Source organism: Rhyacophila brunnea, unplaced genomic scaffold, assembly GCF_057557595.1.
Source record: "Rhyacophila brunnea isolate RB1 unplaced genomic scaffold, BYU_Rbru_1.0 scaffold_5, whole genome shotgun sequence".
Classification (NCBI taxonomy): Eukaryota; Metazoa; Arthropoda; class Insecta; order Trichoptera; family Rhyacophilidae; genus Rhyacophila; species Rhyacophila brunnea.
The window spans coordinates 37,438,778-37,727,135 of record NW_028233170.1 but is presented as its reverse complement, the minus strand read 5'-3'; the positions used below and the strand labels follow the sequence as shown (position 1 = coordinate 37,727,135).

Below are 288,358 nucleotides of genomic sequence, written 5' to 3'. Positions count from 1 at the left end.
TTGAATCAGTGGTCGGCAACCAACATACACTGAAGTGTGACATAAATATATATATATTTTTAGTAGGTTCTATATAAAACTTCGCTTGCCGTTAAAATCAAACTGGAAAAAATATTTTTGTTAAAATACCTACTAAAAAAATCATTAAACGTCATTATCTAGAAGAGCCTTGGTCATTTTTTTTGCTCATTAAACCAGTGTCGACTGAATATGATAAAAACTTTATATCGCATTCAGAGCATGGTTCTAATAGATTTAGTGAATGGCTAATGATCACTCTTCGTGCAAAATTTGCTGAGAAAAATTCTGGTGCAGCCACTGAGATCTTCAACAGATTAAAGATTAAAGGACCAACGATATTTCAAATATGGAACTATCATTACAATATTTTTAAATGTTGAATAACCTAGCTATTACATAATATAATTTGAAAATTGTATACAGTAATGTAAGTTTTTTTGTATGTTTTATTAAACATTACGTTAATATCGACTTTTTTCATTGTGTCATAGATGTTTCACATTTTTCTTGTAGTCAAGTAATTGTAATATCTTATACTTAAAAAAACTATATTGGTTTATATGACATGTTATGTGTTAATCAACCTAAATTTCCGGTAGCTAAAATATTAAAATGAATTAATTTATTAGGAATAAATCGAATCCCATTAGTACCACCACTGTCACCAAACATATCCCACCCTTATACTAACTACCCATCCTACTATACCATGATAAATTTTATTACAGAAGCATTGAGTGTAGACACAAACCAAAGCGGCGGAAAGAATAATGATTGCTTTTATCGAAACTCAGGTAACTATTCAAACTTTTAACTATTTTTATCTGTGAAGCAACTTATCACAAATAACCGGGTATCGGAAGTTGTAGCGAAGCTGTGTATACATATTTGAATATATTCAATTATTTGAATGTAGTCCTTCCAAGAGCCTCTAGCAACATATGCAATTTAATACAGTTCACTGATAATTTTCATTATACTCAGAAACATGACATTAGAAAAATATTGAACAAAATATTGATCGAGAGTGGGACTCGAATCTACATCTATTGTATTATAATAGTCAACGCACTTTATAATCACGAGTAAATTAACTAACAGCCAAGCGACTGAAGTGTTAACATTTTTTGCAATGTTAAATCCACCTTAATTCCGAGATAGTATCAGGACCTATCCAAATTTCAGTTTAGCTGGGCATCAATATTTAAAATCAATGTTTCTGAGGTATTTCAAATTTTATATTATGTTCGATAAGCACAGACCTTTATTATTAAAAGGCATCTCTCCAGAGTGAGATGTCTCCAAATTTTAGTATTAACGTTCTTGCACTTGCTAATAATTTTTTAAAATCCAATTAGACAATTTAATTTGGAACACGCCAGAAATACATTTATTAAAACAATATTTTTGAAAAAAATTGAGGATTCAAACAGCATTCATTGAATTTCAGGCAACTGGCTTTACCAATTAAGCCATATGTGCCATACCGCCTATACTTAACCAAGTTAACTAAGTAACTAATAACCATGCAACTGAAGTGTTTTCATCATTTGAATGAAAAAAATCAATGGTAAATTTACATTATTATTTAAAAAAATTCTATCACATTTATTTTATTATTACTTATTATTCTGTGGCAACTTTAATCATATTTTTTTTAAATTATTATTATTAGGAATATACTTTAATAATCAATATGTATGTATATATAGCATGTTTAAATAAAATAAAAATGTAATGTTTTCCCATGCCCATGTGATTATTGATTAAGTGAAATAATTGTAAATTCTCACTTTGATTATATTCACAGTTATTGTAAACGTTTAAGTGCATTAAAAATATGCAAATTTTGTGTTAATTATGTGAAAGTACCCATTAAATAAACCTTACTAATACATAATATGTACATCATTAGGTATCTATATTCTATACAAACACCGTCGAATTAAAATCTCGCTGTCTATTTTTCTTCATCATAAAAGTAAAAGCGAGCGTTTATAATATAGGTAGATAGGTATATAATGTAAGGTTCCACCCCTCCAGTTATCAAGTGGCATAAGCATTCTTGAAGAAGCTCTTGAGTCAAAATGTAATCAACTCACAATTTGCTTAAACTTTCATTTCACGGTAGCATAATCGTGTCTACAAAACAAACTGGCTTTGCGTACATTGATGGCAGGAATTTTCAACTTGTTAATAATTATACTTTTAATTTTAATAATAATTGTTGCAATAAAATTGAAATAATTTTTTTTTATAGCGTATTATTATGCTACGTACCAATAAAAAATGACATTAATATGGACGAATCATCTGGAAAAGAAAATGACACTCACTTTATTTCCGGGTCTGCCGAATGGCATAATCTGTTTTCACCTGCTATAAATTCCTGATGCTTTTTGTTGGGTCTGCCGAATGGTTCGGTTCGAACGGGTTCGCTCAAATGAACATTGACATTAGAAACGCTGCTCTAACCCTATTACAATAAAGGTCATATTGCTATAAATTCCCGATGCGTGATATCGCATAATGGAAATTGCGTGACGTCTACCTATACAAGCAAATTTACTTGCTAGCTACTGTATTGAGTGCGTCGTCCATTAATAATATCATTGCCAATAAACGACAAAATAAGACAAGTATCTACTGGTTTTCCAAATTCAAATTCAAATAATTACATGCGATCACATCAGAGGATACAATAGAAGGGTATATATATATTATGTCCAGCAATAAATATTTTCAGGCTGGAGAAAATACGGAAGAAAAATCTTTTTTCAGCAACCGATAATTATTATTATATTTGCGGGAAAAAAATCAATTAAAAAAATACGTAAACATAATCGTGTACCTATCTATCAGATATTGGTTTGAGTTCGGCACTCTATCCTTATTCAGAGCAGCGATAGATAGGAAAAAGATGGCCGAAATGAAAAGATGACAGTTATAATGACATACAATAATATTATTAGTGGTGTATTTTTTTCTGTACAAGTACGTATCTGTTTTAGTGTTTATACCAGAAGTTGGTATATACTTTGTGTATATTATGATACCGGCTTACGCGTAGGTTTATAATGTCGTCGATACTAGGTTCGAATCCTGGGTCTGGAAAATACACATATTGTTCTTCAATTTGTGTTTGAGTCAGAGTATGGACTTAATAAGTTGAGCAAGTGGCTAACATACATTTCTTGTAAAAAAAAATCTGTTACAAACCTCCACCCTGTGGTGGATTTCGGTATAATTTAATATCTGTATGATTGGTTTGAACTGTTTTGAGGCCGATTTTTAAATATTTAACTAATCGACTGCGTCCTCTGCGTCGAAGATCTGAATAAAATCTACTTTACCTTTTTTAAAAAAAAAAAACAAGTTGTTTATTGCAATATAGATTTAAGTAGGTATATTAATAGTGTGGTTTCAGACATAAAACTGTAATAAAGATGCTGAAAGGCGAAACCCAAGACGCTATATCCGTTATTTACGAAAAATGAGATATTCTTATAAATTAGTATTTAATATTAAGGTGATAATAATAAAATTTTTTTTTTTTTTTGACCATGTCCGATCCTGATAGGATCATATGGGCCTCCACAGAGTGGAGGTTTGTATTGACAGATTTTGTTTTTTACGAAAAATGGATGTCAGCCACTTGCTCAACCTATTAGGTCCATACCCTGACACACAAATTGAAAAACAATATGTGTACTTGCCAGACCCAGGATTCGAACCTGGGACCCACGGCTTTATAGTCCAACGCTTATGCCGCGCGGCCACCGTGGGCCAGTATAATAATACTTAATGTTTTGCCAAATGATGTCTGTATTTATTGGAGAAAAATTTCAAGTCCCAAAATAATGTCCCTATATAATATTGATATGTGTGTTGAAAAATGTTTTATGAAAAAAATATCATAAGATGATAAAATATAGGGGTACTTAGATGCATCTTTTCTCGGTACGCTGTCCGCAGACACATAAAGATGTCCCCAAGAAGTGAGCGGTGACCAAACAGAATAGATAAGACATTGGCACGGTGGCAGATATATTTATGGGCGCTCTTTGGTTCTCCTGGACAGGAAATGTGGTGATCATATCGTGTGGCGTTACGGGGACTAGGGTAAAGGATTTCGGAGAGTATTTTCAGTTTAATGTTTTGCACTCAGACACGTTTTTAACGCGAATGTCCGAATCGAACAAAAACCAAAGAATGTGAATTTTATTTCGTAGTATTTTTTAAACTGACTATTTTTTTCTAGCAAAGCATTAAATTTGCATAATATAAATAATTACACTTTAAATTTTATCGCAAAAATAAAGTCAAAACTATACAAATAATATTTTGCAGTCTTTAGGGTCACTGAAATATTAATATTAGATTTTTTCATTGAGATTTCAATTAATTTAGCACAAACCACATATTATGTGAAACAAGTTTTGAATAGATTCACCTAGGTCAGCGATGGCGAAACTTTTTATGAATACGTGCCAAAATATTTGTAATAATGAATTTCGTGCTAATGGCTAATATTGGGGGTTTTTCGTCTCCATAAAGTGATAGTAAAAATAAAATAAGTACATAATAAAAATAAACAAATTTAAATGCGACATTTCACCCTATGCAATTATACTACACATATTGGTGAAACCTAAATTAAATGCGATGTTTGTTGTCAAATGGAGATTTGACCAGTTTAACAGACACTTTCATTAGAAAAACCGAGGAAAACCCGCAACAAATACGATGTTTCTGAACTTACATGTAGAATGTATAATCTCCCAAAAATACCATGCTGGTGAGAAAACTGATGACAATATCAGATACTTGTTTATTAGAAATTTAACTACTTAAAAACCCTCCAGTGAAAAATTATTTAAAAGAGACCGTCACGAATTTACAATAATTAGAACCTATTACCACATGAAAAAATTTACTGTTGACAAACCATTTAAACCAAATATTTTTTCGTATTATTACAATGACGACCAAGAACAATATTGAAGTACATATAATAAAGAACAGCCAATATTCTCTTGTAAAAAATGCAATTTATATTATAAAATTTATTTTATCTAAAATACTTTCGCGTGCCTACAAAATTACCGCACGTGCCATAGGTTCGCCACCGCTGACCTAGGTAATCCTATAAATAAATTTTGTAAAGAGAAATCTTATGTAATAAATTACACGAATATCTTAATACTAATTTGTATTCGAAATCTATCGATTTTCCCAAACTGAAACTTTATGCTGTCTTCTGTAATATAATAAAAAATGATTACATATCGTTAGTAGGTAACTACCTACCTAATACAATCATAGATTTTTACTACTGCCAAAGAAAATGAACTGTGTATGTAAAATATTATTGTTAATAGCCATAATGTCTTCTGAAACATACCAATAATTAATCTTTTTTATACTTTGTAAATATTCCCCACGAGTTCAAGAAACCTCTATGATATGTATAATATTATATTAAAGATAATGATAGTAACCCTATTTTCATTTGTTTTGTTTTTACGGCTTCGACTTAAAAATATAGTTTTTTTTATTAAGAAGTGCACATAATACATGTACACATTTCAGATTTATATTTTAAAATGAATTGAAAATGTAAAAACATATATAAGGTTATTGTGTAAATATTCAATTTTCATTTATAAAAAAAATTATGTATACATACCTAATTTAGTTAGGTACCTACCTAGCTTCTAAATAATATCAATAAGTAAACCAATTATTTATTATGTTTAGCATATCCTGTCACTTATGTATAAAACGTATGGAATTATTTTTATACTTATAAGTAGGTACTTATACTTTTTTATGAAAAAAAAAATCATTTGATTAACATTAAATTGGCTCTATTATCTTCATTTAAAAAATCCTCAATATTTCATCCATAAAGTGCATATTAATTAATTTAATATTCCATCTATTGGAAAATGGCATGATTTGAGTTTTTTTTTTTAATGAATATTATTTATAAAATACACCTACGATAGCCTCGCGATTTCAGCGTCAGCCTATAGTGTCGTGGGCCCCAGGTTCGAATCCTGGGTCTGGCAAGCACACAATATATTGTTTTTCAATTTGTGTATGAGTCAGAGTATGAACCCAATAGGTTGAGCAAGTGGCTGACATGCATTTCTCGTAAAAACAAAATCTGTTAAACAAACCTCCACACTGTGGAGGCCCATAATATGATTTTATAAGGATCGGACTTGGTCGCAAAAAAAAAATATAAAATGTTTAAAATTGGCTTGGTAATAAAGGTGTGGTTTAATTATGCTCGGAATACACATATTATTTAAAAAAGAAATAAAAAATCCCCTCTCACTATTTTATGTGTAGTTTATGGAAATACCATGTTCCCGACGTACCTACTCATAAGGGAAATAGAAACTCCATATATCTCTTGTTGCGCATAACTTCACCCCTGTCTTGTGGCTATTCCGCTAAGCAGGTTGCAGTGTAATCGCAAATATTTCACCCCTCTCGAGTCTTGTTTTGATTTGGTGTCGAATGTCGCGGTCAGCCTGGCCACCCTTTGCCCCGGTCCATCGTAAATTGCACGGCGTGTGTTGTTACTGCGATCTTGATTCAAGAAATATGAGTTCCTCCAAGGAGCTTTAAATATCTTTTGCTGTGTATAATAGTTTTCTTATATTTGTTTAAAAAAATCTCTGGTTGTTTTCCTTATAAACTAATCTCACAGTCAAGAATAATAATCAAAGTATTAAGGAAATGAATCATTTCAACGTCTTTCCCATTGGAAAAATGGTGTTTCATTTTTGATAAATACAAAATTTACATCGTGACATTTAGACGCTGTCTTTAGAATCTAATTAATCCAAAAAATATCACTCAGCATGACCAGCGCTCGCAATGGAAAATTTTACGAACCAGAGTTTACGAAAATATTAACATACGAGATTTTTGTGTATTTCATAAAAATAAGTATGTTAGTTTTTTGTCATATGACTTTTCTAGCTCCAACGGTCAAATATTTTTTTCCAGGAGACGGAGTAATAATTTTAGGGATTGTATGAACCGGAACGGCGCACTGGTTCATTTCGAGAGCCCTGGGCATGACGGAAAATGGGACAGGGTAGAATACCAAAATCTTTCATGGGCGCATGTTCATATGCTGGTTTTAATTCGTTTCGTCTAGCCGCTTGACGTCATTGTTCCGGCATGGTCTCACCAGTGCGCGTGAAAGAGATATGCAATATTGCCGGCAGTATTCATTGATGACCATGTCCAATATTGTCAATTTTGTATAATATATTATATTTTTTGAATTTATGTTTACCCTATTTGGAGTAATTTAACTGTGTTCCCTGATCCTTAGTTAAGTAGAAGTTTTTGGATAGTTTGTGGAAAAAGTAGATTTTCATGTTAATAATATATATACGAAGTAATAAAATTATAATTTTTATAAATAAGCATGGAAACAATGAGACTGTAGTTTAAATTTATTATTATATTTAAGTAACCTTTCCATTTTTTCTTTTAAAAGAATAGCGTTTTTCGTAATATTGAAAAATTGTTAGAGATTTATAGATCCTAGTCATAGTCACTATTTATACTAATCTTAGTGTAGTTGAAGTTTATTGTGAATGATTTGTGTAGAAAGTTCTTTTAATTAATAATTTATCTCATACATATTCAAAAAGAATTTACTTGTTGTTTTTCCTTATTTAAGTGTTTACATAATATAATGTATCACTTAATATTTATGTATTAGTATGCATGTAGATTTTTTTTCTAGATTTAATGGAAATTAAAATAACAATATTTAAAAAAAGAGTTTTTTATTATATATTTATAATGATATATTTACATTGTTCAATAAGTATAAAAAAACAGTTATAAACTTAAAATAATGACAAATAAAACACTCATAACAAAATAAAACAATTCATTAGCTAGTAACTACTCACTAGACTTATAACAATTTCAAAATAAAACAGATATTTTGAATTTAACATTGGGGAAAATAAGGAAAAATAAAATTGCACTTTCCCTCAAATGAAACATTTGAAAATATAAATGGCTAATTAATTTGTATTTTTGTATACCTGCAAAGCATTAAAGGTAGCTAGTTCATTAAATAATTCCATTGATAAATAATAAGTAAAAAGTCATTTTGTATGTTTACATAATCACTGAAACATTCGTGGAAATAAGTGCAAATATTACTTATTTACCTAGTATTGAAAAAATCGTTTTCAATACTAATTTTATCGAATAGCTTCGATGACAATTATGACAGAGATACCAAGAATAAAATAAACAACCCACATCCAGACTAGATGAGAACTAATTTTATTGATGACTTATAATTAATAACTTATAAGTTTAATATGCATACTATGAACATCAGCTATGAAGTGTTTATATTTTTATCATAACACCTACCAATAATTAACACGATATATTTCGGTAAACATTGGTTAATCTTAATCAAAAACAATACATACTTATGTTTTTATTTTATCACTTATTGATATAATATTTTACTATGTTATGTGACTATTTACAAGTCTCTACTTATGTATCTAATAAAAACAACAACATAAATGTGACTGATAAAAACAGGTGGAATATTTTATAGTACATTTTCTGACATATAATATGTTGGTAAACTATTAATGAAACATAATATATGTGTATGTGCGTGTACCTGTTTGCCTACGCTCTCTAACATATTGATGGTAAATATTTTTTAATATTGTCAAAAATTGAAGGTAGGGTAAGGGTAGCCGGAAAGAATTATCATTGTCACATTAATTCAGTTTTGAGATAAACCGAAACAACTTAATTGCTTCCTTGTTACATTATTAATTACTAAACTCAAAATTTAAAGTTCTTACATGTCAGTTTAATATTATTTACAATCACAATTTACTCTAAGTAAATGTATAGTTTTGGAAAAAACACAAAAATAATATATAACTATAAATTAATGTTTGTATAAATGATAATGAACTTCCTTTAGAATTTCAATATTTTCTTTCTGAGGTCAGTGTTTGAACAATGATTTTTATTATTTTTTCTAAGTATGCCATCTAATAACTTACAAAATTATTCACACGATGGCATAATTAACTTAATTTGCGATTTATATGGACATCGATCTTTCATTCGGCTTTTCCTCCAATTGTAATTATTACACTAATTTCACTCACTTAATTTTTATAAGAATGTAATTTTTAAATGAAAGAAGATTTATTAAAAAACTGAATAAATATACACAAGGTGTAAGAATTTTTATAAATAATAAATACATAATGTTTAAAAGTCGCTGATAGATACCTGTTCCTAGAACAAAGAGGGATTCGAATACACATTTTTCATTTATCGGCTGGTTGCTCTTAACCAATTAAATTACCAACCCAAGTTTTCTTCATAGAAATAATTTATTATAACTTGAGGTGTTTTTGATATTTTACACGACTTTACTAACGTCTATTTTTCTTAGACTTATGTATTTTCAATATCAAGCTTGTTTAATTTTAATTTTTTTAAATTCTACTTATAACATTATTTTGAATTCTTTATTGCAAGTTGTTTATTTATAATTTATATACTATGAGAGCTTGCTGGGCGGTTGGTAAATTATCGAAAAAATGGCTTTATGTAATATTTTATGAATATTATATGTTTCAGTTATATTCATAGGTTACATTAAATTTATTTTCCACTGATTACTGAAATGTTTATTGGATATGTTTTGTGGTAAGTATATGATAATATAATAGCTATTTTATTAAAATATTTCGAACAAAAGTATTATTGAAAATTGTCATCATCATAAAAAACTTAAGTCGAATATGACTAGCTTATTACTTCTAAAAACTTTTAACTAACGTAGAATAATTTGATTCCTGTTGATATATTTACAAATTGGTATGGTGTAGTTATAAATATTTTTTACCTAAATATAATGTTTTCCTTTCTACTAATTTATTGTTCTCGTGCTTTAGAGTTTATGAAAAGGATCGTAAGTTGCCAGTGTAAACTATATCAGAAACCGAATTATATAAATTATATTGGTTTTTAGTTGATATTATATTTCAGGTATATCACATCATTTATCAAGACTACTAAAATAAATGCTTTATTAATTTCATACAAAAACTTTAATATATTTATATTGTAATAAGAACTAAAATACTATTACAAAAGAAGATTAATATTTCGTTTTTTGTATGAGCTGTATTACTGGAGCAGGGTCTGACTATTAAAAAAGGAATATCGACTTAATAAACATAATCTGTATAATTTAGTATAACTTATAAAATTGAATCCTATTAAGTAAATGCTGACTCAAAAATATTAGTGTTGGACAACTTATTTCGTGTCCGAAAACATCTACGTATGCAGTTTGCCGTATCACACTTCACAGTGAAATGTTGTATCGGAAATATAGCCGTATATTGAAGACCGCCCAACCACTAATTTGGGTCGTATAAATAGTACTGATATAAAATTCCTGTCTAAATAAAACACGGTTATTGTCGGTTTACACTTTACAGGAAGCCAGCAGCAAACAAATCTTGAAAATAGCCGATATACTGGATTATTTGTTAGGTTAGGTTAGGTTTTCAGCTATGAAAATTGAATTAATGTTCTATTGAATCTAATAAATTTGGAGACCGTATAGTATACGGTCATCTCTTTCCGATACGAAAGCTCAAGGCGAACTGTGCCATGGTGAAATGTTTTACGTACAACTTAATGTAACCAACGTATATGTCACGTTAAAATTAATGTCAATTGTTTTTGGTTTCTTTCTTCTGCATAAAACTGCTGATCACTGGCACAATTTTTAAAAATAGTTTTGATTTTAGTGTAAGAGTCATTGTGATGCACTGATTATAGTCGTGCTGGTAAAAGACCGAACGATTTGAACATAACATTTCATAACATTAAAACATAGTGATCTTGTTGTCCATAATTGGTAGTCCAAGCCGCATTTCTAATTACTATCCACGGACGGCGACCGCTGTTCCGCCGAAGGTCCAGCTCTGTCATAGCACCCCCACATTCCCAGTGCCCCCCTTGCAGGAAGCACCGGGAGCGGTCTTCATATCACATGCTGAGGAGGTTCCTGCTCGCCAGGTTTCATGAGAACGTACGCCAGAGGGCGTGGGTCAGAAATAGGCGCTGGGGGTGGCGGCGGAGGAGATGCTTGAGGAGGACTTCGCGTAGGTCTGCAACCACATGCACCAGATGCTGCCCCCCACCACCCGCCAGGACACAGTGCTCCTAATTGTGCGAATTCAGCAGCGAAATCTTCTCCCGGTAGTTTCGGCCCGAATGGATAGAACGGGTAAGGGAATGGTGGAAATAGAGTTCTCGCAAGATCTAACTTTCCATCAGGACTCAGGAGAGGGTGATGGTTTTGAGGAACTGGTCCCAGAAGTCGAGGAACGGGAGATAATAACGATGACATCGGGAAGCCGAATTTTGGTTCCTTCTTCATAAGAGCTTTGGGTTTTCGCCTTGGACGGTATTTGTAGTCTGGGTGTTCTTTCATGTGTAGAGCTCTGCAAAGAATAATAAAAAACAATTAAACAACTTAAAAATTACTTTCTATCACTACATTAGGCGATTCTTTAATTGATATAACATAATGATATAATAATATGTAAGTGTATCTGCAATACAGTCAAAGAAGCTGACCAACAGGAATGTTAGGGGTATGAAACGCCCGGGTGGCAAGGTTAAAGGGCCCTCAAAAGTCCTCAAAAATATATGTTATTCAATTACATAAACTGAATTGTATGATGATATATTTAAAGTACGTTCCTTACTACCGAAAGGTGACACTCATCACAAGTTGGAGTGGATTATAAAAAATTCATTTACATATATACATATATTTTTATTTATGCCTTTAAAATCTCAGATCTATGATTAATGTATCACAGCTGTGTACAAAAATACCAACAATATTATCAGTCTTAATAGGCGGTGTCAGTAACATGAATAAATAAAAGTGTCTGCAAAAATATAATTCTTATACGACGATGAATTCAAGTACAACATTTCAAGAAAAAACAATTTATCTCATGAGTTCACGGAAAATAAAAAAGTGACCTGCGGCACAATTTTCTTACATGTCAATAAATATACTTTTAAAAATTATGCTTTCGTTCTCCATCCATGCATATCGATAGTTTCAAGTCCATTGAAATTATAATTCAGAATGGTATATTAAGTATTTTTATTCATGTTTTTGATATAATATGAATATTTAAATGATAGTGAAATAATTATTTCAACTTTTCTTTGACTTCTGTAATTTTCCACTACAAAAATATTTTCAATTTGTGGGGGGAGGTCAAAGAGATTGCAGTCTTTCAATCTCTTTGGGGGAGGTGAATTTTGGGACGGCACCCGGGTGGCTACCTTTTACAGACTCTGAAGAGCCAGGAAAGTATTCAAAGTTTGTTGTACAGGACGGCGGTATTTTTGAAAAATTGTTGCAGCACTTTTGATAAGGAAACCATTTGTCAGTATAAATGTATCTTTAACATCGTTTGATAAAACCAAAGGTTAATCTATTTAGCAGTTATTGTAATAACAATAATTATTATTAACGCAACGTCGCATTGTTGTCACACAAAGCAGTCGTACCAACTACCGGCAGCATCTTCCCTTTTGACTTTTCACGCCTTCCCTATTAGGCAGAACAATGAGTAAAAATTAAACGAAAATCGAAATGGGATTATTCGGGAGAATGAGCGAATGTACCGGCGGGCAATTGTCGCCATGACAATGCAATAATCTGTCCATTGTTGGGGCGACATTGTTGTTTTAACAGCGACACTGTAGCGCGACATTCGCATAGCCCGCTCGTTGCGACAAATATTCTCTTTATTGTGCGAATAATACCTTTGTTGTTGTGTTATTCAGTTGAAATATGCAGTATTTTGAATATTATTCGGATAATAATAATAGGACGGCGTTATGTGCATGACTTGTTTGCCATTTCGCGAATTGTATCACCATTTAAACATGCACTATGCGGACATGTTTTAATATCGACAAGCAAATTCGGATTCATTTTACATCTCATTAATTCACACTTCTTTCATGTAAATAATAGATTATTGCACCTAACACAATTTAAACATAACATATTGATTTTTTATTTTTATATTAATATAAGTTAATTGAATAAATTATAGGTATTAAAGAAAATTTCTATAATATAAATATTATACTTATTTCAAAAACATATTTTTTCGTAGATATTTTTTTGTCAACGCAGAAAATATATTAATATACCTATGTATTAAGAAATAATTCGATTAAGTGGTTTTTTATCACACCGACATTTTTTTTTTTGCAAACCTTCAAACCAGTCCAACCATGTAATACCTGAAACAGCCATTATATAATATATAAATAATATATTTATTTTCGATAAGAAAATAGTTTGTGGCATATTTTTCTTATCAGCCAGTAGTATTTTGGTTACAAGTAAGAGATTAATCACATTTCGACTACTTAATCTGCAAACCGGTTAACTCCATTTGAGCAAATTTTTCAGGAAGGAGAAAAAACATAATAATTTAACTATCGAGTAGAATTTAACAATTATTCTAAAAATATACTTGGATTTTTTTTTACAAATAAGCTGCACTGTGAATTAATATACTAATTTAGCTTTCCTTTTTTATATAAAGAAAATTTATATAAAGAACAGAGTTGTTCCATTAACGATATTGGAAATTTGGCACCTGTAGATGGCTGTTTTGTGTAAAGAACGATAACGCATTTTTTGCATGCATAAGAAGTTGACTATCACGCGGTCGGTAAAGTTCAATCAAGACATAACGTCTGAAGTAATTAACTGACAATTGGAAGGAACGTAGTTCTTAGTCCTCTTTATTACACCAAAAATCAACCATCAGTCATCTGAGTGGCGCGAAATCCTTTTTCGGGGCGGTCGCGATTCTATTCCGTATCTGTAATATTTTTGGATTGTTAATAGGAACAAAAATTAAAAAAAAAAATAACGAAAAATTGATGTTATAATATATACCTACTTACGTTAAAATGACTAATTAAAATGGCGATAATAATAATTAAAGTACTTAGTATTTTTGAAAATAATATACATTTCATTCTGAAAATTTATAACGTTAGCCAAACTGACATGATGAACTTAGTAAGCTATCTGATATAGTAATTGTCTTTATTATATTTTACTTCTGAATTCATATTATACATCTGAATTATATTTTTAAAAAGTGGTAAAGAAAATGTAGGTAAATACGATAAACAACAACAACAAATACGTAGATATAAAATAATTTGATTTATATTTAAATTAATCAGTGGACATACTCAACAATGGCCCTTGGGATATATGTCCTTATGATTCAACTTACTGTGGGTCTATTCTATGCTTATCGACCGCTAAAGTGATAAATATTATCAAACTTAGGGTAGGTTTGTATCAAAATATTAGCACTTATTGTAACAATTACACGAAGCTGGTTTTTATTGTTGCAATAAGTGCGATATTTTAACAGCAGCAAGATAGGTGCTGTTAAAATATCGCACTTATTGCAACAATAAAAACCAGCTTCGTGTAATTGTTACAATAAGTGCTAATATTTTGATACAAACCTACCCTAAGTTTGATAATATTTATCACTTTAGCGGTCGATAAGCATAGAATAGACCCACTGGAAAATGATGAACAATACTTGGCTGATATAATATTTTAATATCTGAGTGTTTGACAAATACTCAAGTTATGAAAAAATAGCGTATGACTATGAAACTGTATTTCATAAATAGAATATGTGAATGACGTCAGGCGCGTACACAGAAAAATAGTTTATTGGCTATTTTGAAAGAAAAATCCATAATAATTTATTTTTCATTTTTTAATGCGGCATGAGGGGGCGGGCTTAGTAAAATATAGCGTGTGCTACTAACTTTAGAATTTACTCCACCTACCTACTTGCTTCAATCGTGGACCCTCGCACTTTTCCGGATGCATTCATCATACCCATACACTCCGATGTTTTATTCTAGCAATGAACACCTGGCTTGTAGTTATAAATATAGGTGATCATCTACGAGTTATAGCGAGGTTATCTAATGGGCGTGTTCTGACTGTTATAATTATTATGATCATTGACGTGCGTTTGTGTCGTCCTCACTGTCTTTTAGTTTGTTGCATTGGAATATTAAAGCAAACATTGGATGTTTCAGATGGGGCACGAATTCATGCGTGCCAAGGGTCTTCCACAGACACAGGCCTTGCGTGCCGTATAATACCAATAGAGCAATCTTTGACTGTTCGAAGGTAAAATAATCCAGGTCACGATCCATAATCATGAGGTCCGGATGTAAAAGAAGAAGTATTATTCCTTTATCTTTAATAATTTGTATTTTTTCCGTTCCTGAGCAGGATTCGGACTCCCCCCCCCCTTTGTATGTAGATATGAATGGAGGACGTGAATGTAAATAATATAATATATAGAATGAAAAGACATAGAGGGATGCAGCTTTTATGTTGACCTTGCTTTTCACAAATTTAGCAATAAAAATATAGTATTTATTGACTCGTTACTCATTCATACTTATTTATTTTCGTTGAATTAAGAATACATAATACACACGATGTCGGTTGTTTTTTTTTTAATTTTTTAAGCCCTGCACCAACCAAACCATAATAGATAAAAAATATTAGTCTATCTATAAAATATCCATAATTATATATGGTTTAATGGCATAATTTTATCATGGACATCGATTTAATATTAAAGGCTTAATATAACTGAATTATTATTACTATTAATGAAAAAATAATATGATACGGATAATCGCCATCTTTAGATTAATAAAGCCTAAGCATAACTTTTTGCACAAGCAACGAGTGGTCCACTTTTCAGCTGTCAAAATCATATCCCAGATTGCTTGACATATTGATTCGAGTTATCTCGTTTCAAATTGAATTATAATAAAATCTCAAATCAAATATATTAATAAATTATAAATAATATATATTCATGTTATTTATCAGCTTTCAAAGTCAGACTAGTCTTTCACACAAAACCCGGTGGTAATATGGATTTCCAAAAGATATGTAGCATTGATATATGCATTACATTTGTAGAAGGTGTGTTAATGCTAGTGTATTATTTATCATGTAACTTATCTATTCAAATCAAACCATTCCCTGTGTGAACACAACATACGCGTCAGTATGAGCACTCTATAGATAGAATAATGACATGTAGTGACAGGTCATACATAGACAACAACGGGAGGGGCGGAAAAAGTAGGACCAGTCGTTGTGAATGTATCGGCTTTCTACTTGAGTCGGCAATGTACGGATCCATTCAAAAGAATTGGTAAGCGTTTATATGTGTGTTTGTTTAAAATATTATTTAATCTGTAACACTTCTGAAATATATCAATTAGAAAAAAATGTAGCTACTGAACGAGACTTGAATCCACAACCATCACAATATGGTAAACTTCGATTAAGAAAACCTGTACAAATTACATATTAAAATTATCAATGATGTATGTAGGTAAACTTTATCAGTTATCTACTTTATTGTGAGAATGTGAGTCATACAAACATGCGTTTTATTTATATAAAAATGCGTTCGATAAGACAAATTTTATTTAATTTATGATCCTTAAAAAATCTTTTATCATTTAGACTTTATCGATTATTTGCTAAGCGATCGAACAGAACCTTTATTTACTATCGACACATTATTACAATATTTTATTGCTATCATCACCATGTACACCTTTAGTCAACAATTCGAAGCAGGTAACTTTTTATAATTTTATCAAACAAATAAACCTTCTTCAAAATTTAACGATAAGTCTTTTTAAACGTAAACAATGTATTTGACATGGTATATATTTCCAACTGAGTGTATTCCTTATCATCATATTATTTTACCATCAATAGTAATAATAATAATTCAGTTCTATTAGCCTATAATATTAAATCGATGTCAATGATAAAAGTATGCCATTAAACCATACATAATTATGAATATTTTATAGTGAGAATAATATTTTTTATCTATTATGGTTTGGTTTGTGCAGGGCTTAATTAATTTAAAAAACAACCAACATCATGTGTATTATATACCTATTCTTAATTCAACGAAAAGAAATAAGTATGAATGAAAAGGTGTGGACTATTTTGTCATATCGCCCATAGCATACCAAAACTAGTTTATAGTTTGGTTTAGACAAAATTTAATTGATTTTTAAAAACTAACTAACACCATCTGAAAATTGTAGATTTAGTTCAATAAAAACAAAAACGTATGACTGACAAAGTTTAGTGTGCACTATTTATGTCGAATCTTAACAGCCTACCTCCCAGTGGTGAAGGGTGACTTTTGGAAAGAGGTAGGCTGTGGAGATCTTAAAAAAGAGCACACTTGTCAGGTATACTTACGAGAAATAAGAAGATAACACGATATTACTACTAATGAATAGGTAGGTATATACAACGAAACACAAATTCGATAAAATTTTAATAGCTCACGGACGACATAAAATTGATTTTTTTTTTTAAATTCCTAAAAACAATTTATATTTACGTCTATGTAATTAGATACCATGGTTTTTTTTTAAATTTTATAATTATTAATTATGTATTTTGGACACAGCTGCAGTCATATAAGTACAATAATATTATGCGCAAAGGTTTTAGGCTTCGGCATCGGAGCCTACTGTATTGCATACATTGGTGTAAACAAGCTAATGTCACGTGAGGTAAAATCTATATAAAAAAGTATTAGCATTACTTGCCGAATAATACGGTAAATACGTTAAAGACAGATGGCGCGCTGTGGCATATTTTTTAAAAATCTTTGACAGATAGTTCTGTAATCTGTAAATATTTATAATACAGTTCTACATATACGGCAGATGTCGTTAGCAAATAAAATTATTTTTATAGAATATAAAATAATCAAATTATATAAATACGTCAAGATGCGGTTAAAAATATTTTTCTTAAGAAGGTAGGCTGTAAATAATCGCCTAGTATGGAGTCTCCGCCGCTGCTATACCTCCACCCTTTGCCTCTGTATTATATTTATAGAAAAATATAATAGACTGTATTTCATTTAATAATTTATTTTTTTATGAAACTTTGTGATTCATAGTATAAGTACATATATCTATTTATCACTCTCACCTTACGTAGGTATATACCTAACTAAAGTATTTTATTTTATTTTTTGAATTGTGATCGATTGATAAAAGCTGTCTAATAAAATTGTTTATATTGTAAAGAATGCAGCAACACAGTCACACCTTTGTAAGTTTACTTTTCAATATTTTTATGGTATAAATAAAAAGATAACCGTCTTTACATCGATTTATATTCAACAATCAAAACAAATAAGAAATGATACGGAGAAATGAATCGTTTGTTGAAAAGTATTGTTGGTTTATCCACGTTTTGTGTTTGAAACACTTTCAAAACGTCCACATGACTTTAACATCGGTGACGAAAGGTTTAGGTAGGCTGTTAAGATCCGACATAAATAGTGCACGCTAAACTTTGTCAGTCAAACGTATTTGTTTTCATTGATCTAAGACTGCGATGTGTAGATACTGTTTGTTAGTTTTTTTTTTAATTCAATTAAACCCTGCCTAATCCAAGCCATAATAGATAATAGTCAAAAAATATTCTTTTATTTATAAAATATATAAAAATATGCCATTAAACCGTTCATAAATTTAGATATTTTATAGATAAACGAATATTTTTTATAGATTAAAGTTTGGTAAAGGTAGTGTTTAATGAATTTAAAAAAAACTTACCAACGCCAGTAATATATCGAAAACAGATAAGTATGACTGAAAAAGTGTGCACTATTTTGGTCGTATCGCCCATAGCATACCTAAACTATTATGTTTTGATTTAGGCAGGGTTTAATTGAATTTTAAAAACTAACTGGCACCATGTTTAAATTATTATAATCTTAGTTCAATGCAAATACATAAGTATGACTATCAAGGCTTAGTGTGTACTATTTATGTCGAATATTAACAGCCTACCTCCATCCCTCGCCACTGCTATATACATAGACAAGGAAAATAGTTTTTTTTTATGATTTATTACCAGTTTCAATCAAAACTATTAGCACATTTTTTGTAAAGCGTAGAGTTCATTTAAATTTTTTTTGCCAGGTACTTGCAAATAGTGTCTCCAAGATTAATTGATATTGCAAACAGAACTGAACTATACATACATTGAATATAAGGGTGCATATTTATAACATTGTGTTTTATTCCGTTAACATATTATGTAATATGAGCAGGTGTATGTTAAATATTGTCAAATACGAATAAAATGGATATAAATTATTGTATGTAGTTGAAAAAATGAGTTTAACCTAAATTCCAATAAGGGTGGATATTTCAAAGTTGCGTTAATGTATGACTTATTCTTCTAACGTGTCTACTTGTTAAGATGTTGTTTGTAAGCCAGTATAAGTAGTAACAATTATAAATTTATTCAAATTTGATGGTTTGCCAATCCAACTGCATAATGCATATTTTACCTATTTTAACTGAGCGTTCTTTTTTCGAAAACATATTGTTGTTATTAACAGATTAGTAAGTATTGCCATTTTTAAACTGCTTCATGAAAACTTGTGTATTTAAAAAATGATTCTGAGTGCAATTGTTGAATGAAAATGGGGATTATAAAAATATTATCATGATATCTTATAATAATTATGTTAGCAGAACTTTATAAAACGTATTTAATATCCAGATATATGAATAAATAATCATTTTTATTTATTCATTGGGTAAAAATATATAAAAACGTATTTAATATCCAGATACACTCATATATTAATAAATTATAATTTTAATTTATTCATTGAGTAAAAATATCAGTTTACACAACTGGAGTGAACGAGCGAATATTGCGCTACGGCACTTGGTCACAAATAGAGGTATTTAGTTCGCCTCGGTGATTCAAGTAATATTATCAGCCCCTTTTTATTCGATAACAATTAAACCCTCCGCTAACTGTCATAACGCATTATTCAAAGTCGTAATGATAGCGAACCCCCAAACGCCCAGAACGCTCGAAACGCACACTCACTTACTTCATGTAGCGTGGCCAAGCAATGGTGTGGGATTCTGCAATTTTATTGATTACGATTGAGTTAACATAAATTGAGCGATATTTTTTTATTTTTCTTTTTAATACTACGACATGTCGTGATTTCCGATGACAATAGTAGCGAATTAGTATTATGAAAGAAATAATCACAAACACATAGGCTCTGAGAAAATCACATTAATATATTGTGACCTCACCGATAATCAAACTCGACGTTTTCGGATATAAAGCCAGCCCAGAGGGCTGCCTTTGTACTAACATAATAGTTAAACATTGCATTTTAAATATATTCTTAAAGACGCCAATACTCATGCTGTTGAGAATGTTAAAGTTTGATAATGTAATGATTTCGTGGATACAAAAGAAGACGAATATCTACTTCTAAAAAAATTAACACAAAAAACTGATTCTTCAAATATGTACCCAGAGAGTTCTGTAGTAATTATGTAGCTATATAGTCAAAAAGTCACATAACCAGATAGATAAACAGTCATTTAGATCAAAAGGCTAATAGTTATTGGAAAAATCTAGGGTTTTCATGAAAATAAGAGGTCGGTTCTTGATAATTGTATCAAGTAAAAGACCTTTCGGGCGTCTCAATATAATAAGCAGTTATGTGGATGGCGGGGAACAAAAATTGCTAGAGAAGCATAACAAATGTATTTAAAAATAGTCATGGTCCTCAACTGTGAGAAATACTAATTCGTAGAAATTATGATTCCATCTAGATAAAATAATATTACAGAAACAATGAATCTTGCAAAATTGTACTAGTGAATTTAAACGTGTCCTTTAAATATAAATTCTATATTTAGAAAAACAATAGGTATATGTACTATTATTAGCCTATTCGTGTACTGATATAATACAGTAAACCTTTATCATCAATTGTCAATGTCCAAGTAAGTGGACAAAACCAATTTTCCAAAAATTTTGATGGATATTATACGATATTATTGGAACACAATATATAAGTCAGTGTATATTTTGTTCTATTATAATATTTCGAATAGAGAAAAAATGACAGTTAACAAAATTTAAGTCATCTACCTACCATGATTTCAATAAAATTATTATAAAACTTATAAAAGCAAAGTAATTTAATTTTCATGTGTAGTAAAAATAAGCGTAATGTGTTTTTTCGTTGATTTTATACTTAATATTTTTCATTTGTATTGAATTTAAAGTTTATTAAAACTGATTAATGTCTGTAATAATTTATGATTTAAGATAAAGATAATTAAACATAAGTATGCCACTATAATTTTCTTAGGATCGGACATGCTTAAAAATATATTATTTTATGTATTGTGCACAGTGATACGTTGAAAATTAATATAACATGAGAAAACATACTATACAATAAACGACTAATGAAATAAGTTGTTTTATGTATATATTTATGCATAGTCAAAACAAATGAACAATGATGTCTCTTTTGAAAAAAAAAATATTTATATATTGTAAAAAAATGTTACACTCGAATAAGTTTCGTGAAGTGAACTATGTGTTGTGAAAAGTGATTTGGCACCCCAGACACTCTTTTGCTTTACTCTCGCTCACGCGTGCCAGACCGCTGTATGAAGATTCATGCATTCGATAGAATTATAATAAAGATGTAGAAAAATAATAACAGGGATTTAAAGGGTTGAACTTTGTTGGGACTTTATAAGTACGTTAACATGGTATATACAGAGAAGCGAACAATACAAATATTATAATATGGTACGTAAAATGAGATTAATTTTATTAATAATATAAGAAATTATGAAATGTAGGTACTTCGATTATATTTTACAGCATGGTTCTGAATAACAGGGAGATAATAACAATAAACACAATTAAAATATCAATAATAATAACAATACAATATATAAAAATGTGCCTCTCAGTCAATGACATTATTAATGGACGACGCACTCAATACAGTAGCTAGCAAGTAAATTCGCGCATTCGCATGTATAGGTAGACGTCACGCAATTTCCATTATGCGATATCACACATTGGGAATTTATAGCAATATGACCTTTATTGTAATGGCGTTAGAACAGTGTTTCTAATGTCAATGTTCATTTGAGCGAACCCGTTCGAACCGAACCATTCGGCAGACCCAACAAAAAGCATCAGGAATTTATAGCAATATCACCTTTATTGTAATGGCGTTAGAACAAATTATGCCATTCGGCAGACCCGACAATAAAGTGAGTGTCATTTTCTTTTCCAGATGATTCGTCCATATTAATGTCATTGCTCTCAGTATATAAAATACAAGAATCATTATTTCAGAGTGATAATATACGTAGAAAATCACATTTGCTGAAATTCAATGGAAGCAGGTTCTGTAACTGCTTGGCAACCACAGTTTTTAAATATGTAGATTTTTTCTAAAAGGAATGTTTTTGAGATATTCTACCTATACGTAGAAGTTTTATAACATTTTTTTTTACATACAGATGATATTATGCATAGTTTAACTAAACATGTAGAATATTTATAACAATTTATATTATTTTTATAGTCCAAAGAAGATGAGTAGGTAGGTAGTAATAATTTTGATGTTAGCTTATATTTTGGAGTTCGTAGTAATACATATTTTTATATCGAAATTCAAATAAAATTTACTATATAAACGTAGATAAGTTCTTATTTATTTTGACTTAGTAACTTTTTATTATGAGAATATTCATAATACACCGAATTACATTGTAAAAAATTGTAATAAATTTTATTTCCAATAACTATTAAAATAATATTTATTAGAAAAACGATTCATGTTGCTAAGCATCAAAGTAATCCTTGATATAACGTAATCATCATAATTATCACCTGGAGTCGATCCACTGTCGGATGAAGACATCCATTAGCTCCTTATACTCTTTTCATGTCATGATGAGAAAATGTGATATAGTTTAATTTCACAATTGAACATATTTTGTTAATTTGAGAACACATAAAAGCATCTAGTTTGTAGTTTTTTTTTTTTTTTTTTAATAATAACCATACCCTTGCTTTTTCGTACAAGGTGGTTGGGTGGGTTAGTTGCATTGATGTGGGGCTAATTAGGTGCCTCCATTTATATCTTTAATTTTCTTTATGGCCAGGATTAAATATTTTGTGTAGTGTTCTTGTGTTGTTCTATTGCTTAGTGCTTCGTGAGGCTTTTGGAGGTCAATTTCGTGATTATGTTGTCTACATCGAGTCCTGAGAGTCCATCGCTCCCTTTCTAGTATAGGGCAGTCGTTGATGACATGCCACACAGTTTGAGATGTGTTGCCGTCACATGGACAACAGTCGTCATCCCTCAATTTAAATCTTTTTAGATAAGCTCGCACCAGTTTGTAGTTGGAATTCTGTTTTACAACAGTTTATTATAAATTTACATAAATATACAGAATGATAATCGTAGTTAAGATACGTACATCGAGGTAAATATTGACTAAACGAATGTGTGGTATTTAATATTATAAGATTATTCTAATCTCAAGTATTATAGTTTTTTATTTAGGTCAGCTTGTATATTTACCAATTGTGTACTTTATTAATATACGTAACATAGTTACCTTCATAATAGGAGTCATTGTTTTAAGCAAAGGTTTGTTGGGTGATAACTATTTGAATTAATTTAACTGCCTCAAACTGTAAAGCCAAACAATGCATTCAGCTTAGTCAAATCTCTCTCAGAGTCACCGTAGCGCCATAAAAGTGGGTGTTGGATTGTAACCTATTATTATAAATAATAATATAACTAGTATATGCGGGGGTTTTAGCTTTTAGCCTCGACAAATTAGCGAGGGCGGGAGATGAGCTCTCTTTTATTGCCCTGGGCGGCGGCGATAACCGCCCAGCAGACACTGCCCGCCTTATCGTCTAACTTGCCTGCTGCATGAAGATATTACACCGTTCTCTATCGTGATTTATATCAGGTTTCTCTGCAGTTCTTCGATGAGGCATTGTTTGCCCAGCTACAAATAATCGCGTGGGGGAGATGGTACGTTTATGATAGTTTCGGTGCGACTATTTGTATTTATTTTCAATGCATATCGTTTAATCTTTTCTATGTAAGTCATCAATCATAAACTGAAGCATCGCTATGCTGTGAACCAGATTCGTAACAATATATTTTAATAATGTGAAGCTAATAAAAACATTAGAAAATAATTGAAAGTCATTTTTTTGCATATATTGAATGATATTTTTTAGATATAAAATTTTGATTTATATTTTGAATAGAAAGACAACTTCAACTTAGATATTAATTATTTTAAAATAAGCTTGCAAAACTATTTGTTTTTAAATTGACAAGTAAGATGCAAAATCAGAAATATCAAGAATACAATTTAAAAAATAATACTATCGTCTGAGTGTACTTGATAAAATTTGAATTTAAATTGTAATTGATTTAAGTTTTTTTTTATTTTGCATTTAAGTCGTTTCATCGAAGATGCCGAAAGGCAAAATGTGGGTCATTCTCATTCTTATAGAATAGTACAAAACTTAAATCAATTTGACATTGAATTAAAGATATAGTCAGTCCCACGTACATAGAGTTTGCAAAAAAACTACTTTTTCGTACATACCCACAGAATACATTGATACATAGAATTCCGATAGACTATACCTCAATACACTACATTTTGAAGCAGGGTTTTGAATGTGTGAGTGTCCTACGAAAATGAAACACACATTATAGACGTGCAATAGTGTCTGTTTCAACCTTCAAATACACCAATATTGAATGAGCGTCAGTGCATAAACGGAAAGCAGTTGTCAGAACGAAGGACAAGCTTACGACACGTGTTTAAGTAGATAACATATTTTTTACACTCGAGATCGGTTAGATATTTCAGTTCCAATTAAATCTATGTTCCTTGTAGATACTAAAAATATTGAACGTAAAAGAGTTTTTGTCAAAATAACAATGTGAGACGTTGTTGCCTTTGCTTTTAATTGCTTCTTGTAGGTACCTAATTAGAGAAGAATATTTATGTAAATGGAATTTTTAAAATACTTAGTGATACTTAAGAAGTTTTTAATATTTACCAAAGACGTTTTTGTATTGAATCTTTAGTGTATATCCAAAGCTCGATTTGATAAAAATAATAAGAATTTCAAGTTATATCTACATATTTTTTTAATCGATTTTTCATAAAAAAAATATTTAAAAACATTAAATTATTATGAATTATTCTAATATATTTTCACTGCATTAGAGGAAACTTAGAAACTAAATTTGAATGATTAACATAACCATAGAATAATGCATAAGTAATAATATGATGCGATTTTTTTGAAATTTATCTTTCAGTTTGTTTTAAGATACTATCCATTAATTAAAATACAGCAAACTATCAATAAACTGTCTCAAATATCAAGCTTCAAAAATTTTTGCTCAGTACATCTGGTAGGTGGGAGCGTTCATCTTAATATCAGAGATTTTGGATCTCCAGATTGAGTATTTTATCAGTTACCCTTTAAAAATCGCTGAAGACAATGTAAGTTTGACCTAACTACCCTTTTTGTATGCATTCAAACAGATAACATTAAAAAAAACAATAGTTGGTATGAAAATTAGTCATCCTAGTGATCATTCTTTACTATTACTTTCTAACGTCTAGTCTCCATCTCTATAGATATTTTCTTCAACGTCTTTGGTTAATACATTGGCATATCTTCATTTTTATTATGCAATTTGAAGGTTTTGATATCTAATAGTTATCATCTATAATTGCTTATTTACACCCGATCCTCTTTTTGCACGGGGGATACGTTCCAAAGACTACCGTGCAAAACAAAACCGTGTAAAAAAAGATAAAGTGCCCATACAAAAATGGTAGATAGGATCCATTACTTAAAATCAACTCAAAATACGAAATTCTTGAACTCAAAAATAAATCGAATTTATTTATTATTTACACATAAAAATATTTATACTTATGTACATAAAAATACATAGTTTTCGATTTAAATTCGCTACTTGGCAATAAACTTGCCGTTCAGAAACAGCTATCAATATCTCAATATTGTACAAAAGCAATTATGTAACAAGAATAGTCTTTCCAAACCATTGATAACCCATATCAAAATATTGTAACATGACAAGAAATAATATGATGAATGCTAATTGGCATGCAAACATAAGAAAATTGAGTAAGAAATGATGAGAGAGTTTTAATGATTGATAACTAAATTATAATCCTTATTTTATGTATATTTTTTTATGTATCTGTCAATTTATTCTTTTAAAAATGCCTATTGTAGCCAATGTGTCTACGAATTATTTGGCTATTACAAAAGGGGGTCGTGACACGAAAAAGGTTGGGAAATTTTATTGGCTGAGCTAAAGTTCACCGCATATTACCGCACATTATCGCATTTTTTTGGAAACTTGCGGTACGCGTTGGCTAGACCTTAGTGATTTTAACAATCATATTATTATTTTATTAATCTTTATTTCAATAAATAAAATTTAGTCGAATGTTATCAATTTTAGTTAAAACAAATCTCACAATCAAATATGTGTTACGGGACGACCCTGCATTCTGCCAATTAATTTTTGAAAATAATATCCGTTTTATTTAGATAGTTTTATATTTTTATTTTAATCAACTGTTTATTAAATTTTGATTTTGTCTGCGAAAATAATGAAGATATTTTGAAGAGAGAGGGTCTTAATTATTCGCTGTCTTATTAAATACGGCCAGTAGCCACTTGAGTGAGAAGAAAATAATGATATTAGACTGATAATTTCACAATATTATTCATTTATACTGAAATATGAAAGAATTGTGGAAGTAGTTGCAAAGTCACTTTTTATTCATTTACCCACATTTGTTAAAAAAACTAATATATTTTTTTAATGTAGGTACCTACATATTTTTCTACCGAATATTCATTATTATCAAATCCAATTCTTCCCCCTTTTAAAATATGTTAAAGTTATATAAAATTATGTAACATCTATCATTCAATAGAGATAACTTACTAATAATATTACTTAGAATATAATTGACATTGATTTCCTAAAAAATACAATCAGTTTTATAAAGTATTTTGCCATTAATTCGGAATAAAAGATTAAGTATACAGCTTTGAGGTACCTAATTGTAAATATAATAAGATACTTAAGAATAATTTGTAAAGTTACCTACTTTACAAATTAAATGGTTAACAATTTAAATATTAACGAATTTAACGTCTACGACTCTACGGAGCTCTACGCCAAGTGGTATATTTCAAATAAATTAACGATTTTAGTATGATGATGAAATTATTTAATATATTTAATACATTATCATTATCTAATGTTGTTATACACTTGAGTATATATTTACTTTTATTAATCAGTAAATTACCAATATTATCAAAATTACATAAAATGAAATCGTTGACAAATTTATTATCAATGAAGTGGTTGCTATGGTGCCGAAAATACCGCCAAATTTTGTGAGTAGGTAATAGGTATGTAGGTTTTCCGGTACAAACTAAATTCTAGCTAATATAAGTTGACAATTAAAGGTTTATAAGATGTTTGAATGTGTTAAGATTCGTACATTTTCAGGAAGCTATATCGGTATACCTATCTACTGATGCCCGAATTAAAATATTTTTTGAATTACCTATTAGAGAGTGTAAATACGTATATTTGTTTAATTTTTCATTACACACCTTTAAGGTGATAAAAGTATTTACTTATAAAGGTAGGTACTTACAATACAAATATGTGTTGTGTAATAATAAAAGTATAATCATTTTAAACTATAAGTATACGTCATTTCGATTTATGATTAATATTTCATATAGATTATATATGAAATTTTCAAAATTTAACTATTTAAAAAATAATAAAGTTAAATAAAATGAAAAAAGTTACTTAATACATAAATATGTAATTAATAATAGGACTCTGATTTATATTCATCAAAAAATATTGTAGGTATGTTATGTTGATTAACTAAAATATTTGTAGGATATTTTTATTATTTTTTCTTGGAAACTTTTAAAGAAAAAGATATTATGTATCCTTCTGTATTTATGTAGACTACTTATAGTATATAATATAATCAAAAGGTATTTTTTAAATCAATGGTTTGGGTAGGACTTGTTTTTATTTTATATGTATATTCTGAATCCGTTCACATTTCACAATAATACTGACAGAATAACACAAACTAACCTTAATCTCTTGGCTTCATCAATGAACGGCCTTTTTTCAGTCTCCGTTAGAAGTTTCCACTCTGCCCCTAACCTCTTTGAGATTTCAGAATTGTGCATCTTGGGATTGTCTTGGGCCATCTTTCTTCTTTGACCTCTTGACCACACCATGAAAGCATTCATGGGCCTTTTTATATGCTCCTGAAGAGAAGGCATCTTGCCTGACATCGACATGTTCATTTTTTTTATTGGTTATTATTTTTTTACTTGGTAAATTTAATGTCAATTGAATAATTTAAAAACATAACTAAAAAGATTTGGCTGAAGAATATCATTTTTATATAATGTTTATTTCACCAATATACGAATAATATTTGTTCAAATAAGAATTTGAACAATATAACTTTGTACACTTTTTAAGGAAAAAATACGTAAAAATTTAGGTTCGAATAAACTATGGGACTTTATATTTTATCCCGATTATAGTGATAAACAAAATAATGATTCAAATTAAGAAGTCTTTGAAATTGACGTTTCGAATAATAACATAAGTTTTCCGTGCATGCTTTGAGCTTTTGAGAGCTTTTTATTTTCCGACCACATGTAAGGGCAGTCGAAAGGGTACTAAGTGACAACGCGACCCCCGTGGCGTTCTACGTCCCTAGGAAGAGTCTTAGCCAATCGAAGGCAGGTGAGGGTGCGGCCTGAATCCTGATTGGCTAATCGTCAACATGGCGCCGAATGCAACAGGTGATCAGCGAGCGCCAACGCGGGCTTACTAATTGAGTTTGTCGTTTCCGGTAGATGCTTCCGGTCATTCCGGACCGTCTGGACGATCCGGAAGTGAAGTGTATCGAATATTTGGAACATCGATATCAATTCGATATTCCCAGTAAAACAATTCATCAACTTATATATATTCCCAATGCTTTTCAATAAATCATAAAAAAAATATTAAAAGTACGTTTTGAAAAAATTAAGATTGTTCGGTAGGTATTTTAAAATGTTTTACAATTTAACATTTTTTTAGCTATGCCGTAGTATGGTTTTAATGTGATTATAAGGTAGGAACGTCCTTATTGTAAAAGCATGGATATTTGAATCAGCCAGGGTCAGGGAACACTGATAAGAAAGCAAGTGTGCTAGTCTCTGTTCCACGTTAGGCAGTAATGTAGCGCTTCGTAATTTAAAAAAAAGAAATGCAACTATTTTTTTAAAATTTTATATATCTATATAAGTAAATACAAAATGATCACATCAACATCTAGGTTTGATAAAACTAAATACATATATTGTGACCTCAACGGGAACCGAACACAAAGCCACGAGTATATAAGTTCATATATTATATATAATATAATATGAAAATTTATCCACGTGTAACATAAAAATTTGAGGCAAACGATTAGTGAAACGGCTTTCATACAATACAAGTATTATTGATAATTAATACAAGTATTAATGTAAAGTCATTTTTCATGTGATCACATTACCTAACTCGATCAATTACAATTTTATTTACTAATTTACAATTGATTTAATAACCACAAAAATATGGATAAAACTCAATAAAAAATCTGGGTTGTTGTCTAAATAAATAATATGATCAGACTGAAGAAAATTTGTATTTTAAAAATATATGCTTTGATATTTGCGATGATACGGATTATACATACCTACTTGAGTACAAGTTACACTTTACTTTAAAAATGGGCAGTAGTTTTCATATCACTATATTATGTACACTTACCTATTTGATTCAATTTTGTAACAGCATTGTATGAAAAGTTATAAGCATTTTATTAAAATATTGGATTCTATTAGGTATCCCATGGGCATAGTGTATACAATGTTTTTATTGCTTTCAAATCAACGTATTTAATTTATTTAAAGGTTTTCGTCTGACATGTCTACATTTCAATGTTTAAACATTATGTAGGTATATTATATTTAATTACCACTATGTATTTTCACAACGGATTGATAATTAACACCATAAAATAAATTATTTAATACATATTTAAAACAATATTCGAACAGTAATAATAGAGTTTTCTAGAATGTTAAGTCGAATATTTAACTTTGAAGTCAATTAACTTAACTAAATCACCGATGCACTTGCATTCATTCTATTTTCAGCATCTCAATTATTTGTCACTTCTAATTTTGTTTAAATATTCTAACGTTAGAAAACAAACATGTCTCTGATTGAATTGAAACCCTTGATTTATAAATAAAGGTGTTTATTTTTTTATTCATTTCACCCCCTGTTACAAGTCGGCGGTAGTCGAGGCACACTGATGCATGAAAACGAAACATAATGCGATAATCCACCCCCTATATGAGGCCGTCCGATGATTGAGGGATGAAATAATATTATATCGGATATATAGTGCTTGCATTTTTCATAACATCTACGATGCAATATTAAATTTGATATTACAGATTGCATCAATCTAAATTTTAATATTAAAAATCAATTTTGAAGTTAATTTTTAAATATATTATATAACTGTGTTTTTTTAATATTATTCATTTTGATTACTTTTTCTTCTTTTTCTTAAGGGGATGTTATTTATGCTGAGGAGTATTTTTTCTATCTTATTCTGCTCATACACTTGAAGTAATAATGCAAATGATTGTTAGTTAGACTGTGACTTCTTTTCTCTAGACAGTTTATATCTTAACAGTTAATTTATAGGTGTTAAAGAAAATCATCTATATATATATATATATAAAGGTTGTCAGTGAAGTTATAAAACGATATCATTAAGATAGACTAACACTCTACCTGGGTTTTATTGATTAGGAACCAAAAGGCATTTGATTAAAGCTGTTTGCAGGTTTCCTATTAGCAAAGGGTGTCCGATAAGGTGATACAATCTCACCAAAATTATTGACCGCTACTCTGGAACACCTATTCAGCCGAGTTGATTAGGAGAACAGCAGAATCGCTATTAACGATGAATATCCCAGTCACATGCGCTTTGCAGATGACAATGTTGTCTTTGCGAATGATCCAGAAGACTTTAAAAACAGGATGCAAGAACTTACAAATGAAAGCCGCAAAGTAAGTTTAAAAAAAAAATATCTCGAAGACGAATGCGTGTTATAGTGCTCACGTATGCGTGTGAAACATGGACTATTAATCTAAAAAAAAATCCAAGAATGACGAATGAAGTAATGTGGCATGGAAAAGTGTATATTGGGCATAACGCGGAAAGGCCACAACTAAAAGATAAGAAATCAGATAAGAGTACGCAATCGCGATGAGATAGAGGTCGCTAAATAAATGAAATCGCAATGGGCTGGAAGGTCGCTCGGCGAGTAGATGATTGTTGGATAAATGCCGCCATACAGTGGTACCTGAGGGTTACAAAAAGACAACAGGAACTCCCGAAAACCCGCTGGATAGACGAACTCATTAGTTCTGTGGATTTACGTGGAAGCGAATAACTATGAACCAAGAATAATGTAGAGAGCTAGGGGAGGCCTTTAATCAGCAGTGAATCGACAGTGGCTGATGATGATAATGATGAGTCCAAATACTTTAAATATAATGACAGTGAAACTAAAAAAAGGTAACAATTCCTGAAAGTTTTTTCAAAGTTTCAGCGTTTACTTGGTATACATGATAGTTTATAAAATTACTTATCACTTTATTATTCAGCACAATATAAAGATATTATTTCTACGTTAGGTGTTTTACTCAAATTGTTTTTTCAAGCTTTTAAGTTTTTGTAAGGTTATGATTATTGTTAAAACTGTGTGAATCTTGAAGATTTTTGAACCTCCTTTATTTGTGTGGTGAAGGATTTTGAAAATATTAGTTATGATTTTTTGCGATCGGTTGATTTGAAAATTCTAAAAATATTATTACTTTTTAGACATTAAATAAGTTAATTGATTATAATATTATTAAAGGCACATTGGATCTTCCAGATGTAGACCTGATTGCAAACATTGAATGCTTTCCTGAATGCCGCTCTAAATTTCGGTACCTGATCGTACTTGGGAAAGCTCATCAAGTGAGCGTAATACGTGTCGTAGAAACAACATGTAGGTATAAGTGTATGGTGATTACCAAGATATAGTAACCCATTTTATAAATTACATGCAAATCATTTTGTGGAAAACTGTACACTATTATCGCCGGCATCTGTCAAAATCTCACAATTCGCAATCATTTAAATACAATCTTAGATTCATTTAATCGGTATATTGTATTCCAGGGATGGCGAAACTTTTTACGTACGCGTGCCAAAATATCTCAAATAATACTTTTCGACTGTCTGACGTGCCAAGCAGTTTTTATGGCGAAAAAAAAGTTTTTTAAAGTTTTCTAAAAAAATAGTTTTTAAGAATTCTATTAAAAAGGTTTCAAAATTACAATTGAGTTATTGATATTCTATTTTTCACCGTATTTCTAGCCTAAGGCATTTCTTTTATTCTTTGAATATTTTTTTTTCTAGTTTTCAAATTACTCAAAGAGATCGTGGAAGCATTTAAACCACTCTTCTTTCATATTATATTCTCCATCACTGAGCGGTTATCCATTTTTAGAAATTATGTTTGAGGCAAAATAACAAGCAGTTAATATATTTGAATGACTGCCGATAATTAATTTCATAAGGTTTTTGATTGAATATTTTTATTTTTAATTCCCCGATCCTAAGGACCGACTTATGCAATCGTATATTTACATTAAACGTAATGATTATTCTTGAAAATGATTTGCCTGCATTTTTTTATACAATGCGATTTTTCATTTTTTAACCATGCATTTCATCGTTTCCGTGTGCGCATCGATTGGTACCTAAACATAGTATGGAAAACCAAAGAAAACACGCATGGCTATGTCATCATTATTATATTATATTATATGTAAGTAGGTAAGTACTTAAGTAGGTACTTATATATTTATTTGTAAAACTTTAAAAAAAAAAAAACATTTTTTAAATAAAATATAAAATAGTAATTTCTGTTCTCTTCAAAATGTAACGTTCGCGTGCCATGCAAAATCATCTCGCATGCCATAGGTTCGCCATCCCTGTTATATTCCATACATTATTAATTTTGCAGAAATGGCCAAGATAAACCCTGAAACTTGAATACCTATGTTATGAACGTATACTTATTGTTAGGTTTATAAATTAATTATTATTTATCATTAGAGCACGAAATATGTCTTACTTTGAATTTTATCTTGATTTGTACCTTAAAACAATAAAGAAAAAGAAAAACTATAAGTATATAAATTCCAACTATCAAGATGACTTATTTTTGATGGTTTATTTTATTGTATACTATGACGTATTTGCAGGGGCGGCTCTACCTTAAGGGTTCGTAGAGACCATCCCCACATCATTGTCATGTCAAAAATACACGTCCGATATTTTTATCATTGCCATACTATACCTACTTAATAATTGCATGATTATATGAACTATTTAATTCATTTTGTCCATCTAAACCCATCGCAATTTTATGGAGATATTAATTATTATTATACAAATAAATAAAGCAATGATTGTAAATTATGTAATATCATAATGATGATTACGCGGTGTTAAAATAATTAATTAAATTAAATTCACTGTATTTCACGGTGACAGCAATGTACACATTAAGAAAGCTATGGCGTCACAAATCTCGTTCTACAAAAGATGTGAATGCATTAGCGTTAGAATACGCATACTAGGGAGCGAATCAAATAATCCCAAGGTGGGTAAAAACGCTCGCTGTATGTCGTCGATTGATACTAGTAAGTCTATAATAATAATTATTATTATTAATTAAGTTATTATTAAGCACTCTTTTTAGATGTGATTAAGTAACGACTCATATAATCATATTATGTATTCTTAAAAATTACTCATTTCCTAAATAATAAAATCATATTATTATAAGTAGCTTGGTACATAATGTATACTATGATAAAGTAGGTACGTATGTTTATTTAATAATTAACGGCTAAACCCCACCACCTAGAAAGTCATCGAGCCGCCACTGCGTATTTGTTTGGAAGTTTATGATACCTATAGACTCCTTTGATGTTAGTTGCAGTGCAATTTAATAATTATATGACTGGTTTGAACTGTTTCGAGGCCACCTTTTAATTTTTCTGAGGAATTAATTGTGTCACATGCATCAAAGAAAATTTCCGCTGCTAGTGGCCGCTGAATCGTTGAGAAACTCAATTGGGTTCTGAGGAAGTAGATAGTTAGTAGGTGACGTAACGCAAATGATTGACATACATGACATCGGTTTGAAGAGCCCTTCATCCGGTAGTGGATTTATCCAGGCTGATGATAATGCTGAGAGTATAGTACCTACCTATAATTTAATTATCGTATTACTATTTAATTAAAAAGTCGATGCTTGTTTCTCTAAGAGATGTTATTTTATTACTTTATTAGAATGGAAATACGTGATTATAGTGAAAAGAGCATGCTTGGTCCGGCTTGGTACATTAGTGTCCCATTCAGGCTCAATGCATGTCATTGTGAGACAAAGGGGCGCACTTGTTATGCAAATGTCGTATGCCCCCAAGGCATACACACACCAACTTTAAGCATATGTCACAGTAGCCACCTACACGTGACACTACGTCTTTATGACAATTTATATTAAGTCCACTTGGGCTCTATAAATGTTCGAGTATTTATTTACACCAACAATTATGTTTTCGTAACGGTTTCGTTAACGGATTCGTATATTTTTTCTTTACCTCTATTCTCCTTGCTTGTTCCCTCATGGCTGAGGATCATGACCAAGACTCAATTATCTCTCTCAGTTCTCTCTCAGCAGAGTGAAGGATGCTCCCAGTAAGATACTTTACTTGGTGGGACTCCTCTTTCTACAGATTATTTGTCGTATAATATGTCAAAAAAAATGCATAATGCGTCTCAGATATATTGTCGAAAGCCGTTCCTATCTGGGTTCTCTGAATTATTATCTGGTTCGTCTTGTGCTCGGTCCAACTTAATACGAAGCATTCGGCGCCAGCACCACATTTTGAAGACATCAATTGCCTTCCGTACCCTTGTCTTCAGGTCCGGTTTGATCAGGTTCCTTTACCAAGTGACTGTAAATGCAATACAAAGGTGATAAGGCATTGAACAAAATTTGTGGGTGGTAAAATGTTTTTATAAAATATTTTTTATTCCTACAAAACTTTTTTTTTATAATATGTACCTACACCATAATACCTAATCTATATTATGTACATCTATATTCTATACCCGCATAACTTTACTATTATTGCAACAAATTGATGCAATAATAGTAAAGCATCGAATGCATCGAATATGTATGTTTTTTATGTATTCCTAAATTATGTAGTTCTGTTCAATAAAAAACAGTGAAGTTCCGTGGGGGTAGGCAGGTCATGCGTTGTATAGTTTGCGGGATATAATAAAGGACGGCTAAATGAAGAAAAACGTTCAAATATTATGAGAATAGAGCAGTAGCGGTATTTTATGAAACTGACGATGTGGTCACTTCTTTAGAAAGTAGGGACCTATCGACACATTAGTTTAAAAGTAATGAAGTATCAATAAATAATTCTTATAAATACTTATAAATTGTTGTAATGTAATATCCATTGTAATACATAATATTATTTTGGCAGTTAATTATAAGTCTGCCAAAGCCCTTAAATGCACACTGTACTACGTACAGTATAAACTTTAGTTTCAGTTCTTTGATAAAAATAGAAATCGATTTTAACATAATATCTTATATTAAATGGCAAAGTAGGAATCATTCTTTTAATTTTGAAGATATTATAAGTCATTGTAATTTGTGGTTATTGGATATAATTATTTTGTAAACAAATGACGCAAACCGGAGATGATAAATATAATATTATTATTATGTATGAGCCAGATTTTGACAGCTATTTTTTAACGTCTATATTCAAATTCAGTTTTAACCACAAAAATATTAGATTTTGATCGGAAAATATTTTTACAGGTTTCTATAAGGTCGTTTGTTTGATTATTTATGATAATAAGTATAATGTTGAATACAGAATTTTTATTGTACAAATTGTTTTTGGATGAATATATAAAGAAAAAACGGTACTGTTCGGTTATCAGGAATACAGCGGAAAACACATTGTGAAAATACCCGATATACTGGATTATTTGTTAGTTTGGCTTAGTTTAGGTTAGGTTAGGTTGGGTCAGGTTAGGTTAGGTTAACCTAACAAATAATCCAGTTTATCGGCTATTTTAAAAATGTGTTTCCGCTGTATTCCTGATAACCGAACAGTACCGACAAAACTATTAATTATTTTCTCACTAATCATACCTATCCATTGTATATGGGTATATATTATTTATTAAAATATAGAAAATCATGCATTTAGGGGTTGGGCCACACTTTACCTAGGGACGTCACTGATAAAAATGTTACACTCTCCGGTTTGTCACGTTCCTTTATGCTGATGATGATTAAATATATTATTACATCTTGCGGTTAGAATAGTTGTCAAATATTTCAACACAGTGCCAGATACTTCTTATTATTATTAGTATCATACATGTAAATAATAGGCACAAAGTAATAAATAAAACAAGAATTATTTTTAAGCTCCGATGCATTTAACGTTTGAAATCAATTGACCTTTTTGATGCGATGGTGGGTAATAATGATATTGCATAATTTTATTATTAAATATATAAAGATGACTTAACATAAAATTAATGATGTATTGTCAATAAAAAAAATACAGACCACCGACGACCTGATTATTATTTCATTCATGGTGTCAGAATGATTCCTCAATACATATACCAGATACCTACTAATAAATACCGAAATATGTGTACCTACCTTTGTAAACTCATGACCGGTATGGAATCTTGCTAGTATAAAGTCTGATATAATATACCTATAAAAAAATATATTATCTCCGTACAACTGAATTAATATGATTATCGGGCACGCCAGATTTCACTACATATTTTAAGTCCATTAATAGTATTATATATTACATTACTTAGTACAGTGTTTCCCAATCAGTGTATTGTAAAAAAAATAGGCCTTTTTTAATTTAACAATTTTGGTGTGTCGGGTTAATTAAAAAAAGGCACTAGACGATCACAGGAAAACACTAAAACCTGTTAAATCGATAAACTCGTAAATATATATATATAGGTAAATCATTATACAGTGGCACCATAGGCGATTCGCGCGTGTATTGAATTGCTTGCGACAATGCCTGTTTCAATGCTAGCTAATAATACCGCTACAACTGCAAGCCGCATTTGCCGTACCCATGGTGCCACTGTAAAACGATTTACCTATACGTGGCAGCAATGAACTAGGGACAGAGAAAAGTGGTAGGGCTTGCTAAAAGAGCTAGGGTGGGCCTTCATCATGTGATGTAAAAAAAAATAACACGAGTGTGAGTTATCTTTATGGTTTGGAATCAAGGTAGGTATTAACAATATGTTGGTACTTTCCTTCATTCATAGATGATACCAGAATCTCTCTAAAATTTAGTTTTAAGTACGTACTTGCACTTACTATTTTTTTAATGAATTATTCATATAATTTAAGAATGTAGGATTATTTATTAAAAATATGCAATTATATTATGTAATATGTATAAAGAATAATCGATGTTAAATAAAAAGTGCTACATTCTTAAATCTTGTGGATTCATTGAATAAAAATATTTATTTAAAAACATATTTAAGGAAAACTCACCTGATTTCTTTTAGTACTAACACACAGTATCGTATACATTGGGATTCTTTATTGGCATTAAATTGTACTGGCTCTATCCTATGGGCACCATCTAGTGAGGGAGGAATCAAGTATGTATTGTTGAGGTATTGTCCGATATACAATGTCACTCCTCACCTGCGTCTATTCTAAGGCTTATTCAACTATCAGGCTGTTTGGGCATACACAGAAGTGTCCAGTGGCATGACTGAGATATTAACGAATGGGATGATTATTTTTTCACGTATATTTTTAAATGAATTACACTCATCGCTTTAAATTAAGTTATAATAATTAAATTAGTTTCGGGGTAGAAAATATATGTAAGTATATGTAAATGTTAATATTATTTAAAAATACGATAAAAGTAATATAATATGGATATTATTATTCATTTGTTATTAATTTAGTTAGCATTTATTTGGAAAGAAAAAGGAGAGTTGAAAGGTCCAACATGAAGTAGGTAGTTTGATTTCGTAGAAAGCGGTAAAGTACCTCTGAATAGAGTTGGGTTTTGGGAATTCTCGAGAAATTTTCGAGATTTTATATCCAGAATCTCGAAAATTGAAATTTTTAACATTTCGAGAAATCCCGGATCTCGAGAATCTTTTCTCGGGAATCGGGATTTCTTTATTATCAAATATTAATTGAAAACGGTTTTTCTATGTGAAAAAAGTAGACAGAAAACATAAAACGTTCACAGACTGATCGGGGCATTTAACACAATTAAGCCAACTTCGACTCAAAATGAGCGCAATTTTTCAACGTCAAGGAATTTTGTGTCTCAAAAACGTATGCGATTGACAGTCTGTGTTTTTTGAAATTCTATTTTAATAAGTAATGTTTTGAATTATTTTTGTTTTCCTACTTCTATTTGTTTGTCTTCTTACATAAATAAAAAATTATATTTTTTTGGAATTTGTCTGTTTTTACACTGATTTTAGGATTTTTAAAGATTTTTTGAAATTTATCGATATCTCGAGAATTCTCGAGAATTCTTTTCTGGAAATCCCGAATCTCGAGATTGAGATTTTCTCGGGAAATACCCAACTCTACCTCTGAAACTGAAGGCAGTAGTTCAAACAGTAGTTAACAGTTCAATTATTAAATTGTACTAAACTTGTACTTACTTAAAAAATATCATATTTCTCGCAAATTTAGTAGGTATAAAATATTACCCAAAAGAGAAGAAAATACCAGCAACTAATATTAAAAGAGTCTAAAACATAACCACTCAACAGACTAATTACTAATATGATATGGGGTAATCTTCAATAATAGTTTATTTAGGGAAAGCTGATATGTTGACTAGGTACCCACCCACATTGGTAGTTGGAATTAATGGGTTTAATTTTATTTCCTATCGTGGGTGCCTCAACATCAGTCAGTGATTTGGGTCTAGAAGTCCCTATACCCGCCGAAGATCAAAAAGATAACGCTATGGAATGGAAAGTATTAATTTGGTAAGCCACTGATGTGCTTGAATAGATGGCTAGTTACCCATCTAGTATTGTATTCATCTGATCGGCGTTGTTTGTATTTGTACACACGCGTCTTAGCTAATGAACCATTCTGTTGACCAGTGCATTTGTGAACAGAACGGGATTCGCCATTGTCAAGACACAACATGCAACAGTATTTTTATTGATAGCGATGATTCTTCGAACACGCTAACTTTATACGTAATCATATTTTTTAAGTGCATAACTAAACTCCATGCCCTATCTATCTTAAAAACACGTATATTACCTATTCGTAGTCAGCGGTAATTTGGTTTGACGCAGATGATGTAATAAATTCATCAGTTTATTTGCAGATTTTTCTTAACACCAGCAAGCCACAAAAATCGTGGTCTTCCTGCACTTCGTCTACATATGAGACACTCGGTGGTAAAAAAAGATTTTTGTTTTTACGACAAATGAATGTTAGCCACTTGCTCAACCTATTAGTCGAAACACATATTATTGAAAAACAAAATGTGAATTTTCCAGGTACATTTTGTATATTTTTGGATATTTTGAATATTATCAATGTGAATAAAAATCCACAGTTTAGTAGAGACGAAGATTTATAATTATGCAATTTTTGTTATAATCCCGTAATCCCGTAGACTTTGGGAGATTAATGGTATTTTTCTGAAGCTATAATTAATTGTTTTATTTTATTTGTCAATTAACCAATTTCATTTTTTAGTTGACAAACATGTATTTTTTTCAAAAATCATACTATAAAAATAATCCCGAATTCAGATTCCAATATTTTTAATTTCCAGAATTTCTCGATAAAGAAATCGAGTGGGATCTTGGGATTTGCAAATCCTATTAATTACCGTGTCCGGAAACTTATACGTATGTAGTTCGCCGTATCACACTTCACCATGAAATTCTGTATCGGAAATATATGGCTGTACTTATATTAAAGACCGTCCAACTTCTTTGGGTCGTATAGTACTGACATCAAATACACAAAAACACGGTTCTTGTCGGTTTATACTTTACAGTAAGCCAGCAGCAAACACATTTAAAAAATAGCCGACATATTGTTTATTTAGTTTTATACTAATTATTTGTAATGTTAAGTTAGGTATGGTTAGGTTAGGTTAGGTTAGGTTAAGTTTTCATTCTTGAATTCATGAATTGTACTAAAATCAGCTATATAAATTGAATTGATGTTCATATTGAATCTAATAAAATCGGAGACCGTATAGTATGCGGTCAATTCTTTCCGATGAGAAAGCTCACGGCGAACTATGCCATGGCGAAATGTTTTACATACAATATACATGTGTCATTATGCCGGGTCCACACTGGCAACATGTCGCGCGACAACCTCGTTAAATTTTACCATAATTATCATAATTGCTTAAGAAATTTTACGATAATTATCATACTTATCGTAAAATTTAACGAGGTTGTCGCGCGACATGTTGCCAGTGTGGATTCTAGTGTAAAGTGCGATTTTATTTTCTTATTATGCTGAATTCCTCAAATTTAATGATGTCTATAACAATGTGACCATAATATGATGTAATATCTACGTTATATACGTTATTATTGTCATAATAAACGTTACTTTTGACTTATTCGTTTTGATTAATCACAAAGAAAAATAATATTTATTGTTAAATGAGGCGATATTAATATCTTGTTATCTCTCTGAAAGTTCATTATTAAGAGTCGGAGTAAGCAGCGAGCTCTTTCTTCGCCATTGAATGTTACAATAATACCGAAATATCAAAGGCGGCAATCACATTGTCGTCCAAAGAAAGCATAAATATTTGCCCCCCTCTCCTCATATTGACTTTGGTGCTATATTGGTTTAGTTAGGACAACCGTCGCCGGAGGCACTGCCTCATATTGTGAAGGGTACAATACCTTTTCTTCGAATAAACCAATAGAAAATTGATAGCGCGTTACGAAAAGGTCATCGACTCTATTATTCTTCAGACATTACGATAATTTTATATACTTATGAATTGTTTTTTGTATACAATATTTCTCTAGTTATAGTATACCTACACATCTAAATCACTGTATTGTATTGAACTTGTAGTTTGAGTTGCGATCAATGCCTGAACAAAAATTAATCATAAGTGCGAATGAGAAAGCTTTCGGCACGCTTATATTCTCTGCAATATGCATTAGAGTAAAATATAATTTCTACGGCTGAATTAAATATTTTTTATAGACGTCACCGGTAAATATTGTTTTGAACGACTCCATTCATTCAAAAACTGTGAGCACGTATTGCTAAAATTTATGGTTTGTGTGTTAAATATAATGTTACTGGTAATTATTTTTAGTTAATTTATTAAAAAATATGGTAATATGTTGTATTTAAATTTGGTAGCTGTACTAAGAAGCATGATTCTATAAAATTGTATAGTTAAAATAATAAAATTGAGGTTATACTGTGCGTTATACGTAGGAAACACGGCTTCATATAAATAGTTGAACAATACACACTCTCTTTATATTATTATTCTAAGGTTACGATAGCTGTTGAAAAAGTATTTGAAATAAAACTGTATTTTGTCGTTATTACAATGCAATAATTTAGTAATAAAACTGAACTGTAGACGTTGCTGTAACTTTGAAGTGCAATATTCTAAAATCTAATGGTAAAAAAATAAAATAATACATACACGGAGTTAGCAGGAGAAAATATAAATTTAAGGTCACTGGTGATTTCAGTCAATGACGTCCCGTGGGTGTAGAGAGGTCATGCGTTGCATAAGGGTGGCAGATTATAAAGGTCAGCAAACAAAGGAACAAATACAAATACTACAAAATTTGAGAAGCGTGACGGTGCAGTTTGACTGCTTAATCCGCAAAGAAGTAGAAAAAACATAATAATTTAACTATCGAGCGGAATTTAACAATTCAACATGCTTTATAACAAAATGCCATCAAAATCTCATTTTTGGTCAAAACTGAAGTTGGCTGGTTTACAGATTAACGTAGTCGAGTTGCTTCATTTGAAAGTAGTTAAATCTTATTTTCAAAATACCAGAAACATAAAAAAATATTACATATTGTAATGGTGATTTGCCGCATAGGATTTTTTTTGCAAGAGTGACTTAATACCTGTCAGCCACGGAAAACCTCAGTTATGTCTAGATTCTTCATTTTTGGGGCATACATTTTAAGCATTATGAGAGAAAAAGGATGGATTACCATCACCAAGTGATGATATGGCATGATACAAGCTTCAGCTTTGGGTATAATTTTACAGACAATATAATAACTAGGTATATAGATATTCTAGGTAAACAATTGTTAATTACAATAATATGATGAAATTGTAAAAAGTTGAACCGTTCCAGAAGCGGGATATCAGTATTTTACAGTGAAAGAATCTATCAGAAAAAAATGGTTTTGTTTTTAATTATAAAATGAAAACTAATTATTGCAGACGACAACCATTTTGCAACGATTTGCTTCGGTAAGAAAAATTGCTCATCCCTGAAGGCTAACTGCGTTAAAATCGTTTCCCGCCATTCTACCCCGCCCCACCCCATGCAACGATTCAATTTTGCGGCTATTTTCGAACGGGGCTTGTTTGTTGCTTTATATGTTTTTCCCGCCAAAAAACACACAAAGTGTACGTGAAACTTTCACACTCGAAATGAAAATAATAGCAGAACTGAATAGTATCTTTGACCCATACCCGACATACCGTTTTATAAAAAACACTCTCAAAATATGTATATAAGTATTCGCTTTGAGAATTTGACATAATGTAGTTCTTACCTATGCGGATCTTTATAAATTAAATTAAATGATAGTTAGATGCTATATTTGGCATGGTAAAGTAAATTTTCTGGAATCCGATGGATATTTCAAGTCCCTACCCCTTTTTTGTTGTTGTTGTTTCTTGTATTGTTTTCCATCATATTTTGAGAATATATGTAAGTATGTATATAATATGTGTGTGTATGTGTGTAGATTTATATCTTTAAAAGTCAGGATCCTTTCACTTGTATCTACATGATGCATCGTTCAAGCTTATAATATACCATTGACGAAGACTACGTACATACTATGTGCAGATAGAGTAGGTGGGTACTACATTTAGATCATATTAGCTGTATATGTTTAATCACTTCATATTCGATTTCACGTCAACTTTTAAATTATGGTTTTAGCACCTATTAGTTATGCGTATGCTTAGGTTAAAATCATGTTACGCACCACATCAACTGTCTACACTTGTACGTTAAATACATTTTAACGGGAAGCAGTGTTGTTATCTTTTTTTTATATTGGTGATTTTAATACTAAAATGTAAAAATGAAGTATTTTGAAAAAAATATAGTAGGTATAGACTACATTTTTCATTTTGAATTCTTCAAAATTGCAGTATTATTAGCGTATTTAGCGTAAAATTATAGTATAATTTACTATTATACATTTTTCATGGAATCATTCGGTTGGTAACACTAAACTCACACTGAACAAAAATTCGTCGAGCTATCATGGAGCTACATGCACTAGCACTTCATCATGCATCACGGAAAACGGATACTTTAAAAGCATTTTGAGGTAGACAATGCGTAGGCTACGCGTGCACTGTGATGGCCTATTGTAGACATGGCTTATTGCATACAGTATTCCTTGTTAATTCCTTGTTATTAACGTGGGTCCCAGGTTCGAATCCTGGGTCTGGCAAGTACACATATTGTTTTTAAATTTGTGGGTGTTAGGGTATGGACCTATTAGGTTGAGCAAGTGGCTGACATCCATTTCTCGTAAAAAACAAAATCTGTCAATACAAACCTCTATTCTGTGGAGGCCCATATGATCCTATTAGGATCGGACATGGTCGAAAGAAGAAAAGAATTCTTTGAAATGATACAATGTACTATGTAGATCTACTTATATGTAGATTGTAACAATCTTTATTGTCCACTGTTAAGTAGTAAGGAATTAAGAGTAAGTGAGTGAGCAATACAAATGAACTATTATGTATTATTATTATTATATCACAATTTCTTGTGACTTTTGTGTACTTAGTAAATATATTATATGTTGCTAGAAAATTAAATAATATTCCAATAAAATGTCTACTGAATAAAACATGACCATCATCTACTTTTCTTCATATCATCAGACGGGCGGCAGTTTTTTCGTTTATATTTTATTTATTTATTTATTTATTTATTGTGAAAATGATATGGAGCCCATAAAGGAAATAATCCAGAGAAATTGGATATATATCATACCCTTTGGTGCCGTGCCGAGATGTATTGTGGAGGCTGGGAGACAGGAACAGGGGACTGGGGGGGTGCCTTGTGCCGCATAAATTCTGGCATTCTGCTGCTCTTTTATGATTTGATGACGGCTCAGTTCGCTTCGATCCGGACAAACGGTATTGAGTTTTCAATACCGTATTCTATTTAGAACCAGCGGTGGCGTCATATATTTATTAGAACATCAAGTTTCATACTATTCTCATAGTAGTCATAATTTATTCAGCCTATTAATTCAATTGATATACATTTTTGTACTATTCGATTTGAGTTATTTTTTGCTACCCGGAGTTCATCTTTCAACATTCTTTAGACATTATGCGCACTCACCGATAGCAAATGCAAACTGACAACAAACACATATCATAATTATCGCTTATATAACAAACAAATACAATATAAGAAGGTGAAAACCTTATTAGGTACCTAATTATTAAAAAAACAATTTTTGTATATGTGAAGTGTTTGTTATACCCGTAGTGTAGATCATGGTCCCCACATCCTGAAGCGGGACCCCAGGATAGGATATTTGGCGGGTCCCCTACCTATCTCTAAGGATAAAGGCAGTGTGACTCTCTACAGTACCTAGAATTTTCCAAATGGTGTACGCAGTAAATGTGTATATTTAGTGTTTTTTTTTTTTTTTTTTTTTAAATATTTTAATACTTACATCCATTTTAATTATTATGGAGTTGTCGAGTATTCATACATAATTAAACATTGTACAGAAATTGTGTAACAATTTTATGGAAGGACAATAGCGCTGCCGGCGACTTTTTTACTATTAGAGCAAATTTATTATATGTGTTTATCTCACTTATCTGGTTAACTCGCCACGCCGGGCCCCACCTGAGCCTGGGCCCCAGGCTAGAGCCCTGTCACCCCCCCTCCTTGTAGGGGCCACGGTGTAGATAGTTACTCACTATTAGTAGATTCAGTAAGCCTATCTATTAAACTATCATTACTCATAAACGGGACGTGTTGGGAATCCAATAAAGTCAGCCAATGACAAAAAACTAATAAAAAATATCGATTTATCAGACCTTAAAATTATTATAATCAGTATAAATATTATTTAACAATAATCAACAGATGCCGCATTAGTTAGAAGATTGAAAAAGGGGGCTCGAAAAACTTTTCAAAAATTCAAGCTCAATTCATTAAATTATACCAAATCCGTTAATAGACGCAAATTTTGAAAATTATTGCATACACAATTAATATTACCTACACTATAACAACTGACAACAAAGGGACCTTTAACACAACTTCTAAAACAGCGACGTACTTTTACACATACAAATACACCACATGTTGTAGGTATCTGAAAGCAATATACCCACTGATGACAGAATGGTTAAATGTATCTCGTAATGATATCTCTACGCATTGATAGAATAAATTCTCTATCTTAAAGAGGGAATAGCGATTTTTTTTTAAAAAAAATACCAAAAATCGCTAAAAATACACGTAATACTCTTTATTTTACACAGAAATTCTAGAGAAACATTACTGTAGAACATTATACTGCCCCTAACTTCAGCGATAGGTTGGGGGCCCCTCCAAACATCGCGGCCTGGGTGGCCGCTATAGGATGTGGGAGCCATGCTAACAATACAATATTTATAGACAATTTGTAATCTTAAAACGAAAAAAAAATCAATTAAAATATACCTATTTATAAAACATAATAATAGTTTATCGGTATTAATACTTTGCAAAATACAGAAGTATATACAGAAATCGATCTGGGAAAGTTACGGCCCGGGTATGTATAAAAATGTAATAAATACATTAATTATAAAAATATTCTTTATGAGACTATTACCAAATATCAATTAACCATACAAAGTCTTGTAGGTTTGAAGATTTTACAGTAACGATTCATTGGTGAGTAAATTGCGCTTACCGAAAAACGTTTTTTGTGGCCTCTTCTTTCATTTGAGTTGATGCAATGAATATTTATTTTTTATTTTTGTTAATTGTAATTAATATTTTTAGTTTTGTAATTTATAATATCGAAATAATTATACTATGAAATTTATTTAACAACAGATATTTTCCATTGATTTAATACTTAACTACGCCTATGGTGTAAAAATATTCGTTTTATATCATAGCTTCTTTATATTATTTGGCGATACAGTCGCGTTTTCGACGCCTATTTCTATCTCTTTCTCACCACAGTTGTCTTGTATAGCACCGTCTCACTCAGGTCACTCTGCGAGGAAAAATCTCTCTCCTTTGATGCCCGAAGGCGACGTCATACAAAGAAAACTATGAGAAAAGACTGAAAGCATTCTGCATACTCCTTCCTATTGGATAATTCATCAGAGGTGATCGCTTATTTTTTTAGATTTTGTATTGTATCATTGAGTCTAAAATTGATGTATTTTACACAAGAAGGAATAGTAAACGTTTATATAATAAAGATAATTAACTCGTTCACATAAATAAATAAATACAATTTTAATAATAAAATTATTAATGACGTATTACTTTTTGTAAATCTTTCGACATTAACATCTGTAAAAAATGTCGGTAAACATCTGTACCAAAACACAAGTCCACGCACAATCATTTACTAGAAACTCAATGCACGTCTACACTTACAAACATTGCTATCTAATTTAATATAAGTATATTGGAGATTCTATATCGTATAAATTTTAATTTGATCAAATTACTATTCCACAAGATCATGTATCACTACATCCAATGAAACAGTAAAAGAATCACAAATATGGATTTTTAAATTCATAAGTAGACAGTGATTATAATAATTATATCAGCATTTAATTTGTTCAAAAATAATTAATATTCATCTGCTTTAACAGTATCCATTTTTGGATATACCTATATATTTTAGAATGAGATCAATAGTTCGATGTTTAGATCAAAGAAATTCCTAGACGTCAATATTAATAGAATTATAAATGTTGCTTGAATAAATTTATCAACCGGTATATTATACTTTGGAAAAAAAACGTGTGGGAAGATCAAGAACTCAGTGGCTTGATGGTATCGAGAAAGACCCATGGGAAATTGATAAGGAGAGAAGGAAAGCGGGAGATCGAGCATAGTCTAGAAACAGGGTTCTACTTAGGGTACAATATCTACCCAGGACTGTAGCACTACAAAATGTTTTTATCAGAGGGTTGGAGTATGGGTTTGAATTATTTTGATATGAAATATTTTTTTGGGATTTATGATACTTGGCCAGTTTGTGTAAGAGTATGGAATAAGTCCATTACCATCAAAATGTCACTTTAGTGAAAAGTGAGGGTTACGGCAATCGGCCTGTACAGTGACGAATTATGTATACAATGTAAAATAAATCTTTCATTATTTGCCTCTTCTGTCAAAAAAGTGAGGTTATTTATCACTCGGCAGTATTGCCGTAATTAAAATAATTCCAGTGTTGCAAAGTATCAAATATAATATTTTCATTGGATTTTAGGATGAAAATTTAATAATAAAGAAAACATCCGGAGCAGTGGAGCACTATAAATGTTCGATGCTCCGGGTAAAACCCCATTGCTCCACTGCTCCGTGCTCCTGCTCCGTGCTCCTGCTCCGTGCTCCTGCTCCGTGCTCCTGCTCCGTGCTCCGCTCCAACATTCTGGTTTTTATTGAAAACTTCCTAATTGAAAATAAAGTGAATATTAAAATTTTTGCAAGTACCTATTATGTTATCTACGGTAAGAAAACAACAAGGCATCATAAAACACATATTAACTGTAACAGTGTATTTTTATTTATCTAACGTTTTTAATAAAATTTCATGAAGATGATCACGTTTCGTAAATCATCCAATAGCCACGACTGAATAAACACAAACTTGCTTTTGAGCGCGCGTTTCTACGCATTTTTCCTGTCTTGTATACAATACTAAATGTAATAACAAAAAGTTTGTCATATACCTATACAAATCTGAAATCATCAGCAATGAATAAATAATATTAACAATTTTAAACTTTAATAAATACCAATTGAATGATCAAATGAATGACAAGCACGTGGTGGTACATTTATTTGATATACTTAGTTAAATATAATGTTTCACAAAATTTAAAGAAAATTTATGTATTGTATTAATAATATATAGTATTCTTTATTATGCCTTTGGTTCGGTAGATGAGTAGTGGTATAATAGGGTGTTAAACTTTAGTGCTTGTCCGTAGCTCTACGTCGCGTAGACAACTGTATCGTATTTACCCGCTACGGCGTAGCAAATAATATATGAAGTTGTGTTTCATTAATACTTCGTTCTATAAGTATATACGACTTATAAATACATGTATGTGATTAAAGAGTCTGTTAGTCAGCAATTAAACCAATCGATTAAAATATACCTAATTGGTACGAGTACCATGCATTTTGTTCTTTAAATATTAATAATATTGAAAAAAAATGTTCAATAATCAAACAGTGTTGTGAGTAGATAATGAGTATGCAACAAATCTAATAGTAAGATTGTAGTAGAATTTTTAAAATATAGAGGCTGCATTATTTATTTTTATTGAACATATAATATAATTCAAAAGGCTGCATTATATGTTAATACATGTGTATATAAGGCCTTTATTTAATTATCTACCTCCGTATGAAAAAAATAATGAATAGATTAATACGATAGAAATAAAAAAACCGCCACCAAATACCAAAACTTTGAAGGCAAGCCATTCAATATAATAAATACAGAGCTCTTTGAATGTCCTCAAATATTACCAATTTCTACGTTTACGTGATAAACTTTAATGCCCAGTATGATAAGTACAGACGAACCTATATATTACTTAAAGACGTGTTTAAGTTTATCCCATATTTTTCCACGCTTAATACTTGTACTTTATTCCAACCACACCCTGAAGGTAACGTACTATTTATTATTTTTCTTGTCTGTTTAGATATTTTGGGAATTATCTTGGCGACTAAAGATTTCTACAATAGCTAAAGAAATGGGCATGTCACTAAGTATAGTTTGGAAGCTAAATTGTGAAAATATTGGACGTATTCAATGTCAGTGCGACATGTGTCCTATGAATGCCAAGAACACAAAGGTTAAAGTTGTTGCAGGATTAGTGGACAAAGTATATTTAACTGTCAGAGGACAATATTGATTTTTTTCTCATTTATGATCGTTTTTCTGTTGATGTAGATAGTATAATGAACGCCCCCCGTATATGTTTACAAACGATTTAGATGAACTCTCTTCTTCTTGGTCGTGCACTCATGGCTGAGGATCGTGACTACATTTGAATTTCGCCATCATTTGAGCGACCAAGACTTTCCATCCTTCTCGATCTTCCGTTTTTCTCAGGGCAGAAAGAATGGTGGCCCCAGTCAGCTCTTTCACTTGGTCGCTCCAGCGCGCAGACGCTCTTCCTCTGCTTCGCCTTCCCTGGAGGCCACCCAAAACTACCAGTCTCTCCAGATTGTCCGGTCCACGCCTGACAATATGTCTATAAAACTGCAGAATTCTTCTCAGACATATTGTCGAGAGCCGTTCCTTTATCTCCAGTCTCTGGATGATTGACTGGTTAGATGAACATAACATGTAAAATCAATTTAGTTAGATAATTACTCTGTACCTAAAATATCAATTATTGTAATTTTGTGATGAAATAATACCGATATGCAAGTAGCATATAAAAATATATATTCTAGATATTGCAGTTGGGAAAAATCAATCCTGGAATGATACGACGTTTTGTAATATTTATATTATTTGCATAGAGCACTAGATAAATGCTAAATAGGCTATTAACTAATAAAGAATTTAATATTTCAATTGGTGATTAAAATATCATATGTAAATCATATAAATAAGTATCTATGTGAGAAAAACTCCTGTTATGATGTTTGGATGGGCGCCAGATAAGTATGAATTCGGCTGCTGGCTACTAACTGTAGAAGTCTAAAAGATGCCGGATACAACAGGAAAATACTGATGTAAATCAATATTACTGTGGTACTGATACTGTACAAAATAAAAGATTCTGGCCTCTTTAGAGTTTCATGGAATTGTATCCTTTAGGGATGACATCTTTTGGCGGTGTTAGCACCTACAAAAATAATATTAAAAATAAATTTAGTATCTATTGAGTTTTTTTCTGGAATTTTTGATGAAGCCAAATTAGCACGAAAGAATTGTCACACATTATTTGGCGTTACTATAATAATATATGTAACACAGTAACTCTCTGTTTAAATGTAGTTATATTTTTGTTATTTTCGTTTACCTACTAATCCTTTATCTCCGCCCAATATGTGGTCTTCACCACTAAAAAATAGCTATCTACTTTCTATAATACGGATGATGTTGTGTTGATTATAGATTGCGTACTTTTGATTTTGCGCTTATGTCTGCGCCTCGCTTGTCAGTGTTCATCTCCTTCTCTCGTCTCTGATCTCAAAGTCTGAATGGGAAATAAAAATATTGCTTTAATAGTAGCATAAAAGGTAGATAGAATGCCTCAAATACACTTATAGGGCGCTCGACTTTCACGAGCGAGATCTATTTTGTGCCATAGAAGACAATTCGTAATAAAGAAAAAATATGCAAGATCTTGTTGCCTATATCTCAGAAAATCTGTTCACATCATTATTTTTTTTCATCGTTAAGTACACGATCGACAATGCTATCTTAAATCTTCCAACAATTCATTTGCGTCATCTACGTGAAAGAAAATTACCGTTGGTTACAATCATTGGCGGCCCTAGGTAGAATACTTAGGGGGTCATTTTTAAATAAGTAATAATATTATTGGAGCTTGGCTTTTCGTTGTATACTTAAAAAACGTATTGCAAATTGGATTTTTAAACATTATAAAAAAAGTGCTAGAAATTGTTATAGATAGGTACCTACTTACTCTTCAAAAATGTCCATTTCACATCAAACAATCAAACACATTTAATAAAATACCGTAGCTTTTTAGCTTCATTTTTCATTTAACTGTCACTGTCAGAAAAAGTGTTGTGTACTGATATGGAACGGCGGGATCATTTATATATATAAAACACTTTTTATATTTCCACTGATTTTATTAGAAGGTAAATTTTATGATAAATATGGCAGATGACATTTTAAGCGATAACTTGTATACAATGGTTTAACACAATGAATCCAATCAATGCGTATTACTCAAAGGTTGGATTTAAACTAAACTGCATACAAACATTGAAATTGCAAATGCAAATTTTAAACAATAGGAAGCGATAACAAATAAGTATAAAAAGGTTTACCAAAACAAAACACGCTCGCTAATTTTATACCTGTTTCATTTTAACACATTGAAAATTTACATCTCTTTCATTTCTGGCAATGACCAAAGTCACGCCTAATACGGCGACAAAATAATATGAAGAAAAAGAAAAAGGTTTTGTTCTTCTCTTCGTCTGACATAGGAAAAATGAGAGAGAAAGAGAAATATTTATAAATATTTTATCCCGGCAGGTTCCGAAATGACCCAAGGTATACACTACACAGCAACCGATCGTGATTCTTTCTGTTTAAATTTTATACACACGGTTAGCGTGCGTCCCGAGTTGACGAGTTAACCGATAATTATAAGACATTGTACCTACATCTTAGATTATAACCTACATAGATTGTAAGATATTTATTTTTGGAAGGTCAATGACCAAAAGACCTAAGGGAGAAGCCGCTAATGGTTACAATATAACAACAGCAGCTTGGTTCTAAACAGAGTTTTTAGTGCAACATTTTCGATTTACTTGAAAGTTTCAGGTTTATCTTCGCTCTTTTCTTAAGAGATGATGATTTTAACTAAAGTATATACATACTATGGTTTTGAATTAGGAATTTCATGAGTAAGTAGTTGGTTTTGAATTGCCCACCAAAATGTATCAATTTTGCTCGACATTCTTAAGTACCTACTTACTCTTCTCGATATTTAGCCGTATAACTATTTATATTGTATATGATCTCGGTATTTAAAAAATAAATAAAACAGTTAATACATGGCTATACTCATATCACAAAATAAATAAAAATAAACAATAAGGAACAACCAATATGCAAAAATAAAATTTAAGTAAATAATTATAAATGTGAATTTATCTATCGAATTATTTGGTTTGCCAGTTTGGAAACCAAAATAATCTCGTTCAAAGTGTTTTGTTTTTGTTTATACTTTATACGAGTATTTTTCTTTGAGCACGTTTTTGTACCTCCGGAGTTATTCGTGGGAGGGCGTGAGCACTTGGCGGGAGGGACGGGGTGAATGGAGACAAGGCGGGCACACCGGGGAGGAATATAATTCCTTTTTATGTAGAGCAAAATGGAGCTATTTTGTCGTTGGTAAGAGATAGCGGCTGCTCTCTGTTCTATGCAGGAACACCTCTGGTAATGGGAGCCAGGTTATGGGAAATAGACGGTACAAATATTTATATTAATTCACTAAATATAAATTTAAATGATTAACTATTAGATTAAAATTTATATTAGATCTAAAAAAATATAAATCATGGTAACGGGGAAAAAAGGTGCCGACATCTAGTTAAAATGATGGATGTGGTAGTTATACCAACTTTACTACATATACTTAAGTAAGTAAATAAAAAGATATAATTTAATATTGATTTCATTATATTAAATCATGTTTATGTAAATTTGCCTTAAAATTATATTAATCGACATTTTTAAATTAATTTCACAATTAAATCAAGAGGCAAGCATTAAAATTTTTATTCAAGGGATATTATAGAACGTTGATAGCTCTACTAAAGAAACCATAGATTGAAAATTAATTAACTTTGCATAAAAAACCAAAATAATGTTTGTAGTGCCGGTTTTAGATACCTACGTGAAAGCTCGAATCGCCGGCAGGTTTGGAGTGCCTCTTGAAATACTATAATTATTATTTTTGTGCAAAAACTGCTTTTGGGAATATTGAGAATAAAACTTAACAATACTGAAGTTTATAAGGTTTGATTTTTTTTTTCTCTCAGATTGAGAAAAAAACGTCAACTCTGGTTATCTGTATGAGACTGTATGTATCTGGGTGGTAGGTAGTAGTTTTTAACGACGCAGTATCTGGTGGAAAACCGCGTTTTTCTTTGGACCCTGGTAAGTAAGCTATCTAAATATAAATTTGACAATATCTGCTGTAAATGATAAATCTAAGAAGATTTCGTAAATCAAATATAATATACATTTGTTCATGTTATTATGTTGATTACTAAACTTCAAATTATGTACTGACCTATGGATATTATCACATTACACATTATTATTATCGGCTGCGCGATTTATAAAGATTTAAAATAAGTATACTTAGGGACCAGTCACACCTTTAAAATAATAATAATGTCCATGTTCGAAATGCGGGATTCAAGCCGGATATTCGAAGCAAGAATTCCATCCTGCCATATTCCTGGATTTACCATAGAGTATAAGGGGCTTAGTGTAACCTGAAAAACAAAATAATTGAAGAGAAGAAAAGTAAAACAGAGAAAAGACTCATAAAATTATCAAATGTAATGGTAAGACGGGTAGAGTAGCAACATATTATACCTATTGGGTGAGCGGACTCTAATCTAAAGCCGGATACTCATTAGCGAGCCGTACCTAACTGTAACCATTCCAGATACGGTAACCAACTCTAGATGAGAAATATTTATTTATTAGTATCGAAAGCTAATTATTTGGCGCCCATACTGGTTACTGTATCTGCAACGGTCACAGTTACGGCTCGCTAATGAGTACCCGGCATCCGCTGAAACAATCTTAAAAACTTCACCATGAAAATAATGTGGTACCTACTCTATTTATTATTTTAAAAATACGTTTAACATTCGTTTAAAATGTAAATTTATATGGATCTACTCTGATATTGTCAAGTAACACAGAATGGATGGGAACTGAAGTACCTAACGGGTGTGGAGTAATAGGCAACTGATCTCGAGTGTGGAAGAATATGGGATAATACGTATCAAGAATACGTCATTCTAAACTTGTCTTTCGTTCTGACAACTGCTCTCGGTTTATGCACTGACGTTCATTCAACATTTCTGTATTTGTAAGTTGCAACACACACCATTGCACATATATTATATTATAATGCGTGACTCATTTTCATTCAGACACTCGTATATTCAAAACCCTATCTGAATTTTATTTATTAATCTGTTCTGTGGATATTGCCGTTCGAACACCATGGAAGTAGACACAAAAAACAAAATAAAAAGAAAATTTTGAATTTACAATATTAAAACTAACTTAATATAATAACCGTAAAAAACATAAAAAAATGTCAAATAATAAAAATTAAAATGTTTCCCAGACCGCAGAAATTCATACGACATTATTAAGCGTCCTCCCCGCCTCCCACACATTCCCCCGACAACTCTCTCTCACCCTTTCAGGTAGTCAGTGGCGCCCGCTTCCCGTTTCATTCAGACACGTAAAATAAGCTGTAACTTATTGTTATTGCGAGCTTTTAAAGCTGTGGTTTATGTTCTAAATCATTTCTACTTACATAACGGGTGGAAATGACGCTAGCGCTAGTCGAGGGGTGCAACGAAGGCGGAGTGTTTTAAACTCGCGAGGTTTATATTATGCCGATTTAACCAAAGAGATACCACATATACCACATCGAATACCTAATGTGATGGGAGTAATAAGACAACTGTTTATTTTCTTTATCAAGTCGTCAGTGAATTTTTCAAACTCTTTCAACTTGTGATACATATAGCCAGTCAGTTTCTCTTTGATTGTCTATCTAATACTAAAACTTTATAGGACTGGTAGCAATGATCAAAAACTATTTCATATAAATACCTGTTATAAAATAAATTTTTCTTTTGATGGTCATCCGTTACCAGATGTCCATGTCTACGGATTTTCTGGACAGATATGGAATGTTGAGCTCAATCAAATTCTTTTGTCAGGTTCTCGCTTAGAAGAAGTTGATAACTTTCTGGCATGTCCCAACATGCGGAAAAAGTATGCTAACTTTTTAATTTTATCTTCTTCGAATATTCATTTGACCTTATTTATCCTCGATATCGAATAAGAATAATATGATAGGTTACCAGGATTTTTAATGTTTGAATTATTTGCTGACCCTATGGGACGTTACCGGGTGGAGTTTCGTCTTGGCTTGCTCAAAAACTTTTTCTATCTTACATGATCCAGCGCCCAAAAGTGAATAATTAAATCGAATTTATATCATTTATTGCATTTAAATCTGACATTTAAAGTTATAGAATTGTGAGTCATTTATTCAACGTGGAAAATAATACAATTACAGTTAAGTTCGAGTCGATTTGAAAAATCTTGCTAACCCTAACATTTCAGCTATCCGCCGCTAGGAGCGCTTAGCTATCTGCAAAAGAAAACGTGCGCCAACTTCCGGCAGTCATTTTGTTCTTGCTCTGCTGCCTTTTCTTCAAATTCGTTTGTCCTTCCTTATACTCATTTGTATTTTCGTATTCTAGCAGGAACCGTAACTCCGATAAAATTCAGGCCCCCACAAACCGGGCGAAGGTTTAAAGTCAATAAAATATTATTTTTTTCGATTTCAATGTGTAATATTATTTATTGTTAACGGTAAATGCGATTGAGGCACATAGTGATTAAGTCCAAGACATGACAAATCTAGTTTCAATTAGAATTAAAGAAAAATTAGAAACTATAATAATATAACTCAGGGGTAACCACAGAGAAGTCTCTAGGCAAAGTGTTGCCCTTAAGCATAATAAATTGAAATGCCGCCGCTATTTGGCTATAGGTACGTACTCTTACTTGGGTACCTAATTTTTATTTCTGTCAGGATATCTTATATAGATTAATACACAAAAATCTTTAAGTTAACATACCTACACAGCACTTAGTGACGATTAGAACATTTCAACGAATCTTAATCTGAAACAGTGATAGTTTTAGGTACGTGGAGGTATGTGGCGCTGACAGAACTGAAGGCACCCCTGTGAAAATTTGTCCTTAAACAGCCATTAAAATACAATTAATAATGGAAATAACTATTCGATTTTGATTATCATTTTTCTATTGAAGCGTCCGTATCATCTGCGTCATTGAAAACCGTCACATCTGCTCTCAACAGTTGTGATGTGTGTATTCGTTCCTACCATAGAGGTATTAAATAAAAAGAAGGGCAAGAAATCGGCTTTCTCATACAACTGAATGAAGCAGGCAAACAATAGCCGACAACTTACGAGAAATAGCAACGCGATGAAAAAAATGCAGGGCATCACGGAGGATTTACTATGGTCATTATAACGTATCCATATAATATAATGTTAACGTGGAAATTTTGCCGCAAATTGATTACCAGCCTGTCTCACCATGCTCACCATGCTTTTTCACCATACTTGCCTGCTTCACCATACTTTAATATAACCTGCCGCCCCTAGGTTCCTACATTCGCTGCACTTTATAATGTGCCACCCCTATGCAATGCACGACCTGTCTACCTCCACGGAATGATACTGGGTTACCAAAAATTGAAGTTCACGGTGCCCTTGGTGCATCATAATTTATTTTGGTTAAATAACTTGATAATAATTGATAAATAATAATAATTTGATTTAATATTTTCTATCCATAGGTAGGTATAGAGGTTTCTATTTTTTTCTACTGGTTTCCTACACAGTATTTTAATTTTTTTATGCTTTTATAACTAGGACACATATACTTCAATACATAGCGTTATTGGGTAGATTAAGTAATATTTTGAAGTCAATGTCTTTCGACAGAACATTTTTTATATTTATATTTATGATATATGTCACTGACACATGACACTGCAGCGTGAGTTATACGCAGGCCTTACTTGATTCCAAATGCATCCGATTAAAATTTCCAATTATTTTTTTTAGATGCAGATAGATTTTAGATTTTAGAAGTACATATCCACCTACGTTTGTTAAAGTATTAATGTCCCCCTTAAGTATAAATAAGTATTGACGATAGCAGTGATGGCACATAATGATATAGGTACCTATGTGTTTATTTTTTGTGTACACGTACGTATTTGTTTGCGTGGTGGTGTTATGGACCCTTTTAATCTTAGTTACAGGTTACGCTTTGGATAATATTATTTTATAATATTTTTTTTGAAAAATAGGTAAATTTTATTTGCATTACTTTTAAAACTGTTTCGAGGCCCTTTTTTAAACCTTCTGACAAATCGATTGTATCCCATGCGTTAAAGAAATTGCCGCTAGGGTGATCTGTAAACAGCAGAAGCTACATTGAATTTGTGAACAGTTCATACTTATCGTATACCTACCTATTTACAGCGCTCGGAATGGAAAATTTTCCGAACAAGAGCGCTAAATAATTTTCCGGAAGTATTAACATAGTTATCGAATTTTATGTATATTTTATAAAAAAGTAAGTGTTAGATTTTTTGTTATATGGCCTATCTCGCAGATGGCCAAAGTAATATTTCCACAAGACGGAACCATAATTTTGGGGATTTCATGAATCGGAACGGCGCTCCGGTCCATTTCGAGCCCTTTACCTATAAATAATTACATGACTAAGTAGGTACAAATGATTTGATTATTTTACAATGTCCGATATTCATATTCCGTAGGAATTGTTTTTCAAAAGTAAATGAATTATTTGAAAATATAATTTTATTTTCTCCTTTATATAAAAGAGAGGTGAACATTGTGTGTTGTTTATCATTTGAAAATATATTGTCCTACTTCTCACCCCCGGTTCTTTTTCGTGACATTTGTTTTCCTTTTCTCTTATCGGATTGTAAGGATCTAAGCTCCCTGTTTCCTTTACGTAACACCCTGTATTTATTTTGTTTCTATCTAACCAAAACACAAAGGATTTTTTTCCCATTTTTTATTTATGTTTCTCCATGAATGTTGTATTTTAAGATTATTATACCTTCTTACGTTCAATGGGTAAGTATTGGAATATAAGTAATATTTTGATTCAATATAACAGTTAGGCACTTGTCTACGTGTAAGGGTATTTTCCTTCGAATAAACCTTTTGAAACCTTTAAGCCAGTGTCTGCCAAACTGTGTACAACGGCACACTAGTGGGCTACGAGAGGTTCCAGGTGTGCCGCGAGAAAAGAAGGCTGTGAATCTGTGTATATTGTGTATTACACCATATTTAGTATCGTAGACACTTCCAAGTTTAAAATATATTCACCAGTACAGAAGGCTGTAGAAAACCTCTTCGTATTATTTAATCTCTTACTCTGGGTCATCAATCCTTTCATAAGATACAAAAGTACACACATGAACAGTGGAAGAGAATTTAATAGACTTGAAAATTGAAAAACGATTTTGTCCAAAAAGCTTCTTTTTTTTGAGTCGGAGTTGTCCACTTTTTTGTTATAGGTTTCGAAATAATAGCCTCGATAAGCTACTACTACAACCACACTGTGGAGGCCCATATGATCCTATTAGGATTGGACATGGTCAAAAAGAAGAAAGAAGAAGAATGTACAAAAAGGAATATTGAAGCATACTAAAACTAATAAATACCTAGATAGTTACTTTATTAATAAATACCTCAAACAGTAGATAACTAGATACTATACCAAATTAACAAAAATACAGCTCAACTATGGATCACATACTTCAAAGTATATGAATATACAAGGGAATTTACCTAAATCAAAAAATTATGAGTATGAAGTTACATTCAATAAAATATATTTTTTTTTCATGCTGTGACTCATTTGAACCATTGAACCTATCAACCAATTGAACTTTAATTTCTAAACTTTAGCATAAAAATATTTAGATGTTATGCTAATACCTACTATAGAAATTAGCCTACATAAAAATAAAGAAATATCACAGAACAGATTAATAAGATAGATTTTTTACGTAAAAAAAAAGGAAAGAAAAACTAAACAATTACAAGAGAAAAAGAACGTTTTATATACAACGTTTTTAAATTTTCGGTTGAATCATATAAACTTGACTGAAAAATTGTACTTGATAGAAATAATACTGAAATGTCATTTTGACATTTCATATTTCCATAGTAACGCACGTAGGTATATATTAATAATTTAGTTGCTAGGACCCCAGACCCTAGCAACCAATAATAGTGGATTGGATTACGGATTTCTTCCGAAATAACTTTTCATACAAAACAGAATTAACTGAAAATGAATTAAATTCTACTTAAAGATAGCTAAAAGTATTTAAAAAATGCATTGGAATCGTGTTCTGATATATTCTACAAGTTTCAAATGTCTAACTAGTCGGGAAGTTAGTTAAAAATCTATTGCAAGATTTGTACCGGATAAACAACCACCGGACAAATAAGAATACGAGCTAATAAAGACGTTGTAAAATAGGATAATGCTGTTCATAATTAATATTTTCCCCCAATACTACCAACCGTCCCAGCATGTCACCTGTTTTTATAATATTTTTTAAAGTTTTTTTTAATACGTAAGCACAGTGACGCCCCGTGGGGGTAGGCAGATTGAGCGTCGCTTGGGGGCGGCAGTTACTCGAAGGGCGGCAAATCGAGGAGAATCATTGCATATATATAGAAATAGCTACCTAAACTTAGTAATAACGAAAATATCTTTCCGTTAAAAAAATCAGCTCACTGTGTATTAAGTAACATAAAAGGTTCAACAGGACTGTAATTTTTTTGTCGAGTTCGCGATGTCTAGTTTACTTCCGTTGCCATTCGACGCCCATAGTGACCAGTAACGACACGTGCACAGGTGAAACAAAATACTGTATAAAATGGGGCGGCATTTTGGCGCTGCCCAGAGGCGGCATTTTGTCTTGGGGCGTCACTGCGTAAGCATGAAAAAGGGTTTGCAATTGGTTGTTGTTATAAACGGACCAAAAGAAATTGTCTGCCGGTGCCCTGCAGAAATTGCAAAACCACAATTTTTCAAAAACTACAAATGAAATAAAATTGTCTTGCTAAATGGTGATAATATGATGGTTTTAATTAAATTTCTCGAAAATATGGACAAACGATGGGCGATGGTCTCCAACACAGCCAACATCTGAAGATAACATGTATTTTTCGTAATATAGGTGCATAAATAGCTATTTTAAAATTAAGTTAAATTATTTTAAGTCTAAATTTATGTAATATTATGTTGGTACGAGGGTGGGTCAATAATTCCTTAGAAAAAAGCATTAAAACAGGTTTTATTTTTGTATTTTTTTTTTATTTCTCAACATAATTTTCTTGGAGCTCAATACACTTGGTTAGACGTTTCTCAATTTTTTTTAAACCGTCAGAAAAATAAGTTTTCGGAAAGTCCTCAAAATAAGCATTTGTCCGATCGATGACTTCTTCATTTGAAAAAAAACGTTGTCCACTTAGCCATTTTTTTAAGTTTGGGAAAAGGAAAAAGTCACTGGGGGCTAAATCTGGCGAATACGGTGGGTGGTCGACCAATTCAAACTTCAATTCTTCAATTTTAGCCATTGATCGTAAACATGTGTGAACACGGGCATTGTCCTGATGAAAGAGGATTTTTTTCCTGTTTAAATGAGGCCGTTTTTCTTCAATTTTGTTTTTTAGCTGGTCCAATAAAGATGCATAATAATCCCCTGTTATTGTTTTTCCTTTTTCCAAATAGTCAACGAAAATAATTCCACGTGCATCCCAAAATACAGTAGCCATAACCTTACCAGCTGATTTTACGGTTTTCGCCTTCTTTGGACATGGTTTGCCTTCGCAATCCACTGCTTTGACTGTTCTTTCGTCTCGGGAGTATAGTGGTGTATCCATGTTTCATCTACAGTCACAAAGCGACGAAAAAATTCATCCGGATTGCGTTGCATGAGCGACAACAGGGCTTTAGAGGCCACCACCCTACTGCGTTTATTGTCGACTGTGAGCAAACGCGGCACCCATCTTGCAGACATATTTTTCATGCCCAATTTGTCATGTAAAATAGAAATGACGCTACCTTTTGAGATCCCTGTAACCTCAATTATCTCACTCAACTCTAATCTTCGGTCACTTAACACCATATCGTGGATTTTATTGATCATTTCTGGTGTAGTCACCTCTACAGGACGTCCTGAGCGTGGTTCATCCTTTGTTGATGTACGACCACGTTTAAATTCATTTAACCAGTTATAAATAGTTGCAAGTGAAGGAGCAGATATGCCGTGAACTAAATCCAACTCATTTTTTATTTCCTTTGCTGTTAACCCTTTTATATTAAAATGTTTAATAACAACTCTAAACTCAATTTTCTCCATTTTCCATTTTTCCATTTTCCACAAGCAAATTTTTTTTTAAATGTACGAGAAACACACAACAACCCGACCAATCTGATTGAAACTTCGCAGCATACTGAATCGGTAGTGCCGCTGCATGAAAACAAACCGCTTGCAGTACTAGTCGCGCCACCTGTCGGCTTTTCTAAGGACTTATTGACCCACCCTCGTATAATATAATATAATTATAATTTGAAAAATATATCTCAAGATTCTCAAAAACATGATAGAGAACTTTTCCTATGCAAAATGGAAAAGTTAGACATCTGTGGTGAAACACCGTAGACTGGAATTCAGTGGTTTGCGTCTTGGGTAAGTAAATTTTCCGGCAGATTCCCAAGTGACCAAATTTTCAAGGGAAGATTTAACTTTTGAATTCATTCGCGAGAGGCCACTGAGCATGTTATGTGAAAACATTTAAATTATTTTTATACAAAACTATTCAAAGGCGTGGCATAATTATTTTTTAACACTTTATAAATGTAACATTATTTGAACCATATTTCTCATTCCGTATACTGAAATAATACAATTATTTTATTAAGCTTTTGCATAGGGCCATGTCAAGCGGTTTATTGAGGTGCGCAGTACCCGGGCGGCAGGAATTATGGGCGCAAACCATCCGATTTTTCATTAATATTTAGTGTTAAAAACATATTAAGTTGAATTAGTAAACTAATTATTATTAAAATATATACGAACCGAAGCGCTCGATAATTTTCCGAAATTAATATCATATTTTTTGTTAATTTGATGTATATTTTACAATAAGTGTCCGGTTCATTTCGAGCCCTGAAAGTACCTACCATGGCCATTTGGATAAATTAATTGTATTAATGCAACCATTGTATTAATATTAATTCACCATCAGTATTACAAAGCATTTAGAGCCGCATGCAGAATCTAAGAAATCGTTCCTAAGGATAAGTCGCCGAAAAGGATGACTTAACTATAGACAATCCTGAGTATAGAGTTAAGGAATCCTTAATACTTTGGACGCGGAAGACGCACACGGTGCGTAATGACCAGGCGGCCGATCGATGTAATTAACGTGCATTTTAAAGGGGGCAATTAAAATCTCATTATCTATTCAGCAGCGAAAGCGTTAACCATAGACTACTTTTGTTATGAACACGCCCCCTTCGGTATTACGCATGAGTGCAGGACCGTAACAAAAATATCGATATTTTGAAGTATCAATACTTTATGAAAGATACATAGATATTTTGCTATTGATAATTTCTTTCGATAACGATGGATATATAATAAAATTATAAATAATCCTTCGCAAATAACCATAATTTGACAACGATATTTACAAACATGTCCCCCGCAAGGCAGGGGGCTAAAAGGGCTCTAGTCTGGGGGTCAATCAGATAAGTGAGATAAACACACATCAAAAATTTGCTCTAATACTAAAAAAGTCGCCTGCGCACTATTTATTTCAACGATTTTGACAATAGTAGTACGATGCATTTTTTATTATCGTATGTCGCGATACTTGACAACTCCGCAATTCAAATAAGTAGATATGAAATCTAATGGTTTTAAGTTTTGTACTATTCCATTTGAATCGTTTTTGCGACACGGGTATCGCCTTTCGGCATATTCGGGCACTATGCACACTCACCAATGGTAAATACAATTGACACACCGACCCGGGTCGTATAAAAATGACCCATTCACTGCGTCCAACGCAACTGGTGCGTTGCCCATCAGGTGGACATTAGATATAATTAGCATGTTAATTAAATGTGATAATTAAATATTAATTAAATGGTCCGAAGTGAATGGGGACTGCGGACCTTTTAATATAGAGATATATTAAAAAATACACAAAATCACTAAAAATACAGTGAATATCCTTCATTTTACCTAGAACACCTTTTGAATGCTGTATTTCGAAAACGGTGCTTGACACATTTTAAAAAACAGTGACATAAGTTGCAAAAATCTTCATATTACCTAAATACACAAATGTTAGTAGTTTTTTTTTTAAAGACAACGGTTAACATTTGCTATAAAATAATATATTTTACATCTACCTACCTATTTATTTTTATACCTATAGGATTGTTTTCACTATTTTGACTAAAACACAATAGTGACTTGTAACGTTTTCAAAATACAGCATTCATTTTGAAAACGCTAATATTGAGCGTCACATTGCTTTTAACCCTAAGCAAACTTAAAAATCCTGGCCTGGGGAGTGGGGGCCCGGTTCAGGTTGTGTGGGCCATCCTTTCCTTAAAAGACGACACTTTCTTTCGATACGATACCCATTCCATGTATCGATACTTTTTCAATGGACAAACAGGCCTATTCTCTCCCTCTCTACTTATGTTCGCCTGATACCGCGCAAGAAACAAGAGTGTTACCAAGTTAAAAAAATATGTTACGGTGCCTGTAGAATCACGTATAATGACTTACAACGGTAACATAAGAGTATTATAATTAAATATTAATATGTATTTATAGTTATTGCATTTATAAAATGCAGTTGTCATATTTTTGTCATCGTTTAACAATTATAAAATAATTTACCTAAACTATAGGAAAGAGAATTTTTCAATATGGTATTATTTTCAATAGAAAAAACGACCGAAGCTTTAAGACGAGGTGAACCATAGACAACACGATCTTAGCTAAGGACGATGTTTGTGCATAGTGTTTTGTCCTGAGGAAATCTTAGTTAAGACAAATGTTTCTGCATCAGGCTCCTAGCCACTATTAAAATATTTATAAAGAAAATGTTACTACACACACTAGTATAGTATATTATGTATTTACCAAATGTTAGTACTTAATCTTTTATGTTATCATCAGGGCATTTGGCAGCGCTGGAAGCCATTTAGGGGCGCACGGCACATTTAAACAAAATTGAACAAATCACCTGTAGGTAATAAATAATTCCCACATTTATTTTCTACCGTAATCTAGTACCTAGGTACCTACCTACACTTATTTTTGTCAAATTTTCTAAAACAATTTATATTGATGATTTTTTTTAGTTCTCTTTGCTTGGAATAAATGGTTTATATTTATATCATTCAATATACCTACCTATTTATTAAGAATAATCTATATGTTATATGTGGGTAGGTAGGTAGGTTTATTATTATTTATGTGTTGAATGACCCAGCCCATGACCATTTTATGAACCAGGGATTCAGTAGGTATATAGGTAAGTATAGGTAGGTACTTACCAGTGGCGAAGGGTGACTTTTTGAAATAGGTAGGCTGTGGGAGTAACCATGCATGTCAGATATATTTGCAGGAAATAAGAAGATAACCCAATATTACTACCGATGAATAGGTACGCTAAAACGAAAAAAATTCAAAAGCTTTATTGGTTTGTTATAATTAGTTCATGAAAATAAGCAATTAGCTTGAATTACTTATATATTTTCCTAAACATGTATAAACGTAACATACGCTCAAAATATATTACCTATCATCTATAAAAATATCCGTTGTTGTATATGTATTATGTTCGATAACAATTTATAATTTAAACCGTAAAACTAGACATTTTAAAATACTTCTATATTTAAAACACAGACTTAGGTAGGTGCAATATCAGATATCTAAATTGTCTAACGAGTGAACTAATAAATAAATAAAAATCACGACATAAATTATTTTATATTTATAACAACAATCAATACATATTTATGTGATTTAATGCCATAGAAACTATTTTTTTAAATTATCTTCTTATTAATTATTTTGAATAAATGCGCTCTCGCGACGTAAGCGCTAACGAAACAGCTTGTACATTTGTATGCAGGACGCCAGACATTTTGAAATTATGAGAAAAAAACTTCATATTGAAAAACCCGTCGATTAACGCAAAAATAATCCTATAAATATGTGAAGCGAAACGCGGCGTGTTTTATTTTTTTAAGCTTTCAAGAGATGCCATAGATGGTGCTTATTGAAATATGGGAAAAGATCGTAAAATTATGACAATTATAAGATGTCTTTGGGGCATATTGAATATATTATTATTATTATTTGTGATTATATAAATACATTAATATGAAAATAAAAACTATTTTTCTTAAGAAGGTAGGCTTTAAATAACCGCCTAGTATGGAGTCTTCGCCACTGGTACTTACAATATTATCAATGAAAAATAAAAATCAATAAAAAAATATGTACCTAGCTACTAAAACTAAATGAGAATTTAACGTGTGTCTTGGTTCAACTATCAATATCTGTGTGATAGCAGTGGCGGCCGGTGATAATAAAATTAGGGAGTGCAAATAAAGACATGCATTTTTCGCCTTCAGCCTTCGTGGTGGAGGTAGGCGAATGCTAAACGACGCTTACATTCACGAACAGCATTTATTTGTTGTCAAAGTTACAAAGTTCAAGCCTCTGGTATGATAAGTATGATACAAAAGGCAATAGGTACACACATTTTTCGATTTTTATTGTACCTAATTACATTTCATATGTGCTGACATAGTTACCATGTTTGTCACTCGTAACTTCCATAAATCGTAACTGATGTAAGTATTTTAGACGTGTGTCATTGAGAAAAAGCCGTAAAATCCTCATTTGTCATCCCACATCATTCTCATATGCGCGTTGTATCATTTTTATAAATACTGGGCATGGATCATTAATTTTCCAACGGGATATCACGTGTATTAAAAATTTGCCACTTTTGTACACCTCTACTCCAAAATTGCACTCCAAATGGGACTGATTTGAAAGACATTCAACATCAAAAATAATAGTAAGTATAAGTAGGTATATTGTATGTATTATGTTACTGACTTACTTTTCTGTAGATTTATTTATATTAAAATTATTTAGTGTTTAATTTTGATAAAAATTTAAATTATAAAATCGTATTTGTTTGGTGAGACGGCTGTACCTAACTTAATTATCACAATATTACTCTAATCGATATGTTGATTGATTCAATATTAATATGGCACATCAAACAACAGAGCATTTACCTCATAACGTCATAACGTATGAAATAATAATATACCTAGTATTTTTAAATACTGCGCGGGAACCTTTTACCTACTTCATACGTACGTACAATAATATTATTATAAACGCGCCAGTCAATGGCGACATCCATCGGTCATACTTGAAGCACTAAGAGGGAGGACATTGCTCAAAGCAAGGTAAAAATTGTACGTTCAGTGAGGTTACAATTCGGCAGCATGCAAAAAAATCGTCTACGGTCGGGCACTCGGGCGGTACAGGTCGTCTTTCGAACATTCAACAAATACTATGAAAGACGTACATTTATACACATCTCCAGCTCAGCGGCTGGTTAAAAATACGCCAGAAATACTTACGTGGATGCACTTAGCGGACGGGCGACAAATTAAAGATATTTTACAATAATTAATTATTACAATAAATGTAGTTATTTGAATACGTACATATTATTACATAATAATTTGGGAGATCAGTGCACATTTGCTCCTATACAAGAGCCGTCCCTGTGTGATAGGTACCATATAAAGATTTGCTCGTAAAAACAAATGAATACGTTTATATGTCAATATGTAGGTATCTACCTATGAACATAATTATCTAATGAGCTAAAACTGTACCCAGGTAGGTACCTACTACGTCTTTTCCGTATGTCGCTAGAGTTGACCAGGTATCAAATATCGTCAGTATTGTCATTAATTTAAGAGAAAAGTTTTTAAATATGTACTACTATATACTAGACAACTAGACTATTTATTACTAGACATAGGTACCTATAGGATGTACCTAATAATAAAAGGTTATTTTAACCCTTATTAGTAATTAGATTCAGCAACTTGGAGTATCATAGGTTACACAATTGATATGGAAAGGTACACGAAAGGCATAACACATACAGATAATACACAAACTAAAGAAAAACAAGGTTACGTTCTTACTTAGAGGTGTCATATCGAACGAAAACTTATGGATATCAAAGTATCGAACTAAATTGGTCAAACCAACAGTATCAGTATCAAATAATTCGCGGGAGTTTTCATCGCTAGACTCAAAGTGCAGAGTGTCTGGGTACGACGGGTTGCATCAAGAAAACTGCGGTATTTCGCAGTTGAAACGACGAGAAATGAGATAAATGAGATAAACACACATCTTCAATTTGGTATAATAGTAAAAAAATCGTCTGCGGCGCTATTTTATTTCGAGATTATTATCATTTTAAAATATAAGGTTGTGCAATGCTATTTTTGGTTGTGTGTTGATCATGGCCCCCACATCCTGAAGCGGGCCCCCAGGCTAGGATCTTTGGCGCCCCCCCCAACCCATCGCTATGTATATAGGCAGTGTAGGTATGCGGTAAAATTAATGTGTAGGTACCCATATTTTGTGTTTTTTTGTATACAAATTTTAATATACCCATTTGAATTATGGAGTTGTACCGTACAACCACATAATTTTAAATAATAATATTATTGGAAGTAAAATAGCGACTTTTTTTTTTTACTATTAATGCAAATTTGTGATGTGTGTTTATCTCGCTTATCTGGTCGAATCGCCTCGCCGGGCCCCTTCTGAGCCCGGGCCTCAGGCTAGAGCCCTGTCAGCCCCCCCCCCCCCCTTGTGCAGGCCATGGTGTTGATACTCGATAACTCCATAATACGATGTGTTTAAAAATCGCAAAAAATACACAAATGAATTTTATATGACCTCGAACATCATTTGAAAAACGTCACTGTAGACTGTAGAACAGGGGCGGGCAAACTTTTTGGACGGAGGGCCAAATTCAAGAATTCAAAATGAGCGGCGGGCCGCAAGTAAAATACCATTTTTAGATATACACTATTTTTTATCACGAAAAATAAACATTACAAAAAAATTAATGAGAAGAATGAAAGTGTTGTACATTTTTTCAAATTCAGGTGTTAATTTTGTGGTTGATATTTTCAAAACTGCTTGTAAATGGGCATCGGAGATATTTGATCGTAAAGAATTTTTATTGAGGTTCATGATCGAAAATGTTTGTTCACATATATATAGGTTGATTCAAAAACAACGAACATTTTCCTTGCATAATCTTTAAGTTGTTCGAATTTGTCTGAATTAAGGGCATTGCAAAATTTGGATATATTTTCACGACGATGCAATTCTCTTAAATCAGTGTCACACTGCAGACCAATAATCTCAAATTGTAGCTCTGTCAGTGTCAGTACACTATCAATATCTATTGAAAATGGATCGCGTACTGTTGCTAAACTTGTCTCAATTTTTCAGAAGTCACCAAATCTTTGTAAAAAATCGTCATTCAGAGCTTTAATAATTTTACCATATTCTTCAAATTTATATAGTCTGGTATATTCAGCAACTTCAAAGTTGGAAAAAATGTTGGTGGTCGTGGTCCACGTTCTTATTCGATATTTGTCAAAGGAACAACTTGAGTTTTAATTGAAATTTATTCAAACTCTTCACCATATCGTGGGCATATATTTTTTTCCCTGCAACGCAGAGTTAAAAGTATTTAAATGTGTCACGATGTTCAACATAGAAAATAGTGGTTACATAGTGTGAGACGAGACGCAAGGAAGACATACTGAGATAATACATTAACGAAACAACAAATTCTTCAAATTTTAATTTATTGCCAATATTTTTAAAAAAAATATAAAAAAGTTATTCGTAATCAGAAGTAGAATTAATGATGGCGGGCCGCAAAAAAATACCCGGCGGGCCACATGCGGCCCGCGGGCCGCAGTTTGCCCTCCCCTGCTGTAGAACATCAGACTGCTTTTCAACTTAGCGACAGGTACGGGGGCCTGCCAAAAATTCTAGCCTGGGGGCCCGCTTCAGGATGTGGGGACCATGTATATACGAATATGTACCGATTCCATTATTGAACACCGATTGGAGGTTTAGCGGAACCTACTGAGGTAGATAGATACTTAAATAAAATTCTAATAAAAAGGTATCTGGATACGGTACCAAAAAATGCAATCGTCTATTCATCTAGGTATTCAACCTTCGAGGATGCCCTGTCCTGCATCTGCTTTGTTAAAAAAACCATTTAACAATCTTTATGGGAAGCAATTTACCCGTTCCTAAATGCAATCTATTTTATCCGAGTCAGACACCACAATAAACGCATCGATTGTGACAACAAAAAAACTCCGTAAAAGCCACAAAAAGGATGTAAAAGTTAGAAAAAAGCCTCCGTAATGACTCTCCTGCATCGGGTGTATTGGATGCGCATCATTAATCTTGGGAATTGACGTCCAGGAGTCCACCAACTGCATCGTCGATTTTAAGACACACCTGCTGACTACCCCCACGCTGGAACAAAGCCCTGAATTTAATATCTGAAGAAAGGAAACACTCCCCCGCTAATAAAAAAGGATTCATACCTATGCATGGTCGAGTTTCTTGGAGCAAATAACCTAAGTACCTATGTATCAAACCTATAAGGCTATAAATATGTCTAGAGGGCGGCTCTCGTGGTGCAGTGGGTAAGGCGCTGGCCTTCCACCCGAGAGTTCTGGGTTCGATTCCCGGTCATGACAAAAACATTTATGTGTTTTTCTCAAAGCCTGGGTGTTTGTGATTGTTCAAAATTACTAACAACCACCTTGTACGAAAAAGCAAGGATATGGTTATTAATAATTCTAAAAAAAAAAAAAAAAAATATGTCTAGAAGCATGGATATGAATAGTATGCTGTAAGCTAGCTTAAGTTATTTACTTTATTACCTATATACCTACCTAATTGTATTGATACGATTTTTTTATTGGCTTTGTGGCTTTAATTTAAGCCGTCAATGTGAAATTCTCCGTCTTCACCTAGCAACGATATACCTAATGTAGTAGTGGATAGGTACACAATACATAGGTACCTGCATGATATCATATTGTACCTACCTACTTCAAATCATGATTATTCGTTATTAAATAAATCCAAACTAATCGCAGTTCCTTCAATATTTGCTTGCTAGAATAATTAATATTCATTGGAATGATTTCTTTCGAGTGCAAGCATAGACATTTTCTGTCATGTTTAATGTTATTTTATTTTTGTAATCTCAAATCACACATTAGAAAAAATGTGACACGTAGGTTCACGTCCTGCTTCTGAGTTAGGTATCTCACAAAACGATGAAAAGGAATACTTTTCATGAAAATAGTTCAGACAAATTGCAATAATTAATCAGCGATATAATTTCAAGTTACTCAAGAAATGAAAACAGTTATAGGTAAGTTTGTACTCATACATAATAAATTTAATATTAGAATTATAATAATACCTACAGTTAATATTTAGGTAGGTAGGTACCAACATATAAGAAAATACCATTAACGCTTCTATTTCTTCAAAACGTTCATACATTTTTTTGATATTTCGGTTTTTTATTACAACGTTTTTATTAGGTCGTATTCTTATTTGTCCGGCGGTGGTTTATCCAGTACAAATCTTGCAATCAAATTTTAACTAACTAACCGACTAGCTGGACATTTGAAACTTTTAGAATATATCAGAACACGATGCCAATGCATTTTTTAACACTTTTAGCCATCTTTAAGTAGAATTGAATTCATTTTCAGTTAATTCTGTTTTGTATGAAAAGTTATTTCGGAAGAAATTCGTAATCCAATCCACTATTACTGGTTGCTAGGGGTCTGGGGTCCTAGCAACAAAATTATTAATATATACGTGCATGGAAATCAATATGAAATGTCAAAATGACATTTCAGTATTATTTCTTTCAAGTACAAATTTTTTTGATCTTTAAGCTAGTCAAGTCAAGTTTAAATGATTCAACAGAAAATTTAAAAACGTTGTATATAAAAAAATCTTTTTATCTTGTAATTATTAATCTTGAATTAGTCCAATTGCTCATTTTTCTAGAATATGTACCTAGTATGTGTACCTACTTAGATATGTCTGCCAAGTTCCAAGCATTATTAAATTGAACGAAACGAAGCGATTAATGCATATTAGTGTCACCTGAAAATAATGAAGGAGGTTGATAGTTAATAATATGTAAGTAAATATCAGTTTGTTTTAATCATGTGTAGGAAATACACGATTTCGCTAAGACTTTGAGGAAACGAGAGCAACTCCCCCTAAGGCTATTCATTGTATGGTGACAGTTTAGGTGGGTTTCTACCGTAATAGGATAATATTAAAAGTATACATTACCTAAGTTATCAAGATGCCTTTTCAAAATGTTTAGTAGTAGTCTACCTATGGGACAGTGCAAAAAGGCGCTTAATTATGTAGGTACCTATTCAAGCAGAGGTAAATTACATTTTATTATTATTGTTTATATAAGTACCAACGCCAACCCAGTATCCACCTAACTATATTTATATAAATATATAAAGCTACCTACATACTTAGATACCTACAACGTTTAAGTACCTACATAAGTTTGTTGTTTTTCAGGTTTGTAACTTTCGATGCATACCATTACTATCGCCAGCTGTACAAGATAGTCTACGCAAGCTTTCCGTCCTACTGGCGCAAAGCTCAAAAGCTCGCAACGAATGTGAAACAAGCTTCGGCACCAGAAAAGAGTGTTCGGTTTGGACAGGAACCCCGCGGGTGTGCGTGAGGATAAGCCAATCGGGTGTTTTCAAACAATGGGAAGGTGCAGGCAAGACAATGGGGCACTCCCAGATGTGGGCGGGGCCTCCTTTGTTGTGAACAATGGGGGCCATGCGCACTGAATGTGTGGAGGAGATCGCCCGGACGATTTCGATACGTGCGCTCTTATTTACCTATTTTGACTTGCATCGGAGGCTCGGTAGATGCGGAAAATCGGACGGATTCCTAATAGAAAATGCTAACTTATATGTTATGTGTAGACTTTAATATGTGTTTATGATATGGAAAATTGTGAATCATTTTCCACGCGAGTAAACGGCATAGTACCTACCTACTTACCCGAATGGTATTATAGTGATATCATTTAAATTCGGTGGCCAACTACCTACTTTTGTAATTAAGTTGTGTTATGACGAGTTCTTAGGATTATGAATAATTTGAGTTCACAACCAATTAAATCAGTTACAATCAGTGGCGCACCCAGGATTTAATATTGGGGGGGAGGGGGGCTAAGGAGGAGAATGTAAATTAGTCCCATAGGCTCTTTTTCTTCTTCACAGCCTAATTTCTCGTTTATCGGTATTTTGTCTATTGCACTCGGTGTACCTATACCATGGTCCCCACATCCTAAAACGGGCCCTCAGGCTAGGATATTTGGTGGGCTGCCTACCTACCGCTAAGATTAAAGGCAGTGTGAAACACTACATTAACGTTTTTCAAATTGTCTTTTAGTTCATATTAAGGGTACTTATACAGTGAATTATTGGGGATTTTTAATACATCTACTTTAATAATTGAGCTGTTGAGTATCAACAAATAATAATCAAAACATATATTGCACAATTATGTAAATAATTGAAAATGTTCATGGCCATGAAGTATAATAGAGCCGCAGGCGACTTTTTTACTATTAAAGCTAATTTATGATGTGTGTTTATCTCACTTACCTGGTCAACCTGACACGCCGGGCCCCCCACAGCCTGGGCCCAGGCTAGAGCCCTGTCAGCCCTCCCCAGCCATGACCTACACCACTCCGGAATTCGGGTGGACACCGAGAATTTTTTGACAGTTCCATTAGGGATTGGGTTTCTAAAAAAACCTGACATGAGTGTTTCGAAATTGTTATGTTAGAAATTAAAATACTTATAAGAAATTTTTCTAACAAGGGTGCTGGTGAATTATTAAAAATCATTTTTATTTGCCGTGTTTTTATTTGTCTAAGCCCAAAGGTTATAGTTTATTGGCTTTCAATTTCAATGCTTAAAATCATGATAATTTTTATTTTTGGGGGGTGCCAGGGCCCTTTGGCTCCCCTCTGGGAGCGCCACTGGTTACAGTAAGCATTTTTTTCAATAAGTACCTACCTACCTACTATTTACTACATCACCCTGTCACGCACCAGCATTGGGGCATAGGGCAAACATAAGTTTGAATGCCAGACCTGCAGCGCGTAGATCGCTTTTATAGCACCGCTGTATGGTGAGAGATTGCCACCGGCTACGGCGACGGAATCTTTGATCTTGTGGCACAACTTCAAGGATTCCGTCGCCATTAAGTATCTACCTACTTACTGAATAATAGGTATTGCAAACATAAAGTAGACATAGGTATACCTGCATGATTACTACGTAAATTAAAATAATATGTAGGTAACTGGTAAGTACCTACTTGGAACTACATATTGTTATATTGATTTGTCATCTGTGTTCAGCCATTACCTACCAGCGCACACACGTAAAAACGCCACGTTGCGTTAGTAGTAATTGTTGGATATCTCTTACATTAAGAGTCCATGTTTCACATGCATACGTAAGCATTGGTAGCACACATTGGTTGAACACTTTATGCTTAAGATACAATGGGAGGTCACCGTTGAAGTCTACTTTTAGCGCTAATTCTTATTAGATTCAGAATGAAACGAAAAGAGCTGTATATATGAGTCACGAAGAGTTCTGAATGAATAGTGCATTTTTCGCCTGCGGTATTGACATGTAGGTAATTATGCCTTCGATGAACGTCATTAGGTAGGCACATACCTACAATAATATGTACCTCTACTTGTGTAGGTATGTCAGATGACATATTATTATCTCTATAATTCAATATGGATCTTGGGTTTCTTTACAGATTTTTGTGTTACGATAAGTGAATGTTGGCCACTTGCTCAACCTCTTAGGACTATGAGAAAAAAAAGAATGTGTGAATTTGCCAGACCCGGAATTTGAAGCCGAAACCCACAATTTTATAAGCCGTTACGGTACCGCTCAGCCATGGCGGGCGCTTCTTCAAACTTTCACTTTAATATACTTTCCATGTACTTAGTAGGTATCTTTCTTCAAATCATGCTCGATTTTCCCTCTCTTGAAGCTCGTAGGTTACATCTGGTCTAAATACATTTATGCTAGGTACTCTCATGAGGGGTGGTTTCTAATCCTCAGCATTCGTTAATTAATAAACTTTTATGGATCAGAACCATTTCCTCATGTCAGGCTTATCAAGCACCATTAGCGAGGGGTTCGAGATTAATAGATGCATTTCCCGGAAGCATAAATAATCTTAGTGATGTTTTGTGTACCTATTTTGTTTTTGAAATATTATTTCATTGTTAAACATTGTTTAGGTATGTTTTTTTTCGTCTCTCGTAATGTTTACTAAAATATTTTTATTTAGGTACCTAACTTTCTTGATTATAAGCACAGAACAGATAATAAATAGAATACCAATAGGCTATATTCAATACGCCGCATGGTGAAGCAGGTTTTTGAATGTGTGAGTGTTCTACGAAAATGAAGCACGCATAATGCATGTGCAATAGTGTGTGTAATCCACCAACATTAAATGAGCGTAAATGCATAAACCGAGAGCAGTTTTCAGTATTCGTCGTCAAACGTATTCTAAACACGTGTGTAAGTTTAACCCGGATTCTTCCTCACTCGAGTCGGTTACCTGCTATCGCCTTACCCGTTGTGTATTTCAGTTCCCATTATTTCTGAGTTCCCTGGTCTATACTCTATATTAAATCATCACATATTATTTGCTACGGCGTAGATCTAGTCACGTAGAGCTGTATACTACATATATAATATGATGTACTTATATATATTCTAAGACTACACCTGTATGTATATGCTATGTATATAGCTGTAGTTTGATTCTAGGTTTTTATACCCATTTATACGTTAGATATTTTCAGTTCTTTAAGGTATTGTACTTATAGTGTTTTAAATGTAGGTAAGTGTAACTTGATTTCCCTTGAATTGATTTCCTTAATTGAGTTCCCTGATTATAAGTAACCAGTTCTTTTAAAATGTCATGTTGTGAACGTCCTGCATTCAGCTGTTATCTTGTTATGTACCTATAGGTAAAATATTTTCATAAATAAATAAGTCAGACGGTGTTAATAAAATTCTTGTAATTGAATTTTTGAACATCAATAGTTGGCTCGTTAGTTGATTGACAAGGACCAACTTAGGGATTTGTGATTTGTAGGTCTTAGTGAAAACATTTTATTTTGTATGCAGATAGCGAGATGAATAGTAAAATGAGAATAGTTGTCTATAAAGCACAATCGGAGTCTGTTATAAAGTAAACACGTCCACTAAAGCTCACAACAATAAGTGTCTTTTTGATATATGTTTAAAAAGTGAGAACAATAAAACTAAACGTGTATCTTCGCGGAGGTCAAGATACCTTCGGAATTTGGACAGTGGCTTTGTTGAACAACCGATGATGTCTAAGCTGACTGTATTACACTGAAGAATCAGCGAAGAAAACTCGACGTCAGGATCAGATTGTTGGTATGACGAGAGCCTTCATTGTAGGAGGGTGCAAGAAGGGGGCGCCACGCGAGGATGTTGGGGTTGTAAATGCAATCGGGGGGGGGGGGGGGGGGCAGAATTCAGGAGGCGGCAAAAAGTCATAAACAATTTTAAATTTTATTAAAATTATTTCATTCGATCACAAAAACTGAAACATATGTTTAAATGTATTTATGCTGAGTAGGTACCTATGTTGCCTACTGCCGAAACGGTACGTGCAATGCTGTAGGGCAGGAAATCATAGAATTAACACGAAATATAAAAAAAAAATATCATATTAAGTATTAGATATTAATTTATGAGTTTGAAATTTTCTACATGTAATTAATGCATCATATATAGGTAGATACAAAAAATATTAGGATGCATATCACAAGATATGTATATAATGTCAATAAATGTAAATTTTTGTACGACGAAGGGTGCTAAATATGGATTAAGTTTGAATTTGAAGAGAAGACAATTTTTTTTTTGTTTGTTTGTTTGTTTTAGTTTGTTTTATAGTTAGTTATGGAGTAATAATAGTCGCCTCCCACCTTCGATGTGATCAGGGAGTTTTGTCAGGCTGTCTTCCTCCCTGCAGACTTGAGCAATAAATTGGAGATTTCGTCTTATATACACTCATCACCAGTAACGTCCCGTGGGGGTAGGCAGATTGAGCGTCGCTTGGAGGCAACGTTACTCGAAGAGCGGCAAATCGAGGAGAATCATTTGGTATACCTATTACCTATATGGAAATAGCTACCTAAACTTAGTAAATAATAATGAAAATATCATTCCATTAAATAATTCAGTTCACTGGTTAGAAACAAAATGTAATAATTTACATAAAAGGTTCAACAGGGCTGTATTTTTTTATCGAGTTCGCGATGTCTAGTTTACTTCCGTTGGCTTTTGACGTCCATGATGACCAAAAACGACCCGTGCACGGATGATAAAACTGTATAAAAATGGGGCAGCATTTTGTCTAGGGACGTCACTGCTCTTCACTATTTACATTCCCTAGATAAGTACCTAGGTATTTTTTCAAATCGTCAGGAATTTTTGTATTTTTACAAAAATATTTACATTAGTAGGTAGGTAGGTACGTCACCATGTTCGATCCTAAGAGGATCATATGGACCACCCGTGGGTGGTGGTTGTATTAACAGATTTTTGTTATTAGGTGTAGGTATACTCTGGCTCGAAACACAAGATTAGCCCGGGATCCACGATATTATAAACCGACAAATTATCGCTCGCCTACGTATCAAAAATGTATCTAAACTTTAAAATCGTATACAGATACCAATACCTACATATTCAATACACAATAGTAGTATTGGTAATTTTATTATTTTTTAAGTTACGGTCGCATCGTGTAATAATCAAAAAACGATTGTAAAGACAAGGATCCGCCTTGTTGGGCACGGACCTCATCGATTGATCGCCGAACCGAACCAGACGACTAACTACCTACAATAAGTAATATATTTTTTCCCTCTCAGAGAGGTAGATACCTACCTCCGCACAAAGAACGTGAATAGTCTCTGAAACGATTGATTGTAGGCAACTGTTGCACAATTTGCGACGTAACGAACATTGATTATTGACATTGGACGTGAATTGAAAAAGAATTCACGGAGTTTTCAACAATACACGATCATGATGCGGCTCGAGTCTCTGCGTCTTCTAACAGCAGGGATTTTGAAAAAATATCCTTGTTATTTTTTGACAGCGTATATTAAATCTTCAGGAAACGCAATTGAAAAATTTTCAGGCGCTCAGTAAGTATTAATATTCTTGGAATGTCAGGTTTTTGTATGAATCTTGAGTCTAAAAGGTGAATTGGGTCTGAAAGATATGAGAAGTTAGGTACAAAATCGAAGTTAAGGCATACTGGATCTTACTAAGGTATGTAGCAGTGGTGTTAAAAAGTAAGTACCTACAGACGAAAATTTTGCAGTCATAGTTATTTGTTTTCATTGAACTAAGAATACAGTTAAAATTCAATTAAACCCTGCCTAAAGTAAAGCATATTAGTTTAGGTATGCTATGGGCGATCCGACAAAAATAGTGCAGAATTTTAAGTCATACTTATTTGTTTTCGTTGGATTAAGAATACATATTACATAATATTATGGGTTGGTTAATTTTTTTAAATTCATTAAGCCCTGCCTATATAAAACCATAATCGATAAAAAATATTCGATTATCTATAAAATATCTAAAATGATGTATGGTTTAAGGGCATAATTTTAGATATTTTATAAATAAACGAATATTTTTTGACTATTATCTACTATGGGTTGGATTCGGCAGGGGTTATAGATTTTTAAAAACTAACCATTGATATACTACTGGATGAATCATATGCTTCTTAAATGACGCCTGATTTTCAGCGACTCGGCCAGTGTTAAAACTTACTGTTTTAATATCAGCGAACTTAACTCGATATAAGCTCACTAATGTTTGTCTCGAAAACGACCTGCAATAATTATGAGTAAGTCCGATCTAGCTTGCATCTTACTCTTGACGACTTGCTCTGTCCGCTTAGACATGAATTTTTGGTAGCTTGCAAGCTTTGGGTTGCAGATACCCTTAGGGTCACTATTCCAAGAACGCAAATTTCGTTTTACAGCCAGGGAAATACGGGTAAAATTCGGGAATCCATGTTACGGTCTTAACGCATTATACTACAAGGAAATATTATAAGACGATTTTCGTAATATCTGCTTTTGTGGTTCATTTTTAAAATGACACTCGTATGGGAACTCCTCATCTAGAAGTGTGAACTATTTATATCGGATCTTAACAGTCCTTAACCTCCACCCTTCGCTACTAGTAGGTTGGTAGGGTAGAAACTTATATTTAGGCGACCTCCTGAGATTTCTTCATATAAGTAGGAAATATATGCAGAGAGACATTTCATCTTCAAATGTGTGATTTTACTTGGATTTTTAGGTTGGCACGAATCAAAAAATTTAGATGTTTCACTTCAAAAATCATAGTGTAATCCTTCTGCGTACAATCAGGGGTATGCGTATAATCACAGAACAGATAATAAATAGAATACCAATAAGCTATATTCAATACGCCGCATGGTGAAGCAGGCTTTTGAATGTGTGAGGTCCTACGAAAATAAGCACGCATTATGCACGTGCAATAGTGTGTGTAATACACCAACATTAAAGGAGCGTAAATGCATAAACCGAGAGCAGTTTTTAGTATTTGACGTTAAACGTATTCTAGACACGTGTTTAAGTTTAACCCGATTCATCCTTACTCGAGTCGGTTACCTGCTATCGCCTTACCCGTTGTGTATTTCAGTTCCCATTATTTCTGAGTTCCCTGCGTATAATAGTTTTGGAATCACTGATTAAGATAAATGCGAGTTCAACTGGCCAACTATTGGACGCTATTTTTAAATATTATATATTTTTTGCGATTCGTAAAAAGCACTCGAAGTCCTGAATACAATGGTCTTTATTGTATGGAAAAATCAATAAGCGATTGTTCCATTCAATTTTGAGTTGTGAATAATAATAAATTGATAGGTGTTAAAGATTCAAGACTTAAAAAAGAATGTGACGTATCCGCATTGAACATCGGTTGTATATTGATAATACATCGTTAGAATAAAAGAAAATAAGATGGGTAACCCACCTTTTCATTGTTCAGTTTCGTGCCTACTGACCGACTGAAATTTCTTGGCTGCAAAGGCAGTAATATTATAAGGTATCTACTCACACTATCTGGACTAGATCGTGGCCAAGTTGATATGGTGAATTAGTACCTAGCTACTATGATTATTTATAGTATTTATACCAAACATTCTGACGTAATAACCTATTCATTGTAGAACACTGAAGATGTTCAACATATAATATTTACATGGACACTGCTATGATAGTTATCCCTATTATTAAATGAATTTTTGATCAATAATAATCGGTTTATACAACGCTAGGTAGGTATGTCTAAGTAGATATTTCATTAATAAAGGAATAGCTAAATAAGTCGAAAATAAAGGATCACGAATAGGTATGCTAGAGTTATACCTAGCCCTTTGATCACACAACAGATTGATTCTGAGTTCCCTGCCTTTGATCCATAAACTTTGTAGGAGAAACAATATTATTTTACACCTATACGCCCATGATGGCCGAGAGGCTTAAGCGTCGGCCTATAACGTCGTGGGTCCCTGATTCGAAGGGTCTAGCTGTCTAGCAAATACACAGTATGTATGGACCTTATAGGTTGAGCAAGTGGCAAACACCAAATTCTCGCAAAATCAAAAATCTGTTAGGTAATACAACCTTCACACTGTGGAGACCTTAGACTATGTGGAGACCCATTTATGATCGGACATGGTATAAAAAAATGTTTGAAAATATGGAATAAAGCTTATGTTATTAGTTATTTACATTCATGGTTTTGCATTTATTCAAATTGTTTTCTTTAATATACGTATACCTATAGTAAGTACCTATCTATAAAGTAAATATTTAATATAGGTACATATATAAGTAATGTACCTATATATGATAAACCTTTCTATTGGGTTTGTAATTGACTAATAATTTTGAATATTTTTATCTTAAATTTACCTGATATCGATATTGTGCGATGATCTCTGTCCGACATAGTGTACGAATACATTATCGTCGAAAACATTTATACGTATTACAGATGATAGAAGACAAATTATAACTGTTGACATTTTACAAATTTATTTCAGTGAAGCCATAGGCATAAAGCCCACCAAAAAAGCGTTCGGTGCGCTCACTACTGAGTAGGCCCCCTCCCACCCGCGCATTACCCTTCACCTATGTAATAAGGGGCCCAAGAAGCACACAATAATTATTATTATCAGCGTCCTCATAACAAAGCAATAAAAATATTATATTATCTCTCGGGGCTTGTAATTACGCAATAACTAAACAATGAGTTCTCTGTTATTAAATAATGACTTCTCGCTCGTCTATCGACGACGCTTCGAGGAGCGTGATTTTGCTTGCCGTGTTCAATGAATGGACTACGTTATATTTTCGTTAATTCGTATCGTTGAGAAGCCAAAAACGGTGACTCATGGGGCAGGCGAGTACAAGACGTCCTCAAATCCAGTGTGCGCTAGCGTATTTGATTACGTTGTATTTTCGATGAGTCACATAGAAAATGCGCGAGCGCCCCGTAAGCCTCCTTTAGTGGACTTTATGCCATAGACTATAGATACATCAGTGAAGCACTCTTTTCTTGTCAAAGTTACATAATTGTACGGCACAATACATGACAATCATTGCATTGTTGGTAAGTTGCTGATAATACTTCGCCTGCGGTGCTATTTTCTCTTATATATAGCGTCATAAAAGTGTCGTAGTCCAAAGTAACAGTGAGTTTTCAATCAATCTGCAGCAGACAGCTTGATGTGCTAAGAATTTATAACGAAAATGCAAGCCTGTATTAGTAGGGATGTTGACCACTATTCGGGTAAAATTTATTTTCAAAACGATTGTTAGAAAATATTATTATTCTTTGTCGCACATTCGACAATTTTATGTTATTTTGTATCTATGCTAAAGGCGACTTTTATATATTGTATTCTTCACTCGAGCGTTAGCTTTATATTCGTCCGTCTATTAAAACTTCATACGAAATTGACTCGCATCATTTTTCCAAGTAAGCGAACTAACGCAATAGATTCCGTCTCATGGAGTAATTTTGGTCGTGTTCAAAAATAGCGTTGTAAACACTGATACACTTTGATAATGGTTATTTATTTAAATTACAAAAAACCACAAAAAACAGTAAAAATGTGTTTTCAAAAAAATATTCTTATATTATCATCATCATCATTATAGATCAAGGTTTCGAAGCATATTCTATTCCTCGTAGACTTGTGAATTACATTTTTACGCAGGTACTAGGTACTTATATTGTGGGAGTAGGTTGATGTATACTGTATAGCAGGGTTGGCGAACCTTTTTATGTACATCTGCCAAAATTTCCCAAATATTATTTTTCAACTGTCTAACGTGCCTGAACCGAAAAAGATATACCTAGGTGGTGTTATTTGGTTGTAGATTTACATCAAATAATATATGAACGATAGCAGCACGAATATATACATATTTATATTACTGCGTTAAACATTAATTATATTGACACCTAAGCATCATTTTTGCGATTGTCTTCTAATAAATTGTATTGCTGCCACAATTATTAGTTTGACATTTGTGAACTTCTACCTTTTCTTTGCGCTATATATTATTTATCGGTGAAAACAATTTTACAAATGTGTGCAGTTGTCAAAATTGAGTGAATTTATATTTACAATGAGTGATTTATGATTTTTGTTTTGTGAAACAAACTATTTTATGTGATTTCATCTATTTATTTGTGAAATCATTTAATATATGTGAAAACTACTTTCCAAATGTTAAAGTTATTTTTTTTTGTGAATTTTGATTATTGCATTGTGCGATTAATTCCCACCCTTAATTCAAGTGCTTAAAGGTCTAATTTTTGGACGTTTTCTACCCCGTGTGTACCCATCACTGGATAACTAGATTTTTCTTGTGATTGCCAACAAGAAATAAAAAAACTACACAATTTTTAAGCTATGGATTGAATTGGTTATTGAATTTCTGAAAAAATAAGCAACACTTAAATACTCTTGTTAGATGCAATGGTAGATAAATAAAACTTAATTTAATATAGAAGTACCCACCTATATACAACCTTATTTCCACCTACGTATTTTTATTTAGTTATAATGAACGTATCTAAATAGGCGCGCACACAACGAGTTTTCGGGTCTGGAGCCCTCCAGAAACGAAAAAAAACAAATTGTTTAAATTAATGTAATACTACTTCTTCTCCTCTTTCATCAAAGAGTAATGACTGAGGATTGTTACCCAGATGACTTGGCTGTCAAACAGTCTTCCCAACGGGTTGCCTTCTCTCATTTCGCCACTCTACGTAACAGTCATACATCAGTGGAACTCATGAATTGGTGAAACTATCTGAGGCACCAATGTTTGCTTTAGTGTTCTGAGGTGGTATGTCTAACTAAAAGATAAAACACTAACGATTCTAATAATTATGACCAAGGCCACGCGCATTCTATAACCGCCCGTCAATGCGACAGGTCGCAATAACTCGTAGGTGAGCATCCGTAGTTATAGCTGCAGATGTTTGTATTTCGAGTCAAATTTCGGAGTGTCTGGGTATATGATTTAGGAAGTCAGTGGCACATGCCAGATGTTGTTATTCCACCCCCAACCGCTCGCAAATTATTATTGACATTTTATTGGAAATTGACTGCCCCATACCATTTTAGTGTGTCCGTGTGTGCAAAGCAAAATAAAAGTAAGTAGGTAAGTTTATACTCAGCGTATAGCTCATAGATCTATTTTACTTGTGCAGTGTTTCACAATTTCAAAATGTATCACATTTTAAACAATTTACTATTATACCTACTAATATTAGACTAACATAATTTTACGTTGGTAGGTACTTAAATATCATTTTCCACAGTTCTAATGTAATAGCGCCTGTACACGTGCATTGATTTACTTGTACCAATTAATAGTGTGTATTTTAAACTATGGCGATGATAACTGTTTACAACTAAAAGTGCTTACTGTCTCACCAATCTCATTCTTCAAGAGTAAGCGAGATGCGTCATTTTATGGTAGGTACTGTTTGACAGGTCGTGAACATCGGTTAACGTCAAAATGAGTCTGCGCGGCGTAGTTCGTTTTTTTACCGGTACGTTTGCCACTATCGTTTTACTGTGCAGGCGCAGATATTGCACAGTCCAATTATTGTCCCGTGGAAATTCAGAAGCTTCCGAACTTTTTTGATTCATGGATGATATCTTACAACTTTCAAGATTATATGTTTTTACACGCGCAATTTTTTTATGGCCACGATAATACGTAGGTACTGTCAGCAGTAAATCCATGCACGCGTAAACGGGGTAGATATATCACTAAATTTTTTGTCGACGTTAAATGTAATACACAAAGCACGTTCCAGGTAGTAGTTTGCATAATGATTGATTGCAAATTTGAATTTGCAGACGCGCATAGAAACGATAGGATACCTATCTCAAATATTCTGATTTCTGATAATTTGCAACGAGAAAAGACTTAATATTAGAGAACAACCAGAATCTTTACGTGAAATGGACTTTCCACAAAACTCAAAGCGAGACTTAGTCACGAATGACTTATGTTAGAAAAATAAAATAACCAAAGTTCTCTGTAATCTGCGCACATCGTTCAAGCGACATTTTTAATAGCCAATTTACCGAGTCGGGCCTCCGCGTGGATATGTTTGAGTGGGCCTCAAGTGACCGGGGCCTTTTTAGCCCCCGCGCGGGGACACTCGCGCGCCTAACGGTGCGTGAATTTGTCCCCCAATCTAATGGATGGACGACCGGGGGCGGAATGGTCGGTGGCTCCACCATTACGCCGACTAAATATTATAAGAGAGATGTGTGTTTTTGATTTTTTATTATATTATGAAATGTATTTATGTGAATAAGAGACTATTCGATTTAAAAAATATTTTTTTGTTAAAAATTATGCGTGGTTTTACGTTTTATGTATCAACAGACTGTTGTCCGAAAATAGGTTGATTTATGCGTTGTGTTTTTTTGCATTCTTCTAATAGGTACCTAGTCTCAAACAATATAAATTTAATAAATTAGGTATTTGGTAGATAGGTGTAGGTACTTATAATAAAATTTAATTCCCCGAAGTAGCAGAGTGATGTCGCTATAATTAGGAGCTCTATAAGCTCTCTGGTGAGCATGACGTCGTCAGATTGATCAAAACCCAACACATACCTACAATGTACTGGCTACGAGACCAACAAACCGACTGAGTGCAGGAAAACAATGATTTTGATGGCTTGATGACCTACATAATGTTTTAAGAAAACTTGGAGTAATCAGTTGGAGAAGAAAAGTAGAAGACCGGTAGAGTGTGGGAGTTTTCATGAATGTCCAGTGTGTGCTGTATCGCTTGAATATAGAAAAGGTACAGAATAAACAAAATATAATAGGTAGGTATCAACCTATAAAATCCGATCTAGGAGAATATCACCAACTGACAAATAAATTTATTTACGTACATACGTCATTTTTATTATTAGGTATTGCGCTAAAATATATGTTTTACAAAAAAATGACGCCTAACCAGGATCGAGTTTGAGCTAAAAAAATTTTCCGGCTTTATATCCAACTCAGCTATTACCTACACAATATACGCAAAGATAGATAGGCGTTGTCGTTGCAGCCATGAAGAAGACTGTTAGGAGATTTCAAGGACAAAAAGCATAAAACAAGATACAAAAAATTACAAGATAAAAAGAACTTTTTATATCCTACAACGTTTTTAAATTTTCTGTTGAATTATATTTTTGCTCAATATGCTCAGACTTGTACTTGATATGAAGTAAATAAAAAACAAACAAACAAATATAGAATACTGAAATGTCAATTTGATTTCCATAGTAACGCACGTATATGTTAATAATTTAGTTGCTAGGACCACCCACTTAGCAACCAATAATAGTGGATTGGATTACGGATTTCTTCCGAAATAACTTTTCATACAAAACAGAACTAACTGAAAATGAATTCAATTCTACTTAAAGATGGCTAAAAGTATTGAAAGAATGCATTGGCATCGTGTTCTGATATATTCTAAATGTTTCAAATGTCTAGCAGCCAGCTAGTCGGGAAGTTAGTTAAAAATAGATTGTAAGATTTGTATCGGACTGGATGGACGAAAAATGGATTATACCAAGCCTTAGTTTACATGTGTTAGTAGAAGATTCAATATAATTGGATACTTTATATTATCTGTGTTTTAAATTCAATCCAGAAACGATATCTTGGTTGGTATTTTTTAATATTTAAAATGTCTCTAGGTTATTTAAAATTATTTGTCTTTAGATAGTTTTTGCACTGCCGAAGAGCAATCCAACCACATACATTTATGATGACTGGTGGCAAATCAAACAAGTAATTGTAACAGCACTATTGGAAATGCAGTAATGATATTATTAAGTTTATTGAAAGAGCCTTAGAGAATTAATACAAAGTTAGTAAGCAATCACGATGTTGTTTTCCTGTCGGCGAAGACATTAAATCGATACTCCTGACAGGGCGTTAATAGCATCCTGTCTCATCGAATCTTATTCCCAATGAGTTTATCTCACATTGCGATTCGCGTACAATATTAACGAGTGGCTCAATGGCCGACTGCCAGCCTGACAATGCCAAGACAATAAGACAAAAGGTTTCAGCTCAAACAGACAGAAGAACTGGCGAGGGCAGATCCCAAATTCTGACGATTCTTTCTCGATTTACGACAATTGCGTACCTTACCAAGAGGGTGTAGATAATTAATAAATATTATATAAAAATGACAATGTTATTTTTTAATTGGTTCTACAATTTGACGTGTATCTTTTTTATTACGTGATATAAAAAATATAAGTCACTTACTCAACCTATTAGATCAATGCTCTGGGTTTCTTAAAATCTTAAAAAAATACATAATTATTTATATAATATTGAAAGTACCTAAACGCTCCGCCAATACGTTTGGAGATAAAGCATCAGTTTTTTGTGATTGGAAATGTATCGAAAGCAGTTACTTAAGACTGAGGTTTAAAATTGTAATAAAAATATAACATACACATACCTACATAATACTGAAAACACTCTTCAAAATCTTTTTCGAAGAAAGTAAGACACCCGGCTTAAAATTTGTTTCAATTAAGCATGGCATTATTGGCATAGTGGTAATGCACAGGGCACGAAACCCAAGAGACGCAGGTTTGATTCCTACCGAGTGTCTTACTTTCTTCGAAAAAGATTTTTTCTATTGGCTATATTTTCTCATGAGTTTTTTCAGAATTGTGTAGGTATTTTAAATAATTAGAATGGTACATTCTTAAATCTCTTGAATTATTCGTTGAATAAAAGAAATAGTTAATTCAAAATAAAAATATAATAGCTAATAAAAAACTGAAGAGACGTTCTTTACGACTAGTATTTTTTAGAATCCGAATGTCACAAGTCAATCAATGTACAAATAATAAACATACCTTCTTCTTTCTTCTTCGGTCATGTCCGCCTCTTAGCTGGAGCATATAGACACCACACTGCGCTTCCAAAAATCTCTGCCGCTCATCAGTTTTCTTGCGTCATTCCAAATCCTACCAGCCCAGCATATTGTAGCTCCACTCTATAGAATCTAGTTTCCCAAACTATGTTCCGCCGAACGTGAATAGCTGTTCCGCGAATTTATCAGAAAAATAGGTACCCTAATGTGTCAAGACAAGCTATTATTGTTTTACTTCCATTTACTACGACATATTTCTGCGAAGCAGGATTTATTTATTACACTACAACGAAGTCAAAAGTCTAAGAACACAGTTGACGCCATACCAGATAGGTATAATAATTCAACTTTATAATATTGTGCCCTAAGGGCGGCAGGTTATATGAAAGTATGGTGAAGCAGGCAAGTATGTTGAAAAAGTATGGTGTGGCAGGCTGGTAATCAATTTGCGGCAAAATTTCCACGTTAACATTATATTATATGGGTACGTTGTAGTGACCAAAGTAAATGGCCTGCATTTTTTTTATCGCGTCGCTATTTCTCGTAAGTAGTCGGCTATTGTTGGCCTGCTTCATTCAGTTGTATGAGAAAGCCGATTGCTTTCCCCTCTTTTTATTTAATACCTCTATGATTGTGCCTGGTATCAATAAGATTTTCAGTTCAAGGACCCAAAATCATCCAAAGTCATTAAGAACTTATGTGTTTAACTTAACTTATGTTATGTTTTAAAAATAATTACTAAATAAGTAAGTAATTATTGTTTTTTTCCTAATTTTATTGTTACGTTTATTGATTATGTGTTCCAACGGAGGAAATAATCGGAAACCCCTACTATGGATACTATTTAGCGGCCTTCCAGGACGCCGGAATCCGATTGGCTTGAAAACAGGCAAGTCAGGTTGAAGAATGAAGTTATCTTCTGGCGTCCGCAGTACATGTCCGAGCCAGTTCCATCATCGCCTATTCACTTTCAGCGTGATGAGAGGCTGCTTAGTTTGCTCTCTTGGCTGGTTCTTACATCTAAAATCGCCTCGACTGCCGCACAGCCATAAATTAAGCCTTCTAGGAACGTCGCTCCAATGTTGCATATGAAGACCGCGCACATAGGTACCTAGCGACAGTCATGCGTAACCTCACGACACGTAGGTATATATATATTTAGATCCGGTATAGGAATGACCAATTTGTAGATGTGCGTATGCGTTCTGGCGGCTTCGACTCGCAGCCCGAGATGCATGCGATTTGTTGCTAGCAACACCAGATGTTTACTTCATACTAAAAAGTCTCATTCCACCAAAGTGTGGAGCTCCATTTGTGTTTTGTGAATAACGGTGACGTCACATCGACGTATTCGACACGTTGCAGATGAGACGAGTAATGATGTACGAGCCGGCTTATATAGTCGTTACTTCTAAAGTCTCACCATCGAACACCTAGTAGGTATCCGTCGCATAGGTATATCTATTATCCAAGGTTAGTAAAAGGTTGTTATAAGCCTACGTAAGATGCTGTGAAGTAGCATCTTCAGAATGAAAGCATCGAATAGGCTGTATTATTGGTTTTTATATGGAAATATTACTATAACCATTAAAATCACACAATTAATAGCGATTTATCATGAAGGTATGGTTTTTATAAGTGTATGTAGGTACGTACCCAGAACTGCCACAAATAAGAACATCCGTATACCTACTAACTAGTGAAAATAGTCGAACTTATAGACTTTTTAAAATTGCAAAATAATATGCATGCATTTCCAATATTTTGTGTGTGCGCCACTGGCTTCGTCCAGCATTCTGAAATGATTCTTTTTCCCTTTTTCATTGTCAAAAGCAAGCACAATGTCAGCGGGAAACAGAGAATATCCTACAAAGACATAGATTCATTTAAATTTACATTTGTTCCTTTTGTTTCCTTTTTTTTCCCCCGCTCAAACAGAAACAATGCCTAACGAGAATGAGGCCATCTTAATTATTTCTGTTTTTTTCATTGTGTCTGTGAAAAGGGAAAATTCATTTCGCAAATCCGAAAACATTCCAGGTGCGATGATATTATAGCCGTTTTTGTTCTTTTAAAAAAAGAAAGATATTATTCATTCGCAGATTTATTTATTCATATTTCATATGAGGGTCACCAGTGGCGAGTTTGGTGACGTAGAGACCCGACGCACTGACTCATTTTAAGGCCCCCGTACGATAAAAAAATTACAATTCGATTTTAATTATCCAATTAAATCCATGCATTCTAAAAACATATTTTTTATTTTATATAAATTATACAAACATGATTTAATTGCATTAGTATAATTAAATATATTTGTGTAAATAGACGTTATCACAAAATATACAAACAGCAGTACCTACACCTACAAAATTAGTATTTACCTTAATATCCTAATGAATATAAATATTACAATACTAATATTACGCAAATAAGTGAATTACAAAAATAAATGTACTAATGTACCTATATTAAAAATATTCAAAATATATTAACTTCTATTAATGAGGCAGAATAGCACGTTAGCGCCGCAGGCGAATAAATTTCACGTCCATAGAATCTACTATAAAAATGCTATTACATAAAATTTAAAATTTCTGCCATAACTTGCTGTCTCTAATCAGTGACGTCCCTAGACAAAATGCCGCCCCATTATTTTATATATTATTTTTTATCATCCGTGCTCGTGTCGTTTCTGGTCACCAAGGACGTCTAATGGCAACGGTAGTAAACTAGACATCGCGAACCCGACAAAAAATACTGTACTGTTTAACCTTTTATGTTAATTAATATATTTTGTTTTCAATCAGTGAGCTGAATTTTTTAAAGTAAAAAAAGATTTTTTCGTTATTAAGTACCCACTTTACATAGCTATTTCTATATATACCAAATGATTCTCCTCGATTTGCCGCCCTTCGATTAACTGCCGTCCCCAAGTGACGCTCAATCTGCCTACCCCCACGGGTCGTCACTGTCTCTAAGCAACGCATATTCTGCTTATTCCTACGCGGCATCACTGATTTTAACATTGTTGAATGATATATGAGTTTTTGTTCAATAGTTACCTACTTACCTATTATTATTAAACATAAAACATCCATTTTTGAGAAATGCCTACGCTTCTTCTTAAAAATTCTGGTGTAATTTGATAACGTTTCAGTATTTTTCATTGAATGTAATATTATAAACTAAAATAGGTTTCGTTTAGTTATCCTCGAATAATACGATTTAGGGCAAATAAAACACATATCGATACAAAAGCCAGAAGATTTTCCGTTCCCTTATAGGATTCAGAAAAGGCCAAAGGGGACAATGATGTCCATTGCTTGACCTCTGCACCCTCTCTAAAAAGACAGGGAGGGGGTACTTACTTGTCCAGCTTAGCTTTTCAATCGAGGATCAATTCGTAATGTTCTCTTATCTCCTCAAAGCCGAGTAAATCTCTCGCCTTTTTCACTTCCTTATATTTCTCTTCCTTTCTTAGCGTTTGTGTAATGGTCGTCCGTCTATTATGATGGTTAGAATATGGTCTCCATAGAAAATTACATGCAAATCCTATTCAATCTGTTATCTATATTTAGATATGATTTATGAATATATTACGAATAGTTTTTAATATAAGGTTGATAGATAAACCTATATTATATTATTATAAAAATGATTAATTAAGGGGGGACATGCTCGTCGAAGGTCAAAATTGAGTTTTTATTGTATTTTCAAACCATGATCCTGGACACTCCTTAAACGTTGTAGATAATCTATTTAAATAATTTTGAAGCCTTATTATCCTTTATAGTTATTTTAAACATTTGATGACTGCATAAAGTATTTTTGTTACATAAAATAGTATTCTTTTAAACCTCTCGCTCTAATGTTTTAGAATATAGTCATATTTCGGTACATAACTGCGCAGTGGTGTTAAAATTTTTTACATTTATTAATTTTTAAACGCATTTATAAAACCATTAGCATAATTTATTACGAGATAATTTTTGTGAAATATTCACGATAAAAAAATATATTGATAATCTCTGTGATCCCAAATTTGACAAGAATTAGGCATTTAATTATTCAAAAAATCGGCAAGATTAACACATTTGAAGATGATTCTAAAGGTATTTATTATAAGCTATGTCTTTGACCATTCAAGTGTGATAAACATCTTATGAATAATGATTGCTTTATAATAATTATTGACCTAAGAATAGGGTAGTGTTTTTTTGAAATACGCTATTTCTTTTGTCATTCCCCAGTAGTTAAGCTACAACATACGGCCGTAGCCATAAATTGACAAACTATAATTAAAATAGGGAGTAAAATGATATTGACGCGCGTGTTTGAACATGTACCGTTTAAAAAAAAATAAAAAAAAATTCGGTTAGGTACATGTTCAAACACGCGCGTTAATATCATTTTACTCCCTATTTCAATTAAAGTTTGTCAATTTATGGCTACGGCCGTATGTTGTAGCTTAACCACTGGGGAATGACAAAAGAAATGGCGTATTTCAAAAAAACACTACCTTATTCTTAGGTCAATAATTATTATAAAGCAATCATTATTCATAAGATGTTTATCACACTTGAATGGTCAAGGACATAGCTTATAATAAATATCTTTAGAATCATCTTAAAATGTGTTAATCTTGCCGATTTTTGAATAATAAAATGCCTAATTCTTGTCAAATTTGGGATCACAGAGATTATCAATATAATTTTTTATCGTGAATATTTTACAAAAATTATCTCGCAATAAATTATGCCAATGGTTTTATAAATGCGTTTAAAAATTAATAAATGTAAAAAATCTTAACACCACTGCACAGTTATGTACCGAAATATGACTATATTCTAAAACATTAGAGCGAGAGGTTTAAAAGAATACTATTTTATGTAACAAAAATACTTTATGAAGTCATCAAATGTTTAAAATAACTATAAAGGATAATAAGGCTTCAAAATTATATAAATAGATTATCTACAACGTTTAAGGAGTGTCCAGGATCATGGTTTGAAAATACAATAAAAACTCAATTTTGACCTTCGACGAGCATGTCCCCCCTTAAGAAATTATTATTTTTGTTAAGTTATGTAAGCAAAGTTAATGAAAATCTCTCTAACCTATTATATTAAGGGGAATACTTATACCAGCAGAGGCACCTAGCGGAAAAATACGAAGCTTACAATTTGAGATTTTTTTTGTTAATTTACAATTTCAACTGTATTAATTAATAAATATGTATATGAAAACATTAAAAAGATTGGTACTGTTCGGTTATATGGAATACAGCGGAAAACGCATTTTGAAAATAGCCGATAAACTGGATTATTTGTTAGTTTGGGTTAGTTTAGGTTAAGTTAGGTTGGGTTAGGTTAGGTTAGGTTAGGTTTGGTTTGGTTAGGTTAACCTAACAAATAATCCAGTTTATCGGCTATTTTCAAAATGTACCAAAAGATTTTTTTTAAAGTCAAAAATAAACTTACAATTGTAAAAAAAATGTGAATTTGTTACATATTTATGTCAATAATAACGTTATTATTACATTATATTTATGGTCATATTTATTATTAAAAATTATTAAAATTTAGTTTATTAAGTTTTAATTTTTTTACCGTGTAGATTTTTGACTAATTCATCGTTTTAATATATTTTTTTTTATTATTTTAAAAAACATCGACAAATGATTTTGTCGCTACGGGAAATGACACACCCATTGCTGGCTTTCTCGAGAAATTAAGAGCTACACCCCGGGTGAATTCCTTATAACCGTACAGAATCGAAAAAACTATTATAGCAGAACTCTATTGAATTTCGTACGGGAAACTCTATGCCTGTAGTAATACGAACAAATAATATATGAAAAAGATTCTACGTATGCCAATCTGCTAACAAACATTAATTACATACCTACAATAAAATCCAAATACACCCGATCCTCTTTTTGCACGGGGGATATGTTCCAAAGACTAGCGTGTAAAACAAAACCGTGTAAAAAAAGATAAGGTGCCCATACAAAAATGGTATGTAGGTTCCATTACTTACAATCAACTCAAAATACGAAATTCTTGAACTCAAAAATAAATCGAATTTATTTATTATTTATTCATTAAAATATTTATACATACAAATACACAATTTTCGATTTAAATTAAATTTAGCATAGAGAAATATATTCATCCAGTGTCGCCACTTGACAATAAACGTGCCCGTTTACTGCTGTTTTTCCCTGGCGAAAAATCACTCTCATCGCTGGAAATATTTAATGACGCTGACGCCGATGCACGCGGCGCGTCTCTCGTATAGAACCCGAAGTGACTGACTAGTGACGCCATGCATGTATGTATGTATCTCTGGGCGGCATTCGGTGATAACATATGTCTGCACCAGTGCCGTGCGGTCCATTGCAACGCAATTTTTTGATAAATATGTATATACATACGTATTTTTATTATTTTTTTAAACCGTGTTAAAGCAAAAAAATCAGTGTAAATAAAATATAATCGGTACTTTTTTAAACTGTGTTATTTTGAAACCGTGCAAAAAAAAGTCATGCAAAAAGAGGATCGGGTGTATAGTCAATAATTATTGGTTTATTTTTATCATATTAACCTAAAAATCAGTTAGAACCTGGGAATTACACATATCTTAAACCGGCTTAAACTGTAACTTAAAATGTCAATAAATAGTTGACAAATTACGGGTATAATAATGTATTTAGTCTAAATCATGAAATGATTTATAAAACTGTCATGAGATACGCTAAGATAGACGGCGGTTGTTGTTAGATAAAGGAATATACTAATGGTGGCAGAGCGAGATTAACGAGAGCTTTTTTTTTATCTTATCTCACATCAATTAGAAGTGATCCTAATAGCTGGCAGGTAACTTAAAATCCTGTCGCATTTTCTTGCTACCGTTTCTCAGTAGTGGATTTATTTCAATGCCTATTCAAGTTACTTAGTGTTTTATTTTTCTTTTCCGCCTTACGCCTCATGTCCTTCTCGAAACGACAAAGGACATCCAGCTCATTTTCGTGGAGGTATGCATAAAACAAAAAAAAAATTGTCAAAGGCCAAAAAATGCTACCTAAAATGGTAAACGATTCAAATTGTTGTAAAAGTTGTTGCCATTTCAAAAAAATAATTCCTTATGAGTTAGTATTTCTCTCATGCTTTTAATTTATTAAATAGGCCTTAGTAAGTTTATCAATGAAATATTATTATGTTTATAAACCCCCAAAGACTTTCTTCTGGGTCGATATTACTTATAATATTTTAAAGTTATAATTAATTATCCAGAAACATGTTGATAGAAAACACTTAGCAATTAACCAATATACATATAGTTTTTTTTCGACCATGTCCGATTCTAATAGGATCATATGGGCTTCCACAGAGTAGAAGTTTGTATTAACTTCTTCTTATTGTGCCATCCCCTAGTGGAGGTCGGCCACCATCAAGGCGATCTTATTTTTGTCGTCTGCTACCCTGAACAGTTTGGTGGAGCTGCACTCGTACCAATCACGGAGGTTCTTAAGTCACGAAATGCGGCGCCGTCCTCTGCTACGCTTCCCATTGATCTTTCCTTGAATGACAAGTTGGGTAATGCTGTATTTTTGTCCTCTCATAATGTGGCCGAGGAATTGTAGTTTCCTGGTTTTGATACTACGTAGAACTTCTCGGTCCTTCCCCATTCGATTGAGAACTTTTGTCACCCGGTCAGTCCAAGGAATTTTGAGGATGCGTCTATACAGCCACATCTCGAAAGCTTCAAGTCTCCGTGACATCTCTTGGTTTAGCGTCTATACTTTCATACCATAGAAAAGAATTGAGAGCACATAACAACGTACCATACGCAGTCTCAGACCTAGGTTAAGACCATCGAAATAGAGTGGGTATCATAGTGACCGATAAAATTAATAGATCGGTCAATAGTTTTGTTCCCTACTCTGACAGAGTAATGCTATTACAACTCAAATCATGGATGGGTAATGTTAATATAATACAGGTGTACGCTCCAACTGCCGACAAAGATGACGATGTTATAGAAGAATTCTATCAACAGATAAATGAAATTCTAAAATCGACGAAAGATAATGAAGTTACTTTAATTATAGGAGATTTCAACGCAAAGATTGGTAAAGGTAAAAGTGGAGAGTTAGTAGGAGAATTTGGTTTAGGACAAAGACAATTTTGCCAGGAAGAGAGTATGGTTGTTTGTAACACATTATTCAAACTTACAACAAGGCGATTGTATACATGGAAATCCCCACAAGATAATGGCAATAACATTGTAAGAAATCAAATAGACTATATATATATATTAATTCGCAATCGTTACAGAAATAGCGTAACATCTACTAAAACTTATCCAGGTACTGACATCTCATCTGACCACAATCCTGTTGTAGCTATAGTAAAAAATAGATTAAAAAAATTACTGAGAGAACCACGCGCAACCCAATGTATTGACATTAATCAACTGAAGGATCCCGAAGTCAAACAACAAGTAAAAAGTGCACTGAACACAGAAATAGAACAAATAAAAACTTCAGTCATTACATCCTCTGACATAACAGACAAGTGGGATAGGATAAAAGATGTGTTCTCTTCCATATCTGATAATCAATTAGAATATAAAAGAACAGCTAAGAAGCAAAAATGGATGACAGATGAGATTCTGTCTTTGTATTAACAGATTTTGTTTTTTTACGAGAAATGAATGTCAGCCACTTGCTCAACCTATTAGGTCCATACCCTGACTAACAATATGTGTACTTGCCAGACCCAGGATTCGAACCTGAGACCCACGACGAGATCAAATAGAGAAAATCATTGATATTTTGTGGATCGTGGTTGCAAGTCTGCATATCATGTTCCATGTTATTAATGACAATATTGTGTCTACTGTGTATTTCGTTTGTGAGTACTACTAACATAAATTAATCTTCCTCATTCTTTTTATTTATATCTGTATTTTTTCTTCATTTTAATACTTAAATATGCCACGAGACCCAAATGTAGTAGTGGAGTATTAGCGAAACGGTATTGTAATGGCAGCACTGAACCAATCACTTAATACTCGTATTAAATCACCTTTACTGTTAATGTGTAGTATTGATTAGTAAGTATATAATTAGGTACATGGACACAGCAAGTGAAAAAATGGTAACAAAAGACAAGGCGTCAATCCAGACAACAGCCTTCAGTTCGGCTTTGGTATATGGCTGAAACTCAAAAGTAGGAGACTCTACAATGTGCTCTGTAGTCGGAACCTCACTATACTCGCAAAATACTGACTTTTACAAGCCCGACAAGCATATAATATAATATATAATAATATTTATTAATATTGTAATTGAACTCAATCACAATTTATTTTATTTTATGTTTTATTTTTTTAAATTTGTTTCTTTCATTTTATGTCTATTAGTGTTATTTAATATAACATATCTAATAATCAAATAATATAGATAGCTTCTGGCACATTGTGCTAAGCGATTAAAAGAAAAAGCAACATTTATTCTTTTTCAGAAAATGATCTATTCTAGTACCTAATATTTGCTAACTACCTACGGTAAATTTTTAACAATGTACCTAAACATGGAATTATATATTTTGTATAAGTAGCTATTCACAATTTTTATGATTAATTTAATAAAAATACGTCATTTGAAAACACTTAGAAATATATATATAATTAACCACTAGAGAAAAGTCAGATACTTTGAACCTATAGGTAGATGAATATAGTAGATGATTATTAAGTAATTTATGATCAAACTGCTGAAAAAAACTCTATTCCTGATAATCAATGAATTTCTCATATTTATCTAAATATACATTGTACAATATATTTATCTTATTAAGTGTGAATTTATTAAAATATTAATTGAATTACAATGTTATAAAATAGTTTTATATTTGTACTATTCTATTTTTTTTAAAATTTAAGTCATAATAATACTATTATATTAGAACAACTTCAAAGTTTTGTTTCACTGCAATTTTAAATACAACATTGTAGGTACCAAATAATATTTTTTGTATGTTTGATTTACGTCTTAGCCAAAATGAGTAAAAAACACATACAATGGTTTATAAATGTTTGCATGTTTGCTAAGCAGGACACGAAAGAATCGCCATTTTGCAATAACAATAGCATCTCATTCTCATAACGACAATATGGAATTTCGAAATAAAATAATTCTCTATCAAAAAATAAGCTTCCTTTCATGCAAAGTATTTTTTGATGTACATAGTAAACTGTAGTATTGGTGTATACTTACTGTGGATTAGGGGTCGGCACATAAGAAATCTGAGTGTGTAAGAATAGACTTTGTATGGTAATAAAATGGATGCAAACTTCACAGATTTTTCAGAAATACGTTCTGACTCAAAAGTGGGTTTTTTAATACAATAAAATTATTAAAATTAATTTAGAAGGTATATTCCATTTTAAAAAAGTGTGATAATAATCATAATTTGACAAAATTAATCTTAGAGCAGGTAGATAATATATATTTCGGCTGTGATATCATTACCAATACTATCAATATTATCAAGACTAGTCTTGTTGACAGTGTTGTTTAAACTGAAATAGCTATTACTAAAAAGCTATCTTCATAAATAAATGAGTATATAGTAATAATTCTGAAAAATACTAAGATAATGGCAATAATGCCAAATCGATCAATATTTTTTATTGTTTTTGCCTGCGGCGCCATTTAACTCTTTCTTCTATATCTAGAAAAGATTAGTTAGTTAGATTGCTATTTTCCGTAATGTAAGTAGGTAATGAATAATTAATCGTGGCATGCTGTATTCTACATAATATCAACAACATTCCTTTTATGTACATGCATGGTGTTCACGCAGTGACATCCCTAGATAAAGTGCCGCCACAGAACAGATTATTTCTGAGTTCCCTGAGTGCCGCCCTTATGTAGTCTCAAATAGTTACATTCAACTTTTTTGCCTTAAGAGCGTACTACAGTGAAACGGCAAATAATTTCCAGCTATAGGTGTGACGAAATTTCTGACTGGCTGCCAATCGGAGAGCGAAAGTCGTGCTGTGAACACGTCAATTTGTTTTATGATGGCGTCGGAGGAATTAATTCTTAAATCGTGTAAAGATGACTAAAAAACGTTACCCATTTACTTGAAAAAGAAAACATTTCAATGAATATATTATTATTATTATTACAAATAGAACAATAAACATAACACTAAATAATGGACGCATGTTGAATTTTTATGACAAATTATGTTTTGTTCTGCACGAGTCGTTTGCACATTCTTCGCGTCGCGCAGTCACGATCGTTTTAGACCGTGCCCCAGCTGAAGTATATATAGCCTTAATGTTTATTTAAATTCATTTCGTACTCAATTTTATTATTTTAATAGAAAAAATAAATAAACATCTGATCAATATATCTACTAAAATTGAAATTAAGTAGTAGCCATCAGTGCCGCAGTACATAATTGCTGCCAAAACCAGATGGGAGAAGAGTTGTACCAAGATGTATGAACAAAAAAATTGCGCAAATATTCACAGGGTAATTTGTGACAACTATTACCCAATATTATATTTTTTAAGAGTTTTCACCAACTTGAAGATTGTGTTTGTTGTTTAATTATTGGCATTTAGGAAAAATGGTGGCGACCTCTGCTGTATACCCCGACAGGCTGTTTGATATATAGCCAGCCCCTCTTTTGAATTAACATAATCCGCCTTGACACGGCCGACCATGTTATTTTATGAGTTTACGGATATCGGACCTCTATTGAAGGGCCATATAAGAGTCAGGCCATAATTCTAGATTATCTTGACGTCACTTGGACCCAAGCTCGGCCTCTTGTTGGACTAATTTGATAGTAATTTAGGTTGTCGTGTTTTTATTAAGTAAACGTTATTTTGTAATTCCGGAGGATTAACAAACCGCTCTCGATTCATTTTATAACATTGTCGACTGGTTGTGGGGCTTATTAAATTGACATTTTGTAAGCCGTGAATTTTGTTTATTATTTAATTAAATTTGTTTCCTATGTTTTATTAACAAAAGTACACACATATTTGAAACATTGTATTATTTATTTATTCGTGTAAAAAAATATATACGTACATACTAACATTGATATGTTGGCGGCTCTCGTGGTGCAGTGTGTAAGGCGCTGGCCTTCCATCCGGGAGTTCTGGGTTCGATTCCCAGTGGGGACACAATATATTTATGTGATTTTCTCAAAGCCTGGGAGTTTGTGATTGTTTAAAATTAGTAACAACCACTTTGTACGAAAAAGCAAGGACATGGTTATTAATAATTTACCCACAAAAAAACATTGAAACGTTGTAAGAATAAATTTGTGGTATTTTAGAAATAAATAATCAAGTTACACTTGCCTACATTTAAAACACTATAAGTACAATTAATACCTCAAAGAACTGAAAATATTTAACATATAAATGGGTATAAAAACCTAGAATCAAACTACAGCTATATATATACACACACAGGTGTAGTCTTAGAATATAGATACATCATACATGTGTAGTATATAGCTCTACGTGAGTAGATCTACGCCGTAGCAAATAATATGTGATGATATAATATAGAGCAGGGGTTCCCAACCCCGTGCCCGCGGGCACCATGGCGCCCGCGGAACGATTCGTATGTGCCCGCCACTATTTGACAGAGACAGAATTTTCACGCTATGACAACTAGATAACAATGAATTAAACGGGTCATTATTAAGCATCATCAAGTGTTAAAAAAACAATTTGAAGAGAGATTTTTGCAGTTTACAGCTATCGAGCCAATTGTTTCCTTCTGTATTAATCCTTTTACTTGCCAAATAAATGTAATGGAAATGGCCGCATGTATTGCAGATTTTGTTCAAGGTAAGACAGAAGAACTAGAGTTAGAAATTTCGGAGCTTAAGAATGATATTTTGCTTAAATCCTTAATATCAGAGGACTTTTGGAATACAGTGGACAGAGAAAAGTTCCCATTTTTGAAAAAAGCGGCATATAAAATTGAATCATTTTTCGGTTCGACATATTTATGCGAATCATTGTTTTCAAACATGAACTTAATAAAATCAAGATATAGATCTCGACTCACCGATGAGCATCTTTATGATTGTTTGCTAACAGGATTATCATCATACTCTCCCAATTATGAGGCACTGGCCAATGATATGCAATGCCAAAGATCACATTGACATATTGATATTCTATTTTTTTTTATAAAATGTTTTCTTTGTATTTGTGTTTTTTGTTTACGTTTTGTAAATACATTTCTCTGTGTGTATGCAATTTGAATAATAGTTTTATTATTTCGAAACATTTTTGTTTATTATTTATTAATAAATTATGAATATAAGAAAATAAATTATGGGAAAATGAGAAGTTATGGAAGGAGTTGGTCGATTAAAAATAGGTGGTGCCCGCCACTCTATCGATATTTTAGAATGTGCTCTAGAGTACAAAAAGGTTGGGAACCCCTGATATAGAGTATAGACTCATTGCTCGGCAACCTAGTGGACCGGGGAAGGTTTTATGACAATGCTGTCTAAAATTTATAGAATGGCAATGCTGATATTTTAAGTGGACTGTAATTTAATATAATATGGTGGTTGTTCGGATTGACAGGGAGAACTTGAGAATTCTAAGCACTAATCTTGTTGATGGTGAGCAGAGGAATTTTCGCACTTTTAACTCTCAGTCCCTCAAGCACACCATGAACAGGCGATTTGTAGCACACAGTTTGTGCAGGTCACCTTGTAGGTTTGGTGTTTAATTGTTTATTGTTAAACGTGCTCAAAATTAAATGTGCTCAGGACATATACAAATTTGGAAGAATTTGCGTATTTATACGCAATTGGCGCAAAAAGGCGGTTAATGTTTTTTCAGTTCTTTGATAAAAATTTCAGTTTAATATTATTATCAAATATTTTTTTCTGAACATAGTTTTACTAGTTCTATTTCAGTGGCAAGCGGAGTATCAAATACTTAATTAAATATTCATTATTACCACCAAAAAACAGGTTATTATTGCAAAAATAAAAAATAAATCAGTTTATTATGTGTTATTTTATGCATATGAAACATCGCCATGGACGTAGGACGTTTAGAATAAAAGTTCCACTATCTGTAAAAGTGTGCTCATACAGATTTCATTTTTTGTAGACACATTTTATTAACATAGAGAGGAATGTGAATGAAACTTGATTAATGTAATTATTTAAAAAAATATATCATTGATCAATTCTGTGTCTACTTATTTAAATTTAAATATTATCTACTTCCTACAGCCTTCCTCTTTATTAAATATCTTACAGTGAAAGTAAAAAAGCTTTTACTAAACAGGAAGATGTTGCATATTTTACGTATTAAAAATTTGACAGAAGTTAATACCGAGTATCTACTATTTAATTGATGCCGTGGTATCCAAGAAGTACAAAACGTCCGCAAAGTAGACCTAGAGGCCGCTGGATCGATGAAATGATAGAGTTCTGCAGAAGTACGTGGCAACGCAATGCACAGGACCGAGATAAGTGGAAGTAGCTTGAAGAGGCCTTTATCCACCAGTGGATTGATTCAGGCTGATGATGTTACTTATTATACTTATTAAAGATTTTTAAACTTTAATGATTATAATTGTACTCAAGTGAAATATAATGTAGAAAAAGTAATATAAAGCTACTGTACTTGAAAGCTTTTAGATGAGAAAAAATATAATAGGATAAACAAAAGCTTCGCCGAATTAATGCTTTGGATTTGGGATTTTTGTTTGCGAATATAGTAGATCGCGACGCCGGGAAACATGAGCCTTTTTGTTGTTGTTTTTTCTTCTGTGTCCTACGAGGGGGGTGAGTTTCCATTTGACGAGAACATTAAACGCCTTTTGTCGCGGCGTACTCTCCGGCTCGCCGCGCACAAAGCTCGGAATGGGATATTATCTCTCCTTGTCTCCCGCTAATGGCAAACTCTGCTTTCGCAATTACGGCGAATTATAATCTGTTTATTATAAATAAAGTTGTGGAGCGGCCACTCAACGCGGGACATTGTGATTGTCTCCGGCAGCCGGGTCCTCGGAGCCGTGTCCCCGACTTGCGGTTTTAATTTCGTGCGAACGGGTTCAATTCTTAGAATCATAATTAACACTCGATCAGCGGCAGAGACGTCTGCGGACACAATGGCGCTTAATAGAGAGCGGGGCGACGGACACAATGCCCCGGCCGGTAATTGAGTAAGGCTTATTCCGACCAGGAGGACGTCGAAGGGGTTAACATTCGATTGTTTGTCAAACACAGGGGTAAATTGGAAGAAGCTTTTTCGTGTAGGAACTGTTCGCTTGGCGGATTACGATCCAAAAGAAATAACAAAGCCTATTCTAGAATACCGTTTTTTCGCATTTTGAATCTTCAACGTATAATATTTAGGTCAATATTTATGACGAGCTTTTCAAAAAGTGAGAGGAAGTACGCATCATGTCTTTTTTCATCTCATTAAAGTACTGAACCAAAATAATCCTTTGTTGATATTGAATTTATTACAATTTACATGATTAAGCTGTGTGCATCTGGATTTATGTTGAAGAAAAATATATTTTTTTGTATTCTTATTTCACGGCGATTGATTTATGAATAATGGCATCGTCATATTTATTCAGGTAGACAAGTACGGATATGAAACGTTGGGGAGCGCTCACCGTGAGATCACAGGCGTATGAACGATTTGGATAATTGATAATATCATAAATATTTCCGCTCCAGCTGTTTCATAATTGCGGCTCGTAAGCTTCTTCCATTTACTTCAAGTGTTGCCGACTTTTTAAAGCTTTACAATTTGACGGGATGTATATAAAATAAGTTCCATACCTAATCACACACATATATCTTCAATAAAAGTAAACCACTAATTATTTATACAGCCATAATACAATCCGTATGTAGGTATGAATCAGATGACTGCAACACGGCGGGTCATGCAGGACATGTAATGGGAATGGGACAACTGGACGCCAGGACACTTGGACGCCGCACTGTCGTAGACACGTATACAGAATGTCGACGAGGAATTTTAATCCGTTTCTACCTACTACTTAGTAGTTTTAATTTATTTTCCTCTTAACATAATGTTTTTTTATTGTGGATTGAGAATTACCATGCATAAGGCGTACATACAGTAAAAAACTCTTTTTTCGTTGGAACTTAAACATATGCACGATTAAATCATTATTTACGTGTGTATATTTAAATTCTCACCAACTTTTAAATCATAATTATAATAATGTAAATATAACTAATAATATTAAATTTTGTTTTTAAAAGTACGTATAAGTACCGAACGTATATATAGTTTCGAATTGCGTGGCGTCCAGTTGTCCCGGCGCCAAATCGTCCTAGACCCCATGTAAACCCTATGCACTGACTAAATTTCAACTAAAAATAATAATGTAACCCTCCCCTTTCTAATTATTAAATTATAGTGATTACTGTGATGACATGAATCATGTCATGTCACATGATAATAAAAGTGTTTTTTTGTAAAAGTACTTTTCGGTTTCAGTCTCTTTTTAAATCTTCTAACGAATCGATTGCGTCACCAGCGTCAAAGAAATCACCGATGGAAGTGTAGTTCAAAGGCAGAAATGCAGATAGGTATGCTATGCTTTAAAAGTACTGTGCTATAATATTGCGTATTTATTGTGCAATGTTTTATTTTATAATTCTTTTTTGGCGGTAGATGAAGGTAGAGGAGAGATAAAGCCGTTGTTGTTTGGATATTTCGAGTAGAGATTTTATTTGTCATTACAAGAATATACAATACTAAATATGACAGCGTGATACAGATGGAATGGTGAGATCGATGTGATCAAGAGATTGGTTATAATATTAATGAACTGAGAGAATTGATTCGAGTGGAATGACGGTTGACTACGTCGAGTGAAGGACTCGTAACAATAGTAGTGCGTTTCGTAACGGACTCGATGAGTGAGTGAGGATTCATACAGTGTCCTTCCAATTTATACAAATTCAGTACATATTATATTATATGAGATATTGTCGAAATTAAAAAATCATAACAGACCCTACTGATCTAGTTATGATTGAAGAAATGCTGACTATCATTATCGCTCTTTTGTTTTGTTTTGACAACAAAACTTACATATTAAAGTGTGCCACGTGTGTGTATGATTGCTACACTTTATTGTTTTCAAAATTAGGTATATCATAATATACATAATAGTACTTATGTAATTTTCAACAACATCCATACAACCGAAAGATATCGCATGTCTCCTGTATCACGGTATGACGTATGTATTTACATGTGATGATAATATTACGTAGATTGAAGCACCTACTTACTGCTTTACTGGCGTATCATATTTTTGGTTATCAATAAATAATTAATGAAATCAAAAAGTAGGTAGGTACCTACTCTTTTTTAAATTATTGCATTATGGCGTAGGTAAACGTTATGATAGTAATTTTATTTTTGCTGTTGAATGCAGGGCTCGAAATTGACCGGAGCGCCGTTCCTGTTCGTTATATCTCTAAAATTATCGCTCCATCTCGTGGAAAAAATAATTTGACCATCCGAGCTAGATATCCCATATTATAAAACAAAATCTAACACACTTATTTTTATAAAATACAATGTTAATTATCTTCAGAAAATTTCAAGCGCTGGTTAAATGTATTCCAGATGAAATATATTACGCCAAGTCACAAGTGATTCTAATTAACATATTATATTAAAAACGGTCAAACAAAAATTGCATCATATAAATATTAGGAAGGTACCTACATACTATTCATCGTAATCACGTGAGAAATGATGTGAATTTTTTACACAAGATGAATAATGATATGTTATAGTTTATCGTTTATGTATTTTTATTGTTCCATTTTACGAAAACCAAAATATTGAATGTATTGTTAATAATTCTCGATTCTAGAGTGATGACTTAATAGGTTCAGGAGATGATTCATGATTATTTGTACGAGGTCCACCTTACAATAGGTACTTATATTAATAGTATTCATCAGTATATTATATCATGAATATGAACAATTTGACACAAAAGAAAAGAAATAATATGTTCCTAATCTAAAATTTAATTTATAAACAAGAATAAATGAAAAAACCTTAATTCAGCTTATTTATTAAAAGTCCAAATGCGCAGAGCTATAGGTATATTCACAATATTAATACTATCGACCGAAGGTACTTGACATAATTTGAATTTTAATTCTAATTTATTTAAGTTTTGTACTATTCCATACAAAACTTAAATCCATTAGAATCTATATATTCACATTGGATACTGAACGCTACATTTCATTTTACAAACACACTGTAACAATGGATCCGGAATTACTTGGAAAAGATTTTTAATTGTCCGGTTTCGTGCTTGAAGAGCTTCCAGCCAGAGGCCGCCACTCGATACACATAATAATCGAAGCTTCATTACAATTAGTTACAATTTAAAGCCGGCAATGTTCGGCCATTACAACAAAAACCCTCCCGGCATTATTCGATGAAAGGGGATTTTGTCGCTTTATACGAAAAGCATCAACTCAATATATAGTATAATATACACCGTCCGGGGAATTATTTATAACAGTCCTGTTTTGTCACAGTCTCCTCTTCTCACAAAGCCGCTCCGTTTGCGCGAACAATATTCAAAAGCTTCGAATTTATGAATTAAACTTTACACATATTAAGTTTACAAATAACTTTTTAAGGGTTGGCTTCTACAATGGACAGTGGCGCGTCTATTACGGGTATATCTAAAGGTGAATGGCAGGTAGTAGTACTTAAACTACTGCTAAAAACACCGTAAAAATAACCATTACTAAAAATAAAATAGTTATATTTTAGCGTTGGTCAATCTTTAAAGTTATACATGTCACTTCTTTTTAATTTACAAATACCTACTACCCAAGTATATACAATATATTTATATTAATAATTGTAATTTTTACCTAAATAGTTAAAAGATATACCTATAATCAAGGATTTATTAAAATAAAGCACAATATTTTTACATGATAGTTACCTACTATAGATAATTTAATATCGAAATAGCAATGTGCTGGACATATCGCTTCTCGAGTGGACAACCGCTGGACAAATGCTGTCGTACAGTGGTACTGAAGAGGTACTTAACGTAGAGGCGCCCTAAAACCCGTTGGAGAGACGAAGTCATAAAGATCGGTGGATGTACGTGGAAGTGAAAAACTAGATACCGATTATAGTGGAGTAAGCTAGGGGATGTCTTTATCTAGCAGTAGATCGACCCTGATCGATGATGATATTAAAAATACTTTCATACGTAGGTACCTACCAGAAATACTAAATCAGTTGAAAATGTTTTTATAAGCAGACGAAGCCTGCCTTGATCTTTGTTAAATTATTTAGAATTAGCACAGGGTATAATATTGTATTATTATTTTTAATTAGTATAATGTCTACATTATAGCTATCTCTTAATGAGATATTTATTTAAAAATAATAATAATACGTACCTACCTAGTCATTTAATACCTAATACCACACATTATAATCAAGTCAAGTAATATGTATTGCAAGCAGGGCTAATGTGATTTTTGTTACGGATGCTGTTGTCAATTGTACTTCATCAAGGTTATTGCATCGCTTTCTCTCGCTCGGCACCCTATCGAATATATTTTGTTTTATGCCAAAACTATCGAACCTCACGCTAATGTGGTGTGTTTACACAAGATGTAGCGAATCTATCTGAAATGAAAAAAAAAATGTGCCAATGAAAAAATATTATTGGCACGTATTAAAATAAACCGTCAAGCAAAAAGTGGGTACTTATTGATGATACATCCTCTCGATCAGTTATATAAGAACTTCACTGCGAACCAAATTCTAGTAAGTACCTAACACCAAACAATACTTTTAAGATATAACGGAACGATGATATTTCCATTTTCGGGGGTAGTATCTTCACGCCGGTTTCCCCAATTTTGTAACTATTTATCAATGAAGTGTGTGCGTGAAGGAGGGCTTCTTCGGGAGAGATGCAGGTGCGGTGCCATTGTCCAGCCGACACCGACTTACGGCCGCTTTTTATAGGAACCAATTATTCATTAGAAATTTACCTGGCTGCCTGCTGCGTTATTATTCAGCGTCCCTTTGATTTTTCGGAGGGAAAATCAACGACAATGCAGAGCCTTTTCTCTTCCAGCGTGCAACATTCCACCCGCCGCTGTTTTTGTAACTGCTTATTACCTACTTGTTAAAACAGTGCCGTGCATATTGTATTAGTTAAAAATGTATTGTTTTAATAAATTATTTATATGACGTTCCACGTACGATACCGCTCAGCCATCAATGTCGTAGGTCTCGGTTTTAATTGGGGTGAGGGTCTGGTTCGAAAAACATGGTATGACTACTTGATCTATCACAACAGCACAACAGTAGCACAACAGGGTAAAATGATAGTAGTATTCCGTGTATGTTTTTTTACTCTAAGTTAGTCTAGGGCCATCCCCGCTCACGCAGAAACTAAAATCTGACGAACTGGTTGGTGATGGAACTCATAAACTGGCCAGTATCTGACGCTCGCACACGGCGCTACTGAAACCTAATAATCTTATAATCTCAAACTGTCAAAGCCATTGTCTTTCCTAATTCACTCTAAGCTTTTTTCCGTAATATCTTTACGGGAATATTCTGACAGCCTGTAATTATACAGGCAGGAGTATTTGTCGACATCTGCCACATATTTTAGATTAAAAATCGGTTTGCCAATCTTCTTTTGACGTCTTGACTTGTTATTGCCTGTTTAGTTTAGTTCAGTACTCCTTATTTTGGTAAGAAAATATGATTTTTCATCGAATCTACTGATATTAGTACCACTGTTTTCCGGATGACTGGAAACTGGAGACTGGGAGACTAGCATGTCGCGTCTCTTCGGTTTCGATCGCGGACGTTTTGAAGCTGAGAGATTCCAGTCTTGTCGTCAGCGAGCTGCCATTGAAATACATTAGCTACTGTCGAACAAGATCTTCTTGTCAACGTGTTAAAACTGTTAACTAATAAGCCCCCTCCTACTTTTAACCGCACTTCGACTGCAATGACTTCTGGTTATCGACGAGTTGTCTACGTATTAAAACTGTGAAATAACAAGCCCCTCCTATTTAGTTAATCGCACTTCGACTCCAGCTACTACTTATTGCCTAGATCTTCTTGTCGGACAGTAGATACTGGAGTTTCAGTCTCGTATTTTTTGAGTATTCGCGTGAGCGGATGGCCCAAGACAGATTGAGCTATCACTGGACGGTGTGATGGCTGCCTAATACTGTCCTAAAATGAATGTGGACAAATAACTATTTTTGAACTGTCGAGCGGTTGGTGACACCACTGCACAGATACTAATTCATAAGATGCAGACATTGTCGTCAGAATAGGTTTCCATTCCTCACGTGTGATCTATTGTGGGAATGCCTCGCGATGAGGCGCTGCTTCATTCATGACGCGCTGCATCACAATGACACCCCGACACGAACGAGCGCTCCCCGCGACAAAAAATACCATTCTCATGTTTCGCGATTTAAATATTGTCTCGCATTTTGGGTAATATCTCACAAAACGATGTTTCCGTTATATCGCATTGTTGATTGTTGCTCATTCAATGGATTTTTGTCAATGGGGAACAGGTACGACGAAGAAAGAATGCGTATCCATATTTATATTTTTTAAACTTATTATTAGCACTGTAAAAGTCTGATAAGAATTTAGGCGAAGATGACAATATGCCTGACCTGATAACATCGAAGTCATCGTTGGTATTGTATTTTTAATAACATTTATAATTATGTCATATCATTCTGTACTTGTGACGATATGAACAACATAGGTACCTATTTCATGAGTTTTGTACCAACAATATTTTTTAAATTTAAATACATATATTATTGATATCGAATCATGTTTCGGTATTGTGATAACACTAAAATTCGATTCGATATTAATATGAAGGATTAACTGACATTTTTATAATTTGTAATGATATACTTATATAAAATAAAATGTAATAAAATAATATACCTAAGTAATAAAATTATTCAATGAATTCACTAGTAGGTAAAATTTATTTTTCTTTTCGATTGTTAAATAAGCATTGATTATTTAAAACACCCAAAAATGTAAATCAATTTGTCAATTTGTACCTAGCTGCCTAGATGCCCCTTTTAGTATTAAAATCTCTCTTTTTTTACTTATTATCTATAATAATATGCCTAAATTTAGCATTTTATTATACCTAGAAAAAGTTAGCATCTCTAATTTAGTAACTATACCTACTACTTTTGAAGGTGACCGACGATAAAAAATGTGAACAATAGTCATTTTGAATTAGGACTACCTAGACTGTTTATAAAATTATTTATTTATTTCTTTTGAATACTATCAACAGAAAATGGAATCAACCATTTATATTTGGGCACAAAACAGGCAACAAATAATCCTTTTTGTTATAAAAAGTGATTAGGTATATATAAAAACCCGATAAAATATTTAATTGGTTTCATGGAGTCACATAATTGATTGCATGTCTTCGATCACCCGAAAAAATACATCAATAATGTTTTGTTTTGTGTATTTTTTTTCAAAAATGGAACACAGCGCTCGTGTTCTTGTGGCGGCCTCTGTTGGCAGCACTCGCTAGATCACGTTTCCACATTGTCATCTCGCGTTCGATTGTCTATTTGCTGTGTTATTTTTTTCGGTTTTTGTTTCGACACAACAGAGGACGAGACGGAAGTTCCAGGCTTTTCTTTGTACGGCGGTTCCCTATTGGCGGATAAAGCTTCTATTGCAGGCCCAGTACGCCAATAGACTGCTCGCTTTGTTTTCTTCTTTTCGTGATCAAAGATTATCAATTATTTTTTGCTAGTAGGTTTTTATGTCTTTGATCCATTTTTGTTTTTATTTTTCTTTGTCACTTCATTATCGTAGAAACTACCTACTATTTTACCAAACGTCGGCACTTTAATGCCTGGTTTAGGTGTGTAATATTATGAAAATAATTATAAAAGTATCTACCTATAAACAGTTTTTCTAACATAATATAATGAGAGAATAATAACATTAGGTAGGTATATCATAATTCAAGATCATCATACTTCACAATACACATGGAAATACTCTCCACATTCTAAATCGGGCCCGCAGACCAGCATCTTGGTGCCCCCCCCCCCCCCCCCACATAACCGGCTAAGTTTTCATACCTACTATAAAAGGTTACCTACTATTAAACTTTTTTTTACTATTCAAGTAAAATAAAATTGTAATGTATGTTCTTCTCATGTAGCTGGTCGACCCGTCACATCAAATCCCACCTAAGTCCGGGTTTCAGGCTAGAGCCCTGTCAGCCCGCTTCCCTTGTGGGGGCCATGCACGTGGGTATCATTTTTTTTTACAAAATATTATTATAAATTTTCTTTTAAACAAAAAAATGCTAAATTTATAAATTATTTAGAGATACAAAAATACGTTTTAAAACTAATTATTGTCATTAAACATTTTAATGATAATTCGTATTTATTGAAGACATGAAAACAAATTAAATTAAATAAAACCTTCTAAGATATTTCTAAGTAGGTACAAAAATAATTCAATGCAGCATAGATATATGTGTAAGTTTAATTGAATTATTTTTGAACAGAGAATTTTCCTTGAATATTGTTTTATTTGAGTAGCTTTTATGTATCCAATAAATAAATATTATCATTAAAAAATAGTAGACGCATGTTTAGTATGTACAAGAGCCTGAGTACATTGTAAGTACCTACTTACTTGTTGTAAAGTTTTTCATTATCAAATACTATAAGCTCCTAAGTCTTCTTCAGAATATTCCTTTCAAAATGATTACAAAATTTAAACTGTTTTCACATCAACAAAATTTATACTCGATTCGTAAAAAAATTTGCAAATATTTTCAAAAAAAAATCTTTCTGTCAAAATTTGCTCATTATTCATCATGGACATCACACGGTGCCTCCAAGAATCACTCGTCAGTTTTTTTTTACATCTACACAGATCATATGAATATACGCATTATGATAAGTATTTACCGATCTTGCAGGATGCCGGAATCTAATTGGGTTGAAGAAAAGGCAGGCCAGGTTGAGACTCTCGTGATTCGTAGCATGTGGCCAAACCAGATCAAACGTCGCTTCTTCAGTTCCAATGTCATGAAACGCTACGTGGTCTGTTTCTAATCTCGTTGTTACTCTTAACATCATATCATCGTATATACAGTAACAACTACCTACCTATCATCCGCAAGCATCTGTTGTCGAAGCTCAGTATACGATGCTTTGAGTCAGTGATGTCTCGTGGGGGTTGGTAGGTCAAGCGTTGCATAGTAGCGGCGAATGAATGGACGAATACAAATAATATAACTTTTGAGAACAGTGATAAAGTAGAGAATGCAGTCGCTTCGTTAGAAAGTATTGACATCTTATTTTTGCCTTTGTATTATGTTTATGAACGCCCCAGAGCTAATGACTCAACGCATAATTTCGCATTATAAATTAGAACATAAAACTGGCTGCGGTAATGAAAACAAATGTATCGGCGGCTTGAGAATGTAGCGGCCGACGGAAAAGTGTACCGGGTATGCGTTGTCTCATTAGCTCTAGGGAGTTCATATACATAATACAAAGGACCCTTTATTCGAATACAGAGGCCTCCTATATTATATAGAGCGCGACACCGGTGTCCCATCTGAAACGGGCCTAACAACATAGACAATCCAGACAAGTGACAACATAACTATTGTTGTATTGTAATACTCATTAAGTAATATTATGTTATGGCGGTTTAACGCACAAAAAAATATCACATAGAAACCTCTAAACCTTCTAGCGTCGATAGGTTTCGTGGAAATGCTCTAATTCTCAATAGATGGTGTGTATGTCAATTAATTTTTTTTGGTGTATTTTGTATTTAAGGGAGTCGAAAATAACTAATAGGTAATATAAGTAAGTAGTATATACGCTTTATAACTTTTCGCTTTTTTTGCACTTTTTACTACATTGATACGCCACTTTGCCTGATTACGTCGCATAAAATTACATCATACTATAATATTCACTTGTATTAATATACAGTATAACCTCGTTTTTACGTGCCCGGATATCACGTTTTCCCGGCAATTGCGTGTAATTTTTTCAGTCCCGATGTATTTCAGTACATTTAATACCCGCATTTACGTTTTTCTTTCCCGCGATTTACGTTGGAAATATTCAAAATATGCGAGTAACGCGCGCTTGACAATGATTGGATCATGACATTCGAACGGCGTAAGGTGTTTGGAGGGAAAACTCCGTGTCTTTAGAATGGCGCACAGTGATTGGTCTTTACATAACAAAAAAAAAATGCTACAAACTAATATACATGATTTTTTTAATAAAAAATAAAAAAAATTTCAATAAATTTTTTAATTGACTTGTTTTTTAATAAAACGTTATTTTTTTAGAAACATAATATGTAAATGTTCTTTTTTTCAATACCCCCCTTTTACATTTTCCCTCCAATTAGGTTTTTTTTCTTCAGTCCCTTAAAAAACGTAAAATAGGGGTTATACTGCATATTGTAATAGAAAAAAGTATTATATATTATGTAATGGCAACTCTATGTACCTACCTAAAAAAACTAACAGACAATTTTAAACTAAGAACAAAAGAGCACAGTATTAAGTCTGATTAAGGGCGGTATTTTGCCAAGGGACATCACTGATCTGAGTCATCGATCCTTCAGAAATTTAGGCTACCATTAAATTGCAGTATCCTCATAAACCCATCAAGTATTTTATCTTCTCTGTCCCGTAAACGTGTCTAAATATCTACCCGATTATTGAAATAATAAGCCAACCGAAATGAACAGGTTCGAAAATCATAAAGCGTCAAATTTTCTTCCCGCTCTCAATCGCATCCGCGAGCAGTTATGCATCATTTAAATGAGTTGGCAGGGGGTGACTGAGGGGGCGACGGGATGGGGCTCAATACAGGCGTACAATGCGCAACACAACGCGGGCAATTCTAATTGCAAAATACCTTGGAGACACGCCATTATGGTGCACAACGACGGCGCCGTCCGGGAGACGCCGCTCACGTGGACGTAATCTGAAAACAGCGTCGCTTTTACCCCACCCACCACTCGACTTTTTAGCGCCATCGAGAATAGACATCGGAGATTATTTAAAATACCTTCAATTACATGGAAACATTATTTAGCGAAAAGGACAAAGGATTTTTAATTAATACTAGATGAAAACTATTTTCTTCATTAATATAATATTTTTAACGACTCTCAAACTAAAATCTTTCGGAAACTTATTCCAACACCAAGTTGAGAGGTAATATTATTTTAATCAAATGTATAAATTTGGGATTCTTAAAAATATAATTCGTATTTACGTTTTATTTTCAACTAGTTGAAGTACTCGGCTTTGCACAACGTCAGTTCAATTTATCTTATGTAGGTAACAAAACAATAATAATTACTTTCATCAATATTTAAATATCTGTATCCGACAGCCAAGTAAAACAAAAAAAAAAGTCGTGAAAATTTAAAATTGGAATTGGCAGGGTAAATAATTTGAACAAACAAACCATACGTTTTTTATATGTCGATGTCAGTTGAGGTGAAGTCAGTAGGAAAAAGAAATCAAACAAACATAATATTATGGCTTATTCGTACATATTCCTCGCATCCTGATAATCATTAAAATATGTGAATTTACGTCCTTTCATTGTATTATTTTATTATAAAAGCTAGAATTAACTGTATTCATTGTGCTTGAAGATCGAAAGGCGAAATCCGAGTCGCAAAAAATTACTGAAATAGATGTACTTAAATCAATTAGAAATTATATGAATTGAGTATATTGGCTACACCTATATTTTATTTTATTTGAATTAATATATAATATAGGTACCTATTAACAAGTATGTCGATTTACTTTCTTATATTATTTTTGTATTTAAGTATTTAAGAACATTCTTTCCGTATGATAACGTTTTCTTACACTTCTCTTAAATTGTATATTATATTATTTAGATCGACGAATACATTATCGCCGTGAATTTTTCTACCGATAACTGATGACAGAGTAGTATTAATTGAGACCAAATGATGCGTTGTGGACAACGGTAATTTTGTACGCACTTGCATTTTTAAGACACAAATTTTATTTTATTGAGAGTAGGGATTGCAATATCGGTATTTGAAAACCGGTATCGCAGTATTTTCCAATACCGAAATACCGGTTTTAAAAATCAGACAATACAGATATATTCGGTATTGAAAGTGGAAACAAAATGTATTAATTAACAAAAAAAGTTTAACAGGACTGTAATTTTTGTCGGATTACGCGATGTCTGGCTTACTTCCGTTGCCCTTCGACTTCTTTGGTGACCGTCAATGACACGTGCAGATTTGCGAAATATATTTGCATTAAAAGTAAGTAGGTACCTACTTCCGTATTTTTTAATTTATCCAAATATTTTCGCCAGTCGCTCGTAGGTTTTAGAAGTTGTCAGGTGTATTTTTTAGTAGATTTATCTGAAACCCCGGTTAAATACTGTTTTTTCTTAGATATTTCTGTTTTTTCCCCCATATAGTTTACGAATACCTACCGAAATACTGGTATTGGTGTTTTAATTCGATATTACAATCCATAATTGAGAGTGAGTGATATTCCAATGGAACCAAAATGCGAGTATTTAAAATGCTAATTTAGTTTATTCATTTTGATAATAATTGTGATCGTTATGTTTCCATTTTAATTATTATTTTATAGAATCAAGAAACAACTTGATTAGTTATTATACCTAATGAGAATTTAAAATCATACAATATAGGCTAGGCTACACGTGTCGCCATATATTTTATCGATATTATTTGATTGGAGGACGGCGATTGTATTATTTGTATTATACTGTATGTGTATTATACTATGTAACATACTGATAACTTGTTTATAGTTTGTCATTGAAAAGGATATTGTAATAATGTATTGTAGCGTTTATTCAAACATCAAAGGAACTGTACAATAATAGCTTTAAACTTTCGTTCAACGGAAATGTACAGGTTGACAATATATTGCGCACAATTAAAAATGTTAATTAAGACATTATGTTTGTTCATATAATTAGGAAAATTTTGAATATATACTTCAATACAATCTTATTAAATGAGATAACTATACAAATAAAATAAAATATTAATGATAGGTATTTGAATAAGGTAGTACAATTTTATTATACTGGTTTCTTAATTAATATATTGGATAAAATTTTCTGGAATAAAAAGGTTAGTCAAAATAGGTACCTACCTATATAACTAATATTACATGTGGTTCACAGGTTCAACCAAATCGCTTTGTATATTGACATATTCCACCTACGTGAGAATAATTAATATAGGTGGGTATTGTTTTATACATTCTTAAAATAGTGTCTACTTAGCTCACTCAGTGTACTTGCTTGTATCTAAGTTATAATTTTTGCATTTCACTTTCTACTATCTAATAACTTAATTTTGTATCTATTTATTTTTATAGTCTTTTTAATAATATTTATTTGTTTTTAAATGTAAATAATTTGTATTGTTCACTACCTATATGTAAAATAAATAAAATTTGATTTCATTTTATTGTAGAGATTCTGTTGAAAAATGCGTTGGTATGTCAGATAAATAGTGCTGTTTTTAGATGTTATATAATTCTGGATGATCTCCATCTACAAAATCTATGGACATCATGCCACTGACAATTGCTGATTACCTACTTGGTGAATAATAGTGGGGTGGAAAGAATCCGACATTATGTAAAAATATTAATTGATAATGCCGAAAGACAAAACTGTCATAGATAAAAATATTTAACAAATAAAATAAATTGTTCTTTTTTTAAACTGCCAAGTCTTTCTACGAAGACCTGTAACAATATTATTAGGTACATTTAATTGAGCTAGATTAAAAAAAAAAAGACTAATATTTATCACGAAAATAATCGATGTAATCGGTAAATCATTAAATCTATTGAAAGCTTAGTGAACATAATAATTAGTACCGGATTATTAAAACACGAGGATCTAAGCGCAGTTATTTGGCATAGATACCTAACATTAGCGCTGAAGGGAAAATTAGTCTTGTTTTGAATCGAGGGGACCAATGGATTCATTTCTTAATCTTGATTTTTCCTCTACCACTCGCCAGGTTACTCCACCCATTATGCCGTCATATATCGTGGCATAACTAACGATAGTCGACATTTAATGGTGTACTGGGAATATCAAGAGAATCAGAAAATTGGTAATTCCGTACTGTGAATGGGTGAAAACAGGTAAAATGCATTATTTTAACTTTTTATGATGAGTTCAATTTCCATGTCTATTTCTTCACATACATTATGATAATACTATAATATTTATTTATTTAAAAAGACACGTTGAGCCCATAACAAATTATTAATTCAAGACGTTCACAATATGACATTTAGAATAAAAAGTATGTACCTAAATCAACAGACAAAAAATAAGGTAGAGAAAAAAAACAAAGCAAAAAAAAATATTTCATATAATAAGTCACCGAAGGTTTTAAGTTGTACACGAAAAACATTCAAATAATATTTAATAAAACATATTCATCGACTACTTAAAATCAGCCAATAAATTGTTTGTATTACTGTGAATCAGTAGATAATCAAGAAAATTAGCTTATATAAACGTATCCATGCGAAGGATAATGTAAATTTAATCCTAATTAAGTAGGTACATTCATCTGAAAATTATACTACCACATATTATTTTTTGGGTTTCTGATGAATAGTTATCGGTGGTTTTGTTGGTTTGTTGATAATATTTGACAAGTATAATAACATTTTAATCATTTGGACCATCGACAACGGTGGCAATCGCACCGCGGATGTTGGCGAAAAGGGGAGAGCGGGGCACTAATATCATATTCATACATTTGAGGAATCACCCTCTCAATATATTGTCACCTAGCGGTCGTGTTTTGGGGAGATAAAGGTCTTTGTGAACATCTGAAAGGTTTCCATTGTGCTGACATACTTTGTGCGTATGTCGGCTAGTGACGTCATCCGTCAAAAGGAACCCTGTAAACTGTCGCGAGAGAAAATCCCCGGATCAGGGGGGTCGCTTTTCAATATTTTGCATTACGCGTTTTATAAATGTGCATTTGAATATTGTTTATGGTACGTGTTGTATTAGACTCCCTTGGGAAAACATTCATTTAAAGATGATAACGGTATATTGTACCTACGATTTAATTATTTTCATGAAAGTCTTTCACATAATGGTAAATTCTATCCTATCCATGCTTCATCCTTGGAATATAAGATAAACATATTATGTTATTTATTTATTAAGGTGGCACCATTTTATGTTGTGAAAATGTTGGGCTGAGTCATAATAATACTTTTAAACAGCATCCGGAAGACATGCATGTGCTACGCAAACCACCTAGTAGCCGGCTCGCGTTGCCAACACAAATTGCCAAATGGAGCTCTGCACATTGGTGGAATGTGGAACATTTTAGTTTGAAAAAAAAAAAATCTAGAGGTGCTAGCAACAAATCGCATGCGTTTCGGGCTGCGAGACGAAGCTGCCAGAACTCGTACGCACACCTACGAATCGGTCATTCCTATACCGGCTCGCTGGTCGCCGCAACCCAATTCACGTTTTGAGAGGCTACGTGCGACTGTTGCTAGGTGCCTATGTGGGTGGTCTTCATATGCAACATCGAAGCGACGTTCCTAGATGGTTTAATTTATGTTTGTGTGGCAGACGAGGCGAATTTAGATGTGAGAGCCAGCTTAGTGGTATAATCTACCACAAAAGACTGGCACGCCTTCTTCCGGCCCCGAGTGATTGTAAAATGGTTGTGCTAGTGTACCTATATAATTCAGAAGAAATATTGGTGCTTAAAGTAGACACTTTTGAGTTTTCGCCACAGTTAAATAATATTACAGACAACGTCGGCTTGTGCTATGGATGCGAGTCTGAACCCCGTGTTTGGTAAGCAACATAATGTGTATCTTGATCCATAATAAGGTCAAATTAGGTTAAGTGCATGGTAAAAATAATTACTAAATATATCTTTCACTCTATGAAGTCCCATATTTTACGTTTATGAGCATTAATGATGATTTACCTTTCCCTTAGAGCCTTATCAAATCTATATTTCTTTATTTGGAAGCAATTGAGCTCTTCTCTGAATGGAAGGCTATTCTGCTTTACAATGGTTTACAAAAGTATACATACATTTTTTTTTTAAGGACAGGCATAAATAGTTACATTATTAATGATACAGAATTACATTTTTGTTACACTATACACTAGACATTTACGTTACATTTTTGGAGAAATTCATGTACAATTTTCATAACTGAAATATTTGGTTTTGCCAGGAACGAATTAATCGTAAAAGGAGGGTATAACCTGCATTTCCCCAACTTATTCAATAACACTTCTCTCTCCTGGTCATAAGCATCACATTGCCAGACAATGTGGTTAAGATCTTGAGTGGGATGTCCACACTGACACTGAGGGCTATCTACCACTTTAATTTTGTACAATGATTCGTTGAGACTGTAATGCCCTGTCACTATTACATCTCGCTTTATTTTACAATGTTTACTAAACCAAGTTTTAGGAGATCTACTATAAAAGTTTTGATAGTAGTGTGTTCCCTTTTCTTTCCCAAGATTTTCTAAATATTTACCGTTATTTTCGCTCATTGTTTGTTTAAACTGGGCTTTAAAATCTGTGTATGGAATTCTTATATTTTCTGATGGGTATTTTACAGATTTTTTTGCCAATTGATCCGCAATTTCATTGCCATTAATTCCTTTATGTGCTGGAATCCAGTATATCTGTATATTTGTACCGTGTTCGTTACTATTGCTAAATTTGGAAATGTTGGTTCTAATATTAAGAAGGTACTGTTCGGTTATACCGGAGGCAGCGGAAAACGCATTTCGAAAATAGCCGATAAACTGGATTATTTGTTAGGTTAACCTAACCAAACCTAACCTAACCTAACCTAACCTAACCTAACCCAACCTAACCGAACCTAAACTAACCCAAACTAACAAATAATCCAGTTTATCGACTATTTTCAAAATGCGTTTTCCGCTGCCTCCAGTATAACCGAACAGTACCATTAAGAATGTAGTCATTAGTTTTGATGCTGAAATTTGGATTTTCGAGCGAGTGAATCAGACTTAAGGAGTCAGTGAAAATGTTGATATTTTTATTTTTGTAATTAAGTGCAATTTTAGTGGCTTCGTATAAGGCTAAGCACTCTGCTGTATAGATGGAAGTGAATCTGTGGACACTTTTGGCAACCGACGTGTTGGATTGGGGGAAGAACACTGCTACACCTACTGAAGGTGAATCGGGAATTTTGCTTCCATCCGTAAAAATTTGGACTACATTTTGATTGCTAAATTTGGACTTGAATAATAAGTCGGGAGAGTTGGAGTGCGATAGCTCCATTCCTATTTTTGTATTAGTTAAAACGTTATATATAATATCCTCATATGTATAATTAAAAAAGTTGTAGAAGTCTCTTTTTAAAATCAGATGATCAATACAATTTACAGCTTGGATACTTTCTTTTAAAATTTGAAATCTCTTCGGAGTACGATCTCGCGTTATAGTTGTTTGTAGAAATCTGTTGACATTGTATCTCGTATTAGAAGTACGGTTTGACATACATTTTACCAAGAAGTTTTTACATAGAAATTTAGATCTTTCTTCTAGTAATGTTATCTTGGCTTCGGCAAGTAGTATGTTAGTAGGTGTACTTTTTCTTAGGCCAAGAGCCAATCTGATAGCTTGGTTCTGTAGTCGTTCTAACTGTAGCTTTGCTCCTTTATTTTTTGGGAAGTAAATATAGCTTCCATAGTCCATTATGGATCTGATGTAGCTTTTATAGAAAGTTATTAGAGTGGAAGGGTGTGATCCCTACCAAGTACCTCTGAGGAACTTTATAATGTTGGTGGCTCTATTAACTTTCTGGGCAATGTAATTGACATGTTTATCAAAAGAAAGCTTGAAGTCAAAATAAATACCTAGAAATTTGGCTGATTCAGTTGATTTAATCATCATATCATTCAATTTAATTTGAAATTCTCCCGGCAGTATTTTGTTTTTGTTGAAATGTACGAATACCGTTTTCTCCGGAGATAGATCCAAACCCAGTTTGAATAGATTATTTCTAATTGTTTCTAGTGCACATTCCATTATATTTTTATCCTGATTGGGGTCTTCAGTTTTAAGGAACAAAGATATATCGTCTGCAAATTGGGAGACTGTTATAGCTTTCGGTATATTGCGAACAATGTGGCTAACGAATATAATGTAAAACAGCGGACTTAAAATTCCTCCTTGAGGAACGCCTTTATACAGTGTCCTCGGGAGATCTATGTTTGAATTAGTATAGATTAATCTCTCGTAGATAAGAAAAAACAGAATTTAACGAGTTTAAAGGGGCACCCTATTTGTGCCAATATTTCAACGAGAATATCTGATTGAACGTTATTGAAGGCTCCAATCACGTCCAAAAAAATACCTAGCGTAAGTTTTTTTTCATTAAAAGATTCTTCAATATACATTGCAACATTTGTTAGGTTATCCGCACAGGAAAAACCTTTCCTGAATCCGGTTTGTGTATCTGGGATAATTTTTTCTCTTTCCAGCCACCAGCGAAATCTATTTGCGACCATGATTTCTAAGATTTTGCAGACACATGAGGTCAGTGCAATAGGTCTTAAGCTATCCGAATTAGGTTTATTAATAAAATGTATAAATATGCTTTTCCATTCGTCAGGGAATTCCATGCTATGAAACATGAGGTTAAAAATGTCATGGAATATATGTTTTATTGGAGTGGGAAGCATATTAATGACTTCATACGTTATCCCGTCCGTTCCAGGTGCGGAATTATGTTGACGAGAATCTAATGCTATGCTGAATTCTATGAAACTAAAGTGAGTGTCGAATAGCGTGTTATTTTTGGTAACAGGGAAAATGTTAGGGTTACTTGGAACCCACGGTGGGCATAGTTTTTCAAGAGCAGCTTCAATTTTCTCTTTATTTTGCATATTTTGTTCAATACTATGGGGTCTAATTTTTATCCATTTGTTTTTAAAAATTTTTGCTTTTTCCCATGTATACTTAAGGTCTGTGCTAAAATTGATGGTCTCTGCAAATTTTCGAAAGCAGTCACTCTTTTTCTTTTTAAAAGTTTTTTTAGCTATGGCAGCATTCTTTTTGTATTCAATTAAGTCTTTAAAATCTAAGGTAAATTCCCATTTTTTTAAGGCAGCTTTTCTTTTTCTCTTTACCTTATCACACTCTGAATCCCACCATTCTACTGGATTGCTATGGCGAAATTGGGGATTATTCCCTTTTTTTGGGGTGCAGTCTATGATTGCTTGTGTGATTTTTTTAATGAGGAATTTATACTGCGAGACTGAACTTAAACTGAGAAAAGAATCTGTTTTGAATTCATTAATATTTTCAGCCATTGTATTTTAAAATTTAACCCAATTAGTTTTTTTGGTCTGCAACTTGAAAGTCTTTTTGAAATAAATTGCTTTTTGTACAGATAAATTAATACGCACTGGATAGTGATCCGATCCCCGGGGGTCTTCATCTATATTTAATACAATCTGTTGTAGAAGATTAGGAGAAGAAAAAACTAAATCAATATTTGATTTTGTACCTCGTCGCAGATCAATACGGGTTTTAGTATTATTGTTTATTAAAATTAAGTCGTAATCAGCTAAAGTATAGATGATTCTAGAACCATTTATATCATTTCTATTGCAATTCCACGCGACATTGTGGGCATTGAAGTCTCCCACCAATATGGTTTTATCATCTAATAGAGTATTACTAAAAACTTGATCCCATTCCTGAAGCGACAGATTTGTATTATTTTTGCTATTGCTCGGGGGCCTATAAACTGCAATGATATTAATTTTATCTTTAAGGTTAGTCAGTGTAATGCCCAAAACTTTAGTGGATATGTTCGGAATGATGAGGTTGTTAATAGCTTTGTAAGCTATAGTATTTCTAATAATGAAAATTATACCTCCTCCTCTGGCGTACGTCCTGTCTCGCCGAAGCACCATAAAACCTGGGAAGCTAATAACTATGTGAGGAATGGTGTCGTTTAACCATGTTTCCACGCCTATAAAAATATCAATTTCATCTAGCATCACTCTAAGCTCCTCTAGTCTATTAAGAATGCTTCTTGTATTCCAGAAAACAATACGTATATCAGATTGAATAAATTGGTTAACTTTGTTGCTGGAATTATGCATTATGTTATTGTTCCTCTTGTCCTTCCAACGAACTAATATCTTCACTGGAAACTTTTAATTGTGGATTACTGAGTCTTTTCTTGATCTTTGTTATGCGACTTTTAATGCTGCGTTCTTTTAAATGACTATGGATTTCTATTAACATGTTATTAAGAGCTTCTATATCAGTAGTAAATTCATTAGCAATCATTTCGGTATTGGTATTTCCATGTGTTTTCACAAGGAAACTGAGTAATGTTTCATAATCAATTGGAAATCTATGACGATTACTTTCAACATGTTCCTTGGCAGGTAACAAAAGTTCATTTGTATCCTCAGTGGATACTTTTTTTCTTTCTTTTTTTGATTTTTTTGGTGTCTGTTAGAGTGCAGGAATGCGTGAGATTGCATTATTTTTCACTGTATCTTCAAATTCAAATTCTACGCTGCTGATATCAGTTGGACTGGTCAACGGCCTTTTTGAACCGATTGGCGTATCCTTGTTGATAATAGAGTTGTCCGACTCTATATCTGCGGCTAGTTCATCCTCCTGGAGTGTATTTTTTCTCTCTAACGAAAGAGAGGTTAACACTTTTGGTACATTGAGAGAGTCAGGCAATTGTACAGTGTGAGGTTCATTATTTCCAGTTGTTTTTCAATATTTGGCCAGATGGCCCTCTTCTTTGCATATAAAGCATGTAAATTTTTCGGTGGAGAAGTAAATCCAGTACAGGGTATTATCAAAATTTATTTGCATTGACTCTGGCAGTTTAATTGTGTCTTCTGGGTTTACATAAACCTGTCTCCGGAAACTTAAAATATGTGCATAGCCCGGTTCGTTAATACCAGCTCTGATGCTTGTAATACGTGAAGTAGTTTTTATGTTTAATTCGTTGAGTTTTGATTCCAGAACGCTGTGTGGGATTATAGGACACACGTTTGATATTATTATCCTCTTTGATTTGGTGATCAGCGGCCTGATTTCTAGTACGTGGTTTCCAATTTTAACTGTTTCTTGATTTACTGTTAATTTATCTGCTTGTTCTTCACTACTCAAGTATATACATATTCTTCCCTGGGAAATCCTAGATACATATCTTATATGACATGGACCTACCTTATTCCCGATTGACAGTGTATATTCTCGTATAGAGATGCCCTCGATAGCATCTAAAACGATGGCTTGCTCCTTCTTCGGAAATTGCATTTTTTGAGCAACTGATGCATAAGACATTGTTTGTTGGGTTTCTTTTTGGTGATCCATTGCTGGCAACGTTGTATTTTTGATTTTTAATAAGCGCCCCTGTAGTCAGAGACACTTAAATGTAAACAACTTTGTAACAATAATTTATTGTTACGCCGCACGCACAACTGGTTATTATTAATTTGTAAACACTCGCTATCTCGTTTGGTGACGTCCGACTGTCGCCGAGCACACGGAACAATTGATCAAATCTATATAATTTGTGAGAACTTTATTTATATGTACCTAATTCTAGAGAAATATTATCTTAAAAATAGAACTAACATTTAAACAAATTAACTTATTGGAAAGTGACTGATAATCGTAGTAGAAATATTTTAATTGTCGCCTCTTCACTTTTGAGATCTTAGACCAAGTTAGGTATAATATACTGAATAATGCCCAAAACCAACAACATATTACATACATCTAATCTAGCTAGTATTATAGTAAATAATTACAAGATAAAAAGAGCTTTTTATATACAACGTTTTTAAATTTTCTGTTGAATCATATAAACTTGACTTGACTACCTTAAACGATAAAAAAAATATATTTGATAGAAATAATACTGAAATGTTATTTTGACATTCATATTGATTTCCATAGTAACACACGTATATATTAATAATTTAGTTGCTAGGACTCCAGACCCCTAGCAACCAATAATAGTGGATTGGATTAGGGATTTATTCCGAAATAACTTTTCATACAAAACAGAATTAACTGAAAATTAATTCAATTCTACTTAAAGATGGCTAAAAGTATTAAAAAATGCGTTGACATCGTGTTCTGATATATTCTAAAAGTTTCAAATGTCTAGCTAGTTGAGAAGTTACTTAAAAATTGATTGCAAGATTTGTACCGGATAAACAACCACCGGAAAAATAAGAATACGACCTAATAAAAACGTTGTAAAATACGACAATTCGTCAATATTAAATAGTATGAACATTATAATTTTTCTACCTATCAGAGACGTGGAAATTACAGGTGTTTGAGTGTTAATTTTAAAATACATTTTCCTCCATCTGGGAGGATGGCATTGCTACAATAATGAACTCTATATTCTTTTTGATGATCTGATGTTTTTATCTAAGCCTAACTCTTGGAATAGGCTAGTCAACTATCTTGTATTTATAGGTGATCAAGTATCGACAATCGTTTTTCGTATAATGAACCGAATGAAAAACGGAGTGTGGAAAGATCATAACGTGTATGACTACTGAAAGACTTATGGACACTAGAGATAATCAACTGGCGTCTGTTTGAGGCCGCCAAGGTTTGCAATTTTCAGATAATGAGAACTGTTTTGAACAGATTTTATGATGAAAAACAAACTAAAAAAATGAATAAACGGAATTTATTGCGATGTCTTTACGCAATTCTTCATACATCGTAAATATCATTTAATGATGGTGACTACCCCCTAGAATGCGATGGAAAAATAATTCTCACAGTTTAATCCCTTCAGACTTACCGTTCGTGTATGATGTCTACTCATCACAACGTCACGTTTAAATAATCTGGTTGAAAAAATGAACGATTTTACTTTTTGTGTTTGGCACACGGTACTTTGGTGTACTATGTGCAGTGAGCTGTTGTGATAGTATCGCGGGCCGCCACTGCTGACAGGCAGTGTGGTTTTAGATTCAAGGGGTTATTTTCTGTCCGGCGATAAAAACAACTAACCTTCATTACTTCAATTTATTTATTTTTAACATATTGTGGACATTACAAATTATAAATTTAAGACGTTCACAATATGACATTTAGAAACAAAGAAATATAAAACAGTATTACATAAAAAAAAGAGATAGATATTATGTTATTAAACAGTAGAAATATGTACATACAAAAAATATTAATTAGATAGGTACAAGGAAGTACACCGGATGAGTTAAGCAGACCCTATTTTAAGAATTTATAAAACAACGTCCACCTATACTCATCCTCACGTAGGTGGAATATATCAACACCCGAAGCAATTTCGTTGAACATAATTATCGCCCTCCCAATTGGCATTACCAGTGGCAGGTTGGTTCTGCACCTTGGGAGAATAAACAACTAATGTTCACTATGTCTAAGATAGTTATCAGAGACACACAGGTCAACACTGCCCAAAATGGCAGAGTTCTCATTTATACCTCGTACAAGTCGAAAAAAATACGTAGCTAAATAAAGATTTCTTCTAAAAACACTAATAGACAATCAGTAACATAATCAATAGGTAATAACAACAATTTTAGTCGTATTTTAATACGTAACGGATGACATGTTCACTCGTAGCTAGAAACAAAAACCTATACCTACTTTTAAATATTTTGAGCTAAAATTGTGTTGCAATTCTTGTATTTTTTTACAAATGTGGATGATAAAACAATAGTGTACAATTTATTATTAATAAATCTGCAATGCGAAATGACTTGTAGCTGATTTATTCAATTGTCATAATATTTTTATTCAGATTCACTATATTATTATACTTAGTTCTGAATGATTTTCGAGAAAGTTTTTTTCAACGTATTTTGGATACACTGATTTTTTTAGTAACCAGTATGAATTATTTTCTAAAAATACTTACCTATTACTTAAAAATGTAGGGTTTCAAAAAAATACTTGGTTTCTTATTTTCGGCACATTTTTTAAGGACACACTATAAATAATATACCGTCATAAATCGTCAGGTGTTCGAACGTAGAACTAAGCTCATCACAGTAAATAAAGTATTGAATGATATGTGGTGCCCTCACTCAACGGACAACTTATACTGGTGGATCTATAGTACCATGGCGTTAGCAAATGACAAGTAGTTAATGATTTCTTTCGAAAAAAATATTAAAGCTTTAATGTGTTATAGTGCCTGTACACGTGCATGGAATTACTGTCGGCAATCGTGCTTATTTTAAACTAACATGACAATAACTGTTTACACGTAAAAGTGCTGACTGTCTCTCCAATTTCATTAATCAAGAGTAAGCGGGACGCGAGGTTGTCATTTTATACTACTATCTGACATGACGTATTGAAAATTGGTTAAGCTCAAAATGTGTAGTTAGTTTTTTTACCGGCATGTTCGTCCCTATCGCTCTACTGCGCAGGCGCAGATCAAAAATAATCTTACTTGCGCGCAATAAATCATCACAATTTGGAATCTTCCAATCTTGTTTGATTTATGCACGCAATCTTTCCAACTGCTACTGGTATTAATTAGTTTACAAGATAAGCTAAATAATCACTGCTTAATTGAGAATATATATTTTATATACATACATTAACCAAATATTTTCAACCTAAAAATAGTGTCGCGATTTTTGTATATTTCGAATCTCGAATAAAGAATTCACATAATTGGGTACAACTAATAAATCGTAGAGCTCTACGCTATACACAAGTCTTTGTAGACCCTGACATTTTGGCGCTACGTATTTTGTTACCTGAAACATTATTTTCTGTAGCTCTACAGTTTGGAAGTGACAGGAAAATAATGCGGTTGCTACGCCTAGTACCTACTGTATGAATAAAGTGTTGGGAAAATGTCTGGATATATTGTTTTATTTCCGGGCCTTTTCAATTAGATGTGCACATGAAAATGACATCGTGAATATTAAAACCCATTTATTTTTTTAAATAAATTATTTTAAATTTTGGTTTTTCTTTTGTTATTTCAATCTGAACAACAAAATATTGTCCTGAAACTTACTAAGTATGTAATAATACATTAAATACTGACAACTGTAATTTGAGGTGCGGTACTTTGGATGAATAATAGCTCGAAATATTAACATCAGTTACATGATAATTAATTATACGTATTGTATATCGCCGTATCACAGTGTATTGTTAGCTGTCGTACCGAAAAGAGATGACCGTATAGCATTAAGATCAAAACATGACGCGTCGTATGTGCAGCATTGCATAATAATTATAGTAATGTTCATATTTTATTAGATTTGATTGGAACATACATTTGATATTGATTGGTATCAAATATCTGATAATATTTATTATTATTAATTATTGTCATATAACTAACTTGATACTTAGAAGGACCTACATTTTAACCTATTTTGAATCAATATTTTACAATTTTATATAAATGTATAGGTACGATATGATTGTACTTATAATTTACTAACCTACTTATATTCTTTTGTCGTTATCTCGTATTCCGGTAGTTTTTATTACGTATTTTTAGGTTGTTTATTTATACATGAATTTGATCTCAATACTATCCGGCCATCTATTTCTGATATAGCAGCTCATAATCAATTGTGATACGGGCCACTGCATACGCACACATTCACAAATACGCACACTATTTCTATACCATGCGCAACTTCTGGTCATTTTTGCACCTTTCTTGTATTGACACTATCAATAGTTCATACACATGTGGACGTTGTTTAAAATATTATTTAATGCCATCTTATTTGTTTTAAAGATATGTTTGTAAATTTTCTTTACAAAATTGCAAAAGAATATTTTATTTTCCTCAATATGTGATCTTCCATGAATACTATGTAAGTACTCCATCATTATTCTTGTATATCGTTATTTATGTATGATATTATTTTGGGTCTATTCCGCAGTCGTAAGGAACTTGTATGCCAACCGTCTGCCATTACAATAATATTGAATCGAAAATTTTAAAATCTTTAGATCCGCGTCTTGTGCCTCTTTGCATTCGTTTACATAATGCGCAGTGGCGGCTCGATCGATGCATTTCTACATGTCATAAAATTAAGATATTAAAAGAAAACAATGTCAATCACATGCGTGGTCGCAACCATGACCTATATAGGTTGAAATCTTTTTCCTCATGTCAGGCTCAAGGGCTGTGCGGCTGGTCAATGCACTCCCTATAGATGTAGACATTTTGTATTTTGTTTTTAAAATTCTATTTAATTGTTTAATTTGTATTTTTTTTAATTATTGTTGTTTTCTTATTTTATTTCTTTTTTATAAAATAATTTTTTGCTTTGTTTTTTCCTTTACATTGATTTACATGTACTTTTTATTTTAACTGTAATGTTGTGAACATCTTGAATTAATAATTTGTTATGTGCTTAATGTGTCTTTTTTAAATAAATAAATAGTATCAATAAACAGTTGTAAATTACTTACATATACCTATTATACAGTTGTAAGTAATGCGTAATAAAATATGTAGATTTATGCACAAGAATAAATAATTCAAATATTTTTTCAAATGAAATCAACAATAAAATGCTCAAACATTTCCAGTCTTGAGTATTCTTAAGAAATGATACCTACAGATATTGTTATCGATATAATATTATGAGAGGTTGTAGAGGCCTTCATTCGACAGTGAATTGAATGAATTTGTTGATTATGAATACCTAGTTTAATCTATTCGTAAAATGCACTGATCCAAATGTCCATGTTTTTGTTTTCGGCCCCGGATGGAATAATACAATATTATGGTTAACTTATAAAGATTTTGGTTTGGACTAGAAATTAGCAATTTTGGGGTCGAATGACCAACGTTAAAGTGCCCACCACCACCCGTCATATATGCACAACCGTGGATATGCACGGCCGCTTTCTATGACGCTTTAAACGTGTCTGAAAGAAGTGATTTTAAGTGCTCATTCCGTCCCGAGACGGAGCCGCACGGGACTGATGCTGCAACCATGCACCGTAGTGCTTAAAGAAGAAAGTTAAGAAAGAAAATGTTTGTTTTTGGACTGGCTCTGCTGTCCGCTGACGTTAACGCTTTCGCTGCTGAATAGATAATGAGATTTTAATTGCCACCTTTAAAATGCACGTTAATTACATCGATCGGCCGCCTGGTCATTACGCACCGTGTGCGTCTTCCGCGTCCAAAGTATTAAGCGCTTTGTGTACCCGCATACTGAGTGTCAAGAATTGAAATGGATGAGTCTACAGAAGAGTCGGGACTATCCCGCTCCCCATACGACGCTGCAAATTTCTCAAATGCCGCAAAGTTGGCCTCGGTTGCTACCAGATCTCCATGACCAATTGGGCCCGTGTGAGGACGGACCCTGGCAAACAGCTCCGCTCGTTAGAATTCCATAAGCGGGCAATCCCAGAGGATGTGTTCAACATCTTGGTGGTCATGCCCGCAGGTACAACCCGGCCCATCTACTATCAAGCCAAACTCGTGGAGTCTGGCGGCGAAATTGCCATGGCCGGTGAGGAACTGGCTAATCCAGTGCGAAGGTTGGAGTCTTCTAGTTTGGTGCCTGCAGAATACGTCTGGAAAAAAACGGTAAGTGTGCCGCCCCTTGGGGGAGGCGGTCCACCTCGCCTGCCATGCCGCAAATGCGGTCTTGTACACAATGTCACTTACAGTCTTCCTGTAAGGAACGTCCTCGGATCTCTGCGGTGGTGTCAGATGGACACCGGCGAGTATTGTGCTGATCCCCCTCAAGAGGAGGGTGATCGATCCTCTGACTTGGACGTGCAGATCGAGGGGTAGCACCCCCGCGAGTACGGCAAGTGCGTCAGTAGAAGTTGTGCGGTAGGCTTTGGTAAGCGAGATCAGCGCAAGTCGCTGCCCGCTTAATAGTGCGCGTCTCACGAGAGTTAAGGAGTTTACTCGAGAATGCCAAATGCTGGAGGCGTAACCGGAAATTCCCATGAAAATTGCGCCGTATGCAACCTTAAGGGCTCTAGGCTTAAGTCCCCAATTGCTGCCCGCCATTCGGGCCATTCTCTGATAGGCCGAATTGGCCTTAGAGACGGCCGTCTTGGCGTGGTGAACGAAAGACAGCTTGTCATCAAGAATTACTCCCAGATACGTAACCCTTTCGGAGAAACGCACTGAGGTCTGGCCAAAACGAACCGTGGGCGGCCGTCGAGTTATGTTGACCCGAGAACTACCCCTGAGGAGGACAGCTTCCGTTTTGCTCGGGGCAAAGGTCAGCTTGTTCAGCAACCCCCAATTAAGGATTCTGCCCAAGGCGTCCGTGGCTGCACGCTCAAGTGCCGGTCGGCTGGTCGCCCCAACAAGCAGGAGCAAGTCGTCGGCGTACGCAACGAGCGTGCAGCCCGGAGGCAGTGGCAGGGACAGAACGTCGTCAAACAGAATGTTCCACAGAAGGGGTCCCAGGACGGAGCCCTGGGGACACCCCATGGTGGTCCTCCTGTGAATCAGGCTGGGGCCGGAGTCGTAGGTTATCTCCCTATTGCTGAAGTAGCTTTGAACTAAGGCAAAGAGGTCCCCGGGGATCTGTTTCAGCCTAAGCTTTGCCAAAACCAAGGGCCACCACGCAGTATCAAACGCGCCCGCTATGTCGAGAAAAATCCCGGCAACGAGGTCCTTGCCAGAGCTCTCCACAGAATCGATCACAAAGCGAATCGCATCCTCGGTGGACTTTCCGGGTCTAAACCCAAATTGTCTTTGCGAGATTGGACAGTTTTCCGACAGGTGGGACTCAATCCTGCTGTTTATCAATCTTTCCAATATCTTCCCGAAGACGGGAAGGAGCGTAATCGGTCTATACGCTTTCGGGTCACAAGGAGGGCGACTGCCGGCTTTGGGATCACCGTGAGATGACCCTTTTTCCAGCAGTCGGGGAATATGCCACTACTCATGCATTCTTTGTAGAGTTGCGTGATCTCGTGTGAGGCAAGAGACCACGCCCTTCTCGCTAGCGCGTTATCTATGCAGTCAAGCCCCGGGGCTTTGCCAATCGGGAGGCTGGCAAACAGGATCCCTAGCTCGGACATGGTAGTGGCTGCGGATCGCGGAGTGTTTAAGGGGAGCAGCGCATAGACGCGAAGCTGCTGAAATCGGTCGTTGTCAATGTCGAGCGACTCGTTGTCCTGCGGGATAAGAGCATCCAACAGGACTGTGGCGGACTCTTCAGAGCTATTGGTGAACGATCCGTCGGGGCGCCGTACCGCCGACATGACTTTTCCGGGCCGTAAGCCCAGCTTCATCACGCGGAAGGGGGGGCCCCACGGATCATTGCCACCCATTTCAGTGACGAACTCTCTCCAGTGCACCTTCTTAGCCTTACTGATTGCCTTTTTGAACTTGAGTCTAGTGGTCCTGTAGGTGACCGCAAGCGGATGGTCCGCGTGCAGCGGCCCCTCCAGCGATCTTCGCGCTGCTTGTAAGGCCCTTCTGGCCCTCCTCATCGTGTCTCTCAGTCTTGTCAGTCTCGGCTTCCACCAGGGTGCGAGGTTCGGCGGTCTCGGGGTCGTCCTTCCGATAGTGCCCTCCGCTTTTTCAATAATGAGATTCGTGAGGTCCTCAGCCGCAGCGTGCATGTCCTTTGGCGGAGGGCGCGAGGCCATCCTGTCCAGACCCTCAGCAAACTCGCGGTCAAAACGTACCCAGTCGGTTCCCTTGGTCCTGAAACGCCTCGGCAGTGACTCGCTCACAAGTGGAGCGAGAGACGCGTGGCCCCTCTCGGTCCTGTAGGCGAACGTGATCAGACGGTGGTCGCTTGCTGACGCTTCCAAATGGACAGTCCAGTTCACGACGCGTCCGGCAGAACCATTGGATATCAAAGTGACATCAATGTGAGATTCCCCATTGTTGGTAGAGAATGTGGCTGGACCATTAGAGTTATTCAGCACCGTCAGGTCGTGAGTTGCCACGAGTTCTTCGAGGGGCGCCGGATTGTCCCGGCCAGACCGCGGCCCCCGGGGGGCCCACAGCCATGATTGAACATTGACGTCCGCTCCCACTATAATCTGTTTGCCGCGGCATGCAACCAGAATTTTATCGAGCTGCTCGACGCATTTCAGGATATTTACGCTGAATTTAAAGTAAGAAGAGACCACCACAATGGAGTTCCCCGATCGGTCGGAGACCTCCGCTACGGCAAAGAGTTCGCTCGACAAGTGGGCAAGGTGTAGCACCACTAGGGTAGGATTCGCAACGAAGATGCAGGCCATGGACCCCAGGCCGTGGTGCATTACCCGACCCCCACTGAAACCCAGGTTGGGGCCGTAGGAGTAAGGCTCCTGCACCAGGACCAAATCGATGTCCATTTCCCGAACCGTCTTGATCAGCTCCGCCGTTATAGCCTTCTCTTTGCCCGCATTTAACTGACCGAACCGAATCATTGAATCGAATAATCCGTTCGGTTCCGCTCCTGTGCCATTGCGTACTTGCGCGCTGGGCAATCAGGGTCGATCGCTGCATGTTGATGCGGCTTCTTGTGCCTGGCGCAAGCCGGGCACTTTCCGGGGGCCTTAATATTAGGGCATTCAGCCCTATCGTGTCCTTCCTCGGTGCAATGGCCGCATGTGGCGCTTCTCGCCGAACAATTCTTTGCCATGTGGCCGTATAAGTGACACCTTGTGCACTTGACGACGCCACAAAAGTCTTTGGTTGGGAAGGATTCCCATCCCATATATATGCGCCCGTCATTGATGAGCGCTTCCCTCACCTTTGCCGGGACCGATATCACCATGTGACATTTTCCGATTCTGGGGCCTGCCCTGTGGCTCAGTTTAACATGGCGGTATGCCTCCGAGGGGAGACCCGTGACCTCTTGAGTGTTGGCCTTAATGGCTTCCTTAAGGTCGTCCTCCGTCGTCTTGACCGGCACGTTGAATACAATTATCCGCGGGAGCCTTTTTCCTGCGATTTCAGCCCGGAGACCGGCCTCCTTTAGACCAGGAGCGGCGGCCAGTCGTTTGGCCTCTTCCTCGGTTCTGGGGTGAATGATTACCCCACCTCCACGTACCATTCTCAAGCCCGTTATTTGGACTTTTAGTTCCGCGGGCACGATGGCTTTCTTGACGACTTCTTTAGTGGCCGGAGACTCCATTCCTTCTTGTGTAGGAAAAAAGAACACGCCGGGCCTTGCGGCGGTTGTTGGTGGCACAATTGGCCATTCCGGAGAAGTCTGTCTGACCGGCTTGGCGCCTTTTCGAGTGACGTCGCTCCAAGAATACTTGGTTCCTTCACTGACTGCGTCACCAGTGGCAGCGGCAACCGCGTTTATGTAGGAGGCACGATCTTCCAGTATGGCTTTGCTGGATTCATGCTTGATTGCGAGAGACCAAGTCTCCGCGACGACTGCCTCCAGTTCCATTGTTATCGCCTTAATTGTCGATGCGGGGATATTTCCGTCGCCGGAGAGTAATTCTTTCACTCTTTGGATTGCTTGAGCAACCTTAGTAGCCCCGTTTTGTGAGTCCGTAACATCCGAGTCAGCTATCCTATCCCCGGGAGGGGCAACGCTCTTTGGATTCTTGGCGTTTGGCCTCGGGGTTTCCTCGGAGTCCATGAAACAATGAAAATTCATACCCATTGCCGTATTACTGAGGATGGTGTAGACTTGTAGAGGTTTACTCAACCCCACAACTAACGCATTATTGTCTATGCTCATTTATATAGAAAATAATACGAACAGGAAATGCCAGTCAATAAATCAATTGCATTTAGGCCCTTCAACAGTGTAGCCCATTAAATGCGCGCAGCTCCGCGTAACATTTAACCTTAAATCAAACCATAATGTAAACCTTCAAACTCAACATAAAAACTAATGTGACAGTACTGTATTAGTGCCGTGTGTATCCAAACTTTATATCTACAATATAAAAACAAGAAAATTAAGCATATATCACGCTCACTCAACGCAACCTTCCAGAACAAATATTAATAACATCGGGGCTATATCAGCATCTTCGAGATAGCCCCCGATAATAGTGATCACTGAAATTACATGTGTTCCCATGCGCTGGTCCTGTTGTTTTAATTATTGTTGATTCAGCTGCGCTTTCTTGATGGTGTTGCTCCACCTGAAAGACGGACGTTCACGGAACCTCCTCCTTTAAACGCCACCAGAGACAACTCTCTCCAGTCTGCCTGGATCTCGTATAGATATAATATATATATATTAATGTATATATTTAGAACGTCAGTTCGTTATTATAATGAGTTGATGATTTAAAATGATTATAACTAGAAAGTAACAGAAAATAATTAATTAGTCTCTCATATTATATTATATATTATCTCAAATTTATTAATAAAGGTCACCAAAGAGACAGACTCATCACATCTACATGATAAAACAGATATATTAGCTCGAAGTTGCTTTAAGTTTTGGATAGTTATACCCACTATTTAGACATATCATAGGTCAGAATAAGTAGTTAAAATTATAAAATTAATAATACTTTTGAAGCTATAAATATGTGTTTACATCGTCAATATTCTGCAACTATGAATTTTATTTATCTTCTTAATGAAGCTGCAACATACAAACATGTGCTATAATATATTTTTGATGTACGAATAATGACGAACATAATTTTCCATCCGTCGTCACTGTTTGCCAAAGTTAGGGTGAAGTCTTTTTAAAGCGGACCTAAGTTGGAAGTTGGAACACAATATCGTATGTACCCATTCAGTATGTCACAACAGAGTGTTTGTGTTCGATATTTGAATTTGAAATGGTTGTGTCAAATGGGGTGGGGGTGGGAGCAAAAGGCGGGGAGGGGTGGTTCTCTCTGCGTAACAAGAGAGGCTTTGTGGTATACGGGGATATTTTTTTGCATTTTTTGAGCAAAATCAATAACACGCCCGCAAGACGTTTCCGGTTGATTCTGCGATACAGCTTTTTCACTCAATTTAATTTGATCAGGTTGTCAGAATCGCTACTTTTAGGCGGGCGAAAAAAAGGTTTCATAATATCTATTAAATGAAAATGTGTACGTGATTTATAATATTATTCTTCCATGACGAGAATATTTTTTTTAAAACGTATAATACTTAACTGTTACAAATATAAGTGAGAAATGTATTACTTACCTATATTAAATATATCGACTACATTATTTGGTTATAAACAGCAATTTTATAAAAATGAGTGAATTATCTTATAAATGAACGGTATTTACCTATTTCTGAAGATGGAGCATAAATAATCTGAAATACAACTAAGGGTAGTTTGTAAGCTGAAAATAGCATCGGATACCATATTAATTTGTAGTAATATTTACCTTTTAAAATTCTAATGGATTTACGTTTTGTACTATTCTATTTGAGTCGTTTTTTTGCAACCCAGATTTCGACTTTCGGCATCTTCAGGCACTGTGTATAGTCACCAAAGGCAAACACACACTGATAACGAAGACTCTTAACTCTAGCTTGCAATGGAATAATACAAAACTTAAATCTACTAGAATTTAAATTCAAATTCCATCAAGAACCTTTGATCGATAGTATTACCTAATATTTACCTTTTTAATATTCACATATTATAGAAGTTTATTTCGCATAGCAGAAAAAAAAATATTTTGCATTAGTATTTAAAACAGAAAAACAGTTAATACATAATTAAATATCTTTATAGTGGCGAAAAAATACAGGATATAAACTACTTCCCTTAGGAATATCCAAAAATGTATACGGAAAGAGAAAACAAGCTGATCAAGTCGGTTCCAATGGGCACTCTGAACTTAAAATCTACAGAACAATTAAAATTATTTAAGTTTAGTCCAAAGTAGACTTGAGTGCATGGTAGCCTCAGTCAGAAAAATATGCTTTACATCCAACGTAGCTTCATTTTATGATACGTTTAGTTAAGACCAGCACATCTATTTTATACATAAGACTGCTATCGGCAGTTATCGAGGGTAGTTTTTCATATGTTTGTATCGAATTGACTTAAATGTGTAGACTTAAAACGTGTGATATTTTACTATCATAATAGATGTGAAACATCAGTCCTATATGGTGAGAAAAACTGACTTCACAGATCTCATAAAGAAAATACACATGTAATATTAAATTCAACATTGTAAAAAAATGTCAAATAGGTTAATGTAACTTTCTCATTAATGTCTCAGCAAAAAATGTAAATACATAATTTCGAGGAAGTAAATTCAAAAGCAACGTAATACTATTTGCAATAGTTCTTACCTTAATTTAATTAATAAGAACCCGCTTAAAGATTTGAACAGCCAATTATATTGCATTGTGATTCAATAAGCTGACATTGTTTTGTGAAAAAAAGTGCGCAATTATTATATTTCCTGGTGCTTACACGCGCAAGTCTCATTATTAATAGTGTTAATAATGGCAATAATGGAAGTCAGTCGGTAGAAAAGTAACTAAACCACAATGAAATAATGATGCAATTAACAATAATAGAATCATAATATAATACCTAAATCCGAAAAAGCAACGGAGCGGTATTTGGTTCGTGCTAATGGAAAGTATATATTTTAACTGTGTCGATTAATAAGTATTAAATAAAATGTTGATAGCATTTAAACTGTTTAGACTATAGAAGAGGGAATTATAATAGGTAGGTACATAAGTAGAAAAATTTTAGTCTAGGTACCTACTTATTTCGTGTAGACGGCTATAAATAAAAGACGTCACAAGATTTTCGGCAATTTTAATACCCCTATACACATCGTCATAATTCGCAAACCACCGTGTCTACATTAATTCACATTTTTCAATCCCACCCCTTCTTGTTCTTTGAAAATGGATTTTAGTAAAATATTTTCATGCAATATTTTAATCTCAGAAATAAAAAAAAAATATATTGGTTTTGTGACGTTACCATTTCTAACCGCCCCCCCCCCCCAACCTACCTCAATCATAAATCATCAGATAAAAATATAAGACTCTAACCTCCCCCTTAGGTTTGATGTCGTATATGGACGACCCCTTAAATACACATTTGGCTTGATACCGATTTAATGACTATTTTAGTATGGTAAGATTGTAGAACGGAAGAATACAATAATATTATCTGCGTTGGCAGCATTGTTTGTGAATAAACAAATGAAAACTGTGTTCACATTTTGCCTGGTTGCTTACACACTTCTTCTACTACTTTTGATGGTTCTATACTTAATCTCAAAATTTAGTTTCATTGTGGACAGCATAATCTCTATCCTCAAACCTTTTTTTACTAGTATGACACATTTACGCAAGCGTGCTGCATCACTATGCACTGCATTCGCCCATAGGCGGTCAAATGCCTAGTAGAGCCATGAATTTATTGCAGCTTTTAGTTTGCCTATCTGAAAAGTAGTATTTGTTAACTTAAATTGGAAGAATATGAAAAGTTTTTTGATATATGCTGTAGCTTAGTATTGTCTTCAAAAAGTATAACCATAATTTATAATTAGATATATATATATAGTAATAGAACGCATATTATCAAAATGTTTTCATCCAGCAATGGATTTATTCAAGCTGATTTATTTATAATCAAAGGCGAAGACTTGGTCGGCCCGAGGGAAACAATATACATAAAATGAAAATAGACAACGCGAAATAATTGAAAAAATCTTCATCTTGACATGACTGAGATCCATGATCCGGATGATTTGACTGTCTCCCAGAATTCTCCACGGCTTGACTCAATCCCTCTCGATATTCAGTGACACGTAGGGATGGTGTCAGTGGAAAATTCACGACATTCTTCTTGATTTGGCCTGTCTATCTCGGGTGAGTTCTTTTTCGTCCGTTTCGACTTGAAACCTGACAAAATACTATGACTTTTCCTAGATTTTCATCCTCTCAGCGAGTATATTTAAAAAATATACATTAGCATAATTCAAATATAGTTTTAGTATTTAAAAAAAATCCTTATTTTCTCTTTGCACAGTCTTCACTCTTCACAATCATAATAATATGTCGCTGTCGGAAAAATGAACGAGAAAGAGAGAGCAACCACGCGCAAACGAGATGGAAACACAGATATAAGTGGAATGTGGTAAATTGAATTAGCAGCCGCTAGGTGCCGTCAGCTTTTGACTGACACCTCGCTTTGCCAATTCACATTAAATTTATTTTATTTATATTAAACACATTAGGGAAAATGGCACAATGCGCTGCGACGCGATGGCACAATCTTTCCGCATAATTGAATATTTCGGGTAGCAGATTTTATTTCCTGAAATGATAGATATCAGCTGCTAACATTTATTTGTACAGCAGCTAGCATCTTCTACATATATTAAAAACATATTTCTTCACATTTAGTTTGTTCTTATAGCAAACGTACATTTTTATCTTTTATTTCTTTTTGACGCTTTCTTCACAGATGGTCGTGGTTTTCATTTCTTTTGGAATTGATTAAAAATTCTTAGAAAAATCCCCATCTACCTACTAGATAAAAATATATTTATTTATTGACAATTTTAACATGATTCAATATTACAAATTATTACAAGTTCAAAATGTTCACGAAACGACATTAAACATACAATGAACAATAAGTGACACATGGAAATCAGTGAAATACTTAATTATATTATATCTATAAGTATGTGAATATAAATAAAAACTGAGTAAAAATAAAGAAATCTTTATTATAAATAATCGTATCATTATAATACCTATCAATTCAAAGATGAAAACTTTCTTTCATATTGATGGAGTCTAAATGTAATAAAATTGAACGAAAATAGGATCCATGGTTAGGTTAGGTACAAATAATTTTGCATTGCAGGTTTATTTGAAAAGAACTTCACACTTAAATTATGACGTTTATTTAGTAATTTGAAGAGATTATGAAAAAACAATCTTTCACAATACGAAAATAATCAGCTAATCATACAGTACATTGTATTTAGTTGTAAATACTATAAAATTTAAATTGTTTATAACTTCACGCGTGTAAGTAAACAACGTCATCATAATGAATATCAAAAGTGGCTATTGCTTGAGTTATAAAAACGGAATTTCCAACTTAACGGTGTTAATATCTGAGCAGTTTTCCAACTTAACCATGTTTGTTTGGTATATGAGTGTAAATGTAATAATACAATACTATATACGTCTCCATTTATTATAATATAATAAAATTATTTGTGTCAATCAGTAATAAACTAGTTTTTTTCAATACGCGTAAAGACTCTTTTCTCTCCTGATCATTAAACATATTATAACAAACTTTAATAACAGTTGTCTATAATATTCGACTTATCTATTAACATACCGTGGTTGAAATAAAACAAATACTTAAGGGCGGACGTGCTCAGCGTGGGTCAAAATGGAGCTTTTTTCTATTTTCAAAGCAGATCCTGGACATACCTTAAACGTTGTAGATAATCTATTTATATAATTTTGAAGCCTTATTATCCTTTTTATATCTTTTAAACATTTGATGACTGCATGAAGTATTTTTATTACATAAAATAGTATTCTTTTAAGCCTCTTGCTCTAATGTTTTAAAATATAGTCAGTACATAAATGTGCAGTGGTGTTAAGATTTTTTACGTTTATTAATTTTTAAACGCATTTATAAAACCATCAGTATAATTTATGTTGACATTATTATAGTGAAATATTTACGATAAAAATTATATTGATAATCTCTGTGATCCCAAATTTGACAAGAATTAGACATTTTATTATTCAAAAAATGGGCAAGATTAACACATTTGAAGATAATTCTAAAGATACTCATTATAAGCTATGTCTTTGACCATTCAAGTGTGATAAACATCCTACGAATAATGATTGCTTTATAATAGGTTTTCGAATTCAGGCGAAATAGGGGAAAACTATTTGAGTCACAAAAAAATGATTTCGAATATAATAGCACACAACTTAAATCAATTAGAATTAAAACCCAAATTTTCAAGTACCTACCCTCAAATGAAGAAAAATCCAAATTTTAGTTTTCATGTATTGAACGAATAGAAAATGTCTGAATGCTGGTTCTTTAAATCACGTCAATTCATTTTAGATCCACCAGTATAATTAGTCCGCTAAGTGAGGCGCCACATGCTAACATTTGACATTTATCATTTCATACTTCTTACAAGGAGATGAGCTTAATTCTTAATTCGAACACCTGACGATTTATGATGGTATATAATATTATATAATATATATATATATATATATATATATATTTGAAATCTTATTAGTAAATTAGCATGAATTCAGACAATAATAACAGTTTCCAGTGTAAAGCCAGCCATCATGTATGGGATCGCTAAGGCGCTCTGTCGTCATTATTTTGCATTAACAAGGATGTGAATTGCTGAAACAATATTTTCATTTCTTTCTTTAAACACATCGTAAGTGTAGTATTTTTTCAAATAAGTCCTGATGTCTTTATGTGGATTTGAATTTATTAAAACAAGCAGCCCCTATGTAATATTTTGAAAATACTCTGGAAAATATCTGGATAGAATGGTCACTTAGTACTTAGGTGGTTACCTTGTATAGCTGCATAAATATTATGATTCAATTAACTATCAGTGAAAAAAAAATATTAATCTGCTTCGTAAAATTTTGGACCGTCCCCATATAAATTCTATATATAAAATCACCCATATAATATGTAATTTAATATTTAAAAGTATTATTATAAGTACTTACATACAATATTGTATTAAGGCTTTACAAGATGTTCTAGAAGGAGAGTAGTTGTTAGTTGTTTGATCAACTACCCCCATTATTATTTTATATTCAGATGGTTGCTTTTGTATGTGAGATGTGATATTGTATGAGATTATTGTATTCAAGGAAAACACGCGTTGGTATTTATATCATTTTGTCTTTTATTTATATGGCACAAATACACTAGTGGTGTTACACGGTGAAAGAGCATAAAGTTATATTAAACAATGTTTCACGTGTAAAGGTTTATCATGAATCATGATCCTTCTAGCTTGATATTTTTGGAAAAGGCTGAGTGCCTTGTAATCTCTACATATAGTGAAGATCTTTAGACAGCTGTCATTTCCGACTCGCTATTGTCTATGCTCTAAACATGAGCATAGACAATAACGTGTCAGCTGTAGAGTTGGGTAAAACCTCTATAGTTCTTATAGCCGAGTGTTCGTTTTAATATATCCAAGAGAATTTTCCAGCGTAGAAGTTTTAAGTATTGATTAATTTAGAGGCTCCCTACAATTAAAAAATAAAAACTATAAAAAAACTATTGCAACTACTAACGTACAAAAAAATGTATAAAAATATCAATGTACTTTTATACAAAGAATCACTCCCTGTATCAAAAATATTGATTGATGGCAGTGATAACACGTCATACTAGTTTATATTTTTATAATTACGTTTTAATATATTGAAGTGGTTTGTCTCCCCCCACTAAATATTAGCCTATTTAACTTTAAAAAAATGCATTTTTGTATTAGACTATAGATACATCATTTTGGTTATCGTCGGCCTATTGGGATTGTCTCGGTGTCCTGCTAGGCTATGATATCAACTACAAAATTTACGATCATAGATTATTTATTATAATTTTTAAATAAAATAAATACCTGTGACGCGCGTATATATCTTTATAAAAATTATTGGTATTTTGATATAAAGCTTCTATCTACCTACGTGGTAAATCTTCCGTTATAAAGTGCCATTAATAATAATTATTGTAAATTGTAACTGTCTGACCTTCCCATTTCCAATAAGTCTCTTCTACTAAGACTGTACTTCATTGTAATCTGAGACTAATTATTACCCGTAGAGGTGTCACTATTGTTTTCACCTCAATGACGGAAGTCAAAGTGAGATCTTGAAGTTTCTATCGGAAGGAATAGCACATAGTTTAAACATATTATAGCCGCTTTGACAATTATTTTGAGTGAGTGGCACTTGCTATATTATTATATTGACTTGATATTGTAATATCTATAAGTCTAAGCTTAAATTAATATCTTGATATTCAATATCAGGAATATCGAACCATTTTTCTACAAATCAGTTAAATTAAAGTTTAAAATTTAGATACATACGTAGCTACCTAATACAAAAAAATGATTTAAATTCTAATGGATTCAAGCTCTGTACTATTCCATTTAAGTCGTTTTTTGCGAACACGACGCCTGAAGTTGCCGAAAGGCGAAACCCGGGTCGCAAAAAACGACTTAAATGGAATAGTACAGAGCTTGAATCCATTAGAATTTAAATTCAAATTCCATCAAGTACCTTCGGTCGATAGTATTAATATTATAAAAAAATGATTTGTCGATATATTTATTGGTTGTCTTATGTCAATTCATTTGGTCGCGGTTAATTAGGGGACTTTTAATACTACACATGCTTTACTAAGCCGATGTCGATTCCATATATTTCATTCACGAAAATAGTTGTTTGGAACAATATGTTGAACCGACCATATTTAACAGAGCGGTTGCTAATTTTTTTATTCAATAAAATGTATCTAGTATTTTTTTCCATTCATTACTAAGGGTATATCAATAAAGAGTAGTATTGCCAAATGAAAGATAGGTATAAGGTATAAAAAGATAATTATTTGCGTAGGTACTTTTAAATATCTCCTAGTTTAAAAATTGGTCAAGATTGTTGAAGGCATGAAGTGCACGATTTTTTTGCGCAACCCGATTTAAGAAAATATATTTTTAAGTCAATCGATGACATGACGTTTGAATAAAACAAATGAAAATAGTGTTGCTGTCTTTTTCATAATACACTGGAAAAACAGTTATTAATTATACTATAATACATACCTACATAATATTATTATACCATATTGTGGTGGTTCCTTAAAATAATGGTGAACATATTCCAAAGTATGAAAAAGATTTATAGGGAGGTTTTAGAAAACCTGGATATTTGAATGATTTTATTAATTGTTACGCAAAACAGTACCAAGTGTATAGAGGCATATTGCACTTTTAAAACATATTTTATATGAAGCATGTTTTATAATAATTATATGGCAGTATACAAATTCTAATAATTTACAAGAATTCATATATATTTTCGTACTTCCTTGGGTGGGTTTTTGAGATAGTTGTTATATATTACAGTAAAAAAAATCGGTGTGTGTACTTATGTACGCGTGTTATAAGTTATGCTTCTTTGGTGTAACAAAACAAAAACAAAACTTGTGATAACCTAAATTCTTCGACTAGCTCTTAATTATCTTGTTATATTACACACTCAAGAAAAAGGGCCGCTTACTGGGGCGTCGTTAGTTTATTTCTACACACTTTAACTTATATTACTAAATTATGTAATTATTATTTCTCGTTGTTTTTATTTTTTAAGTAACAACTTACTGTCACTCTGACGTTTAATCGTTTGTTTACGTAAGGAATTGCAAATGGCCGACAATAATACATTCGTTGCCTAGGCAACGAAATAGTTCTACTATCAAACTTGCGTTTGTATACAGTTGACTGAATCGCAGCTAACTTAATACTGTCGTGTACTTTACCAAACACCCCAAAATAAGTATAACTTCAAAAAGGTTTTTTGTTCCTACCTGTTATTTTATATTATTTTGTTTTTAATTCAGCCAGTAATCATATCGATAATACATGGATTATTGCAATATTATAGGACTATAGTATATAATCACATGACTTTTCGACAGTGGCGCTTGGTGAAGTACATACGTCAAGAGATTTTTTGATAGAAGGAAATCCTATAATAAATTCAAAATAAAATATCTCTATTCTATGTTTTCTACCCGTAGTTAATTGAAATAAAACAGAAATAAAACCATTTAGATATTTTTTGTACTATTTTGTAATTGTAGCAAACAAAAGAGTTTCAGTTAAATTCGTGAAAAGCCGTCGACTGTTCATCACAAAACGTCCACTCGAGACGTAAGCGTTAGTGTCATTGCTTCTTGTTTTTATAGGATGGTGGAGGAATGCATACAGCCATTTTTGCTGCCTTTCTGCACCCAAGAGGCTTCTGAAGATCTTCTATACTATGGCGATGGCACTGAACCAACGACGCTTCTCAAACATTATAGTTCGGTGGCTCATTTAATATCTATTAAGTATTATTTCAATAAGCTCACTAATATATTATGTATTTACAAACTTTCTACAAACAATCTGCATTTTGATAACATCACAATTTACAGTTATTAATGTATTACGTAGAGGAGATATCTGAATAATAAAATATCCTATAGTAGACATAATGTTACGTATAATGCTAGTGTACACTCATTAAATGCCATTTTTTTTAAATTTCTAATCTGATTAAATGGGTGAAAAATAAACTAACTCTAACTTCATTGTAGTCAAAGTTGTAAATTATTGAAAACTTGTATTCTTGTCTTCATGGAATTGTTATTATATTCTGTTATCGCATCTGGAGTTGTCCGTATATTGTATGATTGTATTGACACCCCGGAAGTCCGGGTAGGGAGGGGAGTCAGGGCTGCACAGCCCGATCCGACCTCCGCGCTCAACTCTCCGGTCGGCCTGACGTTAATGACGCCCTGGTAGCGTGCCGTCGGTCGGTACGTATGAGTCACACGACCAGCTTCCACCCTTTGACTAGCTCAGTGATGTACATCATTCAAGGCGGTCAATCGAAGCTGGGTTTAGTTCGGGTAGAGCACGTTCAGTGTAAGGTAGGTCTTGACAGTTGGGGTAATTATAGGATGCCGGGATGATAAAAATGATGAACGCACCAATTAATCGACGCAAATGTCAACAGTTTTTATTATTAATTAGGGTTCACAAAGAGTTACATACACAACACAATACGCAGGACACAATTATTAAGTTTTCACAGTTTATAAAGTTACAGGCACATTTGAGATTAAAGGTCGGTCAAAAGATTGCTGAATATTAATTAAATTTTTACGGGTCGATTCATTTATATTTTTTTCACAGTGATCGCACGGCTACACTATTTTTTATAGAAAAGTTATCTAAGCTAATTTCTCGATTGTTAAATTATCTAGACACCTCCGGGCGCCTTGTGTCGCCTAGCAAATCGCGATTCGCGTCACTTAACCGCTACATGAAGTCGGTACGTAGTAAACACGTGTTGTCTAACCGGATAGCTTCCTGTCGATACAGAAATCGTTTTCAAAGAAAGTAGGTAAACAGCACAAATTATATTTTTTTCACAAAGTCGACTCTAAGCGGGACACGAAGCCCGTTAGGGATCAAAGGCTGGATCTTACTACCTTGCCAACCTGGACACCTACCGCGTGCCGCGGCCATGTCTCCCTTTTTTGGTTTTATCGCTGTCCCTCTCAATCTATCCCCGAACATTCACCCCTCTCTATCATTCTCGCCCGCGGCGGGTACCTTCGGCTTTTACCCGCCATGGGTTTTTTTCCCACCAGGTAGCCGTGTTACTGAATTCATGGAATTAGGCTCAAAAGGAACAGCATTAGGTATGGTCTTTGAAATATTCGAAAACGACTATAAATATTAATCCTACGTGACCAACCTTTATCTCAATCATCTAGTATGTTTTTACATTTTTAGTTAATAAATACAGAGCATCTTATTCATAGAGCGGCGATAGAAGGACTTTGGCTTGGCGGACTATAAGAACCATGAATGTGGCATCCATATCTTCGCTCGTACTTTACCCTAAAGGGGTCGTCCATTCACGTAGAAACGTGGAGGTATCAGTATAATATTATACGCAACCATGACCTATTTTAGCTGAAAGCTGTTTCCTCATGTCAGGCTTACCAGGCACCAATAGCGAGGGCTGTGCGGCTGGTCAATGCACTCCCTATAGATGTAGATATTTTTGGCGATCCATTATATATTCTGTTTGTTAAATTCTATTTTATTGTTGTTGTTTTTTTTTATTTCTTTTGTATAAAACTATTCTTTTGTTTGTTTTTTTTCTCTACCTTTTTTTTCTCTAACTGATTACTTGTAATTTTTATTCTTACTGTCATATTGTGAACATCCTGAATTAATACTTTGTTATGTACTCAACGTGTCTTTTTTTAAATAAATAAAATAAATATGGTATGTACCTAGTTAAAAAATAATTATATAACATTCATTGCTATAAGGGTGTTTATTGCAAATGTTCATTTATGTCTTGCTCTGAAACGTCTTCTACTATCACCGGAGAATGGCATCTGCAATAAAGTGGTAATATTGAAGAAAAAATGAGAAAAAAATAGCACTCGGTGATAGCTTTAATAAAAAAGATATTCGTGAAAGTCTCAACATTAATATTTATAACACTGAGTAGTTCTAGTACAATCGGTAAGAACAGCTCCAGATGGATGAAGATTGTTGGTGATGCATGTAATTTTAATTATCACTATCCTCAGTAAGAGGGAGTTATAATAATAATGAAGAAGTATAATATGAAACATAGTGACGTATCTGAAATGATACCGCCTACCAATTTTAATCTTACATTTTTATATATGATACATTTTCATTCCAGTTCCAATATATTGTAAGCAGTTAGTTTTGAGTTATCTAATAGAGATTGAATTCAAATATGCCGGTATATTATACAACAGAGGGTAGCAAACATTTAAACGGATTATTAAAATATGGTAATGTACCTATACTGACAGAAACCAAACGTAAATTAAACATTACAAGTAACTAACAAATGTAATAGATTACAATGAAATTCTTGAAAGTTCTGTCAGTCATAATATTATGCATTCAACCGTTTGCGCCGGTAGAGCTACGAGAAAAAAAAGTTTTTTCACCTAATTACCTAGTTTAACACATACTATGTATATATCCAAGCGTATCGATTTTATATAGATTCTGGTGTACTGGAAGCCCGCTAAATACTATCTATATAGTGTATACGGCGAAGCTACGAGACACTGGTATGACCTGGAATGACGCGGGAAAACTGAATAACGCAAAGATTCTTGGAGGCGCCACGTGGTGTCCATATGGCATTATGATCCAGCTAAGGAGCGGATATGACCGAAGAAGGAAGATTTATGTATTCATTCCCAAATTGTCTACTCCTATTTAGTGCGGTTATATGTAAATTTTATGTAAAACATTTCAAAGTGGCACAGTTAACCGCGAGCTTTCTATCAGAAAGAGATGACCGTATACTATACGGTCTCCAATTTTATTAGATTCATTATGAAAATTAATTTTATTTTCATAGACGATTTTGGCGAAATTCATGAATTCAAGAATGAAAACATAACCTAACCTAACCTTAAAGATAGTCCAGTATATCGGCTATTTTAAAAATTTGTTTGCCGCTGGCTTCCTGTAAAGATTACGTTTACAGTGTAAGCCGACAAGAACCGTATTTTATTTAGACATTAGTTTTATTTCAGTACTATACGACCCAAAGAGGTTGGACGGTCTTTAATATACGGTCATATATTTCCAATACAACATTTCACGGTGAAGTGTGATACGGCGAACTGCATACCTGATGATGAAGTGTGATACTGATTAAGTGCACTACCTTCCTACTTATATAGGTAGTATTACGTCACTGCTCACCCAATAAATGTTAGCTCGGTCTAAGGATAACATTTTGAGAAATGCTGCTTTATATTATGGTGATGGGAATAGACAAAATGAAATTGCCAGGCAATATTATTGTGAGAGATGAAAATGCGATATGAGAGTGGAGTTATGTGCGCGCTGAAAAACGAGCATTCTTCAGTGCGATACAACGACTTCATATTTTGCTTCAAGTTTGCAATTACACACAACGCAAAACGAGAAATGAATGCTACACAAGGAAAATGCAAAGTGTCAAAAACGGTTTGCTTTTTTTGTTCATGTTTAGAATATAAAACCGTTATTTTTCTGAAAATTAAATATACAGAGGCAGATTGAATCAGCTTCCACTTTGGTAATTTATAATAAAAACAATAAAAATTTAAACTTTTAGATACTTTTTGATACTTAGATAGGTAAACTTTTGCCCAGTAAAAATATTTCTCTCCTAAAATTACAGTTTATAACTAAAAATAATTATTATTGAATGAATATATATATAATATTATCTAGTAGTTTATTTTTTAGTATTTAAGTAGATACGAATTTTAAGTATATTTTTGAGCGGTTATGTTATTGGCCCGTTTGATCTTACTAATTGCAGGCATTTTTCTATACTTTATGTAATATTTTGTATCTACCTAGTCAATTTTTGGGAAATTTTTGGTATATTTTAATAATTGAATGACTTTTTTGAACTGTTTCGAGGCCTCCTTTAAAATTTTCGGATGAATCGATTGTGTCATTTGCGTCAAAGAAAATTTTACAGTTGATTTTGTCTTTCATATGACGTGGTATGGGAAACGCATATTAAGGGTTTCACCGACCAAATATTGGACGAATATCTTCTAATGATAGAAATAAATATGAAAGATTGATTCTTTAAAATATGTTTTCCAAAATTTCGTTAGGTTTTTAGCCATATGAACCTAATAACTTGGAAGGGATAATCGACAGCGAAAACATCGATGGTCGATATAGAAGAAGGATGATGATCATGCGATGGTCCAACTAAGTGAACGATGATACGGACCGCACCTCTCAACATTTTTAGCTATGCAGACGTCGGGATGAAAAATGATCGCTGGAGTAACGTAACATGACATTTAAAGGTGATGAATATGATCGTTAATGAACAAGTGTAGCTATGTAGGTACTTTAAAACAAAGTATTGTGCAAAATAATTATACATATAGTTTATTTACTTAGGTATCTACAAGTATGTATACGTATGTTTGATATATTGTGGTAATACAAGATCAGAAACGATATTAAATACCATATTATGGTATTTACATAATATGAAAAATCAGCTAGATCTACTAGTATACTAACTATCTCTTCTATAACTTATCATACACAGGAAGAATTTCCTCAAATGAATGGGCCTCAAAATAGTCGGGAAAATATTATTTTTTTGAAGAGTGTACAAGAGAAATAATATAAATAAATCCGTATAATATTCATATTGAATTCTATGAATACAATTCAATCAATAATAAGTAGGTTATTGGACATGCTCTGCCCGTTGAGGCTTCTTTTGGTTGCCCATTCTCTTGAATAGTCGAGTCAATCGGAGACCCCCGGAAGTCATACGACACGACACGATGCGATGCGTCTAGATGCGATGTGACACGATAGGGTACAATACGTTTGCCTTGTCCGTCGTTGTATTTTGTAATTGACAATTATTATCACAACCAGAGGGTGCCATATAAAAGATGACGCCAGAGAGATTGAGCTATGACTTATATTATTTAATAGTTAATAATATTATCTATTATGAGCCTTAAGGGTACGCTCTACAGAAATGTCCTTGAGAATTGAAAATATGATATTTTTATATGTGGTCCAAAATAGTTGGTCTACTAGTCATATTAAAAATTCGACGCCGATGCGTGCCTCAAAAGTAATGCTCACTAAATTAAATTTAAAACAAACAAACTCACTCCAACCAAGCGAGTATGGGGTGACCAAAAAATAGTATCTTCTAATATACCTAAATGTTACTAAATTCAATATGTTAATCAGCTGTTTGGTGGAAAGTATTGCAACCAATATGGTGGATATTGTGACGTTTTTAAACGTAGAGTTTAGTTTAGTAGTTTAGAAACTTAGAAATAGATTAATAACTTTTTAACCTGAAATTGTACGAGAACTAAACATACAAAGGATGTTGGAACACATATTATCTACATACATTTTTATTTCATGTGCTATCCAAAAAACATTACTAATGAATAGTATTTATTTTTAATGTGTAAGACCTACACAATTATTAAAGAAATAAGTAAGTATTGTTTAATTCTAATGCATATTTAAAAAAACGTAGAATATATCTAGTGATGGACCCGATTGGTTTAAATTCAGTCTGACACTTTTACGAACTAGTAACGCACTTTACTTACTTTACTTTTATAATATGTACTAGTGAAACAATAAGTAGGTACCATTCTTGTATTTTGTTGGTTGAGTAAAGCCAATGCACGAAATAATTTATAACGCCTAAAAATAAATATTATTTGATAGATACCCTATACACTTTTATTATTTTTCACATTGTTTTACATTCGGCCGGCTGGCGTTGACGGTACCTAATAAATCATAGCTATGAATTGCTCTACCGACAGTAATTATTATTATGTTTTTAAAGTAAAATCTTCGATGACCAGGGATTTTGTTGTAAATTTGATTTAAAATGACGTGCTACTCGCTCTGAAGACTCTCTTCGACTGAAATATGAATCACATTGGCTCCTGTTATACCCACTCTTAAGATTTTCCGAGTAAGTCATTTAAAAATAAACAAAATTATCATTTAAAGAAACCAACCTTACCTAATATATCAAGAAAATATCTAAAAATAAAATGTTTCTAAACAAATAAAAAAAGCGACGATGTAATCAGCAAGTGAAGGTATGTATGTATGAGTGCAGTTACAGATCGGATTAATAAGAATATATAAATGTGAAAGATAGTCGTTATGGACCAAGGTTTTGAAGACGTGTTCTTTTTATTACTTTATGACAGTTATGTTGTAAAACGCAAAAAACACAAAGTGCGCCGAATGTCTTATTGTGTGAATATTAATGCATATTACGATTCATACTTAATTATTGGCAATAATATATTATTTAACACGTGTTTATTTTTCACTACATAACAACTACCTACATAAATATGTTTTTTTTTATATCAACGATGATGATAAATACACAATTTTGCAAGGAAATATTATCATGTAATTTATAAAAGGGAGGTTTTAAAAAATTCCGGAACAGATTTTGCGACTCAACGACTTAATTTATTTATATACGTACACAATTTGAGATAGGTATAATAATAATAAGATAAAAATTGTCAGTAGTTGATTCCATACAGTAAATATTATGGTTCTGTAGAAGCTTAACATAATTAAAAATGTTAGATAGAGAGAGGTGCTTCCGAATTCCCAAAGTTAAGGAAGGCTACAATAAACCGAACATCTGACAACTTCTAATTATTGTTAGTTCTTTCTTAAGTATATTGAGGAACACCTGATACAAAAATAAATTAAAATATGTTGGTAATTCTTCGTTTATATTTTAGTTCGATTGGTAGATTTAAAATTTACTTATAATATTTATCTAAAAATAACAAAAGATAACACATAATATACATACGGTCTTACGTAAATAATTTAATATTTTCGTACGGGGCAAAATAATAATTTTATTCATGTGAAAAAAGGAGGTATTTATCTTAGAGTCTTTTGTTAGCTCCCTTTGTTTTTTTTCAGGGCGATAAAATAAACCAATAAAAATACAATCAAAGCATACTGTACTTAGATTTTGTAATAACACACTCTGGCAGATCATTTTAATATTTTAAATTCTAAATGAATTTATTATTTTTTGTTGATTACAACTTAGAATGATAAAAATACAAGGTATTTTATTTAAACTTACTGTTTTATCTTTTAGACGTCCTCTCATATCTCGGATTGTCATAATATGTCAAATCATTTCAGGACCTGTTTTCTAGAGTTGATGAGGTTTTGATGTCCATGCAGATGGTTTCTATTATTTTATAACGGATGATTCGTAGTTAAATGTAACTCAAATATAAATAAATCCTGAATAAATAGACAGGTGGATTACCGTGTGGAAAATTGAAGTTTTTGGTAGATTACATAATATAAGCAAACTGAATACAGATTAATATCTCTCTCTTATATGGCTGTGTTATTAAATCAGACTCAGTGATATTTAGATTCGCTGAAAATATAAATATTATAGTGCAGTAGGTAAAAAATGGTAATTGCTATTATTTTTTTTCGCAGTTAATTAATGAATGCCATTGCACTATTTAACCAAAATTAAGATGATGTCGTTAGCGTAGATAGATAATACAAATAATTTCATATTTTTGCTTATAATTTTATAGTGCGTATGTACGAGTATAATATGTGCTTAAAAAGTTGAAAAACAGTTTTTATAGAAAGATTTATGGCTGTCATCGGTTTCCTGTGACCCAGATCTCAATTATAATATTATTTATTAAATATTCATTTTCACGTACAATTAGTCAGTATATATCAGCTGTAGAAAGGAAAAAGGACGTAACCCTTCAGTTTTTTCAAGATGGGTTTTATAGGATAATAACGTTGTACACGACTAAATACACGTTGTGTCCGAAGGACGTAAGCTGCAAACGCAGATATTATATTAACTCGGTGTTCTTCAATTAATTCAATAATCGATATCAGATTAGGAATATAAAAACTAAATTATTAATTATCATGCACTGTCAAGCCTATGTCTATTTTGTCTTTTAACTTTTACCGAAAACCTTAACAAAAACGTTTTTTTGCCTCCTCTAAAATTTGATTTGTGTGGATTACCACGTCCATTCTTATTATTTCTCCATAACGTCCATTTTCCTTTCTACAGTTGATATAATATGACTTCGTAATATATCAACTTATTATTATATTATGAGATAGCGGATCCAAAATTTATTGCATAATCATTTCAACATATTATTCCATAGTGCGCCGGTCATAATTGATTGGACATGCCACTCGCTTATAAGTTCTCTTTGAAACAAAATTATATTTTATTATATTGTATCGATTGTACCCTTGTAATTATTGAAACAGTAAATAAAATCTCGCCACCTCCATCATCACTAATAACTGCAGTCTTTCATCTGCAACACCTATCCACCGCCAAAGTAGAATAAATACTTCCTACAGATGTAGGTATGCCAATCAAATAATGATTATGGCAAAAATGCTGGTGATATAAATGGTGTTTAGATCCTGTAAAAATCTCGCAGTGTGTAGCTCAAAATCTAGTGAGGCTCATAACGGAAAGTAAAAAGGATAATATAAACAAGAGGGTTGATGTGCCAAAAATAATTATTGTAACGGGTTTAAGTGGGGGTGAAAAAATCAATTTCAATGGGGATATAATGTTGGAGAGGACTCATTATGATTTCAATTCTATTTATTTAGTAACGTGTGATAGGATATATTTATTTAAAAATGGAATACTTAAAAAAACTCTTTGTATATCAACTCAAGGGGAGCAGATGATTTTCGCTAAAAAGTATAATACCAAAGTAGAAACATACGTCTATTTGCAAATTTATGTGGGGTACTTTAAATACACGCATAGATAGTTTAATGTTGTATAACGTTATTATTAATACTTGATTAAAATTTATTTCTGCAAATATAATTATAATATGTGATTTAAAAAAAAATCAATGAAATAAAATTGTTTGAAAACACTGATCGAAAATTATTTCCTAAACCGTGTGTCGGTCCTAATTCCAACAATTAAACGTCAATCGACGTGTTGAAATTCCGAAATATCGGTTAAATTAAGTGTGGTTAGGTTATATCGGTTAATGTTACGTTACGCTATGTATATTTTATGTGTGTATATTAAGGGGCACAGTTAACTAACATATTATAATATATAAAAACAGATACCATAGCGAAACCAACTATATTATACGGCTGTATCTCTGTCAAGATTTTGAAAGTATTATGATGCGTTTAAATCAGTGATGGTGAACCTTTTATTGATAACACGTAATTAAAAACTATTTACAATAATAAGTAGTTGTCATCCCAAAGAGTGATATTGGAGAAAATATAAATTATGAATCGTAATAGATTCTTGGGTTTTCACCGCGTTTCTTAACGTCGAAGAAAGAAGGAAGAAGTACACGCGGTGAAAACTCAAGAATCTATTACGATGAAAAACAACAGTGAAAGTCTCAAAAATTATTTTAATTATGAACACCATTATGTTTTTTTAGCTTTCATTTTTTTTTTCTTTACGAACGACTTTGGAGTTTTTTGGCTTTTCTCGCGAACAAAAATATCCCACTTTTGCGAGGTGCTTAATTTAGCACTGAGCTGCCTGTTACATAAGAATTTGTTGTCGATGTTAAAATTCTGGGACATTCCGGAGGTCATCTTTGAAGTTCAACCAGGATCTAACTATATAGGACAGCACTTGATATTTCAGGACGATCTTGGTTATTAACAATTTAGCGTGTCAGTAGAATATGGTAAAATCTAATTAAAATAAACTTTTGTTGATCCATCACGAAATTTGGAAAAATATATGTGTAAGGTTTAATATTAAGAAACAAATACCTAAATAGTTTAAGAATATAACTAATAAAAATACAGTTTTTGATTCAATATTGCGTTTATTTTGTAGTTTTTAATCACATAAGATTTTTACAGATTAACATGGTGTATCTATATTTTTTTTGTTAAGATAGGGTTTAAATATCATTGGACTTATGCATAAGGGTCTAAATGAAAATTATACTCTATCTAATAATGAGCATTTATTTTACATTTCATCGAAAATAAAATAATCGTTTTTAAAATTAACAAAAAAAAGTTTTCGAAAAAAAAAATTAGGTACAAATCTCAGCAAATTAGTATGGATTTTTTTTAAAAATAATTTTGAAAGTAATTAATATATTTTCTAGTTTATATTGTGAATTACAACTATTACAATTTCTGTGCAAAAATGGCTTTCAATTGCTTCTTACACTTAATTCTAAACGTTATTTTAATATTAGCAACATTAAGAGAAAAAATTCTAACGGAAAAATTTGGAATTTTAAACATTTACACAAAATGTGTACGAAAAAAAAATTACATTCAAATCTTGAATGTAACTTTAATTACTGTAACATTACGATAAGCTCTTCGAAATTTTAAATTTAGAATTAACTGAAATCAAAATTTTGGATATATTCTTTTAACCATGTTCCAGTAACAGGCCGTTCAATAGCAAAGTTACATAGTAATTATGTCCATACGTATAGATAAATAAATATCTAACTATTCCAAAAAAAAAAAAAAAAACAAATGGATCATGGTGTGAGTATTGATAAATCTGTGTATTTTAAAATTAAAAGCAGTCAGAAGTAACGAAATTTTAAATACATTCGCATTTATTAAGAGCTGTATTGTTTGTTGAACAAATCCATTATGCCTGATTAATTAAAATTAACAAAACACATCGGTAAATAAATAAACGGTTTCGCAAGAATGCTTTTTTAATTGTTATATATATAAATAATAAAATAATTGTAATAGATTTTTCAAGAAGACAATCACTGTTGATTAACTTCTTTATTTAATAAAATTCAAGACTTAAAATTACAAAGAGGAACATTCAAATTATATCATATTATGTTATATAAACCAATATTAGATATGTAGCAATTAACAATAATTATTTTACCACAGTAGTCCTTACAAAGGAAAAAAATGCATTCATATTTTACAAAGATCAATATATTTTAATTTAATTGAAATAAAAACTTGGCATATTATTTACAATGAATCAATCACTTGAATTTAGTTATAAATTTAAGTACAATTGAAACCGTTAAAAATATTTTCTAATCGCGACCCTCGTCTATTTATATTATTAAACTAAAGATAATTGACACTCTATTTATTATGTACAAGACAACGTATACTTTTTTAAATTTCAACAGTCAAACAAAAACAGAAGACTGTAATTATATTATATTATTTAAACAGAATACTGTTTTTGATGTTTTTTAAAATAAATTTGTGCATATAAATTGTTTCATTAGGTGAACAGTATAATATCATTCATTCGCAGTTCAATTCTCGTTCACTACTACGACAATAAAAATACTGACGTAGATTTATGTTCAGCTCATCTGGTTTGCTGAAAATTGGCCGTAGCGGATAATTGAGCACAGACGAACGTCTATGTTAAGTATATTATATTTATGGGACATTTTACTTTTATAGTTGTTGTTTTGTCGAAAAATGGATAACAAAAACAAAACACTGGCGTAACTATTGATGTCATATAGAAATAAAAATTGTTGATACTGGAATAAGACAGTATTAATGTATCCGTTTTTGAAAGATTCTCTTCGTAAAAGCTTTTTTCATTTCGTGTAGCAGAAAAAAAAATCTCGATACCAAAGTATCGAAATATCGGTTCGAAAGTATCTATACTGTTTTTTGACATCTCTAGGTATAGCCAACTCATACTCGAATTTGGTATTTAGATTTTAGAAGTATAATACCCCGTTTACACGTGCATGGATTTACTGCTGACAGTACGTATTATCGCGATTATAACAAAAAATGCACGTGTAAACATGTATTATCGTGCAAATTGCAAGATTGATGCATGGATTGACAAAATTCAGAAGCTTCTGAATTCTCACGCGACAATAATAATTGTACCGTGCAGTATAAGAAAGTGGCAAACCTGTCGGTAAAAAAACGAACTACACTGCGCACTTATTTTGAGGTTGATCGATGTTCGCGACCTGTCAAATAGTACCATAAAATGACAAAATCGCGTCTCGCTTACTCTTGAAGAATGATTTTGACGAAACGGTCAACATTTTTACGTGTAAACATTTATTATCGCGATAGTTTAAAATACATACTATTGGTGTAAGTAAATCCATGCACGTGTATAGGCGCTGTAAAGGAGAGATTCCAATATGTTTTGTTAAACGTTATTTATGTGTGAAACAAAGAGATTAAAACACAACTATCATTGAAAATAAATCATTTGAAAACACTTTAGGGACATACTTATTAGAAAAAGTACCATATTTTGGCGATATTTATTGTTTTAATTTTTTTTCTACGAGAGTATGTCTCTGAGGTACTTTCAAATTGTGTACGAGTATTATCAATAAAATGATGTTACATTCTCAAGTCTTGTATCATGTATTAAAACTATTATTGTTTCATAATGTCTTATTCCGTATAAGTTTATGCAATATTGCAGTGAACCAGTAATAGTTTTTTTAATTAGCTTGTGTATCTGTCCGCATGGTTGGTTGTCCTTAGGGATTGCAATACCGAATGAAAATAATAATACCGGTGTTTCGGTATTTCCTATTGAATATCGGTATTTGTGAAATATATGAAAAAAACAGTACCTACCTAGTATCTACCAATATATATATATAGATATAAATCTCTTTAACATATTAATATTTTATAGCACGTGACATTGCTGGTCTCCGAAATCGTTTACAGGCAATGGAAGTAAACCAGACATCGCGTAGCCAGACAAAAAATACCCCGACCATGTCCGATCCTAAAAAGATCATATGGGTTTGTATTAACAGATTTTAATCTATCTTTGACAGACAAAAAATACAGTCATGTTAAAGTTTTTACGATAATTAATACATTTTGTTTCCACTTTCAATACCGAATATATCGGTATTATGTGACCTTTAAAACCGGTATTTCGGTATCCAAAAAATACTGGGAGACCGGCTTAGAAATATCGGTATTGCAATCCCTAGTTGTCCTATTATGAGGCCAATTTATTATATTTTTTACCTATTTATTCGTAAAACAGATGCATGTCTTGCAAAGTCAACCAGCGTCTAATAGGCATTAAAATGTAAAGTCTGATTTTTATTTCGTTGTTTTACAATAATTTAATACAACATATCGATGTATACATCAGTACGACGGCAAGCTTTAAGGGAAATTTGAACAACCAAGAGAACTAATTTGATATTGAAAACAGTACGAATATAGTGTATGTATCCATTTATATTTTAAACTATACTATACTATTAATTAATTATAAATAAGTTTCATTAAAACGATGTCAATGAATAACAGCAACAGAATTCTTACAACTACGATGAATTCGACTAAACAATATGTTTATTATTAATTTCATATTGATGAAAACAATGCAATGAAATTTCACCAACTAATTAGTAGGCGGAATAATTAAAGATACATTATACAAATTTGTAATTAACTTTTTCTGTACATGAAATCGAATTGTTGATAAAGTATACCATGCATACTCTATTTTATAATAAATAGCAAACTGTGATTAGGTTTTTATAAGTCCTTTCCAAATAATAATATTCACATTTTCTAATATAGGTAATTTCCAAAAATGTAACTTAGTGGAACGTATATAAAATCATTGATAACTTACTGTTCAGAATCACTGGTTTATTAAGCGTTTTTTAGAACACTATTAGATTCGAAATATGTGCACATTTTTTCTTACGAACATATCAAAGATAGTGTAAAGATAGGTATCGTAGAACGCGTTATGCCAAAAGCAATATATTTATTAAATTTAGCAATGACACATGATTTAATATTTGCGATGCACATTATTCTAATAAAAATTTTGAAGGCGTTTCAAGTATTTGTATAATAAAATACAATTAAATATACATGTGAGAAGACGCATATTTTTTTACTGCCCCGGATACTAAAATATCTAGTTCCTCCCCTGTATCTTTGTAATGCAATGGTTTATTTGGAGAAAAATCTTATAATCAGGTAGTCACAGTTTTTTAAGATAGAGATTTCTGTCACAAATGATTACTTGTTTGGTCCTTTTAAAATTGGTGGATATTATCACAATAATTATTACAATGCTGAATTGAATTCAAATGATATCAAATCTAGATAAATAAAATTAATATAAACAAATAAATCATGATGAGAAAGTCAACAATATAACAGTTGTTTTAAATCGTTTAAGTAATCTAGAAAAAGCGAGTCAAAGAGTTCCCCGCATTGGGTGCTGTCTGCTAGAGCGAGTCTGGTCAGAATATAACAGTGAGTGGTCTCCTGAACTCTCCAGAAGACTGTGCTGATGTCGGATAATGCTGGCCATACTGCGGCACCGGTAGAAGACCAGCGCTTGTCGGATAATATGCTGGAAGAGCTCCAGGAGACGCCGTCGACGCTGACGATGCAGAGCTCCCAGCGTCGGCCGTTCCGTGACCGCCGCCAAGTTTCAAGTCTGGAGAATCGGCAGCCGAGCGAGGAGACGTGGAAGGAACTGCTCCGGCCGCCGCTGCCGCTGACGCTTCGGAGTACATCTTGCTGATGTCCATTGGGTAAGCTCTGGGACTTTGCTGCTCCATGTACATGTAAGCTTTTGAAAGGGTAGAGTCCAGGTAGCCACGGGATGATTCTGGGTACATGCTGTAGGCACCGCGGTATTTTTCAGCCTCCAGTGAGTATTTCGACATTGCATCCATTGTGGACACAACCTGTAGATAAAAAGAAAAACAATGTTAATTTAATGCTTGCTAATAAATAAAACATAATATTATGGTGAATTTAGGTACATATAGAGGATATGAAGGTGGCGAAAGAATAATACTAATGAACGAGGAGACATTCATGTATCAATAGTTCAATCGCCATTCACGATTTATAAGATTTGACTCGGTCGTTATTTAAAACACTTATATATTATGATGTTGGTATACACGTACTAGAGTTTCAAGTAGTAAACAATTGATTGACCAAAAATGCACATTAAAAACACACATATTTTATGATAACTGACGGAAATTAAAAAATATATATTCCCTCACGGCAAGTTCACAAGTAAAATAATTACCAAATGTTCAATAATCTGTAACAAAGTCTAAATATATTTAAATGCTACATAATACTTCATCTCTCAAGGTACAGAAGTAACCTACCATTAACGATGCCAATTTATTTGTAGAGCAATAAAGGTTATTCAACTAAATATAAACTTTGGATGTTGATATATTCGATGTGACGATATATTTCAGATGAAAATGCTATACAAATTATTAAGACAGGGTATATTTCAGATTTTTTGGTAAAGTACAGCATTTTTTAACTCATAAAGGTAAATCTGAGAAGCATAGCAAAGATAAACGCCGCATTTCGTGGCATATGGATATTATGTTATTGGTAAGAGTGCTCCACCAAACTATTCCGGGCAAAAGACAATAAAGTAAAGATTATTTTGATGGGGGTCAATTTCTGAGAGTAATAGCGTGAGAAAGAGAAAAAGCTCCCTGGATTTACTTCCTCATATGGTTTTTTTTTTTTTAATTTTGTTTATTTTTTTAATATTAGGTATGTATTAAAGATAGAGTATACGCTTCATAACTTTGCCTTTTTTACTACACTGATACGCCTCTTTGCCCGATCACCTCGCATAAAATTATATCAAATGATATTAATTTGTATTAATAAATAAATAGGTATATAGATTATATGGAAACAATATTTTTCCTACAGTGAAAAGTTATAAAGTGGCAACTCATTGCTACCTTTTTTTTTACATATTTCATATTATGTTTTCAATGCTTTATAATTTTAATTTGTAATAATCGCTCATGAAAATAAATTATTTAGAATTTTAATTTCCATTTAAATAAACCAATCTTGTATTGGATGATCGATAAAAATTGGAAACGATTCTATGGTTATCAGTGATTGTGTAAGACCAACAAGTTTTTTTTCTATCAAAAAAATAAAAATATAGACAGTCATAAAAGAAAATGAGCACCTATAAAAAATACTCTTTACAATGCGAGTATTGCAATAATATCGTTTGTCAACTCAATTTTGAAATAGTATTATAGCAAAGATTAGAAAAAATGATACTATTATACAAATGAATAAAGAAGGTTTGCAATAATTATTGTTAGTTTTAAATTACCAATATTGATTACCGACATCGATAACATTCGATTTGCAGATCTAGAATGAGCTATTATCGTGAGAGAATCGCTCGAAACTGAAATAATCAATGGTGTAAAAAATAGTAAAAATTATAATCTTGCTCTAAGCGCAAACTGAAATACTTTCTCGGGTAAGAGAAAAAAAATACGAAATAAAGCGAGCGAATGTAATCTGATTTCATTGTCATCGAAGACTTGACAGGCATTGTCATCTGAATGAAATTCCCAATATCCTATAAGAAGGTATAATATATTGTGCCCAGGTCGAGGTAATCTAAGGTCCTGAGTAGATACAAAATATTCCGAATAGGGTTTTCAACTCCCGAATACTTGAATACGAAACATGTATTGATATAATAAGGTATACATATACAACAATGTTATTTTATCATTAATGTCGCCATTGTAGTAGCAATGAAGCAATTTTTATTATTTGCATTAAAATAATATTTAATTTTTTGGAGTAAATTAATAATTTCATTATGTAAGTAGAAATATACATACAAGAAATAATACCCAACATGACTTGAACCCGTATATATCGTAAACCGCGTGAGAAGCTTTAACAATTTAATCCATGGGTTTGAATACTACCCAAGTAGAGGGTTCTATGTGAGGTATTATTTCAAAATCAATAATGGTTGAAAATACTAATATATTTGAGAAATACCAAATTGTACTTGTCTTCACTCAAAGGTGTAAATACTCGAACACCATATTAATAATAACTTGTATAATTAAATTGGCTATCAACTATTTATGTAAGTACTGTTACTGAATTATTTATAGTAAAAATAAAATCATTGACCTAATAATAATATTTAAAAATAATAATTTTATTTATGTAGCCTCCTAGACAATTAATGATTTTTATAAGGGTGTAAGTAAATACGTTGTTTTTAAATAAGTTAATGTTGTTATACGTGTAAATATGAAATATTGTATTCGACTAATTTATTAATAACTAGTGAACGAAAGCTGTTCTGACATTCATTAAACTACGAAAATTGTATACTTCATATTGTATTTTGTTTTAATTGATATGTAGGTACGATCCATTTCTACGAATAATTGACATAATATTATATCTCTATTAAAGTATTTAGCTATTAAAGTTAAAAAGCAAAAGCTCATTCATATGAAACAAGCTTTTTTACATATTGTGAATAATGTGTAAACATAAGAAGCTTTTCAGCGCTCGAAGTGGAAAAGCTTACGAACCGAAGTACTTGACAATTTTCTGAAGATATTAACATTGTTATCAAATTTTATCTGTATTTTATAAAAAAAAGTGTTAGATTTTTTTTATAGGGCCTATCTAGCTCAGATGGTCAAATTATTTTTTCAATCGAGAGATAATTTTACCGATTTTACGAACCGGATCGGTGCTTCGGTAAATTTTGAGCCCTGAAGCTTTTATAACTGTTAATTATCACTGTGGAGCAGTGAATGTGTTCATTGTAATGCAGAAGAAGATCGATTTGTAGGTTAATTCCAAATTTTAAAACAGATGTGTATCTGACAAGAAAATCTTGAGTACAACCATGCCATTGCAATTTTTACCACGGTGTGCCATATGGAGACATATTGCACAAGATAAAATTCGCAAGCCTCCAAATATGTGATGGAAGTTATATAATATGAAAATAATAAGTAGCTACTACCTACATACATAGGTATATTTGTGATTTACATCGTAGAAGGCCTTAAAGGTTTAAAAACCATTAAATCAATCAGCAACTGAAGCCTACACGTACGTTAAACCGCTATTGCCGTAAAGGAACTATTTAATTTCTATTGTCTGATTGGTGTATTTGTATCAATGACATTATTTGTGTGGATTACGGCATTACGCTAACGTATCATAACTTCTGGTTACTTATTGAGAGGAAAATGGATATATTAAAAAAAGTCGTATATTCACTCATATATAAAAGTGTGGCAGTTCCATTAACCAAACTATGTCTCAATGATGGCCGACATCCAACCACCAAAGAGGCTCATTTTCAAATTATAGTGAAGAATAACAAAAGAAGGAAAACTTTCAATCAGTTGTAGGCATGTATGTATATTTAGTAATGTATAGTCTGACCAACCTTTGCCTTCCTTTAAACGTAAATCAAAATATTATTTATGTGGTGCAAAACGAAAATGCGATACTTTCCAAAGTAATACCGTTGTCCCGTCTTTTCGCGGCCGTAGAAAATTATTTTAACCTTGGTTGCTCTTCGGTTTTGCGGCATTGTATGGTAAAAGTTTCAACCTAGGGTGGGTTTTCTTTGTATTTTATACTCGTGTATTTAATATTTTTATCCGTGGTTAAGCATTTTTAATATTTTTGATAGAAAGTGATTTATGTTGCAAACAAGACCCTTTATAAAACATCGCAAGGGAGGAAGAGAAACATGAAAGAATGACTTGTATTCGAATAAGATATTTGGTACTGAAATCTAAGATGTTCAAATCTATGCAAATATTTAAAAATATATTTTGTTCAACAATTCGCTGTGAATATTGAACGTTTCTCAAAGAGGTTTCATTTACGAAGTTTTCTTCACCAGAGACTTTTATTAGCCATTTTATTAATATGCCAGATACATGGTCTGGATGCCCACTTTGGGAAAACGAAAAGAATACGAATTTAGATCGGCCGTGGCGGGCTTACATATTATATTATATCAGATATAGTATAATATGAAACATCACCATGTTTACAGAGAGGTTGTAAGAATTTATTTTTATTTTTACGAGAAATGGATTTCAGCCACTTGCCTCAACGTCACAATGTCCATACTAGAAACTGTAAATACACGTTAGAAAACAACATGTGAATTGGGATTCGAGCCTAAAATATTTTTAATTTTTATTCTCACTTCAGTGTTTTAATGGGATTAGTTAAGAGCAGAGTAACGACCATATTATTATAAAAATCAATTATGTTCACTAAGTTTTAAATAATTACCAGTAGGCATGCTAGCGACACAATCCCCCCTAACGACAGAAACTTTAATTCCAGATTTATAATAAAACCGAATTCAAAATGTCGGCATTGTTCGATTCGAAATGGTTGGCATCTCGAATTCGAAACGCCGCGGAGACAATTGGAATTATTGCGGCCAACAAAAAGGGTACAGTTCTCCTAAGTCCATTCAACTGGTGAATGCGACTGTCGCATTTATTGTCACCTGCAATAGAGATTATTATAATGTGTAACAAAGCTACAGTGTGGGCTTTTCGGTGCGATGGATGCGATTCGGCCCGCTATCGAAAAAATCGAAGCAAATCCCCTTGTTTATGAGAACTTTTGAAGCAGGTATTTTAAATGGTTTGTTATTTGAACGCTAATTTTAGAATCTGAGACTATTTTTTGTTCGAAATAGCACGTGATTATTGAAGACGTTTTTTTAAAGATACCTACTATAGAATAAAATCACAGTCATTTATGTTGAAATTGATTGAGTATAAATATTATGTATAAGTAATCAGTTGTAGGCATAGCAATAAACAACTAACATAATGTCGATGTGTAAACATTTATGAGTGTATGGAATAGTAGGACATAAACATATCAAAAAATGGGTTTTATGTTTTATGATCAATTAAATTATATGATCGAGAGGTAGGTAGTGATTAGTCAGTCTTTAGGTAGAAACAAAAAAGGTCCCAAATATTTTGTATGGAAAGTAAATACCCACCTCTGAGAGAAGTAAACTATGGTTAGTTCATATTGAAAACTTAACGGAAGAGATAAATAATTAACGATTCTACGTGCATTAAACACTATTTTTTCGTGATAAGATTTAAGATTCCTTTAAGTATTTTTATTTCTAATAATGTAAGTAAGTACATATTCTTTGTTTTGTGTTCCTTCTATTTTTTACAACGTTTTCCTTAGATCGTATTCTTATTTGTCCGGTACAAATCTTGCAATCGATTTTTAACTAACTTCCCGACTAGCCTGACATTTGAAACTTTTAGAATATATCAGAACACGATGCCAATGCATCTTTAAGTAGAATTGAATTCATTTTCAGTTAATTCTGTTTTGTATGAAAAGTTATTTCAACACCATTATTGGTTGCTAGGGGTCTGGGGTCCTAGCAACTAAATTATTAATATATACGTGCGTTACTATGGAAATCAATATGACATGTCAAGTACAAATTTTTTGATCGTTTAATCTAGTCAAGTGAAGTTTATATGGTTCAACAGAAAATTTAAAAACGTTGTATATAAAAAGTTCTTTTTATCTTGTAATCATTAGTGATAATATTTAAGATTCCTTTAAGTATTTTTATTTCTAATAATGTAAGTACATTGTTATGTGTACAAGTTTCGTGTTCCTTCTAGTTTTAAAATATTTTTTTAGGTTTTTAATGCCCAAAACGCGTCACTAAAAGATATTTTAGTATTGCTCTTTGTTATTAAATACATTAGGTATGCTATCTACAATGTTATAGATAAAGAACGAAAAATGAAATTTCAATATGGTAATATCTCGTTTTCACAAAATTTGAACTTACCGTAGTTCATCTTTGTGTATATAGTTTTATCTTGGGAAAATATAATGTATAATATTAGGTTAAAACCAAATATTGAAAATAGTCAGTGATTCAAAAAGGAGTCACAACGCTTTGTTGATTATCCGAAACGAACATTAAAATCATACACTTTTTCGTTGACGTGCTGTCATGATTATTAAGTTAAAACGCCATATTTGTAAGTGAAAAACAGTGACAACGTATTGTAAATATTACAGATATTCAGAAGTTGAATTTAGTACACTGAAAACGAATGAAAATATTATTTTTGATAGACTCCAAAGGTGAATTGAAATAATATCTTTGAATAATTAAAATACCGTTATATAATGTATAAATTAAAATATTGAAATACTTTGGATCCAAAATTTGTACTCATATTTCATAAAATTTTACACACGGGCACATGGTAGGTATAGTAATAATTTTGCCCACTCTACCAAGCCTGTAGGCAATATTTCACCCCGTTTAGTCGTGCAAGAAAAAAATATTTTTCACCAAAACTATCAGTGACAACATTCAAAAGGTTTATTAATGTCAGACGTAATCTTTGACCATTGAAAGAGGGTCGCTTCTTTTATGCATAGCATTAATATAATGTCCTATCTGGGGATCGGTAAGGTATCTTTTCTTACCTCCGCCATAGATAATAATGTGGAAGTCTTGTTATTAAATCAGGATTAGTCGGGCAACCTGTCAAAGGACTATCGGATTCACGAAGGTGTGTTATTTATAATATGCTTTTATGCAAAAAAGCCACATACTACATTCGAATTAAGGTTTGCAATCCCGGGATTCCGATCGATTTGTTGATTACAAATCACCGGGATTAAAAACGCTCGGAATTAGATTTTAAATATTTTTTATTTAAAATAACCTATTGGCAAGTTGCAAGAAAGAATTTTTCTAAAACTTTAATTCAGTACCGAAGTGTACATATAAAAATTAATAATTATCCTTGTGTGGGTATACATTTATTTTATCATTATTTATGAAAAAAAGCACACCCAATTTTCCAAATTTTACTTAGTTATCTGTTATAAATATATTGCAACCTATATTTTGAGTATGTGAATGTAAATCTTTATATTGTATATTGAAAATAATCTTGCTAAGAAAATTTATATAATTTATATCACACGCTTTGTTATTGTGACCGCATAAAAGCATGATTTTATACAAACAAAAAAAAGTTATACATACATATTCGTACTTTATTTTAAATAGAAAATTTGAGAATATATTATTCTTTATTTAATATATTATGTTACATTCTCAAATCTTTTGAAATATTCGTCGAATAAAAAAATGTTTTACTAAATTATAGGCAAGAGCAAGTACGTTATAATTAAAATTTGAAAAGATCCTGACACCGATTAGTAATTATAAATGTAATTGATACTTTGATTTAAAATTCAAAATACGACTGCCAAAATTAATTTGCGAAGCGCAGCAGAGTGATAAGGGTGAAAAACTATGAGATGGTTATTTTGGTCGAAATTATGGGACGCACGTAGCTTAGTCGGTAAAGCACATTAGCGTGAATCCAGTGGGCGCGGGTTCAAATCCCGCAGTTATCATTTTTCATGTAGTTACATATTGTTCTGATGTGTTTTAAAATTATGTATATACTTAAACATATTTTTAAATAAAAAAAAGATAATTTAGAACGCTAAATTATTAAAGAATAATTTTTTGACCTTCGGAAGAACCTATCAAACTATGTATTAATGGCTAAAATATTCATAAAATATGATGTAGGTAGTTGCTAATAAATGAACATTTTATATAATTTATAAAAAAATATAAATTTATGTTTTAGATTATTTTATAATGAAAGTTATCAGTGAAATGTATTAAATTGCAGTTTTGTTGAAAATACCACGTTTGCCAGCATGGACCTGAGGTGAGGACCTTCACAAAATAGAGGTTATGGTTATAGTAACAGTAATAATATACGTTTTTTACGAGAAACAATTGTCGTCATTTGTCAACCCATTGCGTCCTTGCACTGATAAATACACATTTAAAAAAATATCATGATTTTTCCTGGTTGAGAGGTCGAATCCGCGTGTTACGGCTGCAAAATATATCTACCACACTGTGGATTGCAAAATATAGATGACTGCCTCTTACAGTACAAATGGACAAAAAACGTAATGACATGACGTGTGTACATTTAGCAGATATTATCGATATAATTGACCGGAAGTATTGACACATGTATTACCATCATACTCAATGGCGCGAATTTGAATAAATTACTCTGGATTCAAAGAGACGTATTTGCTGAACAAAGGCTTCGTCAATCTCGAACGAACGGAAAAGTGTATTGCACAATAAAAGAATATTTTGAGAGAAACGTGATTTGTGTACCGAAGTTATCCGGTATTACGTATGTATAACAATTTGGAATATTTTAACTAAAATAAAAACATACAAACCACTTAAGATAATAACTATTAGGTAAAAATACTTATTGGTTATTATACTATACTTTCACTTACATATTATTGTTCCTACAAAGGTTGTATTTTAAAAATACTGGAAAGTATTGTAATAATATACATTTGAGGTTAAGTGAAATTTCAGAAGTTGGGTAAAAGAGAGGCATAAGTACAAAATTATAGTTTTAAGAAATAAAGCGTCGATATATTATAATTATTGACACAAATTCTTGAATCATGGGCTTGAATCCCATATATAGTCAATACGCCAAGTATGTTTATATCAGATCTGTCAGAACAAGATATTAGATTTTAAAGATTTGGTTATCGACTCGGTATCAGTGAAACAAAATAATAATGTTCGATTTACTTAAGTCAAAAGTCGGTATCCCGATTCAAGGGATAGGTTTCGGTTTCATAAAAAAACCTACACACTTATTTACCTATTTACATATAGGTACATACCTAGTTATACATACTTATATTGTGAATATTTTAAAACCTTAACATTTAGTGTGTTCATGTAACTTTTTTCAAAATATCTTTAGGTACCATAACGTTGGAATATATAATAACATAATATTATATCAATACTATCAACCGAAGGTACTTGATGGAATTTGAATTTAAATCCATTAGAATAACAAATTAATTACTATAATTGGTTCCGGCATGATCAAACATAATAGAACAGTGGTGTCTCCGAAACCCCATATTTTGGTTCAGGTTCCTATTCCAAAACGAGTAACGGGCCCTCGTGGTTCCAATATTTGGTTTCGGTTTCCAGCTCTGGTTTGTGCCCAGAAATTGAATCTGATACTTTGATCGAACAGTTAATAACTATTTATCGCTAAAAACTCAAGATATAGGTAAGATGCTCACTGGGTTGTTGAGCCAATTGAAAAATAAGAATAAATATTAATTTGGAGCTGTATTATTTTTAATGTAATGCGGAGCTTATAGAAAATATTATTTCGTGTAATAATAATATGGCTAGCATTTCAAATAATAATCCTGTTATTTATTTTTATAAAATTAGAGCTAAATATTGTTCCGTATGTATACTAAAGAACTTACTCTAATCGTGATTTATAATCCTACGTATTACTTGCATTGTTGTGCTACAAAAAATAAAATTTTATGTAAACGTTTCTAGAATATTTTCTGTGAAATATTTAAATCCACTATGAGAACGAAATTATATTATATTGCCTTTGTTATGTTTTTATAGAATGAAAATGTTTGGTCTTTAATCCCATATTTTTTTTAAGTTTTTCACAGAATTACTTTTCAATTGTAAACGTATAATTTTTTTTAACATAAGTTGTTGACAACAATATATACGATTAAGCAGTTCTATTAATAGTTAATAGATTGAATTTATCGAGAGGTATCTAATGCTTTAATTATAAAATTTAGCACAATGATTGGATAACAACGATATCATTAATAATATGCTCATCACTCATGGTTTCTTAACTCAGTAATGTAATTTATTATATATATTGTCTATACATATAACATATGAAAGTAGATATACGGCCAACATAGTTGACAATAAGAGAATTTTTCATTTATGAAACCTGACAAAAAGTAGAATTTAATATTACACAGATAATTTTAAATTTAGCTACTATAGTCGAGCATTCATCAATAAATTATTAAGAGTTTACATATGTGGTAATTTTGATAACTTGTTTCATTGATATCAAAATGATTGAAAGTTAAATATTATGTCGTCAAAAAAATAGCCTCTGTATGGATTTAGTAGATTTAAATTATTTTACGTAGGTTACTTATATATACCTACGTAGTGATTTGTTCAATCAAATACTTAATAAAAATAAAACTTACGTAATAATAATATTAATCTTGTTTTGAAAAAACAATCAATAAGTTGGCGAAACCTTTTATACGTTTTACTAAATTACACATCCTGAAAAAAGTAAGTAAATATATTTCGCAATATTAAAGCAAATTAATTTTATTGAAATAGGAAAAATGTTTAGGTATAACCATTATTATTTCTGGTATGATATGTGGGTCAATCAATTTTTGCAAAACGAGGAATATTACATATTTAATCGGTTTATTTTATTTAGCTTATTTAAGCTTTTGGGTGTAGGTATATTTCCCCGGTTTAAATGTTTAAAATACGTGCATTGTTAATATTATATACGTACTTACACAAATATGGCTAAACCATATTTTTAATGACAAAAAAGTAATGAATATTACTAGGTTTGACCAAATTTAATACACTTTAGATGTTTAGATGTTTAAATGTTTAGAAAAAAATGAATGCCTTTTTTGTAATGAAAGTTGTAAACTGGCATATTATTGCTCTTTTTCCAAAATAGAGACAGTATAATGAGTCTATTAATTGTATAAATAAATATGTATATTTATTGAAAAGCAAAGTCTTATATCTTCAAAAGCGGTTTAAAAATAGATGACTACTTTTACAATGTTTTGTTTTTTTAGAAATCTCAACAATCCAATTGTTGATTAAATTTTAATTACGTTTTCGGCCTACAAAAAGGTATTGTACGACAAAAGTGCGCATTCACGTTCCATGATAACGCAATAAGGAACAAAAAACCGACGGCTCCCTTATAGCATAGCAGCCGGTATATTTAAAAAATATTCAGAATGCAACCAATTAATATCATTGTTAGTCGCACAAACGATGATTTCGTTATTAAATGATTCGTCAGGGCCGGTCCCTAAATTCCTGAGGCTTTTACAAATTAGCAGATGTTTGGGGGTAGCTTTTTACGTATAAAAAACTTGTTTATCATCATGTTGTCCTGGTAGCGATTCAAAAGATAATAGATAGGCTCTACTGAAGAAGGCGAACAGTGGTGGTAAAAAGAATAAAAACACTGATGACATAATTCTGGTGTGGAGAAAAAAACTACCAGTCATGTTTTGTCTAAAAATCGTTCATTTTTTAGGTAAAAAAAATAATGACAATCAGTCATTATTTACGGGGGTAGATTTCGTGTTCAGGATATTGTTAAAGCTACATGAAAGAGCTTCTGCTTTGAAAATAAATTACTTAATCAAAAATCAATAATTTGGTATTCTATGAAAGTTTACTTACAATGCCATGATTCATGATTTTATTGATTTAAGCTTTATTACATCACAAATGTCAACTACAAAATGTACTTTTAATATAAATTAATATTATTGACCTTATAACTTGAAAGAGTTTTATACTCTATGGATAAGCTACTCGTACCTGTGCTAATATTGTACCCATCCATTTTACCCTCAATCGATAGTATCAATGTAAATATTCATATATAAATTAGATAACTATGTATATATAGTATTGTTTTTGCATTTTTATTTAAACCTTAGTTAATTATAAAAACATAATAGTTTAGTATATTAAAAGAGGCAAAACATGTACATGGAACAATTTTTATTTGATTAAAATATATTTTTATCGATTTGGAAATATATTAAGTTATTAAATTCAGTTTATTTAATACGTTATTGTTATGTACAATACCTAATATCTTTATATTATAATAACAGTATTATTTTTATAATAACAATAAATAGGTAAATTAAAGATGGTATCAAGTATTTAATATTTATAATGTTATTTAATAAAAAGAGAATTATTAATAGAATAAGAATACTACCTCTATTAAACAATAGTAAGTAATTATTATTATATTATATCATAATTATAAAAATGTGTGTTTAGTTTAAAAGTATATTATGATTCCACATGCGAAATAAAAGATGGTTAGTAAATTGTCTGAACTTCGATACCTAATATTAGTGTAATATTTGTGTATGTTTTTTAATAAAACATCTAAATAAACTTTGTAAAATATAGTGCATTATTATTAAAAACGATTTTGGAAGTAAATAGGAGATCATCCCCTTGAAATTAAATTAAACGCTCGCAAAAAATAAATTGGGCTACCGGTTTTTTTGTAATCTATTGCATTATAAACGTCACTTTTGAACGAATAAAAAAAACTATTCGGTACAAAAAACGGGGAATAAAGGTTCAATCAAGACGCTTCACAACCATAAATTATTATTGTTGGGGTTGAGCGATGACGATGACAGTAAATGAGTAATGGGAAGGATCCAAGATAACCGGTAGACGTGAGGTGGAATTCAACAGATTTTAAACTGAAAATTACGTAGTTTAACAGCCCTCCATAATGCAATTTGGGCAAAGGAGATCACAAGTGGAGAGATTAGGAGGGGAACCAGACGTGAAGTGGACGGCTGAGAGAGTTTACAAGAGCACTGCGACGCGCTTCAAAAGGAATATGTTTATCTTGTATGAGGGAAAACATTGCGCGTCTCAGTGGCAGGCGATATTATGATAGCATAATTTACAGGACACGGAGTTTTTTTTTTTTAATTGCGTGACATAATATTGTTAATGGTAAAAATAGTTATACTACTCAAATAATTGATAAGCGAAGATGTCTTTTTAATTCGAATTTGGCTTAAAGTAAAAGAAAAAAAAATGTGGTACTGTTCGGTTATACGGAATACAGCGGAAAACGCATTTTGAAAATAGCCGATTAACTGGATTATTTGTTAGGTTAACCTAACCTAACCCAACATAACCTAACCTAACCTAACCCAAATTAACAAATAATCCAGTTTATCGGAACAGTACCCTATTTTTTTATTATCTTTTATATTTTATTCGAGAATAGGATTTTATTAAAATATGAATAATATTGACCTTTCTTCTAGCATTGGGGAATGAGACGATGGCATTATATGAAATATGGATACATTAGATATCTGGAATACACATTGAATATTATAAATCTATTTTTTTTTTTAATTTTGCGGTTTGATTCAATAAAGAAAAATTATTATGAAAGATAACGTAAATTAGTGGTTGTATACATTTATGCAAACACAATCTACACAAGAATTTTATTTTTTAGTACTTCTCATTTTTTTTTTGAGTTATAATAGCAGTTACATTAATTAACTAATGACATCTAGTGAACATAAGGTGAGTTTAAATTGTAAAGTAAATTAGCATGTTTGCTCTTAAACGGAGCATATGAGCCTACACGGAATGGTAGCTGTATTTATATACGTTTTACGTAAAATTTTGTTGGCCATTCGACAAACTCATCACGTGTTTGCTCTGAATCAAACATACGCTGAAGAAACAAGATGCAAAAGATGAAAAACTTAGACCCATTGCGTTAGAGACGATCGACATAGCTACCAACCAACCCACCATTGGTATTTATGTACTTAATTGAGTTTTATTATTTAGTTTGAAGTAAAAAAAATATGTTTGATCGATTTAATATACCTTTAGTATAAACATTGCATAGTTAAAGACTTCGAATATCAATCAATATTGACATAGCAAAATCAAAGCGTGTATTCATTGTATTCCGTCGCATCTCCCCAGTGGCCGAGGTGTGAACTTGCAAGCCTGCCGGAACGTAATTTGGGCTGCGCTTTAGGGCTCATATTATCCGTAGTCATCATGCAGCGTGACAAACGAATATATTTACGCTATCCCCAAGGAATTGGAGGGGGGTGCAGGGGGTGTGTTTGGATATCCTTTTCTTTCATGCAGATATACATAGATTGATGGACGATCGCCCGCGAGCCAAACCGGCCCGCAGTGTCTACCTGTCACAGGAACGTACTAAGAGATTTATTATTAAATAAAAAAAATCATACTATTCACACTACACAAATTTTTATCATTTTTGCTTTTGCGCTGACAACAATATGCTAACTAATAATATTATATATTATATTTAGGTGTTAATAAGATTTTTTTATGCTAATTTTTTTTCTAAATTAATTCTATAATCACATGTGAAGCTTGGCCGCCTCGGAAAATATCTTAACAGATTTGGTTTTAGAAGAAATATATGCTAGTCACTTGCTTAACTTATTGGGTCATGTTTTGGGTCTAAACACATATGATCGGGTTATGAATTCGAGACCCACGATTCTACTACTCGTACATCGTGGGGTCTATTAAAACTTATGCTGATTTTTGCTTATTTAAAAATAAATATAATAGTATAGATAAATGAAAAACATTTACGCCAAATATACTTTGGCTATGTGGAAACAACAAAATTTGAAGGGTAAGGGGTTATGGTAAATTTAATAGTTTTCAGATAAACATGGAGTTCCAAGAGTGAGTAAATCCAAAAAGTTAATATGATTGCTGTTTGTGGTAGGTACTATTGTGATATTCAGAAAACTGGAAGACATATTTTACATTGAGACAATTTTTTATTAAAATTTGAGATATTAAAATTTTACATTGTTTTTTTTTTGTTGATATTATCGCTTTCTGCAGTAAATAACAATCAAAACTGAATATGTCCCATATATACTTTACTTAAGTTATTAGCGGAATATAATTACATATATTATGACTACCACACGTCTGGTTGACTTTAAAATATAATAGCCAAAAACATAACTTATTATTGGCTTTAAACTTTGAGGTGACTTTTAAATTGGGACATGTCCAACGTTATTGACATTCACAATGATACATGTGAATTTCAATAAATACATCGATACGTTATATTGTAGATCATTTATATTAAATATACCTATATTTTACCTACATCATAGCGCAAAAATCGTATCACAAAAAAGTTCTTTTTTCTTTGAACGATTAATAGTAGACATATCCTGTTTTGATTATTGACTACTATTTTATTACTAATTCTGAATGTACTCGTATTTTCAACTTATACATATTTTTACAATAATCCTTAATTTATGTGTCGTAAAAGTAAATGAAAATTGGACAAGGACTGTGTCATAATTATGCGGTAGAGTACCTATAAACAATTAAAACGTGTAATATTTATTAACTAAGTCAGGTAATACTGAAAAGTCTTTATATTGATAAAATATGATGAGACAATAATTGAAAAAAGTTGTATAAGATTATCCAGAAGGAAAAAGTCCGAATCGAATTATAGCATTATAGTTTATTTACAGTCCACATTGAGAGGTAGTCTTTCAATTTACGCACAGTATTCACGCATACAAACGGATTGATGGCGTTGATTAACAAATAAAAGGAGCAGTCCGGCCCAGTCTCCCCGCTGTCCGATACGTTGAAGCGAACAGATCGTCCGATAGTGACTTGCACTATTCGCACAAATGGGGACCTTTCATATCGTACCGGCCCCTATTGTGAATTTTCACATCCATACACCATTAGCCATACATTGTTGGTGCCGCTTTTTCAACACCTTAGCATTTCTCACACTTCGTTAGTTACAGCAAACATTAAATTAGAATTTTTTTAATAAATGAAGGCGGACTCCGCGCACACGTAGGGTATCAGGGAAAGAGAAAATGCAGGAGTACCCATGCACTTATATTCATTGTGTTTTATGGTTGGATATGCCTATTTGGAAATAGATATCCTATAAATAAAACTGTATGGTGTCACACAAACAATTCCAAATATTATCAATAAATTAATCGCTAGTATAGGAATTCTATTGAAAAATTTAAATATTGTATTTGGCAGGAAAGGTAATCTGAACAAACACACATGGTATTTTTTGTAGGTATACGAGTATATTAGCTGTAGCCAAATAGGAAAAAGAAATAAACAGACGTGTTTTAACTTATATATACCTATATTCATATATAGGTAATATTATTGTCCTCACAAGAGATTTATTATTACTGGTAGAAATTCGTTAAAATTAATTTATCACTTAAAATTCACTACATAATATATATATATATATATATATATATACCTAATTATACGTATTTAAATGAAGTCAAAAATCTGTTCTGTAAATAGCGAAGTAATTAAAGGGCATTGTAAGTTTACACAATGAATATTTAGTCAATATAGTCTTGAAAATGGAAATTTTATGCCAAAACGACTATCGACCCATCCATGTTACGTTATAAATTATAATTGAATGTAGGTGATACCTAATTGAATAATTGGGTAAAAAGGTTTGGGTAAAATTGGAGGTGTTTTGCTGTGGGAGTGTTTTTGAAATGAAAATTTGATTCTTTTTTTAACAAATTTGATTTGTCGAAAACAGGTGCCGCTAGTAATCAAAATGTTACTATACTGTTACCGTATGTCTATCGTTTTTGAACTGTCAAAACCTCTGATGTGACAAATTGGTAAATTTTACTGGAGAGATAAAATACTCTTTTATAACCACATAAATTAAGTCAGTCCGTTTTTGTAACTTTCTGAATAACTTATCTAATCTCTCATTAACAGGTAGTGGATGTTTGTGATTATCGTGTACCTATTTGTAATATCTCGGTTATGATGAGTAGGTACCTACTTATATTGAAGGTATTATTGTTATATTAACTGTTGGACTTTTTATAGGAGGGTTTTATTAATTGAACTGGCGTTTATGTGGTTACCATTATGTTTTATATTTAATTATATTTTATATAAATGATGTACATAATATAAAGAGCATTCGAGATTTTATTAAGATATACGAATATTATATAAACGTACAAGAAATTTAAAACAAAATCATTTTATGAAAATTGTCACATCTGAGGTTTATAATAGCTTAACGACGAAATACTAGTTAAAATGTTTACACGTGTTTTACGTTACTTCCCAACTAATTAATAATTGTTTTAAATATTCTAATATTTTACTAATATATTATAATGTATTAACATATTATTCTTTTTTTGTGTAAACTGAATGTATAATTATTATTGTTTCATAAAATTTATGGAAGTACCAAGGTATATTTTTATGGCGTAATTATTTAAATGTGATAATTTAAAAAAATGGACACAAATCACAACCGGATATTTTATGGTACGATTTAGTGATTGTTACTATTTTTGATTGTAATTATGTCGAAATATCTATGTTCATATTCTGTTGTACGTGAACACTGGATACAATAATAATTAATAGTTAATATTACTACCTACGTCAAAAGATTGATTACATACCAGCAACTTAATTTTAAAGTTACATTACAATCGAATTTCATGTATAATAATTCCAAGAAATCATATTCAAATTAGAAATAGTACTCGCACGCAAGCTTGCCCAGATGTACCCAATTCTAATACATATCTAAATTTATTTATTACACTCCAGCACATAATAAGTTTTCAATTCATGATTGCTTACTATTTATGAGAATAGCCAGTGTGATATGTTTCTCTTCTCTATACGTATAGTATATATGCCATTTTAAAGTCAACAGGCAAGTACATATTATTTTTTGGTAACATAACATTGGATATACCAACATTAATAGTAAAATCTCTTCAAGTTTAAATGGTTGTAGTTTCCGATTTTGAAAGATTATGTAACAGAGAAGTTACGTGAAATTTACAAAATAATAACAAATCGTCTCGAAGATAAAAAAAATATAATCAAACACTACGTTCACCTACAGATAATTATAATCAATAGTGTCCGGCTCGAGCAGGTTTGAAACTATATCTATGGGTAAAAAGTGTTGGTAACATAGTTGGCATGAAGTGCATTCTTAATAAAGATGAAAGTAATTTTCAAAAACGGTCCTCAAATTTGTTTTAAATGCAGGGTGTTTAATAAATGTGTGATTCCAGTGCTCACGTATGTATGTAAAGTTTGGTATTAAGAGTCCAATGAAATTCATAAACTAAGATTTTTGATATGTACATGATAATATGGAGAGGCATATGTTAGGCATCACGTGTAAAGACAAAAAATATCGAATGAATAATGGAGGAAACAAGCGTATGATAAAAGCGTAATTAAGTATGCCAAAACCCTTAATCGGAAAAGGACTGAACATATAGCTAGCTGATAGAATGGTCACTGGACGAATGCAATAATCTTGTGGTAGGTACTAGGTATTGGAGGATATAATATGACTGAAAAAGTTATCTAAGATTTTCTAGAATTACGTGGTAGCGAAGTACATGAATCGAAAACGGTAGAAAGAGCTTCATCTAGAAGTGGATCAACAAATTGACGAAGTGTAACAAAAGTATGTATTTGGTACTTATAAGCTAACAAAAATATATAAGAGAAGTAAAATAAACCTTCATTTAGTAATATTAATTAAGGCTGGTAAAAAAAGCTATCACATCTGCTAGTGATAGGGTTTTTTTTCGACCATGTCCGATCCTAACCGATCTCCACAGAGTAAAGTTTTGTGCTAACAGATTTTGTTTTTTACGAGAAATGGATATCAGCTACTTGTACAACCTATTAGGTCCAAGCCCTGACTCTCACACAAATTGAAAAACAATATGACGTGTACTTGCCAGACCCAGAATTCGAACCTAAGACCTACGGCGTGATAGTCCAACGCTTAAGCCGCGCGGCCACCGTGGGTCGTATGTTAGTAGGTTATAATAATATAATCATTGGTAATAAACTTTCAGTGTGTAATAAAAAATAATAAAGAAAAACATTATTTACCTGTGCGGGTGCAGTTAAGGCTGCTGACATGGCATTCTGTTGTGCTGCGGCGGCTGCTGCTGCCATCGAAGCGGCGCTAAGAGATCCATATGCAGCTGGTCCATAATACGAAGACATGCTCTGGCTCATCTGCGACGCCGCCATGCCTAAGGAATATTCAAAAGAAACTTCAACGAGGTTTACGATGGTCGCGAATCTAGGCTTACTTGGATAACAAAAAAGGTCAAATAAAAAAGGTATTATACAGTGGCGAAAGGTGTTTATTGAAGATAAGTAGGCTGTGATAGGTACATGAAAGAAAGTCCTAGGACAACCATATTTACAAGATTAAATATATATAATAATAGATAATATAATATTATCGAACCAAAATATTATAGTATATTTTTTAAGATATTTCACGAAAAAAAGAACAAATTGATATAAAATAATAATGCCCAACAGCGATTCAAACTCGGGTTAGAAAATTCGGTACTGTTTGGTTATACGGAATACAGCGGAAAACGCATTTTGAAAATAGCCGATAAACTGGGTTATTTGTTAGTTTGGGTTAGTTTATGTTAGATTAGGTTGGGTTAGGTTAGGTAAGGTTAGGTTAACCTAACAAATAATCCAGTTTATCGGCTATTTTCAAAATGCGTTTTCCGCTGTATTCCGTATAACCGAACAGTACCGAAAATTCTACTACCTCAGTAATGTTGATATACCTATTGTAAATATTATGACAGGCTTTCATACAATACATAGCCTTATCGTTTGTATGTGTTGTATGCGTGAAATTAGTTGAATACTTTAACTATTAGATTGTGTTATATGAAGATCGTTCCGTATTAGTGGAATTTCTACGTGCCATCTGGTTGACCATGTTGACAATCAATTTGTAATACATACCTACAACAGTCAGATGTCGTTGGCAAAATATATTTTTTTGAGAATGTAAAATAATGAAGGTATTATTTAAATATATATTAAGGCAATTAAAAAATATTTTTATTAATACTGTAGGCTTTAAATAATCGCCTAGTATGGAGTCTTCGCCATTAGTATTATGCTTGATTACGTCTAACCAATGATACACTAAGTATTTTTTAAGTTAATTTGCGATTAATCGAAGATTGCGTTGAAAAAACAGTATAAATGTATATTGTGCATGTTATTTCACTGTAAAAAATAAAACTTTTCTTTGATATTAGATATTAATCATGATAGTATAAGTTTTTTTATGTTCCTACCTACTAACAACTAAATAGAAAAAAGCTCTTAGCATCTCTGTAATACAATTGGAATGCTCTATTTTTTTATAGAGGAAAACACTGCAGTTGAATATCTTGCATTTGTTACAATTTACAATGCAAAGAGCTTTGAAAGGTTAGTGATAATATTTTCTTTTAATTTCCTGTGGATAAACAAATCCAGCGAGGGCTTCTTGGCTTTTCGTATTCTATCTCACCTACTCCTGTCACTTGTCTCCTGGCTGTCTCCTTCACACATGCTCCTGTCAAAAACTGACAACGGGGATTGTGAATATGAAACCCCAGTACATTGCATCTATTATTTGGCCATACAAATATAATAACTTTTATGGTATTATTTATCCGACTAGTTATAAGTAAAATGAATGTGCCATATTGTTTGTGGTATCTTACAATACAAAAACATCGTTTAGATATTATAAGAACCCAATACTGATCACTGCCAATACTTTGTGAAACAATATTAATTATGTTTGATATCCAATTGAAGAGAATGTACAAAGTTCTATAGTCTATAGTTATAAGTTTGTAATACAGTTACTTACTTATTTCTCATAATATTGATTTTTTAATAATATTAGTTTTACATAGTTTATAATAATATAACTCTACGCTGAGTTACCGGTGAATTAAAAATATAACTAGTAATGTCAAAAAAGCTATAATATTTTTGTATTCATATTTTTTTTTATTAATTTACGTTGGATAGGAAGTCAGTATTATTGCATGAGATTAAAATGTAATTATTAATAATCGAACAATTTAATAATATAGAATAACCCAGATGAGCATATTTTCAAACCATTTTGAACTGATGGCAAATTATTTAAAATAAGGCGTCAGGCTTATAATGCCGTGGGTTCTGGGTTTGCATCCCGAATCTGGCAAAATTCACTTGTTGTTTTCTAAGAATTTTAGAACCCAGACTAGGTTGAATAAGTTAACATCCAATTGTTGTAACAAATCTGTGTTTAAAAATACAACCTCCATTCTGTGGAGGATCAAAGATGGTAAAATATATATATAAATATTGGTACTTATATATATAAAACTTGTTGATTGATATAATAATTTAAAGTGCATACTACTTGTATCATAAAACGTATACATATTATATGTGTTTTATAAATAATATTTATGAATAAGTGTGCGAAAAGCTTTATATCAAAGATTAAAAGGAACTAGATTAATTTTAAGTACATACCTAATAATATTATTATTTTTGTTTAGCTTTAAAAATCGTGGGTTATGTTTGTTATACGTATAAATTCGATACGGTTGTCAATCGCCATTGTATGGTTGGTGGTACGTTGGTACAATGTTTTTAAATATGGAACCCCGATTCCACGACTGTACCCATCACCATGCCGCCATTGCTCATTGTAAACGCGAGCATAAACAAAATACAAACCCTCATTTTATTATAAGTGCAATGGGATCCTATTCTAGATAAATAAATGTCATTTACATTCACAAATAACGCGTCCTTTGTGTTGGGAGAACGGAACTGTCGGAGGCTGCTTGAATGCCGTCAATGTATACGCGCTCGAAATGGAAAATTTTCCGAACCGGAAAGCAGTTTTTTCAATAAAACATTTAAGGAATATGTAGTGTTGCTACTTCATAACTTTTCACTCCTGGCTCTAGGATGAAAATGATGTAATATATTCTAAAAATATTTTTTGACATGTACTTATTATCTATTTATTTATTTGTCACTACATGTATTAATACAAGAGAATATCATTTGATCTAATTTTATGAGAGCTAATCAGACAGAGAGGCGAATTAGTGTAGTAAAAAGTGGGAAAAGTTATAAAACGTATATGTATGTACTCTACCTAATATATATTGTATATACCTCACATATATCACTCGTAGTTACATTATAAAGCAATATAATACGATCTAATCAACGAAGCTATTTATTTCGTTACATGTGCGAAAAGAATTAACGCATTACATCAATGAAGACATTTTTACACACATACCAAAATGACGTTATAGTGGTAATATATGAAACGAAATATTCTCCGTCTCTTTCAAATATCTAAGCATATAATATCACAGATCTAAATATATATTGTTTCGTATAAATAGATATCATCAGAAGGTACAATGGCTTCTACATTGCAATATGTTATATTATGTAACAAAATTTATAACAAATTTAGGCACAATAATATTTTTTTAACCATGCCCGATCTTAATAACATCATATGGGTCAACACAGAGTGAAGGTTTGTATTAACAGATTTTTGTTTTCACGAGTAATAGATATTAGCCACTTGCTCAACTTATTATGTCTATAATCTGACTTAAACACAAACTGATAAAAAAATATGTGTATTTGCCAGACGCAGAGTTGCAAGCCTGGGACCCACGACGTTATACGCCGACGCTTAAGCCGCTCGGCTATCGTGGTACATTATTATGACTCCGGTAATAAAATAATGATGAAATCACAAAGACGCGCATTATACGTGGCTTGAATTCATCTAGCATTATATTCCGGATGCCACCAAAGAGTGCGACATTCCGCATCCTAATGGAACAGACTCACAATTGATATACGCGATGTGGCTTTTACAGGGTGTAAAACGTGGTAATGGACCACGGAAAGTGGCGCAATCTTGTGCTTGCTCTACGTATTTATAATACTGGAACGTAATGGTTACATGTAAGTTGTACGTATGCAATTCATCGTGGGACACTTATTCGTGCACCGCAGTACGTGAAACATAAGTTTGTATAACATTTTATCAAGTGACGATTCGTTGAACATTTCACCGTGGAATACATTTGTACGTATCTTACAAAATGCGGCGATAGTTTTCAAATAGTACTGTTCCAATTAGATTAACCCTAACCTAACCTAACCTAGTAAAGACATCTCCACATGTTGTAGGATACGTACAAATATACTCCACGGTGAAATGTTCAACGAAGAACTCGTAATTTGATTAAATGTTATACGAACTCATATTTTACGTACTGCGGCGCACAAATAAGTGTCCTACGGTGAACTGTTTATGTATAAATTTCTGGATATGGAACGTAACGGGGTGCAGGAAGTAAATAATTATGACCGTGACTGAAAATACATTCATAATAATACCAAAATCAATGTAATAGGTACCAAAGAAAATTACTCGTCCTGTAACAGTGTTGTATTCAATAATAATCATACAATTAAAGAATAATAAAATATATAATAATGTATGTCTGACTTACTTATTGAATAATGCTATAGACAATTATTAGTGAAGAATCATAAATATAATGTTCGATCAACAAAAATAATAAATAAGGTGGATTATGTTAAAGCCATACTTCAGCTGGAGCACGGTCTAAAACGATCGTGACTACGCGACACGAAGATTGTGCAAATGACGCGTGCAGAACAAAACATAATTTATCATAAAAAAGTTAATATACGTCCATTTAATGTTATGTTTATCGTTCTATTACTAATAATAATAATAGATTCATTGACATGTTTTCTTTTTCAAGGAAATGGGTAACGTTTTTTAGTCATCTTTACACGATTTAAGAATTAATTCCTCCGTCGCCATCACAAAACAAATTGACGTGTTCACAGCTCGACTGCAGCTCTCCGATTACCAGCCAGTCCGAAATTTCGTTGCACCTATAGTTGAAAATTATTTGCCGTTTCACTGAAGTACCGTCTCAAAGTTAATTTGCAAGAGAAAAAAGAGAAATATCTTCTTAAAAACAAAATTTTACACTGTATGTATTCGGAGATTGTGTGTTCCGCTTTGGTGTAATCTCGCGTACGATTCGAGCCCTGGCCTTCAGTAGTAGCCATTGTCGCGCGAGGTACAATAGATCTCTCAAGATGCGATTTCGTGGTGATGATGACACTTACTCGTGATTAGCGTGAGTAACGCAATTTTCATATGGTCACTTGGCAAGTTTTGTACACCTGTTGAGTGGAACTAGATAGGTATCTGACTAATAAAAAAATGAGAACGAGAGAGCACAAGTGTACTAAAGACAAGCCTATTATTATCAGATAATATCTCAAAGGAAAAAAAATCTTTACTCATTGAATTATGAGTGCATTTACTATCTTAAAATTTGTTTATGAATTAAAATTTTAAATCTAACTAAACGAATAATAAGTCATTGATAATCCACCATCGTTGTAGAATATATTTATTTTTGCTCGTTGTGTGTATGCTGTAGAATTGTAGATATATTATTATGTACTTATAAAGATAAAAGATCGCATAATTTCAAGTTGGAAACGATCCTCAGCCATGAGAAAATGACTAAGAAGATAAATATATGGTTTTTAATTCACGTTACAGATAAAATGTGAAAATAATCTTAGGTAATAAAAATAAAAAAAGTTTTGCAACAGGGAACATCAGGGAAATAATGGGAACTGAAATACCTAACGGGTGTCGAGTAACAGGCAAACGATCTAGAGTGTGGAAGAATATGGGATAAACTTAAACACGTGTCAATACTTCGTTTGTCCTTCATTCTGACAACTGCTCTTTTTCTATTGGAAGGTTGCAACACACACTATTGCACGTCTATAATGTGTGGTTCATTTTCGTAGGACACTTACACATTCAAAACCCTGCGTCAAAATGTAGTGTATGTATATTATAGCCTATCGGAATTCTATTTATTAATCTGTTCTGTGCATTCAAAGAATAATTGACAACATACATGCGTGTGCAATAAAGAATATTACATACTCAAATTTTGTGAATTATTTGTTGTATAAAAAATAGTTTATTAAATGTGTAGCTAGATTTCAAAATCAGCCAAGTCCATAATAGATGAATAGGAGAAAAACAGCTTTTTGTTTTCTCAAATACACAGTCACAAGGGTGAAAGTTTATATTATTTCGAGTATAGAATATTTAAAATTAATAAATTCCACATTTTGATAATGCAGAAATGTTAGAAAGCAGTAGTTCTTCAGCAATTCATAAAAAAGTCAAAAATACCTAAAGGTGGACTTATGTTATTTTGAAATGTAGCGACACAAATTATTATCAAGTACTGGTAAGTAAGTACGTTAAGAATAAATTTTTGAAAGATCCTGAAGTCGGCTAGAACCCAAGGAAAGTACCAATTAGTGGTACCTTGATTCAAATCATAAAAGCTGATTGCCAATATTAACACAATTTGATAAGAAATTCAGTTGTATATACTTACTACTAGTTCATTTATTTGAAATTAAATAGTACACAGGTGGCTCAATTGGTAAATCCGAAATTCGACGGATGCGCGTTCGACATAATTATGAATTAGCGTAAACTTGTTGAAAAATCATTTCGATGAAAAATTTTGTATAAGAATAACCAACCCTCGACCCAAATATCAACCTAATTTTATTATACAGATTACGAGACATTCATTACTTGAAAAATGTTTATCCCGAGTTGCAACTGCATTCTAAGAATGTGACATTCATTTTATTTTAATATAAGTGTTCTGTAGGTGTGCTTGTTTAATTTACATTGACAATAAGCTGACACAGAATACATTACTATGAAAAATACGCAATTTATAAAAAGATGCCTATCCTGAATGAGGATATTGTATGGAGTAAGTTTGTATGAATTTTTCAATTGGGTGTATAAAATGCGAAAATTGTGTGAAATGATTACGTTCATAACTATAAGATATTATAATTTTAAATGTAAAATATTAGCAAGAACTTGTGGAATACGGCATGGAAAGATGTATGTTGGGTATAATACGGAAAGCCCGCAAAATAAACGAATGAGGTACACAAAAGTACAAGATATGATAAGAAGTATATCGGTGAATGGATAAACGTTCAGGAAATGCAGTCAAACAGTGGTACTCAATGTGAATGAAATGAGGGGGCTGTACTAAAAAAAGCCCGCTGGTTCAACAAACTCACCAAGATTGGCGCGCGTAAGGGTACAGCGAAGAGTGACCGAGAAAAGTGGAAGGAGGCATTCATCCAACAGTAGATCGATCTGTCTGATGATGATAATTTTATGTACCTCGTTCTTTCAGTATTGGGAAGATAGATAAATGATTAAGAGGTGCTTTACGTGGCTTGAATACGCGTTTTGGATGCAGTCAACGCGACATTCTGCATACATACTATGGCACTGGTATGGACTATGCCTTACCTGTAGCAGTGAAGAGAGCGATCTACATTATACAGGTCTCACATGGCGGAAGGCGCAGGACGTGGAGATGGACCGAATGTAGGGACGTGTGTTGTACTCCAATGCTAGAGCAGATGGTGAAGATAGATGTTTTATTTTTATTTTTTACTCTTCCGTGACAAGTAAGGCATGATTTAAAGATAACATAATGAGACGTTGGAATTCAGAAACGTTTAAAAAAGTTTCTTATTAATAAATACGTTAGAAAAATAAAATAATGTTTTTATAGCAATAATTAAGCATCCATTTTATGGTCAACAGTGGAAATTGAAATCAGACATAATATTGTTACATTACAACTTTACTATTACTAATGGTACTTGATGTTATTTGAATTTGAATTCAAATTAATTTTAAGTTTGTATCTTTTGGACTGTTTGGAATTGTTTTATATAAATTAAGTACCTACCTACATGCGCGCAATGGCCGAGTGTATGTACCTAATAGGTTGAGCATGTGGCTAATATCCATTTAACGTAAAGCTTGTATGTGGTGCCCAAAGTTGCCAAAAGGTGAAACCTGATTCAAATAAAAAAGTACAAAATTAAAATATAAATACGTATGTCAATAGCCTGCATTGTTTATACAAACAACGAATGATGATATTTTATGTATTGCGAGCATTAGTTTAAATAATTACAAGATAAAAAGAACTTTTTATATACAACGTTTTTAAATTTTCTGTTGAATCATATAAACTTGACTTGACTAGCTTAAACGATTAAAAAAAATGTACTTGATAGAAATAATACTGAAATGTCATTTTTCATATTGATTTCCATAGTAACGCACGTATATATTAATAATTTAGTTGCTAGGACCCCAGACCCCTAGAACCAATAATAGTGGATTGGATTACGTATTTCTTCAGAAATAACTTTTCATACAAAACAGAATTAACTAAAAATGAATTCAATTCTACTTAAAGACGGCTAAAAGTATTAAAAAAATGCCTTGGCATTGTGTTCTGATATATTCTAAAAGTTTCAAATGTCTAGCTAGTCGGGAAATTAGTTAAAAAACGATTGCAAGATTTGTACCGGACAAATAAGAATACGACCTAAGAAAAACGTTGTAATAAAATAGAACGCTTTGTACCGCGAATTGCCTGGTTATACCCTACGCTGGTAAATTAAATGTCAACAGATAAATAAAGCTATTCATGATATATAATTATATATAATAATATGTACGTATGTTTACTATAACGCCTCTAAGTTATTGTGTAGCTGCGTGCCATTTGACCTCTAGTTGTAGCAAATTAACGGTTAAATATTTAACCTATCACCCGTAACCATTCATTTAACTTAACCGGTTCGATACAATAAAACTAATTGGAGAAGCGGATATTTTCGGAATTCTTTAAGTGGACTTTTATTAATACCCGAACACTACCGAATCGAATCCATCTTGTTTTACAATTAAGTGTTAAGTGTGTCGCAAGTAATGCCTAAATATTTCACAACCCAGCGCTAAAGAGTTATACAATAAATGTTTCATTATTTATATATTTACGTCACTTGGACTTGGCATTTATTTATTGTAAATACTGAATCTAATAAAAGTGACTTAACTTGACTGAGCTTGAAAATTCCGCTTCGTCTTGCTATTTTGTAGATAACCGTTTAATTATAAAAATAGAGAATGGCTGCATGTGTACATTATTTATGCGACTTATGATGCCAAGAATTTAATACTGGAAGACATTCTCTCGTCGTTCTCTTCCCAATGACACTACAACCTAAAACGAGGGATGGAAGCCAGGTATGTAGTTCACTTCCGTGTCCGGAAAATCGTACATATTATGTAGTTATGCGTATCACAGTTCACCGTGAGCAGTTGTATCGGAAAGTGATGGCCGTATAACATTGAGATGTCTGAATACAACACTAAATAAAAACCACTGGAATACAAGGAAATGACAGAAGAAAATAAATAGGCAAGTGATTTAGAAACATATTCATGGTGTATATATTTATACACAATTTTGGTAGATGGTCATAAGTATCAAGTCGTAGAATATACGTTTTATAACTTTTAACTTTTTACTACATGTTACGCCTCTTTGCCTGATTATCTCGCATAAAATTAAATCAAAAGTTATTTACTTGTATTACTAGAAGTAGGTGTAAATAAATAAATAGATAATATATGTGAAAAAACATTTTTAGAATATATTACATCATTTTCATCCTAGAGCCGGGGTGCAAAGTTATGAAGCATCCTAATATCTGATAATAATGACAGGGTTATTATCAGATATTTGATGCCAATCAATATCAAATCAATTACAGATATTGCTGTCTGCAATGTTCCACAAACAACGTGTCATTTTTGATCACAATGTTATACGGCCCTTTCCACCTTTACAATTTACATAATATAACCGTTCACTCCATCGATCCAGTGGAACCGATCTTCCCAACTAAGAATTTATTGGGGGATGATTAGTTTACTGTGGCCATGTCCTATTCACCTGAGCTGCATCAATTAATTTATACATCGGTCACTGGCTATTTAGTATGTACCTATCGTTGTTTTTTGTGTGGTTTATTATAGATTATAACCATTTACCTCCGCCCAAAAGGCAATCATCACCATTGAATTACTATGTTATGCATACCCATTTTAAATAATATTTACTTTGTTGTTCAACACGAACAATCAATACGATTTTTCAAGATCTTTTCTAATGTGTTAACATACTTCTATGGTTTTTCGAAATTATATATTTTCATTAATAAGAATCATACTTTTAAACTATTGCATATGTTCAGCATTGGATAAAGGGTAAGTTCGTCATTATTAAATACGTGACGACATATATTTATAATCTTGTGTGTAATATACCTTGATTAATTACAATATTGATTTCATTTCCATTGGGAGAAAGTGAACTGTCTCAGATAATTCGCATTTATCATACACGGATGGGTGGCTTAACTAGCACTTACCTGAACAGTAAAAGGTGTGAGTTCGAATCCCACTATGTGCAACTTATTTTTCATAATATTTTTGATAATATAATATGTATGTATTTGAAGTTTTTTAAATTCTGTATTTTCATATTTTCATTTCAGCAAAATAGTATTAAGGATTTTTTTATTACCTGTCAGATGCTTAATAGAATTTAGCTTCTAACGTTTTGCAATGTATTTTATTTTTGAGATTCCTTAAGTATTTAATGACCATTAAAAAAAGCTTGATTATAATATTAAGTGCTATTCAACCATCGTAATACATGAATAAAAGAATTAAACGAATGAATATGCTAAAGTTTGATAGCTACCAATATAAAGTGTTTGTGATATTGTTAGTGAGAGGTAAAATAAAAGGGAAAAAAATACATAACACCTATCTATTATAATACGTTTAAAAATTAAATTAAGAAAAAAGCGTACAATTCATCTGTCATTTACTAAAGATAAATATTATTAACAATGCGTGCATTCAATTTTATTGTGCAATCTTCAATTTGAGGAATATGATAAAAAATATTATTTGCATTTCAATCGTTTTATTATACCTAATAAAAACGCATTGTTCGGTTGACAATATGTTTTGAACGCCATATGATTTTCATCATTTTTTTACGAACAAGCTAATAATGTTTACGAGTACAGAGTGTATAAAAAATAATTTTAATGCCAGCCATAAATGCAAAAATATATCTTTTTAAGTGTGTGAAAAACTTTCGCGCACGATAATAATGGCGGGTCAAATGTTATATTCAACGGATTTGCCGCACAAAAACTATATAAATGTCAATAATGATAAAATAGGCGAGCTCCAACAATGGGGACTATTAAGTGATAAAGAATGAATATTAACTTTTCTCTCTTCTCTATGGACGTCTATCTCGTGGTTCATACACTGGCGGATTTTATTGTGTGGTTTATTACCTAACAACAATGCTCAATGAGATATTCACAAACAGTATAAAGAAATAATTTATTGTAGTTATTTTTGAATAGAAACGATTACCTTTTTTAATCTATACGGAAATGCATATACATAGATACTGATAGGTAGTATGTAAGAAAAATATATTAAAAAATATTAGTATGTAAGCAAACAGCTTAATTTGCCACATGAATCGAGAAAAACCAATGTCCCCATGATACATTGGCAGGTTTGGAGCCCCTCTTACGAAAGTTTTGCGTATGCGACTGCAAATGAGTATCAAAATACAGCTATAGTTATGTTGCTAAAATGTTTTATAGTTTGATTATTTTTTAACATTCGGGTTGTAAAAAAATCGATTTCGGTACTTCTTGGCGAAGCATTAATAAAAAACTGTACTGGCTGTAGGAGATGGTATTATAACTAAAATATAAAACATTGTCTACAATTATCATATTCATATTGAAATAATTTTGAAGTAGTCATCTATGGTTTTCTAACAGTTTAATAACGCATAATTAAGATTATCAAATAATAAAAACGAAATGACTGAAATAAAACAGCCATGTGATGTGTATGAACAGATAGTCCAGTGCGTAAGACGCCGAACTTTCAACCGGGGGCTTTGGGTTCGATTCTCGATGACGTCACAATATAACCATGAAGCCCAACAACAGTAATATAGTGAAACAGTGCTTAGTTTATTTAGTAATATAAGTGAAACAATCACACCCAGGCTCTGAAAAAATCACATACATATTATATTGTGTATATTGTGTACTCACCAGTAATCAAACCCAGAACTCCCGGATGAAATACTGCAACGTCATGCATTCTTATGCTTCGATACTGGACCGTGATAGCGTGAAATATTATGATTTAGGGAATCCGGGCCGATTGGGGCGATTAAACAAACGTGTTCCGTGAAATTGCACCAAGGTGTTGCTAAATAAACTAAATTTCCTAAATGTGCAATAAGGATTGGAGGTAACCAGATTAACCCCAGACCACAATACTAGTAAATTTTTACTGGCCACAGTGGGTTTTGTTGCCAAGCTCTTTGAGTTTGCAAACCATGTCTTCTGGGAATGTCTGAGAGAATGTGTTTTGAGCGGGAAGAGATACTCAAATCGGTCCAACCGGCTGATGTACCGTCCAACCTGGTCGCCACAAAAGCCAATTTTGTTGCGTTTAAAAACAATTGCGGTGATTTATTGCAGGCGTGAAGATCTATTTACTTAGTTTTTGTACGTCCGTATTATTTTTGTTTTGTTTTTATAAACTTAGTATTGTTTATTAACAAGAATCATTAGAGACTTAAAAACTTATCTAAAGAATAGATGGGGGAGCCACTGTCGAAAACTACCCAATCAGGACTCGCAACTGGACAGAATTTGACATGCGAATGACGTTTTCAAAATGGCGTCCATAGTTTCATTTTTGACCGTTCTTTAGATACGTTTGTAGGACTGTATTTATGTTAGTTCACCGTACTCATCTCTCCTATAGACACTTTTTTTATTAAAAAGCTTCTGTAAACTCAGTCAAAGCACACTTGAGTGAGTGGAAACCTCAGTCATGGATATCTGCTTCTGAGATATTACTAGGCATAAAAAACTGTTGATTCTTCACATACAAATGTAGGGCCTCGTGATATCCTCGATTAAGACAGAGTTTGGTGCGGGGAGGATTTAGTTGGAGGGGTTTATGTTTGTGTTGTCAAAATTTCCATCGCAATAATGTATGTTCACAATAAAACATACTTGATTGTTGGGCCTAATCGGCGCGATGAAAATCAAACATGTCATTGGATGAATTAAACCTAATCGTTTGCAAAACAAGTCGAGGTGTTAACCTCTCGACCCGTCTCCATTGAAGTTATTTTTGTTGACGCTTATTTCGAGAGGAATCGAACGGAGACTTTTTGTCGTGTGGAATTTTGTCGCGGCACAATGCCGTCGTAAGTTTTCGAAAGTCGCATTCCTATGTTAATAAATATGATTATATTATTCAAAAGGTGTAATCTACTGTCGCCTTAACAAATAATCACACCGGTGGATGTCGCTATCGACAATTAAATTGCGCACGTGATATTGTTAGGATTTATTTTTTAAATCAATATCTATGGCCGGTAAGTTGTCATTATTATCTATGCACTCAGAGCATTACAACGTACAAACTATCTTTTTGACAAGATGACATATCCACTTAAGAATATTCAATAATTTTATTATGACATCTCTATTAATTCGTTTTTATAGAATGTGCATATTTTCTAATATTACTTTTTTAATCATATGCTTGACGTATGAAAGTTTTTCACATTGTTGGTAATACCTGATAATTCATAGTGAAAACACAATAATAAGTCTTTATAAAACTAAATAAAATAGGTACCTATATAATAGTTAAAACTATAGTTATAATAAAAGAATTACATAACGCAACGTTTCCCAGATGGTGTTCCAATTGGCTTATTGGTATTTATAGATTTCTATATACAAAAATTCGGGGTGCTGAAATATTCACTAAATTAAATTTAATATTTTTATCACTCCAAAATATTTTCACTGCGTTGCAATTTTCGATGGTAAAATATTAATCGCAATGAAAATTTTCTCGATCGAGATATAGTCATAGTAAAAACTACAAACTAAAAACGTGCGCATAGACAAGCCAAGACAGTGAAATCACGCGGCTAGCCGTAATGAATGAAAAAGCAGCTTTTGCACATGTATCTACCGGTGCGACATTTTGGCATTATACCTGCGCCTCATGTCGAGTGAAATTTGTTGGTTGCAACATCAGTGGTTTTCTTAAAACTAAAGTATCATATTCGAACTGGGTGTGGAGGCACATTAAATTACATGTGTTTTGTAAACACAAATAAAATCATATCAACCTAGTCCAGATCTATATACTTAATAAATAAGGTAATTCGGAGGAAGACGCCTAATTTTTACTTTGACGTGTAGTGATTGTGATTATATTCAAAATAAAAACATCGTTATCTTAGAAAACCACATTATTATTTTGATGGCAATAGTATTCAAAAATTCAATGAAAAAATATGAAAACTAAAAGAAACTTAAAATGCAATCTTCCCCCCTTTGTCGGGAAGACGCCATATTATATAATATGTATTATTATAGTAGTAGTACATGGATGGAAAGTGCAAATAATATTGATGTTAGCCACTTGCTCTACCTATTAGAATTAGGCCCATACTCGGGGTCCAAACACGTATTGAAAAATAATATGTATTTTTTTGCGGGACCGATAACATAGGCCGACATGTTTCCCGCTCGACTAACGTGAGCGCCACCTGGACATATAATGGGTAAATTGATAATTTATTCACGTTTTTATCTCATATTTAAATTTGATTATTTTTATCATTTAAATTTACTTTGATAAGTTCTCTCGAAGTTGTAAATGAGATATTTGGATATTGTACTTACAGTAAGTAGTAGGTACCAGTGGCGAATGGTGGAGGTAGTCTGTTAAGATCCAACATAAATAGTGCATACTAAGCTTTGTCAGTCATATGTATTTGTTTTTATTGAACTAATAATACAATATTGTGTAGATAGTGCTTGTTAGTTTTTAAAATTTAATTATATCCTGCCTAATCCATGCTGTAATAGTCAAACAATATTCGTTTATCCATAAAATATTTAAAATTATGCCATTAAAACTTACATAATTATAGATAGAAGAATATTTTTGACGATTATTGTTTGGTAAGGTAGTGCTCAATGAATTTAAAAAAAACTAACCAACAACACCTGTAATATATATTCTTAATTCAACGAAAACAAATAAATATGACTGAAGAAGTGTGCACTATTTTTGTCGAAACGCCCATAGCATACTGTTTAACTGAATATTAAAAACTAACTAGCACCGTCTGCAAATTGTATTCTCAGTTCAATGAAAACAAATAAATATGACTGACAAAGTTTAATGTGAACTATTTATTTCTAATCTTAAGAGCCTACTTCCACCCTTCGCCACTGGTAGGTACTACTCTTTGTCTTAACTGTAATATTATATTTATTAGTAAAATTATTAAAGCCGTATTTTAATACAAATTTGTTTTCATTCATACTTCATTATTTATTGAGAAATTATGTCTTATTTAAAATGAACCATCATCAATTTATAATCGTCAGTAACATTTCACGATTCTTCTCACCACACGCATATTGTTCTTACGACGAATTCTTTTGTGGCTTTTATTTATTTTTCTTTATGTGTTCCTTGTTCTAGTAGCGCGTCCCTTTGTGCGCTTTTGACTATCTCTTTATTTAACCTTTTGTGCAGCATGTCAGTCCGCGGAGGTTGCTACCGGTCGCTTAATCATGCGCACACCTCAATCATTATAACATTTCAACTTTAATAAGCGGCCGAATGAAAAGGAGTAATTGACGTTTAAAAACTTAACTACAAGCCAGCGTGTCTGAAGAGATCTTACCGGGTTCCTCGGCAGTGGCGGATTTTTAGCCCAATAATAATATTTTTATAAGTATGAACGAAAACATTTGTGCTAACGAAAATTGGCCAAAACTATAAGTACGATTTATAAAAGGAAGAAAAGCATTAAAGACGAATACAATTTGATCATTAGTAGTTTCAAAGCTTGTTTTCTTGTTATGTTTCGACTTAAGAGTGAATATACCTACTATTTCACTTTTTGATCAACCTACATACATTTAAATCGACAAGTAAATTTTTTATTATGCATCGCGAGGACAATATTACAGACATTTATCTATACCATTGATAAGTATGTATATTTTATGAAAATTGAAAAATTCAGTGTAGATACGTAATTTAATTTGACCGTTATGGAAGGTTATAAAAAAATCATTTAAAATTAATTATCTACTTATAGAAATACGGAAAATGCTTATTAATTTTTTCATAACATTTTACTATTACAAGATTAAAAAAAATTAATATGCAAATATATTGCTGCTACGATACGCATAATCACATAATATTATAATAATTAATGCATATTTAAGTATATGTCTCAGTTTATGACCTAAATTTATGATAAATTTAGGTCAATGAATACCTACCTACTGTGTATTTTTTTTTCTATAATGGTTACGAACAGTAATAAACTGTTTACATTGCATGGATTTATTGGCAGCAGTAAATATTGTCGCGACCTTACGAATTAAAATGAAAATGTAAACGCGCTATATACCTATTGCATGTTGTAAGACTGCATGCATGGATCGAAAAAAGTTTAGTGACTTCTGAATTTTTATGCGATAGCTTGCATGATGTATGTGCATGCAGAACGATAGTGGCGAATCTATCAGAAAAATACGAACTACCCTATGCAGAGCATTTAGACGTTAACCAATTTTCTCAACCTGCCAAATAACATCATAAAATAACAACAACGCATCTCGATAACGCTTGGTGAATGAGATTGGCGAGACAGTCAGCACTTTTGCATGTAAACAGTTATTATTGCGATAGGTAGTTTAATTTACACAACATTTGTGCCTAAAGGTTTAAAGCTAAATTATCAAACTACATAATATAATTTATGCTATTTATCATAAGTTGATGATGAATCTTAACTAAACTTAACTGAAGTTAACTCCCTAGAGATGTAGATATTTTTAGCGATGCATTATGTATTCTGTTTTTTAAATTCTATTTTATTGTTTAATTTGTGTTTTTTTCTTGAATTATTGTTGTTTTTTTTATTTTATTTCTTTTCTATACAATTATATTTTGCTTTGTTTTTTTTCTCTAGGTATCTTGTTTTTTTCTCTAATTGATTTACTTGTACTTTTTATTCTGTCATTTTGTTAACGTCCTGAATTAATAATTTGTTATATGCTTAACTTGTCTTTTTTTAATAAATAAAAAAAAATAACAAAAGTCATAATAAACTAAAAGATGTAAACGAAAGAACAAACCATTTTCATATTGATTTTTATAGTGTATTTTGTCGATAATTTGTATTTAATTGCAGGCTCGTATTTTCGTCACTAAATGTGTATATTACATATTGAAATCCCCTTTAATTCTGAAGTAGATAAGAATAGGTACTTATATCATGTTCAACTTATGATATCTGAAGTTCACCTCTGATAATAATATTGTATCCACTATATATGTAATAATAAAGTTTGTCGACCGCGGTGGTGATTTCTCATCGAAGCTTAGCGTCCAAAGATTACGGCGAGATGCCTTTAAAAGCCGGCATACAATTTATATGCGTGGGCATTTACAATAGGAACATTAATAATTGTAAATAGTGAAACGTTTCATTTAGAAACGAAATGACTAGTCAATGGCTCATATTTTTAATTCCACACAAATACTGCCGGTACAGATGGGCTCATTGCCGGTAAAATATTGTGCATTATTTGACCGAAGTTGCAAGAGGAGGGACCAAAAGAACGCCCCGAAATATTTTTATGTCAATATCATCGGTGCGTAGGAGTAAAATTGTCCATTTTATTTAAATATATTGAAGATTCTAGTAGCCAGAAAATATAACATTGTACATATTCTACGTAAATCATTTAACCATACAATCGTAAGCACGATCAAAGCTTTCCGCTAAAGTTTCATAAAAGCGGAACCTTTGTTAAGTGAGATTATTGATATTTTAAAATTTCATTCAATTATTAATAGACTCGATGTGAGTACCTATTGATACAAACAATATTATAGAAAGCAGAACCACCTATGTTAAGTTTGCTATGTTTAATTTTGCATATTATTGTACATAATACTATGTTAAAATTTACATATAGAGCGTTAATATCAAGTTATTTCAGCAAATACTATATTATAGCAAATACTAAATAATAATCGTCACTTGGACTCAGCATGTTCCTTGTGTTGAGATACTCGGTCTTTAACACTTGCTTTATCTATAACTACTAGATTGCTTAAGCCTTAAACTGTACTTTAAAAAAAAATAAACACCATTCTCAACTAGACGTTGTATGATTCCTGGATCTGTTCTCTAGTGCATCATGTTAATAAACAAACGCTGGATCATGACTCCATCTTAGCCTACATTACTATAATATAATAATATGTGGTATGTACACTAAACAAACAAACATTTTCATAAAAATATTGCTTGTTTTCCGCTGTATCCGGTTTAACCGAACAGTACCGATTATTTTTTTCAATTAAGATCGATTTCATCGACCTAGGTTTCTATACTATATAGAAAACTGACAAAAAATGTAGCAGTATCTACGTGTCTATATTATACCAACTAAGTGATTGTAAAATTGTCAAGAGCGTAAGTGAAACGGCAAATAATTTTCAACATTATGTGGGACGTAATTTCGGCCGCGTTGCCAGTTGGAGAGCGATAGTCAACCTGTTCGCACGTCAATTTGTTTTGTGATGGTGTTGGAGGAATATATTTTTATATCGTGTAAAGATGACTAAAAAACATTCCGTACGTACTTGAAAAAGAAAACATGTCAATGAATATACTAATATTATTACGAATATAATAATAAACATAACATTAAAAGGATGCATGTTGAATTTTTATGACAAATTATATTTCGTTCGGCTCGCGTCATTTGCACAATCCGCGCATCGCCTAGTTACGATATTTTTAGACCATGTCTCAGCTGAAGTATAGCCTTAATATAAAAAGTATCCATGAAAATAATACTGCTGTACCTACCTAATTAAAATTACTAAGTATAGCCTTAATATTTACTAAGTAAAAATAGTGATTATTTCATGAAGAAAGTATCGCATTTTAACAGAATTAATATGACACTTACTCATATTTAGTCATAGATTGTATTTTATTGTCTTTTCTGACATAGGTATATACATATCTAATAAAGTTCAGACTAAAAAAGCATTATCAGCGTCGCAGGTGAAAATTATTTCGGTTCTACGCAATATGCATTCAAAACTTATACTCTATTTCCTTATACTAATTGCCGCTCCCTACAATGTCCCACACTTAAGCAATGCATGATCAGCCTACCTTCACGGGATGTTAATTATTGATTAAAAAAGGAATAGTTTTACATACAACTGTAAGTTATAAGAGTCAATTAGTGACTACTGATAGTGACTAGTGATACTATGCGAAAACTATTTCCTTCAAAATACATAATAATTAATATTATGTATACAAATGACAAATCTGTATTGTTTACATTATAAAAGTTACATTATAAAAATATAATGGTAAGTTATAATTTTTACTACATAATACCTAAAACTATAATGTATTATATTTTGCTGAGAAATTTATTGGATTGATTTTCTGTTGCTACGGACTGTTTCATAATATAAATAATCTGTTGTGCGTGACATGCAAGCCGGCCTTAGTAGTTGGTTCAGCATTGTCGATGTATGCAAAATTGTTCCGATAAATATGTTGACAGAAAATTCATAATAATTATGGTGGATATTTTTCACAGTGCCAAAAGTGTAAGGCACATAAATAACAGCAAGTCTCGGGCACAATAATGAATGACCGTGGTACAAAGTATTAACTCTTTCGCTGCGTGGATGTTAATATTATTAAATATAACCAATATATTAATATGAATTATTTTTTTATTTCGTTTTCTTTGTGTGTATTATTATTTATACTAATGTTGGGGCCATAAAACATTGGTATGACCTGTAAATACTGACGAGTGAAATTCATGGAGGGGTAGTGTCGTGTCCATCGGCAGGACTGGAAAATGATCTAAGTACAATGGGTACTTGCATTGACGTTTAATATTCAGAATCATTTGTATTGTTAAAAAGAAAAAACAAAAATACTAGGAGGTAGGTTGCCTTCTGGACGAGGCTGTCACAAGGTTTAATTCTCGAGAATGGAGAAAAATGGAATAAACTAGTTACATAATAATATCTGAGCATATTATGGTGTGCATTAAAGTTTTTCAAGTAAAAGAAATGCACATTCATTATTTGTGATATTTGAGAATATTTCGGATGGCTTTGTATTTATTGCGTTTTATGGTCTGACCGCTATTAAGTCATAACCGAAAACGGAATTCAAAAAGTTGTATAAATCTGTTCTGTTTTTAAAGATCTATCAAATGTCATATAAAAAAGTTTCTAATGAAGAAAAGACATTACTTATTCGTACAATTTTTAGTAATTTTCAGAAAACATATTACATAATATTTTCTTTTACACTTCACGTTCACTCTTAAACATTGTATGGTACGAGTATTACTATAGATACATAAATAATAATATTTCGATTTTTAAATACATGCTCATTTACTTACTGAAAGGGTTTGAATTGATGTACAAACCTCTACGTTGTCCATACCAACAATTTTGTACAGGGAGAGCTTTTTGAATTATAAAAATTTAAACGTTTTGATTCCATACAGCTTAAACATGAAAAATAACATTACATTTATTATTAAATGCTTTGACTCATTTCGTTTTATAAATTGAGTTGATTTAAATACCTTGAACAACTGCTTGGTTATTTGCAACATTGTAGAATGAAAATAATGTTTAATTTTTATTAACCATTCAATAAGTGTCATTGAGAAAATTTTTGATTAAATATAATATTACTCAGTGGTAACCAACAGCCCTATGAATCGGGAGATAATCATGTTTAGCAGAAATACATAGAAACGAAACACTGAGTACCAAAAAAGTGGATATATCAAGAAAAGGTTTTGATCTAGCATGTATTGAGTATAACTGAGACCATGATGATGTAATTTATATTTTTTCGTCTATTTACATTCTACAGACTTGATCAAAACTGATTATTAATTCCATATGAAATCTGTATGAAAGAAACGCCCTCATTGACAGTTGCGACTGGAGTCTGGATTTTTGTTTCACTGTAGAAATATAATATCTATTATAATATTGTTTTTTTTTCTTAATATTATTGAGATTATATTTGTAAATATTGATTTAATGAGTAAAGATTTCATATAGATATATACCTAACATAATTTCTTTATATCATTGTAGTTTTTTGAAATATACTATAGTTATTTTCCAAACTTCTTTTTGATAACGCAGAAAAACTATGTAAGGTATGTGTAGCTATCAGTGCCGAATTGTGGAGGTAGGCTGTCAAGATCTGCCATAAATAGTGTACACTAAACTTTGTCAGTTAAACGTATTGGTTTTCATTGAAATAAGACCACAATTTACAGACGGTGTTGGTTAGTTTTTAAAATTCAATTAAACCCTGCAAAACCAAGCCATAATAAATAATAATCGAAAAATACTCCATATTTCCACCACATAGACCACACATTTTGTATATATCAAAAAAAATATTTAAATTGTGCAATTAAATCATACATAACTTTAGATATTTTAAAGTTATTATAATGAATACAAAAATAAATAAACCAACAATATGTGTAATATATATTCTTAATCCAACGTAAACAAATAAGTATGAATGAAAAAGTGTGTTCAATTTTGTTGTATCGTCATCAAAACTAAATTTAATTGATTTTTAATAACTAATCAACACCATCTGTAAATTATAGTCTTAGTTCAATAAAAACAAAGACGTGTGACTGACAAAGTTTAATGTGCACTATTTATGGCGGATCTTAACGGCCTACCTTCATCTTTCGCTAATGGAAGGTATATTTGGTAAAAAATTTTAAATGTCTACTAATTTAACCTAATATAAGTAATTCCTGGAATCAGTTCTCAAAATAAATAATTTATTATTCGAGTGTTGATTAGATTACAATCACTCATGCAGCAATCATTATATTATTATACTAATAGAATGCAAAAAAAAACATATCGTATATTGTGTAATATTGTTTTGCATACAATTTATAGTCAGAATGATATACTTTAAGCCCCCACGCTATGTCACCACAAATAATTAAGTGTCACTAACCACGCATAAACGATAGCAAAAGTTATTGGATTACAAGTTATTTGCCACTATAACGCAATCATATTCTAATTTTAATATACACACTGCATAATATTATTATGATATAGATACCTTCATAAAAACTCTCATGGTAGACACCCACCATACAAGCCGACCTGTTCGGAAAGTTTTTGATTTGGTGGAGGAGTGTTGGAAGACCAAAATTGTAGTGGTTGGATGGCGTGGCGAAAAATATTGTAGAGGATATATCGGACTGGTGAAGATGACTTGAGGAGGCGAGGGATCCAACCAGGGCTATTGCCACGCATGATGTCTAGCGAAAGTATGTGATCTCGCCCAAAGAAAGATATTATACAGATGTCTATGAATATCCAACTAGCCATCATTGCACCCGACTAAAAGATCGTGTGAGACCACGCAATTGACAACGGATGTATACAGGCATGCGCCCTCTACCCGTACCAGACCCCAACAATCCACCTCTGCGTTTGAGCACTTTACTCACTCTTGGCAAGTTATTGCAAATGAGTTATTTATGAGAAGTTTTATCTTAACTTTGGAACCTTTTCAGAAATCGAGGTATATTCAGAGACAAATATATTCTATAAATAATTACAAGATAAAAAGAACTTTTTATATACAACGTTTTTAAATTTTCTGTTGAATCATGTAAACTCGACTTGACTAGCATAAACGATCAAAAAAATTTGTACTTGATAGAAATAATAGTGAAATGTCATATTGATCTCTATAGTAACGCACGTATATATTAATATTAATAATTTAGTTGCTAGGACCCACTTAGCAACCAATTATAATTTTACTTTTTACGGATTTCTTCTGAAATAACTTTTCATACAAAACAGAATTAATTGAAAATAGTGAAAATGAAATCAATTCTACTTAAAGATGGCTAAAAGTATTAAAAAAATACATTGGCATCGTGTTCTGATATATTTTAACAGTATTTAGTCGGGAAGTAAGTTAAAAATCGATTGAAAGATTTGTACCGGACAAACAACCACCGGAAAAAATAAGAATACGAGATAAGAAAAACGTTGAAAAAAAAAATATGTGCTTCGATATTGGTCTAGTGGTTTTTTTATTAAATATATTATTTAGAATATAATTTATCTATCTATTATTATTAATCACAATGAATACCGACGATGTCGGTACAACAAATGAACGAAAGTATCATTGGAATAGTTAAAACGCTGATCAAAGTGTAATTATTTCGAAATCACAGAGAGAGACATCGATTGTATCATTAGTATACATATATATATACCAACCTTCATAAATATTACCTAGTTATCAACGACATTCAAAAAGGCGTACTTAATAGTTAATAATGCTTAATAATGGTTATAGGTGGAGCTTTCATATTATACCTGAAGTACCTATACATATTGAAGATTCATTTCTGATGATTATAGTCTAAAATATTTGGTACCTTAACGGAGGATTAATAAAATTGTTATACATATTGCTAAACCATATGGCAGTGGCGAAGGGTGACTTTTGGAAAGAGGTAAGCTGTGGAGTAACCAAGCTTATCAGATATATTTACGGGAAATAAGAAGATAACCCTATATTACTACTGATGAATAGGTACACTAAATCGATGAAATTTCAAAATCTCAATTAGTTTGATATAATTAGTTTATAAATAAGCAATTCGATTGAATTATGTATTTTCCTAAACATTTATAAACGTAACATACGCTCAAAATATATTATCTATCACCTTTGAAAATATCCGTTGTTGTGTATATGTTCCATAACAATTTATAATTTAACCCGTAAAGCTAGACATTTTAAAATACTTCTATATTTAAAAGACAGACTTAGGTATAAATAACTGATAAATAAAAATCGCGAGATAAATTATTTAATATGTTTAACAACAATCAATATTTACATGTGATTGAATCCAATAGAAATTTATTTTTTAAATTATCTTCTTATTAATTATTTTGAATAAATGTGCGGATGTAAGCGCTAATTAAACAGCCTATGATTTTGGAATAAAAAGCCAGACATAGACTGGCGTCAGTGGCGTCACGTGACTAAAGACGCATACAAACCACATCTTAAATTCCCATCGTATATTTCATAACATAGTTGAACCGATGCGGCAGTAGTTATGGTTATAAACCTTACTAATTTATAAAATAAAGCTATGTACTTCTGAATTTTGACGATAGATGACTATCAATTATCTTGGATTTTTCAGTGTATTTTTTTTTTAATTTAACTTATTTGCTTGAAGATCTATTTTTCTTAGTAGGTAGGCTCTTTAAATAATCGCCTACTATGGAGCGTTCGCCACTGCCATATGGTTCGAAATACAAATAAATCTTAATACTAATTTTGAGTAATAAAACACAATTTGTTAAATAAAATAATATATTAAAATCAGTCATACGAAATAATTCTGACGAGGTGCCCGCAAGGAAATAACTTCGCCGCAATGAGATTTAGTGCTACTTCAGTTGAACCACGCGCGTGCAACACGCTTCTAAGCTCTTCTCATTCCTTGTACGAATATTATACTTAGGGACATTTTACACGAAAAATCATGATCTCAATTATAAAACATGCATAGTTATGTTAATAATAGCATGCGAGTTCTTTGGACCTATGAGTGAAAAGCATTATTAAATTATTGGTGTTCAGATAAGTTCGATTTTACTGTATTGACGAGATGTCTTTTAAGCTTCTTTAAAATGAACCAATTATGTACCCTATATCTAAATCATCATTTATACGACTCAATATATGTCATAATTTAAAAAAATATAAAACAACACTTACATAACAGATGTTTTAAGATTTGATCAAAATACTCTTATATCAAAAGATATTGTAGTATAAGTATAGTAGTATCATTTACACTATTTACAGGGTCAATACCCTGTCCAAATAAATGCCCAATACCCAAAAAGCGAGGTGATTGTTAGGTATCAATATACTTTTACCATGCTTGGTAGATACGTGAGTTTCCCAAGACAGCGAACATACGAGAGCGATTCCCTGATCCCCGATGATTAGCAGTGGTGTTTTGTGGGTTTAGATCATTCGTTGCTTAGCGCTGCAGAAAATTATAAAGAGCGGCAAATGAAGGAACGAATACGATCATTATATATTTTGTAAGTATTGGCGGTTTTTTATGAAGCGGATGATACCGTAACTTCGTTAGAAAGTATTGACATCTTTGTTTAATTTTTTAACAGGGGGGCCTCTAAAGTTGTCAGCGCCTCAGACCTACACGTACGTAAAACTACCGCTGTTTGAGAACTGGTTTCGTGGAAATACTTTCTCAATATTTGATTATTGTTGTATTTGCCCGTTCAAGATTATTATTACCTATAAATATGTAGGTATGCGGAATGCGGAATGTACCTAAAAATTTGCATAAAATTTGAGACTAAAAATAAGAGGGGCGGCATTCTATGTCTGAATACGGGCGGCATTTTGTCTAAGGACGTCACTGATAATCAGTGAATGGTCATTGAAAAAATATAATACACTGTTCTATCTACACTACTACTTAGATGTATTTAGTATTAGTATTATGTCGTTTATACATGTACACACAAGCAGAAAACGAAAGTATGCAACATAATTAAACATGGTAAAACCCTCAAACGCACATAGCTTGTACGCTAGATGGCCGTTTGACGGATGTGTATTTCAAGGATTTAAAATGATAAATATAACATTATCATTGTAAATAAATAACTAATTTTCCAATGTATTTTTTTAATACTAAAACGAAACAATAATTATATTTGCGTATAAATTATATAATAATATTAAATTAATTTAATTTTAGGGAGAATTTTAGTGTATTCACGTGTATGTAATTAATAATATTTGATGGTAACAAATGATAATATTATACACTTTCAAGTAAGGCGCAGCCAACATTATACGGAAAACATTATTCCTTTTTCATGGCGTCTATAATAAAGTGGCAGTTTACAGGATATTTTATGCGTAATTAATGCAAATCCTCAATGAAATATAGCGGCACGCGTCGCGACGTCCGGCGTCGTTTTTTCGTAAGCTTTTTAAGCCCATCGATTGAATGAGCGGAGCTTAAAGTTTCTGTCTATTGATATTTTGGTTTACGGTTTTTAAATACGACTTAGCAGTTGTTTTGTAAGTCAGGTTAATAAAAAAAATATAATTATGTAGGCGGATGATGTGTGCTTGTAATGGGTACAGCGTGAAATCATTTGAAGGGAGAATTAGGTAAGTACCTACCCACTTTATGATCATGATCGCCACGGAAAATTGCACGCACAAATAGATTCATGGGATTATTCATATTGCTTAAGCGTCAATTACATTGAGCTTCTTTACGAGCTGTTTATTGGCGAATTTACAATCTGCCTGTAAAGTCGCCCAGTGTAATCATCGAACAAGCTAATAAGCAGGTTGTAAGCACTCTACCGAGAAAAGTTGAAAGCCGGTCAACTTTACACGCTACACGCCGGCGTGTGGGCCTACTGCGTCTGCGCAGTAGAGCGCAGTAGCAACCTCCCGTTAAAAAAATGAACTACGTTCTGTCAAAATAGTCGCTGGCTAGTGGCTTCTAAGCGTTTTGTTTTCATCAAATCGCAGTAGCTGAATCGCCCGCCTTTAAATTCGCCAACAAACAGCCCGTAAAGAAGCTCAATGTAATTGACGCTTTAATCAGTGCGATATTAAAGATTGTGTATTGGCACTTGCAGCAGGATTAGAGGATATCCTTTAGAAGAATAATAAAATTAGTTGTAGCACCCATAAAATAAACAAAAACATCATCATTTTTTTGTGCTGTCATCAGTATAGCTATTTTATATGTAGGTATATATATATATATTATATATATCTATGTTGATTATTGAAGTTAAAATTTTGGTGGGTGCACGTAGGCTCGAAGAACATGAAACCCCGCGAGGCGTGGAAGAAGCTAGGGGAGGTCGTCATCCAGTAGTAGATTTACTATTTGAATTGATCAATATTGGTTTAGATAATTATAATGTAAAGTGACAATGTTGATAGCTGATTAAATGTAATAATTACAAGATAAAAAGGACTTTTATATACAACGTTTTTAAATTCTGTTGAACCATATAACTTGACTTGACTAGCTTAAACGATCAAAAAAAATTGTATTTGACATGTCATATTGATTTCAATAGTAACGCACGTATATATTATTAATTTAGTTGCTAGGACCCCAGAGCCCTGCCAACCAATAATGGTGTCGAAATAACTTTTCATACAAAACAGAATTAACTGAAAATGAATTCAATTCTCCTTAAAGATGGCTAAAAGTATTTAAAAAATGCATTGGCATCGTGTTCTGATATATTCTAAAAGTTTCAAGAATACAAATTTCAATAAAACGTATATGAATACGAGCTAAGAAAAACGTTGTAAAATATGTATATGCGCCCACGATAGCCGGGTGGATACGGCATCGATTTTTAATATCGTAGGTCCCAGGTGCGAATCTCAGCTCTGGCAAATTCACATGTTATTTTGTCCACAGTATGGACCTAATAGGTTGAGTAAGTGGTTAAGATCCATTTCTCGTAAAAACAAGATTCTGTTAAAACGTCCTCCACTCTGTAGAGGCTCATGACCAGGTATGGTTATAAAATGTATATAAAATATATATAAACCAATCATGAGAACGATTTTCATTGCAAACATATTCCTGGCGATAAGCATACAATAATAACTGTAAGTAATGAAAATTTGGGTAGCTATGCAGTATGTTTACATTGACAACAATTCATTCTTTCAATTCTTTGACACTACTAATAAATTGAAGTTAAATATAGGAAGTAAATTATATTATATATAAAACGTATTTAAAGACCGTCCAACCTCTTTGGGTCATATAGTACTGAAATAATATTATTCAGATCTAAAAAAACACGATTTTTTTCGGTTTACAGGAAGCCAGCGGCAAACAAATTTTGAAAATAGCCGATATACTGGACTATTTATTAGATTATGTAATGTTAGGTTTTCATTCTTGAAAGAACATTATTGTCAATGCAATGCTCCACGAACAACGCGTTATTTGACCGTATACTATACGGTCATCTCTTTCCGATAAGAAAGGTCACGACGAACTGTGCTACCGTGAAATGTAATATGTACAATTTACATGTAACCGAAAAATGTATGGTGAGTGTAACTGTTAAATAATAATATGTGTTACAAATATTGACAATAAAATAGTAAAACAATAGGAGAACTTCCATAACATTGAAAACAGAAATGCTCGTTAATTTATAGCCATTGTCGAAAAATCAAGTACAGGAAGTTGGACATAAATCTACAATAATTAATCATGCTTAGTATCAAATGCAAATTTGGCAAAATCGCACGGCCGATTGCATGTCAAATCCATACGCGCATGTTTGCTTATTCACAACTATTTTAAGAGCATTTACAAGTGAGTTAAACGGTGGGGTGAGTGTTTGGTCCCCCCGTTTCAAAGGGCAGGGTGCGAGGCGGGCGCGATGGGCGCGTGCGCGTGACAGCCCGGCGGCCCTGCCTCCCAGTCCGGGCCTGCGCCATGGCCATTGTCTACGTCCCGATTAGCAAATATTGCCCCCGCGAATAAAGCACACACACGAGTGCGGCTCTATGTGTATTTGAGGAGTTTTGTTTGCGGAGACAATCGACGAGTCGGATCGAATTCGCGCTCGTTTTTCCCGCCTTCCGCATAAGCAATCAATATAAATATACATTCAATATACAATACGAAACGTTTATTTAGTGATTTTAATTACACCGAGTACATTTTAATGCAGAATATATTATTGTAGGAGCCATAGCAGTATCATGGACATTTCCAGATTGGTAAGGATTGCGATCTGAACGAACGGATACTATTTATAATGTAAACACTTAATCATGAATAAATGTGAGTATTATTATGATTGCTATTATTCACTATATTTATACCAAACCTATTAAATTGCTTTTACTTGCTTTCCACCTCTCCTACTATTTTTTTTATTTCATGACGTTTTCGAAACGGTACTTTTACTAAAACTTAGAAAATAAGCACTAACATACATACTATTATTATTCGTTATTAGTGGTGAAACAAAGAGGTACATACATTATAATTACTTTTTACCACGTTTTTATTAGCTCGTATTCTTGTTTGTCCGGTGGTTGTTTATCCAGTACAAATCTTGCAATCGATTTTTAACTAACTTCCCGACTAGCTAGACATTTGAAACATTTAGAATATATCAGAACACAATACCAATGCATTATTTTAATACTTTTAGCCATCTTTAAGTAGAATTGAATTCATTTTCAGTTAATTATGTTTTGTATGAAAAGTTATTTTGGAAGAAATCCGTAATCCAATTCACTATTATTTGTTGTTAAGGGGGTGGTCCTAGCAACTAAATTATTAATATATACATGCGTTACTATGGAAATCAAAATGACATTTCAGTATTCTATATTTGTTTGTTTGTTGCAAAATAGCAAAAAAGTGATTTGTTGACAATTGCCTTATTTGTCATAAATTATTAATACATATAATTGTCAAGTTTATATGATTCAACAGAAAATTTAAAAACGTGGTATATAAAAAGTTCTTTTTATCTTGTAATTATTATTCTTATGCTGATTAATAATTATATATACCTACTTACTACATTTTTTCCACAATTATTATCCGCTCAGTGAATTATATGGATACGGAATGCTGGATGTTTCAACATCTACATTATCATATTATAAAGAAAATCAAAGACAATACAGCATATTATAGAAAAAGACGAAGTTTTGGTTTAATCGCATTTAACTAAATTTATTCGCGTAACCCTGCTTCTTTTTTGCAAACCACAATAGCTACATAATATTATGTACCTATAGCAGTTTAAGTATGTCAAGTGACGCCCCGTGGGGGTAGGCAGATTGAGAGTTGCTTGTGGGCAGCAGTTACTCGAAGGGCGGCAAATCGAGGAAAATTATTTTGGAGTATATAGAAATAGCTAAAATTATGGTACTGTTCGGTTAAAGTGGATACAGCGGAAAACGCATTTTGAAAATAGCCGATAAACTGGATTATTTGTTAGTTTGGGTTAGTTTAGGTTAGGTTAGGTTGGGTTAGGTTAGGTTAGGTTAGGTTTGGTTAGGTTAACCTAACAAATAATCCAGTTTATCGGCTATTTTCAAAATGCGTTTTCCGCTGTATCCGCTTTAACCGAACAGTACCAAAATTATTTTTTACGCGTTGTACGTACATAATAGCATAGTAAAAATGCTGTGAAAATAATAAATTTGTGTATTGCTGAATGGTACAAAGCAAATGTGTCAGAAATATCTACCAAATAAGACCTCAGCTCTCTTTTAGTGGTACCTAATTATATTTTTTGTTAGTAATGTATCCATGCAACAATACGTCATTGCATGCAACATATTTCTTAGATATTGGAGTCATGAAATGATGACAAAAAATACTGTATAAAAATGGAGTGGCATTTTAGAGCTGCCTAGGGTGGCATTTTGTCTTGGGACGTAACTGAGTATGTCGTATATAACTTACTCAACAGCCAGATTTAGATTCTAATGCATTTATACTGTGTCAGTGTATATTTGCCTTTTGGCGAGTACACATAGTGCCTGAAGATGCCGAAATGCGAAAAAACGAAAAAAGCAAAAAACGACTCAAATAGACTAGTAAAAAAACTTAAATTCATTAGAATTTAAATTCAAGTACCCTCGGTCAATAGTATTAATATTAGCCAGATTGGTCATTAAATCTGTAATATAAGTAATGTATGTATGTAAATTACAATAATTATTAAGGTATGTTTAATCACATTCTTAGCGTAATATCTCAGTAGCAGCGTTATGCAGTGCGGAGTGCAGCGTGAATATTATGTGCACGTCTTGTTTAATATACATGCTGCCAATGACATTAATATGGACGAAGCATCTGGAAAAAAAAATTAAACTCACTTTTTTTGTCGGGTCTGCCGAATGACATAATCTGTTCTAACGCAATTACAATAAAGGTGATATTAATATAAATTCCCGAAACTTTTTGTCGCGTCTGCCGAATGGTTCGGTTCGAACAGGTTCGCTCAAACGAACATTGATACTAGAAACACTGTTCTAACGCCGTTACAATAAAGGTGATATTGCTATAAATTCCCGATGCGTGATATCGCATAATGGATATTGCGTGACGTCTACCTATGCACGTGCGAATGTCACTATGGGCGAATTTACTTGTTAGCTACTGTACTGAGTGCGTCGTCCATTAATAATGTCATTGCATGCTGCACGCCCCGCTCCGCAAAACGCTTATACTGAGGCCTTACACTTAAATAGGATAATATTTATTATGTTAGGCCCATCAGGCGGAAAAAAATAAGAATAGATGTTGGATAGTATCTACCTACGTATTGGTATATTAAAATGAAAATTACCAGTAAATGTATTAAAACGCACTTTTAAAAATTGTTTGCAGACACATACCGTCACCCTTAATTGAAGTAAAAACGACAATAACTAGTGTAAACAATTTTCAAGACAGGAAATCACCGAACAAAAAAAAATCATTTCGCACAATAGTGAAATTGTTAATCTAATTCTTTCATTATTACTTCCGTTCTTTACTTGAATATTAAAAAAGGCACAATAACCTGAATGGGACAGCTGAATAAAGAGCAAGAATAAGTTCACGAAGTCAGTCATTTTAAGAAGAATAAAAAAAACATTTTCTAATGCACACAACTGTGCTGGAAACGACAATTTAAGTTCAACGACTCTTTCAGATCTGATAAACAATTACAGTATTATTGCAACGTGTCATTATTTACAACACAGCTTGTTAGTATTCGGTATAATAATTCAAAGTGTTGCAAACAATCGAAGATATTTGATTTTTCCATATAAGGAATTTTGTTTGAATTGTTTATTGCTCTTTTAATATATTATTTACTTCTCATACTTTATTTCGTGAAAAGCTTTTAATTACAAAATACTAACGATTAGTTTTCGTAACAAAACTAGATCAATAACCACGTACCTATTTAAGTGTGTATAAAAATAATAATCAATAGTTTCATGAAAAGTATTGAATTATATATATTTAATAATACATAACATTAAAGCTCCCCGAAAACGGTTAATAAAGCTAAACCTTGCGACAAATCGCAGGATAGCTGTTCATTGCAGGGTCAGTGAGGACATGGAAATTTGATGGGAGGTGTTAGCTGCGTGGAATGTGAACTATGAACCTCGTGATCTGCTACACCACCAAAGACTCGATTGTATTATCTTACTCTTGGGGAATGGTTTGCGCGGCACCCCCGCATGAAATCCCCATGCCAAAACCATTCCTCCAATACATTCGCAAATATTTATAGAATATATTATCATGTTTGCAAATATGCGTAGTATTTACTGGATAATACATTTTATGTGTGTACGCCATTTGAAAAATAAATAAAAATGCATAAGTAACATTTAACTAAAATTAACAAAATTAATCAAAAATATATCCCTTTTAAATTTAATATTCCATTATTAATATACCTATATATATTTCTGTGGTACTGTTCGGTTATCAGGAATACAGCGGAAAACAGATTTTGAAAATACCCCATATACTGGATTATTTGTTAGTTTGGGTTAGTTTAGGTTAGGTTAGGTTAGGTTTGGTTAGGTTAACCTAACAAATAATCCAGTTTATCGGCTATTTTCAAAATGTGTTTTCCGCTGTATTTCTGATAACCGAACAGTACCATTTCTGTCAATGGTATTAATATCGTTTTTATGTTTTAATTGTATTTTTATGGAAGTCCATTCAATACATATACGAAATATTATAAGACAAACAATATACAGTATGTACTTAATATATACAATTATATTATGTAGATTGTAGATTGTAGATTAAGCATAATTGTGTATATAAGTATATTTAATAAAAATGTATTCAGCAAAGCTCACCTCGTGTCAACTAAAGTTTAATCGCTTGAACAAAGTTAGGAGAAGTAAATACATGCCATGGCCTGTTACTGATCATCGTTGATTTACGATGTTTGAAAAGCTGTTTGCCATTTTCATTTCGAGAAAATGTTTACAATGTTTGTGTGAGCTTAGTGCTTGTTCAAACATTTTAAACACATTGTTCGCCTTCGTCATTTCTCTTATTATTTATGGTATGCACAATAGGATGAACGTTTGCTTCGTGTGTCAAACACTTTTTTACAACCAGAGATAATCGATTCATCTATGCTTTTTTATTTGAATATTTTGCGCTCATAGCATAACGTAGGTACGAGGTTGCATTATATAAATGGGTCTTTGACCCATTTTGTACGTCACTGTCCGTGAATAATGTTCTCTGATTAGCTCAAGAACATATTTCTTAGTCATACGCCGTATTTATAATGCCTTCAGGCAAAATACGTCCATTTAATGCACCTTTTCTTATTACTAAAGATTAATGTAGTCTCAAAAATAGCAAATGGCAAGAAAAAGTGGATGTCAAATGAATGTAGGGGGAACTTTATCATTGATTTGGTATCATCACATTAATTATAACTGGTATTTTTTGATTAAGAAGTGATAGGCTTACTAAATTAGCTAAAGACGGCCAGTGACGTGCCGTGGGAGTAGGCAGAGCATGCGTTACATAGAGGCGGCATATTATTAAGCGCGACAAATGAAGAAATGAATACAAATATTATGACAACTTATGAATACAGTGGTGGTTTTCCAATACCAGACGTAGCGGTCGTCTCATTAGAACGTATTGACATCTTAGTTTAAAAAAATAACCAAAACATACAAAATACCGACACCATACTATTGTTGTACTGTAATATATATTATAATACATATTGTGATTGCAGTTTATGACACAGGCTAAATTTTTACAGAGTGCCTCCAAACCTGTTAGCGCCACAGACCTCCACGTACCTAAAACTACAACTATTTAAGAGCAGGTCTCGTAAAAACACTCTAATTTTCAATTTAAGATTTTTGGTGTATTTATCTGTGAAAGGTAAGTATAGCCAAAAATAAATAATAAAATTGATAGGTACGTAAGTACCTAACAAATATGAAAAGAATTTGATACCAAAAATTAAAAAAGAGATGGTATTCTAAGCCTGCTCAAGGGCGGCACTTTGCCTGAGTACGTCACTAAAGAAGATGGTTGATGGATTCCATAAATAATTTTATTTACATTATTAAAAAAAAACCGAGGAAACATTTTTTTGACTCAGACGTAGGTATAATAAAATAAGATAGGTACGTAGAGGTTATCTGGCTTTTTATTTCTTGTATAGATAATTTGGTCACATAATCAACAACAGTTTTTTAGTTTGACCATTGATACCATATTTTTTGTAAATTTGTCGCAATACCTACACAATAAAAGTGCTACATAATAACTGTCCGCATATTTCTTTATATAATTTACACTTTATTCATTGGGAGCAGAAATAATATTTTAAAACGTAAATAATCAATAAACCTTATCAGAATTAAATCATATATTTACAGAAAAATTAATACATGCACCTACCTATATGAATAAGTTAAAAATAAGATGAGATTTAAATAAGTACTCTGCCTTTTTTCCTAACGTCGATCTGTAACAATCTGATAACTAAGTACCTAATGAAGAAAACAGGAGCATTACGTAACTGTTTGTTCTGACAAGGGGTAGTGCATCTGACATTGGTGATGGCGATTGAGTGGGTTATAATTATTTTTAATAAAATTTCGATATATTCCTGTTACAATGGTGAATTTAGATAGACGTTGTAACATAAGTTCATAAAATAGTGTCTATTCAACCCATTCCTCATTCTTCTGTACTCTCACTGTGCATAGTAAGTATTTTTATATTATGTTTACCTACATCATTTTATTTTATAATTTGCTGCTTTAAAAAAATCTAAATGTCATGTTGTGAACATTTCAAATTGATAAATTGTAACTAACAGTAAAAGGAATGATCGGTGGGGCTTAGAATTAGGTCCTTAATCGGTATATAGAAGAATTAGATGGACCTCCTAGATCACTGGAGCTTGTGATTTCTCTACCCTTCTCTGTTCTCGGGATTCGTGAAATTAATGAATAGTTCATGCCCTGCTTCCAAATTTATTTTGATTGATTATTATAAATACACATGTGGTGAAGCATTCTTAAATTCTCTCGAAACTAGTTTTAAAATCTCGACAAACGAGAATCTCGAAATTTCATTTTAAAGAATTCGAGAGAAGATAATCAAGTAGGTATTCTATTTTTTTTCAGAATTGTCTATCACAACACATATGGTATTAGAAAAGCCACCAGACTAAATTGAGTACGAAAGGCGAAGGACCGGTCGCAATGGAGTGAAATGGAAAAGGCAAATCGTCAGCTGAATGCAGAACTATTCTAACTTACAATTGAAATATTTTGCAGAACAGTTTATTGAAACAGCCTACTTCAGTTATTTTTTATTTATATGGACAAGTGTATGCACCATTTTTTTCATCAATAATCCTACTAAAATATGATGTACTTATCCATTTATCCATAAAGATAATAAATAATTTCAGTAAGTTGTTTCAAAAATTTCAAATGTAAGTTAGAATAGTTCTGCATTCAGCTGACGAAATGTTAACGACGTTTGCAAGTTAAATAAGAAGAAGAGTAATAATAATATTCAAAATATTTTAAAATGAATTAATTGAATTAAATATTATTTAATACAAAGATTATTAAACCTGTTTGTAATAAAATTAATAAGCAATCGGATTACGATGATGGCATTATGATTCCATTCATTAGCTCAGCAGGTTAATGAATCGAGCTCATTTACACCTGTTATAATTAATTTCATACGTATTTAATATATAAATATTATTTGTTATTGAGGTTATTGATTGTAAGTGTGAGGTAAACGTCTCAGTGAATGATCTCTTGAACTGTGCAATCATAATGAACCCAAATCGAATCGTCACAAATTGAACGATTATTTAAATCGAATGCAGTGTAATTTCTATGATTTTTTTTCTGTTACTGAACTCCAAATTTTAAATCTCTCGATCATTATTCTGGTCATTTACTCTGAATAAAATTATACCGCATATGAACTACTAACATTTACCAAATAACTTAGTAATATAATAAAGTATGTTCAATCCTCATCTACATTAAAAAATATATATTTTGGACTATAGATTTTTAATAAGAAGCGTAAGATGGCTATGTTGTGTTATGTAATAATATGTACCTAGTCTTAATTAAATTTCAAATTAAAAATAATATTCTATTGTATTTAGTTAATTTGGATTAACGTATTTGATAAACAATTTTCATGGAGTATTTTAAGACAGGTGTAGAGTCCTTGTTATGAAATATAGCACAGGTACCTACTCAATTAGCCGTTACTGAGCGTTAAAATACGTGAAAAACGTTGAGCTGCAAGATTATTTTATACTTAAAATTTTCTGATAAAAGTCTGTTTAACATTTAAAAAGTTTTGACGAAGAAAGCACCCCCAATAATTTAATTTAACCCGTTGCTTTTGATAAATACTACTATTTGATGGTAGATATATATATTTATATATATATATATGATCACATATGCGTGTGAAATATGGACCCTTAGTAAAAGAGAGATCCAGAAACTTAGAGTAGCACAACGTGGTATGGAGAGGTGCATAACGCGAAAGGACAAGAAGATGAATGAGTGGATAAGGAAGCAGACAAGGGTTTGCGATGTAATAGAGTTTATTAAAAGCCTTAAATAGAGATGGGCTGGACACATAGCTCAAAGAAGAGACAATCGTTGGACAAATCTAGTCATCCAGTGGTATCCAAGAAGTACAAAACGTCCGCAAGGTAGACCTAGAGAGCGCTGGATCGATGCAATGATAAAGTTCTACGGAAGTACGTGGCAACGCAATGCACAGGACCAAGAGAAGTGGAAACAGCTTGAAGAGGCCTTCATCCAGCAATGGATAAATTCAGGCTGATGATGATGATATGTATATATATATAATAATAACTCTTCATAGAGTTGGATAACCTCCATGGAAATTGGTGTAATGAATCGTGCAGTGGGTATGCACTGTAGGGCAGTGGCTCGTGCTTTGGTTAATGCACTAGATATGTTTTGAATAAATATTTGACGTATCGTGAACAGTTACTAACATATTTCTCATTGTGACAACATCTGTGAATACAACGAATTTTTCACCGGTTACTGGACGATTTGTACTTCACGGATAATATATTTGTTTTTTTTTAATGTAAGTAGGTATATATAGATATAAGTTCTTCTGAAAATACTTATTTATTCATTCAATATTAAATTTAACTGTTGATATTGTTTCAATCAGCTATACATAAATAAAATTAAACATCCTAATGACATTGTAATATTTCAATGAGGTTATTTGTTATGAGTTATGAGTTATGACAATAAGTTTTAAAAACAATCTAATTAAATATAGGAGTAATAAGATAAGGTATCCTTTATTTTTATTGGTTAAGCACCAGCCATAGATGTGACGAAATGTTCAGTTTTAAAGCCGTGGATCGCGAGTAGAAATCGCGTGTTTGATATTTTTTTTATTTATTTATTTTATAATATGTATTTGGATGGATCCAAACATTGCCGACTCAAGTAGAAAGCCGATACATTCACAACGACTGGTCCTACTTTTTCTGCCCCTCCCGTTGTTGCCTATGGACGACCTGTCATTGCCTGTCATTGTTCTAAAGAGTGCTCATAGTGACGGGTCTGTCGTATTCACACAGGGAATGGTTTGATTTGGATAGATGAGTTACATGATAAATAATACACTAGAATTAACACACCTTCTACAAAAATGTAATGCATATATCAATGTTACATATTTTTTGGAAGTCGATATTACCACCGGATTTGTGTAAAGGATTAGTCTGACTTTGACAGCAGATGAATAACAGGAATGCATATTATTTATAAATAACACTGATAGTTAATATATTTGATTTAAGAATTTTTTATAATTCAATTTGAAACGAGAAAGGGCGAAGCAATATGTCAAGCAATCTGGGATCTGATTTTGACAACTGAACAGTGGACCACTCGTTGCTTGTGCAAAAAGATATGTTATCTAAAGAAGGCGCTGATTCAGACCATTATAGACCTAATAGGTTAGTCAGCAGTGAATAGTAATTTCTCCTAAAGGAGTCGGTCAATTCTTACATCGAAATGTAGAGGCTAATGTAGAGGATTATTTAGTAATTATTATATTATTATTTTTGCATATTAAAATATATTTTTGAAATACGAAATTTTAATATAAAATCGTACTTAAGTATTTATCTACATAATACTTATTTTAATATATTTAATTAAATAAAATCCAGAAAAGTATTATTAAAGTAATAGTAATTATCTATAGATAATATTTATACCCTAAATATTTGAAAATTTAATATTATTTCCATGTGCATTTTAAATTATATAAATAACGAATACTGCTACAACACAAAACATAATATGAACCTTAAATGAGCGATTATGACTAAATATTGGTATTGCAGAGAATTAGTTGTTAGCCGTTCATTCAATCCTTATTGAAGGGTTATAAGCAGAGAATACAGAATTAATGGGTACTGAAATATTATCTAACGTGCTTGGAGTAACAGGCAACCGATCTTGAGTGTGGAAGAATAAGGAATAAACTTAAACAGGTGTCAATAATACGTCATTCTAAGCTTGTCCTTCATTCTGCCAGTTGTTTTCAGTTTATGCACTGATGGTCATTCAATATTGGTGCATTTTAAGGTTTATCTACACCCTAATACACGTCGGTAATATGTGGCTCATTTTAGTAGGAAACTCGCTTATTCAAAACCCTACTTCAAAATGAAGTGTATTGAGCCTATTTGAATTCTATTTATTAATCTGTCGTGTGGCTATAATATAAATTGTGTTATTAGTAATGTATGTATCGATATTTATTTGATTATTTTATTGTATATAAAATTTAATTTGATTGTCCAGGTAGGTACATGATGCTGTAGTTTATATCGTCAAGCTGTTCTTATAATATTATGTATTTATTAATATTATATATTATATAATAAATACATAAAATATGAGATACGTAATGAATGAATTATTTTATTGCAAAAGTGATTAATATTTTACAAACCAATGATTTATAGAAGTTGTAAAATATCATTGAAATCAGTCTCTGATATCGTTCGTAATATCATAATGCATTCATCGCATTGCTAATTCAGAATTTCGCTATATTATTGTGCGAGGCTCATAAGAAAGGCTGTAGACATTATAATTTTATTGTGTGAGGTCCTCCGATTGGAGTGTGAGGTCAAGCAGATGGCTGAACGGTCAGAGGTCGGAGGGTTAAATTGCTCCAAGCGTCCCTCACACCTTCTGCTAAGCTACCCCGCACATTTGGTTACAGAAATATAAATATACAGGTTTGTGTTAGGAGGTATTTTTAAACTAATCTATAAAATATAGGTATTATGTTTAAAAAACAAAAAATTGGTTATTTCGTCATCAGGTAGAGTTTATATCCAACCATAATGCAGTTGCGAAGGGTGGAGGTAGGCTGTTAAGATCCGACATAAATAGTGCATACTAAACTTTGTCAGTCAAACGTATTTGTTTTCATTGAACTAAGATTACAATGTGTAGATATTATTTGTTAGTTTTTAAAATTCAATTATACCCTGCCTAATACAAACCATAGTAGATCATAGTAAAAAAATAGCCGTTTATCTATATCTAAAATTATACCATTTAAACATACATAATTTTAGATATTTTATAGATAGAAGAATATTTTTTATCGATGACGGTTAGGTTAGGCAGGGTTTAATGAATTGTAATATGTATTCTTAATTTAACCAAAACAAATTAGTATGACTGAAAAAGTGTTTAAGGTACTATTTTTATCGAATCGCCCATAGCATATCTAAACTATTCTGGTTCGGTTTAGGCAAGATAAATTGAATTAAAAAAAAAACTAACCAGCACCATCTGAAAAGTGTACCTATTCTTAGTTCAACGAAAACAAATAATCTTAACAGCCTACCTCCACCCTTCGCCGCTGCATCTTCCTTGGCGTTAAATTCCATGGTGGAGTCCACAAGTCTACAAGCGTCCTATACTGACTCATATCCCTCGCTTTTCCTCTCAAAGTGAGCCTTATTATACGGATTTATTATTTATGGCAATAATGCTGTAAAGTGTGAAAAAATGAATGAAAATTTGCAATATGCACTCGTATTTCAATGTGGTAGGGTTAATTTTTTGCATGCATTTTTTTCTGATAAAATATGCATATCTGAGGTGTTTTTGAATTATATATTATTTAAATGAAAACAACGTTATGAATTATGATTATATAATATAATATAGAATATTTATTTTGTGTTTTACCAAAGACAAAAATGATTTCCCAGATTCAAAAATAGAATTTCGATAAAATCAGTGACGAGGCACACTTAACAAAATGCTCGCACTCTATCAATGCAGCCGGCAATTTACACTGGAAGCTGTCTTCGATAAGATGCCACTTCTATAAATCATTTCGACCCATGAAAGAGGGATGGAAATACCGGTCCGTAAATCAAGCTGCACGCGAGGGAAGAAGATGAGGATACTTTATGGATTTATGTGGCCAGTGCGATGTAAATGAGAGGTGATTGACGTGTGGCATCATCATTTGTGCCAGTCACTCCTGAACGATTGTGGATTTCAAACTGTGAGTCATTTTGTTAGTGTATTTTGACAGTAAAATCTCGACTCCGTACAATGAAGTGATTTTGCTATTCTTTCGATTTGTTACGTTCAAATGATGGTAAGAAAAATATAATTCACGAAACATTCTTGAAATATATTTATAAGTAGGTATTTAATATTAAATAAATTAACGAAATAAATAATATTTTATTTTCAAGTACCATACGTATATAATTTTACCGAGGCTTTCACTGCGAACTCCTGTTATGTTGCCTCTTCTCCTATGAGTAATTTTATTTGATGCAGATAACCAATGACATTAATATGGACGAAGCATCTGGGGGAAAAAATGACACTCACTTTTTTGTCGGGTCTGCCGAATGGCATAATTTGTTCTAACGCCATTACAATAAAGGTGATATTGCTATAAATTCCCGATGCTTTTTGTTGGGTCTGCCGAATGGTTCGGTTCGAACGGGTTCGCTCAAATGAACATTGACACTAGAAACACTGTTCTAACGCCATTACAATAAAGGTCATATTGCTATAAATTCCCGATGCGTGATATCGCATGATGGAAATTGCGTGACGTCTGAATATATGTGTGCGAATGTCGCTATGCGCGAATTTACTTGCTAGCTACTGTATTGAGTGCGTTGTCCATTAATAATGTCATTGCAGATAACGCAATCGAGTCGTCAAAGGATTTAAAAAAGGGTCTTTAAACAGTTAAAATCAGTCATCATTAGACTATACAGTGCGTAAAGCGCTAGCCAGGAGCTCCGGGTTCGATTCCCAGTGAGTGAGGTCACAGTATATGTATTTGATTTTTCTCAAAGCCTGAGTGTTTGTTTCACTTTTATTACTAAATACACTACTGTTCACTACACTTCTATCATTGGGCCTCTTGTCCTGTTGTAGTGTTATAAAGAATATATAGTATGTATAATATAATATATATGTATAAACTAACGGACATAATCAGCCAAAGAAAGGCGCATCATGTGCCAAGAAAGGTGACGAAAAAACAGCCTTAGTGACATCCCTGCGAGGTATTCAGGTAATGTACCTACTGAATTAAGGTAGCCCGCAGCGCATTCTATATACGAACATTCTACTTTTGAACTTTCATGAATATATTTTTTTCGCCAGAGGCGCTATCAAATTGTATCTATTCTGAAGGTCAGTGAATGACAGATTAAAAATATTTTCATATTAGTTGTTCATGCAGGATAATAAGAATATATATTACAGGTAAGTTAAAATAATCAATTTTCATTATATTTAGGACTAATAAAATTGTATGGGCCGGTATTTCTAGTTTGTCGATAGAAGCAATATCCCAAGGAGCAGCTGGAATGGGAAACGATGGTGGTAGATTAGGGAGGGAAACATAAACGATGGTTCGTAATTATGTTAATGATATTGATATGAAAATAAAATATGCATAAAAAAATGAATTCATGTTGATGGATATTCCAACTTTTAGATTTGTTTCCATTTGGAACCACTGCGACGGTCCAATGTAGGGTGTTATTTTTTTACCTTGTATCCTCAGGTGGAAAGCTATGCTGCGCTGGCATGTGGTCAAGGAGGCCGTGGTAGACGTTGCGTCTGCCTTTGGATGTTATTTATTCTTCAGCCTTTATTTATTATCTTATTCGAGCGCGTCATTCGGAAAAAGAGCGGACAGGTGAGGACAGTAGGGACTATCGTTATTTGCAATTACTACTTACAAGGTTAGTTTTAACTTTTTAAAAAACTAAACTTTTTATTGATCCTATATTATGAAGCACTTTAACGATTTCTATAAATGAGTAAATTACTGTTAATGAATAGCTTTAAGGTTTTGAACTAATATTAATTAAATACGCACACTGCATTAATTTATTACAACATCGATATTAATTATTATAGACAAAAAAACACTATTGTTATAATTGTAAGTACTGTGTACCTACACAATAATATAAAGTTAAAATTTTAGCGGGTATCATGAACACCTGTTTCAGGGTCATTATAAAGTTTGTAATTGGTGAATTGAAAATCAACTTATATTGTATTACTAATTATTACAACATATTCATTTTGACAATAATATGGCACGTGACCATTGACGATGACCTAGGTACCTACTAATACCACCTCGTTTGTTAACTACAGTTTTTTGTTCTGAGTTAGCTAGCTATGTTCCGTAGATATTAAATAATATAATGTACCTAGTACGGGTAAATACAAACACAGAATAATGTATCAAAAATTTTTATTTATATTATGAGAATATTGGCAAAAATACATAGTTTTAAAGTAGTTACATACATAAGCAATATTGGTGAAACTAATTTATTAACGCAAGTAATTACATTTAAAGTTCAAATACTAAATTACTAGTTACAGAGTTGCGTACTTCTCATGAGAGTGGGAAGCAATGATTGGAAGAATCTGAAGCAAGAATGTAATTTTATAAAGCTCTTGAAGCCTGAGCTGCTAAACTATGTAGGCCTTATTTGAAATTTATCTCACCCGAGGCCGACTACATTCAGGTCGTGGTACTAAATTGCGATGGTAGTGCTAGTTATTGATTATCTTCAAATGCAATGCGGTAACATAATATATGCATTAAATGAAGATTTTTGATTATGTATTTCTAATTATTATAACCATTTATTTCAATATGCAATAATAATCACTTTCTACAAACAGTTAACCATATTACTTTTGATGTAGGTATGAATAATAATTAGTACTATTATTACAGTTTCGTGGCACGGCTTGTTGTACTTATACGCCAATGGGTCTATTCTATACACAATGTGGCTATCGACGGGTAAAGTAATAAATGTTATAACTTTATCATAAATTTATGTATCGAGGCGGTTAATTGTTACAATAAGTTAACCGTCTGATCTCAACTCTAAACTGTCAAAACTGTCTATTTCGCTCTAAAATTTAACACAAATAAGAGAGGGGCTGTTAAAACATAGCACTTTTAGACAGTTTAGACGGTTAGCTTATTGTTACTAGGGAATCCAATCCTGAGCCAAAATTCTGATCCCGGGATTTCGGGATTACAATTTGACAATCCCGGGATTGGCATTTTTTTCCATTGTTAATATATTTTTTTTATATTTACAAATAACATTGATAAAATCGGTCAAAAATAAATCTAGTATAATTTATACTATTTAAAACATTTATTGTCAATATTGTATCCGTTAAATCTTGGAAATACATAAGATTAATGGAGTAAATAATATTGTAATATAAATAACAATGTGAATTTAATATGAGATTGCTGTTTCTGATAGTAAAGACTTAATGAATGGGTTAGCGAGGTTTAAAATAGTAAAGCAAATCATGGTGTACTTATGGACTTTCCGCTTCATAAATCTAACTAGTCAGCCAAAAATATGAAACTGCCGTAAAGCGTATGAGATCATGTTGGAATTACTTTGTTGTAGTGCGAAGCATTGTTTTTTCCAATCTTTCTCATTTTTACTAATTTATGTAAAAAAGTAAAATGAATCGGCAACTTACATATGGGTATAAATTAAATTTCATTCAAACTCAGTTTATTTCTAATGTAGCTATTTGTTACTAACAAATAATCCAGTATATCGGGTATTTTCAAAATGTGTTTTCCGCTGTATTCCTGATAACCGAACAGTACCAGTATTTTTTCTGTTATATTTTCGTTTTTATTTTATTTTTCATAAAAATTGATGAAAAAAATCAATCCCGAAAGTTTCGGGATTATGTTTATCAATCCCGGGATTCATAGGTATCGAAAATAGCTCGGGATCTCGGGATTGGAATCCCTAATTGTTACAATTAACCGCTTCAATACATACATTTGATAAACTACCGTCGATAGTCGCCTCGTCTATAGAATGGCTGTGCTTGTGTTTATTCCATATATATATATATTACCTACTTGTAAATATTATTATTGGTAGGTAGTAATTTTAATTAGGTACAGCAGTATTATTTTTGTGGATACTTTTTATATTAAGGAATATAGAGAGAATTTTGAATTCAACTTATTTTAAAATTTGGTCGGCTTTAGTTAATTACCTTTTCAAAGGCTTTTATAGTTATTCATATAGACTAATTAGCTTTAATACGTTAATAATAAGCTGACGAACTTTTGATAATTGAAGATGAATTTCAATGAATTCATAATATTATTATTTGACAATGAAAAACAGTGTTTATGATTTGATGATTTCAAGGCGTCAACCACAGCGACATTCAAAATAATTTTTACTATCAATACAATTTTCGCAATATCAAATACCTATCGACTGCTAAAAAATGACAAGGCTACCAAAATAGCCACTTAAATAAGTGAGTAAATTGTCTTCAAGTTTCTAAGTTTATTGGCATTTCTTAATAGTGTTTTCTCCTCGTATTTTTCAAGTAACTACTATGTAATACGTCAATCAAATTAGAATGAAATGCTCCGTGAACCATTCGTTACTCAGTGTGTAACCGGGTTCAATATAAAACCTAATAATAATGAATTAGCTTCGTTTGTTTTTTGGGTTAAGTGTTTTATCACATGATAAAATAATAGTATGAAAACAATTTCTCATTGGAAATATCGAAATAGTAATAAACTAATCATAAACTAGAGAATTTATATTTGTCTTGAGGTATTGTGTGTAAGTATATAGTTTTTTTTTCTATACATAAATGCTACTAAATAGTTTGTCAGATATTATATTTAAAAAAATGACCAACCGTCTCGCAACCAAGCCAATAGCATGGTAAATTTATCGCATTTTCTATCGATCTATGCTCTGGACTGGCCTTGAACAAAATGTCTCAAGAAAGGTCACCACTAAGATAACACGTGTAAACTACAGCTAAAATATGGTTTCGATTTGATAGTGCAGTATGCTGCATATTCCATATATTATAGAAGCGACAATCAGTGGGTCTATTCTATGCTTATCGGCCGCTAAAGTGATAAAGTGAAAAATATTATCAAACTTAGGGTAGGTTTGTATCAAAATATTAGCACTTATTGTAACAATTACACGAAGCCGGTTTTTATTGTTGCAATAAGTGCTATATTTTAACAGCACCTATCTTGCTGCTGTTAAAATATCGCACTTATTGCAACAATAAAAACCGGCTTCGTGTAATTGTTACAATAAGTGCTAATATTTTGATACAAACCTACCCTAAGTTTGATACTATTTATCAATTTAGTGTTCGATAAGTATAGAATAGACCCACAGATGTTGGTATATCTACCCACGCTTATATCGCAAAACAACGAGGAGGCGAGGGTTGTAATTCCGCAAATTGCTGCTGTGACATTCGCATCCATGATACAACGGTCAGTGTACAGGCGGCTCTCGTGGTGCACTGCGTAAAGCAGTTGCCTTCCACCCGAGAGTTCTGGGTTCGATTCCCAGTCAGGACACAATATTTATGTGTTTTTCTCAAAGCCTGGGTGTTTGTGATTGTTAAAAATTACTAACAACCACCTTGTACGAAAAAGCAAGGACATGGTTATTAATAATTATAAAAAAAAATGGTCAGTCTACAGGTGTATTTTTATTTGTTCGCAATATGAAAATAACGATAAAAAACTGCGATTAATTTTGATTTATTAACAAAAATGGTCCTTTAACGCATTATAATGTGTATTCTTACATTAACTGTAAATTTTCAGCGGTTAGGGATTACAGTACTTTTCGTTAATGGACGTCTTTGAGATTGATACATATCTTCTTCTTAATTTAAAAATATAGTTGGTATAGATACTAATTACCCAATTAAAAAAAAACATCTCAAAACAATGAAGTGATATTATTTAAGTGTAAAGAATTTTAAATACTGTTCCTCAACATGCATAAGTACAATTGGAAAGTGTTCGGTACGTAGGACTTATGTACATTGTTTTTAACTATGTCAAGGCCACAGAACAGATAATAAATAGAATATCGATAGGTTATATTCAATACGCCGCACCGCAAGAGCAGTTTTCAGTATTCGAGGTAAAACGTATTCTTGACACGTGTGTAAGTTTAGCCCGGCTTCTTCCTTACTCGAGTCGGTTACCTGCTTCGCCTTACCCGTTATGTATTTCAGTTCCCATTATTTCTGAGTTCGCTGGTCAAGGCTGAATTTATTCTTCAAAAGGACCTGTGCTACATGTCGGACATTAAAATATAGGTATCTGAATATTTAAAACTGAATTTAATTTGTGTAACCTAATCTAAAAATCAGTTAATTTATTTTCTAGATACCAGGTTCTTTACCACCGAACAGATAAATTAATAGAAATATAAAACCAGTCACAATAGACAAAGATAGTCTCTGACAAGTCCTGAAATATTATAGATATTGAATGCGCGTTTCGTTTACATAAAAAAAACTTTAAAGCATATTATAATACAGACGTAGACTAATGAAAATAACATAATATGTTAGAGTTATCCCCATATTTCTCCATACTCGAGAATTAAACTTTGATTCAGCCTCACCCAGAGGTCAGAATCCAACTCATCTACTTTTATTTTTGTGTTACCTGGTCTTTACCATTTCTGGCCCCCTTATGCTTTAACAGTAATCCCTTTTTCCATAATGTAGTAATACGAACACATGTTTTATAACAATAATAATCCTATACGTAATAACTATAAATTTTACCGCCCCTTTTCTCAATGGAACATTGTATGTATGTAAGAGTTTCAGAAAACACCTCAATTATCATTATTGTATCGCAGATTATCTCAAGAATGAAATCACAGTGCTAGTAGTGATGGGGCACAGATTTTCTCTGGCAGTATTATTTAAACACCATCTAAGTATAGGGGCGTTCCTTCAATGTCGATTCATTTCATACCTAACTAACAAGACAGTTTTGCCAACTCATTGCATTCCCAACTCTACGTCATCTCCTCTCGTACAATCTGATATGATGTGTGATGCAGTGGCTTACATATACCTATGAAATAATAATAGTATGGTGATGACGATATGTTTTTTTTTTGTTGTTAATTAATAGTAATTACAGTTGTCAGTTTGATTCGATCCTTGACCCGGTTGGAAGTTACTACGTGAAAAAATGCCCTTTTTGGTATGTAGTTTTGAAATATTTGTTATTTAATAAGCAATTAAGTAACTATATATTTATATATAATATTTGTTTGCAACAACCAAAGTTTTGAACACAATTTGAATAATATTAGACACATAGATCTAACGCAAAATTAATTAAAAAATATAAAACTTTAAATGAATACTTATTACCGATAGGTAAAAATTTAACCTTCTCTTTTTTTTCCTCGGAGTTTTTATTAGATTAATCGAAAAGCCTAAAGTGCGGGAATTGAAAATCTTTACGCACTTTTCTTAGTTTATAAAACGATCTGATGTGTCCTCCAGTAGGTATATAAAAGTCAAACTATACTCACATTGTTAGAATAGAGTAAATATTTATATAGAAATATTAATAAAGCTAAGATTTATATATTTTAAAAATGCACAATAAAATAATGCCAGAGTCAAATCCAATTATGGTGTTTTATAAATAATAATATGGCACAACATTTTATTATGTATAAAATAAACCATCGATACTTAAAAATACATTGATATAATTTTAATAAACAAAAAAATGTTAAAAAGTATCAAACTTATAAAATAATAATTGGAAGGAATGAAATAAATGCTTTTAATTGGTTATACAGTATAATGTGGATCTGGACCGCCTCATGAAGAGGACGTTTGTTAACAGTTTTTGTTTTACTGGAAACCTATCTTAGTCACTTGCTAAGTTGCCTGTTAGTTCCATACTCTGGGTCCAAACGCATATTTAAAAACCACATATTGTGAATTTTTTCCAGTCCCGCAATTCAAACCCAGACCTACGGCATTATAAGTCTGACGTATAGCTGCTGCTCGGCCATCGTGGGCGAAATAACTTCTTGCAATAAACTGGCTATCAACTGTATCAAATTTCTCATATAATTAATTTATTTTACTATTTCAAATACCAGTAATCTATATCGTGTAGCAATTAAGTATTTATTTAAAGCTATACTTCAGTTGAGGCATGGTCTAAAAAGATCGTGGCTAGGCGATGCGCGGATTATGCAAATGACGCCTGCCGAACGAAATATAATTTGTCATAAAAATCCAACATGCGTCCATTTAATGTTATGTTTATTGTTATATTACTAATAATAATAGTATATTCATTGACATATTTTCTTTTTTAAGTACATACGTAAAGTTTTTTAGTCATCTTTACACGATTTAAGAATATTTTCATCCTACGCCATGACAAAACAAATCGACGTGCGCACACCTCGACTATCGGTCTCCTATTGGCGACGAGTGAGAAATTTCGTCGCACCTACTGTTGAAAATTATTTGCCGTTTCACTGAAGTACGATCTTAAGGTAATTATTTAAAACGCATACGAAACAAGTAACTTACAAAATTATATACCTAAACTCCTAAACGAATGGTTGACGAAAACAATTAAGTTTTTTTGATTTGTCTGAATAAATACGTTTTTATTACAATCCACAAAGCGACAGGCTTTTATGTACTATAAGATAAGGCGAATGTCATTCATTTTAATTTAAAAAAAAAATATTAGCTATGTTTTATTATTTCGTCGTATTATTAAGTACCTAGAACTTAACTTTAATGTACGCCACTGATGTAAGATGTGTGATGTGGATTCATACCTACACAATTACGATGAATTACCGTTAATGAGAGGCGCAAGCGTGTCTCGAATTCTCACATTGATTTAATTATGACTACAAATAAATACTGCTGTCTCATAATATTTAAATAGAGATATCTTTTTAGCTGTTTTAGTATACACTACAATAAACAATCTATTTTATTAGAAACTTCGTAGAGATACAAGGATTAATGAATACATCGTATTCAATGAATAATTATGCCCGTATGTTTACAGTCTAAGCATTTAAATATGGTACTTACATTCATTATAAAATATTTATTTATAATGTATAAAATTTGCAGAAATAGTTAACACTGTCATCAAAATGAGGTAGGATCTAATAAAAAGTTAGATATTTGTACTAAGATGACAAATACCAAATATTTTTATCAGACTGTAAGCCCAGTTGCACATACAAACTCGTCTCGATTGCAAGATGTCAAATCTGTTTATGGGATTTTGTTGGCATTCACAAAAGACACAGGTTCATCCTTTTTGGTAGAAAAAAACATCAGCTTGTCGCACGTAACCAATTTCACTCGACATGTGCCGCAGTAGAATAGAAAAATGTTGCATCGCCGTTTGTGGAGATGCTGTTTTTAATTCGTTTCGGTTAGCTGCATAACGTCACCACTCGGCGAGTTAGAGAGTTGCAATATTGCTGGCGAATTTAATTTATGAGCGTGTCTCAGTCGAGACAAATATGTGCGACCGGTTTAGCAGTATTTTACAGGATACCAAAAATGTTTTGAAATCGGTGAGTCAAAATATTCTAAATATCACTTTATTCGAAAATAAGAGTGATTGGAATTCCCTTTTATATGTATGTACTATTTTTCTTTGTTATGAAGATTTTTCATTATTTATTATTTAGGGCCTATTTCTAGACTAATTCTAATTTGGTGAGCGGCAGATAAATAGTGTGTGGTTACTAAGTAGTTTGGCGATATTATAAAATTATTTATATAATATTCACAATAAAGAGAAGGACAGTTAGTAAAATGTATCATGCAATTGCAAGATAAATAATATATTATTATCGATTATTTCTAGTGATGCTCCCCACCTATGGCATATATGGACCGTACGCCACTGGCCAATACATTCATTTCAATTATTCAATTGTTTATTTTGTTAAGATATCAATATATACCTAATGATGTAAATGAAATTGAATAACTTTGTTAAAACTATCACATTTTCAGGGTAACTTACTCTCCTTGTTGGATATGGTACAACGAGTATTATAATAAAGTTAAGACATGAAAATTGAGACTCACCTGCCCTGAGAGCATCCATCGGTACAGAAGGGTAAGGTATTGAGTAAGGATACCCTTCCTTGCGAAGAGTCTTTGGCTTCCTCCTTGGTCTGTACTTGTAGTCTGGGTGTTCCTTCATGTGTAAGGCTCGCAGGCGTTTTGCTTCATCGATGAATGGCCGCTTTTCGTCTTCGCTCAGGAGTTTCCATTCGGCACCTGTATAACGAATAATAATTTAATAAAACAACTATTTTTATTTTTTATTAATATTTAGATATTATGACTGTTATATAGAAGAAAATCCTTGACTGGACATGATGGCTTTGCTGGCAGGTAATTACTACTTTTTCAATTTTATTACTACCTACATATTATTTGGTCCTCTGTTCCGTGGGAAACTTTAAACTTAAAGTCATGTAAATTCAGTCAAAACACACTTGCATGCACGACGATCTCAGTATTGGGTAACTACTTCTGTGGCGTTGTTAGTAATACTAATTACAAGATAAAAAGAACTTTTTATATACAACGTTTTTAAATTTTCTGTTGAACCATATAAACTTGACTTGACTAGCTTAAACGATCAAAAAAATTTGTACCTACTTGATAGAAATAATACTGAAATGTCATTTTGACATATCATATTGATTCCCATAGTAACGCACCTAAATATTAATAATTTGGTTGTTAGGACCCCAGACCTATCCCCTAGCAACCAATAATGGTGTCGAAATAACTTTTCATACAAAACAGAATTAACTGAAAATGAATTCAATTCTACTTAAAGATGGCTTAAAGTAATAAAAAAATGCATTGGCATCGTGTTTTGATATATTCTAAAAGTTTCAAATGTCTAGCTAGTCCGAAAGTTAGTTAAAAATCGATTCCAAGATTTGTACCGGACAGAGAACAACTGGACAAATAAGAATACGAGCTAAGAAAAACGTTGTAAAAAATGTTGTAATAAAAAAAATACTGGTGCTTCACATTTAAATGTAGGGTCACGTGATACACCTGATTAAGACCAGGTATGGTGCTAGGCGGTTATGGCTTAGTGAGGCTAATAACCTCAATATTCTGTGGTAATTAATAGTAACAATTCGTATATTTGCAATTTAGTTCACATTATAGCATCTATTTGATAATGAGTGTTCTGGCATTTAAAGACAACTGTGTAATTTTATATTATGCAGCTGTTAGCGGTATATTTTTTTGTATTGTATCGAGATAATAAACACAAAATCAATATGGCGAATTGAATAGAATTGTCCGGCAGATGATAGATATCAAGAATCCATGTAAGGTCAGCCTCGATTCAACCGATAATAATAACATCGTACCTAGATTCTTTTAAACTACCTATCAAACTACCAGGATTATGCAAGGGGTGTTGGTTAAACTAATTAAAAACCTATTATCTTAGTATTTACTTCAAAAATCATGTGGAATTGAAAAAAAATGTGGTGAATAATCCTGGATAATTTCTATATCTAATTGAAATCGTACTCGTAATTCTACATACTTCTAGTCAATAAACAAACAGTAAGAAATATTTAAGAATATCATTCTAAAATCAGCTGAGACATTATGATGAAATCATTATTTTTGCTAATATATAAGAAGTTAACGAACATAAGTTGTAAATATGAATATATTTATATGATAATAGTGATGAGAACTGAAATACCTAAGGTTATGGAGTAACATGCAACCAATCTCGAGTGTTTAAGAACATGGGATAAACTTAATCACGTGTCAAGAATATGATTGTTCTTGTTCTGACAACTGCTCTCGGTTTATACACTGACGCTCATTCAATATTGGTGTGTTTGAAAGTTGCAATACACACTATTGCACGTCTATAATGTGTGGTTCATTTTCGTTGGACACGCACATTCAAAACCCTAAATGTAGTAATACCCATCAAAATGTAGTGTATTAGGGTAGGTACCTATAGCCTAGCGGAATTCTATGTATTAATCTGTTCTGTGGCTGTTAGTCATTCACTCAATATCAGTGATTAAAATAAACATGTTAATTACACCCAGACACATAATTTAAACTACCAATCTAAAATAGCTACTGCGATGAAAGAATGATTTGATATAACACGAAATTAATAGTTTATAATATTATATTAGTCTTACAAATGCACTTTAAAGAATTTTTTTAAAAAACCTCATAATATGAAGATTGAGTCTAAATATATTAAAAAATCAAGCAGAACTATAGTTATCTGCTAACGCGAATAGTAAAATTTGCTATAAATCATTTAATTTTCCAATTTCACACTAAGATATAACGCGTTGCGTAATCCAAAACATATATTTTATCAACATTGAAGTGCCTCGGTTTTATATAAACCATTATTATTTATATGAAAAATTGCAGTCATCAAAGAATAGCATCTATACTGACCGGAATTGCATTATTTATTTATATACTATGGCGCCCTTTCTTTTTATGATCATGATGGATTTCATAATGCGTAAGACGGTTTGCCCCGACAGTGGGATACGCCTACATCATGATGACACAAGCGATCTATGCGAAGAAAGACTGTGCGACTTGGAGTATGCAGACGACGCAGTCGTGTTTGACTCGACGATCGAAAGGTTGGAGGTGACCGTGAACAGGCTAGCCGCGAACTCGATGCGTGTGGGTCTTCATCTGAATGCCGCTAAGACGAAATCCATGTGCAGTGCTGCTTGCATCGACGCCGACACTCCTCTGCGGGTTTCTGGTCTGCCCGTCGAGCTGGTGTCCAGATTCAAGTACTTGGGTGCCACGGTTGCCGATGATGGTGGTATTTCTAGTGAGCTTGGAATCCGCATGGGTGTGGCGGGCTCTGCGTTCAACCAACTTGGAGTCGCATGGAGGTCAAGGCTGTATTCTGTGAGGACCAAATGTCATTTGTTTAACGCGTGCGTGCTACCTGTGCTCCTGTATGGCTGTGAGACATGGCATCTTACTAAGCTTCAAGAGTCTCGGCTTTTGAGCTTTGAGAATCGATGTCTCCGCAGAATCTTAGGGGTACATTGGTACGACCGCGTTACAAACATCCGAGTTCGTGAGCAGACACAACAGCCTTCGGTGATTGAAGTTATCACAAAGAGACGATTCACGTGGCTGGGACATGTATTCCGGATGCCGCCAAAGAGTGCGGCACTTCGTACCCTTGTGGCACAGCCTCAAGGGTTCCGTCGCCATGGCCGGCCCTCCCTCACCCTGCAGCGATGCTACAAAAGCGACCTACGTGCTGCAGGTCTGACATGGCGGGAGGCACAGGAGTTGGCGATGGACCGAGGGAAGTGGCGCCAACTTGTGCTTGCCCTATGCCCCAACGTTGGGACGTGACAGGGTGAAAGAAGAAGAAGAAGATGGTGCCAATGGAGAGAGTTTTAACATTTTTATATTTACTAAATTAGTGATGTATGAATTTGTTCCTATTAAAAAGTTGTAAGATACATAAATAATGCCAGTATATTTAAAGTCAAAACTCTGATGAAAACCTAAATTGTAGACTCATATAAAAAAAAAACATTGTAAAAGAACACTGTGGAATATAAAAAAAACGTTTATTGATAGTAATTATTAATTAACTTGCTGTAACATATTGTAGGCACTTAATCTACTTGATGATAATATAATATTGACTAGAGCTATTGCAAATATTTTTAAAACAAATAAGCACGTATCCTTCCAATTTGCATTGCTGTAAAACATTTCTGAATATTATTTTGCAAAAATTGTGCATTTCAGCAAAAGGAATTCTCAAAATGTTGCGACAAATCGGCGAAAAAAAGTCTGCGCCGATAACAATAATCAATGCGAAAGTTTATTATTTGATTGGCATGAAACAACAATAGAGACGTAGCCGGCGATTCGACTCGAAACTAGCAATTAGACAGCGCTCGTTTTAGATTAAAACTCTGCCATCGCAAAAAAAACTCGATAGCTCCCAATAATCAGAGAGAAGTGAGTCCCGCGCAGGCCTCCCCGGGGAGATGCGCCTCACAGTGATGTACTGCTCGTCTAGTGGCTAGCACTGAACAGCGAGCCGGTTGATGGCGCCAACGGCATTTTTGGAAACAATTGTATCGTATTGTATTGTTTGTAACAGTTTGTTAGTAACAAAATAAAATGAACACTATCCTACTATCTAAGCCACCCTACACCATTTTGATCAAGTGTATCATGAGGCGAAAATAGTGATTAATGTCATGGAAGTAATCACTCAAAAATTGGGTTACCATGCGGTATGCACTCAAGTAGCCTGACTGATATTATTGAACTTAAATCTATTCTCATGAGAGAGAGGAGCATAATAACATGAACATATACAAATCTAATTAATAAAAGTCATCCAGCTGACATTGGGAAGAGATCTTCATACTCACCGTATGACGTCGCATTTATTTTAATGATTTACAATAATTTGTAGCGATCGAGTCAGACGCTCCGCTAAATAGGCACAACCGCTGGTTGAGCAGACTTGAACAACTCTGATACTAACACAAAATCTGATCAGTAAAATTTGATGTTCATAACCATAAAATAATTTTTAGGAGCTATCAACTCCGAAAATATACTAACTAATAATACACTATGGCAAAGTTGACTATCTATTGAGTTATGTGGTGCGTTTATATAATACTGCGGCGAAAAGAGAACGTCTTTATTACTATAATAATATATTAATGCAATAAGTAAACAAAGTATAATACAATTCTATTTTATATGATACAATTTAAAAAAATATCTACTTATAATATTTTAAGTGATCATCATTATTTGTATTTACCTATCTCAAAATTATTATGATCTGGCTTCCCATTCATTCAGTCTGTGATTAATAAAATGGTTTAATTTAGAATTTCTAATCCACTTTTGCCTCGTTTTTTATTAGCCTAAAAGTCTTGCTTAAGGTTGCTGCATACGTTAAGTGGTAGTTTTATTTACTTTGGCTCGATTGTTAGATAATTCAATTTTACCGAATACAATAAATGATAAAAGAGAAATTAAACTATTCACATTGTAATAGTAATGTAGTTTATAACACTTTACTGTCTGTGAAAGCACAGGCCGCATGAATTATTATTTATAATATGTACCTAAATAGGCAACCAAATACATTGAATCATTATTATATAAAATATTTAGACAAACAATATTAAAAAATTGTATATACTACACACAAATAATAAAGAAACGTTATTAAAAGACCGCCAAATATGGTCGTTATGAACCTAATTTTGTAGTCAACATTTTTCAATGTGACAACGTATATAATATTAATTTTGATTAGGCAACAAATTTAAACACACTGAAAACGTTGATGGATCGCAAGCAAGCATGGTAATAGAAAAAATCTCTAGCAATAATTAGTCTAAACCTTTTAATATAAGCCTGTGTACACATAATGGCACGCAATATCTACATTATAACCATAATTATGGCGGTTATACGTAAATTGTGTGTATTAAATTTCGCCGTAGCACAGTTCACCGTGAGTTGTCTTGCCGACAATGAATTCAGATAAAAAAAAATACGCTTTGTTCGTGCAGCATTTATCGTGTTGAAATTCCACAAGATTAAATTGATTTTAATTGGGATCAAATATATGATAATAACGCTGTCATTATTATCAGATATTTGATAGGTACGACTTTATACTTTCGAGCACCTAACAGAATTGTATATGAATTATCTGAAATGATTGTATTTATATTTAATTTATCTACCTATTTTTTCTCTGTTTTTCTTCTTACCGTTGGTTTTTATTAAGTAAGTATTTTAAGTGTTTTATTTAGACATTAATTTCATCCCAATATCTACTATATTTTCACATATTATATTCAACACAACATCTCCCTGTTAACTGTAATACATACCTACAAATTTTTGGACACGAATTATGCCAATTACCTAAGGCATATCGGTCAGTGTTGTCATATTTTTTCAAGCAATAATTGAGTTGCCTAGAGCATAACTCACATACTCCAAAAATCGAGTTTTGAGATAATCGCAAAAAACCACCAGAGCATTGTTTTTTATAATCAGAAGAAAAGTGTTGAACTTTCTTGAATATTAATGAGTGAGTGAGTCGATTTACATTATTTTTAAAATATACAGGTAAATAATACTCATAAGACTGCAGACATATAGCATACTATGAGAAATAGAGCTTCCTGATTTGTTAGAAAGGCCTTGATGACAGAATTTACGTTATTTAACAGCGACCTTTCTCGATTTTCATTTGGTTTAAAGTGACTTTTGATAGCCAACAATTTTTCTTTATATAAATTAATGCCTTTAGAATCACTTGGTAAATTTAACTAAAAATTAAAAAATATGAGTTATGACTTTAGGAGAATCAATTATAGAATTTTTAGCTTATTTAGCGTAAAACTACTTACTATTTTTAGCTTATTTGGCATAACATTGTAGTACAACTTACTATTTTATATGTTGCAGGAAACCAAAATTATAGTACAATACCTATTATAATAGGCAGATCCAAACAGAGGATGATAGACCATGGTGGCACTATGAAAATAAAAGCAGAAAACGCTGGGCTGCATATAAGCCAGTCAAAAATTAAGTAAGTATATGGTCAGCACACGCGATCAGGTACCGCTGCAGAATATAGACATAAGACAGCATGCATATGAAGGGGTGGACAAGTTCACGTATCTCGGATCCAGCCTTAATATCCAAAATAAGACAGCAGAGGAGATAAAAATCCGCCTTATCTCCGGGAATAAATGCTGGCATGCCTGCAAGCGACTGGTGGGGTTGAAAATTCTAGGCCGAAGAAGTAAACTTCTAATATATAAAACAATTATAAGGCCAGTGGTCACTTACAGCTTTGAGACTTGGTGCTTAACTCAAAACGAGGAAAACAAATTAGCTGTCATCGAGCGCAAAATACTCCGCAAAATCTTTGGACCCACGTTGGAAAATGGGAACTACAGAATAAAAATGAACCACGAATTGGAAGAGCTGATTGAACAGCTAACGATCATAAGGTACTGTAAATTCCAAAGACTACGATGAGCGGGACATGTGGAGAGAATGCCTGAAGTTAGAGCGCCAAGGATCATGACGAAGTGGCTACCCCAACGGAAGAGACCCAGAGGCCGTCCAAGAAGGAGATGGGCTGATGCCGTAGAAGTGGACTGGCTTCATATAGGAAGACCCGGTAACTGGAGAAGTATGGCGAGAGACCGGAGTAAGTGGAGAGCGGTTGTGGAGGAGGCCAAATCCCACCCCGGGATGTAGCGCCGTGGAAGAAGAAGAAGAACCTATTATAATAATAGTACAGTTAGAAACACTGATATATCTAGAAATGCTAAATCTTTTATAAAATTTAAATTTGTCGTCACATAGTGCTCTAACTTCCAACGAACCAGTTGATAATTATTTCGGGTAGAGAACTGCCGGAGAGGAAACACCACCCCACCCTCCTCCCGATGGAGTCGATATTGAATTGTTTGCCTGAGTCGTCATTTCGGTCTCCCGATTGTGACGTCACAATGCCCCCACAATGGCGACTCTATCTGGATCCATTGTGCACCCATACACCGGCGCTCTCTTCTATTATCTCCGCGCAGCATAAAGGCTACATAGGTATTCTCTGCATTTTCCTCCGCGAACACAATTCCCTCTGTCCGTATTGTGGACGCACCGAGGGCTTTCAGAGTAATGAAGAGTATTTTTGCCCGATTTCAATACAATGTGTGTGTGTCTCCTCTTTGGTAGATTCCATTTCACCTAATCCTTCCAACAGCATCTTGTTTAAAAATATATCTATTCCAGTATTTTTCAATCAATGTATCGTGAGTGACACTAAATTTTCTCAAGTTTTACTTATGAGAAGCATAAGCTTACAATATTACATAATAACAACGTTAAATCTATTACCTAACAATAAATGCCCATGATAACGATCGGCACATATGCACCTAGCTAGGTACAGCTTTGTTGCTTGCGATATAATATACATGTATATTATTTTTAATACTACAACAGGCCACGAGATCCAATGAAAGTAGTATTTATAGTAAAAAAGTATGTATTGCCTTTGAAGAGAAACAATAATGACACCTATGATTTATGAAAATCACATAAAATATATTATGACCTCACCGAGAATCGCCTTACGCACTGGACTACATTTAAGTTGGGCTGAGCCGGTGGCTTTGACGTAGGTAACACAATCGATTCGTCAAAAGATTTGTAAGAGGATCTTGAAACAGTTCAAAACGGTCATAAAAGTATTAGATTTTTACCAAAATCTTAGAAAAGAATCGTATTTCTCAAAAATTGAGTAAAAAACCCAAAGCCTAACAAAAATTCATGCAACTAACTTCAAAAGAGCCTATAAACATATCCACTGAAAGTGATTGTTAGAAATAAATGGTTTTTAAATATTTTGTATCGCGGGTATTAATTAAAATTAGTCAGTGGCTCGAGTTTTCACGTTCCTAAATTTAATATGCCCCTGCGAAAAAATTAAAATAAATAATGGTAAGGTAGAATAAACGTTGGAAATAATACAAAGTTTGAGAGATTGGCAGCATTCATAAATAGTAAATACACACTCAACCAATAAATATCACGAATTCTTGAGGCTTTTGAAATTTATTTATATAACAGATACATAAACATCATGCATAATGCCACGACATTATTTTATTGAACGGTAAAAATATATTAATTGTCAAATAAACGAACGATAGAACGGTTGGTTTCGATATGAAATCATCAAATGAAACGGTCTCTACGACTCGCTTAGATATCTGTTTTATTTTTGTTAACTGAAAGTTCGCAGAGGCATTAAGAGGAATTCATTGAAGGGTAGACTATCTTTAAATATATTTTCATATCAAGTGAACTTGTAATAGAGTACATACGAACCTACTTAATTAACTAAATGAAGCATTTTTTCATTTTAATATTTTTTTTAAAATATATATATCTACCCAAGTACATATTAAAAAAAAAAATATATTTATATATATATATATATATATATATATATATATATATAAACAACATATCGTGAAGATGCTGCCAAAATCTGGTGTGTCGATAATGTAGGTATGTAGAGTAAATAACGGATGAAGTATCCAAATGTATGCTAGAAAAAGAATAAAGGTCATCCGATACATATATTTTAGAACATGCACATAAAGCACAAATAAATTAGCATTATACCTGATTTGAGAGGGCATGTCAAACTGCAATTACTCCATAACATGATTTCGAGACTTACCAAATATACATGATATTTAAAAATGTAGCATGCTTTTAATTAAATATAATATATAACTTGCATGAGTTCTATAAATGCCGTAGTAGATTAACAAATATAGCGTTCGCCCATCAAGCGAATTTTTTTTCGAATATGTATATTTTTAAGGTTGTTCTAAGTTGTGTATTTACAGTTTGAATTATATCTGCCTTTTTAAAAATGGTAATATTTAATTTGATGTATTATTTATAATAATAGTTATAAGAAAAATATCGTGAGTGATCATTTTATACGGCACAGTTTTGTTGAATATAATAATAGGAAGTATTTTATAATAATGCATTCAAAATTTTCTTAAACAAACAATTGAATTTCCAAAATCTTTTCTAATTTCATTGAATTTGTTATATAAAATTGAAAATGTGTGGTCTAAACTATAAATTAATATCTAGGCTGCTACTAATCGATTTATAAACAATAATCAAATTCATGATTTTGTATATTTTGCCCTAAAATGATTTAATTATAAAAGCCTGCGAAAATGTTTTCTTTTGTGTGTATTTTATAAATAGTTTTTTGTTTGATTTAGATCGTCTAATTTTATTAGTTTTGGTTGTGAAAACAAACAAAAAACGTCTGCAACGGAATTTTCAATTATCTATTGGCTATGTTTGTGAGAAAATGAAGCCATGACTGTCTTGAATAATTGGATTTACTCAAAAATTTAATTCTCTTTGATATGCTTTGAGTTTATAAATAATAATTAAAACAAGATTGACAAAGAGTTGTGATGGTACTTTTCAACGATAATAAAAATAAATATTTAAGTAATATTAATATTATTGGTTGAAGGTAATAAACAAAACTTCTATAAGTACCGCTTTTGCAATAATGTAAAGAAAATTCTGAAGAAAATCTCACATACTTTTTGAAAAAATTAGGGTTTGGTTTGTGAATTATTATTTAACTAAAACTAGATAGATGGTGATTCAAAATAGCAGTAAAATTGAAATTATTTTTGTCTGTGTAACAAAGATTATAATAAAACAACACAATTTTGAAAGTTGGTAAGTAAGTACTTATTTCTGTATTATTTTCTACGGGTTTAGCTTTGAGTGTAATTCTTTTTCTACTGTCTAGGTCTCTCTAGGTCTACTATCAATTAACTAACGATATATACATAGGTACCTTCTCATACGATTTTACATTATTGAATCATAACAGTATCTACGTACGTTTACTGAGTGAACCTGATTGATATTTGCTAACAATATTCAAACGCTTAGTAGTATTTATAGATCTATTTTTCCAAATATTAAATAATTTCAATTAAATCCATAAAAACAAATTATTTATTAATGTTAATCGATAACATTTGTAGAATAATTAGTTAGAAAAGATAATAATTATTTAAATCTTATGATACGTGTTCATATATAAAATAACACTGCTGTTATAGTGAGTACTTCATACACAGGTGCCGCAGGTCCATTGATTTTTAAGACAACGGGAACAAAATACAGCAGATGCCATTGACTTCTATTTTTACCCCGAGTAGCTTCCTATCGTTTCAAAGGCAAACTTTTCCAGGTATATTCCTCATACTCATACTTAGACACTCTTCACTTTGATTCTAGTGATGAACACCTAGGCTGCAACTATAATGACAAGTGATCGATCACCAATGAGGTATTGTGACCTGTCAGAACATTACAGCAAACATTGGATGCCCAGATGGTTGTACCAATTTATTAACTGAAACAACCCGTTGAGAAGACTTTTCGATACCCAAATATTCCAAGGCACGATCCTTATTCACGAGGTCCTGCCAAAGGAGATGATGAAGAAGAAGTAATATAACATTCACCTAAACAATTTGTCTTTATTAGGGAGTGATAAATACTGAATGTAAGATAAAGAAAAAAGCTGGACTTAAAATCTGACCTTGGAGCTTCCTATGTTTTCTAATTTACTGATAATTTGTAATACTATATTATATTTTCTTCTTTTTTTTCTCTCTTTTGACCATGTCTGATCCTAATAGGATCATAAGGGCCTCCACAGAGTGGGGGATTGTATAAACAGCTTTTTGTTTTTACGAGAAATATATGGTAGTCACTTGCTCAACATATAAGGTCTATACTATGACTCCAAATTGAAAAACAATATGTGTGATTGCCAGACCCAGGACTCGTACTTGATACCCACGGTACTATATACCGTCGCTTCAGCCGCTCGGCCATCGTGGACGTATTATATAACATTTTACTCGACTGTTATTATAGTTTACTATTTTTAATCTTTGTGCTCTATGTTATTATATTTCTGTATATTGATGTATGTTATGTCATTTGTCTATATGTTTTATATATTTTCTTTCTTATGTTTGTGTGCTGTTTATAAATAAATATAAAGCACGCATAAAATATAAATCACTTTTAATGTAATATCATTTTCATTATATTTTATTTATTGAAGACAATAAATTCCTTATTTTTAAAGCAAAAATACATGATTTTACATATAGAATCGTCAAAAGACTGGTATCTATTGCAACTTTTTTGATTATAAAAGTAATGAATGTGAAATGCTGTGTTTTATTGTTCTGCAAAAATCCCTTTTCATTCATTTTTAATACAGTCACGAGGACTCAGTACTCGTGCTCATTATTGCCTTTACATTCCGCCAGAGAGGCAATACTACGACTTATGGAAATGTCTCTTGTTTCATTGTAAGCGTTCTCAATAGGAACATAGATACACAGGTAATACAAACGTAGGAATATGCCTGGGACAATGCATTCATTGAATGAAAGAGAGACAAGACAATTTGAATTCATCTTTCTGGAAAACAATAGAACGTACACTGTAGCTCGCAGTAAAGGAACAATTGAACGAGAGCTATTCTTGGTATAGTCATCTCGTTCAACGTAACGAATCATCTCTTGGGAATGAAAGGGACGACGAAATAGGACTTTGTTCGTACAACAGTGGGGAGATGTCCTGAAAGAATGCTTGAATACCTGTATTGTGAACAGGTGAAACTGTACTCTGGACACGAGTCGACAAATAAATCTTTTTTGTAATGATTTGTTTTCTATTATGTCATTGGTCATGCAAAGAACCGTTATGGAAATAGTCATTCATGTTATACATAATAATAATACTATTATTGGATTAATAGAGTGAAAAGTAATATAGTAGCTTCGTGCATTGGTAATACAAGTGGTTTCCAATGAAAGGGTTTTGTAAATATTCGAAATTTAACTGTGATTATCACATCTGAATGATATTAATAAACTGCATAGTTTTAATAGAAATAAAAAGAATTACGTATGCTAAGCTTTAGTAATTTGCTACCTGAAAGCTAAAGTGAGATAAAGTGAAACAGACGATTTTTATATAAGTGTGCCGATGGATTAATGAAAGCTATACCTAGGTACATAATGATTTTTTTGTGAGATTTAAAAAAAAATGTACCTAATACCTTTTTTTTAAAATACACTTTTGCATTTAATGAAATTGTTATGTAACTTCACAGCTATACTGGGATAATTGAAATAACCTATACACTATATAGTTAACTATGTCAGATGTTTGAATAGACCACTATTGTTTTCAGCTAGCGAATTACTGAAATACCTAAGTACATACCTAATCTTATTTTGACAAACTTTTCAATATCTATAAATCTTTCGTTCTTGATGCCACCTTCTTTCATATTATCTTGCAGTAGGTACACCTCCCTAGCATAGGCTAGTAGTATCGGATCTCCAACTTCTTGGATGCTAAGATACGTATGGAGGTTGTATGGCCAAGAAAATCTCTTACTTGTATTTCTGATGCCCACTATATTTTTATATTTAATATTTTTCTGCATTGTAACTTAGAGTAAATCATTACAGTTAATATGGCAAAAGTATGAAGCTTTTCTGTATTTGATATAAGATATAGTTTTCTTCTCTTACATATACATAATGGCACATAATCATATCGCAAACTTAATGTGTATTAAAAAAAATAGTAATATTGTAAATTGACTCACGCTGCTGGACTTGGATATTTTTTTTCTATACGTATAGCGAGATAAATAACCAAATTAAGTAGTTTTCTGGTTTCGTTATATGTATTTATAACTGCAACTGTTTATTTGTCTTAATTAATTTTCTCCTCAAATATCTGCCTAAGAATTCATCTTGTTTTTGGACCATGCCACCATTAGAGCAATCTTCGTTTTGTTATCTCTCATCCAAAACAATGCAGCTACAGATAAACCAATCAGTAGGTATTTTTTCGTTTGAAAATAAGCTGCAGAATGCTCTGTTTTTGTCAAATACTGTACATCAAAACGTGACTGAGGTACTATGTTTTTCAGGTTTTACTGCTAGATATAACTTTTCAATTACTTATCTGTTTGATTGATGATTCGATATTTATCACCTTATAAATCCAAGAAAAAATGTTCAGAATACGTCTATACAGTCACATCTAGAATAATACAGTTAATAATTATTGCGTCTTTTCCGTCATATAAGTAAAACTAAATTAATCTTATGTACCTACATGACTTCGCTGGATGAAAACTATATTTCACATTTTTTGATATTTATGTAATGGTCTTTATGTCCATAATATTATGTAAATCGATCATTTGATTGTTGTCGTTGTTTTGTGAAAAGCATCCATTTGAAATATGATAACTAATATCCTTATTTTCCAATATTGTCACCATTTAGTGACAACAGCCTGTTGAAGTATGTGAATATATTATATTCTCATACTTAATTCATAAACTTTTATTATTAATTAATTAATAGGGTTTTGGATTACATTATTTTATTTGATCAAATTTCAGTATGATTTTCACGACTAAATTACCCCAGTAATACACTCGATCGGCGCAGTGTTTCCTCATAGCTTGACATCCCACAAAAAGTTCGTATGGGGATATATCGCGATGTCCCCGCAGTGGGGGTCTCCGGCCCCCATCCCCGCGGCTTGTAATAATTAATATCTTATCTCGCCCCAGCAGCACGCAACAATGCCGGCAGCATTACGCTGTAAAAGCACAACATACCGCCCTCGAAACCACCCCGTGCCCTTCCTACCCCACCCATTTCACCTGCGCCCGCGAAAGCCTTCGATAAGTGGGCGGATGTTACTTTTATAAACAAGTAACACTGCGAAGGCTTTTCATTGTGCTTGTTGTTTGGCGGGTTTTGTGAAAAGTAAAAAAATATTAAAATTAACTTTGAATAGCATTGAAAAGAATAATCGTAATCTTAATTGGTGTAATTGATATAGAGATTAGCCTACATAAAAATTTGCGATTTTTTAAACTAAAATAATTATAATAATTAATAAAGAAATTTCAAGTAGGTATGTAGAGTTATGTTACATAATCAATATTATTTTTATGGATATAATGACATAACATTATTATGGCAAGATTAATTGAAATTTGAAAGCATGTAGGTACACGATGAATGAAAAAAATATATGAGTAGGTAATGTCTTATTGTTGATTTTCAGTTGCCAGATAATAAGATTTTTTTGTGATACTATACAAATTCTATCTGTAATAAATTAATATAATATGTTTTCAGTGTATGTTACAGTAAGCATTTTTTTTCGTAGTTACCTAATCAATAAATAGTGCAGACGATTTTCATGCACATAAATGAATGAGATTATTAAAAATAAGTATGTAGTCACTACTATATGAAAGCGAATTAATAATCACAAAGATATTACTATAAAATTTGTAGATTGGTGAGCTTTTTTCACAAAAAATAAGCTTAATATTACGAATCGTAGTTAATATTTGTAAAAATTACAATAGTCAGAGTTTTCAACCAATTGAATGAGTTGGACCAGTAAAATCTTCTTTTTATCTAAGTCTGACTGAACCATAACGTAAACAAATAAATATTTTAATCAGATTTAATTAAAGCCTAGTTATTTGCCTGCGATTAATTGTATGCAGCAGTCGAGTCAATTTACCATGAACGGTGTCTTTAGATTTAAGATTAACTATTCGGTATATGGAGACTAATTTTTCAGTTTGGTGGTGGTGCAGTGCGTAAAGCGCTGATCTTCGATCCCGGAGCTCTGGGTTCGATTCCCGGTGAGGTCAAAATATATTTACATAATCTAATATATGTAAATTCCTCAAGCCTGGGAGTTTACCACTGTCATTGTGCTTTACGGCCCGCTGTGGTTGTTTAATAAAGAAGAAGAAAAAAATTAATAATTTGAGACTTGCTAGATATCTAGTCGTAAAGTTGAATTTAAATAAAATACGTAACAGGCAATAAATAATAACGCATAATTAAATAAAACATAATTAGTTGAACACCTATCTCAACAATATTATTAAAAAGAAAATAATCATTATTCCAGTGTATTTTAATCGAAAGTATTGATATTATCAAAGGAAGCTTATTTTTGTTTATAAAAAAAACTTTTGTAGTCAATACTTGTTACATAGTATTGACAAAATCAATTATAATGGAAGCTTTTTGTTGCATGACATTGAATAAGAATGGTCAAAAGTGTTCTTTTAAAATGCAATCACGGGGAAAAACCTGAGGCTTTATAAGAAAATAAAATGGAAGGCAATTTGGGCACAGTGGCATCAACAGAACATACAAAATAAATTAATTGGATTTGAAAAAAAACGTTGCGTTCGAGTAATGGTTTCGGTCTCACGAAACGCTCGATTTCTGGACAACCAGGGTAGAATCAGTTGTTTTGGAATATTTATCCAAATTATTGATGAAAAAAATTGGTAAACATCATTTATTATGATATCTATTATTACTTTACTACTATTTCGAAAAAAACATTTTGATGATTTAAATAAAAATAAATAGGCTTATTTAAGCTCTTTTGAGTAACCTACACCTTGATTTTGTAAACATCGGAGTACCACTGATAATATTAATTTTGCTATTTTTTGATAAATGCAAATTTATATTATAAAAGTATTTATATGTCAACAATTGATTTGTCTTGATTACATTTAAATTACTTGTATTTCGGATCATAATAAAATTATATGGACCTCCACATGGTGAAGGTTTGTACTAACAGAATATTGTTTTTACGAGAAACGGATGTTAGCCAATTGCTCAACCTAATAGGTCCAAACTCTGACTCAAACGCAAATTGAAAAACAATATCTATATTTTCCAGACCTAGGACTCGAACTAAGCACTCACGACACTATAAGCCGACGCTTGGTCATCATGGGCGTATAGAGTTTTATACCAATTATTTATGAGTTTTTTTTTAAACATTGAATTTGTCATATACTATACCGAAATCATTCTACCATCATGGGTACTGCAACAACAATTCGCAGTTGTATTGATAATATTTGCTAGCATTGAAACTTGCATTGCAAATAAACCATAATATATTCTACAATAAAGTAAAAACCAAACCAATTGAATATATTTAAATAATTTGTTTAGAGATATCTTAAAATATTTCTTCTTCTTCTTCTTCTTTCACCCTGTCACGTCCCAACATTGGGGCATAGGGCAAGCACAAGTTGGCGCCACTTCCCTCGGTCCATTACTTCATATTAATTTTACAATAATGTACAAGTAAATGAGTAATATTATTCTATCATACTCGGTATAAAAAAAATCAACACTGTAAGACCACTACGTTAATCAGTAATAACAATTATATATTTTGACAAATTATATTTTATTAATTTTAATCCAATAAGCATTATAACAGAGTGTCTACGATTTTCCATAGGGCGTGACGTAGCGGCGTAGAGCATGTCTACGCCGGCCAACAACATCTAACTAACCACTCAAATAAAATAGTGTTTCAAGCACTATTGTATGCGTGCCTAATTTATTTTTAAAAACCTTATTAGGTATCGTTTGTTTCTGGTACCCAAGCTTTTGTAGTTACCGTATAATATGTCCAATCATAATTTATACAGGATAACAAAGCTATGTATTTCTTTCAAAGTTTGTGTCATATACTTGCTAGGAATTCGTGGTAATTTATAATATAAATCACTAGTATTCATTACTTATGAAAATATTTGTAAGTAGGTACAGAATATTTATGTTGTGTTAACACATTACATGTTGGAATAACACATATTTTAACTCCTATTTTTTCCACAATAGGTACTCACAATTTTTCCATTAGTTTTCATTAAAATATGTTAATTGTCTATATTTATCGCTTTAAATAAGTAAATAATAATTAGAAATATTATTGAGGGCTAAAAGTTACGATGTAAAATGTATTGCATATAAATAATTGTATATGTGGTGAATCAATACAGTCATATTGATCAGTGGTAAGGAAATTAATAGTCTCTAATACCACATTGTATTGACAGCTTTATTTTACTACAGATTGGAGTGTACAGCTGATTGGATGAGTTAAAAAATGGAAATAGTAAATATCCTAATATGGATAATATTCTGTGGCCAATTGTGAGCAACGTTCAATTTACAGTGAACTCCTACTGATGAGTGATTTATCAATAAAAAAAACTTTATTTTACTTCGTCAGTTTAAATCAAATAAAGATTATTTGACAGGTTCTTTCTTCGACTAAAATTAACTGAATATTTAAGAGTACCTAATATTTTGCTGAAACTACCACCGTTAAAAAACTGTCTTCATAAAACTATACGAGGATGTTAAGTCAAAAAATCCTATAAATAAATAGCCACTGATATTAGAAAAAACCAAATTCAATCACATGAAGGTAGTTGAAACTCATATTTGAAATAGTTAGTAGATACGTTGGGCCGGAAATTTTCATGTTTATCTTTCAATGCCGCGCGAAAGATAGTCATATCCGGCCCTGCGCACCCGCGTTTCCGCAGGGTTGCCACCACACCGCGTCGATCCCTCCTTTTATTGTCTCTACGAATTGGACGCGATTCGAGTCAAGTCATCGCGGGACGCATCTGTCGCTAATGACCGGCCGGCTCGCAAGGACGCCATTGGTCGGACGCGATTCAAGCGTGACGCCGCGCCGTACCCCGGCCAATGATCTACCGGAACGAAAGTGTTGATGCTTCTCTCGGAAAATAATCGAAGTTTTCTCACTGTTGACCAAACAGTGATGTGTGTGGGTAGGTAACCCCTACACAACTCTATCAAACGGTTCGCAAGAGTTTCTCTTATATTTGGCAAATATTATGTCGTATCATGTTGTGTTTTGTGAGATTACTTATCCACACTGTTAACGGTCGTGATTTTTATTAAGATTATTCACTCCAAATATTTTATTTCTCTACGATTCTACGTTAGGTATCAAGACTTGTGAATAAATACAGTTGTCGTCGCTCAATTAATAAAAACCACTTTGGTCAGTCCGGTTTTCAGTTTTCAGAAAATCTTTTTCGTCAAAACATACTTAAGTCATGGTTTATTAATATAACTATTTCGTATAAAGTATGGCTGGGCAGGGACTTAATTAATTTTAAGGAGATAAACAGCAACTTAAGTAATTTGAACATACAAGGTTTTCACTTGTTTTTTTTTTGTTTTTTTTGTTTTACTTTTTTTAATTTTAAATCTACATCATGGCCCCTACATCCTGAAGTGGAACGCCAGGCTAGGATCTTTGGTAGGTCCATATCTATTTTTGTCAGCGCTCGAAATGGAAAAATTCACGAACCGGAGCGTTCGACAGTTTTCTGAAGATTTTTACATAGTAAAGTTGTCAAAGTTTATCTGTTTTTTTTCATAAAAATAAGTGTGTGAGATTTTCTATTATGTGGCCAATCCAATTCAGACGGTCAAGTTATTTATTCCACGAGACGGAAAGATAATTTTACCAATTTCACGAACAGGAACGGCGCTCCGGTGCATTCCGGTCCATTTCGAGTCCTGATTTTTGTGATAAAATTTATGATGTGTTTTTATCTGGCATATATGGTCGACCCGTCACACCGACCCCCCAGGCTAGCTAGAGACATATCAGCCCCTTCCCTGGTGGGTGTATGATATATACACATTATGCTAGCGCTTAAAGCGGACAGTTATGCATTCAGTTAGATTACATGTACACAGTATCTGAAGATGCCGAAAGTTGAATCCAGGGTCAGTAAACACAATATGAATGAAATGGTATAAAACTTACATAAATTAGAAATTAAATTCAAATTTGGTCAAGTACCCTCTGGCAATAGTATTATATTATTTGAAAGTAAAGATGAGCTCGTACGTATTGTATATCTTTGCTTTCTTTTTCATTCTCTTCCATTTCACTTATTTGATCACCCTGGTTAGTTTTTTTTACTATCATTTATTTACCTATCATTATAGTCTACAATAAATAAAACGATAAAACCAACTTACTAACATGATATTTAGGTATACAAAAAATCGTAAGTCGGTTCTACTTAAAAACCAGCTTATATATTGTTATGTCAACCGGTTTGTGCGAGCCGGCAGAAGGACCTCACTATAAACTACAGAATGATTGCCGGAGACAGGATAATTTCCTGCCTTTGTGGCGTCGATTCGTGGATAATGCGACGACGTGACTTAAAAGCGAGAGTCCTTTTTGGGGACAATAAGGCTTCTGTTGGATTTTTGGAAATGAAACGAAGCTTTGTTGGTCACACTGTTGTAATAAAATATAATGGTGCAAGCCTTTGCTTCTACTTATTTTGCATTCCTCGGCGTATCTTCTAAAGTAGTGATGTCCAACCAATAGATATAGGGCGTTTCACAGCTCAAGGTGTTATTTGATGACACCCATCACACAATTGTATAGATTAGAATGTAGCTATAGTAACAGAGTCTAAAAAATAGCACTGTTTCAAAGAACTAACTAAAATAATTATTCTTAAAACTCTATTCTAAATCTTATTTGCCCTCGATATAATAAATAAAGAACAATATTTTCACAAATTTTTCTTCTTTTATTGTTGCCGTTTTTTTTCTAAAGTTGGTGACCAAATTACAATATGCACTTAAATCTCCTTATCCTAAGCTAATGGTCTTAAATCAAAAACGCTTTAGACATTCAGCCACTTGGCACTTACGGAAGTCACAAAGCTGAGAGACTCTCTTTATGCCAACATCTTTAGCACCCTCTTTCTTTCCCTGCATTTATCTGCCTACGTTTATCATAATACCTAATTTTGCCTAGGGGAAAATCATGTTCGTTTTGAATTTACATTTTTACAAGTGTATTTATTTGCGCAATGATCAATATTTATGATTTTTGGATTTTTGATTTCTTATTTTTTTGGAAATTAGGAGTTCCTTTAGAGAGTAATTATAGATAAGTAGCCTTTAGCCCCAAAAAATGTTATAACTGATTGTTACAAAGGTTCATTTGTAGTAGCACGGTGAGATTTTAATAGCAGTAGAAAGATCGGGAAGAAAGGTGATGCGAAAAAAATATCTTCAATTTTATTGGTTAACGAATCACAAGGGTAAAACACAGTTAGTAATGAAAAATATTATAATACTACATACCGTTTATAGAAGTAACATAATTTAAACGAAGAAGAAAAGTAATAAGAATATTTATTTATTATTAATATTAAAACTAGCTTTATCCCAGTAATGACTCTAATTAACTACTTATAAATATATCGTAGAATTCTCCAAATAATATCTTCAATAATAGTGCAGTAGCTACTTATTATAGTTTGGGCAATAAGCTCTCCATTTCGTATATTGATTGAATTTTTTTCCAATGTTTTTTGTGATAAATAGAAAATTCTTATTTGAGAGAAATAATGCATCGCCCCATTTAAATAAAAAGTAAAAAGTAAGTCCCATGTAAATATAAGAAATAGTATTTTATTTAAACATTGGTTATTACTATTTTTGTTTCACGGTGCCCTCAGTAAAAAAATATTCATTCACGACCCTACAAAGTTACGAAATTTCTTTTTCTAAATTCTATTCAAAATGACAGTTGAGACTTTTTTAGCCATACCTACATACATTTTCTGGGAGAAAAAAGCCTTTGATGCATACAAATCTTTCGTTGGAATCGCGGATCGACGCATTGAATTAAGATTATCTGGAATTATTTACTTTTTTCGAACTGCCGGTGTTGCCCTAAAAGTTGACCAAATTGCCACAGGAGGCCACCGTACACATTTCAATTAATTGTAAATTACTTAAGTATATATTTTATACAACAAATCACAGAACTCAACATATCGATATCAGCCTTTCGCATAACAAATCAATAATGTTTTTTGGAAAAAAATATACTATTTTTCATATAATACACACATCTTGGATTTTTATCATGTCCGTATCAGCTGAATCATCGTTTTGTGAATCTAAATACATAATATTTGTTTTAATGACTACTTGATTAAATTACTTTACTATATGACAAATTATTTTTACACCAAAACTCCGTAAATATTACATAAATAATATGTGTAATCCTATATATATATATTCAAAATAGTCAAATAATTAAGATACTTAAATTCATAAATAATCGAATCAAACAGCTGTTAAAAATCAATTGCTAATTTACATAAAACGAGTATTTTGTTAACAATAAAAAGCCTACAATTAGAATTATGATTATTACAGTATGATAAAACAAAGTCTTAATCTAGTGACAAATAAATATTATTTTAAGTGAAGTTGTTTTTCCAACATAAACCGATAAACAGTTGATTAAATAGCCAATGTTTTATCGAATCCGGTAAACATATTTATGGACAAATGTTTTATGTGTTAAAGTACACATTAATAAGGGATTTGAAACAGATAATAATATGCTGTCAATAATCTCTATGTTGTGTGTCATTGTATTGTTGGAATTTCAAAGTATTTTTTTTTATGTTTGTCACGAGGAAAATGCGTGACGCAAATTTGGCGAAGAACTGTAAATAATCGAGAACACATAGTGTATTTCGTTTGGTATTAATTAAACACAAACAATATCTTGTAAATATTTGTCTTGAATCACTTTTCACGTTTGAATCGCATTTTTTACTGTTGAACTTTTAATCGAAGCATAAAGTTTGAAACAGATTTTGTTGTCGATGTCAATACGAGGCTTTTCACCTTTTTGCTAGTGGAGATAATAAATGCTTAGAAATTACGTTCGCATTGATAATTTATAGAATAGTTTTTATGATTTATTTAAGTTATTCGAGATCAAAATGTTAGTTTTGTGGTTTTGTTTTGTTTAAGATTATTAATATTTTTTAGGTTTGTAAATAGTCGTATGCAGGGGCGGCTCTACCTTAAGGGTTCGTAGGGACCATCCCCATATCGTTATCATATCAAAAATACACATACGATATTTTTATCATTGCCATAATATACATGTATGTCATACTTAGTAACATGATTAAATGAACTATTTAATACGTTAACACTAAACCAGTCACAATTTAATAGAAATATTTATTATTATTATACAAATAAATAAAGCAATGATTGTAAATTATGTAATAACATAATGATGATTACGTGGTATAAAAATATATAATTAAATACGCCCTATTTCACGATGACACCTATGTACAAATTAAGAAAGCTATGGCGTCTATTTTTCGCTGATCTAGGGTCACTCAATTACATCCTGTCGCCGCGGTACGAATCTCGTTCTACAGAGTATGTGAATGCATTAGCGTTAGTATACGCATACTGGGGAGTGAATCAAATGACCCATATGTGAGTAAAAACGCTCGCTGTGTGTCGTTGTTCAAAACTGAGAATGGTAAGTAAGTCCATAATTCCCATTCATAAAATCATATTATTATTTAGATTGATTGGTATATAATGTATAATATGAGAAAGTAGGTATGTATGTATATTTAATGGCTAAACCCCACCACCTAGAAAGATGTCGAGCCGCCACTGGTCGTATGGATTGTTCATAATATAATATCATATATAGAAATACGTAGTTAATGAATAGACTATAGTAGTGGCAAAGACTGTCTATTGGATGAAGACGAATGATTAAAAAAATAAAAATAAACGCAATGCACACTTAGACAACAAGTAATAATATGGGGGAAAATAAATCAATACATATTATAGTATTACTAATATTTTTTCAAAAAAATCTAAATTCCAAGAGTAATTAGGAGAATAAACAGAAATATAATATTAAAAAAAGTACAGAAAAGTACATCGAATGAGCTCTGTAATTTAAGAATTTATAAAATAACATCCATCTAAATTCATCATGACCCAAGTGAAATATATCAATACCCGAAGCGATTACTGCAATTGACATTACCAATGGCAGGTAAATTCTACACCTTAGGAGAACAAACAAAAAAGCTACTATTAATTGAGGAGCAAACATTCAAAACGTGATTTGTCACACATATGTTGAGCTGAGATAATCAAGAAAAACATATTGTACTCAAAATGGTTTTTTTATTATAAAACTGTTTAAGGAAAGAATTTTAAACCTGGTATTTTGTATAATCCAAAATTCGCGGAAGTGGTTCATTTTTTGATTTGAAATTTGGACAAAACACGATTTGCATGAAACTTCACTATTTGAATGAAAATCAAGGCATTATATTTTTTTAAAGGATAAAAGGTTCTTTGAACACTGATTCTGGTTTTCTTTCATAGATTTAAAAATGGACTATCAGAATTGACAATAAACGGCATTTTTCAAAATGTGTGACAAATCACTTTTTGAATGTTTGCTGCTCAATTTCTTTGATAGGTTCCTAGTTAGTAAGGTATCAAGGAATACGAGCCTATACATCTATGAAGTTTAAATTGTGGATGTTCATACCCATTTTAAGGGAGAAAGTTGTAGAAGTGCAGATGGAGGGACTGAACTATCAATAACTGAAGCAACAAGATCAGTGCAGGATAGTTCCAGAATCTAGATGGAAGGGGATTGTTGGCAATGCTTGTAACTTCAGTGATCAACATCATCAGTAATAAGGAAATGAGATACTATTATATTTGAATAGTAAAGATCTTGTGGGTTATCTAAGAATATGTAAATAAATCGTCACCTCAATACTACGTCTAGAGAACTCTGATTTGGTCATTGTTGGAAAAATAAAGATTAAACTTTACTTGATTAACATGAATCTAGGCTATAATTATTATTAAAAATAAAAATGGAAAATTGTGCTTGTCTAATTGGGAATAATTAATAATTAATGTTCAATTGTATAAAAAATACTGTAGATATATTATTTCATTTATTTAATGCATTTATGGTTTTTGTGTCATGTAATATTTTCAAACACAAAATAATTAATACAGTTCCCATTAACATATTCACTGCTGACCAGTTAATTACCACAACTCGGTCAGTGCTGAAGATACACCTGGTGTTTAGCAATTAGCATAATTAATTAAATGTGGTAATTAACTGGTCAGCAGTGAAAGTATAAGTATTTAATGGCCACACGCCAGGCATGTCGTTAGCAGTGAAAGACCTTCTGACTTATAATATAGTTTTATCATTTTGTAGAGAACGAAATGTAGAATCATATTCAATAGCTATCTCAAAAATAGTGAAAATCAAGTTATATAGTTGTAGTATTGAAAGGACAAATTGATTATTAATAACTTAATCATCGATCTCATAGATTGTAATGTAAACAATGTTGTAAGAGCGGTTTTCATATGAGAAAAATATTAATTTCAGATTATCTGTTTTTATATTTTGAATTTGTTTAAGTATTATTTTTAATTATTTGACAACTATTTTTTTTACAAATAATTACAAGATAAAAAGAACTTTTTATATACAGCGTTTTTAAATTTTCTGTTGAATCATATAAACTTGACTTGACTAGCTTAAATGATCAACAAAAATTGTACTTGATAGAAATAATACTGAAATGTCATTTTGACATGTCATATTGATTTCCATAGTAACGCACGCATATATATTAATAATTTCGTTGTTAGGACCCCTAGCAACCAATAATGTTGTCGAAATAACTTTTCATACAAAACAGAATCAACTGAAAATGAATTCAATTATACTTAAAGATGGCTAAAAGTATTAAAAAAATGCATTGGCATCGTGTTTTGATATATTCTAAAAGTTTCAAATGTCTAGCTAGTCGGGAAGTTAGTTAAAAATCGATTGCAAGATTTATACTGGACAAAGAACCACTGGCTAAATAAGAATACAAGCTAAGATAAACGTTGTAAAATAGGCGTAGTTCAGTACTGTATGATATAATGTAGTTCTATCAATTATCGTAATTTTTATTTCTGCGATGTTTATAACATTATGCTGTAGTATGCCGTATGCATATAATATTAGCAAACTGTCTGGACATAATGGGTTATGTCATACCTATTATAAAGGCATTGGTATCATAAATAGAAATCCGAGTAAACAATGTATTTTTGCAGTCTATTACAATAGTTCTGCGATTTTGATGAATACGCGGCGTATTGTCCGTCCGTTCATTTATTCCGAAAGGCAATCAAAATAGACTGCTTTTGTTTCGAAAATATCATCAAAATGGTGGACCAATTGTTGGAATGGATCATACCTAACATTAATATCTATGCACAAAAGTTAATACACATTATTTTGTATATCCAGTTTTATATGTTTATATTATTTTGAAGTAAAGTCATTATAAATGCAGTGACGTCACGTGGGAGTAGGCAGGTCATGCATTGCATAGGGGCGGCACATTATAAAGGAATCAATGCAAATATTACAACTTTTGAGAGCAATGGCGGTTTCTCATGAAGCAGACGTTACGGCCGCGTCATTAGAAAGCAGTTTATTTTCCAAAAATTGTCGAAGCATAAAAAATTCTAACAAAATAATTAACTATTATTGTATTGTTATACATGTTGATATGGCGGTTTGATGCAAAGGCAAAAGTTTCAACCTGATAGTGTCACAGACCTACGTGTATCTAAAACTACCACTCTTTAGAGCAGCGCTCGAAATGGAATATTTTACGAACCGGAGCGCTTAATATTTTATGATAATGTTAACATAGTTATATAATTGATTGTGTATTTTATAAAAATAAGTGTGTTATGCCATGTTCACATCGGCAACCTCATTAAATTCCGATTAAAATAATTTTGGGTCAAAAAAAATTTTGATAATTATCGTGAAATTTAATGAGGTTACCAGTAAGGACAAACTTTTAGATTTTTACGTTAAATGGCAAATTGGTACTGTTCGGTTATACGGAATACAGCGGAAAATGCATTTTGAAGATAGCCGATAAACTGGATTATTTGTTAGTTTGGGTTAGTTTAGGTTCAAATTTATTTTGACTAAAATAACAGGTAATGATGAGAACTGTTTGAAGATGTGCGGGGTGCTATGTGGTCTGAAAAAATAGTCTCAGATCACTGTCCAAGTGTGCTCTGCCACCACTATCATGGCCCCCACAAGGGGAGGGCTGAAAGGGCTCTAGCCTGGGGGCCCGGGCTCAGGAGGGGCCCGGCGTGGCAAGTCAACCAAGTAAGTGAGATAAACACACATCTCAAATTTGCTCTAATAGTAAATAATATAAAAGATAAAAAGAACTTTTTATATACAATGTTTTTAAATTTTCTGTTGAATCATATAAACTTGACTTGACTAGCTTAAACGATCATAGAATACTGAAATGTCATATTAACATTTCATTTTGATTTCCATAGTAACGCACGTACATATTAATAATTTAGTTGCTAGGATCATCCGCTTAGCAACCAATAATGGTGTCAAAATAACTTTTCATACAAAACAGAATTAACCGAAAATGAATTCAATTCTACGTAAAGATGGCTAAAAGTATTAAAAAAATGCATTGGCATTGTGTTCTGATAAATTCTAAGAGTTTCAAATGTCTAGCTAGTCGGGAGGTTAGTTAAAAATCGATTGCAAGATTTGTACCGGACAAATAAGAATACGAGCTAAGAAAAACGTTGTAAAAAAGTAGCCTGCGATGCTATTTTCCTTCAATAATGTTATTATTTAAAATTAGGTGGTTGGACGACACAATTTTCAAATGGATGTATTAAAATATACAAGAAAAAACACTAAATATATTAATTTTACCGCTTACACCATTTGGAAAACGCTACTGTAGAGCGTCGCACTGCCTTTATTCTTAACGATAGGTAAGGGGGGCCGCCAAAGATCCTAGCCTGAGGGCCCTCATCTGGATGTGGGGGCCATGACCACTATATTACTGATTATAATATTGACATACTATAGGTACATACGGTTGAATGCAAAATGGAGTTTTTGTAAGTATCGAAAATCTACAATAAAATATTATCAGTCCATGTTTAAACTACAGACTGTATTGTTATTTTAAAAATACCAAAGCGATGAATGGTTAGTCTATTGAATCTTAACTCAATCTAAATAAGATCTTTGCGATGAAAAAACAATGAAATATAAAAACAATTTATTTAAGATTCAGTCAGTTTCTGTAATCGATTAAAGAAAAAGCATATAAAACAAAGCATTCCGATAAATTCACGGCTTAAAACAGCAGCTTTATCTTTGATTGTAAAAAAATCTTCAATTGGAAAAAATAGCAAATGAATTTTCCCACGAACTGATTTAGGTTCCTTTTATTCTTTATTGACTAGAGATGCTAAAAAGCTGTTCACAATAATATGAGAATATAATGGAAATTTATAAAAATTGTATTCACCGTAAAAAATATTTAATATGATACGTGTCTTCGTTCACACTACTGTAACCTATATATAGGTAGTAGGTATCTATAAGTACTAAAATTATATTATGTAATAGGTACTAGTTGAAGTACTCGGCTTTGCATGAGGTCGCTTCGGTAATCATTTTATATTTATCTTACTTAACACAATAATAATACACAAATATGTCAAATGAAAATAATAATTCAGTAAACGTCAAATCAAGAAAGACAACAAAATACATCAAGTTAAAGCTGAATACAAAATATACGTTGTAAAACAAAACGTGAAGGAACCAACAAACTAACATACTTCGTGTTTTATATAATAAGTATTTACCTAGATATAATTATATTTTTATATAACTGTTTTTTAATAGTATCAACGGAAGGCAGTAGGTAGAAAATAGCTCTTTATTTAAAAGATATGTAATATATAACAACACTCATAAAGCGATTTTGTATTACATATTATTATGTAGGTACATAAGATTTTATAACAAAAAAAAATCGTTCCACGTTTGAGTAGATGGTTGAGAGTTGAAATCTCACATAAAGTAAAAATTACCTATTTTTGTGTGTTTTTTTGAGGAAAATGGATTGGGTGAAATAAAATATGTTAATATATTATCCTCCATTCTGTCGATGTTCATATTACACACTAATGAGCGAAAATGGTAATTTATTTATTTTTAATATATAATACTATATATATAGTATACTTAAATATATTTTACAACGTTTTTCTTAGCTCGTCCGGTACAAATCTTTCAATCGATTTTTAACTAACTTCCCGACATTTGAAACTGATAGAATATATTAGAACACGATGCCAATGCATTTTTAATACTTTTAGCCATCTTTAAGTAGAATTGAATTCATTTTCAGTTAATTCGGTTTTGTATGAAAAGTTATTTCGACACCATTATTGGTTGCTAAGGGTCTGGGGTCCTAGCAACTGAATTATTAATATATACCTGCGTTACTATGGAAATCGATATGATATGTCAAAATGACATTTCAGTATTATTTCTATCAAGTACAATTTTTTTGATCGTTTAAGCTAGTCAAGTCAAGTTTATATGATTCGACAGAAAATTTAAAAACGTTGTAAATAAAAAGTTCTTTTTATCTTGTAATTATTTCTTTTTAAAGTAGAATTCCTATATAAAAAAATCACCGCACGCTGCAATCTAGGTACTTACACAATATAACTAGGTACCTACCCTACATTACATCTTTAAACAAGAGTATTAAAATTCGACAACAATAAAGAGTAGCAGGTTTAAATATTGTTATAATCCGTATAATATAAAACAACGATTTACTTTCAAAACCATTTAGGATGGCTTTTACAAAACACCTTAACGTGACACAATTTCCAAAGGGTCGCACAGAAAATTATATTGGATCGTAAAATAACATCGATTTATTTGTAAGCCTTATTCAAATTGAAGTGGGGAGCTGTAATATGGCTGGGACACCTGCCTCGGCCGATTATGACACCTGAACGAGCGGCCCTTATCAAATTATATGATTCGGCCGGACTAAGTCCGTTCACAAATTCCACTACCATATTATAATATATTATTCAAGACAGCAAGGGTAGCGGAGGTGGATTTTATTAACCAATTAGTGACATCAAAGATAATTTGTAAAATAGAGGTTTATATATTACAATATACAATGTCACAATTTATTTTTAAATAATACTTGGTAAGAAACAGACCATCAGTAGGTTTTTTAATTGTGACTGGTGACGTCATTATCAATGTGCTTTGTTAAGATGAGCTAATAAGTCATGATAACTAATTAATTGATATCAAGCGCATAAAGATTGTATTATTTGGTCGTATTTCTGGAATGAAAAGTATTTTTAATTGGTTCAATGTGCAAGGCGTTGGTTATTTGTAACAACTGGCTTACGATAGGAAGGTGTACAGCAAGCTGGTCACCAACCATCGATAGAAGATGGTATCAAACAAATAACACTTAGTAATACTTGAGAGCTAAGTATTGGTTAAGGCTTAATTAATATGTATTTGTGAAATTTATTTAAATTAAGTACGTACTAGTAAATATATTCTTCTGAAAATGACTGTATCAATAATAAGTTTGTATTTCATGAATACATAAATGGTTCAGGACTCATTATTGTACCTAATGTGAATTCACGAAAAAAAAAAGTTTTATTTAAGTATCTATGCAAAATTGTTAAGTATGTCTGTAATATTCGACAGTTGGCTTTCAGCAATGAACTGTATTATTTTTATATTTTTGTGTGAATGGAAATTGATTTAAAAAAACTTGCAGTTCTCTATAGTGGACAAAGTATGCTGACAATATTATAGTAATAGTTTTAATACATAGATGTCACTGGTAATTTATAATAATTAAAAAAAAAATGTGATCGATTACTAAAGTAATATACACATTGAAGGGTTGTCATTATGCATTTAATGGTTAAAAAAGGAAAATAGATCACTTCATACACTTATTTATTTCGATTATTGTTGTTCGTATAATAATAATCTCTCGATTACAAAATATGATAATAGTGAGCCATCCTTTATCTGTCTTTGTTCTATTATACAGTTCTAAGCATACTGTTCGTAGAAGACTAGAAAAGCTTGACAGATTAATAGTAAAGTTCTGGGCAGTGTGCCAGGAAAATATGGAAAAGGACGTGCGCCAATGAAGTGGAATAATCAGGTGAAAGAAATTGCTGAAATGTCTCTAGTACATACCGACCTCAAAGCTGGCAGATGACTCAATACAATGTAGACATCTTATTACAAAGAGTTTATAGAATGCCTAGAGGTAGTCGATTAAGCTTTTTAGACAACACCGTTTGATAGCAATCCAAGACTAGTTATAGTACATGAATGTCATGTAGAAAGGCTCGAACTGGATAAAATAACGTTTTTTTTAATCTGTGGCTTATTCAGAGTCTTCGAAAGATTAAGAGGAAGACGACAAAAAATAAAAGAAACTCCTTTTTTCTAAGATTTTTAATTAAGTAAGTTTTTTACTAAGTAAGTTTATAGTACAGAAAATAATATTTATAGATAGTTTAAAGGCGGTATGTAAAGACTTGCATATGGTTTCATGTAAATTGTACGTAAACATTTCACCGTGGCACGGTACTCCGTGAGCTTTATTATCAGAAAGAGATGACCGTATTACATACGGTCTCCAATTTTATTAGATTCAATATGAATATTAATTCAATTTTCATAGCAGATTTTGGCAAAATTCATGAATTCAATAATAAAAACCTAACCTAACAAATGATCCAGTATTTATCTTATATTTTCATATTTTGTTTGCTGCTGGTTTCCTATAAAGTGTAAACCGACAAGAACCGTGTTTTATTTGGACATAAATTTTATGTCAGCACTATACGATCCAGAGGTAGGACTGTCTTTAATATACGGTCATATTATATTTCCGATACAACATTTCACATTTCACGGTGAAGTGTGATACGGTGAACTGCATACGTACAAGTTTCCGTACACGCTTACATATACCTTTTTTAATTTAAGAAACAGATACCTAAATATTATATTTTTTGTACACCATGCGTCAAAATAAACGGCTACAAAATGATATCGGACGTCAATGTCAGAAGGAACACCTACATGGATATAAATACAAACACATATTATATTATTGAGGCTTGTCCCCTTTGAACCGCCGAACACGATTATATCGAGCTGTCTGAGGGACGTGATTGTTCTCTAGCTAGAGTAAAGGTCTCTAGACCGGCAGAAGGCGAAACCCTACGAATATAATATACCCCCTCATACAGTGTGTTTTGGTTACACACGTATTACTTAATTAGTAGGTATTGGTTTTATGATTTAACTAACACTGTATTGAAAGAATGACCTTGTATGTATCTTTAAGTAGTATCGTTTTTTCACTGATCTATAGATAGATGGATAAGTACCTAAATTTTTACAAGCGTAAAAAAAATTAGCATCACTGTACTTACCCAAGTACTTATTCGTAAAACAAACAAAAAAAATAATGTGCGTGAGTCACACATGTCAAAATTGATTCCTTCAACGCTTCAATTCAAAAATACAATATTAGTAAATATGTTTATTTAAACACTATTAGATAATATTATATAGCTGGATCGGTAAGAGAAACTGTATTTTTTGTGCGGATGAAATTTGATTTAAAAACTTGCAGTTCTCTGCTAGTGAACCAAGTAGGTATGCCGGCAATATAGTTATAGTTTTTATTTATAGATGTCACTGGTAATTTATAGATAATGATATTAAAACATAAATATTATCGATTATTTAAGTAATAAAGACATTGAAGGGTTGTCAGTAGATATGTATTTATTTAATGGTTAAAAAAGAAAATAGATCACTTGATATGCTTATTTAATTAGATTATTATTGTTCATACAATAATAATTTATCGAATAGAAAATATGACAATAATAATTAAATTCATATTATAAATAGAAAAATATTTTTTTTCAACAAATATGTATGACGTGTAACTATATATCTATATTTAGTGCTAAGGTATTATTTATGGTATGACATCCTCTCTCCCTTTTGTATAAAATGGCAAACAAGCATTCCTCATATAGGTACTCGGTCTAAAGAATAAAAATAGAGATTTTTTCTCACTGATGAAGCCTATTTATAAAGTAGATATAAATAGTCCAAAAAAATTAAAATTTGTTATTGTCTTGCAGCATGTCTACATATGAAAGTATCTAATTGTTTGTGTCTCTAATTTTCAATATATATGTACCTACTCAGGTACCATATGTTTAGGATGGTAGGTATTTACCCATTTGTAAACATATTATTATTATTTTTCTACCACCCAGTTTTATATTTTCTTTACTATCAATTAGTTGTAATTATTTAAGTACAGGCAATATAATAATCTGTATCTGTAACTGAGCTAAAGACCCACTGTTTTTTTATTCAGAATATGATACAGAACAACTTAAGTACCTGCGTAACAGTCATGTCTAATCCTTTACTTAGAGAAAGAGATGTTTCCGTTTATAATTATATGCACGTATTTTTTTCACTTAGGTTATTATTTCCATAACCTGTCGGATCAATTCAGAGAGATGTCTTGTCAATTTGGAATTTACAAGGGGAAAAAATGTATGCAGGTGTTTTGATTATAATATGTACCTCAGTTAATATTTTACCATTTAATATTTAAGGAATGTGGATATTGAAATAATATAATTATACCTATAACATGAATTATGTAATTAGCATAGATTTTCAATCCAATTGATATTTAAAAATAATGTACATAATGTTATAGGTAATAATATAATTCTGAATCAGTAATGTAAACATATAGTCACGGTGAAAAATTCACTAAATTTGTCATTTTAGGCACATTTTGAATAACCGTTAATATTATATCGTAGATGTAGAAATCTTGTCATTTATAATTTTGTCACGTCTTAACTAATACAATATGCCAAACGCAAGTCCAGTGGCGGAACAACAAATTCTGCCCCCTCCCGCAAAAATTATCAGGGGCCTAGGTTTTCGTGATAATTTTATAATTTGTAAAAATATTATTACGTATATCTTTTCACTACAATTATTCCACAAAATCATAGTGGATGTTAAAAATATTGTATCTATATTGCAGAAAAATCATTATACTACAAAATTTATTTTGGTGGTTATTTGAATCTTTTCAAAAAAAAAATTCTGCTTAAAAAATTTTAAATCTCTGAACGCATTTTTTAAACGTGAAGGATGGATATTTTATGATATTTTTATCAAGTGGGTAAGAAACATTAACATTTTAATATGTATTTCAGTCAGCTTCAACACGTCATGTTTGATAATATGAGAATGTATATAAGTATTTAAGTACAATTTAAGATAGGTTCAATTTTCCACGCCCAAACCTAACGGGTCTTACACCATATAGGTCACTGGTAAGTATATCTCTAATAGTTAACATATAATAATTTATTTGCAAAGCAGACACTCACCTAGCCGTTTAGATATTTCTGAGTTGTGCATTTTGGGGTTATCTTGCGCGATCTTTCTCCGCTGCAGTCGTGACCAGACCATGAAAGCATTCATCGGTCTTTTTATATGGTCCTCTTGCATCTTCTTGGGTTGCATGTGACCGCCCATGGAAGCCATAGACCCCATGGCGGACATGCCACCCATTGCAAGATGGCTGCCGAGACTGCCAACTCCTGGTCCTCCAAACCCACCCCTGTCGCACATGGCGCCAGCGGCACTGAAAGAAAACGGATAATCGATTAATATTATTTTTTCATTTTACCTACAATTATTGATCATCTATAAACGTATTTGTTAGTACAAATTAATATAAGCACACTATAAATTAGTCGGATAAAAAGGTTTTTATTAAAATGATAATCCACCTTCATTCTTAACCGGATATTTCATGAGAATGAAACTTATCTCCTTATAATTAATTCTGTAAAGGGCAATGGTATAATATATTAAAAACATTAAATGGTGGATACCAAGATATAGAAATAAATTCCCTTGCCTGAAAAAATATTACAATTAAACGTATTTTTACAACGTTTTTATTAGCTCGTATTCTTGTTTGTCCGGTGGTTGTTTGTTGTTTTCCAGTATAAATATTGCAATTGATTTTTAACTAACTTTCCGACTAGCTAGACATTTGAAACTTTTAGAATATATCAGAACACGATGCCAATGCATTATTTAAATACTTTTAGCCATCTCTAAGGAGAATTAAATACATTTTCAGTTAATTCTGTTTTGTATGGAAAGTTATTTCAGAAAAATCCGTAAAAAATAAAAGACTATTATTGGTTGCTAAGGAAGTGGTCCTAGCAACAAAATTATTAATATATACGTGCGTTACTATGGAAATCAAAATGAAATGTCAAAATGACATTTCAGTATTCTATATATTTGTTTGTTTGTTTTTTATTTACTTCATATCAAGTACAAGTTTGAGCATATTGAGCATAATAATTCTACAGAAAATTTAAAAACGTTGCATATAAAAAGTTCTTTTTAACTTGTAATTATTATTCATTGAAAATTAAAAATATAAAACTATAACGTTAGCAGTTAACGAAGAATTCTGTACAGTTTGTTGAAATATCATTTATCATAATAAATAGCAGTAAAGTTATTAAATACGATTTTCGTATATTTATAGCTATATCAATATTTATTTTAGTTGTAATGTGTTTTTAATTTATTTAGAAAATAACAATTTTATTGTTCTGGTAAATTGAAATAATTTTAACTTAGAATCCTTATTACTTATAACAAATGGAGTATCTTTATTGTGACTATGATATTTTTTTATTAAAAATAATTTAATAAAAAATATTATTGTACATAAAGCTTAATTTCTATAGTAAATCAAATAAAAATCGTATTTAACAATTAATATTACCATGGCAGTAACAGTGGACTTGTGGTATTTTAATTAAACAATTTATATTAGTTATTATAACGTGTCGAAAGTATTGGTTCTGTAACTGGTGTTTATTCGTAATTATTCACTAAATATCTCTATATCCGATTACTTACACTATCTCTCAAGGTACAATTTCATTCAGCGAAGACTAAGAAATTATAAGAAAGTTTTAACAGAAGCGAATGATAATAATTATGTTCTTTCATTTTAGCCAGTTTAATATATTGCCAATATTGTTTTACATTTGAATTGATTTTTTACACTCCGATCATGACAAATATGCATCGTTTTAGGATGCTATATCCTTATGTGACAAAGCTACCTCATATAACCACCACTGTATACAGTTACAGTAATTTAATACCTATATACATTTTATTAGAAAGGTTAGGTCTAAATACTAAAGTCGTAGGTTTTCTAAGGGAGAAATCACCCTTAGAAAGCTTGTTGACTAATACAATATTGTAAGTAGACACTAGACAGATACCCAAGTTTAACTTTAATATCGCAAAAAAATACTTTATAATATGTTACACTTACATAAAATATTGTAAAAAAATAGTTGGAAACTATTTCAGAATCAAAATTTATCTGGTACCTATAATAAATTATTCAAAATTTGATTTCTAATAAAAAATAATATTTTTTGTATGTATTAATTGGTTTGAATGATACATATTAACACATTTAACTAAGCTGGAATCAAATATGAACGGAATTTGAAATTGGAGTACGACAAAATATACAATAAGAAAAATTGATTGATATATTAATTCATAACTCTTTAGTTAGATAATAATTCCTATCTTTTCACAATTTATTTAACACTTGTGTCTGGTATTGAGGTGTGTGTAGCGCCTATTATATTTTGTATAATATTAGCATTGAATAGAAAGAATATAACATGGCGCATAGATGTCAACAGATCTTTTGCTTATTATAATTAATTACAATAACACAATAATTTATAAATATAAGGAAACGTTGAAACAGCATTCTTGGTTCACCGGTTTTGCGGTGGCTAGTGAGAGAAATTAAACGTCTGAAAAATTATTGCTTTCATCTTTGACCCCAGAAAATTTTCAATAAAAAATAATATTACATCTTCTAATTCTAATGATTTACTCAAATACTAACTGAACATTATAATCATGCATTAAACCATAATATTATTATCTAATTGGTAACTGTCATGGACGCTAAATATGAAAGCAGCTGAAATGGTGGACTGCTTTGAGAGAAAGATCCTAAGGCGGATATACGGACCCATGAATGATGGTGGGGAGTGGAGAATTAGGTACAACACGGAACTATACCGCTTATACCAAGATTCAAAACTCTCCACCTTCATAAAATTCCGGAGGCTGAACTGGGCAGGCCATGTCCAGCGCATGCCTGAGTCGCGGATACTGAAGAAGATCCTCGAAAGAAACCCAGGGGGGAAAAGGCCAGTGGGAAAGCCACGCACACGATGGCGTGATAATATTACAAAAGATGCCAAGCAGTTGCTAAAAATCAGGAACTGGAAAAGACATGTGGAGGACCGTTCCGGCTGGAGGACGGTGGTGGAGGAGGCCAGGGCTCGACTTGAGCTGTAGTGCAATCGAAGAAGAAGAAGAATTGGTAACTAAATCAATCCACTATTGAATGACTTTTGAAACTAGTCGAGGATATTTTCAATATTGATATTTTATATTATGTGTATTATGAATAATGTTATAAAAAACCACGAGTACCTATCAGTCGTTTGTTTTATCTATATAACCTGCCATTAGTGACATCAATTAATTGGCAGAGCAAAAATTTTATTCAACTAAATCAAATTAAGTACTTATAGATTTTTTATTTGTTTATATTTTAAGACTACAAAAAGTCCAAGTCCAAAAGACCAGCGGTGGAGCAACACTCATTATAAAAACATCCAGGTTTGAAAAAATCTCAACGATATATTATGACGTCACAGGGAATCGAGATCGAAACTCTGGTATGAGAAGCCAGTGCCTTATGATGGTCGCCATATATTTCACTTGAGTGGTTAGGTACCTATAAGTTGGACAGTTTGTTGTTTAAACGCTTTTTAGAGAAATTGCATATTATATTATTATCTACGTTTTTTGTGAAATACGCAGACAATTATCAAACAATTCACATGTGAATGGATGTCCGTGAAATGCCAGCTCAGAATAAGAAATAGATTAATTATAAATAACCAAAAATGTGATATAGCACCATCTATGATCCATATATGAATAGGCATACCTACTAAAAATTAGTCACTCTAAAAACAAAATCGTGTCCCCGTTTTTTGATATTATCTTTATCTGTATAATATAAATTCTTACTCAATTTTAAAGGTGTTTAACACTGTGTAAGCAAGCCACCAAAATGTGAGTATGTGATTCTAAAGTTGATCCCACAAAATATTATTTGGAAAAAACCAAAAAAAGATATTGAGAGTAAAAGTATATGTGCACACAGAAAAATACGTAGAAAGTAACATAACACATCATGAATAATATAATTAGGATCGATGTCAGAGTAGATATCTACCTCCATACCGATAAAACTAGGTGTTGTTGAAAATCGTAGAAAGATTCTCAGATGCATTGCAAGCAATACACTCTGAGATCATATACGGAAGATTGGAACTGTAAAGATGTGGTCAAATTAGAAATTGAATTCAAACGTGGACATAAAAGGCGAAACTAAGATGCCACACATCACGATGTACAGAAAATCCGATAGCTGTAGTCCTTACAGTAAACCTCCAAAAATATAGAAAGAAGACTGGGACTCAACAGTGAGATAAAATGTATTTAGCAGTCCAAACGACGGTCTATAAAATATAATTATTGTCAGTGAGGTTTTAAAATTTCCCCTATATCGTATGAAGTATTGGTAGGTCGCATTGTATCCTCTAAATTGTGTTTCTCGCAATAAATATGGGTTGTTGCCAAGTACTCATCTCCGAGTGATTTTACATATTTTATCCAGAAGCACCGTTTTGAATTAGTTAAATTGTACGTATTACATTATACCGTAAACCGTTGTATTGGAAATAGATGGTCGCATAGCACTGAGATCAAAAAAGAGTATTGCAGACAGTAATGATCCGATTTTATTAGATTCAATAATAACATTAATTTAACATTGACTGGTATCAAATACCTGTTAACAACGCTGTCATTACGTATAATAGCAGATATTTGATAGGTAAAACTTGACACTTACGAGCATCTACTTGCTAATTTATGTCTGAATCATTCAAAATTTTATATAATTATATACGATATGATTTTATCTGTAATTTCTTTAGGCACATACTACTTTTCTGTGTTTCCTTGTGTTCCGGTGGGTTTTATTACGTATTTTTATATTTTATTTAGAGATGAATTTGATCGCATTGCTATTCGGCCATCGGTTTCCGATATAACAGCTTACGCCACGGTGTGATATGGCCAATTTGAGTGCTTAAAGTCAGACAACGTTATCTACAAAAAAGTGTTTTTTTTTTTTTTTTTGAGATAACGTTATTTTACATTTACGGCTACATGGTAGTCAAACAACGTTATGTCAATCTTTTCTAATTTCTTATTAAATCGTCAGTAAAGTTTAACGCTAATTACATAAGTTACCCTTGTTTTCATATTTTTTTAAAACTATCCCTATAAATTTTAACATCATCATAAGCAAGATAAATGTACAATACACAATAAATTATAAAATATTAACATTAGGTTTAAAATAAACATTTCCCTTGTTAAGTTACAAGAATCTAAAATAACGATTTTTGGCTCTCCTGTAAAGTTGCACTTTTGTAGATAGTGTAATTGTATGCGTACAATTTTCCAGAGACCTTTTGAATTGCTACCAAGAGGTGAGCAATCACCAGTTACTCAAACTATGCCTGTGGAAGAAATCACCAGTAGTAGTCTAGTACCAATTCTAAGGTGTCACATATTTCAATTTCGTCTATTATTAGCTCCAATATAAATTTATATACTGCGCATTAATCTTAACAATATTATTGCTAAGCGGTATAATTACGTTTACAACCCCTACTGTTTTTGAGTTTTATTTATTATTATTATGTACCTACCTATTTAAATCACGTAAGTACATAAGTGTGCATGTCACAGTATGCACATTTTCTTCAGTTGATCTTTGTCCGATCAGTAATCATCACCACTGCCACAGGTAATACAGTTATATTCGAATTCCACACCTACCTGTATAAAGCCTACCGATTATTTGATACAAAGACACCCCATATAAATAGCCAATCAGTGCCCATAGAGGTACAACAGTAGTCACATTTATGATTTACATAGAAACTATAATTTGTTATAACCATTTTATCGCTAGGAAATAACATTCGATTTTGTCATTTATTATGAAGTCGAAACCACTGTATTGTATTCATTATAAAACGGGTTCTGTAAATCAAAAAAACTTAAACGGGTATTCTAAAATTTACTCGAATCTCTCTTAGGGAATTTAATGTTCATAAACAGGTATTTTTTGTTGCCTCCGTATTGAAAAAAGGCAACACTTTATCGGCTTTTTGTTTAATCAGCTACTGAAAGTTAATAATTAATCATTCTAACGCGTTTTTTGAATTCAAAAGACATAATGAATGACGATGTTAAACATCATTTCAAAACCGCTGTAGTTTTTTTTTATGTTTGTACTTACGCCTACTTAGAAATCAACTTCTATAATAAAATATTATTTGACACTTCATATTTAACTATTCGTAGACGTGCAATTTATTACAGAAATTAGGTACCTACCTACAATTTTCCATTTTAATTTCGTTCATAGATATACCTAGCTGCAATTTACATTATATAATATAACACAGTGGCAGATACCAACGGCAAGGTAGTTTATAGGCAGTGGTCGGCTTAGGGATGAAGACGCACTAACTGAGTTTGTTAAAAAATAAATAAAAACCAGGAATGGCAGTGATGGGCCTCCACAGAGAAGAGGTTTATATTAACATATTTTGTTTTTACGAGAAGTGGATGTCAGCCACTTGCTCAACCTATTGTACTCTGAGTCATACACAAATTGATTGAATTGATTGTCGGCCTATAGCGTCGTGGGTCCCAGGTTCAAATCCTGGGTCTGACAAGCACACATATTTTTATTCAACTTGTGTATTAGTTAGAGTATGGACCTAATAGGTTGAGCAAGTGGCTGACGTCCACTTCTCGTAAAGACAAAATCTGTTAATATAAACCTCCTCTCTATGGAGGCCCATTATGATCTTATTGGGATCAAACATGGTCGAAAGAAGAAAAGAAGAATAAGAATGACAGTAATGATACATTACAATTTTATTGGTTTATATTTATGTGGAGAAGTAGGTAGGTAAGTATGTGTTGGAGTGGTTATGTTATGGGCCGCTTTGGTGTTAACATTTTATAATCAACTTCTGAGAAATATACGTCGTTCTAAGATTTCGGTATCGTGTAATAATTGTATGACCAATTTGAACTTTTTTGAGACCCCTTTTTATAAAATGTTGACGATTCGGTTACAGCATCTGCGTCAAAGAAAATTGCCGCTTTTACACATACGTAAATTGATCGTTATTCGTTACTAGCTTATAAATGGCTTATTAATACCCAGTGTTAACTATTAGACGGAGGCAAATTGTCTAATATCAGTGGTGAAGGTTGGACGTAGGCTGTTAAACTGTTGTTAAACTTTGGCAGTCAAACGTATTTGTTTTCATTGAAGTGGTTGTTAGTTTTTAAAATTCAATTAAGCCCTGCCTAATCCAAGCCATAATAGATAATAGTCAAAAAATATTCGTTTATCTATAAAATATTTAAAATTATGGCATTAAACCATACACACGGTTTGGCATATGTAGGGTCCAATAAATTCTAAAAATACTAACCTACACCATCTGTATGTATTCTTAATTCAACAAAGTGTCCAATTTTTTGTCAGATCGCTCATAGCATACCTAAATCATTATGTTTTGGTTTAGGCATGGTTCAATTAAATTTTAAAAACAAGCAGCACCATCTGAAAATCGTATTCTTAGTAGGTACAATGAAAACAAATAATTATGACTGAAAAAGTTTAGTGTGCACTATTTATGTTGAATTTTAACAGCCTACATCCACCTACCGCCACTGCTAGATATTATTAAAGATAGTGACAAACCCAGTTTTTTTTTATTTAATTACGAAAAACATTGACAGTGACTTCGGTAGTGTCTTAATAGGGACCTTCTTGCGAACCTAGAAATTATTTAAAATTTATAGGGTCGGAGCAAAACTATTATTACATTCATAGAATATTATTATATTCAGTTATATTATACAATGTAGCATGGGTACACATTCTATTCTCCTACTAACCACGTTAAAATTTTCTTAAGTACCGTGTTGCCTAGTTTAAATTAAATTTATACATAACACAGGGACCTATAAAATTTGCATAACACTTATGTTATGGCACAAGATTTATTGTGGAGTTTGTTTTATTACGGGGACAAACATGACTGGCCAAAACTTTAAAATGTCGCAGACGTAATTTATGACTTACAAAACCTCCCTATTATGAATAATCTCGGTTTGTAATGCATATTATAATAATAATTATTGTGATAACAAAAAATATATAATAAAGAAACTATTTCAATAAGCTCAGGGCAAAAAATAATTGCGGGAAATTTTATTCACCGCTTGTGACTTAGAGCTAATAAATAATAAACATAACACAGAGTGGTTGTTATGTTATTATACGCACTTGTAATGCTCATTGCATACTTGAAATGCGAGTAATGTGAGCTGAAAATAATATACTAATTACAGGGATGTACACGTATTTAAACTGTCCCGTCCAATTAAAATCATCTTCAAGAATGTAGACAGTAGAGTTACGAGTAGGTACGTTAATATTATTCATTTTATTAAATCGTTTTTAATAATACAATGTATCCTAATTATTACCACACAAAAATTCTCCGGCTCCCATAGAAGCTAGGTAAATAACTAAGTTAAATTAGGTAAATTAAACTAGATCCTACTTCACTATTTTCAAATGGGTTTATACTATATTCACAGGCTAGGGTCTTTGGCGGCCCCCTACCTATCCCTAAGGTCAAAGGCAGTGTGATGTATTACATAAACGTTTTTCAAATTATATTTTAGGTCCAATTAAGGGTACCTATTCAGTGTATTAGGTACTAGCGATTTGTAGTATTTTTAATACATCTACTTTGATTATGGAGGTGTCGAGTATTGACACAAAATAATCAAAAAATACATCGCACAATGATATAATTTAAAATGTTAATTGTCGTGAAGTATAATAGCGCCACAGGCGACTTTTTTTTTTTAAACTATTAAAGCAAATTTATGTGTGTTTAACGTATTTATCTGGTCAAGCCACTGCTACGCCGGGCCCATAGGCTAAAACCCTGTCAGCTCCCCCCCCCCTTGTGGGGCTATGATTATATTATAGATATGACACTTCATGTCGATGTCAATAAAGGACGGCAGAGCAAGTGTTTCTTTAAGCACCAAGGTGCATGCTTGCTACATCAGTTCCATGCAGCAGCCAAAGAAGTATGGCATTTAAATATTTTCAATCTGACACGTTCATAGCGTCATGGAAGGCGGCCATGCACAAATCGTGGCTGCATATACGTGACAGGTAGAGATGGGGTAACTCAAATCAGATCTTTGATGTATATATAATATAAGTGCGTTTACTATGTGCCTACTAAGTAATAATTCAATCAAATTAGGTAGGTACCTACCTAAGTAGTTTTATAATTTGATATTGATGATGGCCTCCTTGAGGATGTCTCTGCGTAGGATACCAGCTTGGTCTTTGTTTTGGTTTGGTTTGGTGACCCAGTCTGGTGGCGTATTTATTCACAGTCAGCTTGGGTCTTCAAATTTTCCGACTGGATTTCCTTTATTATGGCCCGCCAATAATTGCAAGCGTTATTATAATCGTGTGGTATGGAGATGTCGATACCTGTTGTATGTCACCGAAAACTTATCAGGATCTTTTTCTTAAATACGGTATAGGTATTTTTATATGCTTTTTGTGCGTGTCCAATAGTAGTAAGAGGCCATCCATGGACTAAAACCGTATGCGGTTTAGATCCGTGTGCCATACTAAACATATGATTTTTGTTCATGAAAATATATTTTCACTAAATTTGTAAGTGTTAGTGTATGGTATAAACGGATACGATCATTGTGTTATAATATACTTTGTGAAAATATATTTCCATGAACAGAAAAGATAAGCTTAGTATGGCACACGGTTCGAAACCGCATACGGTTTCAGTCCATGGATGGCCTATAAGTCAAAACATGTCTCCACCCACCTTTACGAAAATTCAAAATTAAGTAAAATTGATCACTGATTACACCAAAAATATATTACCTATAGTGTCAACAACATAAAACAATGGAATAGTACAAAACTTAAACCCATTAGAATTTGAATTCATAACATAAAACAATCTTTTGCATGATTGATAATGATCATATAGATAGGACACAGGTATTTGGTAATACTCGTACCTACTTCACATATACATTCATCTTAAATACAAACAAATGCCAATCACAACAATACTAATTACCACACATTGATACGTTTCCTGCTTTACCCTGTTAATTGTGATTACTATTTCACAATATGCTATAAGGTTTGATCAAAAATACAATTACAAGAATTAATAAATACCTATTTAAGTATTTCAACGATCCGATAAATTAAATTAAATCAGTTAAATTCAGGTAAAAATGAGAAAAAAACCATTCAATTGTAAGTTGTAAAATGAATTCAATTTGGCAACCCTTGTTGGAAATAAAACAACCCCAAGGGTGGCGGGATAAAAGTGACGTTTCGCGGATGATGCCACGTGCATCTGGAATGCGTCAAGAATTCAACGGCCGTAAACTATGGCGGTGGTTTTCCAACTTGGCGCTAAGGGTGTAAAATAGTCTAAACTGAACTCTAAATAATGTATGCTATTAGAATAAGTAGATCCCAAAAATATGTAAATTAAAAATGATTTATAAACATAGATTCTTCATCGCCTCTATGTAGGTAGGTACTTATCTCTTATAAAATTATTTAAATTTTAGTACAACAAAGTATGAGTAGTGCCTAATTATCAAATTTAATAAATCATGCACTCTATCTAATAAACCATAATACCTACTGAGGTACTGTACTTAGGTATCAATTTTTATTAAGAATGACTAATAAGTAAAATCCAAAAGAATCTCTGCTAAAATAAAACAGAAAAATAAATAAACTTCACCTATTACGTTTCCGTGTAATTTCCGTATTAAATCTACAATTTTCACGGATCGTGTAATTTTACGAACCCAGCATAACATTGGCAAGTAGCAATAAAATATACCTACTTAATGATTTTTTTAGTTAAACTCTGTCTCAATTATTAGGTTTTATGAGAATTAAAAAGATACCTACTGCACATATTATAATGATTTAACTCATTTTTATAAGCACCTAACAGTCGCGAAGGGTGGAGGTAGGATGTTAGGATCCACCATAAATAGTGCATATTAAACTTTGTTAGTCATACATAGATATTTGTTTTTTATTGAACTAAGATTACAATTGCCAGATTACAATTTACAGGTTAGTTTTTAAAAATCAATTAAACTTTGCCATAATAGTTTTGGTATACTTTGGGCGATACCTACAAACAGCAAAAAGCAATTGTGCACACTTTTCCAATCATACTTATTTGTTTTCGTTCGATTAAGAATAAATATTACACATATTGTTGGTTAATTTTATTAAATTCATTAAGCCTTGCCTAAATCAAACTATAATAGATAAAAAAATATTATTCAATCTATAAAATATTCAAAATGATGTATGAGTATTTTTTGACTATTAGATATCTATTATGACTTGGTTTCGCAGGGTTTAATTAAATTTTAAAAAGTAAATCTGTAAATTGTCGTTTTATTACAATGCAAACAGTTACGTGTGACTGACAAAATTTAGTCTGCAATAGGTATTTATGGCGGATCTTAACAGTCTACTTCTACCTTTCGACAATGGCACCTATATATTAATTAGAAAGGAGTGATGAATTTTGAACTTACCAAGTTAAAAAGAGGAAAACTGCTCCTACATATTTTTTTTTAAATGTAATACATTATAAGTACGTAAACAATTAATTATTTTTTGCTAACGCTATAACTAACACAATTTACTGGAAAAAAACATTGCCAAGCACTGGTTGTAAAAACATTACAAAATAGGGTGTAACCGTTATTGGTGTAGGGATTAGAAACGGTGGAATCCAAAGTTTTATTTATTACATTGCACACACCTGCTTAAAAAAACTATTGGTTGTGTGTACCTATTTATCTAGGTACTTTGATACATTAATAATCTAATTAATTTTAAAATTAAGAAAAAATGGGTTAGGTAGGTACCCTAGTAAAATTTGGTTATGAATTTAAACGACTTCCAACGTTTGAGTTAGTAAAATAACTAAACTATTTTAATTTTAATATCACTATATGTAATTAGATAGACACATAATAACATACTTAAGCACTATTTAAAACAAATTTGTTTTGGCTCCTTAAAGATGGCCCTAGTATACCGAAAAAAAAATCTATCGTACTAAAATTGATGTGAATAAAAATCAATCTGTTAATTTGTTTGTATTCATAAATAGTCATTTTCGTCGGTCCAGAACCCATAATTTATATTCGAGTGTATGATTGACTAATGATTGCAATGTTTGGGGTCGACGGTAAATCATGACGGCAGGAGGGTTGGAAATCAGTGGCGTGCTATTATTTTGAAATTATATCACACACTATGGAGGAAAAAATCATTGGGTGAAACAAATACGTGAGACCAAAGCATTTACGAATTTTTTTTTCAACGATGAACTCTACCATTTTTTTACTATTTGGCACAGTCTATGCAAGTCTTTATATAGGAACTTACATTTATAAATTTAGTAACCGATAAAAAACAGTTTGTATAGTTTCATCCGGTGGAAGATAGGTTGTGACTGACATGTTTTATAGGGAATGTATACAATATATTATACCTACATTATAATGACCCTTAAGCAATCATTTGCTACTTCTAGAGAAACTACAGTTGAGGTAATATATTATCGAAGTGAAAAGATTAATACTTATGTTACTTAATCCATAAAATACGAATCTCCACAAACTGGAGCATGTTTGAACCGGTTTTTACGAGGACTGGTTATAAGCCATTTGCTCAAATCATTGGGTTCTTGCTCTGGACTACACAATCATCGAAGAAAACAGTAGATGACATAATCAGAAGCGGTATTTGAACCCGTCATTCCATAGGTAAGTGCTACCCCACGGTGGGTGGTTAACATTGGCTAATAACTATTGTTTCTTCTCTTTTTAGTAGGTAAGATACTATTATTATCTATAGATTTTATAGTTGAACTAGCAATATGTAGGGATTTTATTGAATTGAAATAATTGTAATTTGTCTTTAAGCTACCCGGATACCTGTATTCTGGAAGGTTGTTAAATACTACCCACTAGGGATTCCAATCCCGGGATCTCGAGCTATTTTCGATACCTATGAATCCCGGGATTGGTAAACATAATCCCGGGATTTCGGGATTGATTTTTGTCTAGATTGATTGATCAATGTTTATGGAAAATAAAATAAAATCGAAATATAACAGAAAAAATACTTTTGATAAAAAATAGCTACATTAGAAATAAACTGAGTTTGAATGAAGTTTGATTTATACCCATGTGTAGGCTGCCGATTCATTTTATTTTTTCACATAAATTATTAAAAATGGAAAGATTGGAAAAAAACAATGCTTTGCACTTTTAACAAAGTAATTCCACCATGATATCATACGTTTACAGCAGTTTCATATTTGGCTGACTTATTAGATTTATGAAGCGGAAAGGCTATAAGTACGCCATGATTATTTGCTTTACTATTTTAAATCTCGCTAATCCATTCATTAAGTCTTTACTATCAGAAACAGCAATCTCCTATTAAATTTACATTATTATTTATATTACAATATTATTTACTCCATTAAACTTGTGTATTTCCAAGATTGAACGTAAACAATAAATGTCTTAAATAGTATAAATTATACTAGATTTATTTTTGACCGATTTTATCAATGTTATTTGTAAATATAAAAAAATTATATTAACAATTGAAAAAATGCCAATCCCGGGACCAGTCCCGGGATCCCGGGATTGTCAAATTGTAATCCCGAAATCCCGGGATCAGAATTTAGGCTCGGGATTGGATTCCCTACTACCCACAGAGTATACCTATACAGCGGTGCTACGGGTAGCATCCTGTAGCTTGACTTGGGAAGACGCGAGAAGGTTGGCGAACAATAATGATGTCTGGAGGCTTCGTGTGGTGTGTCCATATTATGAAACATCTGAGGGGCGAACATGGACAAGAGAATAATAAGAAACTGAGAGTATTATCGTAGAGTTACATACTTTACAAATTAGCTTTCCTGCTAACATGTGACATCTTAAACATATGTTAGGTACTCGTTAGTACATAAACAGTTTGTATTGGGGGTAGAATGTTTGGTGGGGGTTCCGCGACTTACTTTCAAGATGGACAATATCAATTGCGCAGAATTTGGAATGTCATGGACTCAAAATATGTTTATATTTTAACTTAATACCTACTAGTAGGTATATTGATACATGTTTATAGGATATCCGATATCAGTGGCAGTATAAAGGTGGAGGTAGGCTGTTAAGATCTGACATAAATAGTGCACACTAATCTCTATCAGTCAAACGTATCTGTTTTAATTAATGTAATACTACAATGTGTAGATAGTGTTCGTTAAGTTTTAAAATTCAATTAAACCTTGTCTAATCCAAGCCATAGTAGATTATAGTCAACAAATAGTCGTTTATCTATAAAATATCTAAAATTATGCCATTACACTATACATAATTGTAGATATTTTTTAGATATAAGATTTTTTATCGATTATGGTTTGGTGAGGCTTAATGAATTTTAACTAACCATCACAATCTGTAATATGTATTCTTCATTCAACGAAAACAAATAGGTATGACGGAAAAAGTGTGCACTATTTTTGTAGGATCGCCCATAGCATACCTAAACTTGTATGGTTTGGTTTAGGCAAGGTTTAATTGAATTATAAAAACTAACCGGGACCATCTGAAAATTGTATCCTTAGTTCAATGAAAAGAAATAAGAATGACTGACAAAGTTTAGTGTGCATTATTTATATCGAATTTTAACAGCTACCTCCACCCCTTGCCGCTGCCCGATATAAGTACATCTACATGTAACGTAACATATTTGGGCAAACTATTTGTTAGATTGTTTCATAAGAATCATGATCACGTACCTAATTCATATCTTTTTTTGGAGCGTTTTACCTAAATCGGTCATTTACGCCAATGCTTCACTAACCAAATGGTTAATTTACTGTCTGAAATTATTATTCTTACTTATGTCTAGATATTAATTACCAAAATATTAGTCGGTATTTTTTTTTCAACTGGTCACCTATTTTTGTTTAAGTTTCCATACTTTCAATTTTACCATATAAGTACCTACCATTCTCATATCTCTTCGTCTGAATTATTTTATTTGATCATCAAGATATATAGAAGATTATCAAGAATACTGTATGGCTAGATTTAGTAGTCAATTCATAGCCGATTCAAGAAAACTGTACACTCTTTTTGCTTGTTGCACTTTTATTTTAAATTATCTACGCCACTGGCCATAGGGTAGTGAACCGATCATTTAAAGGCGGCGGGAAACTAATTGCATCAGACAAATCGCGGCAGTTAAGAGCGAAGAAGTGTGCGGTGGTGCTTATAGTTTAGTAGGTAGATACGTACGTACTTCAGTAATACGCTGGGACAGTAATTCGATGTGACAAACATAGCCACAAAGTGTTTAGGGAATGATTTAATTTGGATTTGAGTAGCCCAATGAATCCCTTCTTGGGTATTAGGTACCTTAATATTTTGTATATCGTGAGAAACTAAACGTTAGGTAAATACCTATAGTAGGTACACTGGGATAATAATAATTTTAGAAATAATGTGAAATTTATCTTAACATCAAATTATTGAAGATACTATGTAATCTTTTTCCAACTGTACCATACCTACATATTATTAACTACCTAGAAGTAATGTTACGTTATAAATGTTATATTAAATGATGTACCTACGTATTATATTTGTTCTATAATCAGTATTAAATTTGGGTACACAGAGGACCGATGCGTTGAAAGGTTTGGAGGTCCCTTTAAAAAAATTACCTTTGCAAAAAACTGCTATTAAATGTTAAAAATGTAGTAGGTAGGTATCAGATAGTTATGCCTCCAGAATATTTTAAATCTTTGATGGATTGTTTTCACTTAGATTGTAAAAAATAGATCCTACGTATTGTTTTACGATGATGGTTATTTTGATGAAGCTACTGCCTCACCTGTTTCATGGAAAACCTCGGCTATTCTTTGTGGCTGGCGCTCTAGAATCTAGCTAGAGACTGTTCACCTCATACGCATTTCTCTTGGTGGCTACCTTCAATGCGATTAATTTTTTGTTTTTGATTTTTGGTTTTGATTTGGTGTTGGTCATGGCCCCCACATCCTGAAGCGGGCCCCCAGGACAGGGTATTTGGCGCTCCCTTTACCCATCGCTAGGCTTAAAAGCAGTGGGACGCTCTACATAAGCGTTTTCTTAATGGTGTTTCCGGTAGAATTAAGGGTACTCGGTGTATTTTTAGCGATTATTTTGTATTGTTGAATAAAGTCACTTGAATTAAGAAGTTGTCAATTATCAACATACAATAATCAAAAATTGTACTTATCACAAAACTAGATATTTTAAAATGTTGATACTCTTCAAGTAAAATAGTGCCGCAGGAAACTTTTTCCCATCAGAGCCAATTTGTGATAAATGTTTATCTCCCTTATCAGGACGACCCCTCACGCCGGCCCCAGGCTGGAGCTCCGTCAGCCGCCCCTTTGTGGGGGCCATGGTGGTGGTACCTACTCTGAATATTAAAAACGAACGTAGCATCTATAGTCTATGAACGTAGCAGTTGATAATATAAACAAACATAATGTGGATTTGTGGATTAGGAATACAGTATAATAATAAGGAATGCATGTCAATACCTACTGTCAATGCTAAGATGTAAAATAATAACATTTTGGAATTCCATCCAATATTAGCGAATGCATTGGTGTAATTCAGCCAAGTAAAATGGACAATATGCAATATAAAATGAGCTAGCACTTAGTTTCCTATATTCCACGAAAGTGGCATTCGTTAACGTGCCTAGGTGCCTAATAGCTGATGACAATTTTAGTACCTAAGTACCTAGGTGCACTCAAGTTACAGAGCATTGCAAAAATATTTAGTTGTGTCCAGGAACTTCAACTTAAGAATAAATGATATTAGGAAAGTAGGTAGGCTACCTACTGTGATCCAACATACAGCTTACCTACCTACCAATCAAAATTTGTTATGTTGATTTAATAGGGTAGGTAATTATGCAGAGACTTAGATCTTATTATTTAATAATAAAACTAATTACAACCCTATATGAAAATTAATCCTTTCTATGCCGCAATTAGTTAATTGATAGTAATTAACGTAAGAATCGGTGTAATTAAGGCGTGCAAAGACGCTCTGGGCACTTATCCGGTTAATTAGGTACCTACCGTCATAGGGTTAGTTTTCCGCCGGAAAAATTTCTTATTTTTTGTCAGTTGGTTGGTAGGTATATCGAAAACGAGATTTTTAATATCGTGTTTAATCAGATTATTTGTCAACTACTTTTCCATTTAAATATGATTAAGCACCCCCCACTACACACATAATAATATTATTATAAGATGCTGCTTGGAATGTACCTAGCAGTCATTTAATAAATTTCCGACTTTTAAAAGTTCTCTTGTTGGAACTTTATTAGTGATCTTTTCGTTTACCTATGAAGGTATATGAATATCAACATAAATGTGTAGATATGTAATTAACAGTAGGTGTTGATTATTTCTCACAATTAATAGTACTTTAATCTGTCTGTGGGTTGAGCATTAGGTAATATACGTTTAAAATATTGATAATGGCGTTGTTAGGTTAATATCTAATATTAAGTAGTTACCTACAATTTATTTATAATAATTGAAATTTACATATGAATTTTAGACATATTATGTTAATATTGATTGGGGTATTTATTGATACACTGATGACTAAAGAAGGTGCTCAGAATATAAAGTTTGATCATGATGCGCATCGGTGTATGGATCCACCAGCTGTCATTAAATCTAGTAAACTCAGTTACAATAGATATATTTTCTATACTTACCTATATATATATATATATATATATATATATATATATATAGAAAACAATAGGTATAGGTACTAAAGAAAATATTGACAATAATTATTATTGATATCTACACTATTATTAAATTAACTGGAATACAAAATAACACGGCAGAAATTCATGCATATATTTTCAAGCATTTTGTTATTTGTTTTCATATTTTACTTATAATATGGAGAAGGGTCGAGGTAGGCTCTTAAGATTGGACATAAATACTGCACACCAAACTTTGTCAGTCATATACCTATATGTATTTGTTTTCATTGAACTAAGAATACAATTTGCAGATGATGCTGGTTAGTTTCTAAAATTAAATTAAATCCTGTCTAAACTAATCCATAATAGTTAAGGTATGCTCTGGGTGATCCGAAGAAAATAATGGTTTAATTGCAAAATTTTTGATTTTTTATAGATAAACTAGTATTTTTTGAATTTTATCTAGGTACTATGGATTGGATTAGGCAGGGTTTAATTAAATTAAAAAAAACTCACAAACACCATCTACAGTCTATACATTGTTGTCATAGTTCAATGAAAACAAAATAATACGCTTGACTCACAGAGTTTAGTGTGCACTATTTATGTCAGATCTTAACAGCCTACCTCTACCCTTCGCCGTTAAATGACTAGGTTTAACTTTCCATAGCTATTTTCTGTAGATCCTAGGACCTAGGGAATGTAAAATTATATACTGGTTGATATATACTTAACAGTAATTAAGAGTACCTACCTACCTATATTTACTCACCTACTAGAGAGGCCAAGGGTTTTTATAAGTCGGTAGATATTTTATTCAAAGAGTTTTGCCATGAAAAATGTAGGTAGGTGGATGGATACATAAGCTGTTATTTAATAGCTTTCATTTTGTAGCAAGCTTCCGTTAATATAAACATTGACAGGCAGCCGCAAGAGCTTTACCTAACGCCCCAACTAACGATTGTGCCATGAAACCTTTCTGTGGTCAGCTAACTTTTTACAAATTGCCGCCCATTTTTTGCGTAACACTCTCGTAGGCGTAATACAGAAGCCTGGCAAAGTAAAAAGTTTCCCTGAGAAGCCTTTGGTCAGCGATGACGTCATTCCGCCAATGGAGAATAAAAGGCTCGGTATTATTTATTTTATTGTCACGGAAAACAATCCGCAACTTTCACAATAGATTATTAATTTACGTTATGAATAATAAATTCTTCAGAATTTTTCAATTAATTTTAATTCACGTCTCATTACGACATAAACGTGATTCTAATTCCTTCTTAAAAAACTCGTGATGATAACAAAAGGAAATAGTATTATTATGGTGGGCAGCTGTTTTTGCAGGTAGGAATTACCTCTCCGTTAGCTTCTATGTACGGTAGCTACCTACAACAGACGTCGACTTCGCGCGTCATTACTGCGATAAGGAAAGAGCAATGATTTGGTTTTCACTATTTTCATCTGTGCACAGCCACCTTCCATGACGCTATAAGCGTATCTGAATAAAAAGATTTTAGTGGCTACTTCCTTGTTCTGAGACGAAGCCGAACGGGACTGAAGTAGAAATCATGCATATGAACGCTTAAGGAAGTTATTTAGAGCAGTGCTCCGCAACCGGTGTGCCGCGGCACACTGGACTGCTGCGAGACGATGCTAGGTGTCAATACGATTTATTTTACTTCGAACATCATTTGAAAAACACTATTTTAAAGTTTCACACTGTCTTTAACCTTAGCGATAGGTAGGGGGGGGCGCCGAATTTTTTGCCTGGGGTCCATGTTTTGGTGTATAAATTGTTTTACGTGTGGTGTGCCGCGGAATTTTGGAAAGACCTTATGTGTGCCGTGGGTGAGAAAAGGTTGTGGAGCACTGATTTAGAGTATAGAAAATAAACAACGAATCTTGTCGCCGTCATTTATCTTTATAATATTAGTGGCATTAATAAAAGTGTCCTCTGTAGGTACTCATGTACTGAAACTCAGAGGTTTAAAGTGATGAATCTAAGGAGGGATCGAAATTATTCTGACCTCCAAGCTTTTCAAATGCCTCACTGTTAGCCTTGGTGTGCCTTTAGAACATTAAGTACTTAGATAGGTAGGTACCTACCTATACAAATTACTATTAAAATTACATTACAAATAAACTTTGTAAGAATTGGTTATTAGTCATTCGCTTAATCCGTTGTGTCAACATAAGGAAGTAGTTATGGCATCTCATTAATAAAATTTGGATGGAAAAACTTTATTAGGATTTGTGCGGTCGAATTCCATTGCAGTCAATCTGTAACAATAATTGCGTAGGTACCTACCTGAAGTTCCGGATTTCATGAACCCATGTAAATACATAGAGACGTTATATTACTGTCATAATGAGGAGCTGAGTAGAAAAAGCGCTTGCGTACAATTCGATCGCTTTGCAGTGGCATTGTTTTTAGAATTATCGATTCCATTTTTACCATATTACCAAAAAATATTTAGATCTGACGACTAGGTACATGCGGTGCTAAATAGTAAATATTCTGATTGGCCGTAGATGCTTTAGTATGCACATAAAACATAAAACAAAAAAACGACAGGTTAAATAGATTTTCCTCAAATCTATAGTTTAGCGCTTATGCCTCTCATCCACCCAGGTCCTCAATTTTAGTGTGTCGGTGTAGGTATCTATATCGACTTTTATATTGTTTACAGAATTAAGAATTTTAATTTTCCTATGAAATGTACCTAGGTATATTTCCTAAAGTAAAAACTAGTTTGCGACGGATTTTATTATTCTTGTAAACATCATCTGTGAATCTGGATTCTCATAGTTGCCATAAGTACCTAATTTAATATTTGCAGATAGATGATATCTAAATATTAAAAGCAGAATTCAATCAATATAGGTACCTACCTACTTGGATACCTACCTAGGTTACTACTACATATTTAAAATGTTAGCCATTTCATTCTTTTAAGTTTATAATCTTATTAGTAGATAATATGTACCAATTCATTTATATACTTACTTAGTAGAATATTTTTCAATTTTTAGGTAGAATGTTTGGTTTTATTACTTATTTCAATAAAATAATTACTTGGTACAAACCTCATAAAGTGACCGCTGGCTCTTTGGTGAAGATCCAGATCCACGTTTGTGCTGTAAATCACTTCCGGAAAACTTCGCGGACCGCTTTCCGCGATTTCCGTTTGAAGGAATCGAAATCCAATTTTGATTTAAATATCTTCAACAATTGCACAACAAATTATTATTATTGACATGTCAGTTCATAGTTCTAATATTTATTTAAAAAATCACAATAAATTATGTTGATGATTGATGTAAACTTCCGACGATTGACAGTTCACAGACGTTCCGGACCGGATTCGATTGAAAACAATTGAGATAAATTATTGGGAAGTTATTAACGAGGCACGAAAGATGTCATGTTGGTATTGGATCAAGAATCATGTGTTGACACCCTTCGGTACAATGGCGTTAATTGGTTTAATAAATACTGATAATGCTGGTCGCAAATTCGATTTACCGTTCCGTATAATGGGCGCTCAATCGAAACGGACAGAGTCGAGCTTCACGACATACTGCTGACAAATGGTGTATTAAACCCCAGAGCGAAGAGCCGGGGGGAAATGGACCAATGGAAGTGCGAGCCGCGCCCGCACCGACTCGCAACGACGCCTCATTGGTCAGATTGTCTAGAGTTCTTTTTTCAAATCAAACGCTGGCGTCTTCTCGAGCATGAAACGAAAATGCCGGGAAGAAAGAGCGAAAAGAAACAAACTCGCTTGTTCTTTTCACGTGCGTTTATATGAGAGTTTTTTCTTGTATTTTGTGCAGGCGTATGTTTTGATTACTTTCAATTATATGTAAAATGCGGTTGCTATGATATTAAGTATTGTGCTTTTTTAGTGATAGAGCTTTTATTGTCTCGCGCGCGTGATTCTCGGAAATGTTTTAAGTAATAATTGTAAAGGTGTTCATTATTTGAAATAAAGAAACTGTTGTGCCATAGTACGACTGTATTATTAATTATTAAGATTCTTTTGATTTGGTAAATGAACCTTAAAGTCCTTAAGAACATACCTACATGCATTATTAGGGGATTTAGGGATTAGCTACCTCATTGAGTACCTACCTACCTATATATATTATTTAATTTGGTATGAAGGTGTGCAGGAACCTCTAAGTATGTGTTACCTATATAAAAATATATAGCTGTCGATTCTTAGTACCTACCTACCTACACTCCTACGAATACTTCCTATTGGTAGATAATTTTCTCGGCTGATTGCTAAGTAGGTAGGTACCTAGGTAGTTGGTAGTTTATATCATTATTTATTCCACTCTCGATGCGCTGAGGAATGTTGGATTCGCTGTTATGTCTCCAATTTTCTAGGTCTCTTGTCTTATATTACCAACCTAGTTCTGTTAAATTTAATTATTTCGTTGGTTCAGTGGGATATTATGGTCAAACCTCACGGCGCTGTCATTTGAAGCAAATTTACGTAAACCGTAGTGAATCTTGCCTGATTCCAATTGGAATCAGGTGAGATCTACCACATTTTGCATATCTTTTTTGCAAGTTGAAGTAGGTAGGTGGGTATTTACCTACCCTGTGGCTTGTTTTTTATGCGTAAAGTTCATAAAAAGGAGCGAAGCATAATCACGAGGTCATGGTGGGTCTTACATATTTAAGGTACCATGTAGGTATAATCCAACCCGCGATTCCGCATCGCGCCACACTGCTTCATGTTGTTTTTGCGTCTTAGTTACCATGAGATCGTGTGATTTAGTCAACGATAGTAACTTCTTCAACCAATGTACCCCGCTCACTTCTACATCTTTACATATTGTATTAGATGTTTCTTTTGTTTTCACACATTTATATATTTTTCGATCACTGTGCGTTATGATTAACATGCATCTCATTGTGGTAGGCAGTGACGTCCCGTGGGTGTAGGCAGATTGAGCGTCGCTTGGGGGCGGCAGTAACTCAAAGGGCGGTAAATCCAGGAGAATCATTTTGTATATATAGAAATAGCTACCTAAACTTAGTAATAACGAAAATATCTTTCCATTAAAAAATCAGCTCACTGGTTGGAAACAAAATGTAGTAAGTAATTAGGTAACATAAAAAATTTGACAGGACTGTAATTTTTTTGTCAGGTTCGTGATGTAGGTATTACCAACGTCGAAAACATCCCGCTTTTGGGGAAAAATATTTATAAATTTAATCTTGTTTGTTTTAGTAATAGATATATATTTTGTTAGTACCTAATGTATCAATACAACATATTTGTTAGATATTGGATTTATGAAAGGATGATTAAAAATACTGGACAAAAATGAAGCGGCATTTTGTCTAGAGACGTCACTGGTGGTAGGTAGGTACATGTACCTACCTATTTTGAATTTGAGGTCTATGTTTTCTGCCCATCCGTTGGTATCTACTGGAAAGCTCCATTGGTCAAATATTTTACGCTCTATATAATATAGGTACCTAGTGAGAGATCACTCTTAGGGCCGCGCCAAACGGGGGTGTTGGGGGATACACAGAATTTCGGCGGCAGGATTCAGGGACCGACAAAATTTACGAAACAATATTTTTTCCAGCAGACCCTGCAGTGGATCGCCCCCAGCTGACGATGATGATGATGTATGTAAATGCATCATCGAAGGGAACGTTTATCAAAGGGCGGCAAAATGGAGAATTCATGGAAAATACCTATACCTGTTTAAATTTATTCATAGAAGAAAATCCACATCGTTTTAAAGATATGTTACAAAATAAGAAATCTTTAAACACCTACCAATGTCCAATTGAGCGGAAAATATAAAAGGGCACTTTTATTGGTAGAGGTATTAAGCGTCAAAGATTTAGGTACATACATACTTAGGTACTTACATACATTTATTTTTAAAAAAATTACGGATTTTTGTAAAAAAAGGAAAATGTTAATATTTTTGAACTCTTCTAATGCAGATTATAATGATATGACAAACGAACTACTGACCTAAATTTTGGATCTATTATAATATTATACCTACCCAATAAAACATTGAAGAATGAATTTTTGCTGGAAAATATCCATCAATTTTACCGATGGCGAATTTTGAGGAATCAATCAACTTTACGAATAAGACGATCATAACATTCAGGAGCACATAATAATTAGGGATTGCAATACCGAATGAATATATCAATACCGGTATTTCGGTATTTCTGATTGAATACCGGTATTCATCAAAACATTAAGTATAGTAAAAAAAGAAATGCCTTTCAATAATAGTTATTAAAATAGCTATTCAAATCTATTCAAAACACTATTTCATAGCAACCTAAAGAACCTACCTCCATGTATTATGTTGACTTTAATTTAATAATAGATCAGAATCAGATATAGAACTGATAATTTTTACCAATATAATAAGTCCAGATACAGGAAAATCTTTCTTGAATTAAATGTTTGTTGGATGTGTTACCAACGTTGGATCAATAGTTATAAAATAATTAGAAATATTGCCACGAATGTTTTCTTTTTCGAAATATGTTAATTCATCGTGACAATTCTACACTTACCTAAGTATATACGAGGGTGGGTCAATAATTCCTTAGAAAAAAGCATTAAAACAGGTTTTATTTTTGTATTTTTTTTTTATTTCTCAACATAATTTCCTTGGAGCTCAATACACTTGGTTAGACGTTTCTCAATTTTTTT

General features: G+C 32.4%; 2 protein-coding genes across 4 annotated transcripts; both read right to left on the bottom strand.

Moving 5' to 3' along the window:
- Positions 1–11,122: 11,122 nt before the first annotated feature.
- LOC147066363 (transcription factor Sox-21-B-like) lies at positions 11,123–30,577 on the bottom strand. 2 transcript variants are annotated; one of them, XM_085955645.1, is made up of 3 exons: positions 30,567–30,577; positions 28,371–28,583; positions 11,123–11,585 (listed from the first exon to the last, which is right to left on the bottom strand). In XM_085955645.1, the coding sequence occupies exons 2-3, from the start codon at positions 28,580–28,582 to the stop codon at positions 11,123–11,125; spliced, it is 675 nt and encodes a 224-aa protein (XP_085811771.1). In that variant the 5' UTR covers position 28,583; positions 30,567–30,577. The 2 variants fall into 2 exon arrangements, with proteins under 2 accessions (XP_085811771.1, XP_085811770.1); XM_085955644.1 differs by lacking the exon at positions 30,567–30,577 and having other exon boundaries at positions 28,371–28,582.
- Positions 30,578–158,581: 128,004 nt separating this feature from the next.
- On the bottom strand, positions 158,582–285,222 carry LOC147066362 (uncharacterized). 2 transcript variants are annotated; one of them, XM_085955499.1, is made up of 5 exons: positions 284,727–285,222; positions 263,770–264,026; positions 229,889–230,083; positions 178,866–179,032; positions 158,582–159,963 (listed from the first exon to the last, which is right to left on the bottom strand). In XM_085955499.1, the coding sequence occupies exons 1-5, from the start codon at positions 284,729–284,731 to the stop codon at positions 159,511–159,513; spliced, it is 1,077 nt and encodes a 358-aa protein (XP_085811625.1). In that variant the 5' UTR covers positions 284,732–285,222; the 3' UTR covers positions 158,582–159,510. The 2 variants fall into 2 exon arrangements, with proteins under 2 accessions (XP_085811625.1, XP_085811626.1); XM_085955500.1 differs by having other exon boundaries at positions 178,866–179,011.
- Between the last annotated feature and the right edge of the window lie 3,136 nt (positions 285,223–288,358).

Coding starts and splice junctions, on each gene's coding strand:
- LOC147066363 (XM_085955645.1), bottom strand. CDS start 28,582: ATGTCGATGTCAGGCAAGATGCCTTCTCTTCAGGAGCATATAAAAAGG. Junction 11,586..28,370: donor GATGAAGCCAAGAGATTAAG/GTTAGTTTGTGT, acceptor TATTCTTTGCAG/AGCTCTACACATGAAAGAAC.
- LOC147066362 (XM_085955499.1), bottom strand. Junction 179,033..229,888: donor GATGGATGCTCTCAGGGCAG/GTGAGTCTCAAT, acceptor ACCTCGTTGAAG/TTTCTTTTGAATATTCCTTA. Junction 159,964..178,865: donor CCTTAACTGCACCCGCACAG/GTAAATAATGTT, acceptor TTTTATCTACAG/GTTGTGTCCACAATGGATGC.